General features: G+C 42.6%; 10 protein-coding genes across 15 annotated transcripts; 3 read left to right on the top strand and 7 right to left on the bottom strand.

Moving 5' to 3' along the window:
* Positions 1 to 1,030: 1,030 nt before the first annotated feature.
* LOC148356168 (ras-related protein Rab-19-like) lies at positions 1,031 to 18,942 on the bottom strand. The gene is made up of 4 exons (XM_088347961.1): positions 18,369 to 18,942; positions 8,943 to 9,126; positions 6,059 to 6,162; positions 1,031 to 2,785 (listed from the first exon to the last, which is right to left on the bottom strand). The coding sequence occupies exons 1-4, from the start codon at positions 18,561 to 18,563 to the stop codon at positions 2,597 to 2,599; spliced, it is 672 nt and encodes a 223-aa protein (XP_088204087.1). The 5' UTR covers positions 18,564 to 18,942; the 3' UTR covers positions 1,031 to 2,596.
* Positions 18,943 to 20,287: 1,345 nt separating this feature from the next.
* LOC148356167 (tetraspanin-8-like) lies at positions 20,288 to 36,648 on the top strand. The gene is made up of 9 exons (XM_088347136.1): positions 20,288 to 20,567; positions 22,981 to 23,046; positions 27,366 to 27,479; positions 27,567 to 27,641; positions 30,375 to 30,473; positions 32,041 to 32,127; positions 32,362 to 32,421; positions 34,738 to 34,821; positions 34,888 to 36,648. Exons 1-9 carry the CDS (start codon positions 20,376 to 20,378, stop codon positions 34,990 to 34,992), a joined length of 882 nt encoding a protein of 293 aa, XP_088203262.1. The 5' UTR covers positions 20,288 to 20,375; the 3' UTR covers positions 34,993 to 36,648.
* Positions 36,649 to 36,963: 315 nt separating this feature from the next.
* Positions 36,964 to 52,069, bottom strand: LOC148356166 (tetraspanin-8-like). 2 transcript variants are annotated; one of them, XM_088347138.1, is made up of 9 exons: positions 51,852 to 52,069; positions 47,793 to 47,858; positions 45,292 to 45,408; positions 44,412 to 44,486; positions 44,237 to 44,332; positions 42,448 to 42,537; positions 39,690 to 39,752; positions 38,478 to 38,557; positions 36,964 to 38,193 (listed from the first exon to the last, which is right to left on the bottom strand). In XM_088347138.1, exons 1-9 carry the CDS (start codon positions 51,909 to 51,911, stop codon positions 38,175 to 38,177), a joined length of 666 nt encoding a protein of 221 aa, XP_088203264.1. In that variant the 5' UTR covers positions 51,912 to 52,069; the 3' UTR covers positions 36,964 to 38,174. The 2 variants fall into 2 exon arrangements, with proteins under 2 accessions (XP_088203264.1, XP_088203263.1); XM_088347137.1 differs by having other exon boundaries at positions 38,474 to 38,557; positions 51,852 to 52,067.
* Positions 52,070 to 67,641: 15,572 nt separating this feature from the next.
* Positions 67,642 to 73,249, bottom strand: LOC148356165 (uncharacterized). The gene is made up of 2 exons (XM_088347170.1): positions 73,027 to 73,249; positions 67,642 to 70,037 (listed from the first exon to the last, which is right to left on the bottom strand). The coding sequence occupies exons 1-2, from the start codon at positions 73,157 to 73,159 to the stop codon at positions 68,944 to 68,946; spliced, it is 1,227 nt and encodes a 408-aa protein (XP_088203296.1). The 5' UTR covers positions 73,160 to 73,249; the 3' UTR covers positions 67,642 to 68,943.
* A 2,084-nt stretch (positions 73,250 to 75,333) lies between these two features.
* Positions 75,334 to 81,167, bottom strand: LOC148356164 (uncharacterized). 3 transcript variants are annotated; one of them, XM_088347168.1, is made up of 3 exons: positions 80,943 to 81,167; positions 77,644 to 77,805; positions 75,334 to 76,683 (listed from the first exon to the last, which is right to left on the bottom strand). In XM_088347168.1, exons 1-3 carry the CDS (start codon positions 81,025 to 81,027, stop codon positions 75,554 to 75,556), a joined length of 1,377 nt encoding a protein of 458 aa, XP_088203294.1. In that variant the 5' UTR covers positions 81,028 to 81,167; the 3' UTR covers positions 75,334 to 75,553. The 3 variants fall into 3 exon arrangements, with proteins under 3 accessions (XP_088203294.1, XP_088203295.1, XP_088203293.1); XM_088347169.1 differs by having other exon boundaries at positions 75,334 to 76,689; positions 77,644 to 77,770; positions 80,943 to 81,166; XM_088347167.1 differs by having other exon boundaries at positions 75,335 to 76,689.
* A 4,500-nt stretch (positions 81,168 to 85,667) lies between these two features.
* LOC148356163 (uncharacterized) lies at positions 85,668 to 89,332 on the bottom strand. The gene is made up of 2 exons (XM_088347171.1): positions 89,118 to 89,332; positions 85,668 to 88,759 (listed from the first exon to the last, which is right to left on the bottom strand). Exons 1-2 carry the CDS (start codon positions 89,236 to 89,238, stop codon positions 87,696 to 87,698), a joined length of 1,185 nt encoding a protein of 394 aa, XP_088203297.1. The 5' UTR covers positions 89,239 to 89,332; the 3' UTR covers positions 85,668 to 87,695.
* Positions 89,333 to 91,450: 2,118 nt separating this feature from the next.
* On the bottom strand, positions 91,451 to 112,955 carry LOC148356162 (dual specificity tyrosine-phosphorylation-regulated kinase 2-like). Its single transcript, XM_088347015.1, has 7 exons — positions 112,732 to 112,955; positions 106,317 to 106,408; positions 102,093 to 102,408; positions 101,861 to 102,024; positions 99,819 to 100,208; positions 98,204 to 98,294; positions 91,451 to 98,138 (listed from the first exon to the last, which is right to left on the bottom strand). Exons 1-7 carry the CDS (start codon positions 112,916 to 112,918, stop codon positions 97,525 to 97,527), a joined length of 1,854 nt encoding a protein of 617 aa, XP_088203141.1. The 5' UTR covers positions 112,919 to 112,955; the 3' UTR covers positions 91,451 to 97,524.
* On the top strand, positions 112,402 to 131,084 carry LOC148356161 (F-box only protein 15-like). 2 transcript variants are annotated; one of them, XM_088347016.1, is made up of 10 exons: positions 112,404 to 112,811; positions 118,125 to 118,416; positions 118,502 to 118,576; positions 121,292 to 121,396; positions 121,463 to 121,693; positions 123,227 to 123,521; positions 125,549 to 125,631; positions 125,709 to 125,839; positions 125,906 to 126,012; positions 129,545 to 131,084. In XM_088347016.1, the coding sequence occupies exons 3-10, from the start codon at positions 118,512 to 118,514 to the stop codon at positions 129,800 to 129,802; spliced, it is 1,275 nt and encodes a 424-aa protein (XP_088203142.1). In that variant the 5' UTR covers positions 112,404 to 112,811; positions 118,125 to 118,416; positions 118,502 to 118,511; the 3' UTR covers positions 129,803 to 131,084. The 2 variants fall into 2 exon arrangements, with proteins under 2 accessions (XP_088203143.1, XP_088203142.1); XM_088347017.1 differs by lacking the exon at positions 118,502 to 118,576 and having other exon boundaries at positions 112,402 to 112,811; positions 118,125 to 118,257.
* A 2,932-nt stretch (positions 131,085 to 134,016) lies between these two features.
* ptpro (protein tyrosine phosphatase receptor type O) lies at positions 134,017 to 184,029 on the bottom strand. 2 transcript variants are annotated; one of them, XM_088347724.1, is made up of 27 exons: positions 183,734 to 184,029; positions 175,399 to 175,660; positions 172,852 to 173,007; positions 172,021 to 172,173; positions 170,223 to 170,396; positions 168,612 to 168,905; positions 165,631 to 165,792; positions 162,673 to 162,869; positions 162,464 to 162,584; positions 161,297 to 161,490; positions 161,123 to 161,234; positions 160,687 to 160,850; positions 159,058 to 159,178; positions 158,856 to 158,989; positions 157,429 to 157,567; positions 154,846 to 154,966; positions 154,707 to 154,775; positions 152,648 to 152,731; positions 150,781 to 150,816; positions 148,081 to 148,162; positions 147,274 to 147,364; positions 144,535 to 144,611; positions 142,830 to 142,964; positions 139,792 to 139,914; positions 138,352 to 138,506; positions 136,182 to 136,448; positions 134,017 to 134,734 (listed from the first exon to the last, which is right to left on the bottom strand). In XM_088347724.1, exons 1-26 carry the CDS (start codon positions 183,809 to 183,811, stop codon positions 136,208 to 136,210), a joined length of 3,675 nt encoding a protein of 1,224 aa, XP_088203850.1. In that variant the 5' UTR covers positions 183,812 to 184,029; the 3' UTR covers positions 134,017 to 134,734; positions 136,182 to 136,207. The 2 variants fall into 2 exon arrangements, with proteins under 2 accessions (XP_088203850.1, XP_088203851.1); XM_088347725.1 differs by having other exon boundaries at positions 170,226 to 170,396.
* Positions 184,030 to 188,300: 4,271 nt separating this feature from the next.
* Positions 188,301 to 203,752, top strand: LOC148356159 (tetraspanin-8-like). Its single transcript, XM_088347303.1, has 8 exons — positions 188,301 to 188,440; positions 194,195 to 194,257; positions 194,319 to 194,438; positions 199,336 to 199,410; positions 199,471 to 199,566; positions 202,314 to 202,424; positions 202,497 to 202,580; positions 203,644 to 203,752. Exons 1-8 carry the CDS (start codon positions 188,384 to 188,386, stop codon positions 203,713 to 203,715), a joined length of 678 nt encoding a protein of 225 aa, XP_088203429.1. The 5' UTR covers positions 188,301 to 188,383; the 3' UTR covers positions 203,716 to 203,752.
* The last annotated feature ends 4,359 nt before the right edge of the window (positions 203,753 to 208,111 follow it).

Here is a 208,111-nt window from a genome sequence, read left to right as displayed (position 1 = left end):
CTTTTTACCTTCTTTTGCTCTCTTTTTCCTTTTCTCTCTCTCTCTTGCTTTCCCCTTCTCTCTTTCTCTTGTATTTCTTTCTCTCTCTTCCTTTGTCTCTCACTCCCCCTTTCTCTCACTTTCTCTCTCTTTTTCACTCTATCTACCTCTCTTTCTCTGTTCCTCTTTGTGTATTTTTCACTGTGTGTCTTTTTACCTTCTTTTGCTCTTTTTCCTTTTCTCTCTTTTCTCTCTCTTGCTTTCCCCTTCTCTCTTTCTCTCTCTCTCCTTCTCTTGTATTTCTTTCTCTCTCACCCCCCTTTCTCTCACTCTCTCTTTTTCACTCTCTCTGCCTCTCTTTCTCTGTTCCTCTTTGTCTATTTCTCTCTCTGTGTCTTTTTACCTTCTTTTGCTCTCTATTTCCTTTTCTCTCTCTCTTGCGTTCCCCTTCTCTCCTACTCCCTTTCTCTTTTCTCTCCTCTTGGATTTATTTCTCTCTCGCTTTCTTTCCCCCTCTCTCACTATTTCTCTTTTTATTTCTTTTGTTTCTCAAATTCTCCCTCTCCTCTCTTTCTCCCTCTCTTTTTCCCTTTTTCTCTTTCTTAGTCCCACCCTCTCTCTTTTCCTTTCCATCTCTTTCTCTCATTTCTTTCTCTGAATGAGTTAATATGAGTTTAACAACGCTGGTTTACTTCGAAAAGTCATACAATTTAAAACATGAGCGTCCTTATCCTGCGCCATCTTGCTGCTACGGGTGGCCGGGTAAACACAAAACATTGTGAAAGGCTTGGTCCCCAAAAAAATAGAAGAAAAATGATTTTTTTTTGGGGTCACTTAGAGTTTCGAAAGTTTGTATTCTTCGTCTTTGGCTGCCTGACTTAATACAGCAACCCCTAGTGGTCAAATCCTACACACTGTCTATTTCACTTTCATATTACGGCGAGGGCCTCCAACGATCACCCCGAGGGCCTCATCTGGCCCCGAGGCCGAGGTTTTGAGACCCCTGCACAAGACGATCCGGAGACAAAATCTGCAAGAGCCGATTGGTCCGACAAAAATCAATTTTTAATGTTTCATTTTTTCCACTGTACAAAATGAATATACGGCGTACACGATTTGAAATGATCATAAATCGTATAAAATACGAGGAAAATGCAGTAGTCGAATTGCTTCATTATCAAGCACACATATAAAAAATTGCATATTCAAACTATTCAACATAAAAATCTGAATATTTAATTCATATTCTTACAACTCATCTCACAAATAGAGGCTATTAACTACTCTTCATCTACCTCATGTTGAGCTTTTTGGGGTTTTCCTTGCCCTCATGTAGGTTTTAGATCAGGGGAGGCGGTAATTCAGGAGTATCAAACTCATTTTAACACAGAGACAAAAAGAAAGAAAGAAAATAAGAACGAAAGAGTGAACAAGAGAGTGAGAGAACAGAGGGAGAGTGTGAGAGAAGGAAACAAAAAAGAAAGAAAGAGCTAGAGAGAGGGAGTGAAAGAGAGAAAAAGGAAAGAGAGAAAAGGAGATATGGAGAGAAAAGAGAGGGAACAAAAAAGAGAAAAAAACAGAATGAAAATTGAAGAGACAGAGAAAGAAAGAGAAACGAGAGCGAGAGAGAAAGAAAAACAGTGAAAGAGAGAAAAAAGAGAGACAGAGCTAGAGAAAAGAAATATAGACAGAGTAAAAAAGAAAGAATAAAAATACTAAAAGACAGAAAAAAGAAAGCGAAAATGCGAGACAGAGAGGTAGAGAAGCAAGAGCGAGGGTGAATGAGAGAGAAAAAAAGAGTGAGAAAAACAGTGAAAGAGAGAAAAAAGAGACAGAGCGATACAATAAAGAAATATGAGAGTGAGAATGAGAAAGAGAGAAGAAAAATAGTAAAAAAAGAGAAAAGAAAGAGAAAATGAGAGGTAGAGAAAGACAGAAAGAGAGAAGAGAGAAAATAAAAAAGAGAAAAATAAATAGACAAAGAGAGAGAAAGATGAAGGTATAGAGAGATAAATAGAGAAAAGGAGAGCCAGAGAGAGAGAGAAAAAGAAAGAGCGAGAAAGTAATATAGCTCCAGTTGCTTTGTGAGCGGTGGCCGGCTTTGTCAACGTCAAGTGGACGTATTTCAAACTGCCGCTTATTTCACTCTTGTGCTTTTCATGGGCCGAATTAAAAAAACCCTTGGCGGGCCTCATCCCACCTGCGGGCCGCACGTTTGGCACCTGTGCTCTATCTTGTTAAGATGGTGATAACAATGAGATGAGGTTCATCACGTTTATATTGACCTGTCGATTTTTGCCCGAAGCTGAAGATTCTATAATTGTGGAAATAACCCTCCAATGCATAGTTCAGGGCCCCTTCGGTGACTCGAACTGAATATTCCATCTTTGTCCAGGTGAGTCGTAGGGGCGGGGCTTAGCCGTAGCTCAATGACAATACAATGCAATGAATTGATCTGTTGAAGTCCTTCAGTTTCCCGCAAACAGGAAGGGGAAACGCCACCATTTAGCCTGATTCACATAGAAGTCCCAACAGGCGTCTGATTCTCTTCACTCCCATTCGTGGTGATTGTCCGGACCGGCCCTCGTTTTTCCGGTTTTCCCCCTCCGCTGAATTCTCAGCAGCAGGATTTCTTGTCGGCGGAGGCAAAGGCTCCCGTGCCGCCGTTGACCGGACGGGAATTAGTCCTGAGGAGAAGTCGGGGTCGGCCGACGCCACTCAGCTCATCTTGCTGGACTTGGAGGCCGTTACGGGCTAGGAGCTCCCTTGCCATCAAGGTGAAGCTTTCTTCTACGTTCTGGCCCTCCTGGACAGACGGGAACAGTGTTGTTATCCTTTCGAATACGACAAACGGACGTATATTTTTTTTATCGGCTGTTTTCCCCGTTTTTACAACAAGGTAACAACAACAAGGTAACTGACAGTCAAACGTGGTGAGTTACTTCGAATGAAGCGGATTTCCGGCGAGTCGTTTACGTCGCGTCTTTTCGGATCGTGTCACCGTTCAAAATGGCGACTACTGTATAGTGAGATAGTCGTCACGGATATAGTATTTCCGAATGCGCCGAAAGAAAAGGAGAAATAGGGCTGATTTAGACAGCGCCCGACTCGGGTCGTTCGCAAACGAAACGGCTCTATGAGCCGGCTCTCGGAAATGAACGAAAGGAGCCGGCTCTCTACCAATCAACAGACGGTTTCCTTCCTTTTTTTCTAGTCTTGTGATTGGTCAATATGCTAACATTTTAATATTTCTGTGTTCTCGACTTGAAATTTTTTAAGAAATGAAAAATGGTTGAAATTGTTTTGTACTTTATCTTTTTTTTTGTAGATTTAAAAATATTTTAATTTAATTTTCTGTGTTTTTCAGGGTTTATGTCATTGTAAGGTTAAGTCCCTTTTCTTCTTTTATCCCTCCATTTTTCTTTTGTTATTGTATTTTTTTCCTTTTTTTTTTCTTTTTTTTCTGTGCATAATGTTACATCATAATTGTTAATGTAGGGAATAAAGCACAGGTGTCAAACATGCGGCCCGTGGGCCAGATCAGGCCCGCTAGGGGATTGAATCCGGCCCGCGAGACAACACTCAGAGAAGCGCAAGAGAAAAACAAGCTGCAGGTTGAAATATGTCAACTAGAACTCTCTCTCTTCCTCCCATTTTCTCTCACTCTTTCTCTCTCCCTTTCACTTTGTCCTCTCTTTTTCTCTTTCTTTGTTCCTCTTGGTCTTTTTCTGTCTTTTTACCTTCTTTTGCTCTCTTCCTTTTTTCCTTCTCTCTCTTTCTCTCTCTCTCTTCCATTCTCCTTCTCTCTTTCTTTCCTCCTCCTTTCTCTCCTTCTCTCTTTTGCTCTATTTCTCTTTTTATCTCTTGTTTTTCATGCTTTCTCTCTCTTCCATTCTCCTTCTCTTATTCTTTCCTTCTCCTTTCTCTCCTTCTCTCTTTTGCTCTATTTCTCTGTTTATCTCTTGTTTTTCATGCTTTCTCTCTCTTCCATTCTCCTTCTCTTTTTCTTTCGTTCTCCTTTCTCTCCTTCTCTCTTTCGCTCTATTTCTCTTTTTATCTCTTGTTTTTCATGCTTTCTCTCTCTCTCTTCCATTCTCCTTCTCTCTTTCTTTCCTTCTCCTTTCTCTCCTTCTCTCTTTCGCTCTATTTCTCTTTTTATCTTTGGTTTTTCATGCTTTCTCTCTCTCTCTTCCATTCTCCTTCTCTTATTCTTTCCTTCTCATTTCTCTCCTTCTCTCTTTTGCTCTATTTCTCTTTTTATCTCTTGTTTTTCATGCTTTCTCTCTCTCTCTTCCATTCTCCTTCTCTCTTTCTTTCCTTCTCCTTTCTCTCCTTCTCTCTTTCGCTCTATTTCTCTTTTTATCTTTGGTTTTTCATGCTTTCTCTCTCTCTCTTCCATTCTCCTTCTCTTATTCTTTCCTTCTCCTTTCTCTCCTCTCTTTTTTGCTCTATTTCTCTTTTTATCTTTGGTTTTTCATGCTTTCTCTCTCTCTCTTCCATTCTCCTTCTCTCTTTCTTTCCTTCTCCTTTCTCTCCTTCTCTCTTTTGCTCTATTTCTCTTTTTATCTATTGTTTTTCATGCTTTCTCTCTCTCTCTCTTCCATTCTCCTTCTCTTATTCTTTCCTTCTCCTTTCTCTCCTTCTCTCTTTTGCTTTATTTCTCTTTTTATCTCTTGTTTTTTATGCTTTCTCTCTCTCTCTCTCTCTCTCTCTCACACACACACTTTTTTAGATAACTAATTCGAACAATTTGGTAAACGATACATTTTAATATTTAAAATCTAACAGTACTCACCTTTTCAATCCAAAACTTACACTGACAGTCTGACAGTGAAAGCCAACTCCTAGTGACACTTTTCACGATCTGCCCAACATTATTGTTGACTGAGTTTGAGAGCTTTATTTCGAAAAATGTCATTACTAAGCTGTTTGGTCTTTTTTTTCTTTTTTTCTTTTTTAATTTTGTTGTATTCCGGTGTTTGACTTTGTGATGAATACTTGATTAAACCACAATCAAACTCAGCTTTTTTTGTTTTTTTTAATACGCACACTTGTTTCGGTATTAAAGGCGATGAGTCTCTCATCTAATAGGTGGGTCCGCCAGAGCGGTCGCATCCAATAGGCCAATTTGAGCGCGCCCTTTAAAACAGTGCACCAAATGGGTGTGCAAATACGGTACCATAATGAGCTTTTTTATTTGACTTTTCTTTTTTCCGCTCCAGATTCTTGTTGCTGTTTCGAGGGCATGTTCAGAATGTTCCCTCTAAGCTGCGCGTGTGCGCAATTGCGCTCTACCCAGAGCTTTTCCGCGCACAAGAAAATCGAGCCAGCGCACAAAAATCAGGGCTCGAAATTGCTCATTAAGAAGCCAATTAAGTCAAAGTTACAGTGCATGAAGGTCAAAATACACGGGTTCCCCAGACGTTGGGTCCTAAATGCGGTATTTTGAAGTCAATGTCGAAGTAGAACGAAGTTGAGTAAAGTCAGTTGAGGTTTTCAAGAACCGGCTTCTTGGGCTCGGCTCACTAAAAAGAACAGGCTCTTTCGGGTCCTAAACGGCTCTTTGGGTTGTTTTTGCTTCTTTAATCCCTACACGACCAAATATTATGTAAAACTATGCACAAAATGACTTAAAGGAAGGGGGGGAACAAAAAAATACCAAAATGAAAAAGTAGTGAAAAGCTGAGAAAAAAAAAGAAACAAAAGGAAGAGAAAAAAGAAGGAAAAATTCAGGAAAAAGCCAGAAAAAAAGAAAAAGAAAAAAAGGAAAAAAAGTAAATAGAGAACAAAAAGAAAACGGTAACAGCTAGGAAAACATAAACACAATGAGATTTTTTTTTTAAAGGAATTAAAAAAATATGAGACCAGAGAGCAGATTCACCCCTTTCCTCTGGAAATTTGGTTTATGCCGCTTTTGTATTGTTTAACTGCATATTATTCACACTTTTAACAATTTATTTTTCACCATTTTTTTCACATTTTTCAGTGCCCTACCGGGCCCTCGATGCGTTTGCGGGGCCACGGCCCTAATGTCAAGTGGAAACCGTCTCATTTTCAAAAAGTGTTTGTATTGTTTTACCTTAGCAGATGTTTCCAGTGCAGCAAGCGCGCCCCTTTCCATGGCCAGAGCGCAGGCCTCTTCAAAAAGAACTTCACGTTCCTCTTCTAAATCGCATTTATTCCCTGGGCGGACAAACATTCACAATATATGAGTATTAGTCTCGGAACTATCGTGACATTTTCCGGAAAAACGGGTCAGTCGCCGGGACGGGAGAGCAAAAAAAACGTGGTCGGGGTCGGAAACGAGTCGAGAGGAGAGCAGACGGGATCCAAAAAACGGGTCGGAGCCGGGAAAGAGACGAGAACAAAAACAGGTGGGAGTCAGGGTCGAAAAAGCTTGCCTAGAGTACACTGAGGTTCGCAGACGGACTGACAACAGGTGTTGTCATGACACTTTGTACTCGTACAATGTTAAAAACACAAAGAAACAAACGCTTGAATCAATAAAGATAAAATGAATGATAATGATAGTAATAGTAATAATAAATGATAATTACACTCAAAACGAGGGGTGCGGGATTTGAAAACCTAAAGCCGCAATGTTGACTTTAAGCCAGGAGATGGCAGCAGAGTACCGGGTGATGCTTTTATTTCTTAGAGACGTTCAAATAAACTCTTCTTTTTTCATCTTTTTGGGGGTTTGTTCCGGCCCCAAACAGACCGGATAAAAGTAAGATAAAATCAGACGGGCGCAATGGAAGACAAATGTCATGAACCGTAACAGGATCGGGACCCAAACGCGTGACGTTTCTCACACAAGTCTTTTATTTGACGGGAAATGGGGAGTCATGCACGTTAGGCAGCAGTCTGGCGTGGAAAAACAGGAAGCCAGAGAGCGACGAGATCGATACCAATTGCCCAAGTAGATATTGGACGAATGGGGTCGATACCGGACAGGATAGGACAGACAGGATTGATATCAAAACAGGATATCGAAATTCAACAGGACAAACTAGACGGGAACGAAACTGGAAACCCATATTAAACAGGACTAACTAAACACGAACAATACCGGACAGGAAATACCAACAGGAAACAGGACCGAGTCAAAACCCATGTCTTGCGGGGCAGAGCGTGAAAAAGAGAGGAAAACAAAAAGAGAAAGAAAGAAAGAAAGCAAAAAAGAGTGAAAGAGAGAAAATAGAGAGAGAGTGAAAAGGAGCAAGAGAAAGAATGATAAAGAGCGTGAAAATGAGAGAAAAACAAAAAGAGAAAGAAAGAAAGAAAGAAAAAGAGTGAAACAGAGGAAGAGAAAAAATAGAGAGAGATAAAAGAGAGTGAGAGAAAGAATGATAAAGAGCGTGAAAAGGAGAGAAAAACAAGAGAAAGAAAGAGAGTGAAAGAGAAAGAAAAAAAAGAAAGAAATAAAGACAGAAAGAAAGTTTGAGGGAGAGTTAGGAAGAGAAGAAAGGGAGAAAAAAAGGAATAAAGTAAGTAAAAGCGAGAACAAGAAAAATGAGAGGGAAAAAAGAGAATGAGAGAAAAATGCTACTAAAATTGCTCTTCTATAAACAACTGCAGCTCGTTTTTCTCTTAAACTTCTCTCAGAGTCATCTTGCAGGCCAGATTGAACACCTTGTAGGGCCTGTTTTGGCCCGCAGGTCGCTGTTTGACACCTGTCATCTATTGGATGGAGATCCGGTGACTGTGGAGGCCATTGTAGTACAACTCACCGGTCTGAGATGATTCCAACCTTAGGAAAGCTCTTCTGGCTACCTTGCTTTTAACAGGAGGGTTATTTAAGTCACTTAGTCTCCTCTGACCTCCAGCATCAACAAGGCATTTCTGCTTACTGGATGCTTTTTTTCTTTTTCAGACCATTCTCTGCAAGCCCTAAAGATGCTTGAGTGTGAAAATCCCAGTCGATCAGCAGTTACTGAGATACTCCGAGCAGCCCTTCCGGCACCAACAACCGTGCCACTTTTAAAGTCACTCAAATCGCCTTATTTGATGCCTAAATGCTCTGACGTGCCGCCATGCGATTGGCTGCTTGGAAATCAAGAGATTATGCTTTACTTACCGTAAATTCCGGACCATACGCCGCTACTGTTTTCCCTAACTTTCAACCCTGCGGCTTATTCAGTGATGCGGCCGATTTATGTCATTTTTCTATCGGCTGCCATTGGCGCTCGAGTGTTGCTACCATTAACTACCAGGATGAAAGTTATATTATTATTATTAAAGCTTTGAAAACTCTCTCGGTGTACCGTCTCTTTTTGTAAATATGTGTAAGCCATGTATAATATGTATTTGCAACTGTATATTTTTGTAATCTATTTATTTTAGAAACTTTTTCTGATATGTTTTGCACGGGTGAACGAAAAATGAGGGGCGGAACAAACGCGGGGTCCCGAGTTGAAGTGGGGACCGCTAAAGGTGAGGGACAGACAAGGAAAGAAGAGGGGGTAAAAAGTTGGTTAAAAAAAAAAGGAAAGAAAAAAAGGAGTTGCGTGAGTAAATGTGTTCGTCTGATATATTTTTCCCACCCTTACCTTTGGAAATATACACTTTTTCCATGGATTACTTTCAACGGGACCTGGACTCTGCAGGTCTGCATCAAACCTTAAGTACCGGTATCATTTTCCGTTCATTTCGCCGGCTGTGATTTTTAGACTGTGGACTTTAACAAAGGACATTTAGTTTCAATCGCGGGACTTGAAGTCGGGTTTGGGTTCATTTTGTGTTTGTGTTACATCTTCTTAATATGGGCGCATGCGGCTTATATACAGGTGCGGCTTGTGTATGTACAAAATCGGTTTCCCTCTCAAAATGTGGTGGGTGCGGCTTATAATCAGGTGCGCTCTATAGTCCGGAATTTACGGTACTAATAAGTGGCCGGTGAGTGTATATATTTTCAGTCCCGAACGGCTAAATGCTATGCTAACGCCGCGTCAGAAACTTACCGATAAGAACCAGCATGACATTGGCGGCGCCGTAGAGTTCCACTTCCCGAATCCAGCCGTCGACCGACTCGAAGGTAGAGCGCCGCGTGATGTCGTAGGTGATCATGGCGCCGTGAGCGCTACGGTAGTAGCTCTGGGTGATGGTCCGGAAGCGTTCCTGACCCGCCGTGTCCCACACTTGCATCTGTCAAACAGGTTTAGAGTCGGCACGCGTGAGAAAAACTTTGCTACCGGGGTCCTGCGGCCTTTTTCATGGCCGGTTTCGATAGTAAAGGATTTTATACATTCGACTATAAAGGATTTTATACGATTGAATACAAGTTACATTTATGGAGTGCGATGAAGAGTTTCACCGAGTAGGCTTAAGTTCAATGAGCAGTGAAAGTTCAGGGCACCCTGGTCTGGTAGGAAATATTGTTTACAGGAATGGCGGGAACGGGACGTGAGGCTGATAAGATAATCAGCGCATCCAGACGCGGAGGGAGCCTGATGACGGAGGACGGCGGGCATTGTTTTGATAAACGCTCTCCATTGTTTTGAGCAGGGGTGTCAAACTCATTTTAACTCAGGGGCCACACGATGGAACAAACATTCTGTCGGGGGCCGGACGAGTAGATTCAAGGGTAAGAAAAACAGAGATAAAGAAATAGGAGAAAGAGGGAGGGAAAATGAGAGAGGGCGGGACAAAGAAAGAAAAAGAGAGAGGGAGAGAGCGTGAGAAACAAAAGATCAAAATTCGTGAGAGAGGGGGAAAAGAAAGGGAGACGAAGAAAGAAATCCAAAGAGAAATAGAAAGAGAGAAGGAGAGAAAAGAAAGCGGGAAGGGTATGAAAAGAGAAAGAGAAAAGGAAAAAAGGAAGTTAGAGCAAAAGAGGTTAAAAAGACACAGAGAGAGAGAAGGAGACAAAGAGCAACAAAGGAAGAGAAAAAGAGAGACACAGAGAGTCACAGAGACAGAGTGGGAGAAAAGGGGTGGAAAAGAGAGAGAGAGAGAGAGAGAGAGAGAGAGAGAGAGAGAGAGAGAGAGAGAGAGAGAGAGAGAGAGAGAGAGAGAGAGAGAGAGAGAGAGAGAGAGAAATCAATACAAGTAGTGTCTTTGTTGGAGGCACCTGGCTTTGGCAACATCTAGTTGACATATTTCAACCTGCAGCTTGTTTTTCTCTTGCGCTTCTGAGTGTTGTCTCGCGGGCCGGATTCAATGCCTTAGCGGGCCTGATTTGGCCCGCGGGCCGCCTGTTTGACACCTGTGGTTTTGAGGAACGACAGACATCGGAACGCTCGTCTCTGAGGTGGTGGAGCCCAGGTGGGGTTACCCTGGCACGCCCATGGGAGGAGCCGGCACACCAGCTTGCGGAAAAAACGTGGGCCGAGAGGAGAAAGCTGGAGAACTCAAGAGAGCCTTTACAGAGACTCGAGCGACGCAGATTCGGCTAATTCGATGGAATTCACTTAGTTTATTATTTAAGAAATTAAATCTGCCTCGTGTGGAAATGCCGGTCTCTTGTCCATAATTTCCATCGAGAAATGAGCGCGCATTTTTAGGTGATTGTAGGTTGTGTTTGGTTAATGGAGTCAGATAACTCATTCGAACAATTTGGTAAACGATACATTTTAATATTTATTTTCCTAACAATATCTTGCTTCTATTTTCTTGCTGTCCTACTTTGACCTGTTTCTATCCCTGATCCACCACCTTTTTGTGCCAATGGGGTTGCTGTAAACTGACATGAATTCTGCCTCAAGAATCCTTGCACTCACTGCTCTGCTACGTCACACTTCTTACCAAACACAGAGAAGGTTTTTGTCACGAGGTGGGACCGGACCAGAACGGAGGCAGGAGGCAGGAAGGGAGAACTCAATTGCGTGACGATCAAAACCTTTATTTACCAAAATAAAAGTTGTCCAAAAACTCCGGGACAAAACAGAACAAAAACATTCTTACACTCAGAATGGTCAGGTACAGGTTTCCTCCGACTCAAACTAAACAGGACAGGGCATAACAGAACAGAAAAGGTATAATGAGCCAACACCCGCACTACCCACAGCCCAACCTTAAATAGCAGCCACGCAATTAGCTGATCTGCTTCAGCTGGTGCCCAGGGGGCGGGGCAGACCGGTCGCCACGGCGACCATGACAGTTTTATGGGGTTCAATATGGAAGACAAAAAAATAGAAAGTATTGCATGTATAAAAAACTGAAAAATGAGCCAAATTTGGACTCATTTTAATGATATCGATTGCTACAAAGCACAGGGCGTTATTTTTTTCAATCTTAGAGATGATCTTTTTGCTTGTTGTTTTGGTTATTTTAATGTATATTTTTTGCATATTTTTCTGAGGATCTTTGTCTAGATTGGTTAAAATAGAATTGTCACGGTTGCCATGGCGCCCAATTGGCCCCGCCCGTGGGCGCCAGCTGAAGCTCGTTGACAGATTGTCTCCCTGCCAGTGTTAAAACGCTGTCCTGTCAGTCACCTTTTGTCGGTCTGTCTGCGAACCTCAGCTAAGCTAGGCAAGCCTTTCGACCCTGACTCTGTCCTGACTTTTGTTTGATTCCCGGCTCTGACCCTTTTTCTGAACTTGACCACGTTTTTTGCTCTCCTGTCCCGGCTACTGACCTGTTTTTTCCGCTCCCGACACCGCCATCCCGCAAACCCTTTCCTTTCTTCCAATAAAACTGAGAGAAACGCACGCAAGTGGGTCCTGTCTTTGTTCCGGTCCCGACATACATAGTTATTTTTTTGCATTTTATTATTTATTACTTAATAATTTTATTCTATTTTATTTTTTTTTGCATTTTCAGGGATTTTGTGATGTTGTATGACTTTAGAGCTGTCCAGTGGGTAAAAATCTAGAATTGTATTTTACACAATATTTTTGTCGATTTGTGAATATTTCAGGTAATATTTCATGTCAAAATATGGAATTACTTCATAATTTTGGTGCATACTTTTTTAGGATTATTGATAAAATATCATAAAAAAATCTGAGGATTTGCTAAAGAAGCCGATTTTCTAAGTAGAGCTGTCCTCTTGGGTGAGACCAGTAGGGGGCACTGACGCTTCGGAGCGGGCGTTTTGGTGTCATTTTTACACACTTCTTTAAAAAAATCTTTATTTTATGCGTAGTCTGTCGAGTCAGACTGCCGCGTCAAATCATGAAACATGGCAACAATTCCCAGCATTTTCAAGCACTTCACTCAAAATACAAGCGTTTTCCTGACTTTGAAAACACGACATTGAGACATTCACGGATTTCAAGCACCCGTACGAACCCTGGTAATAGAAACTGGTGCCATGGAGACCCTCATCTGCAGCACTTGTTTACCGTCTCATCGGCAAGAGGGAGAGAAGGGAACCAGTTTTTGTGTCCCCTGAGGGCCCCGGGTGTTAATGGAGCGAGGAAGGTGCCGGAGTTATATTCCCCGTGTTTCTTCTTATGTTACAAAGAGCATTGTCCAAAATATTGAGCAGGGGTGTTACCAAAGGGGGGCAGGGGTGGGCGGTGACCACCAGAAGAAAAGTGGATGTCGTGGTGAAAGAAATGGGGAAAAAAAGAAGAAGACAAAATTAAATAAAAACGGAAAAAAGAGAAAAAAAGACGAAAAAAAAAGGAAGAAAAAAGTAAAAAGCTGGGGAAAATAAAACAAATGAATACAAGGAAACGGACAAAAAGAAGATTAAGAAAGCCTGGTGAGAGCAGTCTGAAAATAAGAAAGAAAAAAAAGACAAATAAATGAACAGCAAATATGATAAAAAAGGAAAAGAGAGAAAATTGAATAAAAAATGTAATAAAGCAAGAAAAAATGAAAAAGCTGGGGAAAAAGAAAAGAATAAAAGGGAAAAGACAAAAAAACAATAAAAAAAGAAAAAAAGAAAAATCTAGAGAAAAAAACAAACAAAAGAAGACAAAATTAAATAAAAACGGAAAAGAGAGAAAAAAAGAAGGAAAAAAATAATAAAGAAAGAAAAAAGTAAAAAGCTGGGGAAAAGATAACAAATGAATACGAGGAAAAGGACAAAAAGAAGAATAAGAAAAGGTGGTGAGAGCAGTCTGAAAATAAGAAAGAAAAAAACGACAAATTAAAAAAGAAAAAATATGATAAAAAAAGGAAAAGAATAAATAAGAAAATAATAAGAAATAAAATGAAGCAAGAAATTTTAAAAAGCAGGGGAAAAAAGAAACAAAAGAATAAAAGGAAAAAGACAAAAAGAAGAATGAAAAAAGTGCAATAACAAAAGAAAAAAAATCTAGGAAAAATAACAAACAAAAAGAAAAACAAAACAAAAACTGGATGTAGTGGTGAGAGCTGTCTAAAGAAAGAAAAAGAGACATGTCAAAAGAAAAAAGGTGAGAAAGAAAAAGAAAAAAAAACAAAGCGAGAAAAAGAAGAAAAAAAAGCTGGAAAATAGCACAAAAAAAACATAAAAGGGAAAAGGAAAAATATAAAAAGAAGAATTAACAGAAGCGGGGGAGGAATAAAAAAATCTTGAAAAAAAACAAACAAAAGGAAAAAAAACCCTAGATGTGGTGGTGAAAAAGAGCGAAACAAAAGAAGAAGGAAAACAAAACATGAAAGGAAAAAGGTGAGAAAAAAAAAGAAAAAACAATAAAGCGAGAGAAAAGAAGAAAAAAAAGCTGGAAAATAGCACAAAAAAACCTAAAAGGAAAAAGGAAAAATAGAAAAAGAAGAATTAACAGAAGCGGGGGAGGAATAAAAAAATCTTGAAAAAAAACAAACAAAAGGAAAAAAAACCCTAGATGTGGTGGTGAAAAAGAGCGAAACAAAAGAAGAAGAAAAAACAAAAGATGAAAGAAAAAAGGTGAGAAAGAAGAAGAAAAAACAATAAAGTGAGAAAAAGAAGAATAAAAGCTGGAAAATAGCACAAAAAAAAAACAATAAAAGGGAAAAGGAAAAATAGAAAAAGAAGAATTAACAAAAGCGGGGGAGGAATAAAAAATCTTGAAAAAAACAAACAAAAGGAAAAAAAAACCCTTGATGTGGTGGTAAAAAAGAGCGAAACAAAAGAAGAAGAAAAAACAAAAGATGAAAGAAAAAAGGTGAGAAAGAAGAAGAAAAAATAATAAAGCAAGAAAAAGAAGAAAAAAAACAAGGAAAAATAGCAAAAAAAAAAGGGAAAATGAAGAAGAGAAAAAGAAAAATTGACAAAAGCAGGGGAGGAAGTAAAAAGAAAATCTTGAAAAAAACAAACAAAAGGAAAAACAAAAAACCTGGATGTAGTGGTGAGAGAGGTCTGAAGAGAAAAGAAGAGACAAACAAAAGAAGAAAGAAAACAAAAGAGGGAAAGAAAAAAGGGTGAGAAAGAAGAAGAAAAATTGATAATGCAAGAAAAAGGAGAAAAAAACGAGGGAAAAAAATGCCAAAAAAAGGAAAAGGAAGAAGAGAAAAAAGAAGAATTAACAAAAGTGGGGGAGGAAAAAAAAGAAAATCTTGGAAAAAACAAACAAAAATACTTTAAAAGAAGAGAAAGAAAAAGAAAAAAAAACAGGCATTTACCCCGGAGTGCCACGTCTAATCTCTGAAAAGACGTGAAATTCAGTTCAATGCTGGCATAAAGCTAGCCAGTCACCCCTTTAGCAGCAAATTTTCATCACAATGGCGTTTTTGAGCCGTTATGCCATTTGGGGCGGAGGAACCCGAAGGGCCGGTTTTCAGTCTGAGGGGCCGGTCCGACTGGTTTTTGGACACTGGAGTCCCAAGTCTCCCAAAAACACTTCCGCTTACTCCATTCTAAAGATTGATTTAGCCCGTCTGAATAGCACTCGACATATTGTCAAACCTCCCTCGGGGAATAGTTTTACGCAAAGTGTCATGAACCGGAACAGGATCGGGACCCAAACGCGTGACGTTTCTCACACAAGCTTTTATTTTGCGGGAGATCATGCACGTTAGGCAGCGGTCTGGCGTGGAAAGGAAGCCAGAGGCCGACGAGATCGATACCAATTGCCCAAGTAGACATGGGACAGAAGGGGTCGATACCAGACAGGACGGGACAGACAGGATTGATATCAAAACAGGATGTCGAAATGAAACAGGACAAACTAGACAGGAACGACACTGGAAACCGATATTAAACAACGGGAGAGACAAGATTGATATCAAAACAGGATATCAAAATTAAACAGGACAAACTAGGCGGGAAGTGTGAAGCCAGAGACCCGCGAAATCGATTCCAATTTCTCAAGTTGATACCGGACAGATGGAGTCGATACCAGACAGGACGGGAGAGACAGGACTGATATCGGAACAGGATATCAATATCAAACAAGACAAACTAGACGGGAACAAAACTGGAAACTGATATTAAACAACGGGACAGACAGGATTGATATCAAAACAGGATATCGAAATCAAACAGGACAAATTAGACGGGAACGAAACTGGAAACCGATATTAAAAAAACGGGAGGGACAGGACTGATATAAAAACAGGATATCAAAATTAAACAGGCCAAACTAGACAGGAACGAACCTGGAAGCTGATATTAAACAACGGGACGGACAGGATTTATATCAAAACAGGATATCGAAATCAAACAGGACAAATTAGACGGGAACGAAACTGGAAACCGATATTAAAAACGGGACTGACAGGATTGATATCAAAACAGGATATCAAAATTAAACAGGACAAACTAGGCGGGAAGTGTGAAGCCAGAGACCCACGAAATCGATTCCAATTTCTCAAGTTGATACCGGACAGATGGAGTCGATACCGGACAGGACGGGAGAGACAGGACTGATATCGGAACAGGATATCAAAATCAAACAAGACAAACTAGACGGGAACAAAACTGGAAACTGATATTAAACAACGGGACAGACAGGATTGATATCAAAACAGGATATCGAAATCAAACAGGACAAATTAGACGGGAACGAAACTGGAAACCGATATTAAAAAAACGGGAGGGACAGGACTGATATAAAAACAGGATATCAAAATTAAACAGGCCAAACTAGACAGGAACGAACCTGGAAGCTGATATTAAACAACGGGACGGACAGGATTTATATCAAAACAGGATATCGAAATCAAACAGGACAAATTAGACGGGAACGAAACTGGAAACCGATATTAAAAACGGGACTGACAGGATTGATATCAAAACAGGATATCAAAATTAAACAGGACAAACTAGGCGGGAAGTGTGAAGCCAGAGACCCACGAAATCGATTCCAATTTCTCAAGTTGATACCGGACAGATGGAGTCGATACCGGACAGGACGGGAGAGACAGGACTGATATCGGAACAGGATATCAAAATCAAACAAGACAAACTAGACGGGAACAAAACTGGAAACTGATATTAAACAACGGGACAGACAGGATTGATATCAAAACAGGATATCGAAATCAAACAGGACAAATTAGACGGGAACGAACCTGGAAACCGATATTAAAAACGGGACTGACAGGATTGATATCAAAACAGGATATCGAAATTAAACAGGGCAAACTAGATGGGAACGAACCTGGAAGCTGATATTAAACAACGGGACAGACAGGATTGATATCAAAACAGGTTATCGAAATTAAACAGGGCAAACTAGAAGGGAACGAAACTGGAAATCGATATTAAACTATGGGACAGACAGAATTGATATCTAAACAGGATATCGAAATTAAACAGGACAAACTAGACAGGAACACAAGTGGAAACCGATATTAAACAACACGACAGACAGGATTGATATCAAAACAGGATATCGAAATCAAACAGGACAAATTAGACAGGAACGAACCTGGAAGCCGATATTAAACAACGGGACGGACAGGATTGATATCAAAACAGGATATCGAAATCAAACAGGACAAATTAGACGGGAACGAAACTGGAAACCGATATTAAAAAACGGGACAGACAACCCTGATATCAAAACAGGATATCGAAATCAAACAGGGCAAACTAGACAGTAATGAACCTGGAAGCCGATATTAAACAACGGGACGGACAGGATTGATATCAAAACAGGATATCGAAATTAAACAGGACAAACTAGACGGGAACGAAACTGGAAACAGATATTAAACAGGACAAAATAAAGAGGAACAAAAACAGGATATCGAAATAGAACAGGACAAACTAGACGGGAACGAAACTGGAAACCGATATTAAATAGGATAAAAGATGGTTTTTTTTTGGTTCCTTTTTTCCTAGTTTTTTCTCCTTTTTCCTGTTTTTTTTCCTGCCTTTTTACCTCTTCTTTTTCTCTTTTTTTATTTATCCCCCCACTTTTTTACTTCTTATTGCTTGCTTTATTATTTTCTTTTTCTTTTTTTCTTTTCTTTAAGACTGCCCTCACCGCTACATCCATCTTTCTTATTCACTGCCACTCCATACTTTCTTGTTTCCCTTTTCTTCTTTTTTCTTGCTTCTCTCTTTTTTATCCCCTCTAGCCCTCTTTTTATTCTTTCTTTTTCTCATTTCTTTTTCTTTCTTTGTGAAAGCCTGGGGAAAATGCTGCATTTGTTGTTTTTAGCAATTCTTTTTAGTTGAACTACACCTAATGGTCAAATAAAACACATTGTCCCTTTATCAATACTGATTGATTGATTGATTTGCGTAATAATTCTTGATTTTATAGAGATAGAAAGGGAGAGAGAGAGAGAGAGAGAATAAGAAGACAAGAGAAAGCAAGAGAGAAAATTGAGATATAAAGAAACAGAGAGGAGAAAATGTTAGTTATAGAGACGGGGGAGAGACAAGAAAAGAGGAAGAGGGAGAAATTGGAAAGAGGCAGAGAAAGATATATAATGAGAGAGAAAGAGAGAGTATAGAGGGAGAATACAACAGAGAGGGAGAAAGAGAAGGCGAAACTGAGAAAAAGAGAGGCATAGAAAGAGAGAGACAGAAAGAGAATAAGAAAGAGAGGTGAAAAAAAGACATAGAAAGAGAAAGCGAGAGAAATAATGAGAAAAGGATAGAAAGAAAGAGCAAGAGGGAAAGAGAGTCTGAGAAAAAGAAAGAGAGAGAGGGAAAGAAAGAGTGAGAAAAAGAAAGAGAGATATTGTGGAAAACCTGATTCGGGGGAACCCCAAGTTAATAGAGTTTTAGACTCCTGATACTAATGATTCCTTCAACGATGTTCACCCAAAACCCGATACCCTGGAGCGACGCCGCTGTGGTAAACCGAAATCGAGACTGTGCCCTAAAACTTACTGGACCGAACCCTTCGTGATACGGTTTCGCTCGGAACCCATTCCGAACTGTTCGGGAAAACAACGAAGGTCTCATTTCATCTCTGAGCCTATGGATGTAGTAGTGAGGGCAGTCTGGGAAAAATGAAAAAAAACTAAAGGAAGAGAAGAATAAAATGAGAAAAAAGGAAAAAGCAAGAATAAAGAAGTCATCCCTGAGCCCTAGGTTCCCGACCGCCCCGCTACAGTCCGCTAATACCGACCTTGACCTTCTTCCCCTCGATGTCCAAAGTCCGCACGGTGAAATCCACCCCGATGGTGTTCTGCTGCTTCTCGGAGAAGACCCCCGACTTGAAGTTCTGGACCACGCAGGTCTTCCCCACGTTGGAGTCCCCGATCAGGACGATCTTGAACAGGTAGTCGAAGGAGTCGTCGTGTTCGGGTCCACGGTCCTGCATCCTGGACCCGGTTCTCCTTCAGGTTCAGGGAAAGTCAATTTGCGCAGGTAAATATATCTCACCGCAGGGAGTTGAGGTGAATCCCGCCAGACCAGTTCTCGGGGAGTCTTTGAGGAGGTGTCGCGTTGTTCCCTTCCTGGTTTCTTCTCCCTTTTCAGGTTTTGCTCGCCTTCGGGTTTTGGGTCTTGACTTTCCCGAAGGAACGTCCTGGGGCGTCCTTCCCGGTTCACCCGCTTGAAGGAATCATCTTTGCAAAATGAAGTCCTTGGGTCTCAAAAGGTCTAAAAGCTTCGGACTTTGGTCTTTCCTTCCCCCTCCGGAGTCCAGTTCTAGCGACTTGGAATCCTGTCCCGGTCTCTTCGGTGTCGTAGCACCTGAAGGAACCACTCAAATCCCGCCCTACCTGTTTTAGACAGAGGGCGGCGTTTGTCCATTTAAGACTGATGGATTGTGGGAAATGGTGTTCACAGGGAAAAAACGCGCACAACTAATACTGATGGATTGCGGGAAATTGTGTTCCCAAGGACATAACACACAAAAGTAAGACTGATGGACTGTGGGAAATGATGTTCTCTTGGACAAAACGCGCACAACTAAGACTGATGGATTGTGGGAAATGGTGTTCACTTGGACAAAACGTGCACTACTAAAAAAAAGAAAAAAGGAAAAAGGACAAAGAAAAAAAGCATGACTTCTCAGTGCGACAAATAAAAAACCTACAAAATAAAAGAATAAACAGTCCTTTTCAAGAAACGCTCTAAAAAAAACAAATATATAATAGTTGTGTGTCCCCATGCCTGGCAACCGCCCTGACACAGCGCCTATTTACTCACAGAAAGACCGACGATGCAGAATAAACACAAATAGTATGTTTTTAAACAAGTTTATTTTATCTGCCATTTTTTCCTGAACGATTGTGTCATGCATGACGTCATCCGGGTGAAGCGAGTACTCCGAGTGTCCGCGAATGCATCAACTGTCGATAGGAATTCCGGTCTGTTTTTGAGAACCGGCTTTTTTGGCTCGGTTTACTATTTCAGCTCCCAAATGGCTCTTTTTTATTTTCATTTTACTTTGAAAGATATTCCCATTCATCTTGAAACGTTGTGCTCGGACAATGATGTTTTGCCTAGAGAGAGGGGGGGAGGGAGACAGAGAGAGACAAAGAGACAAACAGTTGGAGGTAGAGGGGAGGGAGAGAGAGACAGAAAGGGAGTGAAACAGAAAGAGAGAAAGAGAAAGAGAGAGGAATAGAGAGTAAGAGAGAGAGAGAGGGGAATGGACAAAGAGAGAGAGAGACAGAAAAAGACAGATAATGACAGAGTAAGAGAGGGAGAGAGGGAGAGTGAGAGAGAAAGAGAGAGAGAGAGAGAGAGAGAGAGGGAAAGAGAGGGAGGAAGGGGGTAGAGAGTCAAAGAGTGAGAAAAAGAGAAAGAGAGACAAAGACAGAGTGAGAGAGAGAGAGATAGAGAAAGGACAGAGAGAAGGGGGAGGGTTGGAGAGAATAACAAGACAAGAGAAAGCAAGAGAGAAAAAAATGGAGATATAAAGAAACAGAAAGGGGAAAAGGTTAGTTAGAGAGAAGAATAGAGAGAGGACGAGGGAGAAAGAAAACGAGGAAACAACGAGAAAAGGAGAGAAAGAAAGAAAAAGAGGGAAAGAGAGTGAGAAAAAAAAGAGAGAGAGCGAGAGAGTCGCTCGCTTAAAGGAGCTGGCCCCTTCCGCCTGGTCGTTCTCGAAGGTCACAGCGTCCGCGTCCCCAGCATCAGCATCCATCGCCCTCGCCGTGAAGCGGCCGCGGGCGTCGTCCGGATGCCTTCAGGGTCCAAACGTCCTCTGCGCCTTCTCCTCCTCCCCCCTCTCGCTTCGGGGGTCTTGTCAAAGCTGGGGGGGGTCTCCTGCGTCTCCGGGGGCGGCGGCGTCATGCAACGGAACGCGGTGGTCCTCCTGGCGGAGAAAAGCAGCCTGAAGAGGCCCTTCATCTTCGCCTGCGCCCTCAATGCGGTAAAGCGCTCCGTCGCCCGTCTGGGACCTCTCCATTCCTGCACATCTGGGGGGGGGGGGATTGTTATTTCGTGCGGCTTATACGCACGTTTGGCGCTAGAGACCGAAATAGAACTCGCGTGGAGCTAATCCATCACTATATGCGCACGGGCCAAGTGAGAAAACTCTAATATCTTTGTGGTTTTTCATCGTTGCTGTGGCGCCTTAATGATAATGTGCATTTTAGTGCATTTTTAATATTTAAAAATCTTAAAAATATATTGTTGTCAGGACCAAAACAGAATCAGGACCCAATTGCGTGGCGTTTACCACAAGTTTTATTGAGCACCATCTGGTGTTCACTGGATGAAGGAAGCAAGTTGCTCTCATACTCAGATGGTGATTCTGAACACAAAAGTGGATCTTCCGTAGTGAGCGATGGCAGTGTCAGGGACGGGAAAACGGGTCAGTCGCTGGGACAGGAGAGCAAAAACATGGTCAGGGTCAGAAGCGGGTCGCAAGCCAGAACGGGAAAGTAGAGGTAGTTGGGGACAGGAAGAGGTCGTAAGCCAGAACGGGAGAGCAGACGTGGTCAGGATCAAAACAGGTCAGTAACCAGGACAGGAGCGCAAAAAGGTGGTCGGGGTCAGAAACGGGTCATAAGCCAGAACGGGAGAGCAGACGTGGTAGGGATCAAAAAGAGGTCGTAAGTTGGGACAGGTGAGTAGACGTCGTCAGGATCAAAACAGGTCAAGACAGACAAGAGCAAAAACGGGACAGGCAGGAGTCAGGGCTTGCCTAGTATACACTGAGGTTTGCAGACAGACTGACAACAGGGGATTGACAGGACAGGGTTTAAGCAGGGACAGGGAGCCAATCAGAACCCACGGCGGTTGGCGCCAAATGAGTCACATCAGTAATCATGACAATTGTGTCCCAGTGTGAACTTGAGCTCATTAATAATAATAATAATAATAATTTCCTTTGTATTGTCATTCTTTGTAAGAATGAAATGTCGATACACCTGACCCGTTGTAGCGAGCCGATGCAGCCGCAGCCAACAGAGGGCGCCGCCATTTTACCAATGTTATAAGTCTTAAACAATCTCTGTCCACTGTTTGGACACTTTATAATAAAAAGCCACCGAACAAACTGTAAACACTCAAAAATGACAGCCAAGCACAGATAGTAATTTGGTAGGGTGAGTGGTAGGGATGGCTACCCTTTCTCTGCGCCAAATGGAAATACCGCTGTGAACTTTTCGTTTGCAGTTTTTGGGGAACATTTTTACAAACAAACTCTGCTTGCACCTTGTTTTGAAAGCATTATTTATGTGAAATATGAAGGTCGGCTTTGCTGAATTTTGTCTTAAAATATATAAAATGTCTCTCTCTCACACTGTCTCTCTCTCTCACTGTCTTTCTCTCTCTTTCTCTCTCTCTTTCTCTCTCTGCCACTGTCTCTCTATCTCTCTCTCTCTCTCTCTCTCTCTCTTTCTCTCTCACTGTCTCTCTCTCTCACTGTCACTGTCTCTCACTGTCTCTCTCTCTCACTGTCACTGTCTCTCTCTCTCTCTCACTTTCTCTCTTTTTCTCTCTCACTGTCTCTCTCTCTCACTGTCACTGTCTCTCACTGTCTCTCTCTCTCTCTCTCTCTCTCTCTCTCTCTCTCTGTCACTGTGTCTCTCTCACTGTCACTGTCTCTCTCTCTCTCTCTCTATTTCTCTCACTCTCTCTCTCTCTCTCTCTCTCTCTCTTTCTCTCTCTCTTTCTCTCACTGTCTCCCTCTCTCTTTCTCTCTCTCTTTCTCTCTCTGCCACTGTCCCTCTCTCTCTCTCTCTCTCTCTCTCTCTTTCTCTCTCACTGTCTCTCTCTCTCACTGTCACTGTCTCTCTCTCTCTCTCTCACTTTCTCTCTTTTTCTCTTTCACTGTCTCTCTCTCTCTCACTGTCTCTCTCTCTCACTGTCACTGTCTCTCACTGTCTCTCTCTCTCTCTCTCTCTCTCTCTCTCTCTCTCTCTCTCTGTCACTGTCTCTCTCTCACTGTCACTGTCTCTCTCTCTCTCTCTCTCTCTCTCTCTATTTCTCTCACTCTCTCTCTCTCTCTCTCTCTCTTTCTCTCTCTTTCTCTCACTGTCTCCCTCTCTTTTTCTCTCCCTCTCTCTTTCTCTCACTGTCTCTCACTGTCTCTCTCTCTTTCTCTTACTGTCTCTCTCTCTTTCTCTCTCTCTTTCTCTTTCTTTCTCTCTCTCTCTCACACTGTCTCTTTGTCTCTCTCTCTCTCTCTCTCTCTCTCTCTCTCTCTCTCTCTCTCTCTCTCTCCTAAAAATCAAATTATTATTCGATTGGGTGAAAAACATTCACGACCCACTGTTCGGGAATGTGAAAATGGCCGTCCTCCCTCTCAGTCTCGTGTGTTGTTGACCTCTCCCAAGGCTCTTTGCTTCTTGATGCTGACCATGACGGCGGTGGGCCATCGGGACCTGGTGGAGGCGGGCCAGGTGGGATTCCTCCGGATGTTTCTTCGCGGCGAGTCTCTCTCTCTCCCTGCCCCCGACGCGTCCTTGAACGACATTGAATGATGGTCCCGTCGCTTATGCGGGACCCTGAACTTTCACCTCGCCTCCCCGTCACTCTAGAAAGCGGCCATAGAGTTATCCCTTTACTCTTAGCGCGCTTTATTTAGCACGGTTTCGCGACCTTGTGTTCTGCGTTCCGATTGGCTGAACCGTGGGTGTCAAACTCATGGCCCGTGGGTCGAACGCGGCCAGGGTTGGGTAGGGTTACTTGAACTGGATTACTTTCAATGACTTTTGGATGACTCCAATACCAAAAATGCTAATCAAAGACAAAAAAGAAACTAAATAGGAATAAAATGACTCCATTTTGTGCAGGCTTGGGGAGGAATACATGGAACGGCAAAAATGATGTTGGACTTATTTTCATTTTGTTTCTGTGGCATTTGATGTTCGTTATGCCGGAGATCAAAGCGATCAAAGCCAGGAGAGAAAGCTTACCACGTGTTGTGAGTCATCATTTGATTCCTATTTCCTTTCTTTTGTCTTTTATATTTGTTATTGGAGTAATCCAAAAGTCATTGAAAGTAATCCAGTTAAAGTAACCCTACCCAACCCTGATCGCATCGACACTAACGATGCCATAACATAGAAATGAGTTTGTAAAAGCATTGTCCCCTAGTGCCAAACCGTAAAAGTACAATATGTTGCTGTTTAATTAAAAAAAATATTATAAAGGGTAGGCAGCACGGCGGCGTAGTGGTTAGCGCATGTGCGGCACAGTTCAAGTCTTGGGAACCTCTTGCGTAGGTTCAAATCCAGCTCCAGACTTCCTGTGCGGAGTTTGTATGTTCTCCCCGTGCTTGCGCGGGTTTCCTCCGGGCACTCCGGTTTCCTCCCACGTTCCAAAAACATGCATTTCAGGTGAATTGGCCGGTCCAAATTGTCCCTAGGTGTGAATGAGCGAGCGAGTTGTCTGTCCCTGTGTGCCCTGCGATTGGCTGGCAACCAGTCCAGGGTGTCCCCTGCCCACTGCCCGATGATTGCTGGGATGGGCTTCAGCACCCCCGCGACCCTGCTGAGGATAAGCGGTGTAGCTGATGAGATGAGATGAGATTATAAAGGGTTTGGCACTGCTCATCACTAAGTATTAAACCTCTGGGAATGATTTCAGTTGGATAAAACACCATTAGATGGCAAGAGTGTCTTTGATCAGATATTTGGCCACACATCGAGGAAACCCACTTCCTATTAACACTTCCTACATCCGGCGAATTAGTGTATGGTTGTAGTAGTAAACAGGGTTGGGTAGGGTTACTTTAACTGGATTACTTTCAATGACTTTTGGATGACTCCAATACTAAATATGCTAATAAAAGACAAAAGAAACTAAATACGAATAAAATGACTCAATTTTGTTCAGGCTTGGGGAGTAACGGAACACATGGAAGGGCAAAAATGATGTTGGCAAGCTGTTCGGATTGATTTTCATTTTGTTTCTGTGGCATTTTATGTTCGTTTTGCTGGAGATCAAAGAGATCAAAGCCAGGAGAGAAAGCTTACCACGTGTTGTGAGCAGGGTTGGGTAGGGTTACTTTAAGTGGATTACTTTCAATGACTTTTGGATGACTCCAATAGCAAATATGCCAATAAAAGACAAAAGAAACTAAATATGAATAAAATGATGACTCACAACACGAGGTAAGCTTTCTCTCCTGGCTTTGATCTCTTTGATCTCCGGCAAAACGAACATATAATGCCACAGAAACAAAATGAAAAGAAATCCAAACAGCTTTTTGCCGTTCCATGTATTCGGTTACTCCCCAAGCCTGCACAAAATGGAGTCATTGTATTCCTATTTAGTTTCTTTTGTCTTTTATTAGCATATTTGCTATTGGAGTAATCCAAAAGTAATTAAAAGTAATCCAGTTAAAGTAACCCTACCCAACCCCGACACAAGACTTCTTCAAAAACGGAACGGGGAAAGAAATTTGGTAGTGTTGTAGAAAATAAACTTGCATTTGTAGAATAGATTTGCATACATTTAGAAAGAAATGTAGAAAGACTTGATTACAGTTGGGAGAAATGTTGTTTACATCTCGGGAAGGTCTCAGCGGACGAATTAGTATAAACAATCCTCCTCAAAGGAGGACAACAGATAATGGGGGGGTTGAGCTTCATTATGATTGGTCGACCCTAGGCCAATCCAGTCCCTTCCTGTAAGTGGAGTCGGCTGGCGGCATTTCTCCCACATATTTTTACCTCTCTTTCTACATCTCACTCATCCCCTTTCTCTTTTTCAATCTTCCTCTCTTTACTTCTCTCTCCCCCTTTCTTTCCAACTCACTTTTTCTCCTCTCTTTCTTTTGTACCCCTCCCTGTTCGCTCTTTCATTCTTTCTCACATCCTCTTATTCGTTCCAACTATCTTCCTGTCTTTAACCCTCTCTCTCTCTTTCTTTTTTCTCTCCCCCTTTCTTCTCCTCACTCTCTCTTTCCCTCTTGCTCTTTCTTCTATCCTTTTTTGCTTATCCGTTTCTCTCATTTCCTTATCTTTCTATAAATTTTTTTCACTCTCTTTCTTGTTCTCCCTCTGTCCCTGTCTTTCATTCTCTCTTTTTCACAGTTTCGTCCTCTCACTCTCTCTCTCTCTCTCTCTCTCCCTCCCTTTCTTCTCCTCACTCTCTCTTGCCCTCATTCCTTTTCTCACACTCTCTTTCCCTCTTGCTCTTTCTTTCTATCCTTTTCTCTTATCCGTTTCTCTCATTTTCCCTATTTCTATGTATTTTTTCACTCTCTTTCTTGTTCTCTCTTCTGTCTCTCTCTTTCTCATTTAGCCTCTCTTCTGTCTCAGTTTCGTCTCTCTCTTCTCCTCTTTCTTTCTTCTCCTCTTCCCTCTCTTTCTCCTCTCTTCCCCCTCTCTCTTCCTCTATCCTTTTCTCATCATCTCTTTCCTCTTCTCTTCTCCTTTCTCTCCTTTCTCTCTTTTCCTACGTCTATTTCTATTCTCCTCTTTCTTTACCTCTTTCTTGTTCTCCTTCTGTCTCTTTCTTTCCATGCCTCTCTTTTTCTCAGTTTCGTCTTCTCTCTCTCCCCCTCTCTCCCTTTCTTCTCCTCGCTCTCTCTTTCCTTCTCTCTCTTTCCTTTTCTCAGACTCTCTTTCCCTCTTGCTCTTTTTCTATCCTTTTCTCTTATCCATTTCTCTATCTTTCTCTATTTCTATGTATTTTTTCACCCTCTTTGTTTTTCTCCTTCCGTCTCTCTCTTTCTATGCCTCTCTTTTTCTCAGTTTCGTCTTCTCTCTCTCCCCCTCTCTCCCTTTCTTCTCCTCGCTCTCTCTTTCCTTCTCTCTCTTTCCTTTTCTCAGACTCTCTTTCCCTCTTGCTCTTTTTCTATCCTTTTCTCTTATCCATTTCTCTATCTTTCTCTATTTCTATGTATTTTTTCACCCTCTTTGTTTTTCTCCTTCCGTCTCTCTCTTTCTATGCCTCTCTTTTTCTCAGTTTTGTGTTCTCTCTCTCTCTATCTCTCTCTTCTCCTCACTCTCTTTTTCCCTCTTTCCTTTTCTCACACTCTCTTTCCCTCTGGCTCTTTCTTTCTATCCTTTTCTCTTATCCGTTTCTCTATCTTCCTCTATTTCTATGTATTTTTCATTCTCTTTCTTGTTCTCCTTCTGTCTCTCTCTTTCTATGCCTCTCTTTTTCTCAGTTTCATCTTCTCTCTCTCTATCTCTCTCTCTCTCTCTCTCTCTCTCTCTCTTCTCCTCACTCTCTTTTTCCCTTTCCTTTTCTCACACTCTCTTTCCCTCTTGCTCTTTCTTTCTATCCTTTTCTCTTATCTGTTTCTCTATGTTCCTCTATTTCTATGTATTTTTTCACTCTTTCTTGTTCTCCTTCTGTCTCTCTTTCTATGCTTCTCTTTTTCTCAGTTTAGTTTTCTCTCTCTCTCTCTCTCTCTTCTCCTCACTCTCTTTTTCCCTCTTTCCTTTTCTCACACTCTTTTTCCCTCTTGCTCTTTCTTTCTATCCTTTTCTCTCATCCATTTCTCTTGTTTTCTCTATCTTTCTCTATTTCTATGTATTTTTTCACCCTCCTTGTTTTTCTCTTTCTATCTCTCTCTTTCTATGCCTCTCTTTTTCTCAGTTTCGTCTTCTCTTTCTCCCTCTCTCTTGTAAAGTCTTTGGCTACTTCACCTGCCTCTAGTCATTAGTTCTGTGTTTGAGCACCCCTTGATTTCCAGTTCCTGCCTCCCCCCCCGCATGGGTCCATACTGCACAACCCTTACTCTAACCCTTGGTCTTTTCAGCTGGTGTCCAACGTGTCCATTGTGATTTTGTATATCCTGGAGATCGCCTGCCTGCTGCTCTCCGTGCTGGGTGTATTCGGCGCCTGCACGGGGAGGAGGTGGTGTTTGATTCTGGTAATTATAATCTGATAGTGGAATAAATCCACAAGGGGGCGTCGTTTTTTCACCATTTCTGCTTTATGATTTTTTTGTGTTGTGCAGTTTGCAGCCGGGATGGCAGCAGCAAGTCAGACCATCATCGTCAAAACAGCGTTAAGCTACCAGGACATTTACGAGGTAGACTATTTACTCTTCTAATTGGTTGAAAGCATTGGGACATATCTGGTGGGCGGGGCTTAGCTGGGGGCAGAAGAGTGATTGGACCGGTTAGAAGACAGAGGAAAAGAAGGATGTCGTAGTTGCGCCACCTTAGGGATCGTCAAGTTTTACAGCAAGGGGTGTCCAAAGACTCAAATCCTTTCACTAGAAAATCACAATGACCCAGCAACACACTCGTCAGGACCAGAAGGGAAACAAAACCCACTTGCGTAACGTTTACCACAAGTTTTATTGAAGAAACCAGGAAGGGCTGCGTCCTACGATCCAAAGTTCGCTGGACGCGGCTTGTGATCTGAACACGGAAGTGGATCTTCCGTAGCGAGCGATGGCGGTGTCGGGGACGGGAAAAAACGGTCGGTAGACGGGAAGGGAGAGCAAAAACGTGGTCGGGGTCGGAAAGGAGTCGTAAGGCAGAACGGGAGAGTAGACGTGGTCGCGATCAAAAACTGGTCGTAAGTCGGGACGGGAGAGCAGACGTGGTCGAGATCAAAACGGTTGGAGACAAACGGGAACAAAAACGGGACAGGAGGGAGTCAGGGGTCGAAAAAAGGCTTGCCTTGAAAAACAGAGGTTCACAGACAGGCTGACAACAGGGGATTGACAGGACAGGGTTTAAAGAGTGGGGGAGCCGATCTGTCAATAAGCTGCAGCTGGCCCCACACGGGCGGGGCCAATTGGGCGCCATGGCAACTGTGACAGCACTACTGATTCAAGAAAACAAAAAGGGTTGTGCATTCAAGCGAAAAGATTAGACCTAGGCACTCAAAGACGTTTTAGGATTGTTGCTATCGAGTCCAAATTACTTATAATATCGGTCAAATATCTTGGGATTTTCTTAACTTTAGCTAATGGTTTTTCAAGACCAGAACGGAAGTAGGACCCAAATGCGTAACGTTAATCACAAGTTTATTGAGATATAGAGGAAAAAAATCTGGGCAGCACGGCGGCGCAGTGGTTAGCCCTTGTGCGGCACAGTTCATGTCATGGGAACTTGTCGTGGGTTCAAATCCAGCTCCAGACTTCCTGTGCGGAGTTTGTATGTTCTCCCCGTGCTTGCGTGGGTTTCCTCCGGGCACTCCGGTTTCCTCCCACGTTCCAAAAACATGCATTTCAGGTGAATTGGCCGGTCCAAATTGTCCCTAGGTGTGAATGAGCGAATGAGTTGTCTGTCCCTGTGTGCCCTGCGATTGGCTGGCAACCAGTTCAGGGTGTCCCCTGCCCACTGCCCGGAGATGGCTGGGATGGGCTCCCCCTCGACCCTAATGAGGATAAGCGGTACGGCTAATGAGATGAGATGAGATGAGAGGAAAAAATCGGCGCCAGCAAACCGGTGCTCACTGGACGAGGGAAGCAAGACGCTCACGGGATCGGAGCGTGTTCGGAATGCGGAAGTAGATCTTCCAGAGCGGGAGATCGTAGTGTAGTGGACGGAAAAACACGTCGTTAACCGGGACATTAGAGCAGAACGGGTTAAAAATTCAGTCGATAGCCAGAACGGGAGATCAAAATGTGGTCGGGGTCAAAAAACAGGTCGTAGCCGGAGACAAACGGGGAAATCAGGAACAGACGGCTGGAAAACGGGTGAAAAAGCGGTACCGACGGGATTAAGAGTCATAAAATGCTTGACTTGTGAAAACAGAGGTTTTCTGACGGACTGACAACAGGCGAGTGAAAGGACGGAGCTTAAGTAGGGCAGGGAACCAATCAGGCGCCAAACGAGCGGGCACAGGTGAAATTAATTAGTCAGCCTGACACGGTTAGCATGTAGCTTACATAACGGAACACTGCGTGGATTGAAAAGAAAGACAAACACGAATTACAAACAATTGTTGGGCAGGAACGGAAACAGGGGTCAGTAGCCGGGACAGGAGAGCAAAAACGTGGTCGGGGTCGTAAGCGGGTCATAAGCCAGGAAAGGAGAGTAGACGTGGTCGGGGACAAAAAGAGGTCGAAAGCCGGGACAGGAGAGTTGACGTGGTCAGGATCAAAAACGGGTCGAAGCCGGGGGACAGACAGGAGCACAAAACGGGACAGGTGGGAGTCAGGGTCGAAAAAGGCTTGCCTAGTGTTAACTGAGGTTCGCAGACGGACTGACAACAAGGGACAGATAAGAGTGGGTTTAAATAGGACAGGAAGCCAATCAGAGCCCGGGGCAGTTGTTGCCAAAGGAGCGGGCACAGGTGATTCACATCAGTAATCGTGACAATAAATAAATGCATGTATCTGATAAATTCCGCCTACTGTTGTCACTTAGCCTACACGCTTTATTTAATGAAATGTTCTTATTCTGCTACATCGAAGCCGTTACTTAAATCCCCTCCATGTTAAGTACGCGTCCGTCTGTTTCTTCCAAGGTGAATTTATTTTGTCAGACCCCTTGCTTCTTTGATTTAAATTTGACCAGAGATTCAAACAACCACTAGGTGGCACTTAGGAGCTGGGGTTAGGCTCATAGGTTATTAAGTAATATGAACTCAATAGCAACAAACCTAAACTACCTGCAAAACTTCAATTTACGACCACTGAATGTTTTTTTCTCCGATTCTGGCTAACAGCCGCGACAGCGTTCTTTTCCTCTGTCTTCTAACCAGCGCGAGTATTCTCTTGCCTCCAGTTTGTGATGTCCTGTAGGCTATCAAAAAGGTCTAAAAACTCTTTTCAGATGATTCTAAATTCAATCGTTTTCTTTAGACAGGTGTTGCGAGAGAAGAAGCCAAATTACTGTCCATGATGCCTCTGAGTTCCACCAACAAAGTCAACAGAACTTTGCTTCACAGTATCCAAGCACATGTAAGCTCTTCACCCCAGATCGTGTTACTGATGTCAAAAAGTAACATGTTACTCTGAAAGTAACTAACTACCGTATACACTCGCATTGAAGCCGACACTCTAAAACTGCTTCTATCACAAGGTATTCGACAGACAGACCCAAATGCAGAACACGAGGTATGTGATCACACCCCACTGTGGTAAATGGTCTTTTCAAGTCATTGAAGACCTTCCAAATCGCTTTACAATGTGCTTCACACTTACCCATTCACACACACAGACTCACACACCAATAGGGAGTCCGCCTCCAAAAGTTTTGAGAATAATCAAGATGCTAAACGGTAAATGTTCTGCATTTCTATAGCGCTTTTCAAGTCACTTAAGACCTCCCAAATCGCTTTACAATGTGCTTCACACTTACCCATTCACACAAACACTCACACACCAATAGGGAGTCCGCCTCCAAAAGTTTTGAGGATAATCAAGATGCTAAATGGTAAATGGTCTGCATTTCTATAGCGCTTTTCAAGTCACTGAAGACCTCCCAAATCGCTTTACAATGTGCTTCACACTTACCCATTCACACACACACTCACACACCAATGGGGAGTCCGCCTCCAAAAGTTTTGAGGATAATCAAGATGCTAAATGGTGTGCCTTTCTATAGAGCTTTTCAAGTCACTGAAGACCTCCCAAATCGCTTTACAATGTGCTTCACACGTACCCATTCACACACACACACACACACACATTGATAGCGGTGTCAACCATGCAAGGCGCCTACCTGGGGGGTACCTTTAAGAAAGATGGCTTCAGTGGACTGATCATGGGACAAAGAGGGAACTGAAGAAGGTGGTTGGAGTGGCAGGTCTTGGCGCGGGTGAGAAGCTTGTCATTTTGCAGAAAGTTTTCAGGAATCAAAACGACTCGGCAAAGTGAGGTGGGAGCCTGGAGTGTTTATAGTAAAGTGAGTTAACTGTCTCATTGGAATCGCCTGGGAGGGAAATGTGAGGTAAATGGGGAAATGCTGCCATCTATTGGAGGAAAGAGGAACTGCATGCGCCAAACTGTCTACAGAATAATATCCACATAATAAACTAAATGGATGAAAATGTGTACACAACCAACAGTGGATGCAGAGAACCACTTCAAATTTCTTGCGCAATCATGGGAGCTTGCAAAGGATCACTCGGCTGAGACACACCATATCCATTTTGTTTTTGGACTTCAAACCAATTGAAGATTGCTTCTCCATTCCCTCTGTACTTTTTCCTGCAGGTACAGTGTATTTCAAAAAATACATTGAAAACAATATGTTCTCACATTCGCCTCTTTGATTTCTCGTAGATTTTTTTCGTTCGAGTGTAAGTGGCTTATCCCGCGCATCGCCTACCATTTGCTACTGATTTGAGTATTTCATTTTATACTTTTATACTTTCATACTTTCAGACTTTTATACTTAGATTCGGCTTGGATGCGAGTATATACGGTAGGGAGAATATCTCCATGAGGAGAAATTCAGGCCCTCCTCAACATAATATATGGTCCTTTTCTCAAAAGGTGCATAATGTGTTTGTGTGCACCCTAGTTCAAATGCTGTGGGCTGATGGAAGGCTACAAAGACTGGGGCCCATCCATTCCCGCTTCTTGTCACTGTATGTCACCGGGGAGATGTGTGAGTTTCCCTTGAAAATGCTTTGGAAGTCCTTGAAAAAGTGCTTGAATTTGACGATGAAACTGTGTACCAACCCTTTAAATTATACACATTGTCCCTTTTGTACGCACGTCTTAATTTTTTCCCTGATTTTTGTTTTGCTACTGCAGCATTTTGTATACGAGTTGGGTTTGATGTAACAGCGCCCCCTGTCACCATTATCCCTTTTCCGTTACTCTGTTTTATTTCTTTCAGATACGACTACGAGGCAGCGCTACTCTGGGGGCTCCGAAGAACCAATATGTCTATCAGGAGGTAAAAAAAAAAACAAGTGAAAAAAAAAAAAACAGGGTTCGTACGGGTGCTTGAAATCCTTAAATGCTTGAATTTAAATGTTGTGTTTTCAAGGTCAAGCAAGTGCTTGAATATCTTGCCATTGCCATGTTTCTTGGCAGTCTGACTGTATAGACACCGACACTATTGCTTTCGCTCATCACGGTGTTGTCGTTTGAGCGTCACTGCCCCCTACTGGTTGCACCCAAGAGGACAGCTCTATTTAGAAAACTAGCTCTTTTGGCTCGGCTCACGGAGAAGAGACGGATCTTTTGGCTCCTAAGCAGCTCATCACATCAAATGTTTTTTAAGATGTATTAGATAGATAGATAGATGGAGGAAGGAGTGGAAAGATAGATAGATAGATAGATAGATAGATAGATAGATAGATAGATAGATAGATAGATAGATAGATAGATAGAGGAAGGAGTGGAAAGATATATGGATAGAGGAAGGAGTGGAAAGATAGATAGATAGATAGATAGATAGAGGAAGGAGTGGAAAGATAGGAAGCAAGGGAAAGAGAGATAGATAGATAGATAGCAAGGGAAAGAGAGATAGAAAGAGGAAGGAGTGGAAAGATAGATAGATAGATAGATGTCTAGATAGATAGATACAAAGATAGAGGAAGGAGTGGAAAGATAGAAAGATAGTTAGATAGCAAGGGAAAGAGATAGATAGATAGAGGAAGGAGTGGAAAGACAGAAAGATAGATAGATAGCAAGGGAAAGATAGATAGAAAGATAGAGGAAGGAGTAAAAAGATAGATAGATAGAAAGATAGAGGAAGGAGTGGAAAGATAGATAGATAGATAGATAGATAGATAGATAGATAGATAGCAAGGGAAAGAGCGATAGATAGATAGATAGCAAGGGAAAGAGCGATAGATAGATAGATAGATAGATAGATAGATAGATAGATAGATAGATAGATAGATAGATAGATAGATAGATAGATAGATAGATAGCAAGGGAAAGAGAGATAGATAGAGGAAGGAGTGGAAAGATAGATAGATAGATAGATAGATAGATAGATAGATAGCAAGGGAAAGAGCGATAGATAGATAGATAGCAAGGGAAAGAGCGATAGATAGATAGATAGATAGATAGATAGATAGATAGATAGATAGATAGATAGATAGATAGATAGATAGATAGATAGATAGATAGCAAGGGAAAGAGAGATAGATAGAGGAAGGAGTGGAAAGATAGATAGATAGATAGATAGATAGATAGATAGATAGATAGATAGATAGATAGATAGATAGATAGATAGATAGATAGATAGAGGAAGGAGTGGAAAGATAGATAGATAGATAGATAGATAGATAGATAGATAGATAGATAGATAGATAGATAGATAGATAGATAGATAGATAGATAGAGGAAGGAGTGGAAAGATAGATAGATAGTTAGATAGCAAGGGAAAGAGAGATAGATAGATAGAGGAAGGAGTGGAAAGACAGAAAGATAGATAGATAGATAGATAGATAGATAGATAGATAGATAAGGCTTTTACTCCCCCGGGTCGAGTTAAAGAGCCTCATGGCATGAGGAAGAAATGATCTCCTCAGTCTGTCTGTGAAACAAACGTCTAATGTTTTTTAAGATGTATTAGCAATAATATAAAACAATATCCACCAAAGGATTTAGTAACTAGCAATTTCATATGAAATAATGAAATATCAAGTAAAATATTTACAGATCTACAATTTTATTTTGTAAAATGTAGAACAATTTTAGCTTTTTACACACTGAAGAGATTTTGTCAAAAACCCTGAAAATACAAAACAACAGAAACCATTTAGTGCGGTAAATACATGATAAAATATAAAAAAAAACTATTTACAATTCTACCATAACCAATTTAGTGCCAAATTTTCTGAAAAACTAAAATTCGTAGAACAAAAACCAAAAGATCAGGATGGAAAGATTGCAATAAAAATTAAAATGCTTTTTATATGTACAGTACTTTCTTTTTTGTCTCTGGTATTAAACTCCATTATTCCCCAGCACCTATAGAGCCCGTTCCATGTTTGTACACAAGTATCAGGTGACGTTGTTGAAACAGAACGGCAGAATTCATGTCAGTTTACAGCAGTCCTTTGACACAAAAAGATTGTAAATCATAGACAGGAACAGCTAGGATGTGCTAGCTTCAAGATACCGTAGTGATTATAAATGAGTTTTTAAAATTGTGGATTTCTTTTTTTTGAAGGTACTGGAAAAGTCGGCCTTGAAAGTGCTTGAATTTGGCCATGACGATTTTTTTTTAAGAATTCATTCGTTTCATCCACAGGCTTGTCTCCCCATCTACGTCTCGGCGTTGAAGCGAGCGTTCTCATTGGCCATGGGGATTAAATTCGGAAGCGGAGTGTTTTGGGTATGTAGCTTTGGAATCGCTTCGGGTTCTGATTCCAAACTGACCACGGGGTAATTTGGCCTCCAGGGGGTGCTGCTGGTGATGAGTCTCAAGCTGACGGTGCAGATGAGGCGCAAAGAGGAATTCCTGACCATGCTCCGGTCCAATCGATACGTGCCCGGGGCCTTCTAGTCATTCCCAGGGACTTTTGCACATTTCCGACACGATATGCTGTATACTGACAATAACCGCCGTTTGAATGGATTTACTACTTAAATGCATGTAAAACGTTTCATCAGTTTTCTGCGCCGCTTATCCGCAGTAGGGTCTCGGGGTTGCCGGAGTCCAGCTATCTCTGGGCAGTGTCATGAACCGCTGATCAAAACAGTATATCGAAATTAAACAGGACAAACTAGACGGGAACGAAACTGGAAACCGATATTAAACAACGGGACGGACAAAACTGATATCAAAACAGGATATCGAAATTAAACAGGACAAACTAGACAGGAATTAAACTGGAAATTGATATTAAACAACGGGACGGACAGGATTGATATCAAAACAGGATATCAAAATTAAACAGGACACACTAGACGGGAACGAAACTGAAAACCGATATTAAACAACGGGACGGACAGGATGGATATCAAAACAGGATATCGAAATTAAACAGGACAAACAAGACAAGAACGAAACTGGAAACCGATATTAAACTACGGGACAGACAGGATTGATATCAAAACAGGATATCGAAATTAAACAGGAGTAACTAATTGGGAACGAAACTGGAAACCGATATTAAACAGGACAAAATAAACGGGAACAATACCGGACAGGGAATACCAACAGGAAACAAGACCGAGTCAAAACCCACGTCTCCCGGGGCAGAGGTTCGATGACGGACTGACAAACAGAGAGTGAGAGCACTGAGCTGAAATAGACGGGAAGCCATTCTGTCAACGAGCTGCAGCTGGCGCCACACGGGCGGGGCCAACTGGGCGCCATGGCAACCGTGACAGGTACAACTTCTTGCCAGCCAGTCAGTCTAGGTAACACGGCGGCTGGGTGTTTAGCGCAGAGCCCCATGGTGCAGAGGTAGAGGGTTCAAGTCCAGCTACCGCAACATACCCATGTGTAGTTTGCATGTTCTCCCCATGCCTACCACATGTTAATGTTGTGGATTATTGGAGTTGAGCAGACACAAAGGGAACACATTAGTTTAAAACGGGAAATTCCCGGCTTGTTTCTCCCGAGTGTAAATGTCAGCGAATGTTATTTATAATCGCCTTGGGCTGCCAAGGAATAACATTCTTTGTTGGCCGGTCCAAATTATCCATAGTGAGTTGTCTTTCTCTGTGTGCCCTGCGATTGGCTGGCAACCAGTTCAGGGTGTCCCCTGCCCATTGCCCCAAGATACCTGGGATGTGCTCCAGCACCCCCGCGACCCTACTGAGGATAAGCGGTCCAGATAACGGATAGATGGCATTTAAACATGTATCGGGTGAAAATAGAATTGATCTTAGCAGGTATTAACCAGCATACTATCCCAGCATGCACTGGGGGAAGACATTTCCACACAGGTATGCGTATATATCAAAATGTATTCACTGACGTACGTACGTGTAGCACACGCTTCCTTCCTATAATCTGAATTCACGCCACATTAAACCGAAACGACTGAGAATGTTACTGCGCACGTTCGGAAGCTCAAAGAGAGTAGGCGGAGTCATAAAGTTGGAATTTTTTGAAACGTAAAGGCAGAAGTTGAGTGTATTATTCATGCCTTTCTTTGCATTGGATTGTTAAATACTTGACTGTAAATAGGAATAAAATATCATGATTCTCTATGGTTGTTTATTTTTTTTGTTCTAACACAACAAACTACGCGGAAGTGGATCCTCCGTGGCGAGCGATGCTGGTGTCGGGAACAGAAACGGGTCAGTAGCCGGGACAGGAGAGCAAAAATGTGGTCGGGGTCGTAAGCGAGTCGTAAGCTAGGAAAAGAGAGTAGACGTGGTCAGGATCGAAAACAGGTCGAAGCCGGGGAACAGACCGGAGCAAAAACAGATGGGAGTCAGGGTCAAAAAGAGGCTTGCCTAGTGTTCACTGAGATCCATCAATACATAGGTAAAATGTACACACGCGAATAATGTAACGTAGTTTGATACGAACAAACTATGATTTATTGACATGGCGCAGAAAATATTTTCATTGCGCGGTGACAGTGCCCGCGGGCCAAATGGTGGGGAGAAAAAAAACCTCGTAGGGGCCAGATTAGTGGATTAATGAGAAAGAAAGAGAGGAGGAAAAAGAGAGGGAGATAGGGAGAGGCAGAATACATGAGAGAAAGTGAGAACGAGCAAGAGAAAGTGAGAGAAAATGGGAAAGAGAGAGAAAGGGAGAAAGAGAAGACCAAATAAAGCAGGAGAAAGAATGATATAAAGAAAGAGACACAAATAGAGAGGGAGAAAGAGAAAGTGAGTGAAACATAAAGAGTATAGAAAAGAGATAGAGGGATTAAAAAAACAAAGAGAGACATAAACAGGAAGTGAGAAAGAGAGATAAGAAAAGACAAAGAGATAGAAAAAGAGACAGACAGAAATAAATAAGACAGAGAAAGCGAGAAAAGCAGAAAAGAGAGAAAATAGAGAGAGAGAGACAGAGAAAGACAAATCGAGAAAGAGAAACACAAAAAGAGAGAAAGAAAGAAATAGAAATACAAAAAGAAAGAAAGAGAGAAAAAGACTGAGAAAGAAAGAGAAAATGAGAAGAGAGAGACAGAGAAGAAGGGAGAAAGAGAGAAAAAGAGAGAGACATATCACCTGAAATAAACATAAAGAGAGACACATTTCAAACTGCGAGTCATTTTTCTCCTGCGCTTCTTTCAGTGTATCTTGGCGGGCCAAATTGAAAGCCTTGGCGGCCCCGATCTGGCCTGGGGTTCGCATATTTGACACATATCCATTCGAGCATTTGTGTCAAGATCTGAATATTGCTTTAAGGAACTTGAGCTGTTTGGTAAAGAAGAATGGGCCAAAATTCTAGAAACATACCCAAAATGGCTGCAATGGCCTACCTTTAATTTGATAGCCCAATATCACGTATTGAATACATCTGCCTTGAGTCTGTTGAGTCCTCGATAATAATAAGTGTTTTTTTATCTATAAGTTTGAAAGTTCTCCAGAAAGGGGGCAATACTTTTGCAAGGTCCTGCAGCTCTGATGTTCCTCACCGAAGTCCCACCGTGGACCTCCATAACTTCTCTCAGGTGAGCTCGGCCAAGACGGCGTAGTTTCCCGTTTTGGCCTCTCGGCTGTACGCGACCACCAGCGTGTCCTTTTTGGGTCTCAGCTGGAACAGGATGCCGATGCTCAGTGCGCAGGACAACCCCTGAGGAACGAGAAGAAGACGGGACGGAACGTGAGAAGTTTAGGACAAGAGACCGGCATTTCCACACGGGGGCAGATTTAATTTCTTAAATAATTCAACTAAGTGAACTCCATCGAATTAGCCGAATTAGCCGAATTAGGGTCGCTCGAGTCTCTGTCTCCTCTCTCTATCTTCCCTTTCTTCCTGAGCCCACGTTTTTTCCACATTGCACTCAACAAATGTAACTTATTCTTAATCATATAAAATCCTTTATAGTAAAATGTATAAAATCATTCAGTACCCACAGTGAAGTCAGGCCCATGGAGATGCCGGCCGCCAGGTCGATGGCCGCGTTTAAATGCGAGATGAGGACCGGAAGACATGCCTGCAACAGACAAAATTGGACATTTTTGAGAAGAACTAACCAAGCGCTACTGACCACCCAGACAGGAAATTGTCCTAAAAATAGGCATCGTTTTAGCCTGCTACAAAATCAAAAAACAAAAACTGAACAGTTGCAGTTGCCCAGTTTAAAGAACTCAAAACTTTGGAATGGATGGAACGACTGCACCCCCTTTTGGACAGTTCCCAGACGCACCAGTCCGCCATGTACCATAATGAAATCAGATAACATGAAGTTCTGAATATAATTAAAACATCCACGGCTATGCATCGATAAAATATTACGCAAATGTCTCACTTCTTTGGCCTTCGGACAAGTTTAACCATTTTAAACACCATCACCTGATACTGATGGTATCAAATATCTGAGACCAAGTCTAAAGTGGCATGATCTGGTCCCTCTGGAAATGAATCTATTTCCCTGGGATTAGTAATTCATATCAGAACTCCAGGAACTCAAAGTAATAACATAACTTTGTTTTCATCAGTGTAGAAATTTCTAGCATCCTAGAGTTTTTCCTTGCCCTCATGAAGGTTTTAGTTTAGGGGATGGTGTACTAGTAGTCCGTACAGCCCTCTGAAACCTTTTGTGATTAAGGACTCTACAAATAAAGACGACATGACGAGATCCACCCACCCCTACTGCTCATCCCATTAATTTGCTCTGGGTGCCAGGCTGGCATTTTGGGTGTTTACAGTTAGTTCTGTGTGTTTTCATCATAAAGTGTCACAATAGTGAACATACAATGTTTGAGAAGCTTCCTTTACAAAGGAGTCCAGCAGGGGTCTCTAATGAACGGTTTAGGTGCCTGCAGACCTGTTCTGAAAATAGGATACCAGTGCTGGGTTATTGTGATTTTCTAGAAAAACAAAATGTACTCGTTGACTGAGTCTATGTAGCATTATTTCCAATAAGTAACTTGGTAATTATTTAACCCACCTGAAAAACAATGGCAAAAGGGTTGTGACACTAAGGGCGATATCGCAATTACACTCCACAAATTTTCCTTAAGGGTTTGAAAACAAGAACCAAGAAGTCTACCGAACCCCTGGGAAGCCATGTGACTTTCGTAACAGGAAAGACCTCATTGCTTAGTCAGGTTGATAAACCGTACCTCCTTATAAACCATGGTTGGCGTGTTTTCTATGAACAGGCTGCTGTTCCTGGGGGCGGCCACCTGAGACAGAAAACACAGCAAAGACATTTGTCGACAGATATAAATACAGAAGTGTCAGAACCAGAACAGGAGGAGGACCCAGATGCGTAACGTTTTCGCACAAGCTTTGTTTTACAGGAATGGGGCAGTCATGCGCGTGAACACAAACGCCAGTGATTCGGCGATCGCTGGGCAGAAGAAGTAAGACAGAAGTCTGACGAGATCTATACCAGATACACGAGCAGATACCGGAGAGACAGGGTTGCAACCAGACAGGACAGGACAGCCAGAATCGATACCAGATACACGAGCAGATACCGGACGGACTGGATTGATACTGGACAGGACGGGACAGACAGGATTGATACCAGACACTGGAGACTGGAGTCAGATATCAAACAGGACGAGAAAGACGGGATCGGTACCCTATACTGGAGACTGGAGTCACATATCAGGCAGGACAGACGGGATCGATACCGGACACTGGGGACTGGAGTCAGATATTAAACATGACGAGATAGACGGGATCAATACCAGACAGGATACACAAGCAGGATACCGGACACAGTCAAAACACACGTCATGCGGGTGCAGAGGTTCGTTGACGGACTGACAAGGGGTGAGTGAGAGCAATGAGCTTAAATAGGAGGGAAACCAATCAGGCGGGCGCGGCCAAGTGAGGACAATCGGCAACCGTGACAGGAAGATGTGTACTATAACAAAGTCAGCTTAGATGTTGTGTACAGAGGAGAAAAATGGTGTCCAGTTTTGTTTTGATCGACCAGTAAAAAGTACCGATCTCGCCATAGGTAGAAATATATGTATAGACGGATAAATCCTTCAAAATATATGCCGTACAGATAAATGAACGCCTAATTAAATCACTTCATATGTAAATGTATGACAAAAATACTTTTTTTCATATATTTACTGTATCCATTTTGTCAGATAGAGATAGATAAATAGATAGATAGATAGAGAGGCAGAGAGAGAGAGGAAGAGAAAGATACATAGAGTTAGAGAGAGAGAGAGAGAGAGAGAGAGAGAGAGAGAGAGAGAAATAGATGTCTAGATAGATAAATAGAGAGCATGATATAGATAGATAGAGAGAGAGAGCAAGAGATAGAGAGAGAAAGATAGCTAGATAGATAAATAGATCGGTAGATATATAGACAGAGAGACAAAGAGATAGATAGATAGATAGATAGATAGATAGATAGATAGATAGATAGATAGATAGATAAATAGAGAGCATGATATAGATAGATAGAGAGAGAGAAAGCAAGAGATAGAGAGATAGATAGAGAGATAGAGAGAGAAAGATACCTAGATAGATAAACAGATCGGTAGATGTATAGAGAGAGAGAAAGACAGAGAAAGAGAGAGAAAGAGAGAGAGAGAGAAAGATAGCTAGATAGATAAACAGATCGGTAGATATATAGAGAGAGAGAAAGAGAGAGAAAGAGAGAGAGAGAGAGAGATAGAGAGAGAAAGATAGCTAGATAGATAAATATATTAGTAGATATATAGAGAGAGAGAGACATAGAGAGAAAGAGAGAGAGAGAGAGAGACAGAGCAAGAGAGAGAAATATAGATGGATAAATAGCTACCTAGCTAGATAGATAGATAGATAGATAGATAAAGAGATAAAGAGAGCGAGGGATAGTTAGATGTCTAGATGCCTAGATGTCTAGATAGATAGATAGTTAGACGGATAGAGAGTCACAGTAGTCCATTGCCCTCACTTTGCCCCGCCTGTTTGGCACCAGCTGCGGCTCGTTGCCTGATTGGCTTCCCTCCTTTTTAAGCTCAATGCTCTCACTCACCCCTTGTCAGTCCGTCAACGACCCCTCTGCACCCGCAAGACGTGTGTTTTGTCCGGTATTGATCCTGTATATCTCGTCCTTTCTGATATCTGACTCCAGTCTCCAGTATCGGGTATCGATCCTGTCTATCTCTTCCTGTTTGATATCTGACTCCGGTCCCCAGTATCCGGTATCGATCCAGTCTGTCTCGTCTTGTCTGATATCTGACTTCAGTCTCCAGTATCCGGTATCGATCTCGTCTGTCTCATCCTGTCTGATATCTGACTCCAGTCCCCAGTATCTGGTATCGATCCCGTCTGTCACGTCCTGTCTGATATCTGACTCCAGTCTTCGGTATTGATCCTGTCTGTCCCGCCCTGTCTGGTATCAACCCCGTCTGTCAGGTATCTGTTCGTGTATCTGGTATCGATCTCGTCAGCCTCTGGCTTCCTGTTTTTCTTCGCTCCTGAGTGAGCGAGGGATTGATAGATAGATGGATAGATAGAAGTCTACATGTCTAGATAGATAGATGTCTAGATAGACGTCTAGATAGATAGATAGATAGATAGATAGATAGATAGATAGATTCTCTCACACATTGCTTCACAACCTACTTGTCATATGGGGCCGCTTACACTCTTTAATTATTGGATACAGGAAGCAAAACCAAGAAGTGGGGGCTACCTCGATGTGTGGACAAAGTTCTGATCAAATCTACTCAAATTTAATGGTTATCTTTTTTCCTACTGAAATAATTCCCAGAGGCTTGATACTTACAGGTGAGCTGTGCCAAATCCTTTATATACATTTTTTTTAAAATAAAAAGCAACAACAAAGTATTTTTACGTTTTGACACTCGGGAGCAATGCTTCGGAAAACGTAGTTAGTACGTAGGTGGGGACAATACTCACACAGGAGGCCAAGGTGTCGTTACAGAGGCAAGACTCGGAGATGTTGAAGCCCCACTCCACGTGGCCCTGTGTCACTCCGCAGCACTCTAACTGGAAAGCAAACAAAAAATGCTGGGGCTGCAACAACTAATCGACGAAATCCATTGTTAAAAGCGTTGGAGACTAATTTGATCATCGATTTATTGTATCGCGAGATTAAGTATGTTAAATCAATGTAACTCTGTTGTGACGCTGAGAGTTGGAGTTGTAGTCGGAGACTGGAGCAAGATACCGGACAGGACGAGACAGACGGGATCGATACCGGACACTGGAGACTGGAGCGAGATACCGGACAGGATGAGACAGGCGGGATCGATACCGGACACTGGAGACTGGAGCAAGATACCGGACAGGACGAGACAGACGGGATCGATACCGGACACTGGAGACTGCAGCGAGATACCGGACAGGACGAGACAGGCGGGATCGATACCGGATACTGGAGACTGGAGCAAGATAAAAGACAGGACGAGACAGGTGGGATTGATACTGGATACTGGAGACTGGAGCAAGATACCGGAAAGGACGAGACAGGCGGGATCGATACTGGATACTGGAGCAAGATACCGGACAGGACAAGACAGGCGGGATCGATACCAGATACTGGCGACTGGGGCAAGATAAAAGACAGGACGAGACAGGTGGGATCGATACCGGATACTGGAGACTGGAGCAAGATACCAGACAGGACGAGACAGACGGGATCGATACCGGATACTGGAGCAAGATACCGGACAGGACAAGACAGGCGGATCGATACCGTTTACTGGCAACTGGAGCAAGATACCGGACAGGACGAGACAGGCGGGATCGATACCGGATATAGGAGACTGGAGCAAGATACCGGACAGGATGAGACAGGCGGGATAATATGATCTTTGAAAAAAGTGGTAGGAAAAGAGTATCATATGCACATAGGATATGTGTATAGCATATATTTACGCATACTTTTGTTTATTGTCAGGCTACTTGAAGAAACATTTGGATTTTTTTTCACTGTTTAATTGAATATTCCGTTGTTTTGTGCACTTTTCTTCTATCCGTCCAAAACTTCAATATTTGAATAAAGAGGAGGAAATTCAAAATGTCTTCAAAAAATCCGATTGATCAAAAAATAATCGACCTTATTCATTGATTATTGAAGGATTTTATACATTTGACTATAACAGATTTTATACGATTGAATACAAGTTACATTTATTGAGTGCAATGAAGATTTTCACCCAGTAGGCTTAAGTTCAATGACAGGTCACGCTGTTCCAAATGTAGAATATTTTGACAAGGGAATTTTGACGGAGGACGGCTGGCGATGTTTTGAGAAGAAGGCCCTGATGACGTAGAAACGCTGTTGTTTTGAGTTTTTCCAGACATCGAGGCGAGGGGGTTGACCCCACGTGGGGGCTTTCATTGGCACACCCATGGGAGGAGCCGGCACACCAGCTTGCAGAAAAACATGGGCGGGCCGAGAGAAGAAAGCGAGAGAACGAGAGAGAGGAGGCTTGACAGAGGCTTGAGCGACACTAATTCGGCCATATTGGATGGAGTTCACTTAGCGAAATTATTTAAGAAATTAAATCTGTCCCCGTGTGGAAATGCTGGTCTCTGGTCCATCTTTTCCATGTAGGTTGTGTTTGGATAATGGAGTCAGATAACTCATTCGAACAATTTGGTAAACGCTACATTTTAATAGTAAAAATAATAATGAAAATAATCGTTAGTTGCAGCCCTAGCGCCAGCTCATATCACACACTTCGATTTGGGTCTCCTGCAGGACTTTCAGGTCCAGGTCACTGGCGTTGCTGATAGGTTGCATGCTCAGGTAGAATCCCGACATGAGTTTGATGAACTGCGAAGCAGAAAACACGAGCGGAACGCTTAATGGCCAGAATTTATCGGACTCGGAGAGGATCCGGTCTCGGACTTACCCCCCGCCGCAGGATCAGCATGTTGACCGCCACATAAAGGACAAACAGGCTGCACAGGATAATTCCTCCTGTGAACTAAAAAAGAAAACCAAGATGATTGAGTGCAGTATTCATTTTTTTCCAGGCGAGTACCATGTGACTTTTTACTCATACTAGGTCAGCAGGTATGTCTAATTTGTAGTACACTTAATCATACTGGTCATTGAAACTCCCAAGATGGTACACCATGGCAAGGAACTCTTGAATTGTGGCACTAACCAAGGGTACAAGATTAATAAAATGCTATCTAAAAAAGATAGGCGCAGGAGTACTGAGATTAAAGAGGAGGGGGGGGGGTCAGTCTAAAAGTACTCCGTACTACACACTCTAGGAACTTTCACTTTAGGGTGTACTTACTTCTGTTGCTAAGGTGTTTAGTGATTGATGGCTAAAATTAGAGTTTTTTTGAGGGTTAAAATGAATAAAAGCTACTTTTCATTGTGTCAAAGCGATGTTTCTTCGGTAATGTTCTACTAAACACTCTAATGTAATCAATAACAGTACAAATAAATATTAAAGTAAACAAAAATGAGATAAAAAGATAAAAGAACAAAATGAAAAACACCATTTTTTAAAGTGGCGTCCATGACGTCAAGGTAATCTACTCGTTGGCGCCATCTTTTTGTTGAAATGGCCAATCTTTTGTACGGTCTGGGTCGGCATTTGTACTCTATTTAAAACAGTCCTTTTCTTACTTTCACCATTTTCATCCTAGAATACAAGGAAACCGCGAGCATGCGCGTGAAATGACTCTATTTTAAATGAAATCTGGTTTGAGAAGCAGGGATTGGTTTTGCCGGTGGGTTTCTTGTGTGTGTGTGTGGTGACAGTTGTCTCTTACCACGATGAGCGGCCATCTTTTTTCTTTGCAGGCGCCGTACAAGCCGATGATGGGCAGTAGCAAGAGGGTGATGGACAGAGCGTACATGGCATTGATGCCCACGATCATGTGCTCGATCTGTAGACGTGTGCACATACAGGAGCTCATTTATTCACAGGTAGTATGGAGCTTCCTCTTTCTGGTTGTCTTGCCCCTTTCTAGTGTTAGCAGCGACCTTATTTGGGGTTTCCAGGTGTTTCTCATTGGTCTCATTTTTCAGTTTAGGGTTATGTTTACCTGTAGGCGATAATCTGATTGGAAACCGAAAAATGCCATAATTCCGATTACCTAAACCACAGGTGTCAAACAGGCGGCCCGCGGGGCAGATCAGGCCCGCTAAGGGATTGAATCCGGCCCCAAGACAATGCTCAGAGAAGCGAAAGAGAAAAACGAGCTGCAGGTTGAAATATGTACACTTGATGTTGCCAAAGCCAGGTGCCTCGAACAAAGACACTGTAGTTGTATTTATTTCTCTCTCTCTCTCTCTCTCTCTCTCTCTGTGTCTACCTCCCTCCCTCCATTTTCTCTCACTCTCTATCGCTCTCTTTCAGTCTTTCTTTGTTCCTCTGTCTCTTTCTCTCTCTGTGTCTTTTACCTTCTTTTGCTTTCTCTCCATTTCTCTTTCTCACCTTCTCTTCTCTCCTTTCTCGCTTTCTATTTCTCTTTGGATTTCTTTCTTTCTCTCTCTTTCTTCCTCCTCTCACTATTTCTCTATCTCTTCTGTTTCTCACGTTCTCTCTCTCTCTCTTTTCTCTCTCTCTCTTTTCTCTCTCTCTCTTTTCTCTCTCTCTCTCCCTTTTTCTCTCACTCTCTTTTTCTCTGTTCCCCTTTGTCTCTTTCTCTTTTTACCTTCTTTGGTTTTCTCTTCCTTTTTTTGATTTTTCCTCACGCTCTCTCACTTACCTCTTCTCACTTTCTCCCCTTCTCTCTTTTTCTCTCCTCTCTTTTTCTCTTTCTGTTTCTCTTTGGATTTCTTTCTTTATCTCCCTCTTTCCCCCTCCCTCACTATTTCTCTTTTGTTTTTCACATTATCTCTCTCTCTCTATCTTTCTTTGTCTTATTTATTTCTCTCTTTTTCTTTCTACTAGGCTGACACCCCTGACCTAAACCCATGATTGGGTCCATCCCTATTTTTACCCAGTCCTGCCAATCCCCTGTGGTCAGTCCATCTGCGAACCTCAGTGAACACTAGGCAAGCCTATTTCGACCCTGTCTCCCACCTGTCCCGTTTTTTGTTCTCGTTTGTGTCCGGCTTCGACATGTTTTGATCCTGACCACGGCTGCTCTCCCGCCCCGGCTTACGACCTCTTTTGTCCCCGACTACGTCTACTCGCTTCCGACCCCGACCACGCCTTGCTCTCCCAGTCCCGGCTACCGACCGGTTTTGTTCCGTCTTACCTCCAATAAAACTTGTTAGAAACGTAACACAATTGGGTCCTGTTTCTGTTCTGGTCCCGACATAAACACGCATAGTCATTCGATTAATGTCTTAGTCCTATTACGAGTTTTCCGATCGCAATTGTTGGGTTAGTCCCTCCATTTCTCCATGACTCGTTTTTATACAGTATAAGAATTCAGGTAATACATATACTGTATTGTTAAGGTTTGCGGTGTGAAAGGACCCATGTGGGGGAGGCAGGAACTGCAGGCAGGGGTGCTCAAAACGAAGACGTATATATCAACAGAATCAGGACCAAAGTAACAAACAATTGGGCACAAAACAACTAACAAAGTGCAAAGCCTAGAACCAAAAAATGCAAGTAGCAAAGTAACAAACCAGAGGTTAACAGGAAAACTCTCACTCGAGAAAATTGAACAGGTGTGAGATAATTGGATACACCAATGCCCAGTTCAAAACACCAGTTGGGGCACTCCAGTATATATCAGTCAAACTACAGGGGGAGTGACAGAAATAAATCGAGAAGCACTGGTCTAGAGTAGGAGAATAGGGTGTCTCAGCGGAACACCGGCCTGAGAACCGAAAGTCTGGATCCGGTCCCAGATCCAAACCGAGTTCGCTCGAGACTCCGTCAAGCCTCCTCTCTCGACCTTCTGCCTTTCTTCCTCTTCCCACGTTTTTTCCTTAAGCTGGTGTGCCGGCTCCTCCCATGGGCGTGCCAGGAAAACCCCCTCGCCTCGATGTCCGGAGAAACTCAAAACAGGAGAGCGTTTCTACGTCATCAGGGCCTTGTTCTCCAAACATCGCCTGCCATCCCCCCGTCAGAGTCCTGTTATCACAACTCCCCAGCCAAAACATTCCGAATTTGGAACAGCGTGACCTGAAGCCCACTCAGTGAAAATCTTCATTGCACTCGATAAATGTAACTTGTATTTAATCGTATAAAATCCTTTATAGTCAAATGTATAAAATCCTTCAGATGCGATTTGATGACATGTGAGAGTAAGTGCTTTCTATGATTTGACCAGTGGTAATTGTCAGTTGGGAAGGTAGGGGGCGTTACCTGCTCATCCCGAGAGAAGTGGCCGTGGCTAAACAGAGTCCCGGCCAACATCAGCGCACCTATTATCTACCGTCAGGAAAAAAAACAAAAAACACTTTACTGATAGCCAGGGTCGGCCACGGTACTAGTTCGAGTTACTCACTACTTCTTCCAAAAAGTAACTCAGACCCTGAATCACTCTATAGTTCAAGTTCAGTTAAATGGAGAAGAACAGATAGGTAGTTGGGTCATAGAACCTTGTCATATTTATTGAACATCACCAGCAACAGATTCATCTTACTTTCAGCCCCAGCTGCCACTCGTTCCCTGATTAGTCCTCCTCTTATTTAAGTACGCCGTTCTCCTTCACTCCTGGTCAGTCTGTCAGCGAACCTCAGCGCATGCAAGGCAAGCACTTTTGACTCTGGCTATGGTTTTGATTCCGATCGGTTTCCTGTATCGATCCCCGTTCCAAGCTCTGTTCTCCTGTCCCGGCTAGCCGTATCGTGATTCTGTTACCCGTATCGATCCCTGATCCAAGCTCCGTTCTCTTGTCCCAGCTAACCGTATCCTGATTCTGTTTCCCGTATCAATCCCCGATCCAAGTTCTGTTCTCCTGACCCAGCTACCTGTATCCTGATTCTGTTTCCTGTATCGATCCCCGATCCAAGCTCCGTTCTCCTGTCCCGGCTACCCGTATCCAGATTCTGTTTCCTGTATCGATCCCCGATCCAAGTTCTGTTCTCCTGTCCCAGCTACCTGTATCCTGATTCTGTTTCCTGTATCGATCCCCGATCCAAGCTCCGTTCTCCTGTCCCGGCTACCCGTATTCTGATTCTGTTTCCTGTATCGATCCATGTTCCAAGCTCCGTTCTCCTATCTTGGCTACCCGTATCCTGATTCCGTTTCCTGTATCAATCCCCGATCCAAACTCCGTTCTCTTGTCCCGGCTACCCGTGTCCTGATTCTGTTACCCGTATCGATCCCCGATCCAAGCTCCGTTCTTCTGTCCTGGCTACCCGTATCCTGATTATGTTTCCTGTATCAATCCCCGATCCAAGTTCTGTTCTCCTGTCCCAGCTACCTGTATCCTGATTCTGTTTCCTGTATCGATCCCTGTCCCAAGCTCCGTTCTCCTGTCCCGGCTTCCCGTATCCTGATTCTGTTTCCTGTATCGACCCGTGATCCAAGCTCTGTTCCCCTGTCCCGGCTACCCGTATCCTGATTCTGTTTCTTGTATCGGTCCTTGTTCCAACCGCCGTTCTCCTGTCCTGGCCACCCGTATCCTGATTCTTTTTCCTTTATCGATCCCCGATCCAAGCTCCGTTCTCCTGTCCCGGCTACCCGTATCCTGATTCTGTTTCCTGTATTGATCCCTGTCCCAAGCTCCGTTCTCCTGTCCCGCCTACCTGTATCCTGATTCGATTTCCTGTATCGATCCCCGATCCAAGCTCTGTTCTCCTGTCCCGGCAAACCGTATCCGGATTCTGTTTCCTGTACCGACCCACGATCCAACCTCCGTTCTCCTGTCCCGGCTACCGGTATCCTGCCCGATTCCGTTTCCTGTATCGATCCCTGACTTTACGCTCGTCCCAGCTACCCGACTTGTTTTGATCTCCGACCACGCTTCGTTCTCCCGTCCTGGCTGCCCGACTCGTTCCGATCTCCGACCACGCTTCGTTCGTCAGGGCTACCTGCTCCTCCTGCCCAGCATGCACCAGATCGCTGTATTTTTCCTCTCGCCCTGACTTCCCTGATCCCTTAACAAAGTGTGAAACGTTACGCATTTGGGTCCCCTACTTGTACCGGTCGTGACAAGAACGTACGTAAAAACGCACAAACACATACATAAACACACAGAGCGTACGTAAATACACAAAACGTACGTAAACATACACAAAAGACATATACTACTGCACTTCACTCTATATTGTTGAACTGTTTAGTTTTGTTGTGTGAAAATACTTGAAGTGCATTAGCATAGGTCTACTTGAGCAGTTGTCCTGGCTCCTCCGTGTTATATGTCGAAGTGTCCTTGGGCAAGACACTGAATCCCTAATGCCCCTAATAAGCAGGTTGGCATGGCCTCTATTGGTGTGTGAGTGTGTGTGTGAATGGGTAACAACATTGTCTTGAAAATCGCTGTATAAATGCAGACCATTTGCCATTCATCTTGTTTTACAGTTGCCTTGAGTTGTGAATATTATACTTGAAGTACAGTAGTACATGTCTATTTGACCAGTTGTCTCAGATTGGGAGAGTTATATTAAATTGATTAAACTTAGTTTATGAGGTTTACTGATGATTTTTATTTTATATTATTTACTGTAATAAATAAATAAATATGACAAGGTTTTATAACACAACAACCTGTCTGTTCTTCAACAACTTCTGTTTAATGGAACTGGTCAAGTAGACATGTGCTACTGTACTTGGAGTGTAATGTTCACAACACAAGTCAACTGTAAAACAATATCACTCCATAGAATATTTTACAATCACGAGTCAGACAACTGCTCAAGTAGACGTATGCTACTGCACTTCACTCTATATTGTTAAACTGTTTACTTTTGTTGTGTGAAAATACTTGAAGTGCAGTAGCATACGTCTACTTGAGCAGTTGTCTGACTAGCGATTGTAATTTATTCTATAAAGCAGTGTTTTTCAAGCCTTTTTGAAACAAGGTACACTTTCATTTATAAAAAGGTTCCGAGGCACACCGTCCGTCAAAAATGTTTGAAAATGAAGTCAAATATTTCACTGTACTACAGAATGATATGCTTTATTTATGTTTTATTTTTTACAGTGCAATCTTAAACCGCTTTGTTGAACAAATTAAGTAATTAAATGTACTATGCTACCTCATGAGCAGATAATTTGTATATAAAAAGTATATAAAAATCTACTGCCACCTACTGATATGGTTGACTATTACAGTTCCTCGTCAGAAGAATTCAAAAATACTGAAATAATGGCCTGATTTTTTGAAAAGATAAAATTGGGCAAATTCCAGCGGCACACTAGACAAGATCTCACAGCACACTGGTTGAAAAACACTGCTATAGAGTCATATTTACAGTTGACTTGTGTTGTGAACATTATACTTGACGTACAGTAGCACATGTCTATTTGACCAGTTGTCTCAGATCGGGAGAGTTAGATTTGACCGATTAAACTTACTTTTTATGGTTTACTGATGGTTTTTTATTATGTTGTTTACTGGAATAAATAAATATGACAAGGTTCTATATCACAACTACCTGTCTGTTCTTCAAGAAGTTCTGTTAGGGAACTAGTAACTCTCCCTGGTAACTAGTAGTTACTCTTATTATAGAGCCTTTTCACGCTATATTGTTACTTGAGCAGTTGTCTGACTCGTGATTGTAATTTATTCTATAGAGTGATATTTACAGTTGACCTGTGTTGTGAACATTATACTTGAAGTACAGTAGCACATGTCTATTTGACCAGTTGTTTTAGTTTGGGGAGTTAGATTTGATCGATTAAACTTACTTCATATGGTTTACTGATGATTTTTATCTTATCATGTTGTTTACTGTAATATATAAATATGACAAGGTTCTATATCACAACAACCTGTCTGTTCTTCAACAAGTTCTGTCAGGGAGCTAGTAACTCTCCCTGGTAACTAATAGTTACTCTTATTATAGAGCCTTTTCACGCTATATTGTTACTTGAGCAGTTGTCTGACTCGTGATTGTAATTTATTCTATAGAGTGATCTTGTTTTACAGTTGACTTGTGTTGTGAACATTATACTTGAAGTACAGTAGCACATGTCTATTTGACCAGTTGTCTTGGTTTGGGGGAGTTAGATTTGATTGATTAAACTTAGTTTATATGGTTTACTGATGATTTTTTATCATGTTGTTTACTGTAATAAATAAATAAGACAAGGTTCTATAACACAACTAGCTCTCGGAACGAGTTACTCTCCCTGGTAACAAGTAGTTACTCTTACTTTTGGGTAATTCCGTTACTAATCCAGTTACTTTTGGAAGAAGTAGTGAGAAACGACAAGACTGAAATAAAAACACACAAGAAAGCACGCAGCCCTCACCGTCATCAGACTGGTGGTGACGATGAAACTCCTTTTCAGCCATTTGTTGACTTTCCCCATTTTGTCCGATGTTAGAACCCAATCGCATAAAGGCCTTGTGGCCACGGGCGGACTCTTAGAAATGCAGGACCGAAAAAGGGGAAAAACCGCACCCCCTCCTCCTTCCCTCGTCTCTTGTGTTTGTAAGGAGAGGAAATGGAGAGGGGGCGGGTCCAGGGGGCGATAGTAAAGGGGACTTTTTTGGTGTTGTGGGGGGGGGGGGGGGGTGTGGTGTGTGAAATGTCCCCCCCCCCCCCCCCCCCCCCGATGAAGTTATACAGATGTGCGCATCGATAACCCATTTTATTTGTCTTTTCTGATGTAAGGACTGGAGACCCCCCGCCCCCTCCCTCCACGCCCCCATCCAGATGTGCAAAGGAATGCCAGGAAGCCATGATTCAAATCATGGCTCGCTGCCTTTAACCTTCCATCTTGTTTTCGGGTCGCCCCCGACCCGTTTTGGATCCTAGATGCATACAAAAAGACATATTTATTTGTTGTATCTATACAGGAATGTCTATTTCACCACATTATGAAAAGTGTAATTAGATCCATACACAGGGTAGGATATCGGGATCATACTCATATTTTATTCCTGTAGTCCAAATGCTAAAAATTAGTGGATTAAGTCAAGATATTCACTGCACAACTGCTATTTAAGGTCAACAAAATCACAGTACCAGAAAACATCCATAAATGATTCACTCAGAAAGAGGGAAATGATAACTTAAGGGGCTGTAGTCAATTCCTAATCCCAAAGGTGAGAACCACCAGGAAAAGTATGTGTGTGTCTGTGTGCGGAGTCAAACTTTGGAACAATGTCCAACGATTTACTTGTTCGAATTTAAATACCAAAAAAATATTACTGGCGGAATACAGAGATGAAGAAATGGGGTATGAGTGACACTAAAGCTTGGAAATACTGGGGTGTCAACTCATTTGAACTCGGGGGGCCACACGATAGAACAAACATTCTGTCGAAGGCCGGACTAGTAGATTAAAGAGAAAGAAAAGAGAGAGAAAGAAATAAGAGAAAGAGGGAGGGAAAAGGAGAGAGGGCGGGACAAAAAAAGAAAAAGAGAGAGAGGGAGAGAGACAAAAGAGAAAAAGTCGTGAGAGAGGGGGAAAAGAAAGGGGGAGGAAGAAAGAAATCCAAAGAGAAATAGAAAGACAGAAGGAAAGAGAAAAGAAAGTGCGAAGGGTAGGAAGAGAGAAAGAGAAAAGGAAAAAAAAGGAGATTGGAGCAAAAAAAGGATTGTCTAAAATGGAGGCATTGGAATTGTGTTTTTTTTTTAAATGAGGGTTCGTACTAGCGCTTGAAACACTTGGAAAATGCTTGAATGTTAATGTTGTGTTTTCATAGTTTAAAACAAGGGTGTCACACTAATTTTAACTCGGGGGCCACACGATAGAACAAACATTCTGTCGGGGGGCCGGACTAGTAGATTAAAGAGTAAGAAAAAAAGAGATATTGAAATAAGAGAAGAGAAAAAGGGAGGGAAAAGGAGAGAGGGCGGGACAAAGAAAGAAAGAGAGAGAGAGGGAGGGAGTGTGAGAAACAAAAGAGATAAAAAATCGTGAGAGAGGGGGAAAAGAAAGGGAGAGGAGTAAAGAAATCCAAAGAGAAATAGAAAGACAGAAGGAGAGAAAAGAGAAAAGAAAGTGCAAAGGGTAGGAAGAGAGAAAGAGAAAATGAAAAAAGGAAATTAGAGCAAAAGAAGTTAAAAAGACACAGAGAGAGAAAGAGACAAAGAGCAACTAAGGAAGAGAAAAAGAGAGAGAGAAAGTGAAAGAGACAGAGTGGGAGAAAAGGGGTGGAAAAGAAAGAGAGAGAGAGAGAGAGAGAGAGAGAGAGAGAGAGAGAGAGAGAGAGAGAGAGAGAGAGAAAATAAAATACAAGTACAGTGTCTTTGTTCGAGGCACCTTTCTTTGGCAACATCAAGTTGACATATTTCAACCTGCAGCTTGTTTTTCTCTTGCGCTTCTCTGAGTGTTGTCTCGCAGGCCGGATTCAAACCCTTAGCGGGCCTGATCTGGCCCGCGGGCCACCTGTTTGACACCTGTGGTCTAGAACTATGGTTAACTTTAGTATTATTGTTGTTATCGTTATATCATAACTGTTATTATGAATATTATTACTAGGGAAGACCAAGGAGAAGGGAATATAAGCATTTGCTTCTTACTGCCCCTTTTCGAACAGATTATGTAACATTATTTTGTTGTTGAGTTATTGTTTTTGTTCTGTTTTTTATTTTAATGTTCGAATAAAGTTTTCATTTCATTCAAAGTTCAAGGGGGCCAAATAGTTTCGCCAGCCACTGTACAAAAACTTTGGAAAACTATTAAAGGAAATGCAGAAAAGTATGAAGATGTATACTGACAAGTATAAAATCAACAAAAAATAGAAAGAGACAAAAGAGATAAAGATGTACTGAAAATGAGGAAAAAGACAGAAAGTAGTCGAGTAGAAAACCTGTCTGGGAGACTAAAAGAATAGCGTGAGTCGGTACAAGTCGGTTCTCTCTCAGGCACAATAAAGCAAGCATTGTCTTGAGGTCCTAACGCGCCTTTTCTGTCTTTTGGTCCCGTTTGTCTCCGGCTACGACCCGTTTTTGTCACAATCACCCGGATCGGGAACACCTGTGCTCAGGATTTGGGGCCAACAGCCAGGACAGCTGATTGGCGCACCCTGTCCATTTAAATCCTCATCTTCCGGGAACAAGCTGTCTGATTGTACTATGCTACCTGTTGCCATCTGCTCAGAAAGCCCGCACCTCCAACTTTTTGCCTGCCTCCTGTTTTTCCTACTTGATCTCCGTTGCCGACCCGTTTCCGAATTTGCCTACGACCTGCCCTGCCCGTCTGACTCCTGATCACTTTTCCGAACACGACGACGCCCTTCTTCTCCAGCCCTGACCAACAACACGACGATTCCGCATGTCCGCGACCATTCCCGCCAAGCCTTCGCCCGCCTGTCAAGCTTCATCAATCCGTCATTCCTTCCTTCCAATAAAAACCAAGAAACGAGTGCAAGTGATCTCAGTTTTCCTTCTGTCTTGCCTGACAGTTTTGATCCTGACCACGTCTGCTCTCCTGTCCCGGCTCATGATCTCTTTTGTCCCGGACTACGTCTGCTCTCCCGTCCTGGCTTATGACTTGTTTCCGACCCCGACCACGCCTTGCTCTCCCAGTTCCGGCTACCGACCCGTTTTTCCGTCCCTGACACCGCCGTCGCTCGCTACGGAAGATCCACTTCCGTGTTCGGATCACAATCCGAATGCGAGAGCGACCTGCTTCACTGGATAGCAGCCCTTCCTCTTTCTTTCAATAAAACTTGTGGTAAACAGGGTTGGGTAGGGTTACTTTAACTGGATTACTTTCAATGACTTTTGGATTACTCCAATACCAAATATGCTAATGTGCTTTGTTATTGTTATTGTATAGTGACTTGTTTACCTGACTGCCCATTTTGCACATCTGGTTAGCTGCTCCTCTTGCACTCTTTGCACTACTGTATAATACTATACAAAGCTATAATTATTTAGCATATTATTAGTACCGGTACTTCAATACTCTAACTCAACAACATTTATTTATATCTGTACATTCAAGGAAACTGTGCGGGTCAGATGTACTGTATTTTCCGCACTATAAGGCGCACCTAAAAGCCTTTATTTTTTTCAAAAGCTGACCATGCGCCTTATAATACAGTGCGCCTTATATATGGATCAACATTAAGTCGCAAAGTCTTGCAACTAACTTGCAGCCGCCGACTCGATTTCCCCCCGAACGCCAAGTAGTCCGCGGTGTATGCTGGGATTTTTTTACCGGCGTTTCATTGGCTAACCAATGTGTCAATCATCATTTGACTCGATCGCTATTGGCTAAAGTTATTCGGAGGTCAAGGGGGCAGATCCGTTTTATCATTTACAGGCTGGCATTGGCTTAAACGGCAAACAAAGCCTGCAATTGGCCGAAAAAGATGAATGCATATAGCATGTGGCTGACGGCATAGAGAAAGCATTGTTTTCTATTCTGTATTTGTAAATATTGTATTCTCCTGGATTTACTACCCTCACGGATATAAGAGGACATTGGCTGCACATTATTATGAACACAACGACTTCGGTGAGCTACTCCGGGTTTTATATTGTCCCTGTATCTTGTTTCAGACTGAACTCGATGTTTCTGTGACAAGCGGTGCAGATAATGGATGGAATGGAGTGTCTATTTTTAAATTCAACTCAATTCCAAGTGTTTATTGTCATATGCACAGTAAAGTTGCAAGCGAAAAAGAAAATAGATATTAATAATAATAATAATAATAATTTTCCTTGTATTGTCATTCTGTGTAACAATGTACACAGAACGAAATGTCGATTGCACCTGACCCGTTGTAGCGAGCCGATGCAGCCGCAGCCAACAGAGGGCGCCGCCGACCACTTTTTAAGTCTTAGGAATGACTCGGCCGGGGCGCGAACCACCGACCTCCCAGTCTCAAAGCGGGCGCCTTACCATCTAGGCTACTGAGCTGGTATAAGAATTGGTTGGCATTTCTTGAATCCCAAGACTTTAACCTTCCGAATGATGGAACGATGCATTTGAGTGACATGGTACGGACACCGCATCCGCACGTGTTCTCGACACGGATTTGCTTCTTTGCAAGCTTTCGGAATGTTAAGGAGGTAAGAAGTTGGACTGAACTATCTGACTGTTTTGTCCACGTTCCCATCGTAGCGCCTTATAATCCGGTGCGTCTTATGTATGTCAAAAATAGGACCAAAAACGATTTTTTGGGGGTGCGCCCTATAACCCGGTGCGCCTTATAGTGCGGAAAATACGGTATTGACATTTCGTGCTGTATACACGTGTACTAGAATGACAATAAAGTAGATCTGAATCTGAATCTGAATAAAAGACAAAATAAACAAAATATGAATAAAATGATGACTCACAACACGTGGTCAGCTTTCTCTCCTGGCTTTGATCTCTTTGATCTACGGCAAAACTGACATAAAATGCGACAGAAACAAAATGAAAATCAATCCAAACAGCTTGCCAAAATCATTTTTGCTGTTCCGTGTATTCCGTTACTCCCCAAGCCAGCACAAAATGGAGTCATTTTATTCATATTTAGTTATAGTAAGTTATAGTAATAGTAATCCAGTTAAAGTAACCCTACCCAACCCTGTATATATCTATCTATTTATCTATCCATCTATGCTACTATATCTTTGTAATCTATCTATCTATGCTACTATATCTGTATAATCTATCTATCAACTATGCTACTATATCTTTCTAATATATCTATCTATCTATCTATACTACTATATCTTTAGAATATATCTATCTATCTGTCTATCTATCTATGCTACTATATCTTTATAATGTATCTATCTATCTATGCTACTATATCTTTATAATTTATCTATCTATGCTACTATATCTGTGTAATCTATCTAGCTATGCTACTATATCTGTATAATCTATCTATCAACTATGCTACTATATCTTTATAATATATCTATCTATCTATGCTACTATATCTTTATAATGTATCTATCTATCTATGCTACTATATCTTTATAATTTATCTATCTATCTATGCTACTATATCTTTATAATTTATCTATCTATCTATGCTACAATATCAACTATCGATCTGTCTATATATGATCCAAGGTTGGGTAGGGTTACCTTAACTGGATTACTTTCAATGGCTTTTGGATGACTCCAATAGCAAATATGCTCATAAAAGACAAAAGAAACCAAATAGGAATAAAATGATGACTCACAACACGTGGTAAGCTTTCTCTCCTGGCTTTGATCTCCGGCAAAACAAACATAAAATGCAACAAAAACAAAATGAAATAAATCCAAACAGCTTGCCAACATCATTTTTGCCGTTCCATGTGTTCCGTTACTCCCCGAGCCTGCACAAAATGGAGTCATTTGATTCATATTTAATTTCTTTTTTCTTTTATTATCATATTTGGTATTGGAGTCATCCAAAAGTCATTGAAAGTAATCCAGTTAAAGGAACCCTACCCAACCCTGGTGGTAAATGTTACGCAATTGGGTCCTGACGAATACATAGTGAAAATAAAGTTTTCATTTTTGTCTTATTCATCCGATCTCAGACGTTTTTTTCCACAGTTTTTGGACACAGGTAAAGTAAGGAGGAATCTTTGCCATTTTTATTTCCAACTGCATTCAAACCTAGCGAATCACTTCCAGAATCAGTTATGAGGTACACCTGCTTTGCGGGGGTTCAAACTCACAGTTTATGAAACACTCATCTAAATGACTCGGGACACGCTTCAGGGATTCGACCCGAGAAACACATCACTAGTGTACCAAATCCTTGCTTTCCCTTGGATCCCGATTTCTGCCTGATGATTTCACGGACTGCCACCATGGTTAGTAACCCCTCTCCTGCCTCTTGGACCACAACTTCCGCCTCTGGTGTTGTAGATACTGTAGCCTCATACCTGACTCCACATGTACCGAACCCGGTCCATAATAAAGACCACTGCACTAATGTGTCTTCTGCATGGTGATTCTGCACCCACGGGCAGGGCCCGACAGTGAGAAAACAGGTTGATGGCCGGGACGAAGGTGCAAAAACAGAAACAGGTCCAGAAAAGAGGTCGGCAACAGGGATCAGGCAGGAAAACAGGGCAAAAACAGGTTGATGGCCGGGACGAAGGTGCAAAAACAGAAACAAGTCCAGAAAATAGGTCGGCAACAGGGATCAGGCAGGAAACAGGGCAAAACAGGTGGATGCGGGGACAAAGGAGCAAAAGCAGAAACGGGTCCAAAAAAAGGTGGGCAACAGGTGTCAGGCAGGAAACAGGGCAAAAACAGGTCGATGGCCCGGACGGAGGAGCGAAAGCAGAAACGGGTCCAGAAAAGAGGTCGGCAACAGGTATCAGGCAGGAAACAGGGCAAAACAGGTCGATGGCCGGGACAGGGGAGCAAAAGCAGAAACGGGTCCAGAAAAAGGTCGGCAACAGGGATCAGGCAGGAAAACAGGGCAAAAACAGGTTGATGGCCGGGACGAAGGTGCAAAAACAGAAATGGGTCCAGAAAAGAGGTCGTCAACAGGTATCAGGCAGGAAACAGGGCAAAACAGGTCGATTGCCGGGACAATGGAGCAAAAGCAGAAACGGGTCCAGAAAAAGGTCGGCAACAGGTATCAGGCAGGAAACAGGTCGATGGCCGGGACGGAGGAGCAAAAGCAGAAACGGGTCCAGAAAAGAGGTCGGCAACAGGTATCAGGCAGGAAAACAGGGCAGGATAATGTCGGAGAGTACAAAAACTTGCCTAGCCGAGAGCATAGGTTCGCAGACGGTCTGACGACTTCCTTTCGGAAGACGGGAGTTTAAAAAGACTCCAACAGCCAATCAGGTCCTGAAGCTGTTGGTGCCAACGGGGCAGTCCCCACGTCTATACTATACTTTATCCGGAGAGTTCTTCTTGCACAGGAGAAGTTCCTGCGAAATAAGCTGCACTTCAGCATGGTTGACCTCGGTCCTGTCGAGAGTTGCGAACGGTCCGTGCACCACGTCACTTTGGTATTTCGTGTCGTCCCTCACATGTCACGTTTACATAAACAAGAGGGGCCATATTTCCACATGCTAGGAAACAATGCACTCCCCAACACTGTTTATTCTTTTATCGCAGGGAGTGTGCTAAGTGGGGGGTCCAGTGACTAGTACACTCTCTTCCAGGCCACCGTGCATGAGGGATATGATGAATGTGGTAGCCGTAGGAATTAGTTTTTATTTGTATTCAGCCAGTATAAACCACAAACATGATATATACAAGAAATCATTTGTCATGCGAACTCTCAATAGGGATAAATAGAGTAATAAAGATATTGAAGTGTATAATACAAGGTAATTACCATATTTTCCACACTATAAGGCGAACCTAAAAGTCTTAATTTTTTTCAAAAGCTGACCATGCGCCTTATAAAACAGTGCGCCTTATATATGGCTCAATATTAAATTCGCAGGGTCTCGCAACTAAGGCAAGCAGCCGCCGACTCGATTTTCCCTCAAAGGCGAAGTAGTCCACGGTGTATGCTGGGATTGATATACCGGCGTTTCATTGGCTAACCAATGTGTCAATCATCATTTGAATCGATCGCTATTGGCTGAAGATATTCGGAGCCTCGGATTGGCTAGAGGGCCGAGACAAACCCTGCAATTGGCCGAAAAAGATGTGTCAATCATCCGTTAAATCGATCGCCATTGGCTGAAGTTATTCGGAGCCTCGGATAGGCTAGAGGGCCAAAACATACCCTGCAATTGGTCGAAAAAGATGTGTCAATCATCCGTTAAATCGATCGCTATTGGCTGAAGTTATTCGGAGCCTCGGATAGGCTAGAGGGCCAAAACAAACCCTGCAATTGGCCGAAAAAGATGACTGAATAGCAAGCTTGCTAAACTACGCCATAAAGAAACATGTTTCATTAGTCTGTATTTGTAAACATTTGACTCTCCTGGATTGACTTCACTCACGGTTGTAAGAAGACCATGATTGCGTATCATTATAGAACGTGAGAACTTAGGTGAGCTATGCGGCTTTATATTTTCCCGGTATCTTGATTTAGAACAATCTTGATGTTGCTGTGATGAGTTGAGTGAATTCAACTCAATTCCAAGCGTTTATTGTCATATGCACAGTAAAGTTGCGAGCGAAAAAGAAAATAGAAACTAAGGAATGGTTGGCATTTCTTGAATCCCAAGACTTTAACCTTCCGAATGATATTTGAAACGATGCATTTGAGTGACATCGTACGAACACCGCATCCGCACGTGTCTACGACACGTATTTGCTTCTTTGCAAGCTTTGGGAATGTTAAGGGGGTAATCAGTTGGACTGAACTATCAGACTGTTTTCTCCACGTTCCCATTGTAGCGCCTTATAATCCGGTGCGCCTTATCTATGGAAGATATAGGACCGAAAACTATTTTTTGGGGGTGCGCCCTATAACCCGGTGCGCCCTATAGTGTGGAAAATAATATATAGAATAGTTTAAAAAGAAAAAATATGTAAATAACAAGACTAGAGTAGAATAGGTCGGAGGAACGCCGTTGGCATAATAATACTATACATGATAACCTAAATCAATTCCCGTTGAACATACGGATAGCGAAAGGATAAAAACTCTCTTGAAGACGTGAAGTCTTGATCGCAATGGAACGAAGACGACGACCTGACGGCAGGTCATCAAAGTACCTGCGAGCAGGGTGACTGGGATCCTCTATCATTTTTAGTTTCTGTTTTCCAATTCGGTCGATGTAGATACTTTGCAGGGACCGGAAGCCAGTACCTATTATTTCCTCTGCCGTCCTCACTACTGAGTCCAACTTTGACAATTCTTTCTGATTGACGCGACCAAACCAAACTGTGATTGACCTCGTTTAAACCGATTCAATGATAGCACGATAAAAATTGACTCGAATGGATTGACGGTCTCCGAATGATTTGAGTTGACAAAGGAAGTAGACCCTTTGTCTGACTGACTTTAAAATATCAATAGCATTGACAAGTCCATGTGAGGTCAGCTGACAAGTAAGTACCTAGAAACCTGAACGAATGACCAGTTCGACCTCACTACTATTAATTGACAATGGCACATGCGGGGGAGGCTTAGTACGGAAATCTATTATCTCCTTAGTTTTACCTACGTTCAATAACAGATTACTCTCATGACACCAGGTGGAAAGTGACTCCATTTCTGCTCGGTATTCAGTTTTGTCTCCTTTTGAAATAAAGACAGAAACCGTGGTGTCGTCTGCATATTTAGCGAATAGTGAATGGTCAGAATTGGGTTGACAATCATGAGTGAATAGGGAAAACAAAGTTGGAGACAATGGAAAGCCCTGTGGCGTACCAGTGTTGAGGTATGTACTATTATGCAGTATGTCACAAAAGTGAGTACAGTGGACAGATTTCATGATTAGGTTTAATAGTACCTAACTGGAGAAACACCGCTTTGACACAAGGTTGTCTATGTAAAGCTTATATAGCAGTGCCAATTTATTTTCCCCTCGAAATATAGCCGTTAGTAGGTAAAGTGAGTACACCCTAAAGTGAAAGTTCCTGCAGAACCGCCTTAATCCTCCTGGACATGGGAATTACCAGAGCCTCACAGGTCACCACTGGTATGCTCTTCCATGACAACATGACATAGCTTGGATATATTCGAGATCTTGTACTTCTCCAGCTTTCACTTGTGGATGCCCCAAATATTCTCTATTGGGTCTAGATCTGAAGACATGCTTAATCAGTCCATCCCTTAAGACAGCCTTAGTCATCTTGGAAGTGTATTTGGAGTCATTGTCAGGCTGGAACATTGCCCTTTGTGTCAGGACCAGAACGGAAACAGGACCCACTTGCGTGACGTTTACCACAAGTTTTATTGAAAGAGAGAGGAAGGGCTGCGCCCATGATCTGGTGCTTGCTGGATGCAGGAAGCAAGTCGCTCTTGCAATCGGATAGTGATCCAAATACGGAAGTGGATCTTCCGTAGCAGGCGATGGCGGTGTCAGGGACGGAAAAACAGGTCGATCGCCTGGAAAGGAGAGCAAAAACGAGGTCGGGGTCGGAAACGAGTCGTAAGCCAGAACGGGAGAGGAGACGTAGTCGGGGACAAGAAGAGGTCGAAAGCTGGGACAGGAGAGCAGACGTGGTCAGGATCAAAACAGGTTGTAGCCGGAGACAGACGGGACCAAAAACAGGACAGGTGGGAGTCAGGGTCGAAAAAGGCTTGCCTCGTATACATGGAGAATTGCAAACGGACTAACAACAGGGGATTGACAGGGAGCCAATCAGAAAGCCCGGAGCGGCTGGCGCCAAATGAGTGGGAACATGTGATTCCAATCTGTAATCATGACCCAGTTTCTGGAGGGAGGAGATCATTCTCTGCTCCAGTATTTCACAGTACATGCTTGAATTTGTGTTTCCCTTAATTAAATGCAATTCCCGCCCCAAACCATGACATTCCCAACACCATGCTTGACGTTAGGCACGACACAAACATCTAAATGCTCCTCAAATGGTTGCCGCCACTCATGCCTCACAACATCTGAGCCAAATCAATTCATCTTTGTCTCATCAGACCGGAGAATATTTTTCCAGTAAGGCCTTTGTTTGACGGACTGCTTATCATTGGGTCAAAGTGAGGTTTCTTCAGTGATTTTCTATTCAAGGTTTTAATGAAATCCCTGCAGAAACGTGAGGGGTGTTTGAAATTAAATATTAAAATGTATCGTTTCCAAATTGTTCGAATTAGTTAGTCCTTTCTTGATGGAAAATGTCAAGGTAGCCGTTATCGATGTAAATCTCTCAGAATTTTGTTTTTATATTCCTAAATACAAAAACAATCTTTCTCACACACACACACACACATAAAACAACGTTTCAATAATCAGTCTAATTATATCTCTTGTACGTTTATCAATCTTATATTCTTTTATTTTGAAGTCGTGCTCATGTGTGTGCTGTTTACACTGACGAATAATAAACCACGCCCGCCCCGGGGGCGTTCTCTTTTTCTCTTTCAACCAACATGGAAGCCTCGTGTGAGTACTTGTTCCTGGTATCACGATTTAGTTTTTAACAATATATGTATTTTATCTGTGTAAATACAGCCACCAAAGAGTCTTAATAATGACTATCTCTGACAGAAAAGATGAACAAGAGACCGGCTTTTTCACACGGAGGCAGATTTAATTTCTTAAACAATGTAACTAAGTCAACTCCATCGAATGTGGCCGAATGAGTCGAATTAGTGTCGTTGGAGTCTCTGGCAAGCCTTCTCTCAAGTCCTCCAGACTTTTTTTTCTCTCGGCCCACGTCTTTCTGCAAGATGGTGTCCCGGCTCCTCCCATGGGCGTGCCAAGGAAGCCCCCTGGGCTCCATCATCAGGGCCTTTTCTGCGTCTGGATACGCTGATTATCTTATCAGTCCCGTTCCCGCCATTATTATTATATTTCTTACCAGACCAGGGTGCCCTGAACTTTCACTGCTCATTGAACTTAAGCCTACTCGGTGAAAATCTTCATTGCACTCAATAAATGGAACTTGTATTCAATCGTATAAAATCCTTTATAGTCACATGTAAAAAATCCTTCAGGGGTGTATTCAGTTTTTGGACATACTGTATATATTCTCATGATACTTGGGACCATTTTTGTTTGGTGGGCCGGGTAAAAAAAAGCCGGTGGCCCTCGGGCCGTAGTTTGCTCACCTCTAAACAAACCGAAGGGCCTTATCATTAATATGATCGACATGTCGAGCGCTACAAGGAGGGAGTGGAAGTTACGCAAGCGCTTTTGGAGAACTGAACGCGTCAGTTCATCCAAGACATTCCAGGATGTTTTGTTTTAGGCTTTTTATTTTCGCATCTTTTTAAAGGGACAGTGCGCATTATTCGAGTGCTAAAAAACACGATAGAATTGAATTGTTTTATATATATTTTATATTTTACTGTGGTGAAGTGGTTAGCACTAGAGCGGTGTTTTGTAGTATAACTGTAAACACATTTCCTTAGTATTTCCATAGTAGTATTTCTTCAGTATTTCATGTTACTGAACTCATATTTATATTTTGGATGTAATAATAATTTAGTATTTTCACAGGTGGATTTTAGTATTATAGCTGTAGTATTTTTTGTAAATATTCCATTAGTATTATTATTATTATTAGGAGTATTTTAGTGTTTGTCGTGATTTCTCTGGTAGTTTTTTTTATTAATACTTTAGGTGAACCTATGTAATATCTATGCAGAAGTATCTTCAATTATTTCTGTAGAATTTTTGCCGTCTTTAATATTTTCAGATATTTATGTAGTAGTATTTCTATTTTAGTGTTTTTTCTTCTTAAAATGAAATTCAATCAATAAATGAGGTCCCTGATTTTAGGCATTCATTTTGATATTTAGTTTAGTAATAATTTTGCCCCAAGACACAGGTGTGAAACAGACGGCCCGCGGGCCAGATCAGGCCCGCTAAGGGATTAAATCCGGCCTGCGAGACAACACCCAGAGAAGCACAAGAGAAAAACAAGCTGCAGGTTGAAATATGTCAACTTGATGTTGCCAAAGCCGGGTGCCTCTCACAAAGACACTGTACTTGTATTTATTCCTCTCTCTCTCTCTCTCTCTCTCTCTCTCTCCACCCCTTTTCTCCCACTCTGTCTCTTTCACTCTCTGTCTCTCGTTTTCTCTTCCTTTGTTGCTCTTTGTCTCTTTCTCTCTCTGTCTTTTAATCTCTTTTGCTCTAACTTCCCTTTTTCCTTTTCTCTCTTTTCTCACCCTTCGCGCTTTCTTTCCATTTCTTTTTGGATTTCTTTCTTCCTCTCCCTTTCTTTTCCCCTTCTCTCACTACTTTTTATCTTTTGTTTCTCTCCCTCTCTCTTCTTCTCCCTCCCTCTTTCTCTTATTTCTTTCTCTCTCTTTTCTCTTTCTCTTTAATCTACTAGTCCGGCCCCCGACAGAAAGTTTGTTCTATCGTGTGGCCCCCCCAAGTTAAAATGAGTTTGACACCCCTGCCCTAGAGTTATACTATCCTGATTCTACAGAAGATCTACTGCATAAAACTACCAAAAATACTACAAAAAAATACTAGAGATTACAAAAAAATCATCCACAGAAATACTACAAGAATACTATGGTAATGTGTCAAAAATACTATAGTTATTCTACAAAAAAACTACTGCAAGAATACTATTGTTTTATATATAAATATGTACACACACCGGAGCCATATTCCCCTGGTGGCCACCATGTACAAAAAACGACATTACACTTACCAAGAATGACCACCAGGGTGCGCCATATAATCATTTTCTCGTTCTACGTGGATGCATTGAAAAACCTGACACTTTCCTCACGTGACCACAAGAGGGAGCTTAAGCGACACCAATCGCAAATAAAGAACAGCGGCTCGGCAATAACTAGTGGATTACAGTAGAGCGAAAGAAAGAGGGTGAAAAGGAGAGACAAAAAGAGAAAAGTAAAGAGAAACAAATGAAAGGGAGAGAGAAATAAAGAGAGCACAATATAGAGAGGGATAAAAAGGAGAAAGAAGGATACAAAAAAAGAGTAGGATATAGAAAGGGAGAAAGCGAGACAAAGGGAGAGAGAAAGCAAATAAAAGAATGGGAGAAGGAGAAAGAGACAGGGAAAATGAGCGAGTGTGAGAAAAAGAGTGCGGAAAAGAGAAAGTGAAAAAAAGACATGGCTGAAGAGAGAGGGAGAGAGAAAAAAAAGAGAAAGTGAGGAAAAAACAGAGCAAAAGAGAAATAAAAGGGAGGGTGAGAAAGAAAGAAGAGAGTGAAAGAAAGAGTGGAAGCAAGAAAGACTGTGATAGAAAGAGAGAGTGAAAAGTGAGAAGAAAATAAGAGAGCGTGAGAAAGACATAAAATGAGAGGAAGAAAGAGAGGCTGCTACAGTTGTTTTGTGAGTGGCACCTGGCTTTGGCGACATCCAGTGGCCATAGTTAAAACTTCAACTCCTTGTTCTATTGCGCTTCATTTTGTAATGTCTCGCGGGCCAGATGAAAAGCCTTGGCGGGCCTGATCCGGCCCGCGGGCCACATGTTCGACACCGGCGCACTAGGGTAATACTATAATACTACAGAAACACTACCAAAAATAGCACTACAGTAATACTGAAACACAAAAACACTACAACAGAAATGGGAATACTACAAAAAAACTACGAGAGAAATATTAAGAAATACAACAATTATACTACTAAAAAAACAACAGAAATACTGCAGAAAAAAATATATAAAAACTACAATAGAAATACTACAAACTACTATGATGGAAATACTATGGAATAACCTGAAAAATACAACTACAATAATACTACAGAAACACCACCGTTACAACGAAAATTCTACTTGAAATACAACGGAAAAACTGCAAAAATATAACTTCAAGTAGTTGTTTACTGTTATATGTCGAAGTGTCCTCGGGTAATACACTGAATCCCTAATGCCCCCAATAAGCAGGTCGGCGCCTTGCCCGGCTGCTATTGGTGTGTGAGTGTGTGTATGAATGGGTAAGTGTGAAGCACATTGTAAAGCGCTTTGAGAGCTCTTTATTGACTTGAAAAGCGCCATAGAAATGCAGACCATTTACCATTTAGCATCTTGATTATCCTCAAAACGTTTGGAGGCTGACTCCCTATTGGTGTGTGAGTGTGTGTGTATCAACGGGTAAGTGTGAAGCACATTGTAAAGCACTTTGGGAGATCTTCATTGACTTGAAAAGCGCTATAGAAATGCAGACCATTTACCATTTAGCATCTTGATTATCCTCAAAACGTTTGGAGGCTGACTCCCTATTGGTGTGTGAGTGTGTGTGTGAATGGGTAAGTGTGAAGCACATTGTAAAGCGCTTTAAGAGCTCTTTATTGACTTGAAAAGCGCTATAGAAATGCAGACCATTTACCATTTAGCATCTTGATTATACTCAAAACATTTGGAGGTTGACTCCCTATTGGTGTGTGAGTGTGTGTGTGTCAACGGGCAAGTGTGAAGCACATTGTAAAGCACTTTGGGAGGTCTCATGGACTTGAAAAGCGCCATAGAAATGCAGACCATTTACCATTTACAAAAGGCCTAGATCAGAGGTGCGCAACTCAAGGCAAAGGGAATATTGGGAATATGGGGAAAAACGTAAAGAGACACCCCCCCCAAAAAAAATCATAGAAAACCAAAAACAATGTCATACGAGATGATGAAAAGTCATCATTCATTCCTTTATTTATTCGTTTCAGGCAGTTACATTCTTCAAGTTTCATAATCAATCTTGTCAACAAAATAATCTCGAAAGATTTTCCACTTAAATAAAAAATTCAAATCTATTTACATTTGGTACAAGATTATGAAATCCGCATAAAAGTCACGCTTTGATTCCAGGTAGGAAATTATATATTGTATATTCACACAATCGCAAGAAAAAACAGCGGGGTAATGCACAAAACCAGGAAATTAGACCGGGATGTACTATCTTGGATGAATTTAGCCTCAATTGGGTTGCACAAAAGCAGATTAAAATGAGCCTGCTCGGTTACTATGGTGATTTATACTTTGCAGGAGGCGTTTCCGAATAAAGTCGTTGTCCTTTCCTTATAAATAGTGCTCGTCTAACGCATTTTTCTTCTAATTTCTTTCAAAATTTGATAAAACTCAGGAGCTGATGTTCAACAGCTGCAAAAAAAAAAAAAATTGCGGGCAACGCTTCAAAGATTGGTGGTCAAATTGAGGGTTCTGTCAACGCCAAATGATCCCGACAATCCACTGCTGGGTTCACATTGCAGCAACTTTTCATCCCGACTTGGCAAACATGCAACCTATTAAGCTAGACTAGATCAAGCTCCACTTATTCAGTTGGTCTGGATTTCTTTCTTCCCATTTTGTGCAATACCCCCCTGTAACAGGCCATCACGATAATACAGAGTTGGGTAGGGTTACTTGAACTGGATTACTTTCAATGACTTTTGGATGACTCAAATACCAAATATGCTCATAAAAGACAAAAGTAACTAAATAGGAATAAAATGACTCCATTTTGTGCAGGCTTGGGGAAAAAACGGAATACACGGAACGGCAAAAATGATGTATTTTCATTTTGTTTCTGTGGCATTTGATGTTCGTTTTGCCGGAGATCAAAGAGATCAAAGCCAGGAGAGAAAGCTGACCACGTGTTGTGAGTCATCATTTGATTCCTATTTAGTTTCTTTTGTCTTTTATGAGCATATTTGGTATTGGAGTCATCCAAAAGTCATTGAAAGTAATCCAGTTCAAGTAACCCTACCTAACCCTGAAAATCCAAAGTCCAAAAAAATAGACATTCTGAGAGGATATCAAGTCATTATTATTATTCAACATTTAATTCTATATAATCAATCCTAAAAAGGATACAAGCTGTAACACTAGTGCATTGGAAAAAACGTTTTTCAATGAGTACATTTTGTGGCAGCTGTGTTTTTTGAAATGCAAATACTAACTATGAGCTCATATTACGCAGAGTGATGACTGCTATTCTCACCAGTACAGTGGTGACTCTGAACCTTGACTTGACCAGAGAATATCTGAGCGCAAACCGAACAAGAAAATAGTTTCTCCGTGTGACTTTTTGTGTGTCTTTTTAAGCTTACTTTATGGCTGAATTTTTGACCGCAAACTGAGCAGGCAAAGGGTTTTTCGCCGGTGTGGGTTCTTGTGTGTTCATTTAAGTTTGATTTCTGAGTGAATTTTTTGTCACAAATTGAGCAAGTAAAAGGTTCCTCACCGGTGTGAGTTCTTGCGTGAATTTTTAAACTCCCACTCTCTGTAAAGTTTTGGCCGCACACGGAGCAGGCGAAAGGTTTTTCACCAGTGTGGGTTCTTATATGGCTTTTCAAATGTCCTTTTTGACTAAATATTTTACCACAAACTAAGCAGGCAAAAGGTTTCTCACCAGTGTGGATTCTTGTGTGCCTTAATAAGGTCCCCCTTTCAGCGAACCTTTGACTACAAACTGAGCAGGTGAAAGGTTTTTCACCAGTGTGGGTTCTCGTGTGGCTTTTCAAATCTTCTCTCCGGCCGAACCTTCGACCGCAAAACGGGCAGGCAAAAGGTTTCTCACCTGTGTGGGTTCTCACGTGGATTTTTAACTTCCACTGCTCTGTGAATTTTTTAACACAAAACGAGCAGGCGAAAGGTTTTTCACCAGTGTGGGTTTTGGTGTGGCTTTTCAAATGTTCTCGTCGGCTAAATTTTTGACTGCAGACCGAGCAGGCAAAAGGTTTCTCACCGGTGTGGACAATGATATGGCGTTTCAAATTACGCTTGTTTGGAAACATTTTTCCACACTGCCAACATTTGTGAAGCGCGTTATCACCATCCGACTGTTTGTCGCCATCATCTGTTGTCCCGGAGCTTCTGCTGGGAGAAACCTTCTCCTTGTCCTCTACGTGTTGATTTTCGGAGGTGAAACGGGCCCCGGTCACGGGAAACTCTCTCAAATCTTTCTCCCCTTTGACATCAACAGGCCCCAAATTATCTTCCTCCTTTTTTATGCCGGGCAACTTTGTCTCCTGTTGCCAAGGAAGAAGATACTCTTGACCGACGTCTGCAGGAACAAGACGCGCATGGTTTGGGACAATACACCATCAAAAACGTTTTTGTTTTCATACAGCAAACATATCACTACAACAATCCCTTCAGCACTTCTGGAAAAGGAACAAATAAAAAGATATTTACTCCCCAAAACTCATATGTTTTACAGCAGGGGTGGGGAACCTTTTTGACTGAGAAATTTGTTTCAGTGAGAGCCATATAATATGTTTTAAGACTGAATTCAGTTAAATGTGAGCATAACAAGGGTCGTACTTTATTATTTTAAATAATGTTGTTATAATCAATATCGTATCAAAGCGGCGCCGCCACGAGCGGCTGCCTTTTCCAGCAGCTGCCCTGTTATCTCTCACATTTTGTGATTTATTGTTTTATTGTCTGCTCCTATCTTCGGTGTCTTTCTTCCCGTTTTGACAACTACACTATGGATTACTTCTATCCTATGGACATAGGATTAGCGCACAAAAATGCGTTTATTCAAGGAATCAACTCCTTGCCCTGAAGAATTCTCGTGCCTGCGTGATGAAGGGGCCTATCGTGGAAGAAGAGCCGGAGCTAGCAAAGCAGCTAGCGGCGTTATAAGTCTTCGGTACCATTTGTAATCATGGTAAATGCGAACTCACGACCAAATAAGATCATCGAGTGCTGGTGGAAAACATCGAAGCGCACAGGGAGCGCAGTTGCTGTGTTTTGCGGAAACGTGGCTCACGTTTAGCATTCCGGACGCTAACGTGTAGCCACCCGGAGCTACCCGGAGCGATCCGGCTTCAACGCCGCTATACAGAGACGCGAAAGCCGGGGGGAATCAGAGAGGAGGCGGACTTGCTAACACGAGGTGGCGTATCCCTGGATTTTCACAAAGAAAAGATTTCCATCTGCCGCAGGGATGTCGAACTTTTGGACTAGCGTGACGTCATCCACTCTGCTACAAGCACCCCTAGGGCATCATGTTAATCTGTTAATAAACAACAGGGTAGACTGCTGGAAGTGTGAATTTCCCTACGGGGATGAATAAAGTATCTATTTATCTATCTAATATACAGGGTTGGGTAGAGTTACTTTAACTTGATTACTTTTAATTACTTTTGGATGACTCCAATAGCAAATATGCTAATAAAAGACAAAAGAAAGTAAATAGGAATAAAATGACTCCATTTTGTGCAGGCTCGGGGAGTAACGGAATACACGGAAGGGCAAAAATGATGTTGGCAAGCTGTTTGGATTGATTTTCATTTTGTTTCTGTTGCATTTGATGTTCGTTTTGCCGGAGATCAAAGAGATCAAAGCCAGGAGAGAAAGCTTACCACGTGTTGTGAGTCATCATTTGATTCCTATTGAGTTTCTTTTGTCTTTTATGAGCATATTTGGTATTGGAGTCATCCAAAAGTCATTGAAAGAAATCAAGTTAAAGTAACCCTACCCAACCCTGCGAATAAAACCAAAGGAAACCTTTCTCATCAATTATTATCATTATAGTTCAATTCGACATTTAAAATTGCAGAGTGAAGGATTTTATACATTCGACTATAAAAGATTTTATACGATTGAATACAAGTTACATTTATTGAATGCTGAGTGGGCTACAGGTCACACTGATTTGAATGCGAATGTTTTGTTTAGTTCTGTTGATAACAGAACTCTGATGCAGGACGACAGGCATTGTTTGAAGTTGTTTTTATAAGCGCTCTGCTGTTATGAGTTTTACAGACATCGGGACGCTCTTCTACAGGATGGTGGACCCCGCGTGGAGGCTTTCCTGGCATGCCCATGGGAGGAGCCGGCACACCAGGTTGCGGAAAAAACGTCGGCCAGGAGAAGAAGCAGAAGATCGAGAGAGGAGGCTTGACGGAGACTCGAGCGACACTAATTCGGCCATATATTCGATGGAGTTTACTTAGCTAAATTATTTAAGAAATTAAATCTGCCCCCGTGTGGAAATGACGGTCTCTTGTCCAGCTTTTCACATCAAGAAACGAGCGCGCATTGTTAAGAGAATGTAGGTTGTGTTTGTTTAATGGAGTCAGATAACTCATTCGAACAATTTGGTAAACGCTACATTTCAATATTTAATTCCTAACAAGAGGAATGCGCCATCTGATCAAAGCGCCAGCCTTTCCAGCAGCTCCGTGTTATTTTGCACTTTTTGTGATTTATTGTTTTTATTTATTGTCTGCGTCTATTTTCGGTGTTTTTTGTCCCGTTTGGATGACTTTCTATCCTCTGGTTAGGGGTTTTAACGCTCTTATCTATCAAAAATGCGTTTATTCGAGGAATCAACTCCTTGCCCTGAAGAATTCTCGTGCCAGTGTGATGAGGGGGCCCCATCGTGGATGCAGAGCCGGAGCTAATGAGAAGGCTAAGCGGCTAGCGGCGTTATAAGTCTTGGGTACCGTCCGTAATCATGGGAAATGTGAACTCTCTACCAAATGAGACCGACTTTACTTGTATTTATTTCTCTCTCTCTCTTTCTTTTCCACCTCTTTTCTCCCACTCTGTCTCTCTTTTTCTCTTCCTTTGTCTCTTTCTCTCTCCGTGTCTTTTTAACTTCTTTTGCTCCAACTTCCTTGTTTCCTTTTCTCGTTCTCTCTTCATACCCTTCCCGCTTTCTTTCCTCTTTTCTCTCCTTCTGTCATTCTATTTCTCTTTCTTCCGCTCCCTTTCTTTTCCCCCTCTCTCTCTCGACTTTTTATCTTTCGTTTCTCACGCCCTCTCCCTCTTTTTCTTTCTTTGTCCTGCCCTCTCCCCTTTTCTCTCATTTCTTGATCTCTCTTTTTCTTTCTCTTGAATCTACTCGTCTGGCCCCCGACAGAATGTTTGTTCTATGGTGTGGCCCCCCGAGTTCAAATGAGTTGGACACCCCTGGCATAGAGCATAGTGCAGCCGCATCATCAATATCAAATTGGAAAATGAGAAATATGTCGTGCAATGGACTCGAGGAGTCCAAGATAAGAAAAGAAAACGTTCTGATCATGAAAGGGACCGACCTGCGATGGCCACTCGTAGCCGCTTGCTAATGCTAACTCGGCTGAGCCGTCGATGTCCTCGCTCGTTCTCTTCTTGCGCTTCCCAAAGCTCCTCTTTCAAATGTCCCAGCCCCCTTGAGGACATTTTAGCCATCTTGAAAGCTCACCATGAACTCTTTGACGGCGTTAAATGGACGACTGTGACGGACCGCCACGAGGACCCCCAAACAATGGAAGTCGTGATGTGTCGTTGGCGAACGAAACGGCTTTATATGCCGACTCCATTGCACACTCTTCTCTCAATGTTCCGTTTCGAAAATGAAAACTATGAAAATGATATATACTTTCGCACGAAACTTTGCAAATATATACCTTGTGAATTCTGTTTTGCTGCTACAGCGATTTTACCTGCTAAAATCTGACTCCCCTGTGAAGGTAGGGTTACTTGAACTGGATTACTTGAGGTCGCTGGTTCGCGCCTCGGCCGAGTCATACCTAATTGGTATAATGGCGGCGCCCTCTGTTGGCTGCGGCTGCATCGGCTCGCTACAACGGGTCAGGTGTATCGACATTTCGTTCTGTGTACATTGTTACAAAGAATGACAATACAAAGGACATTATTAATTATTAATTATTATGACTTTTGGATGACTCCAATAGCAAATATGCTCATAAAAGACAAAAGAAACGAAATAAGAATCAAATGATGACTCACAACACGTGGTAAGCTTTCTCTCCTGGCTTTGATCTCTGGCAAAACTAACATCAGATGTGACAGAAACAAAATGAAAATCAATCCAAACAGCTTGCCAACATCATTTTTGCCGTTCCATGTATTCCGTTATTCCCCAAGCCTGCTCAAAATGTAGTAATTTTATTCCTATTTCGTTTCTTTTGTCTTTTATTAGCATATTTGGTATTGGAGTCATCCAAAAGTAATTGAGAGTAATCCAGTTAAAGTAACCCTACCCAACCCTGGTTCTCGCCAGAGTTGGAGGACATCTAGGATTGGTTGGCATCCATTAGCAGGACACAGAGATACACAACTTGGACTCATCTCCACCTTCAAGCATAGGAATCACCTTGGCAACTTTGAAAAATCGGGAAATTCTCCAGTGGTTAAAGATAATTTACCGATATAAGCTTGAAGGGTTGCAAATCGTTCAACTCAGATCAGCAGTTCAAACTTCAAATGCTTGAAAGTAAGAGATATGGAAATTCAAATGACCAAATCTCAGTTGAGTCTCAAAAACAACCGTGAATTGGAAATAGGAGTAAAGAAATGGTTTGATTTATACATCGCAGAGAAAAAAATCATGAGAAATTTGAGTCTTTCGAGGCCGACCTGTTGCACAGCTTCGCATATTGTCATAAACTTCAAGTTCTTTTGGTTGATATTTTTTTCTCAAGAATATTCGGCAAGCAGATAGAACCTGAACCGCTTATCATAATCTTTGGAATATCAAAAGTATCTTATGCATCAGTATTCTCGTTTGACCTCGTCCCTGCGTCCTAGACGCATGATTTTTGCTGGGGACGCGTCGTCTCAAATCGACGTCCGTCCCCGGGACGCAACTTTTTTGACACCAAATTGTCATTATTACCCGATTACTTTTTTTTTAACAAAGATTTACCGCACTCCAAACTTTTCGTCAGGCAGATCCGCCATTGTTGTTTTGGTCTCGCGCCGATCTCAGCAAACGAGATCTCGTTGCGTCGAGATGACGTCATTCTTGTGGTGCTTGTCGTCGAGGGAAGGTGAAAAATCAACAAAAAAAATCGTAATTTATTCAGTGTCAGTAATAAGTCGAAACATAATGCCGAAAGTGATAACAACGGCAATAATTCCTCCACGAAAAAACGGCGGAGAAATTCTTCGGAAGATGGCGGAGGCAAGGAAAACACGTGTGTTGAAGCCAACGATTTGATGAAAGAAAATAAACACAAGAATACTCCGAGCAAGAAAAGGACTTTTCTGCCAAAATGGACTCGATTATATTCCTGGTGACGCTATGAGGAGGATGATAATGGATTGGACCTGGAGAAGGCATTACAACTGTGGCGAGACAGCAAACCACGAAGAATATATGAACTGAAAAATCTGAAGTGATTTGTATTACCAATAAACTGTGATGATTAAAACAGAATGAATATATAGATTTATATATTTGTCGCCGATTTACGATTTCAACCTGGATAAGACTCAATTTTGGGGAGCCATAGATCTCTGTTGGGACCCATAGATTTTTGAGCATGCGAGTCCCCGGGACACATCACTTTTCACAGCTCAAATGAACACTGAAATACTGAACATACAGAGGAGATATATTAGATTTAATGTATTTATTCATCGTTTAATGTCGTTTAATCAATCAAAAAAACGACACAAGCTGCAACAGTTGTGCATTTGGACAAAAATCTTTTTTCAAAACTAGAACAATTACAAAAATACACTTAAGTTTAGGGCTTTAGATGACATTGAGAGTACACAAATGAGTTCATACAGTGGTAGCTGTGTTTTTAAAAAAATACCAACCATGAGTTTATTTCAAGCAGAGTGATGATTGCTATTTTCACTAGCACAATTGTGACTCGGACCTTTGACCCGACGAGACAATCTTTGACAGAAAACTGAACGAGACAACATTTCCTCTTTAGTGTGGGTTTTTGCGTGTCTTTTTAAGTCTGATTTACGGCTCAATTTTAGACCGCAAACTGAGCAGTCAAAGGGTTTCTCACCGGTGTGGGTTCTTGTGTGGCTTTTCAAATTTCCTTTTTGGTTGAATTTCTTTCCACAAACTGAGCAGGTGAAAGGTTTCTCACCGGTGTGGGTTCTTATGTGACTTCTCAAACTTCCTTTTTGGTTGAATTTTTGACCACACACTGAGCATACGAAAGGCGTTTCACCAGTGTGGGTTCTTGCGTGGACTTTTAAGGCTGATTTCCAATTGAAATTTTGACCACAAACAGAGCAGGAAAAGGGTTTTTCACCCGTGTGGTTTTTTGTGTGGATCTTCAACTGATTATTCTGTCTGAATTTTAGACCACAAACTGAGCAGGAATAAGGTTTCTCACCGGTGTGGATCCTTAAGTGGCTTTTTAATTGCGCTTTTTGGCTGAATCTTTTACCGCAAACTGAGCAAGCAAAAGGTTTCTCACCATTGTGGGTCCTTGCGTGTCTTTTCAAGGATACTTTTACATTGAACGTTTGACCACAAAGTGAGCAGACAAAGGGTTTTTCACCCGTGTGCGTTCTCGTGTGGTTGATCAAACTTTTTTTTTGGCTGAATTTTAGACTACAAACTGAGCAGGAATAAGGTTTCTCACCGGTGTGTGTTCTTGTGTGGATTTTTAAGTTGGATTTCAGGCCAAATCTTTGACCACAGACTGAGCAGGCAAAGGGTTTTTCTCCAGTGTGGACTATCATATGTAATTTCACATGATATTTGCGGCGAAAGGTTTTTCCACACTGAGAACATTTGTGATGCGCGTTATCACCATGCGACCGTTTGTCGCCATCGTCGTGTGCAGACTCGGCCGTGTCGTCATCATCTGTTGTCCCGGAGCTTCTGCTCGGAGACACCTTCTCCTTGTTCTCTACGTGTTGATCTTCGGAGGTGAAACGGGCCCCGGTCACGGGAAACTCTCTCAAATCTTCCTCCTCCTTTTTAACGTCGACTGTCTCTAAAGCAGGGGTGTCAAAGTCATTTGAACTCGGGGGCCACACCATAGAACAAACATTCTGTCGGGGGCCGGACTAATGAGGATGGAAGAACGAAATGGAGAGATGGACGGAAAGGAAGAAAAAAAGAATAAAGGAAGAATGAAAAGGAAAGATGGGGGAAAGAAAGAATGAAATAACAAAAGAAAGAAATAAGGAAGAATGAAAAGGAAAGAGAGAAAGAAAGAAACAAGGAAAGCACAAAAGAAAGAAAAAAGGAATGAAAAGGATCGATGGAGAGAAAGCAACAAAGAAAGAAAGACTAGTAGATTGAGAAAAAAGAGAAAAAGAGAAAAAAATAAGAGAAAGAGGGGGAGAAAAAGAGAGAGGGTGGAACAAAGAAGGAAAGAGAAAGTAAAAGAGATCAAGAGAGAATGTGAGAAACAAAAGAGATACAAAGAGAAATAGTGAGAGAGGGGGAGAGGGGGAAAGAAAGAGAGAGAAAAAGAAATCCAAACAGAAATAGAGAGAGAGAAAGAGAGAAGGAATGAAAGAGAGAAGGGGAGAAAGAGGAAGGGGACACAAGAGAGAGAGAAAATACAGAGAAAAGGTCAAAAAAGGAAGAGAGAGCAAAATAAGGTAAAAAGATGCAAATAGAGAACAAGACAAAGAGGAACAAAGAAAGAAAAAGAGAGACAGAGCGAGTGAAAGAGAGAGGGATAAAAAGTGAGAGAAAAATGAAGGAAGAGAGAGAGAGTGGGAGACAGAGAGAGAGAGAGAGAGAGAAATAAATACAAGTACAATGTCTTTGTGAGAATCGCCTGGCTTTGGCAAAATCAAGTGGACATATTTCTACCTGCAGCTCGTTTTTCTCTTGCGCTTCTCCGAGTGTCGTCTCGCGGGCCGGATTCAATCCCTTAGCGGGCCTGATCCGGCCCGCGGGCCGCCTGTTCAACACCTGTGCTCTAAAGACTCACCTTCCTCTTTTTTGACGTGAAAATGCTCCAAATCGAAGACGTGGTCGGGCTCCCAATCGTCCTCCTCCTTTTTCATGTCAATTGTCTCGAAATGTCCCACGTTTTGGACGCCGGGCGACTTTGTCTCCTGTTGCCAAGGAAGAAGATTCTCTTGACTGAAGTCTGCAGTACACGAGACGCACATAATGTGTCAAATTCCACTTTTAGATGTCGAAGCTTTTAAGAAGCTCTAGCAAAGCATCTAGAGCACAGGTGTCAAACAGGCGGCCCGCGGGCCAGATCAGGCCCGCTAAGGGATTGAATCCGGCACGCGAGACAACACTCAGAGAAGCGCAAGAGAAAAACAAGCTGCAGGTTGAAATAGGTCAACGTGATGTTGCCAAAGCCAGCTGCCTCGAACAAAGACACTCTACTTGTATTCATTTCTCTCTCTCTCTCTCTCTCTGTCTCTTTCTTTTCCACCCCTTTTCTCCCACTCTGTCTCTGTCGCTTTCACTCTCTCTGTGTCTCTCTTTTTCTCTTCCTTTGTTGCTCTTTGTCTTTTTCTCTCTCTGTGTCTTTTAACCTCTTTTGCTCTAACTTCCTTTTTCTCTCTTTTCGCTTTCTCTTAATACCCTTTGCACTTTCTTTTCTCTTTTCTCTCCTTCTGTCTTCCTATTTCTCTAGGTATTTCTTTCTCCCTCTGCCTTTCTTTTCCCCCCTCTCTCACGACTTTTTATCTTTTGTTTCTCACGCTCTCTCCCTCTCTCGCTCTCTTTCCACCCCTTTTCTCCGACTCTCTGTCTCTTTCACTCTCCATGTCTCTCCTTTTCTCTTCCTTTGTTGCTCTTTGTCTTTTTCTCTCTCTGTGTCTTTTAACCTCTTTTGCTCTAACTTCCTTTTTCTCTCTTTTCGCTTTCTCTTAATACCCTTTGCACTTTCTTTTCTCTTTTCTCTCCTTCTGTCTTCCTATTTCTCTAGGTATTTCTTTCTCCTTCTCCCTTTCTTTTCCCCTCTCTCTCATGACTTTTTATCTTTTGTTTCTCACGCTCTCTTCCTCTCTCTCTCTCTCTTTCCACCCCCGTCCTCCCTCTCTGTCGCTTTCACTCTCTGTATCTTTTAACCTCTTTTGCTCTAACTTCCTTTTTTTCTTTTCTCTTTCTCTCTTAATAGCCTTTGCCCTTTCTTTTCTCTTTTGTCTCCTTCTGTCTTTTGATTTCCCTTTGGATTTCTTTCTCCCTTTCTTTTCCCCCTCTCTCACGACTTTTTATCTTTTGTTTCTCACGCTCTCTCCCTCCCTCTCTTTTCCTTTCTTTGTCCCGCCCTCTCTCCTTTTCCCTCCCTCTTTCTCTTATTTCATTATATTTTTCTTTCTCTTGAATCTACTAGTCTAGCCCCCGTCAGAATGTTTGTTCTATCGTGTGGCCCCCGAGTTGAAATGAGTTTGACACCCCTGATCTAGAGCAATTTGATTGGGTGAGCGGTAGGAATGGGTGGAGCTATACACAGGGCACTCTTTCTTCTCGCCCAGCGATGACTATACGTTGGTCTACTTGTTTTCAGTAATTGGTGACATTTTTACAAAAGAACTTTGCTCACACCCTGTTTTGAAACTATTCTCGAGAACAAAAATGACGGTCCAAATGAGCTTCGACACTCTTGAGTAACTACTGAAGGATATGAATTTGAAGTGGTAAATTTATATTAGGAGACAAGCTCTGGTATTATTATTTTAAAAATGTGATCGAATCATCTCACGTCATATGGGAAAAAAAAAATGTGCTGAAGAATTAGCTTTTGTCTTGAAGGATTTTATACATTTTACTATAAAGGATTTTATACGATTAAGTACAAGTTACATTTATCGAGTGCAATGAAGATTTTCACGGAGTGGGCTTCGGGGTCACGCTGTTCCAGGTTAAGAATGTTTTGGCTGGGGAATTTTGATAACAGGACTCTGACGAAGGACGTCAGGCATTGTTTTGATAAACGCCGGGTGTTGTTTTGAGTTTCTCCAGACGTCGAGGCGAGGGGGTGGACCCCACGTAGGGGATTTCATTGGCACGCCCATGGGAGGAGCCGGCACACCAGCTTGCGGAAAAAAACGTGGGCCAAGGAGAGAAGCAGAAGATCGAGAGAGGAGGCTTGACGGAGACTCGAGCGACACTAATTCGACCATATATTCGACGGAGTTCACTTAGCTAAATTACTGTATTTTCCGCACTATAAGGCGCACCTAAAAGCCTTTATTTTTTTCAAAAGCTGACCATGCACCTTATAATACAGTGCGCCTTTTATATGGATCAATAAGGCAAGCAGCCGCCGACTAGATTTTCCCCCGAACGCCAAGTAGTCCGCGGTGTATGCTGGGATTTATTTACCAGCGTTTCATTGGCTAACCAATGTGTCAATCATCATTTGAATCGATCGCTATTGGCTAAAGTTATTCGGGGGTAAAGGGGGCGGATCCTTTTTATCATTTACAGGCTCGCCTAGGCTAAAGGGGCGAAACAAAGCCTGCAATTGGCCAAAAAAGATGAATGTGTATAGCACGTGGTTGACGGCATACAGAAAGCATTTTTTACTAATCTGTATTTGTAAATATTTTATTCTCCTGGATTTACTACACTCACGGATATAAGAGGACCATGGCTGCACATTATTATTGAACACAACGACTTCGGTGAGCTACTCCGGCTATATATTGTCCCTGTATCCTGTTTCAGACTGAACTCGATGTTTCTGTGATAAGCGGTGCAGATAATGGATGGAATGGAGTGTCTATTTTTAAATTCAACTCAATTCCAAGTGTTTATTGTCATATGCACAGTAAAGTTGCGAGCGAAAAAGAAAATAGAAACTAAGGAATGGTTGGCATTTCTTGAATCCCAAGACCTTAACTTTCCGAATGATATTTGGAACGATGCATTTGAGTGACATCGTACGGACACTGTTTCCGTATATGTCTGAGACACGTATTTGCTTCTTTGCAAGCTTTGGGAATGTTAAGGGGGTAGTCAGTTGGACTGAACCATCTGACTGTTTTGTCCACGTTCCCATTGTAGCGCCTTATAATCCGGTGCGCCTTATGTATGTCAAATATAGGACCAAAAACTATTTCTTTCGGGGTGCGCCCTAAAACCCAGTGCCCCTTATAGTGCTGAAAATACGGTAATTCTGCTTTTATGGCTCTTTGGGTCAAAAAGGTTCCCTACATGCCCTTTAGGCCATTTGTTAGTCAGCTCCAGAGCAGAAATCCAAGACTTAAAGAGCAGAAAATAAAAATATGTAAAATGTTGTAGAAACTTAAAATGACTAACCTGCTCTGTTCATAACAACTTGTCGCTGCTTGCTAATGCTAACTTGGTTTAGCCGCCGATGTTGTCGCTCGTTCTCTTCTTGCATTTCCCGAGGCTCCTCCTTTAACGTTCCTTTCCCTCTTTAGCCACCTTAACATCTCACCGTTAACTCTTGGAAGGACATTTTGCTCACGGCAGGAACGGAAGGCCACCAGGCCACCCCGAAAAATGGCGTTAGCACTGGGTCGTTCGAGATCAAAACGGCTTATTGAACCGACTCTTTGAAAAGACCGACGTAAACGGCTCCCTTCGAAATCCTCTCTCTCATTGACTCTCTCATGGCCCCTCAATCGTGGCTGATCAATACGAGTGTCGCCTCCTGTGTATTATATGCTTCGTGTAAACAGTTAAACATTTGAAATGAGTTAAAAGTTCACCCCATATTGAATGAATGTAGGCTCTTACGGCATTGCAGACTAAAACGGTTTTAAAATGAATTCATTTGGTGCATCATATTTCATTACTATTGCCAGGGTTGGGTAGGGTTACTTTAACTGGATTACTTTCAATGACTTTTGGATGACTCCAATACCAAATATGCTAATCAAAGACAAAAGAAACGAAATAGGAATAAAATGATGACTCACAACACGTGGTCAGCTTTCTCTCCTGGCTTTGATCTCCGACAAAACTAACCTCAAATGCGACAGAGACAGAATGAAAATCAATCCAAACAGCTTGCCAACATCATTTTTGCCCTTCCATGTCTTCCGTTACTCCCCAAGCCTGCACAAAATGGAGTCATTTTTAATTCCTATTTCGTTTCTTTTGTCTTTTATTAGCATATTTGGTATTGGAGTCATCCAAAAGTCATTGAAAGTAATCCAGTTAAAGTAACTTTACCCAACCCTGATTATTGCTAATATATCTTTGGAAACAAACAAAATAGGTTTGGTTGCTGGAATTCCCATATTCCATCTGTAGAGCCGTTTGGGAGCAAATAGCTGGCTCTTTTAAATACCCGAGCCTAAAGAGCCTATTCTCCAGAAAAACACACGCCATTCTCATTGCTACTAAGGTCGATAAGCAAAGTGAGAAGGGAAAAGTATTCTGGAACGAGTCCACTAGACGGCGCTCTTTCTTAATGTTTGTTTTCCAAACAGCATTCACACAAAAAAGCACTTCTTCAAGTTTTTTTGCGTTTAATTTGATTTTGTATTCTCTAATTGAACATTGCATCATTCCAAACAAAATAGGCAGGAAACCCTCGTTCAAGGGAACAGAAAATGCTGTAGAAAAATAAGTCAAAATAAAAATCATGATATGTTTAAATCAATACAAAAGGAAATTTTTTAAGTATATTCTTAATGATTTAGACATTGTCAGTGTTCAGACTCAAAGATTCAACCCAAAAACAAAAACTTTGGTGACAAATTTCCGACAAACAGGATTACCTCTTTAATATCTATTTTTTTGGTGGATAAAAAAAATCTTTGCTGTACATGGAATAAGTTTTGTGGCATTTTTGTTATTTTCTGTAGAATAATTCCAAACGTGGCAGCACGGCGGCACAGCTCTGAGGTCCTGAGATCGAACCTTCCTGTGTGGAGTTTGCATGTTCTCCCCGTGCTCGTATGGGTGTCCTCCGGTTTCCTCCCACATTCCAAAAAAATGCATGTTAGGTTAATTTGCTGGTCCAAATTGTCCCAAGGTGGGGATGAACAAGCAACCAGTTGAGGGTGTCCCCTGCCCACTGCCCCAAGATGGCTGGGATGGGCTCCAGCACCCCCGCGACCCTACTGAGGAGAAGCGGTGCAGATAGTGGCTGGAATGGAGGTCCAAACGCAGGGTTGGGTAGGGTTACTTTAACTTGATTACTTTCAATGACTTTTGGATGACTCCAATAGCAAATATGCTCAGAAAAGACAAAAGAAACTAAATAGGAATCAAATGACTCCATTTTGTGCAGGCTTGGGGAGTAACGGAATACACGAAACGGCAAAAAAGATGTTTGGATTGATTTTCATTTTGTTTCTGTCGCATTTGAGGTTAGTTTTGCCGGAGATCAATGAGATCAAAGCCAGGAGAGAAAGCTTACCACGTAATGTGAGTCATCATTTGAATCCTATTTCCTTTCTTTTGTCTTTTCTTAGCATATTTGCTATTGGAGTCATCCAAAAGTCATTGAAAGTAATCCAGTTAAAGGAACCCTACCCAACCCTGCATTTTATGTTGGTTTTGCCGGAGATCAAAGAAATCAAAGCCAGGAGAGAAACCTTACCACGTGTTGTGAGTCATCATTTGATTCCTATTGAGTTTCTTTTGTCTTTTATGAGCATATTTGGTATTGGAGTCATCCAAAAGTCATTGAAAGTAATCCAGTTAAAGTAACCCTACCCAACCCTGATTATACATGACATACATTCTAGAGCAGGGGTGTCAAACTCATTTTAACTCGGGGGCCATTTGATAGAACAAACATTCTGTCGGGGGCCGGACTAGTAGAATAAAGATAAGGAAAAAGAGAGATAAAAAAATAAGAGAAAGAAGGAGGGAAAAGGAAAGAGGTAAGAACAAAGAAAGAAAAAGAGAGAGAGGGAGAGAGCGTGAGAAACAAAAGATAAAAAGTCGTGAGAGAGGGGGAAAAGAAAGGGAGAGGAAGAAAGAAATCCAAAGAGAAATAGACAGAAGAGAGAAAAGAGAAAAGAAAGCGCGAAGGGTATGAAGAGAGGAAAAAAGAGAAAAGAATAAAAAGAAGTTAGAGCAAAAGAGGTTAAAAGACACAGAGAGAGAAAGAGACAAAGAGCAACAAAGGAAGAGAAAAAGAGACAAAGAGAGTGAAAGAGAGAGAGTGAGAAAAGGGGTGGAAGAGAAATAAATACAAGTACAGTGTCTTTGTTGGAGGCACCTGGCTTTGGCAACATCAAGTTGACCTATTTCAACCTTCAGCTTGTTTTTCTCTTGCGCTTCTCTGAGTGTTGTCTCACGGGCCGGATTCAATCCCTTAGCGGGCCTGATCTGGCCCGCGGCCCGCCTATTTGACACCTGCGTTCTAGAGGGTTTGCAAATCATGAAACTGGAATCAGCGGTTCAATCTGCAAACCTTTGAAGAAAAGAGAATTCAAAATAAAATGACAAAATCAAAGTTTAATACAAGATCAAAGACAAGACGGTCACAAAAGCAACAATTCATTGGAAATCGAAGTCAATAAAAGGTTTTGATTGGCTGATGAGAAGGCGACACAAAGACAAAAGTCTATTTCAGTACTTCCATGACGATCCCACAGCAGAGCCCGTCCTTCATGTTATTTACAAATTCCAGAGAAAAATCACAATTGAACAAGATAATCACAGTTTTAATAAACAGTGGAACCTCGGTTTTCGAAGGCCTCTCAGTACGAACAAATCGGAGTCCGACTAAAAATTTCGAGAAATTCTTGCATCGCTGTTCGGTCAAAAAATCGGAGTTGGAACGCCGGTAATGCGTGAGTGCGTACGCTAGAGTGCCATGCTGAGCGGCGTACGGGTGTTTTAGCCCCTTATTATGCCTCTGAAGAAAGTCAGTGCAAGCAGCAAAGTTGCTTCAGGTGAAAAAGGAAAAGTAGTGCGTACAACTATTGCATTTAAGAAAGAAATAATAGCCAAATATGAAGGAGGTGTGGGAGCGCCTTCTGCTGACCACCACAAAGGTAAGAAATCCTATTCATAAGATTACGATAACGCGAACGTACGTTTAGCCTGGGTTAGCTTTAAGTTTACGTTAAACATTCAGGGTGTTGGAACGGAGCCCAACATTGAGGGTGTTGGAACGGAGCCCCCTTTCCAAGGAACCGCTCACCACTTGTTGTGGAGACCCGGGTGCTAAATGACTTGTAAACGACCTGATTTTTTAAATTTTTACACGTTCATGTTAGCGTCATCTTTCGTACGGAAGATTACGATAACGCGAACGTACGATTAGCCTGGGTTAGCTTCATGGTTACGTTCATGGTAAACATTCAGGGTGTTGGAACGGATTAAAACGATTGATATTATTTTTAACGGGAAAAATGATTTCCGTGATTGACCAAATCGGTTTTGGAACAGGGTTCTGGAACGGATTATGGTCGAGAACCGAGCTTCCACTGTACAGCAAAGACATTTCATGTCAGGAATAAGGTTGCAGTCAAATCAACAAGAGGATGCGATCACTGAAACCTAAAACTTCAAAACAACAACTCGAGTGAATCCTATGTCCCCTGACAACTTAAGACACTTGAAACAAACGGCACATTTTAAGAACAAAATAGAATCACTCAAATCTACAAATGAACTCGAGACGTTTTTGAGGATCGGTCAAATAGAAATGTATGAAGTTGTTAAATCACAGAGAATCGCATTCGGTTGAAAATAGAACAATCTTCAAAGAATATCCGGTCACACACTCACAATTCAAATACGTTTCATGTGATACAAGATCATAAAATCCACATAAAAGGCATGCTTTGATTACAAGCAGGAAAACGAGATATTGTAGATTCATACAAACACGATCAGAATTTTTGCACGAAACCAAGATAAGGGAGTAGGACTGGATGCGTTTATTGCAGAATGTTTTGGCTGAGGAATTTTGATAACTCTGACGAAGGACGTCAGGCATTGTTTTGATAAGCGCTCTGCTGTTATGAGTTTTTCAGACATCGGGGTGAGGGGGTGGACCCCACGTGGGGGTTTTCCTGGCACGCCCATGGAAGGAACCAGCATACCAGCTTGCGGAAAAAAATGTGGGCCGAGGAGAGAAGCAGAAGATCTTACTTAGATTTTACTATAAAGGATTTTATACGATTAATTACAAGTTACATTTATCGAGTGCAATGAAGATTTTCACGGAGTGGGCTTCAGGTCACGCTGTTCCAAATTCTGAATGTTTTAGCTGGGGAATTTTGATAACAGGACTCTGACGAAGGACGTCAGGCATTGAATTGTTGTTTTGAGTTTCTCCACACAACGAGGCGAGGGGGTGGACCCCACGTGGGGGCTTTCATTGGCACGCCCATGGGAGGAGCCGGCACACCAGCTTGCGGAAAAAACCATGGGCCGAGGAGAGAAGCAGAAGATCGAGAGAGGAGGCTTGACGGAGACTTAAGCGGCACTAATTCGGCCATATATTTGATGGAGTTCACTTAGCTAAATTATTTAAGAAATTAAATCTCCCCCCGTGTGAAAATGTCGGCTATTTTTGTCCATCTTGGTCGAATCTAACCTTAACATCAGGCGCTGATGATCAGCGGCCGTAAAAGATCATGGGCGACAGATTTTTCGAGCCGTGATTCTGAGATGGATCCTGGGGGTCTATTTGAGCCTGCCGTGAACGCGCTTTTATCCCAACTATCAGCGGCTGGTATGACATAGCCAAGCCTTTATCATCCTGATTCAGCAAACGTGCAACCAATTAAGCCAGACTAGGCAGGCTTATTCAATTAGCCTGGTTTTCCACATTTTTGCAATACCTCCCTGCACAGGAACCATTTGGATTAAGTGAATGAAAAATGTAAGGCATATTTACATATGTATTCCAAAAAATGCTTGAAAAGTACTTCAGAAGAAAAGTCAATATTGGAACATACTGAGCACATATAGTAATTAATCTTATTTGTCATTTACTTTCATATAAACAATCAAAAAGGATACGAGTTGCACCACTTGTACATTTGAAAATTACCGTAAATTCCGGACTATAAGCCGCTACTTTTTTCCCTAACTTTCAACCCTGCGGCTTATTCAGTGATGCGGCCAATTTATGTCATTTTTCCAACGGCCGCCAGCGGCGCTCGAGTGTTGCTACCATTAACTGCCCTGTCACAGGCACGGTTTGGGATGAAAGTTATATTATTATTATTATTAAAGCTTTGAAATCTCTCTCGGTGTACCGTCTTTCTTTGTAAATATGTGTAACCCATGTATAATATGTATTTGCAACTGTATATTTTTGTAATGTATTTATATGTATTTCTTTTAGAGACTTATTCTGATATGTTTTGCACGGGTGAATGAAAAAGGAGGGGCGGAACAAACGCCGGGTGCCGAGTTGAAGTGGGGACCGCTAAAGGTGAGGGACGGACAAGGAAAGAAGAGGGGGTAAAAAGTTGGTTAAAGAAAAAGGAGTTGCGTGAGTAAATGTGTTCATCTGATATATTTTTCCCACCCTTACCTTTGGAAATATACACTTTTTTCCTTGGATTACTTTCAACGGGACCCGGACTCTGCAGGTCTGCATCAAACCTTAAGTGCCGGTATCATTTTCCATTCATTTTGCCGGCTGTGATTTTTGGACTGGACTTTAATGAAGGACATTTAGTTTCAATCGCGGGACTTGAAGTCTGGTTTGGGTTCATTTTGTGTTTGTGTTACATGTTTCAATGTGGGCGCATGCGGCTTATATACAGGTGCGGCTTGTGTATGTACAAAATCGTTTTTCCTCTTAAAATGTGGTGGGTGCGGCTTATAATCGGATGCGCTCTATAGTCCGGAATTTACGATAGATTTTAAAAACTAGAACAACAAGAAATAGGCTAAGTTTAGACATATCACGGACATCGAGAATACAAAATGAGTTGATGAAGTAGTAGCTATGATTTTTTTATCTGTAAAGTATCGGCTCATATCAAGCAGAGTGGTGACTGCTATTCTCACAGCACACGTGTGATCCTTGAACTTTTAATTTACTCGAGAATATTAGGCCGCAAACTGACCAGGAAAATAGTTTCTCATCACTGTGAGTCCTTATGGGTTTTTTTAAGTTTCCTTTGAGGCAGTGTGGGTTCTTGCGTGACGTTTTAAGTTATCTTTCCGTCTGAATTTTTGATCGCAAACTGAACAGGCAAACGGTTTCTCACCAGTGTGGGTTCTTGTGTGGATTCTGTAATTTCCTTTCATGGTAAATATTTTACCACAAACTGAGCAAGAATAAGGTTTTTCACCAGTGTGGATTCTTGCATGGATTTTTAAATTACCTCTCATGGTGAATATTTGACCGCAAACTGAGCATGAATAAGGTTTTTCACCAGTGTGGATTCTTGTGTGTCTTTTTAAGGTCCCCCTCTCGGTGAATTTTTGACCGCAAACTGAGCAGGCAAAGGGTTTTTCACCTGTGTGAATTCTTGTATGGTTTTTCCAACTTTCTTTGTGGCTGAATTTCTGACCACAAACCGAGCAAGAAAAGGGTTTCTCACTCGTGTGGATTCTTGTGTGTATCTTTAAGTGTCCTTTCCGGCAGAATTTTTTACCACAAACTGAGCATAAAAAGGGTTTTTCGCCAGTGTGGGTTCTTGCGTGGATTTGTAAATTACATTTCAATCCAAATGTTTTACCACAAACCGAGCAGGAAAAGGGTTTTTCACCGGTGTGGGTTATTGCATGTCTATTTAAGTTGGATTTCAAGTTGAATATTTGACCACACACTGAGCAGGAAAATGGTTTCTCACCAGTGTGGACCAGCATATGTGATTTCAAATGACATTTGTATTGAAAAGTTTTCCCACACTGCGAACATTTGCGATGTGCGTTATCACCTTTGTCGCCATCAGTGTGTGCAGTGTCGGATGTGTCGTCATCATCCGTTGACGTGGAACTTCTGCTTGGAGACACCCTCTCCATGTTCTCTTCGTGTTGGTCTACGGAGGTGAAACGGGCCCCAGTCACGGGAATCTCTCTCGAATTGACCTCCTCTTTAACGTCAACGAGCTCCAAATCCTCCTCCTCTGTTTTAAAGTCAACCTGCTCTAAAAACTCATCCTCCATTTTAATGCCAGGCGACTTTGTCTTCTGTTGCCAAGGATGAAGATTCTCTTCACTGACGTCTGCAGGACACAACAGACACATAGTTTTGAAAAATTCTCAATACACACAAAAAAAATTATTTTATTTTACAGCAGAAGCATCGCTACAAGAGTCTTTTCAGCATATCTACTGAAGGATTTTATACGATTAAATACAAGTTACATTTATCGAGTGCAATGTAGATTTTCACTGAGTGGGCTTCAGGTCACGCTGTTCCAAATTTGGAATGTTTTGGCTGAGGAATTTTGATAACGGGACTCTAACTCGGGGAATGCAGGTAATGTTTGGAAAACAAAGAATATAAAATAGAAATGTAGCAAAATATATAGTAAATGTACTTGGGGAGTAGAAAATAAAATAAAAACTAAAGCGACCAACCTGCTCCTTTTGACCCAACTTGTAGCTGGTTGCTAATGCTAACTTCCTCTGGGAGCCAATTTTCACGCTCGGTGTCTTCTTGGAGCTCCTCTTTGAAATGTCCTTTACCTCTGGAGTACATTTCCGCCACCTTTAAAGCTCACCATAAGAATTTTTGACAAGTAAATTTTAGTTTTTCAACACGAATAGAGAGGAACGCCGCATAGCAGTAAAAAAAATAAATCGGTGTGCACCGGAAGGTGGGCGGAGATCCAAAAGAACAACTTCCGGTTCACAAAAGAGCTTGCAGAAGGGGTTTCCTTTTTAGTTTTTGCAGTTTTATTTTGGTATATCGTATGAAGCATCCTCTTCTGACAGCACACTGATTATGCAACAGTTTTTTTTATATGGAATTCAAAAAGGACTGCTAAGCATATGTTAACTGCAAAAGTTTTGGTAGACCGCCATCTTGTGGAGTCTTTGTGTAGCTTAGCGCTTTAGTGAGCCAACTTCACACCGAATTGTTTTTTTCCTTTTTAAAATCTCATCTCATTAGCCCTACCGCTTATCCTCATTAGGGTCGCGGGGGGGCTGGAGCCCATCCCAGCCATCTCCGGGCAGTAGGCAGGGGACACCCTGAACGGGTTGCCAGCCAATCGCAGGGCACACGGGGACAGACAACTCACTCGCTCATTCACACCTAAGGACAATTTAGACCGGCCAATTCACCTGAAATGCATGTTTTTGGAATGTGGGAGGAAACCGGAGTGCCCGGAGGAAACCCACGCAAGCACGGGGAGAACATACAAACTCCGCACAGGAAGTCTGGAGCTGGATTTGAACCCACGCAGGAGGTTCCCATGACATGAACTGTGCCGCACAAGCACTAACCACTGCCCCGCCGTGCTGCCCCCTTTTTAAAATACTTTGAACAAAATTCTTACATCCACGCTGCGTTAACAATAAAACAAACCAAAATAATATAAGGATTTTTTTTAAACATGCCAGGGGGGAACAAAGTTACTTAAAAAAACCCAAATTGTTTGGTTTTAATGGCCTTTTTCTTGTGGGAAAGCAATAGATAGAATGTATTGTTTAAATTCAAATTGGAAGGCAATGAATAAGCATTTCAGTGTTTCACTACGATGAAAATATTGACAAACGGGTCCTTTTGGCTTTCACTTATGTATTCAAAGTACAATATTTTTGTACAAAATAGTTGGAAGCCATTGTTAATTTGGTCAGCTATAAAATGACAGATTTCAGACTAGAATCTTTTCACTTCGAATCCCGGCTGTCGAAGTGTCCTTGGGTAAGACAGTGAACCCCTAATACCCCCAATAAGCAGGTTAGCGCCTTACATGGCTGCAAGGCCGCTATTGGGAAATGTGGAGCACATTGTAAAGCGCTTTGAGAAGTCATTGACTTGAAAAGCGCTATATAAAATGCAGATCATTTCATTTCATTTCACTTCGGTGCAGCGCCAAAATAAATGTGTTAGTTTTGGGGTGAGCAAAACAAAATGTGCATTTAACATAAGTCTTTGTGACACAGATAGCAATGTGCACTTTGGTCAGATAAATCCTGTGAAAAACACATTTTCCTTAATAACAAAGGATTTTATATTTTTGACTTTAAAGGATTTTGTACGATCAAATACAAATTACATTTAAATGCAAAAGATATTCACTGGCTGAGCTGTGGGGCGAGGTCAATGCAACCTTGTGAAGAATGATGTTTACAGAAACAACGGGAACTGGGACAAGGGCTGATAAGATAATCGGCACATCCGACGACGCAGAGGCGCCCTGATGACGGGGGACGGCAGGGGATTTTTTTACCATTTCAGACATCGAGGGGAGGGGGCTTTCCTGGCCTGCCCATGGGAGGAGCCGGCACACCAGTATATGAGTATATAGCTATGAACAGTGGGAAGAGATTTGGCCCTTCATTGTGGAGTGGCTTGGGTGAGGACCGTGACGATGGGGTGGCCATTTTAATAAACAACCCTCTACTCATCATAAAGGGGGAGCACTGTGATGAAAGACCTCATATTGTTAGAATATGATATAATGAAATTGTGAATGTGTTTAATTGCTGTTAAAAGTGTAAATAAAATTGTTCAAACTCAAAAAAATAAATGAGTATATAGCAGTAGAGGCATCATCCATGCAAGGTGCCTATCTGCTTATCGGGTCATTAGGGCTTCGGTGTCTTACCAGAAGACCCTTCCACATTTAACCCGGAGGAGCCGAGAATCGAACCCAAGAAGTCTCGATCCCAAGCGCTCTACCTCCTGAGCTAAGACAAGAAAGTTCCTAAAGCGCATTCATTCATTAAATGCACACATGAAATGTGGTCAATAAGATTTCTTTTAATATTCCACCACAATAAAAATTCTCACTACAAAAGGCGAGTGTGCACATGTCTGTGTAGTGTGCGGTGGACACAGTTCATAGTTCCACTGAGGGCAGCTTCAAATCATCCGTACAAGATACACAAATCAATAAACTGGCGACGCTACAAAAACAGCGCGAGTAAAAATGGTGTCTGGCAGTCTGTCCGAGATAAGCTTCAATAATCAGCAGGGACCAGGTTAAGGTTAGGGAAAAGCCGCTCCTCTGAGTTTTCTGCATGTGTTTGGAGTTATACAATTTAACGTGACTTGACTTTTGCATGTTTGGAGTTGATCCGCTCCAATCTAGATTGTTTTGCCGATCCGATCAGCTCGAGCGAAGCTTGCTAACTAGCAGGGTTGGGTAGGGTTACTTTAACTGGATTACTTTCAATTATCACTTTCAAAAATCCTACATTTCTTGTGTAAATTATAACTATAACCTTATCCTCCTTGTTTTATAACCTTATCTTCTCTGTTCCTTTATCTTCTTGGGTTTTTTACCTCACTGTGAATGTGTGAAACTGGAGTGTCATGCCCAATTTCGTTGTCACAATATGTTAACCCATTTTGTAACAATGACAATAAAGGTAGATTCTATTCTATTACTTTTGGATGACTCCAATACCAAATATGCTAATAAAAGACAAAAGAAGCTAAATAGGAATAAAATGATGACTCACAACACGTGGTAAGCTTTCTCTCCTGGCTTAGATCTCTTTGATCTCCGGCAAAACAAACATAAAATGCGACAGAAACAAAATGAAATCAATCCCAACAGCTTGCCAACATCATTTTTGCCATTCCATGTGTTCAGTTACTCCCCAAGCCTGCACAAACTTTAGTAAATGTATTCCTATTTCGTTTCTTTTGTCTTTTATTAGCATATTTGGTATTGGAGTCATCCAAAAGTCATTGAAAGTAATCCAGTTAAAGTAACCCTACCCAACCCTGCTAACTCGCCGATCGTTCCGCTGAATCGGAGAAGCCATGCAGGACCCCGGGGAAGCGGCTTGGCCCACCCCTGAGCTGCGATTGCCAAGCTCGTCTGTGCGCGACTGCCGCCTTTTGCAAAACTTGCATTTATTCTCATCGACTTGCTTTTCTGCCCCTTTCAACTGTCGGTTTGCCGCTAGCTAGCAATCCTTTGCCTTTTGAGAAATACACTAGGTAGAATCGAAGCGTATGCCCCGTTGAGTTTGAGGTACCGCTAACTCCAACTCTAAAAGCTAGCGTTAGTGCTTGTGCTACTAGCGCAGGGTAGGCAGTTAGCATCTCCGTTGCTCATTGAAAACAAGTCAGTGGCAGTGTAGAAACTAGCATTTGGAAGCTAGCGGCGGATTGCTAGTGTTAGCTCATTCCCACTACACTGATGTTGATGCAAAAACTTGATCCGTTGTCACAAACTGCTAATTGTGCTGATATGGGAGGCTAAGATGAACATTCTGATGAAAAAATAAAAGTAAATATCAGATTGTGTAGCTCACTGGCTAGTGTTGGCTGAGCCCTAGCGAATGGATAATGCTAACAGCTAGCTTGAGGCCTTGTCAAAACCCTCTAACCAGCAAAGGGTTACAAAGTGAATTTCATGAAGAAAAAAAAAAAGAAAAAAAAAAAGAAAAAAAAAAAAGACGTCGACCTTATCGGCGCGATTTGATCAAGTAGCTAGCAAGTTTTCATGACCTGCTTCTGCTCAAGTATGTTACTAACAAAAGTGAATGTAGATGTTTTTTTGTTAAATGTACCGTATTTTCCACACTATAAGGCGCACCTAAAAGTCTTAATTTTTTTGAAAAGCTGACCATGCGCCTTATAATACAGTGCGCCTTATATACGGATCAATATTAAGTCGCAAAGTCTTCCAACTAACTTGCAGCCGCCGACTAGATTTTCCCCCGAACGCCAAGTAGTCCGCGGTGTATGCTGGGATTTATTTACCGGCGTTTTATTGGCTAACCAATGTGTCAATCATCATTTGAATCGATCACTATTGGCTAGTTATTCAGAGGTCAAGGGGCGGATCCTTTTTATCATTTACAGGCTGGCATTGGCTGAAGCGGCAAAACAAAGCCTGCAATTGGCCGAAAAAGATGAATGTGTATAGCACACGTTTGACGGCATACAGAAAGCATTTTTTTACTATTCTGTATTTGTAAATATTTTATTCTCCTGGATTTACTTAACTCACGGATATAAGAGGACCATGGCTGCACATTATTATTGAACACAACGACTTCGGTGAGCTACTTCGGCTATATATTTTCCCTGTATCTTGTTTCAGACTGAACTCTGTGATAAGCGGTGCAGATAATGGATGGAATAGAGTGTCTCTTTTTAAATTAAACTCAATCCCAAGTGTTTATTGTCATATGCACAGTAAAGTTGCGAGCGAAAAAGAAAATAGAAACTATGGAATGGTTGGCATTTCTTGAATCCCAAGACTTTAACCTTCCGAATGATATTTGGAACGATGCATTTGAGTGACATCGTACGGACACCGCATCCGCACGTGTCTACGACACGTATTTGCTTTGGGGATGTTAAGGGGGTAATAAGTTGGACTGAACTATCTGACTGTTTGTTCCATGTTCCCATTGTAGCGCCTTATAATCCGGTGCGTCTTATGTATGTCAAATATAGAACCAAAAACTATTTTTTCGGGATGCGCCCTATAACCCGGTGCGCCTTATAGTGCGGAAAATACGGTACACTTTGACTGCTTCTACCTGGTGACAGTCGCAGCGTGGATTTTTTTCAGTTGTAAACAGATATATTTACTCTGTATTATGTTGGATACGTGTCGAATTTGCACAATTGACAATTTTTGATGTTACCAATGAATTATGTTGAACTAAAATTATTGTGTATAATTCACCACCATCTCAAAATCCCAATATATGATTCTGACATAGGACAACCGTGATTTTTAGTTTCCCTCTTTTTCGATTTAAATAGCTTTCAACGGTTGTTTTTTACCGTGTGTTGCGACCAACATTTTAATGCTAGCAACATTTTTCGAGTCATTTAGAATTCACAGTTGACCTTTTCAACACAACCAAGGAGTGAGAAGTCCCAAAACAATGATATTGCTAACAGCTAGCTCATCACCGCCCGTCCCGAATTTGGCGGGTTACTCACAAAATGTTGACAGTGATGCTAACAACTAGCTCCAGTGATTGTCCTCCTGATCGCATTAAGCCACAGTGAATATTCAAAGTAGCATGGCAGTTGCGGGTCACAGACCAAATAATGATGCTAATATTTAGAACACGTTACCTGCTCCTAGCATACTGTGAGCGGAGCCATCGGCATTACAAAAAACGAACCTCGGGGCACTGCAGCATATTGGCTAGCTTTCAGACGCTAGCGGTGCTTGGCTAGTGTTAGTTTAGCCCTGCTCTGCTATGGTTAGCAAGGAGTGACATCACGGCCCACCTCTCACTAGTGCAACTTCCTGTTGCCAATGCGAGGTGGCTTGGCGGAAGGACCTTTAAAGGCACAAAGTTTTGTTGTCTTGCTTGGGGATCAGTTATGTCGAAAAGAAAAATAAAATAATGACGTGTTCTTGTCGGCTAGCCCACGTTGTCTTAGCACTAGAAGTAGCAGAGGCAAGCCATTTAGCGTTCCTACATAGAATGCCCAAAGGGCAGCCAACGGGCTGGATGAGTTTCATCATTGATCTGCAAATGAGGCAAACTCAGTAACGACCCTTCGCATGCTATTGTGAGAAGAATGTTTCCATTACCAGGCTGTATTTTTCTAGTGTTGGTTTAGTTATATTTTGTAGTAATTTTATCAGATTCAGATTCAGATCTACTTTATTGTCATTCTAGTACACGTGTATGCAGAACGAAATGTCGATACATCTGACCCGCACAGTTTCCTTGAATGTACAGATATGGCTACGTATATATATATTATTATATTATTGTAATTTAATTTTGTAGTATTTCTAGTGTTTTTTGTTGTATTTCCATTTGATATTTGTGTGGTATGTTGATATTACTGCAGTACTATTTCTGTTTTAAGATTACGGTAGCAGTATTTTTGTATCATTTCTGTCATCATATTTATGCAGCAGTATTTATTGTATTAAAGTATTACTGGGGTGGCGCGGTGGCACAGTTCTGAGGTCATGGGTTCAAATCCAGCTACCAACCTTCCTGCACAGAGTTTGCATGTTCTCCCCGTGCTTGCGTGGGTTTCTTCCGGGCACTCCGGTTTCCTCCCACATTCCAAAAACATGCATTTCAGGTTGATTGGCCTAACCAAAATCAAATTCTCCCTAGGTGTGAATGAGCGAGCGAACTGTCTGTCCCTGTGTGCCCTGCGACTGGCTGGCAATCAGTTCAGGGTGTCCCCTGCCCACTGCCCGGAGATGGCTGGGATGGGCTCCAACACCCCCTGCAACCCTACTGAGGATAAGCGGTGCAGATAATGGATGGAAGTATTACTGTAGAGGTACTTTTGCAGTAGTTCTGTAAAAACGTTTTCCATAAGTATTTCTATACTTGTATCTTTGTAGCATTCCTTGGATTTATTTTACTATGACTGTAGTTGATTTTTTGGGCAGTATTTCTGTTGTATTATTTCTGTAATTGTATTTTTGTAGTGTTTTTATTACCAAAATGAGGCCAAAATAATACATTAGGTCCCTGTTTTGAATAACTAAATTTGACATTTTGTTTTGTAGTAAATCTTTACTATTTTTGCCATCTGACTGGATTAGTTTCACCATTGATGGTCAAGTTATTAAAAAGGGCTCGTTATGCAGCTAGCACACCGCAACCACCTCATTTCTTTTGAAGAACCTTACTTTGCCGGATTTGCAGAACAATGGTGACTAGGTGGGCCATTGACTTGTTAGTTTAAAAAAATTAAAAACACAGCTGTCCGCTGGTCATTCTGGAGAGGCAAGAAAATTCCTGGGACTTCTAGTGTAAGTAGTGTCACTGCCACGTTTTGCTTTGTACAAACATGAAAACACACACACACATTCAAGTATAGGCTGCACATCGTGGTTAAAAAACCTTCATAATAAATAGTCATAAATAAAGTCCTGCCAGTGCATCCTTGCGAGGCGTTTTCGTTAATTCATGTAGACACACACGCACACCAAAAGATAAAAATGGCTTCAAAAGGCTGATACCCACACATTGTGTTGACACAAAATTCATCTTTTTTCCCCCCCTGTCACTGTAAACAGCTGAAGTTGAATTGGCAGTGTTAGCAAAAAGAAGCCATTGCTATTTGCTACGTCTGTCCTGAATTCACGCCAGAGGAGCTGGCATACTATTCTTATAAAATAGGAAGCCTCTTTAAGCACCATTCTCATAGAGGTGCAAACGGAAAATACGGCAGAGTTCCTAAGTGTGAAGTAAGACTTCTTTTGCTAGGTTGGCCAGCTAATAGCCCAATGTTAGGCAGTTAAGTTTCCAGTAAGAATTCATTGCCCGTAGCTCATAATATGAGCATCACCCTGCCTACACGGACGTACATGAGAGATCGGGAATGCTACCTAACAAAAAGTGAAGCTATTTTGGGTTGCGCTAAATAAGAAAGGTGTGTGAAAACGACGCCCAAAGGGGGAATTCAAAATTGCAGTGAAACTAAGGCTGTCATTTGCCATTCACAAAACGGAGATAAAATGCCATGAAAGGTCGATGCAAACAGTGAGGTGTTTTGCGAGGCTCCGTTTGGAGAATCTGGAGTTGACTCGTTTTCCTGAAAGTGTTAAATAGTGGCAGAGCGAGGGGGCCACCTTTGGTTTGGAGAGGCCAATCGTGTGTGCATCAGAAATACACCACCCGGCCTCCGGATAAAAACATCCACTGGTAAGAAAATTCTCTGTCGAGTTGTTGATAATGTGCTAAAAAAAGAAAACAGCCGTGTTCCCTCAGTCAGCACCGATTGCGTCCATTGTATGGGTCACTCCACAGGAACCTGAGGAACTGCCTTTTCCCACCTTCTGAACGTAACTCGGTCCACGTTTGTCGTGAACCCTCCCTGATCGGGGCTGGGCTGCAGTCACTTTCAGCTGACTAATTTGGGCAGGACCGTCCGCGATTGTATATTGCCGTTGGCGTCGGTGATGGGCGCCAGGTTAGTCCTGGTTTTGGATGAGGTGCTGGAGAGCTTGGAGATGGAGGTGATGGTGCCGTCGGCAGGGGGTGCTCGTTTGGATGAGGGTTGGATGGTGCCGGTTGGCGGTTTGGGGAGTCTCCTCCTCAACCAGGGATGCCGCAGCGCCTGGCCTGGCGTCATTCGGACCGCGGGGTCCCACTCCAGACACTGCTTGAGGAAGTCCAGGAAGAGTGGGTCGTCGCAACCCTTGAGGGCCCCGCTCCAGTCCTTGCTGCAGGGCGGACCTCGTAGCTTCCCGCGCCGCGAGCGACCGCCGCCGAGTGCCGTGCTTCCGTCAGGCATGCTGGTGACGGTGCAATAGCGAGGGTAACCTTTGGAGGACACAAAGTTCTTGGCCCGCTTGGCGGCGTCTAGGATCTTCTGGCCGGGCATGCCCAGAAGCTCGATGATGCAGGCCAACTGGTCGCCTTCGTCCTCGCCCGGAAGCAGGGGGCAGCCAGTCAAGAGCTCGGCCAGGATGCAGCCCAGGGACCACATGTCGATGGGCATCCCGTACCTGGATCCTGTAAGGGCACAGACAAAGGGATAGGAATCTCCGGTTGCTCGGCGCCCAATTTTGACACCTTACCTAGAATGACTTCCGGTGCCCGGTAGAACCTGGATTGAATGTATGTGTAAACTCTCTGATGTTCGTAACAGCTGGAGCCAAAATCGATCACCTGAAAAACACCGCCCCAAAAAACTGGTTTGGACCTTCTAATGGACAGCAATGAAAACCTCTAACAACGTTAACTCGGGCCTTCTTAAGCACCATGTTTCATTTTGGAATTTAAAGAAAACACAGACCTAACAAAGTTTTCGATGCACAAAGGAAAATCTTGCAAATAAGGACCAGTTTTTCAGAATCTCTGTCTTCTGCTAATTTTTGACCAAACTTGGTGAAAAGTCATTTATGATATATCTTGACATCTTGTCACAGGTATAAACTTTTACATGCAAATGTCATGGGAAACGTTATGCATTTGTGCCCTGATGTGCAAATAATTAGGCTTAAAAACAGCTTCTTCTTAAGGTGGGGTGCGCAGTTTTGAGGTGTCTTTAAAAAGTGGAAAGTTTCACTTTTATGGATGTGTTAACAATTCCCAACCTAGTTCAAAGAGCCCTTGTGCTTTATTTTACATTGCGCCCATCTGCTTTAATTTTGATTCTATCTGGCCTGTTCAGGGCGGAAGAAATCCCCCAAAAATAAAAAAGAAGAGTTTATTCGAGCATGTCTCAGAAAAATATGCAAAACATGTGTTACTCTACTGCCATTTCCTGGCTTAAAGTCTCAATTAAACGTTTTCAAATGACTCACACCACCTTGAAAAAGGTAGACTACATGCAAGCTGACGCCATCTTCCGGCTGAAATCATCATTGCAGCCCCTGTCAAGCTGCTTCTGTTGCCCGCCCACTTACGTGCCTCTCGTGTACCAGCTCAGTAGCCTAGATGGTAAGGCGCCCGCTTTGAGACTGGGAGGTCGGTGGTTCGCGCCCCGGCCGAGTCATTCCTAAGACTTAAAAAGTGGTCGGCGGCGCCCTCTGTTGGCTGCGGCTGCATCGGCTCGCTACAACGGGTCAGGTGTAATCGACATTTCGTTCTGTGTACATTGTTACACAGAATGACAATACAAAGAAATTATTATTATTATTATTATAATTAGAAGCGCTGGAATTAACTCTTATTTTTCATCTCTTTTGGAGGTTGGGTTGCAATTTAGAATGTATTTTCCTATTTTTACCGTTTTCATCCTAAAAATGAAAAGCACAAGTATTCACTCTACAATCCCGCAGCCGCCTCCTTCCCTCAAGCCTAAAGTGGCCGGAACACCAAAGGCGCAAGAGATAAAGCGCTCGTCTTGGGATCAAGAGGTCGCAGGTTCGATTCCCGGCTCCTCCGAGTTATATGTCGAAGTGCCCCTGATAGCAGGTAGTTGCCTTGCATGGCTGACGCTGCTATCCGTCAGGTAGTGTGTAAAAGGGAAAGTGTGAAGCACATTGTAAAGCGCTTTGGAAGGTCTTCATTGACTTGAAAATCGCTATATAAATGCAGACCATTTACATTCATTTATATAAAGGCTCTTTAAACTTAGTCTGGCATTGTTACCACCTACTTTATACAGAGCAGATTTCGTTTCAAGCTTTTTAAGGACACCTCAAAGGAAACAAGATATGGGAAAAGCGTGAATTTGTGTGGGGTCACCTTGATCCCGCTGCGTCCCTGCTGCTTGAGGAGGATGTTCTCGGGCTTGAGGTCGCAATGTATGATGCGGTTTTTGTGCAAAGAGTCCAGACACTGCAGAATGGAATGCGCAAACTTGCGCACCAGCAGCAGACTGAAGCCTTGGAACTTGTTTTTCTTGATGAGCTCGTAGAGGTTCATGCTGAGCAGCTCGAAGGTCATGCAGATGTGGTTGCGGAAAGTGAAGTTCTCCAACATGTGGATGACGTTCATGCTGCAGTCCTTGTCCTGCTTCTTCAGGTGTTCCAGGATTCGGATCTCCTCGGCCGCCTGCCGGTGGAAACGCTTCTCGTTGCGCACCATCTTCAGCGCCACGTGAGTCTGCGACTTGTGATCGAAGGCCTTCACCACCTGCGGGCCAGTCCCGCGTTATAGCGAGCTTCAAACGGAACGGGCCGGCACGGTGACCGTCTCTCGAGCCCGTTTCCTACAATGCCGGTCAGCAGAATCGACCGGGTCGAGAACCCCGAAAAACCTGCTTTAATTTTATTACCGCTTCCGAGGTCACTATTGAGAAGCATGGCGTTGGGAGTACGAGGACAAAATATCTCTCTGTACCTGCACCGTTTCATATTGCAGTATGACAATAGTATCGGGTTGTTTGTATGTGTGACGTTTCGTACGCAAAACGATGATTGTGGCTTCGCAGCGTGCAGGCTACGTGCACCTTTTTCATGGCCAAATTCAAGCAATTCCGAGGCCATTTTCCAGTATATCCGCTAACATAAAAAAAAAGATCAGATGTGAATGGTGTCTTTTGCGGACGACAAAAATATCTGCTTTTTGGAGCTCCGCAGAATTCGATTTGAGGTAATTTTTGTGTTCAAAGTACTACATGGAATGATCAATGTGCCCTTTGATCAATTTTTTGAATTATGTCGTGTTGATGGTTTACGTGGCCACAGATATAAGTTACAGGTGCCTAGACCTAACAGCAACTTGCATGGAAACTTTATTCCTTTCAGGATACCAAAAATTTGGAATTTTTTGCCTGACCGGGTTGTTAGTGCAAATTCGGTGCAAACCTTTAAGCAAAGGTTGGCAGAGATAGATTTTTCAAATTTTCTTAGGGGAGGGAGCGTAAGGTGACCAAATTTGGCCATGCTCACTCTCAGCATTAGTTTTGTGTCATGTTTTGATTAATGTATCTATCAATACTTTCAATAAACATTACATTACATATACAGATGCAATTTTACAAATAGTCGACGAAATGGCCAGTGTATTTGCCCATGATGTTGTACGGCAAGTCAAAGTGTAATACGTTCTTGAGAAATATAGTAGCTTACATATTTGCAGGTGTATAGCATAGATTTGTAAGTATTTTTGTTTACTGCTAAGTTAATGGACAAACACTTGGATATTTTATTGTATTATATAATCAAATATGCAGCACGGCGGGGCAGTGGTTAGCGCGTGTGCAGACACAGTTCTAAGGTTTTGGGAACCTCCTGTGTGGGTTCAAATCCAGCTACCAGACTTCCTGTGCGGACTTTGTATGTTCTCCCCATGCTTGCGTGGGTTTCCTCCAGGCACTCCGGTTTCTTCCCACGTTCCAAAGACATGCATTTCAGGTGGATTGGCCGGTCCAAATTGTCCCTAGGTGTGAATGAGCGGGCGAGTTGTCTGTCCCTGTGTGCCCTGCGATTGGCTTGCAACCAGTTCAGGGTGTCCCCTGCCCACTGCCCGATGATTGCTGGGATGGGCTCCAGCACCCCCGCGATCCTACTGAGGATAAGCGTTGCAGCTAATGAGATGAGATAATCAAATATTCTGTTGTTTTGTAAACTATTTTTCTATCTGTCCGAAATTTCATTGTTTAAAAAAAGAGGGTGTTAAAAATGTCTTCAAGAAATCCGATTCGAGGAAAAAAGACCAGACCGATTCATCGATTATAATAATCGTTTGACCGTTTTGTCTCAGAAGTGTGAGTGTACGCCCACGATAGTTTTTTTCACGCTACCGAATGAAATAGCGGCTCAAAAGGTGCAAGGTGCGCCTACCTGCCCGAAACTCCCCTTGCCGATGACCTTGAGGACTTCGTATCGGTAAGCGATTTGGTCGTGCGGGACTTGGATGTAGGAGCCCTGCTCGTCATCGTAGCCGCAGTTGTTGGCACCTCCCAGTGTGCCTGCCCTTTTTTTGGCGTTGGGACCCACAAAATAGACTTGGCGCAAAACAAACAAATAGGTCAAAAACCGGACAGGGGGTTTAGTCCGGCGAGGGCCGACTCACCCTCGGGGTAGCTGAAGATCTCGTGGTGTTCGAAGGAGGACATCTTGGACATGAAGTGCTTCATGGCCTGCTCGGGGGTGGAGGTGGCCGCTTTGCTTTTTCCGTCGACGGCGGCGGCGCTTTTGTGGGAAGCGGCGGCCGAGCGCCCGTGCTGGGCCGCGTCCGGGCCCGTAGAACTATGACGTTCTGCTCGTGAGCTGGCGGGCGGCGCCAGACTGTTAACTGGCGCGCCGCTAGCTTGAGGACGCTTGGCGCCGCAGTCTTCAAACAGCTGCGTGATGTGCACGCCCTCAGACATGGCCGCTTTAGCGCCACCCTGATGCAAAACACTCACGTTATATACTTAGGGTTCCTACAGCTAAATTCAAGACATTTTAAGACTTTTTTAAATGCCTTTAGAAATCAAATCTAAGACGAAATTGACAAATACATCACAATTGAAACAAACAAAACAAAAAATGTAGTTCTTGCACACAATACATCATGCCTTAAACACATAACCTGCCGCACCTCCTGCGAGTAGAGGGTCCCAACCGGGGTTTGAACTGAGCACTTCAAAAAGGACAGATCTCCACACGTATTGTCATTTTTCATTTGGTCTGCCATTGGCATTCTACTTTATATTGCCATTTTCATATCCACGCTCATGTTAAGTTAGTTGCTTTGTTTCCGGCTTCTCTGTTCCCTGTGTCATTACATTTTCAGTTTTGGTGTTTCGATTTTGGCCTTCTTCATGTTTGTTTGCTTGTTTTTTCCCCCATTTCTTGTTTGGACATTTTAGTAGCTTTGTGTCCACTTGGGTGTTTGATACTTCCTAATTTTGTCATTTAAACACGATCCTTGTTTTTGAGGACCCCTGCTTCCACTCCCTGCTTCCCCCACATAAGTTCATCACCCAAAAACTTAGCCACTTCTCACGAAATGTCCACTTTCCAGGCATGGCCCAAAGAAAAACGTCTCTGTCCCAAGTTGCTATGCGTATATTGAAACTGAAACCACATCCTTGTTTTTATTGTGGTCACCTCATCCACAAAATAAATGGATGAATTACTAAAAAAGACAATTGATAATTTTTACTAAATCTTTGGAGTTCAAACAAATAAGTATTTGTAATGAGTTTTCGAAAATCGGATTAAAGACATTTTAATGCCAATTGAGGTCTTATTGAATTCCATGCCTTACAAGGCTTTTCAAGGATCCACCCGAGTACCCTGGCTTTATACTGCACATTCCTTTCATTGGATACATTCCAGAAGTGGAAATGTACTCTTGATTTTGGACTATTAGGGTAGAATGCATTGTGGTTCCTTAAGTCAGACCCGTTGAGAAGCAGTGTCCTAAATGATCCCCATTTTTTTTTACTTTGTCTTGGTGAGTTGAATGTGCGGCTGCCCGTTGGTTTTGCCAGGATGGGGGGTTAGCATATGCCTCTCTTAGCTGGGCCGCAATGGCAGTACTGTTCATTTGCTAACCTGCATGCATGCATGCATGGCGCGTGTAGGCTGCCCAATACACAAACAATGGCATTGCAAGTTAACCTTGTCTATCATTGGCCTTCCACCTACCTGTCACTCACGTAGCTTCAACACAATGACATCGTTTTGTTTTTTGTTTGTTTTTTACCTATTCATCCTGATATTCTTTTTTCTTTTGGGTCTTCAAAGTATTAACATTACAAGTTTTATCCTGGAGTACCATGTCAAATCTCGCACAATACAATGTTTCACAACATTGATATCAATGACAATGAAGACAATTCTATTTCGAATTAAGGCCGCAACTAACGATGATTTTAATAATCGATGAATCGGTCAAATATTCTTTCGGTTAATTGATGAATTGGAAATTTAAAAAACGCATTTTTAGTTTCTGACTCAATTCAAATATTGAAGTTTTCGACATATATAAAAGTAGTGCACAGAACAAAAAAAATTATAATATAAACCAATAACAGATACAAGTGTTAGTCAAACAGCTTAACAATGAAAGAACCTAATATAAATGTATACTATATACCTGAAAATGTTTAAGATAGTATTACTTTTAGACTTATCATACAGAACAAAAACGAGAAAAGGGCAATAAATTTAGTTTTATGTGTATTATACTTATAGCCATCAAAAATGGCTATAACATGCTTGCAAAACACTGACATGCATGTTTTTGGATGTGGGAGGAAACCCACGCAAGCACAGGGAGAATGTGCAAACTGCACAGGAAGGCTGATAGCTGGATTTGAACCCATGACCTCAGAACTGTGTCGCACACGCGCTAACCACTCGGCCGTCCTAATTCAAATTGTTTTATATTTTGTCTTGAATTTGAAAACAAAACAAACACATTTATAGTAGGGATTGTTAGAATGCGCAGATGAAACTGGCAGGGTGTGGTAGTTCCAACAAGGTTAAGAAGCAATGGCCTAGTCCTTACAGTAGGACTAATCGATCAAATAGATTATCTGATGTTTAGGCAATTAATTAGATCATCAATTTGTTGAATCGCGTGATTTATAACAAACTAAGCACGTTAAGTCAATGCAAATAAGAGTGCACTCAATTCCGTTGTGACACAAAGTTGGAGTACCACTTTGGTCCAACAGAGGGCGCCAAGACCGTTTGTATTAAAAAGTTTCTAACTTTTTAAAAAAAGTATTTTGTTGAACATTGATTGCATCATCACAAACAAAATTGGCATGAACGTTTCAACTTAGTAATGTTTGACTGTTTCATCGTGATACAAAGTGAACCATTTTCATGTGAACAAAAGTGATGCATTCATGCAGAGGGAAAAAAATATGTGTAATCTACACAAAGGGCAGGTTCTTAAGCATATTATGTATGCATATATTCATATACGTTTTTGATTATTGTCAAGTGAATTGACGAGCACTTTTTTAATGGTTTTCTATTCTAGAATATTCTCTTGTTTTGTGCACTACTTTTATACCCGTCTAAAACTTCAATAACTGATTGAAGCGATGTAAATCAAAAATGTCAGACTCATGGATTCATCGAATGAACAATCGATGGATTAAGAAAACAATTGTTAGTTGCAGCCCTAGCTTTCGGTTTGTGAATTGCGGGTGGGATCGTCTAAGCCACTTGCACCAAACTCCCGGCCCGCGGGCCACGTCCGGCTCGCCGTGTAATTATATCCGGCCCGCAAGAACATTTTACATTATTGTTATGAATGGCCCGTTAATATGAACTACGCCGTCTCATCCCTGGACATCATATTCTGACATTTTAGTCACTGTACCTATTCCTTCATATATGACGTATACTATACTATATACCAGGGGTCAGGAACCTATGGCTCGCGAGCCAGATATGGTTCTTTCTATGAGTCAGAGACAAATTTAATTGCATGCAAATTTTCTCCATCTCGTTCAAAACTTGAGCCATTAATCCTGTTCAGATACACCCAAAGCCAAACCAAAGCTGAATTACAAAGCAGTACTTTTCAGAATATTTCAGGCACGTTTTCACTACAATTTACAGTCAAGGTGTCACACCCCAAAAAAAGAAAGAAAAAAAAATCGTTTTGGCTGTACAACGCTAAAGAATCCTTAATATAAAAGCTCACTATATAATCTGTCTTCAGTGTTCAGATACCTTATGACGAAATCCACAGAACAAACTGTAAATTCTCCTAAACACCGGAAGATAACTTAGTTATTTGATTGGGTGAGTGGGAGGGATGGGTGGAGCTATGAAAAAAGTGCACTCCCTCCCATCTCTCGCCCTACTCCGTCTGCGCCAAAGGTAAGCGCATCAGGCTCCCTGTTCTCAGAATGTTGTGACGTTTTTACAAAATTATTAGTGTACCATTTTCATATTTCTACTTTTGACAGGATACATATTAAGGAGAGCAAAATCTTTTGGGATATTTGAGTTTTTTTAATATATACATTGACATTGAAGCAAAGGAATTTGAATGTTATTTTAATGTTAAGTTGTTTAAGTTAAGTTCTAAGTTGTATCATTTAACAAGATATTTTTATTTACAGCAAAATAATAAATACTGTATAAGTGATTTGAAGTTTAAATTGAATATTCTTGTCTGTTTTTATTCATATTTATGTTCCAAAAACATTCAGATCAAGTGTGTTCAATAAATGTTTATCCTGGTTGGCCCGCGACATTAAGTGAGTTATGAATTTTGGCCCCTTGTGCAATTGACTTTGACATCCCTGGTCTAAGCAGAGCGTGTTTGCTAGCGTACCGTTAGCGGGTTGAGGTTGCGAAGAGGCGGCAGGGTGACGGGCGACGTGGCCCGGGAGCCGCCGGGAGAGAAGACCGGCTCGCCCGCTTTGCCTGCCACACAATTGAAAAACACAAATGGACATTTCTTTCACAAGCACTGACAGAAAAAAAAAAAAACAGTAGATGGCGTAGTAGACTCCCGCATATTCACACTTGACTTTTTTCCCATAGCAATTATGTTTTATACTTTGCAAAAAAATTAACTTATTCCAGCATGGCAGGATTTATTCCGAATTTTAGCATTGAAAGAACGATGGTGCATCGTGTTCTGGTTGTCCGGATTGCCTGAAAGCTATTGTCCATTGAATGTTTGCATTGATATAGCGCTTTTCAAGTCAATGGAGACCTCCCAAAGCGCTTTACAATGTACTTCACACTTACCCATTCACACACACACACACACTCACACCAATAGCGGCCATGCAAGGCGCCTACCTGCTCGTCGGGGGCATTAGGGATTCAGTGTCTTGCCCAAGGACACTTTGACATATAACTCAGAGGACCTCCTGCCGCCCCCGAATGAAAAAGCTTTCGATTGCTTGTTCTGAATAACAACGAGGCAACAATAAGTTTACCGGGTGTGTTTTTACACATCCCCGCTTGAGTGAAAAAGCAGTGGTCGGTGCTTTCCTCCATTTCCCAGAATGCTCTGCTGGCGAGTGCGTGAAAGTTTGCAGTGGACAGATGGCGCGCGGCGTTTTAATCGCAAAGCGTCCTGTAATCCCGCTAATGAGGGCAACCGGCTTCATTCGAGTCTCGCCTCTCACTCAACAAACAGGCAAAAACGAATAAGCATGTTGTGTCGTAAACTCCCAAAATGAAACCAATCATTTTAAACCTATTACGTTTAGATGAGGTCATGTTTGACAATGCTTTACCCGTTACTCTGTATTTTGATATTCCGGTAATCTATTTAATTTGTAGTTTGGTCCATTTCATTATCATTGTTTTTGAAAGGCAAATGGAGATTTTTTTTGGTGGATAAACGGTCATCCAGCTTCTTTTAAAGTTTTAGATATTTCCTGGAAAATAAGGGTGCGGGATATGACAAGATTAGACCTTTAAGGACTTGAAATTGTGATTTTCCATAAAACCACAAGATTTTTTTTATCAATCGACATATCGGTTGAGGTTCATTCTAATCCGTTGAGTTCATTCACTTTTTTGGCTTCCAAAGTGCTTTTCGTGTTATGGTAGAATTGACAGCCACTCTTTATCCCAGTTTTCCCACTTGCTTACAAACACAGTGCACTCGTGACATTATTTTCAATAATAAATTCAGCTAAAGGATTCCAAAGCGTTATCACCGCTTCCCTCATTTCAGTAGAAAATTTTTTTAATCGCACACACGAGAGGCCGAAGTCCAACACTGGCCAAAAACTACGGATGAATAAATGACTCTTTGCGAGGTGTAACTGCAACTTTTGTGTTTTGTCAAATGAAATGACTTTTGAAATGTTTGGTCGACAGTGTGGAACCACATCAACGCAAGAGGCTCTTGGAAAAATGCTTTCCAAAGGACATACAAATGGCAGGTTTAAAAAAAATACCAAAATTTTTATTATTCTTATCACTTACGGCATTTGATAGGAGAGGCTAAGCATAGGAACAGAGCTTTTTTGCTAGACTGAGGACAAGAGCCAAGAAGTGTTCCGCAGGTTCGAGAGCGTTCTCCATCCGGGCACCGGTGCTGTGGAATGCTCTTCCCCCTGAGATCCGATCTGCAACCTCAGTGGAAATATTTAAATCTAGTCTTAAAACACACTTCTATTCTATAGCATATGAATAACCTATATTTTTTGTTGACAATATCTCTGTACTATTTGTACTTGCAACATCCATTGCACCCTGGTCATCCTGAAAGGGGGATTACCACATGTGCAGTACCTTCTCAAGGTTTCTTCATTTTCCTCATGTTGAGGTTTTTAAGTGTTTCCTTGCCCTCATGTTGGTTTCAGATCAGGTGATGGTGTAATAATAGTCTGAAATAATAGTCTGTTTAATAACCTGTGCAGCCCTTTGAGACTCTTTGTGATTAAGGGCTATACAAATAAAAATGACTTGACTTGACAATGCCTTTATTGTCATTAAGCAGAGTGTCGTAAAATTCAAAACTGCCCCATTTAGTGCAGAGAATTTAAAAGTAGTGCAATGAGCGATATGCAAAGAAAATATATATCTAAAATGACAAAACTCAAGACAGAACACAATATCAAAACCCAATAGGTGGCCACTGTCATAGCAGCGATCAATGATGAATATTGCTTATTTGCTGTGCAAATACAGAGAACCTGATATGACACCCGGTGCAAATTGTGTCAGTTCAGTGCAGATTTAAGTACCGTATTTTCCGCACTATAAAGCGCACCTAAAAGCCTTTCTTTTTTTTCAAAAACTGACCATGTGCCTTATAATACAGTGCGCCTTATATATGGATCAATATTAAGTCGCAAAGTCTCGCACCCAAAGCAAGCAGCCGCCGACTAGATTTTCCCCCGAAGGCGAAGTCGTCCGCGGTGTATGCTGGGATTTATATGCCGGCGTTTCATTTCCTAACCAATGTGTCAATCATCATTTGAATCAGTCACTATTGGCTAAAGTTATTCGGAGGTAAAGCGGGTGGATCCTTTTGATCATTTACAGGCTCGCATAGGCTAAAGGAGCGAAACAAAGCCTGCAATTGGCCAAAAAAGATGAATGTGAATCGCACGTTGGGTTGCACTATGGCATAGAGAAAACATTTTTTACTATTCTGTATTTGTAAATATTTTACTCTCCTAGATTTACTACACTCGCGGTTGTAAGAAGACCATGGTTACGTATCATTATTGAACGGGATGGCTGCAAGAGAACTTAAGTGAGCTATGCAGCTTTATATTTTCCCGGTATCTTGTTTTAGAACGATCTTGATGTTTCTGTGATGAGTCTATTTTTAAACTAAATTAAATTCAAAGTGTTTATTGTCATATGCACGGTAAAGAACCCAGTTTCCCTGCACAATAAAATTCTTACTTTGCTGTCCACACAGTTGCCAGCAAAAAATAAGATGGAAACTAAGAAATGTTAGGCATTCCCAAGACTTTAACCTTCCGAATGATATTTGGAACGATGCATTTGAGTGATTGGTGACATCGTACAGACACTGTTTCCGTACATGTCTGAGACACGTATTTGCTTCTTTGCAAGCTTTGGGAATGTTAAGGGGGTAATAAGTTTGACTGAATCATCTGACTGTTTTGTCGACGTTCCCATTGTAGCGCCTTATAATCCGGTGCGCCTTATGTATGGAAAATATAGGACCAAAAACTATTTTTTTGGGGGGTGCGCCCTATAACCCGGTGCGCCTTATAGTGCGGGAAATACGGTACTTAGCTTTTGGGAAGAAGCTTTCTCCGAGTCCATTCGAGCTAGCTTCTTCCGTCAAGTAGAAATAGTGTATTTTTGTTCAATTTGGGGGTTATTGTTAAACTCATGCACATTTTATACAAATTTGCACTATTCAAATTGAAATTGTTTGGAGGACATAATTAGCTTAATATCTTTAAATTTCTATTCAAGTTTTTTTCCCGTATCGGCCGGCCGCTCCTGTTGCAAAGTTTAAATTCCTTGGAATGACGCCATTTTTTTGGCTATTGAATAGTTATTGAATCTCTGTTGCGCATCGGTGTGAACTGTGACCTATGGGGATCAGCAAAAATAATCATCCGAAGCAATAAATGCACAAAGAGGCCAGTGCTGTACGATATTTGACATGCGAAAGCAGGCGCCACACATTTGCGAACCCGACACCGCCGCGCTGGAAATGCCACAGAGGCACCGAGCATGATCGGCATGCTGCAGGGCAGGACGAGTGGCAAAATCTACGCACACAAATATTGTCTTTCTTCAGCAGCAAAACCCTACTATGCTCTAAGAATTGTACAAAAAAATGAGCAAGACGCAAATGCTGCAAAAAGACAAAAACAAGCACTTTCTTCAGCAGCTGTCACATGAGGAAACCGAACCGAGCCCGAGGTTGGCGCCCCCATGTTCATGCACTTTCATTTGATTGAACAGATACACCATTTCTTTCTATATTTGCAAGCATTTAAAGCGTGGATCATTTGCAATTTAAGGTGAATAGTAAAAATACCAATGGACAACTTTCATTTCAATATTCTATTCCTATCCTCACTCGTCCTAATCCACTATTCCCTTTAGTATAGTCAAAGGCATTTTACAGAACAAGCCGCAGCAATTTTATTTTTTGTTGGTTGTTTTTACAGATCAACAATGTTACTCTATTATGATCGTATAATGGTTTTTATAATACATGCCGTCTTCATTTCTTAATGGCGATCCATTTGGTGAATGTTTTTTTACTACACTGTTTATATTTAATTTCATGCTAATTACGGGGGTTCGTACACTTTTCATGGGCAGATTCAAGCACTTTTCAAGGACTTTCAAAGCCAATTTTCTCCATTACTGTTTAAAGAAGAGATATATTATTATATCATTAATAATAATTAGGGCAGCACGGCGGCGCTGTGGTTAGCACAGTTCTGAGGTCGTGAGATCAAACCTCCTGTGTGGAGTTTGCATGGTCTCCCCGTGCTTGCGTGGGTTTCCTACGAGCACTCCGGTTTCCTCTAAAAACATGCAATTCAGGTTAATTGGCCAGTCCAAATTGTCCCTAGGTGTGAATGGGCGAGCGAATTGTCTGTCCCTGTGTGCCCTGCGACTGGCCGGCAACCAGTTCAGGGTGTCCCCTGCCCACAGCCCCACGATAGCTGGGATGGGCTCCAGCACCCGCCGCGACCCTACTGCGGATAAGCGGTACAGACAATGGATGGATGGGTTAATGCCCCTGCGACCCTACTGAGGATAAGCGGTGCAGATAATGGATGGATGATAAACACATAGGGGGGATGCGGCTTCTCAAGACGCCCTACAAACTAATGCCTGCTGCCATTAATCGCCAGGGAAGGAGAAATGCAATGACAACGGGAAGCCACCAGGGAGCTATGTCGGTGTCATTTTTAAGTAGACTCGTTTTATTTTTCCTGATTTGACTCCCGGGACAAACGGCAACAGTTTCAAGCATTTGCAGGCACTTGACCCAAAATTCAAACACTTCTCGTCTCAATAAACTGGCAAGGAAAGCGAGCTCTGTTGTGGGCACAGAGCTGGACAGCCTGACAACAGTAGCTGAGAGACGGGCACTGAAAAAACTGCGGTCAATCATGGACAATTCATCGCATCCACTACACAGCATTATCTCCAGACAGAAGAGCAGCTTCAGCGACAGACTGCTGTCACAGTCTTGTACCACGGACGGACTGAAGAGATCTTTTCTTCCTCATGCCATGAGGCTCTTTAACTCCACCCGGCGGAGTAAAGGCCCACATTAAACCACACCCCCTACATTGCATATTACCGAATTTTATTGCAATGTGTATTCTGTGGAGCGCTATCTAGATACTCTATATAACACGCTACAGTGGGTATTAGCACATCACATTGGGTATTTGTATATTGTATTCTTTTTGCTTTATTATTGTATTGTTCCTCAGCTCAGGGATGCTGCTGGAAATGTGAATTTTCCCTGCGGGAATGAATAAAGTATCTATCTTTTCTAACCTTGAAAATACAAAACTAAAATTCAAGCATTTTCAAGTTTTAATGCCCAATACGAACGCTGTATTTAACAGTTAGCGACTCTCCTGAGTCCATTACTTTATTCCCTTCTCAAATAAACTCCTCACAAAGTATTAGTAACTCTAAGAGGAGAAATTTGCAGCTAGAAACAGTTAAGAACTGCCTCTTTTCTTGTAAAAATCTGTAAATTGAATTACTCATTGAAAAGAGCTGCAAATGCTACCGGACTATTTTTATCACTTAGCATGCTTAGCAAATGCTTAGCGTTCTTAACCTTGGTGCTTTATAAGTCACTCAACAGACTTAACGGTCGCGTTGTTAAAATTATAAAAGTGATTAAATATTACGACGAAACAACAAGTACATGTCACCCCATGGTTGCCAATTAGCATTAGCAGGCAGCTTCAAGTCGACCTGATGTCACCCAAGAGTCGCATTTCTGTCAAGCAACGCGTCAAAATGAGAGAAAATGTCTTTAAATGCGTATCAATGCTCCAAATAGATATTATATAGTTGCTCGCTTATGCTAAGAACCCACTCCGGGGTGACGAGAGACTATTTTTAACATTTAGCATGCTAGCTAGCTAGCATCCAAATAGGGCACTTCCGTCACTTATTTCTTCCGTTTTTGATCCGAGGCCAAGCGGTTAAGTGGCAGACACTCGCTCGGTTCGAGGTGTCCGCTTCCGCCGCGCTACGGTGCGTTTCTAGCGGCTACGGAGGACCGTACTCACCCGTCGGGAGGACCGAGGCGACGGGCTTCTTGCTCAACATGGCGGCCGCTGCTCCTCTGCTCTCGCACACACGAACACACGTAAATACAAACGACACCTCCTCCTCATCCTCCTCTTCTTTCTCTTTTCTTCCTCCCATGTCGCTAATCTCTTGCACTGGAAGCGGACTCACCTCTCCCTTCCCCATCTGTCTTATCGTATACGGTACTACTATACTTATACGAGTCAAGTCATGATAGTTTGTGATGCCCTAAATCATAGGGTCTTAAAATGCTACACAAACTACAGACTACAGTAATCCCTCGGTTATCGCGGTTAACGGGGACCAAAACCACCCGCGAAAAGTGAAAATCCGCGAAGTAGCGACGCCCCTTCAAAAATGCTTAATTTAAAAAAAAAATATTTTATTTCATTATTATTATTTTTTAGACCCGGTTAATGGGGACCAAAACCACCCGCGAAAAGTGAAAATCTGCGAAGTAGCCACTCCCCTTCAAAAATGCTTAAAAAAATAAATATATATATATATATATATATATATATATATATATATATATATATAATTGTATTTTATTATTATTAGTTTTTAGACCCGCGAAGCTCTGAACCCGGGAACGTCGTAGCGCAAAGTAGCGGGGTCCCACTGTAATACCATCCCAAAACTGTATGTAAACACTCTACATCACAGGTGACAAACAGGCTGCCCGCGGGCCTAATCAGGCCCGCTAAGGATTTGAATCTGGCCCGCGAGACAACACTTAGAAAAGCGCAAGAGAAAAACAAGCTGCAGGTTGAAATATGTCCACTTGATGGTGCCAAAGCCAGGTGCCTCGAACAAAGTACTTGTATTTATTTCTCTCTCGCTCTATCTCTTTCTTTCTTTTCGAACCCCTTTTCTCCCACTCTGTCTCTTTCACTCTCTGTGTCTCTCTTTTTCTCTTCCTTTGTTGCTCTTTGTCTCTTTCTCTGTGTCTTTTAACCTCTTTTGCTCTCACTTCCTTTTTTCCTTTTCTCTTTCTCTCTTCATACCCATTGCGCTTTCTTTGCTCTTTTGTCTCCTTCTGTCTTTCTATATCTCTCTGGATTTCTTTCTTCCTCTCCCTTTCGTTTCCCCCTCTCTCACGACTTTTTATCCTTTGTTTCTCACGCTCTCTCCCTCCCTCTCTTTTTCTTTCTTTGTCCCACCCTCTCCTTTTCCCTCCCTCTTTCTCTTATTTCTTTATCTCTTTTTCTTTCTCTTTAATCTACTAGTCTGGCCCCCGACAGGATGTTTGTTCTATTGTGTGTCCCCTGAGTTAAAATGAGTTTGACACCCCTGCTCTACATGCTCACACTTTCTTGTATAAATATTGTGTAAATTATCTTTTATCTTTTTTTTTAGTACACTCAGTAAAATGTGATACTGGAGTGCCGCGTCCAATTTCGTTGTCACAATTTGTTCAAGCCATTTTGTAACAATGATAATAAAGGTATATTCTATTCTATACTATTCTAATATATTATTTACCTGCATGCCACGAAGGTTGATGTGTGTTTCTTTAATTTCGGGGGCTATAGGTAACTTGACTCCTCCTTGATCTGCTACCTTATCGTGGTGGAGGAGTTTGTGTGTCCCAATGATCCTAGGAGCTATGTTGTCGGGGGCTTTAAGCCCCTGGTAGGGTCACCCATGGCAAACAGGTCCTAGGTGAGTGGCCAGACAAAACGCAGATCAGAAGACCCCTAATGATGAGAGAAAACTTTGGTCCTCGATTTCCCTCGCCCGGACGCGGGTTACCGGGGCCCCCTTCTGGAGCCAGGCCTGGAGGTGGGGTCCGCTGGCGAGCGCCTGGTGGCCGGACCCTTACCCACGGGGGCCGGCCGGGCACAGCCCGAAGGGACGACGTGGGACCCTCTTCCCATGGGCTCACCACCTGTAGGAGGGGCCAAAGGGGTCGGGTGCGCAGAGAGCTGGGTAGCAGCCAAGGGAGGGGTCCTTGGCGCGACGATCCCCGGCTACAGAAACTGGCTTTTGGGACATGGAACGTTACCTCTCTGGCAGGGAAGGAGCCCGAGTTGGTGCGTGAGGTTGAGAAATTCCGACTAGATATAGTCGGACTCACCTCTACGCACGGCTTGGGCTCTGGTACCAGTCCTCTCGAGAGGGGTTGGACTCTCTTCCACTCTGGAGTTGCCCGTGGTGAGAGGCGCAGAGCCGGTGTGGGCATATTAATTGCTCCACGGCTCGGCGCCTGTACGTTGGGGTTCACCCCGGTAGACGAGAGGGTAGCCTCCCTCCGCCTTCGGGTGGGGGGACGGGTCCTGACTGTTGTTTGTGCTTATGCACCAAATAGCAGTTCGGAGTACCCAACCTTCTTGGGGTCCTTAGAGGGTGTGCTTGAGAGCGCGCCCCCTGGGGACTCCCTCGTACTGCTGGGAGACTTCAACGCTCACGTGGGCAATGACAGTGAGACCTGGAAGGGCGTGATTGGGAAGAACGGCCCCCCTGACCTGAACCCGAGTGGTGTTTCGTTATTGGACTTCTGTGCTCGTCATGGTCTGTCCATAATGAACACCATTTTCAGACATAAGGGTGTCCATATGTGCACTTGGCACCAGGACACCCTAGGCCGTAGTTCGATGATCGACTTTGTCATCGTTTCGTCGGACCTGCGGCCGCATGTTCTGGACACTCGGGTGAAGAGAGGGGCGGAGCTGTCAACTGATCACCACCTGGTGGTGAGTTGGCTTCGATGGTGGGGGAAGATGCCGGCCCGACCCGGCAGACCCAAGCGTGTTGTGAGGGTCTGTTGGGAACGGCTGGCAGAATCTCCTGTCAGAAGAAGTTTCAATTCACACCTCTGGCAGAACTTCGCCCATGTCCCGAGGGAGGCGGGGGACATTGAGTCCGAGTGGACCATGTTCCGCGCCTCCATTGTCGAGGCGGCTGATCGGAGCTGTGGCCGCAAGGTAGTCGGTGCCTGCCGCGGTGGCAACCCTCAGACCCGTTGGTGGTCACCGGCGGTGAGGGATGCCGTCAAGCTGAAGAAGGAGTCTTATCGGGCCTTCCTGGCCTGTGGGACTCTGGAAGCAGCTGGCAGGTATCGGCTGGCCAAGCGGAATGCGGCTTTGGCGGTTGCCGAGGCAAAAACTCGGGCATGGGAGGAGTTTGGCGAGGCCATGGAAGCCGACTTCCGAACGGCTTCGAGGAAATTCTGGTCCACCATCCGACGTCTTAGGGGGAGGAAGCGGTGTGCCATCGACACTGTGTATAGTGCCGATGGGGCGCTGCTGACCTCGACCCGGGACGTTGTGAATCGGTGGGCGGAGTACTTCGAAGACCTCCTCAATTCCACCGGCACGTCTTCCTCTGGGGAAGCAGAGCCTGAGGACTCTGGGTTGGGCTCTCGTATCACTGGGGTTGAAGTCACCGAGGTTGTCAAAAAACTCCTCGGTGGCAGGGCCCCGGGGGTCGATGAGATCCGCCCAGACTTCATTAAGGCTCTGGATGTTGTGGGCGTGTCATGGTTGACGCGCCTCTGCAACATCGCGTGGACATCGGGGACAGTGCCTCTGGACTGGCAGACTGGGGTGGTGGTTCCCGTCTTTAAGAAGGGGGACCGGAGAGTGTGTTCCAACTACAGGGGAATCACACTTCTCAGCCTCCCTGGTAAGGTCTATTCAGGGGTACTGGAGAGGAGGGTCCGCCAGGAAGTCGAATCTCGGATTCAGGAGGAACAGTGTGGTTTTCGTCCTGGCCGTGGAACACTGGACCAGCTCTATACACTCTTCAGGGTCTTTGAGGGTGCATGGGAATTTGCCTGTCCGGTCTACATGTGTTTTGTGGACTTGGAGAAGGCATTCGACCGTGTTCCTCGGGAGGCCCTGTGGGGGGTGCTTCGGGAGTATGGGGTACCGCACAGTCTTATCCGGGCTGTGCGGTCCCTGTATGCCCGGTGCCAGAGTCTGGTCCGCATTGCCGGCAATAAGTCGGATTCGTTCCCGGTGAGGGTTGGGCTCCGCCAGGGCTGCCCTTTGTCACCGATTCTGTTCATAACTTTTATGGACAGAATTTCTAGGCGCAGCCTTGGCGGGGATGGAGTCCGGTTTGGGGGCCTCAGCATTGCGTCACTGCTTTTTGCAGATGACGTGGTGCTGTTGGCTTCCTCAGCCCGTGATCTTCTGCTCTCGCTGGAGCGATTCGCAACCGAGTGTGAAGCGGCCGGGATGGGGATCAGCACCTCCAAGTCCGAGGCCATGGTTCTCAGTCGGAAAAGGGTGGTATGCTCCCTCCGTGTCGGGGAGGAGGTCTTGCCCCAAGTGGAGGAGTTCAAGTATCTTGGGGTCTTGTTCACGAGTGAGGGTAGGATGGAACGGGAGATCGACAGACGGGTCGGTGCAGCGTCTGCCGTCATTCGGACCCTGTACCGGTCTGTCGTGGTGAAGAGGGAGCTGAGCCGAAAGGCAAAGCTCTCGATCTACCAGTCCATCTACGTTCCTACCCTCACCTATGGTCATGAACTTTGGGTCATGACCGAAAGAACTCGATCCCGGATACAAGCGGCCGAAATGAGTTTCCTCCGCAGGGTGGCTGGGTTCTCCCTTAGAGATAGGGTGAGAAGCTCAGTCATCCGGGAGGGACTCGGAGTAGAGCCACTGCTCCTCCGCGTTGAGAGGAGCCAGTTGAGGTGGCTCGGGCATCTAATAAGGATGCCTCCTGGACGCCTCCCTCGGGAGGTGTTCCGGGCATGTCCCACCGGCAGGAGGCCCCGGGGGCGGCCCAGGACACGTTGGAGAGACTATGTCTCTCGGCTGGCTTGGGAACGCCTCGGGGTCCCGTCGGATGAGCTGGAAGAAGTGGCTGGGGATAGGGACGTCTGGGCTTCCCTTTTAACGCTGCTGCCCCCGCGACCCGACCTCGGATAAGCGGAAGACAATGGATGGATGGATGGATAGGTAACTTGAAATACATAGTCTTACAGTCAGGGTTGGGTAGGGTTACTTTAACTGGATTACTTTCAATTACTTTTGGATTACTCCAATACCAAATATGCTCATAAAAGACAAAAGAAACTGAATAGGAATAAAATGACTCCATTTTGTGCAGGCTTGGGGAGTAATGGAATACACGGAACGGCAAAAATGATGTTGGCAAGCTGTTTGGATTGATTTTCATTTTGTTTCTGTCGCATTTGATGTTCGTTTTGCCGGAGATCAAAGCCAGGAGAGAAAGCTTACCGCGTGTTGTGAGTCATCATTTTATTCCTATTTAGTTTCTTTTGTCTTTTATTAGCATATTTGGAATTGGAGTCATCCAAAAGTATTTGAAAGTAATCCAGTTAAAGTAACCCTACCCAACCCTGCTTACAGTGTCATCGAATCCATAATGAATTTATATTTTATTTCGTTTTCAGGAAATGTTATGGGATGAAGTTATAGCGTTGGAAATAGTGACGAAGTGTCCCGTGTTGTCGCCATCTAGCGGCCACGCAGCTCTTCGCAGGCACCTTGCATATTCGGCTGATTATTAAGAGTGTCGGGGGGAATGTGAGTCTTCTAAAAATGTTCATGGCGACAGACAAGTTGTGAGGAATTTCACCCGAATAATTGGAGTTAAATTGAAGATTTGCAAGGCCAATATAAAGCGAGAGCAGCAGTCCAAGGCAGCGACATCACCAAAAATACACAACAGTGTGCTAACAACAGGTTAACCTTTTGCTCGCTACTTTATTTTACACTTAATGAATGAAATGAAACATTTAGAAAATGTGTTTCCCTCCCTCATAAACAGCAAGAAAACAATGAGTAAAACCAAAGAAGTGCTAAACGTGGCGAATTGTTCAACGGCAACTTTGAACCTGGAAAGGTAACTTAGCCCCATGCTAACTTGCTAACCGCCATTTTTAGCACATTTACGGTGACGTAAATTGCTTTATGCTAATAGCTCACGCGCTTGTGAGATTTCCATTCAAAATGTCATTCGATACTCGTTACATGTTGAAAAATCTCATTTGTAACGTCATCCAAGTACCCTTATATTGCAGCCGTGTCATTCAATTACTTTTGGATGACTCCAATAACAAATATGCTAAGAAAAGACAGAATGAACTAACGGGCTCGTTAGGGTTACTTTAAATATGTAATCAGATACAGTTACCAATTACCAGGGTTGGGTAGGGTTACTTTAACTGGATTACTTTAAATTACTTTTGGATTACTCCAATACCAAATATGCTAATAAAAGCAGAAATAAACTAAATATGAATAAAATGACTCAATTTTGTGCAGGCTTGGGGAGTAACGGAATACATGGAACGGCAAAAATGATGTTGATGTTGGCAAGCTGTTGGATTGATTTTCATTTTGTTTCTGTCGCATTTTGCCGGAGATCAATGAGATCAAAGCCAGGAGAGAAAGCTTACCACGTGTTGTGAGTCATCATTTTATTCATATTTCGTTTCTTTTGTCTTTTATTAGCATATTTGGTATTGGAGTCATCCAAAAGTCATTGAAAGTAATCCAGTTAAAGTAACCCTACCCAACCCTGCTAATTACCTGTTGATATATGTAGTCAATAATGTCATCCAAGCAGCATAATATTACAGTCACGTAACTTGATGACTTGTAATTGTTTTGGATGACTGTAACGCTAAACATGCTCATAAAAGACAAAATAAATTACCGGTAAATATCCCTTTTGAGGGAGGTAAATGAACAATGTAACATTGAAAAAGAATCGAAGTTTTTTTTTTTTTTTTTGGTTTAAACAATTTTATTGACACTATTAACAGCAAATAAACAATGTGAGGTTTGAAGAATTTTAACAGCAATCAAGCAATTTCGTTATATCTGACTATATGACGTTTTAACAATTTTTTCCGACATTTTTAACAGCAATTAAAAACATTCACAATTTCATTAAATCATATTCTAAAAATATGAGGTTTGAACAATTTTTATCGACACTTTTAACAGCAGTTAACCAATGTGTAAAGGGCAATACTATTGCGCAAGGGCATAGCTAAGGTAGCCAAGATCAGGTGGTGGCTTATAGTCCCAACAAAAAGTGCTCCGATTTCATCCATCCATTATCTGCACCGCTTATCCTCAGTAGGGTCGCATGGGTGCTGGAGCCCATCCCAGTTATCTCCAGGCAGTGGGCAGGGGACACCCTTAACTGCTTGCCAGCCAGTCGCAGGGCACACAAGGACGGACAATTCGCTTCTCATTCACACCTAGGGACAATTTTGACCGGCCAATTAACCTGACATGCATGATTTTGGAATGTGGGAGGAAACCGGAGTGCCCGGAGGAAACCCACGCAAGCACGGGAAGAACATGCAAACTCCACACAGTTGGTCACGAAAAGAGCGATCTACACCCGTACGCCGCTCAGCATCGCACCCTAGCGTACGCACTCGCGCCCAATTTCGTTGTCACAATATGTTAACCCATTTTGTAACATTGACAATAAAGGTACCGTATTTTCCGCACTATAAGTCGCACTAGGTTATAGGGCGCACCCCCAAAAAATAGTTTTTGGTCCTATATTTTCCATACATAAGACGCACCGATTATAAGGCGCTACAATGGGAACGTCAACAAAACAGTCAGATAGTTCAGTCCAACTGATTACCCCCTTAACATTCCCAAAGCTTGCAAAGAAGCAAATACGTGTCGTAGACTTTGAATTGAATTGAGTTTCAAAATAGACTCATCACAGAAACATCAAGATTGTTCTAAAACAAGATACCGGGAAAATATAAATCCGCATAGCTCACCTAAGTTCTCTTGCAGCCTTCACGTTCATTAATGATACGTTACCATGGTCTTCTTACAACCGTGAGTGTAGTAAATCCAGGAGAGTCAAATATTTACAAATACAGAATAGTAAATATATTTTCTCTATGCCGTAGTGCAACCCAACCTGTGATTAACATTCATCTTTTTCGGCCAATTGCAGGCTTTGTTTCGTCCCTTTAGCCTATGCGAGCCTGTAAATGATAAAAAGGATCCGCCCCCTTCACCTCCGAATAACTTTAGCCAATAGTGACTGATTCAAATGATGATTGACACATTGGTTAGGAAATGAAGCGCCGGTATATAAATCCCAGCATACACCGCGGACTACTTCGCCTTCGGGGGATAATCGAGTCGGCACCTGCTTGCTTTAGTTGCAAGACTTTGCGACTTAATATTGATCCATATATAAGGCGCACTGTATTATAAGGCGCATGGTCAGCTTTTGAAAAAAAATAAAGACTTTTCAGTGCGCCTTATAGTGCGGAAAATAGGATGTATTCTATTCTATTCTATTACCGGCGTCCGAACTCCGATTTTTCGACCGAACAGCGAAGCAAGAATTTCTCTAAATTTTTGGTCGGACTCCGCTTTGTTCGAAGTGAGAGCCGTTCGAAAACCGAGGTTCCACTGTACATGGCTGCTCTAATCAGATATATAGTGGGGGCTGTCTGCTTTCATAAACATTGAATTGACATTGAGTGGAAATCACACGGGACGCTACTTCTCAAAAAAGGAAGAGTATGTGTAATTGTATTCCTATTTTTTTTTTTTTATCGAGGTTGCCGGCTGAGATCCTGCTGACCATTGTGTCTTTCCTGGACGGCGCCTCGCTGCTCAGCCTCATTCACGTCAACAAATTTTTCTACCGTCTGGCGAATGACAAGTAAGGCAGATGCGCTTGTACGGAGCTCCAAAAGAGTCCTTCCGTCAACCCCCTATGTGCTTCTAGCGTCACCTGGTGCAAGCTTTACATGGCCGACATCCGGCAAGATGTGTTGGGCTTCCTCCCGCCTAAATTCTTGAAGGCGGCTGAGGCGGAAGTTGAAAAGCATCCACCGGGGCACTGGAAGAAGAAGTACTTGTGGAAGATGGGCGGGGAGGAGTTCTGCAAATGGAGGATGGAAAGCGGAAACAATGACCCCTTAACCGGCTTGCCACAGTTCATGGGGCATATCCTCAGGTAGGCCACCTCAATCGGAGAGTTTGTTTCCTCTGTATTTAGCACACTCTCGAGGCGGGGCCAACCTCACCAAATACTTGCCATCATTGGCAAATGAAAATCTTCTACTTTCTGTGCACGTGTCTTTCATATCGTGTAATTGACCGATGGCTAAGCCCCGCCCTCAAACACGATGAGCCAATCACATTGTGCGTAGCCGACCTATTGTTTATATTCATAGTTAATCATTATTCTTTGTCTTACTGCTTTAGCAAAAGAAATTTCCCTATTGTGGGACGAATAAATGATTATCTTATCTTAACCCAATACGGTCGGACATTCTCAGCTCGCATGTTCGTCGTTTTTTGTTTGTTTTTGTGTGTTTTTTCATACATTTTCTATCTATCCATCCATCTATCTATCTAGACATCTATCTATCTAGACATACATCTATCTATCCAGACATCTATCTATCTAGACATACATCTATCTATCCAGACATCTATCTATCTAGACATACAAAGATCTATCTAGACATGCATCTATCTATCTAGACATCTATCTATCTAGACATCTATCTATCTATCTATCTATCTATCTATCTATCTATCTATCTATCTATCTATCTATCTATCTATCTATCTATCTATCTATCTATCTATCTATCTATCTATCTATCTATCTATCTATCTATCTATCTATCTATCTATCTATCTATCTATCTATCTATCTATCTATCTATCTATCTATCTATCTATCTATCTATCTATCTATCTATCTATCTATCTATCTATCTATCTATCTATCTATATCTAGACATCTAGACATCTAGACATCTATCTATCTGGACATGCATCTATCTGGACATGCATCTATCTATCTATCTAGACCTGCATCTATCTAGACATCTATCTATCTAGACATCTAGACATCTATCTATCTTTCTCCGTCTCGGTCTCAGTCTCTATATCTATCTCCATCTATTCATCCATCCACCCAATGTTGAATGTTTGTCCTTACCCATATAGCTCAATTGCATTGTCACCGTGTGCCCTTAAGTCGCGATCGCAAAGAATACATAGCAGCAAATAAATAACATTGCATTCTTAGTTCTGAGGTGGCCTGGAATACAACAGCTGAGGGGTCAGACTACTATGTATTTCGGCATAGGGGATGGGAGGCATCCGAGGCTCTCTAACACCTAAGGAAGAGGGAATTTTCGCTCCGTGAAAGTCCGAGTAGCATCCTGTTCATTGAATCAGCTGTGTTGGAGGAGAGAGACATTGAAAACAGATAGGACTCTGGACCCCTGACATATAGATTTTTTTCACATTTGTTGTTTGTTTCAGCATGTTGCAATAAATGACACATCGCAAATACAATAAATACCTGCAAAGAAAGAGGGGATTATGAGTTGTAGCTTAGGTTTATAGGATAGCAGTCCCCTAAATAAGCTTGCATTATTTTCTTTCAATGTGTGAGTGTGACGCTGTGGTATTTTCTGAACGTTGACGCGTTAAGCCACAAAATAAAACGTTGGTCCTTTCTTTGCAGAAACATAAAGCGAGTGTGGGAGCTGACGCTGCAGGACAAGCAGGGGCTAAAGACGTCCCTGGAGATGCAAACCATTTCCATTTTCAAGACCTCCATTATGCTTTCCTTTAGCGGAAGCGAACTGATTCGAGGTGATCGTATTTACAAAATGGTTCTTTGCGCCGCACGTGAAGACTTGCCCTGGCGCACTCTTATTTGTCAAATGGACGTAGAAGCCCGGGCCACGTTCTTGGGAAAGAACGAGATGATGACCATCTTCTTTTTCCCACCTGCGTTCATGGTTGGCATCTGGAATGTGAGTGGCTTATTTTTTATGTCAACGATTCAATCGTACGTTATCCAATAATAAACTGTAGGGATGCAACAACCGATCGATTAAATCAAATATTAAAAGCATCGCCAACTCATTAGATCACGGATTCGGTGTATCACGTGATTTATGAGACACTAAGTACGTTAAATCAATGCAAATAACAGTGCACACAATTCTGTAGTAGGTGAGACTTGTAGTACCACTTTGGTCCAGCAGAGGCCGCAAGACCGTTTTCACAAAAAGTTACTGTATTACATTTTTTAAATCTTTTTTTTTTTTTAAACTATGTATCTTTACATAAAAATTGGCATTGCATTTTTAACTTTGTAGTCTTGACTGTTCCATCACGGAACAAAGTTAACAATTCTCAAGGGAACAGAAAGTGCTGCAGAAGTATAGAAAAAAATAAATAAGAAGTAGGAAAAATATTACTCAAACTCATGATTGTATATCATTCTCATATTGGATATGTTTACCTTATTCAAAAATGTAACCCCAAAAATAAAACAAAATTGTTGACAACATTTTGAAAAGCGGGTTTACATTTTGGATATATTTTTGGGTGGATATTTTTTATTGCTACATATAAAACGAAATGTGTTGCTCTTTCTCTTTTATTTTGTATGATGAGTCCAAATATAGTATGATCTTTGGATAAGGTGGTAGGAAAAGGTCGCTGACATATTTGCAGGTGAATAAAAAAGAGGGTATTAAAATGTCTTTAAGAAAACCGATTCATGGATGAATAAAAAAAATAATCGACCGATTCATTGATTATCAAAATAATGGTTAGTTGCAGCCAATGTTCCGGTTAAGCTGCGCGCGTGCGCAATGGCGGACTGCCCGCAGATTCTCAGCGCACAAGAAAATCTAGCCAGCTCACAAAAATCAGGGCTCCAAATTGCTCATTAAGAAGCCAATTAAGTCAAAGTTACAGTGCATGAAGATAAAAATACACGGGTTCCCCTGACGTTGTGTTCAAAATGCGGTATTTGGAAGTCAAGGTCGAAGTAGAACGAAGTTGAGTTAAGTATGTAGAGTTTTTAGAGAACCGGCTTCTTCGGCTCGGCTCATTAAAAAGAACCGGCTCTTTTGGGTCACAAACGGCTCTTCAGGATGTTTTTGCTTCTTTAATCCTTACACGACCAAATATTAAGTAAAATTGTGCACAAAATGACTTAAAGGAAGGGGGAGGGTAATAGAACAAAAAAGAAAAAAATACCAAAATGAAAAAGTAGTGAAAAGCTGAGAAAAAAAACAAAAGGAGAGAAAAAGAAAAAAAAAGAGCAGGAAAAAATTCTGTAAAAAAGAAAAGAAAGAAACAAAGAAAAAAAAGTAAATAGAGAACAAAAAGACAAAAGTAACAGCTAGGAAAAAATAAACACAATGAGATTTTCTTTTAAAGGAATTAAAAAAAAATAGAACAAAAACAGAGAAAAAGAAGAAAAAGTTTGTGTTGCATTCAAATCATTTCCAATTATACCAAGTCAAGCTTGTTGCCAACATTGTACTTCCACTAAAAAAATGTGATTAAATACAGTTCTGTATCGTGCAACCGACTAAAGAAGCCCTCAAAAATGTTAGTATTATGCGACAAAATATATCAGGAAAAAAAAGAAATGGAAATCTTGTGAAAGGATTGTTTCATTCAAAAGTGAATTTTTTTTTTCATTGCCCGAAAACTCTTGATGTCAAGTTTTGAACATGTTTGATAATGACTCAGTTGCCACACTTGGGATTGCCGTTGCTCACTGTTGTTTCAAGCGTTGCTCACCGACTTTGTGTGAACGCTCAGACCCCTAAGGAAAATGACAGGGAACATTGATTGCAGCCCCACTTTGCGTCACTCCAAATTCACCCTTTAATTGTTTTAAAGCATTCAAAAACAAAAAGAACTTGACTTAAACGACTAAAGGAACATAGAGTGCAACACACTTTAGGTAGCTGCAACATTTTGCTTTATCCACAATCGGTTGCTTTTCCTGAATACTGCATTATTGTTTGCACAGGTTAAGAGAACGGTGGCCTTTGTGGAGGTTACCTTGCACTTGGACAAACTACTGGAGAGGATCTTTTTGGGTTCCCCCATCAAGTATGTGGGCCTAGAATACGAGATCATTATTTTTTAATTCATTTTGAGGTCAAACAAGCATGTTTTCTGGCCAACAGTCTGTACTCGGAGCCCAAGGGGCGCATCCGCACGAACCGGATGGAGCGTACCTTCACGCTGCACCTGAGCCTTCATAATGGCTTATCCGACATCTTCTCCGTCTACTTCCATCCTGTTGTCTGCGTGTCAGGTACTCCGAAATGTTGCTTCCATTCACGACTCCTGTTGTCCGATGGTCTGTTATGATGGCGTGCAGCCCGGAGCGACCACCAGGAACTGCGACCCATAAACTGGTCCGACCCTTCGCAACACTGCACGCTTTGGGGCAACATCAGCCTGAGTATACTGGGAGGTTCTTTGCAGGTAAGGAGCTTCATGCATTCATTATTATGGAGGTTGGCAACTCATATTGGAGCACAACACAGTCTTTCCCAAGTTGAAGAGTCAGAATTTAAGATTTCATTTTTGCTCTAAGCAGATTCAGGGCTAAGTATGTCAAAGAAGGCCTTGCGCCATTTCGACTTTTACACTTAATAAGCGTGGCCATGGTGGCCATCACAATTTTCGGGAGAATACCCAATGACTGGCCCATTCCAGGTGGAAATATTCTCTTTTTCATCATCCTTTGCAAATAATGATGGGCATATTGCAGATTTGACGCATTTGTGTGCGCATTGTACTGCCATATGCAATAATGGCTGCGACTACCGATCGATTATTAAAAACCGTGGCAACTGTAATGATCAATTTGTTGTCTCATCTCATTAGCCGTACCGCTTATCCTCATTAGGGTCGCGGGGGGGGGGGCTGGAGCCCATCCCAGCCATCTCCGGGCAGTGGGCAGGGGACACCCTGAACTGGTTGCCAGCCAATCGCAGGGCACACGGGGACAGACAACTCACTCGCTCATTCACACCTAGGGACAATTTGGACCGGCCAATTCACCTGAAATGCATGTTTTTGGAACGTGGGAGGAAACCGGACTGCCCGGAGGAAACCCACGCAAGCACGGGGAGAACATACAAACTCCGCACAGGAAGTCTGGAGCTGGATTTGAACCCACGCAGGAGGTTCCCATGACATGAACTGTGCCGCACAAGCGCTAACCACTGCGCCGCTGTCAATTTGTTGTGTCACGTGATTTCTGAGCCACTAAGCGCTTTGAATCAATTCAAATAAGTGCACACAATTCCGTTGTGACGCTGAAAGTTGTAGTACCACTTTGGTCTGTCAGGGGGTGCCTCGATACCATTTTTATAAAAAAGTACAGTGTAACCTCGGTTTTCGAACGCCTCTCAGTTCGAACAAATGGGAGTCCGACCAAAAATTTCGAGAAATTCTTGCTTCGCTGTTCGGTCTGTTCGAACACCGGTAATGCGTCAGTGCGTACGCTAGGGCGCGATGCTGAGCGGCGTATGGGTGTAGATCGCTCTTTTCGTGACCAACTGTTATCGCGTGCGGACGTGCTTCGTTTTGCTTTCGCTTTTAATATAGGTGTACCAAGTGTTTTAGCCCCTAATTATGCCTCCGAAGAAAGTCAGTGCAAGCAGCAAAGTTGCTGCAGGTGAAAAAAGAAAAGTAGTGCGTACAACCATTGCATTTAAGAAAGAAATAATAACTCCACCGTCCACCTGCGCCTTCTGCTGACCGCCACAAAGGTAAGAAATCTTATTCATAATTCTTTTCTTTATCCTTTTTTAAATTTTTACACGTTCATGTTAGCGTAATCTTTCGTACGGAAGATTACGATAACGCGAACGTACGATTAGCCTGGGTTAGCTTCATGTTTACGTTAAACATTCAGGGTGTTGGAATGGAGCCCAACATTCAGGGTGTTGGAACGAAGCCCCCTTTCCAATGAACCGCTCACCACTTGTTGTGGAGACCAGGGTGCTAAATGACTTGTAAACGACCTGATTTTTAAAATTTTACACGTTCATGTTAGCGTAATCTTTCGTACGGAAGATTACGATAACGCCAACGTACGATTAGCCTGGGTTAGCTTCATGTTTACGTTAAACATTCAAGGTAAACATTCAGGGTGTAAGGGTTAGGGTTTAAAACGATTTACATTATTTTTAATGGGAAAAATGATTTCGGTGATCAAATCTGTTTTCTATCAGGGTTCTGGAACGGATTATGGTCGAGAACCGAGGTTCCACTGTATTTAACATTTTTTTCTAAATCCTTTTTTTATTGAGCGTTACATCTTTACGAACAAAAGTGCCATGAAACAGTCAAACACTACAAAGTGATCAGTTTTCAAGGGAACAGAAAGTGCTTGCAGAAATACAGAGAAAAAAACAAACAGAATATAGACATGTTTAGTCAAAAAAAAACTTAATAGCGATGATGACGTGTTTAACTCTACACAAGATTTTTCAACCTATTCCATATCAATTTTCAAACATTCAATCCAAAATACAAATTTGTTGAAAACATTTTCAAAAGTGGGTTTACATTTTTATATTTTTTGGCAGATACAAATATTTGCTACACAAAAATCAAAACCCTTTCTTTGTTTTAGATTTGAATGAAAAAGTCTGGATGTAATAAAATCATAGCTTACATATTTGCAGGCGGATAGCATGGACGTGTAAGTATTGTCACGGCCAATCGCGCACTGCCCGCACATTCTCAGCGCACAAGAAAATCTAGCCAGCTCACAAAAATCAGGACTCGAAATTGCTAATTAAGAAGCAAATTAAGTCAAAGTAACAGCGCATGAAGTCCCCTGACACTGTTTTCTAAATGCGGTATTTGGAAGTCAATGTCGAAGTAGAACGAAGTTGTGTAAAGTCAGTAGGGTTTTTCGAGAACCGGCTTCTTCGGCTCGCTCACTAAAAAGAACCGGGTCTTTCGGGTCCCAAACGGCTCTCCGGGTTGTTTTTGCTTCTTTCATCCTTATATGACCAAATATTATGTAAAATAATGCTCAAAATGACTTAAATGAAGGGGGGGAAATAGAACAAAAAAAAAATACTAAAATGATAAAGGAGTGATAAGCTGAGAAAAAAAGAAACAAAAGGAAGAGGAAAAAAAAGGAAAAATTCAGAATAAATACATAAAAAAAAGAAAAGAAACAAACAAAGTAAAAAAAAGTAAATGGAGAACAAAAAGAAAAAGGTAACAGCTAGGAAAAAACAAACACAATGAGATTTTTTTTAAAGGAATTAGAAAAAAATACCAAAAAACAGAGAAAAAGAAGAAAAAGTTTGTGTTGCACTCAAATAATTTCCAATTATATCAAGTGAATCTTGTTGCCAACATGGTACTTCCACTAAAAAAATGTGATTAAATATAGTTGTGTATCGTGCAACCGACTCAATAAGCCCCCCAAAATGTTAGTATTATGCGACAAAAGATACCAGGATAAAAAAGAAACGACAATCTTGTGAAAGAATTTTTGTAAAAACAAATGACGTTTGTAGGCCATCGTACATGAGTCAATTCATTCAAAAGTGAAATTAATCATTTTGCATTGCCGGAAACTCAGCAATATGTAACGTGATGTCAAGTTTTGTTTGATAATGACTTAGTTGCCACACTTGGGATTGCTGTTGCTCACTGTTGTTTCAAGCATTGCTCACCGACTTTGTGTGAACGCTCGGACCCAGGGAAAATGACAGAGAACATTGGTCACAACTGAATTGTGTGCACTCTCATTAGCGTACTTCGTGGCTCATAAATCAGGTGATACAACCAATCCATGATCCAATGAGTTGCCGACGCTTTGAAGAATCGTTTTATCGTTGCAGCCTTAGTTAGGAGTGACGGCAAAACGGGCTAAAAGGTTTTATTTTTTGTAACTTTATTTTGATAGTGTGTTGTTTTCCTTTTTTTAACATCCAAACAAAAACTAGCGCGTTCACTGTCGCGTCCGTTTCCATTCCAGAACTGTTGCGTGGCGGCACTGACGGTGATGGAGGACGCCTACCAGCCGCTTTGGTGCGTGACCGTCCCGGTCCGGGTGCGGAACCTGGGCCGGATCCAGGCGGGCGGGTCCGGCTTCTACTCGGGCGGCCATCGTTTGCTCCTGGTCCACAAAGACGAGCGCGGCCGGCTCGAGGTGATGTTGGTCCTGCTGAAGGAAAGTCAGCAGGTTTTCGTGGTCAGCCTCGCAGTGAGAGTGTCGGACACCTCCTCGATGTGACCTTCTGGATTTTTGTGGCGTTGGCCGGGATGCTTCCGCTCTTAATAAAAGGGTTTGTGCAGCGCCGCCTAAGCTAGGATCTCTTTAGCAGGATGTCCCTATTTTACGGACTATACTCAGGGATGTGATTTTTTTCCGACTACAGTCGGAATTTCGAGTTTTTCACTTTCACTTTTTCCATAGTTTATGTATTTTAAGTTTAAGATACTATGTATACTTCATTTATTGATTCTTAAAGCGTACTTTTATTTTCAAATCACTTGAGTCGGGGCAACATTTCCTCATACAATGTCGGGGTGACACGGAATTCAGTATACTGAAATTTGATTGGGCTCGAATGTGTCCATCTCTCTCTAATCCAATGAGATTTCAGTTCTTTGCCCTTAATGCTGCAAGCCAATGTTGGCCTTCGAATACATTACGTCTCGCTAAACGTACTCGCTTGTTAGCATTATTAGCCGCTAAGACTTCGTCGAGAATGGAAGAAGTCTGCCATCCAACAATTCAGAAGAAAAGACCTTATCACTGACCTTGCAGTATTTACAAAAAAAAATCAGGTATGTGGGCAAATTATTTTGTTATTTAAATCCTCTAAAAAAGTTACTTAAATGATTAATTCAAGCATGGTTTTGGACAAGTAAATTGCTTAAAACCCAGGAGCTTCGGGGGCGGGAGTCTACGCCCCCCTGCGCCCCTCCCACGCCCCCCCACCGGGCTCCGCCCTGGGCCCCCCGGGAGGGATGTGGCCCCCAAACCCCTGGCTAGGTTTCCGACTTTTTTCTCCTCACCTCAATCACATCCCTGTATACTGTACACCTCAACGCAACAAATTGGCTAAGAAGGTGAAAGTGCACCTTATAACCTGATACCCCGAAATGCGGTGGATACAGCAGAGGTCTCCAAGCTTTTCCAAGCGTCGAGCTACTTTTTGTTTGCGTTATGCATTTCCAAAACTTAACTAGATGGCTTTGATAAACAGCTAAAATGAGGTTGACAGTTAACTATAAAAACGAGTAAAAACTAAAAGGGAGCTGGATCCCTCGATGAAAGAGTAAATAGCCAACTGAATAAAGCCCAAAAAAGTAGATAAATCTCATGTGTTAGCTAGATAAGATGCAAAGAAATGTAAAAGGGTAGCTAGCTAGCTTATTAAATTTGCTCTGAAATAAATCAATATAGAGATGAATGAATAAATCTGTTTATTACATGAATAGATTCTCATTCTATTTGTAATCGCTTGCAAATAATCATCACTATTAAATCGATTTGTTTTGTCAATGAAGACTATCAACTTCAATTGATTGATTTCCATCCATCCACCCATCCATTATCTGCACCGCTTATCCTCAGTAGGGTCGCGGGAGTGCTGGAGCCCATCCTAGCCATCTTCGGGCAGTGGGCAGGGGACACCCTGAACTGGTTGCCAGCCAGTCGCAGGGCACACAGGACAGGGACAGACAATTTGCTCGCTCATTCACACCTAGGGACAATTTCGACCGGCCAATTCACCTTTTTTTTTAGAATGTGGGAAGAAACCGGAGTGCCCGGAGGAAACCCACGCAAGCACGGGGAGAACATGCAAACTCCGCACAGGAAGTCCGGTAGCTGGATTTGAACTCAAAACTGTGCCGCACACGCGCTAACCACTGTCCCGCCGTGCTGCCTTGATTGATTCGAATTTCCTAAATAACAAATTATTGTGTCATTACTTTGTTATGATCAGGTTAATGATGAAAAATGGGGTTAAATGGACTTAGTCAAACAATGTTTTATTTTTATAAGACTGAAAAATGGAAATTAGCTATCGCTGGTGACCTCTTTTCAGAACAGCTCAACTGTCCTGACCCCTGGTATACAGTACTTATATGTGTGTCACTACATGATGTTTGACAGTATGCGACCGTATGTGTGCAAGGCTTGTAAAGTAAAAAAAAAAAACATGGCTGAGCAAATTATATTGGAATCGAACCCGGGTTGCGGCGGCGAGAGCGCCATCACATAATCGCTAGACTACAAGTGATACAGGCCATGTCCATAAAAGCATTAGGTACTATCTCATTAACACACAATTTTACTCACAGGGCCAGAAACAAATGTTAGAAGATAGAGGAAACAAAAAGTTGTCCTGACAGATAGAACTAAAAGGCAAAGTCCAAATCATCATCAGATACACCAAAGAGTTGTTTTGCTTTTTTGAATTTTTATAAAGTTTCTTTCAGGATCACCTTCTATTTTTACCATTCATGAACGTTTGTTTCTGGCACCATGAGTAAAAATAGCACGATCACGAGATCACATCGAACAGCTTTTCGTTGGTCATCCGTAGCGCGAGCGACCCAGGTTCGATTCCTGTTGCTAGCATTCAAATTGGCGGCATTCTTCTATGGATCAATCATTGCACTTTGTATATATATATATATATATATATATATATATATATACTGTGAGTGTATAAAATGCAAATACAGTACTTTTTCGGGGGTGCCCCTTACAATCCAGTGTTGCGTGAAAAATTCAGTGTTTGAGTTAAGCTCAAGCAATAAGAGTTAAAGTCCTTTTTGTCAACACATTTTTAATACAAGCGCACAGGCACACATTAGAATCCTTCTTCAAAGTCACACTATGGCACCAATGACATCACAAGTGGAGCTAGCTGAGCTTGCGTGCTAGCTAGCAAAGTGCGGCGACGGGTGGGCAAAACTCACGCCTCTTGGACCACCTTTCGCTTTTTGGGTTTGGGGCCCTTTTTCACGCGAGACGTGTCGACGCTTTCATTCTTTAACCCAAAAAAAAGAAGGATTTTAACCCTTTCCTTTCCGAAATACAGTGAGGTATGAATTTCATCATCTACAAAGTAAATGTTAAACGCATGCGCAACTGCACATCCATTCAACCTTGGACACTGTCGAATGATTTTGAAAATTCTAATCAGTCACATTTTAAATTGTTTGCATCCAGTAAAAATGCATCCATGACCTTAGTTCATGAAATAAAGGGGGAACGCAATTCCAAGTATCAGTAGTTAGGACACACACCATTTTGGTGAGAATAAAGTAACAATATGTATCCGGAGTCAAATTGTCATTTCTATACACTTATCAACTACAGTGGAACCTCGGTTTTCGAATGCCTCTCAGTTCGAACAAATCGGAGTTTGACCAAAAATTTCGAGAAATTGCTTCTTTTTGCTTTCGCTTTTAATATCGGTGAACGGGGTGTTTTAGCCCCTAACTATGCCTCCGAAGAAGGTCGGTGCAAGCAGGAGAGGTGAAAAAAGAAAAGTTGTTCGTACAACTATTGCCTTTAAGAAAGACATAATAGCCAAATATGAAAGAGGTGTGCGAGTTTCCGATCTTGGTAGGGAATACAGCATGGCTAAATCTACGATCAGTACGATACTAAACAATAAGGAGGCTGTGAAATCTAGTGATGTGGCTAAGGGAGTGAGTGCTATAAGCAAGCAACAGCCGTCCACCTGCGCCTTCTGCTGACCACCACAAAGGTAAGAAATCCTATCCATAATTCTTTACTTTATCCTTTTTTTTTTTTTTACACGTTCATGTTAGCGTAATCTTTCGTACGGGTGTTGGAACGGAGCCCCCTTTCCAATGAAGCGCTAGCCACTTGTAGAGACCCGGGTGCTAACTGACTTGTAAACGACCAGTTTTTTTTTTTTTTTTTACACGTTCATGTTAGCGTCATCTTTCGCACGGAAGATTACGATAACGCCAACGTACGATTAGCATGGGTTAGCTGCATGTTTACCTTAAACATTCATGGTAAACATTCAGGGTGTTGGAACGGATTAAAACGATTTACATTATTTTTAACGGGAAAATCGATTTCGGTGATTGAACAAATCGGTTCTCGAACAGGGTTCTGTAACGGATTATGGCCGAGAACCGAGGTTCCACTGTACTTGCCAAATGACCGACTAGTTTTTCTAAATAAATAAAACAAATAAATGCGTAAAATCTGTTGCTACCTTGCCCAGATCGGCGTGATGAATGTGCGTTGCCCACCCATCATTCACGACATATTCAAAAAAGATAAAAAAAGAAAGTCTCTTTTACAGTAACGCAAGTAAAAACAGCACTTCTACGATATGTACACAAAAAACAACGGCAGGAGCTTAAGTCATCACGACGGAGTGCATGAGGATTTCCAAAAGTTCTTTCAAAGTCTCCTCTACGTCCTTTTCCAAAGGGACGTGCTGGAAAACAAAAAAGCTCACGACTAAGAGATTCAGAGAGAGAGGCGGAGAGGAAGAGAAGAAAAACAGTGAACGATATTAGAAATAGAAAGAAGGCAAAAAAGTCAAGAAAGAGTGGGAGAAAAAAGAAAGCAAAAGCAAAGAGAAAGATAGAAACGCGGGTAGCGCCTGGCTTTAGCGACATCAAGTGGACATACTTAAAACTGCAACTTGTTTCTCTTGCGCTTCTCTGGGTGTTGTTAAAACCAATTGGCGAGCCTGATCCGGCCCGCCGGACGCATGTTCGACACCTGCGATCGAGAGAAAGCACAATTGACAGACATGTGTTCATCAATACTTATGAAAAAAATGCTTTTTTTTTCGATTCCAAGTCTTCGCTCCAGTGTCATTGTATATCCTATTTCGTCACGAGGGAAAGTCGTTTCAAAAGAGGAAACGGGAGGATTTCAAAAATGTCAAAAAATGATGCGAGCCATGTCAAAAAAGATCAACATCTCGTTTCTTTTTCAGTTTTCTTGCTACTTTGCCTTTGGAAAGGCTCCTTCTTTTGCAGGAGATTCTCCCGAGTGTCCCGAACCAAAATGAGCTTCGGTGGCGTGTCCCACCGAGAGGTGAGCGCCTCACACCTTGTCCTCCGATCGGCACGCTCGTTACAGATCCGGAACTACGCTCGTCCCTCTTTCCGAGAGATGATGAAGCATAGGAGGCACAATCGCAGCCTGTACGACCGGCAAAAGGGCAAAATGTGGCGGACCATTCCTGCGGCAATTGTGACAGTTGGGACTGGCTCTGGCATGTGGTCGTTAGCATGTAGCCGTTAGCATTTCTTGTATAATGTAGACATTAGCATGGAAGCGTTAGCACGGTGTTGTTAGCCCGTAGTCTACTTGTAAGCATTGTTCCCTCTAATTTTCCCCAGGTCTGAGCTTTCACACAAAGTCGGTGAGCAACGCTTGAAACAACAGTGAGCAACAGCAGTCCCAAGTGTGGCAAGATAATTCATTATCAAACATGTCCAAAACTTGACATCAAGTTACATTTTGCTGAGTTTCCGGCAATGTAAAATTATTTTTCACTTTTGAATGAATTGACTAATGTATTACTGCAAAGGTTGTACAGCCTACAAACCTCATTTGTTTTTACAACAATTCTTTTACAAGATTTCCTTTTTTTTTTCTTTCCCTGGTATCTTTTGTCGCATAATACAAACATTTTTGGGGGCTTATTGAGTCGGTTGCATGATACATAACTGTATTTAATTACATTTTTTAGTGGAAGTACAATGTTGGCAACAAGACTTGGTATAATTGTAAATGATTTGAATGCAACACAAACTTTTTCTTCTTTTCCCTGTTTTTTTTTTTTTAATTTTTTTTTTAATTCCTTTAAAAAAATCTCACTGTGTTTATTTTTTTCCTAGCTGTTACTTTTTTCTTTTTGTTCTCTATTTAATTTTTTTTTGTTTCTTTTTCTTTTTGTTTTTAGTTTTTTTCAATTGTTTTCCTTTTTTCTCTTTCTTTTGTTTCTTTTTTCTCAGCTTTTCACTACTTTTTCATTTTGGTATTTTTTCTTTTTGTTCTATTCACCCCCCCTTCCTTTAAGTCATTTTGTGCACAATTTTACATAATATTTGGTCGTGTAGGGATTAAAGAAGCAAAAACATCCTGAAGAGCCGTTTGTGACCCAAAAGAGCCGGTTCTTTTTAATGAGCCGAGCCGAAGAAGCCGGTTCTCTAAAAACTCTACAGACTTAACTCAACTTCGTTCTACTTCGACCTTGACTTCCAAATACCGCATTTTGAACACAACGTCAGGGGAACCCGTGTATTTTTACCTTCAATCACTGTAACTTTGACTTATTTAGCTTCTTAATTAGTAATTTCGAGTCCTGATTTTTGTAAGCTGGCTTGATTTACTTGTGCACGGAAAAGCGCTGGGTAGTGCAAAATTGCGCACACACGCAGCTTAGAGGGAACATTGCTTGTCAGCTTGCCTTATTATCACGGTTGCACTTCATACGGGTCAGTGACCCACTGGGCCACTCCTAGAGACGCCCTTGGTTACCATGGTGACCAAGCCCTCCCACATAAAACGAACGCGCCTTGCCGAGCCAGCCCCGACTCATAACCGTCCGGAATCCGAGACGGCGTCGGCAAGAGGGACTCACCGCTCGGTTTCCGTGGTCCTGGGTCTTTATGTCTTGGCTTCGTTCTGGCGGACATTTTGGGACGGCAGCGTCTGCTGCTGCTTGTCTCGCCACATGAGGAGGACGCACTGATGGATGAAGACGTACTGCTCCTCCGTCTGCACCATGGACAATCGGTTGGAGCGCATCTCGGCCACCGTTCCCAGGACGTCGACGAACTCCTGGTCCCGGATGTGCTGCATCAGCCGGTCCAGGGCCACGAAGGTCCCCGTTCGGCCCACCCCGGCGCTGCAACGTACGCTAGTTAGATACAGACTGTTTTCACGCACCATTTCCCATCGGTTGGCTTTAATGACCAGGGTTGGGTAGGGTTACTTTAACTTGATTACTTTCAATTACTTTTGCATTACTCCAATACCAAATATGCTAATAAAAGACAAAATAAACGAAATATGAATACAATTATGACTCACAACACGTGGTAAGCTTTCTCTCCTGGCTTTGATCTCCGGCAAAACGAATTGCAAATGCCACAGAAACAAAATGAAAATCAATCCAAACAGCTTGCCAACATCATTTTTCCGTTCCGTGTATTCCGTTACTCCCCAAGCCTGCACAAAATTGAGTCATTTTATTCATATTGAGTTTCTTTTGTCTTTTATGAGAACATTTGGTATTGGAGTGGTCCAAAAGTCATTGAAAGTAATCAAGTTAAAGTAACCCTACCCAACCCTGGCTATAAACTGACAGCAATTCTGCCGCTCTGAACGCACTGCATGCATAAATAGCAGAAAACTGAGCTGAATTCGGACTCATTTCAATAATATCGATCATAGAGACTGCCTATCTTTGGCTCTTTGTTTCGCTTATTTTAATGTCCATCCATCCATCCATTATCTGCACGGCTTATCCTCAATAGGGTTGCGAGGGTGCTGGAGCCCATCCCAGCTATCTTCAGGCAGTGGGCAGGGGACACCCTCAACCGGTTGCCCGTCAGGGCACACAGAGACAGACAACCCACTCCTAGGGACAATTTTGGACCGGCCAATGAACCTGACATGCATGTTTTTGGAATGTGGGAGGAAACCCGAGCGCCTGGAGGAAACCCACGCAAGCAGGGGGAGAACATGCAAACTCCCCACAGGAAGGTTGGTAGCTGGATTTGAAGCTATGACCTCAGAACTGCCGCACACGCGCTAACCACTGCGCCACCGTGCTGCCCCCTTATTTTAATGTCTTTTTCTAAATTGGTTACATTTGTACCTTAAAGAGTGAATTGTTTTGCATTTTATCATTTGTTAATTGCACTGATGAGTTGATATTTTTCATTTATATTTGATTTTTTTTTCTTTTTTCAAGGATTTTGTGTTGTTACACTTGAAGTCTGTTCAGTGTGTTAAAATCCAAGATTGTTGTTTTATTTTTTGTAGATTTGTGAATATTTCCTTTATGTTTTGTGTGTTTTTCAGGTATCCACTGCAAAACATGAAATTACTAATTAGAAAATCATGTTTTATTACAGTTGCTAATTTATAATAAAAAAAATGAAAAAAAGCTGCTTCTCGGTGAGCTGTTCCTCGATGGGCGTCGTTTCTACAAAATGTTTGTCCACAATGTTGCCTTCATTTCAAAGCGAGGTCTATTAGACTGCCAGGAGAGAATTCCAAGCATATCCAAGCACTCTACCCCAAATTCAAGCATTTTCCAGACCTCGAAAGCAACATTTAAATTCAAGCATTTTCCAGACCTCAGCCCCCTTTTTGAATGTAAATAAAAAAAGGGAAAGTTGACTCTGAGGGTGACCTTTTTCAGGACGAGTGGAAATTGGAGATGTTTGCCTAAAATTGGAGTGCGTCTGCCTAATTTGCCATGGGACTGTGTCTCTTTCCGAATAATATAGAATATAATATGGAGACGGAACACGCTGACCACGACTAACTAGATAGGAACGCTGTGTAAAGGCGAAGCAACTGGAAGCTGATTTAACGGCACCGCAGCATTTTTTTCCCAATAAAATGCTACGAGGAGGCTGATGGCTGCAAACCTTTGACGGAGGCCGAATTGAGTCGAGAGTAACGAAAGAACCCCGAGCCGAATCTTCGGCCCTGCCGATTCTCAAATGTTCGAACCCCTCCTGCCCCGGACCGCGTAGCCACCGAGCTATTCCGGAATCGCGCGTGCAAAAGCGTACCTGCAGTGGACCACGATGGGGTCCTTGGACCTGTTGACCTGCTGGCGCACCATTTTGACAAAGTGCAAGATGCTCTCCATGGCATTGACGGTGGGAACGCCGTGATCGGGCCACGAAGTGTAGTTGAAGTGCAAGATGTCCCGGGTCTCGTCCGCCTGCGGCAAAATCAAAACTCAACCTTTCTCAACTGCAGACAACAAAACCGGAGGGAGTATTTAAAACCACTTTCAACGATTTACCATTCAACTTCGAACCAAACAACACAGAACCTCTGAAAAACCGGCAAAAATATCAATTTGTATAACAGAGACATACATACTGAATATTGGCATTGAAGAACACAAAGTGCCTAAGCTTCTGAACAATGTTCCCTGTCATTTTCCTTACGGGTCTGAGCGTTCACACAAAGTCGGTGAGCAACGCTTGAAACGACAGTGAGCGACGGCAATCCCAAGTGTGGCAACCAAGTCATTAGTAGTACGATACACAACTGTATTTAATCACATTTTTTAGTGGAAGTACAATGTTGGCAACAAGATTGACTTGGTATGATTGGAGATTATTTGAATGCAACACAAACTTTTTCCTTGCCCTCATGTTGGTTCCAGATCAGGGGATGGTGTAATAATAGTCTGAAAAAAATAGTCTGTGTAATAACCTGTGAAGCCCTTTGAGACTCTTTGTGACAAATAAAAATGACTTGACTTTCCCTGTTTTTTTTCTATTTTTTTAAATTCCTTTAAAAAAATCTCATCGTGTTTATTTTTTCCTAGCTGCTACTTTTTTCTTTTTGTTCCCTATTTCCTTTTTTTCCTTTGTTTCTTTCTTTTCTTTTTTTTTCTGGCTTTTTTCTGAAATTTTCCTCCTTTTTTCTTTTCCTTTTATTTCTTTTTTCTCAGCTTTTCACTACTTTTCCATTTTTCTTTTTTGTTCTACTCCCCCTTCCTTGAAGTCATTTTGTGCACAATTTTACATAATATTTGGTCATATAGGGATGAAAAAAGCAAAAAACAACCCGAAGAGCTGTTTAGGACCCGAAAGAGCCGGTTCCTTTTAGTGAGCCGAGCCGAAGAAGCCGGTTCTCGGAAAACTCTACTGACTTCTCTGAGTGTTGTCTCGCGGGCCGGATTCAATCCCTTAGCGGGGCTGATCTGGCCCGCGGGCCGCCTGTTTGTGAAGAAGTTAACCAAACAATGCTGTTTCTCAAAGTTTATATGATATCTAAACAACTCCATCTTGTAATAGTTCAAACAAATGTAAAGTGTACGCTCTTTGTTTTTGAGCGTTGTCATCTTCTTTTGCATTTTTCACCATCCAGAGATGTAGTTCGATAATACTACGGTAGTCGTTAGATTCGTTTAATAACATTGTTTGAATAAGAGTAGACTTATTTCCCTTTTCTAAAAAGAGTCAAAACTAGCTTAGCGCTTATTGACTCACGTATCCAAGCCTGAACTTCCTGACGGTCCAATCGGGCGACTCGTTTTCGAACAGCATCTCAACGCTGATCTCGCCGTACATGACGGGTTCGTCGCTGAACGGCCAGTAGTGGTCGCACTTCACCTGAAAAACGTGCAAGAAGACGTGTTTAGGCCACATCTCAACATCTGGGTTTAGCCTAGTAGGGCTGCAACGAACTACAGTTAGTAGTAGTTCACGGTTCTACTTTTGCAGGTTCAGAGCTTCGCGGGTCTAAAAAATATACCTTACCTTCTCAATAAAAGCATTTATTGACTTGACGCCATTGAGCGCGAGCTTATGTCAACTGAGGACACGGTGTAGCCACTCTTATTGTGAAGGGGAGGGGGAGGCCCTGACACAATGCTTAGTCATTGCCGCTTCGCTCACCCCCCCTCCTTCAACTCCTCCCACCTCACCCCCTTCTTATGTGGCGCTCAGTTTATCAAGGAGGAACTCTGCACCGTGACATAAGTTTGTTCTCTTCCGTCACATTTCATCTCAAGTTTGACTTTATTATAACAAAAGCGAGCGGTCGTTTGTACGACCTAAACACGGCTAATTGGGTGCGGTTTCGTGTATTTGTTGTAAAAGCCGTTCGATGCCGCGAGCTAAAGTATGTTGTTGTTGTCAGAAGGTAGCTCTTTCACTTTCAGTAAAATGAACACAGAGCATTTTTTGAACTGTCGTTTCCCAAAACGCTTCACAAACACTCATCAAATATCACATTTTGACTGTTTTTATTTTCAATATGTAACCGGTAGTGTTAACAAGCCAAATAAACTGCGATGGCTGCATGTGGTTGAGAGCGGTTAATACAATCTTACTGAATGCTTCGTAGTGGTTTCGCCGCTGTCCCATTCTGTGTACATACAACATATTTTACAGGTTTTTTTTTGTTATAACATGAATTTTACTCTCTCTCTACCCGTATTCTATATGGTGTACTGTATACACGGGGTATACTCTATACCTGTATATGTTTTTTTAAGCATTTTTGAAGGGGCGCCGCTACTTCGCGGATTTTCAGTTTTCGCGGGTGGTCTTGGTCCACATTAACCACGAAAACCGAGGGATTACTATATTATTTTGATAGATGACTAGTCACAAACTATTAAAACCAGCAGGTCGATTGTCAGATAAGGACTCATGTTTTCTTAAATTTAGCATGAAATGAATGTCATCACGTGGCAAATGAGTGATCTCACGCACGTGCTCGACCTTTTCCTTTATTCTAGGATGAGATCGGCGAAAGTAAGAGAAGGACTGTTGGAAATACAGTCCGAATGCCAACTCGAACCCCCTCAAAAAATATATCAAACATGAAATGTATTCCCTCTACTCAAAACAAAATACAGTCAGTTTGTTACTAACGAAAAAATAATCTTGCTTTTATTTAGTTTTTTTCACAATTTGACTTTAAAGGATTTTATATGATTGATTATTGCAATGAAGATTTTCACTGAGTGGGCTTTTAGTTCAATGTACAAGGTCAGGGCAGGCTGTTCGAAATTCATAATATTTTGTCTAGGGAATTTTGAGAACAGGACGGCAGGCGTTGTTTTGAGAAGCCAGACATCAAGGCGCTGTGTTGTGAGAACGATGGGCGTGAACAATTCCTTGGCACGCCCACGGGAGGAGCCGACACACCATTATGCGGGGAGAAGATGGCCGATAAGAGAAAGCTAAAGGACTTCAGGAGAGGGCTTCCCAGAGACTCCAACGTCACTAATTTGGCCGTGTTCGATGGAGTACACTTAGTTAAATTGTTACGAAAATAAATCCGCCCTCGTGTGCAAATGTCGACTTTCCTGTTCATTTTTCTCTCAAGGAACGAGCTCGCATAAAATGTTGGGTGAATGTCGGTCGTGTTTGGTTAACGGACTCAGCTAACTAGTTCGAGCAATTTGGTTAACGGTACATTTTGATCATTAATTCCCAACAACTCGAAAAGTAAATATTCAATGGAACGTTTTGCGGGTGTGGTGTCAGGTTTCGATGCTAATTGACTTGTTTTGAGGTTCGGTCATTTAGGGCGGGGAGTGATATTTGTATATTTTGTCATGTCTGGCGCGATTGCCATGGCGCCCGGCTGGCCCCGCCCATGGACACCGGCTGACTCGCATTGACTGATTGCTTCTTGACAGTATTTAAACGCGTTCCTTTGAAGGGTGCGTTGCTGGATCGTTTGTTATACAGTAATCCCTCGGTTATCGCGGGTAATGGGGACCGAGACCACCCGCGAAAACAGAAAATCCGCGAAGGAGCGGCGCCCCTTCAAAAATGCTTAAAAAAACCGTATACTGGTATAGTTATTGGGTGAGTCCTCCAGAACGCTTCACACTGGAACTGAATGTACCAAAACATGACCCACAAGTGTAGCCATGTCTTACACCATCAATTTACACGAAATAGGACTGCGGCGAAACCACTACGAAACATTCAGTATGATTGTATTAACCGCTCTCAACCACATGCAGTGAAAAAACAGTGAAAATGTGATATTTGATGAGTGTTTGTGAAGCGTTTTGGGAAACAACAGTTCAAAAAATGGTCTGAATCAAAGTGAAAGAGCTACCTTCTGACAATAACAACATACTTTAGCTAGCGGCATCGAACGGCTTTTACAACAAATACACGAAACCGCACACAATTAGCCGTGTTTAGGTAGTACAAACAACCGCTCGCTTTTGGTATAATAAAGTCAAACTTGAGATGAAATGTGACAGAACAGAATATACGTTCCCTCCTTGATAAACCGAGCGCCACATAAGAAGGGGGTGAGGTGGGAGGAGTTGAAGGAGGAGGGTGAGCGAAGCAGCAATGATTAAGCATTGTGTCAGGGCCTCCCCCTCCCCTTCACAATAAGAGTGTCCACACCGTGTCCTCAGTTGACATTAGCTTGCGCTCAATGGCGTCAAGTCAATAAATGCTTTTATTGAGAAGGTAAGGTATATTTTTTAGACCCGCAAAAGTTGAACGGCGAACTAGCGAGGTTCCACTGTACCTGTTAAACTTACCCTTCGTCGCTCGTTGCACTGCGTCAGCATGACCACTAGGGGCGCTCTCTGCTGCAAAACCATCTTCCAAAAGTCGTTTCGCGTCTCCGGCAAGGGACCCTGCGTGGCGATGTACTCTCTGGCCTTTTTGTAACCCTTTGAGCCACAAAAACACCGCCGTGGTTTCACGCGAGCCTTTTACCCGTTTATTTCCGTTTGCATACCTGTCAACCATTTTAGCCAACCTCCAAAATATTGATATAATTAGATTCAAGGTACAGTGCGTGCGAGTGCTCGAGCAAGAAACTTTCATTGAATTGACATTCTAAGGGTCACTTTTTGTATTTCTTTAACCTAGCGGAATCGCCATGTTTGTCCGCCATCTTACCGTGTCAGTGATTTCCCTTCGCGTTAGACAACAGTGCCATCTAGTGGTCAAATATAAAACAATGAGGCTTTAAATATGATTTTTAAAAAGAGTTAAAATGGGAACGACGCAGCGTCGAAAATACAGCCTTGAGATGGTTCAGTTTATTAGATCTGTAGTACCGCTTTCACCCAGTACCGTAAACTGTCTGCATTTCTATAGCGCTTTTCAAGTCAATGAAGACCTCCCAAAGCGCTTTACAATGTGCTTCACACTTACCCATTCACACACACGCTCACACACCAATAGGGAGTCAGCCTCCAAACGTTTTGAGGATAATCAAGATGCTAAATGGTAAATGGTCTGCATTTCTATTGCGCTTTTCAAGTCCATGAAGAGCTCCCAAAGCGCTTTACAATGTGCTTCACACCGACCCATTCACACACACACTCACACACCAATAGGGAGTCAGCCTCCAAACGTCTTGAGGATAATCAAGATGCTAAATGGTCTGCATTTCTATAGCGCTTTTCAAGTCCATGAAGAGCTCCCAAAACGCTTTACAATGTGATTCACACTTACCCATTCAGACACACACACACTCACACACCAATAGGGAGTCAGTCTCCAAACGTTTTGAGGATAATCAAGATGCTAAATGGTAAATGGTCTGCATTTCTATTGCGCTTTTCAAGTCCATGAAGAGCTCCCAAAGTGCTTTACAATGTGCTTCACACTTACCCATTCAAACACACACTCTCACACCAATAGCGGCCATGCAAGGCGCCAACCTGCTTATTGGGGGCATTAGGGATTTAGTGTCCTCATCTGTGTTTCTGCGCTGTGCAGGTCGTAGCCAGAGACAGACGGGAACAAAAAACAGGACAGGTGGGATTCTGGGTCGAAAAAGGCTTGCCTAGTATACACTGAGGTTCGCAGACGGACTGACAAAAGGGGACAGACAGGACTGGGTACAAATACTGTGCGCAGCACCCCCAGTGAGTCCTTGGCAAATTGATAAGTGATGAGTGATGTTTCTATCCACTGCTATGCGGTAATTGAACTCGTAATTTGGTTTTGCATTTGAGTGGGAGGTTTTGAGTTTTTCCTTGCCCGCATGTTGGGTCAAGATCAGGTACTGCATCTCAGTAAAAAAGAGAACACAACTGATGGCAACAAAAGGGTGTAAATTGAAAAAGGTCGCCTTTTAAACAACCCAAAATCGATTGAAAGGAAAAGGAATTGAAATAAAACGCGTGTTCCCGTTTCAGTCTCTCAGGTATGCAAACGGTATGTGTGTTGAGTAGGTAGGAGCCGTACTTGTCGTAAGGCCGGCCCCTGTAAATGAATGGCACTTACGGGAATGTAGTTGGCGTTGATGTAGTCGGCACCTTCGTCGTCGTGCAGAGAAATCAAACGTACGCGACTGAAGTCGTCTGCCAACAACAAACGTCCGCGTTAGTCCGATTTTGTCACAATTACTGATTCGGGGCGCCTGCGGCTGCCCCGTTGGCACCATCAGCTTTGGTCGCTGATTGGCTGCCACTTTTTAAACCCCCCGGCTCCTTGTAACCAGCGTCAGATCGTTGCGAACCGCTGCTCCCAGCTAGGCAAGCTCATACTTTCAGACATTTTTCCTGCCCTGTTTTCTTCTGCTTGATATCCGTTGCCGACCTGTTTCTGGACCCGATTCTGCCCTGTTCTGCCATCCCGACGTCCGACCTATTTTGCCCCGCTTCCTGCCCAACTCCTAGTGCCGACCTCGTTTCTGAACTCGATACCGCCCTTGCTCTCCCGTCCCGGCTAACGACAAGTCTACGATTATCCTCGTTCGACACGGAAGTGCCACTTCCGCGTATCCTGCTACTCTTGTCCGTCAACCATCGGATCGTGGAAGCAAGCCCTACTCTCCCTCTTTATCAATAAAACTAACGAACGCTATTGGGTCCTGTCTCTGTTTCGTGACAGATTTGCTACAGCTCGAACACTTCCAACTCTTCGGCTGTCCGGGCTCTTTAAAGTGAAGGGCGCTGTTTTAGGGACTCAGTTGAGGACAAACCGTTTTGGGGGACTAATGTTAAAGAAATCAAACTCATTTCAGAGGGACTTATTTGAAAGGAATTGAACCCATTTTCACGGACTTGTGTTAAAAATATCAAACAAAGTATGGTAGACATCGTGATGAGGGGGGCCCTATCGCCGGAGCTAGCTAAGCGGCTAGCGGCGTTATAAGTCTTCGGTACCGTCCATAATCATGGTACCAAATAAGACCGACAAACTGGCTGTGCTGGTGAAAAACATCAAAGCGTACAGGGAGTGCAGTTTGCACGGAAATGTAGCTCACGTCTAGCATCCCGGACACTAAAGTGGAGCTACCCGGCTCCAGCGCTGTTAGGGCAGACAGGGACACAAAAGCCTGCGGGAAGCGGAGAGGAGGCGGACTCGCTATCTACGTGGACACTAGGCGGTGTAACCCTGGGCACAAAGATTTCCATCCGCTGCAGGGACGTCGAACTTTTGGCCTAGCGTGTGACCTCATCCACTCCGCTGTGGCTAAACTACAACACAGCACCCCGAGGCCATCCTGTTAATCTGTTAATAAACAACAAAAGAAGACTGCTGGAAGTTTGAATTTCCCTTCAGGGATGAATAAAGTATCTATGTATCTAGACATCTATCTATCCATCTATATCCATCTATCTATTTAGACATCTATCTATCTAGACATCTATCTATCTATCTAGACATCTATCTATCTTCTATCTAGACATCTATCTATCCATCGAAATCTATCTATCTATTTAGACATTTATCTATCTAGACTTCTATCTATCTATCTATCTATCCATCTTTCTATCTATCATCTATCTATTTAGACATCTATCTATCTAGACATCTATCTATCTATCCATCTATATCTATCTAGACATCTATCTATCTAGACATCTATCTATCTATTTATCTATCTATCTATCCATCTATCTATCCATCTATATCCATCTATCTATTTAGACATCTATCTATCCATCTATATCCATCTATCTATTTAGACATCTATCTATCTAGACATCCATCTATCTAGACATCCACTATCTATCTAGACATCTACTATCTATCTATCTATCTATCTATCTATCTATGAAATGAAATTAAATGAAAATGAAATGAAAAATGAAATGAAAAATGAAATGAAAAATGAAATGAAAAATGAAATGAAATTTTTTCTATCTATCTATCTATCTATCTATCTATCTATCTATCTATCTATCTATCTATCTATCTCTAACTATCTATCTAGACATCTATATCTATCTATCTAGACATCTATATCTATCTATCTAGACATCTATATATCTAGACATCTATATCTATCTATCTATCTATCTATCTATCTATCTATCTATCTATCTATCTATCTATCGATCTACACATCTAAACATCTATCTATCTATCTATGAAATGAAATGAAATGAAAAATGAAATGAAAAATGAAATGAAAAATGAAATGAAATTTTTTCTATCTATCTATCTATCTATCTATCTATCTATCTATCTATCTATCTCTAACTATCTATCTAGACATCTATATCTATCTATCTAGACATCTATATATCTAGACATCTATCTATCTATCTATCTATCTATCTATCTATCTATCTATCTATCTATCTATCTATCTATCTATCTATCTATCTATCTATCTATCTATCTATCTATCTATCTATCTATCTAGACATCTAGACATCTACCTATCTAGACATTTATCTATCCATCTATGTCTATCCATCTATATCTATCCATCTATATCTATCTATCTAGAGAAATGGTCCCAATTTAAAGGGACTTCTTGAATTTTTAAGTTATATACAAACCAATAGTCATTTTGAGGTGTTGTTTGATACAAAGTAACACACTTTTTTGTTAATGGATTCTGTTTTTTCTCGATATTCCAAAAACAATTCTAGTTTAGGTCGGGTAGCGGATTAGTCTACGCTCGATTTGAATTGTCCACAAAGTGGATACAAATATTCTTGCGGACAAAGACCTCGGGGAATAGACTTAAAGTGATGGTTCGGAAAAAAAATGGGCTTTACTGACAGGGTAGGATGTTTGTGTATCGATTTTTGGGTCTGTTGATGGGCAAGTCGGCGGCGTGGTGAGAAAGGTCCTGGCCTACGCTCTTCAGCTCCTGAAAACAGAGAGCGGATACTCGATATTGATTGACAGTAATATGCAGGGTTGGGTAGGGTTACTTTAACTGGATTACTTTCAACGACTTTTGCATGACTCCAATACCAAATATGCTAAGAAAAGACAAAAGAAACTAAATAGGAATCAAACGATGACTCACAACACGTGGTAAGCTTTCTCTCCTGGCTTTGATCTCTTTGATCTCCGGCAAAACTTTAACAAGATACTTTTAACAAGAGATCGTATCGTGGTTTTTTTAACGTTTACAATGAATTCAACATATTTTTCTTTAAACTGAATTTTAGCAAACATCATCCTTTTTTTATATATAAGAAAATAGAAATAAGAACAATAACGAGTATAAAGAACGGGTACAATTTACCTGCAAATGAATGACTCACAACACAACAAGTGGTAAGCTTCTCTGCTGGCTTTGATCTCTATAAGGGGAATTAGCATTTTAGCACAACATGCAACGTCCGGCAAAACGAACATCAAATGCGACAAAAACAGAATGAAAATCAATCCAAACAGCCTGCCAACATCATTTTTGCCGTTCCATGTATTCCAAGCCTGCACAAAATTTAGTCATTTTATTCATATTTAATTTTTGTCTTTTATTAGCATATTTGGTATTGGAGTAATCCAAAAGTAATCCAGTTAAAGTAACCCTACCCAACCCTGGATATGCAAAAATAAATAAAGTCTCCCCACCTCAAACTGCAGAGAGAATTTGTAAGCCGAGTCTTTGCTCATTTCCTTGAAGTAGGCTTCGAAATCCTCCAGCTGCACGGGACTTGAAACCACACACAAACACCGAGGATGGATATGGATTAGATCTGGTACTCATGGATTAGATCTGGTACTCATGTTTTAGAACTCTTTGGAAACGCCCAGGGACGGCATTGGCTTCAAAAATGGGGCCAATTCTGGAGACAGACCCCATTTTTGTTTTCCTTTTTAGAAAAATCAACATCTCAACCTATTGTGGAACCCCACATTCTGTTTAGGATCAGAACATGGAGCTAAACCCTAGTTCCTAAGCCTACACACCTAACGCTATCTCCAATCCTATTTTGAAACCATAAAATAGGGTTTCAACCCTTGTTTGAAGCCTTAACCTTAGTTCCTAAACCTACACCTAACTTGAGCTGTTAACCCTGGGCACACTATTTATGCAGATGACACTCAGATTTACATCTCGCTGACAGCAGGAGCGAAAAGACTGAAGTCATTGTCTTTGGTCCACAAAAACCCAGAGAAAGTGTCATCAGTCATCTGGAATCACTTACCGTATTTTCCGCACTATAAGGCACACAGGGTTATAGGGCGCACCCCGAAAAAATAGTTTTTGGTCCTATATTTTCCATACATAAGGCGCACCGGATTAAAAGGCGCTACAATGGGAACATGGACATAACAGTCAGATAGTTCAGTCCAACTTCTTACCCCCTTAACATTCCCAAAGCTTGCAAAGACGCAAATACGTGTCGAGAACACGTGCGGATGCGGTGTCCGTACCATTTCACTCAAATGCATCGTTCCATCATTCGGAAGGTTAAAGTCTTGGGATTCAAGAAATGCCAACCATTCCTTAGTTTCTATTTTCTTTTTCGCTCGCAACTGTACTGTGCATATGACAATAAACACTTGGGATTGAGTTTAATTTAAAAATAGACACTGCATTCCATCCATTATCTTCACCGCTTATCACAGAAACATCGAGTTCAGTCTGAAACAAGATACAGGGACAATATAAAACCCGGAGTAGCTCACCGAAGTCGTTGTGTTCATAATAATGTGCAGCCAATGTGCTCTTATATCCGTGAGTGTAGTAAATCCAGGAGAATAAAATATTTACAAATACAGAATAGAAAAAAATGCTTTCTGTATGCCGTCAGCCATGTGCTATACGCATTCATCTTTTTCGGCCAATTGCAGGCTTTGTTTGCCGTTTAAGCCAATGCCAGCCTTTAAATGATAAAAAGGATCCGCCTCTTGACCTCCGAATAACTTTAGCCAATAGTGATCGATTCAACTGATGATTGACACATCTTTTTCGGCCAATTGCAGGCTTTGTTTTGCCGTTTAAGCCAATGCCAGCCTGTAAATGATCAAAAGGATCCGCCCCCTTGACCTCCGAATAACTTTAGCCAATAGTGATCGAGTCAAATGATGATTGACACATTGGTTAGCCAATGAAACGCCGGTAAAAAAAATCCCAGCATACACCGCGGACTACTTGGCGTTCGGGGGAAAATCTAGTCGGCGGCTGCTGCATTAGTTGGAAAACTTAATGTTGTTCCATATATAAGGCGCACTGTATTATAAGGCGCATGGTCAGCTTTTGAAAAAAATAAAGGCTTTTAGGTGCGCCTTATAGTGCGGAAAATATGGTAGTTTAAAAGCTAAAAATCAGGTTAGAAATCTCGGGGTAATAATGGACTCAGACCTAAACTTTAACAGCCACATGAAATCCATAACATCATCATCCTTTTACCATTGCCAGAATCAAAGGTTTACTGTTTAAACCAGACTTAGAGAAACTTATCCATGCATTTATCTCTAGCAGGTTAGACTACCGTAACGGCCTTCTGACCGGACTTTCTAAACGAGCTGTAAGACAGCTGCAGAACATCCAGAACGCTGCTTCTCGGGTCCTGACTAGAACCAGGAAGTACGACCATATTAGTCCTGTGCTTCCTGTCGCTCAGAGAATAGACTTTAAAACAGCTCTGCTGGTGTATAAGTCTCTTCATGGTCTAGCATCAAAGTACATCTGTGACATGTTGGTCCCATATGAACCATCTCGGACCCTGAGAACTTCAGGGACAGGCCTTCTGCTGTTGCTCAGAGCCAGGACTAAACAGGGTGACGCTGCGTTTCAGTTCCATGCAGCTCAACTCTGGAATAGTCTTCCTGATGACGTCAGACAGGCAGTGTTTGAATCCAGGCTGAAAACAGTTCTGTTCAACTGTGCATACAACTGAAAGGGTTCTATCTGCACTTTTCACTTTTACCTTATCTTAATTCATTGATTTTATTTTGTTTTATCTGTGGTTTTAATGCATTTTAAAAACCACATTTTAAATTTTCAATGTCTTTGATTGTGTGTTTTGAACCTGTCTGCCATTTCTGTAAAGCACTTTGAATTGCCTTGTGTATGAATTGTGCTATACAAATAAACTTGCCTATTTCAGAAGCCTAGAATCAGTGCAAAACCCCAACAAGGAGCCCAAAGCTTAGTCTCAAACTCCAATACCAAACTGGAACCATAAAATGAGTGTAAACGCCTCGTCACCCTGGTCCTACACCTAACCTCAGAAACATGGTAAGAATTTCAAGCACTTACAAGCACTTCACCTACAATTCAAGCACTTTTCAAACCTTGTCTTTCATTTTTGTGTGTTTTACCTGGTCAGCTTTCGTTTCTTTAAGGCCGTCTTGCCCCTGCGACAAAAATACACGGTCAACTCAGCTCAATCAAACAGAGCAAAGCAAAGGTTTTTTTTTAAAAATTAGCAATAGCATTGAGATAGCTTCCAATCCACACTGGCACTGGTTGATTAATAGTGTTAGCATAGATCCTAATCCACATTGGATGATTATTAGCATTAGCTTTGAACCCGTTTAGGATTGACACTGGACGCTTATTAGTCTTAGCATAATGACCGCTTGTACATTACACGAATTGATAATTAGCATTAGCATGAAGTTAGCTTTAATCTATGTTGTAAGATTATCACCGTTAGCGTTTAGCCAGTATGTAAACTACATTAAATGATTGTTAGTGTTAATGTAACGGGTGTAATAATGAATTAGAAGAATTAGAATTAATAATTGTTTTTTGTTTTATTGAAATTCCTGCTGAAATATGTTGTATAGTTTTTGGTAAGAGTCCTGCAATGATGAGTCCAACAGTGCTGGTATGGGGTAAGGTTTGGTTTGGCTTTCGACTTTGCGACAGGAAGGTGGGAGTTGTTGGCAGTCTAACAGCATGCTGCCAACGAGATCAAAGCCAGCAGAGAAGCTTACCACGTGTTTTGTTGTGACTCATTTGCAGCAATTATAATAAAAACCTCATTATCCAGTAAAGGGTGAATTTTGGTGGGACAGCTACACCGCGGTTACATTAAAATGAAGATAGTTTCCAATCCCCCCTCCATGATCGTTAGCTACCTTTCAATTAAACTTAGCGATAAAGTGCTGACAGAATTAATATGATTTTGAGGAAAGCCAGAAGAGTGCGGAGAAATGCTGAATAACACGGGTGCTACGTGGATTGTTATCGCGTCCGGGAATCGACTAAGACGACGTTGGGTGGGAAGGCTGCGGGCAGGTCCAGCTTAGTGCTACAGCTAAGCTCTGCAGCAACCCTCACAACCTACCCCCGGGGAGCCTGTATTTCCCCAATGCCAGATCCATTACCTATAAAGTGGACGACTTGGAGTTACGACGCCACATTTGCTGTAGTATTAGGCTAGCCAACCCCCTCTCAAAATTCTCCGTCTAAATTCGGACAATTTGACATGCTCGAGGCGTTGTTGCCGTCATGGACTTTTTGGAAAATTTGACATCTTACCTATGTTTCTTTATTGATGTCGTTGTTTTGTTTTGTGTATGGATACCCGATGCAAGTCTAAATCGGCCTGGTCATCTTGGAAGGGGGGATTTCCGATTGTGAAACACAGCAACAATTTCCAGCCTTTAAGAGCGCTTGACTGGAAATTACAGCACTTATTGTTGTGGATTATTGGAGTCGAGCATAAGGAGAACGCATTAGTTTAAAACGGGAAATTCCCGGCTTGTTTCTCCCGAGTGTAAATGTCAGCGAATGTTATTAATAATCGCCTTGGGCTGCCAAGGAATAACATTCTTCTTTGCCAAGTTCTTCTTGGCGGGGAACATGCGGTCAAGCTGACCCCAACAGTTCTTGGAAATTGGGTAATTGGTCAAATCGAAAGAGGACAAAACATTCTGTCTGGTAGCGTGCATTTTGAGATAAACACGTGCGTCATGGCGAGGGGGACGGGCGAGATGTTGCAGTAGGATATAAAAAGCCAATTGTCTCTGAAGACAAATGAGACCTCTGTTTTGTACGCTGATGAAGATAATTAAACGAGCTCTCCCTCTCCCGCCAAGACTTCTCTGATTCTTGTTTTACATATTTTGGGGCATATTGCTCGGGATGCTCCACGAACCTTGAAGTGCATTTGCTCGCCGGGTGCCAACGTAGGCGCTTTCTATTTCTCTCGAAGGTTTCGAGGCCATCGTGACTTACCAGGGATTCATGGAAAAAGCCAAGAGATAATCGCTCCAAAGGCAGGACGGCAGAAGGGTCAGGAAAGCAAAGAGGCTTCTTCGCCTGTACCAGAGAAGCATGAGAGAAAAACAAAAACAACTCGTTCAAAAGGCATTCAAATAGAAAGCCCAAAAGGAAGGAAGAGAGTTAACGGGCACTCCTCAAAACACACTTCACGACGCATGCATAAACGGGCTGTGTCAAACATAGGGTCCGAGGGACAACCGATTGAATCTGGCTTGCGAGACAATGTTAAGAGAAGTGGAAGAGAAAAAAAACAACAGCCGCACTTCAGAATATGTCCACTGGATGTCTCCGAAGCAAGGACAAGTTAACACAACTACCGCTACCCCCATAGGAATTTCCAGTCTTTTTCATGGATGCCTTTTACAATCAGGCTTCTATTTTCCAGTGTTTCTTTGTTGTTGCATTGAAAATGTTTGTCGTCGACATCTTGTTGTGTTCTGCGGGGATTCCGCTGCAAAGTGACTTCGTATAAAACAGTTGAAATGAGTTTAGAGTTCCTGGCGGTTATCTAGTGCAGAATATGACTATATTTGGAGTAATATACTTAACAAAGACACCTTTTTTCATGCCTTTTTTTTCTTCTTCTTGTGTTTATCTTTTTTTCTTTTTTTCTAAAAGACTAGAAAGGAACCCTCGTTTTTGACAGAGCCGAGCTACGTCTGGGAGCATGCATGAAATGTGAATGTATCCTACTCCAGTGTTATTGTTATTATATAGTGACTTGTTTACCTGACTGCCGGTTTTGCATATCTGGTTAGCTGCTCCTCTTGCACTCTTTGCACTACTGTATAGTACTCATAGCTATAATTATTTAGTATTTTATTTAGTATTTTCGATACTCAAACTCAATACTACATATTTATATCTGTACATTCGAGGAAACTGTGCGGGTCAGATGTATCAACATTTCGTTCTGTATACACGTGTACAAGAATGTCAATAAAGTATATCTGAATCTAGACATCTATCTAGACATATATTAATCTAGACATCTAGACATCTATTTATCTATACATCTAGACATCTCAACATTTATCTAGACATCTATCAATCTAGACATCTAGACGTCTACCTAGATATCTATCTATCTAGACATCTATTTATCTAGTGATCTAGGCATCTATCTATCTAGCCATCTATATCTAGACATCTAGACATCTATCTATCTAGACATCTATCTATCTATCTACACATCCATCTATCTAGACATCTGTCTGTCTATCTAGCCATCTATTTATCAAGAGGCATCTATCTACCTAGACATCGATCTATCTAGGCATCTATTTATCTAAACATCTATCTAGACATATATTTATCCAGACATCTAGACATCAATTTATCTAGACATCTATATATCTATTTATCTAGACATCTACCTAGATATCTATCCATCTATTTATCTAGACATCTAGACATCTATTTATCTAGACATCTAGACATTTATCTAGACATCTATCAATCTAGACATCTATTTATCTAGTGATCTAGGCATCTATTTATCTAGCCATCTATCTCTAGAGATCTAGACATCTATCTATCTAGACATCTATTTATCTAGAGATCTAGGCATCTCTCTATCTAGACATATATCTATCTAGACATCTAGACATCAACTATCTAGACATCTGTCTGTCTATCTAGCCATCTATTAATCAAGAGATCTAGGCATCTATCTACCTAGACATCTATCTATCTAGACATCTGCACTATCGTACTCCAGTGTTATTGTTATTGTATAGTGACTTGTTTACCTGACTGCCCATTGTGCACATCTGTTCAGCTGCTCCTCTTGCACTCTTTGCACTACTGTCTAATACCATACATAGCTATAATTATTTAGTATATTATTAGTACTTCAATACTCCAACTCAATACAACATTTTATGTATATCTGTACATTCAAGGAAACTGTGCGGGTCGACATTTCGTTCTGTATACACGTGTACAAGTATGACAATAAAGTATATCGGAATCTGATTCTGAAAAAGGGCAAAAAAAAGGCTTTCGGTACCAGTTGTAGGGCAGCTTTGCGTCTCTTTCGAAGGAAGCAAAATTGACAAAAGTGGTGGCGCCGCATTCCCTGAAGAGACAAATGGACAAAGTCTCTCTCTGCAACGGAAAGGGAAAGTAGCTTCTTATGTTGTTCCTACCTGCTCCTCTGCAGGTGTTTCTTGCGAAGAAGCAGCAAGAAGAGGAGTAAAAGACCCAAGAGCAGCAGGCTGAGGACAGCCAAGGCCGAGATGGCCGCCGCGCTCGGGTTCATCTCTTTGGCTGCGTACGCGCACAAAACGCACCACGGTCAGATTTCTTCAGCAACACTTTCTTTTTTCCGGACCGACAAGCATTTACCGTAAATTCCGGACTATAAGCCGCTACTTTTTTCACAAACTTTCAACCCTGCGGCTTATTCAGTGATGCGGCCAATTTATGTCATCAAGTACATAAATAAGATTTAGACCGGTGGAATATATGCACCGAGGAAGACTGCAACTTCTTAGCTTGAGCACAAATTAGCGTAGACATATCCTCATCATGCAAATTGCAAAATGAAAGGCACATGACGCAACTTTTAAGCTAAATGCAATTGAGCAGTCCGATAAAGAAGGAAACAGAGCTAATGCACCTAAACTTCACTTTGCGAGCGTGATGCTAGCGTGTTTATGAATAAGGGAGCGTGGGACGACGTCTATATGACATAGTCTCTTTCCCATAATGGGGAAGACGACTTTGATGACGTCAGTTATAAGGAGGAGGATGAGGACGGTTTGCTGTCCTTACCACAAGTACGGTATTTTTTTTTTTTAACAGATCTGTTTACTGTGTTGCAAGCGTGTTGCTAGTAGCGTTTTGCTACCCTTCACAGGCACGGTTTGGGATGAAAGTTATAATATTATTATTAAAGCTTTGAAAACTCTCTCGGTGTACCGTCTTTCTTTGTAAATATGTGTAAACGTGTATAATATGTATTTGCAACTGTATATTTTTGTAACGTATTTATTTTAGAAACTTATTCTGATATGTTTTGCACGAGCAAATGAGAAAGAAGGGGCGGGGCAAACGCGGGCTGACGGGAAGCGGAGTAAAGGTGAGACGTGTTTGTGGACGCGGCTGACAATAATGAGTATATATTTTTCCCACCCTTACCTTTGGAAATATACACTTTTTTCCTTGGATTACTTTCAACAAGCACCCAGACTCTGCAGATCTGCATCAAACCTTAAGTACCGGTATCATTTTCTGTTCATTTTGCCGACTGTGATTTTTGGACTGTGTCGGGTATGGGTTAATCTTGTGTTTGTGTTGCATTTTTGCAATGTGGGCGCATGCGGCCAATATACAGGTGCGGCCTGTGTATGTATAAAATCGATTTTCCTCCTGAAATGTGGTGGGTGCGGCTTATAATCAGGTGCGCCCTATAGTCCGGAATTTACGGTACTCCTTTTTTACATAGTACCATATTTCAGCCTTCAAACTCCAATTACATTCCAAGACTCAACAACACGTCAGAAAACCATCCAATCCAAATGTATTCATCATTTTATATTTAATTTATTCATAGAAATAAAGTTGAATGGACAGGTGCTGGAAGAAGTTGAAAGCTTTAGGTACTTGGGTTGTGATCAATGTTCCCTTTAAGCTGCGTATGTGGGCAATTGCGCACTACCCAGAGCTATTCCGCGCACAAGAAAATCCAGCCAGCTCACAAAAATCAGGGCTCGAAATTGCTCATTAAGAAGCCAATTAAGTCAAAGTTACAGTGCATGAAGGTCAAAATACAAGGGTTCCCCTGACGCTAAATGCAGTATTTGGAAGTCAATGTCGAAGTAGAATGAAGTTGAGTAAAGTTAGTAGAGTTTGTCGAGAACCGGCTCCTTCGGCTCGGCTCACTCAAAAGAACCATCTCTTTCGGGTCCCAAACGGCTCTTCAGGTTGTTTTTGCTTCTTTCATCCCAACATGACCAAATATGATGTAAAATGATGCACAAAATGACTTAAAGGAAGGGGAAATAGAACAAAAAAGAAAAAAATACCAAAATGAAAAAGTTGTGAAATGCTGAGAAAAAAAGAAACAAAAGGAAGAGAAAAAAAAGAAGGAAAAAGCCAGAAAAAAAGAAAAGAAAGAAAGATATGAAAAAAAGTAAATAGAGAACCAAAAGAAAAAAAGTAACAGCTCGGAAAAAATAAACACAATGAGATTTTTTTAAAGGAATTAAAAAAGAGGGAAAAAGAAGAAAAAGTTTGTGTTGCATTCAAATAATTTCCAATTATATCAAGTAAATCTTGTTGCCAACATTCTACTTCCACTAAAAAAATGTGATTAAATACCGTTCTGTATCTTGGAACCGACTCAATAAGCCCCCCAAAATGTTAGTATTATGCGACAAAATATATCAGGAAATAAAAAAAAAATGGATATCTCGTGAAAGAATTGTAAGAACAAACGACGTTTGTAGGCCGTACAACCTTTGCAATAGTACATGAGTCAATTCATTCAAAAGAGAAAAATCATTTTGCATTGCCGGAAACTCAGCAAAATATAACGTGATGTCAAGTTTTGGACATGTTTGATCATGACTTAGTTGCAACACTTGGGATTGCCGTTGCTCACTGTTGTTTCAAGCGTTGCTCACCGACTTTTTGGGAAATTTAAGCTTGAAGTTTGAAGCCTGACACGTGGCAATATACGGGGCTGAAACTTTAGCTAGGCCCTGGAGTTGTCACATGGGACTTACCGGGCGTGGTGACGGTGATATGCGTGGCTTTGCTAGCTGAGCTGTAGCTAACGCTAACCAGGCTGCAGTTGTAGGAGGACGACGGCATCAGACCCAAAACCGTCAAGGCGTGAGACGTCACCACTTGAGGTTCTCCGGCCTGAAACGCAAGAAAATTCAGCTCATGACCATTCAAATCCACGAATCCGTTCAATCAATGCAAATACATGGAGGTGTCACAGTTGCCATGGTGCCCAATTGGCCAGGCCCATGGACACCAGCTGAAACCCGTCGACAGATTGCTCCCTGTCACTACTTAAACCAGGGGTGTCAAACTCATGTGAACTCGGGGGCCACACGATAGAACAAACATTCTGTCGGGGGCCGGACTAGTAGATTAAAGAGAAAGAAAAAGAGAGATAAAGGAATAAGAGAAAGAGGGAGGGAAAAGGAGAGAGGGCGGGACAAAGAAAGAGAAAGAGAGAGAGAGCGTGAGAAACAAAAGAGATAAAAAGAGAAGTCGTGAGAGGGGAAAAGAAAGGGAGAGGAAGAAAGAAATCCAAAGAGAAATAGAAAGACAGAAGGAGAGAAAAGAGAAAAGGAAGCACGAAGGGTAGGAAGAGAGAAAGAGAGACGAGAGAAAAGGAAAAAAGGAAGTGAGAGCAAAAGAGGTTAAAAGACACATAGAGAGAAAGAGACAAAGAGCAACAAAGGAAGAGAAAAAGAGAGACACAGAGAGTGAAAGAGACAGAGACAGAGTGGGAGAAAAGGGGTGGAAAAGAAAGAGAGAGAGAGAAATAAATAAATATAAGTACAGTGTCTTTGTTCCAGGCACCTGGCTTTGGCAACATCAAGTTGACATATTTCAACCTACAGCTTGTTTTTCTCTTGCGCTTCTCTGAGTGTTGTCTAGCGGGCTGGGTTCAATCCCTTAGCGGGCCTGATCTGGCCCGCGGGCCGCCTGTTTGACACCTGTGACTTAAACGCTGTCCTGTGAGTCGTTTTTTGTCGGAGCGTCTGCGAAACTCTGTTTTGACACGTCAAGCCCTGTGAATCTCCGTTTTTTCCCGTGTTTTTGCTCCTGTTTTGCTCTCGCCACGATCCGTTTGATTTTGACAACTTCCACGTTCCGAGCAACCTACGCCCCGCGACCAAGGATCTCCGGATCGATTGCACGCTCCTTTCTCTTCTCCCCAATGAACTGTGAGTAACGTTACGCGGTTGGGTTCTGCTTCTTGTTTCCTGTCCTGGTACCTGACAGGAGGGTTGTACTGCCATCTTGTACAACCATCTTGGAACCGATCTACGAACTCACGAGTCGCCATCCCTTTTAATCATCGATTTTATGAATGAGTTGCGGCGACCCCGAACGAAACGATGACGAAACGGGTCAGAACAGAACGGATTCCGTGGCGCACGCCTACTTTCGAGGGCTACGGGAGTCTCACCTTGAGGTCTTTAGCACCTTTGTCGGGTTTGCAGAGCACTCGGTAGTGGTCCACCACGCCGTCCTGGCTCCACAGCAGAGTGACCGAGGAATACGTGGCGTTGACCACGTAGACGGAGCGGGGAGGGGCCGGTTCTGGACCGCAAATGCAGTTTTTCAGGATCTCCGAAATCAAGATGGCCGCCCGGTGTGAATGTACCCACCCAGTTTGATGATGCTGGGAACGGACGCGTTGCTGCTTCGCTCCGTGCAGGCCGAAACCGTCAAGTTGTAAATGTCGCCGGGCGGAATTGGCAGCTTGCCCCGCATGGCGTTTCCGGTCACCTGGAAAACAGGTACGGGTCGCCAAGGAACAAAAGGTAAACACTGGGTTTGACACCTTTTTCATAGCCAAGCACTTTTGAAGCACTCTCAAAGACGGTACCCAGCATCTTGGTCTCTTCACCTGTCTCCTCGGGTGCCATAACAAACTCATGCCAGCTGCTGTTTTCGTGGACAATATCTCTGTATTATTTGTGATTGCAACATCCTTTGCTATCTGGTCATCCTGGAAGGGGGATACCACATGTGCGGTCCCTTCTCAAGGTTTCTTCATTTTCCTCATGTTGAGGTTTTTTGAGTTTTTCCTTGCCCTCATGTTGGTTCCAGATCAGGGGATGCTGTCATAATAGTCTGAAAAAATAGTCTTTGTAATATCTTGTGAAGCCCTTTGAGACTCTTTGTGATTAAGGGCGTCACAAATAAAAATGACTTGACTTGACTTCAAAGCCAAACCACCGTAGGCATCATTTTTAAGCCGATTTAAATGCATTTCTCTTCATTTGATGCGTGGTCTATCGAGTCAGACTGCCGCAAAACAAGCATTTACAAGCGCTTCACTCATTTTCAAGAAATTTTCAATCCCTGAAAACATAACATTAAAATACAAGCATTTTCCTGGATTTCAAGCACCCGTACGAGAAAGAGAAATCTGAGAAAGGTGATGATGGGTAAAAAATCCTTATGACTTTTTAGTGGAGGTGTTTAGGTTTCTTGTTCAAGACAATACTGATAAACAGCTATATTAGAAAGCAAAAACAATTGAAAATAAACCAAAAACAGTTAAAATAAACAGCTTTTTGGCGACCAAGAAGGCCGAAAGCCCACTGACTCGTCTCGTCAGCCGAGAAACAAGGCAAAACCAGGCCTCGATTCTCCTTTTCCCGATCCTTCGGCTGAAGGATGCGACAAAAAGGGATTGAGAGAGTTTTTTTTCCTTTGTGCCATTTTATTTTATTTTGTTTGTTTCAATTTCCTTGTCATGTAAATAAATGTAATTCGTTACTACCAAACACAACATCGTTTATTTGTGTGCTTCTACTATTTTCCTTCTGGACTGATCAATCATTATCCATATTTAACGAATTAAACAATGAATAATTCGAAGCTAAACCCAAAATATGTTTCGAGTATCACTTCGGCAGTGGCTCAGAAGGTAGAGCGCTCGTCTTGGGATCAAGAGATCGCAGTTCGAATCCCGGCTCCTACGTGTTACATGTCGAAGTGTCCTTGGGTAAGACACTGAACCCCTAATACCCCCAATAAGCAGGTTAGCGCCTTACATGGCTGCACGGCTGCTATTGGGAAATGTGAAGCAGATTGTAGAGCGCTTTTGGAAGTCTTGACTTGAAAAGCGCTATAGAAATGCAGATCATTTCATTTCATTTCACTTCCTTCACGATGAATGCGAGAAACAAAACGAGGCTTTTATTTGGGTCGGAAACCAAATCGGTTTTCCACCGAATTCGATTCCGAATCAAATAAAAGTCATTCAAAGCAACGTGAGGACTCACATCCACGGAGTAGCTTCTCTGGGGAGCAGTTTTGCTGACGGCCAGCAGCCGCCAGTGCGTGATCCTGGAGTGAGACAAGTCCACGTAAAGCTCTCCGTACGTCCAGCTAACATCTAAGACGCCCTCGGAGTAATCCACCGAGGAGATGTGTGGCGCTTCTGGAGCTGCAACACCAAAAGGAAAGGTCCACCTTTGAGTCGGCTAGGAAGCCGGTCCTAGAGAGCCGCACGTCCTGCGTGTTTTGGAGGTTCCTCTGCTCCAACACAGGTTTTGCCAATTTTCAGCTCGTTAGCAAGCTTTGTGAGATCTTGATAATCATCCAGGTGATTGGAATCACCTCTATTGGTGCAGAGGAACCTTCAAAACATGCAGGACGTGCGGCTCTCCAGGACCGAGTTAGCCACCCCTGCGCTAGGGTCTTGGTGCTTTTGGTTACCTGTGACAAAGCTGATGGTGGATCCATCGCAGCAATGGAGCGGCGGGTCGCCCCACGTTACCATGGTGACGCGGAAAAGATACAACCAAGCGGCCAGCAGATCCGTCACCCTCTGAAGAAAAGACCTCAACATCTCACCCCGAACCGCTAAAAATCTGTTTGAGAACTACGTACCACCGAGGCAATGACGGAGGCGGTGGCGGCGATCTCATAATAGGTGTTCCACTGGGATTGGAGAGTGACCGGGTTGAAGAAGAACGTCTGGAGGACGTACTTGCGGAAGGAGACGTGATACGGACGCTGCCAGCTCAATACCACAGAGGTGGGACTCAAGGGATACACCGTCAATTCCTCCACGCCTGTGGGCTCTGGAGAAACCACCGACTTTTGTCAAAATGGCATGACAGACCTTCGATCCGAGTGAGTTGACTCTATTTCCACTTTTAAAACCTTCTCAGTTTGGTTGTGAAGGTGCTCACCTAACCCCTTACCGTACCTGTTAAGACCTACCCAAAGTCAATCGAATGCTGTTCTTCGACCTTTTCGCTCTCTTTTAAAAGGAAACACTCGGCAAGTGCTACTGAACTTGAGTCACCTGAGTTGGAACAAACTGAAATAGAAGGTTTTTATTCTCGCCTGAATTTTATTTTGCAATCACATGCCAGCAGATGAGTGTAGCATGGACATCTTAGCTGGGGTAAAGCACCTGGTCCTGGGTCAAATTTGATAACAATATGAAAAGCTAAACATTGTAAGTTTTTCCACTGGTAAGTTCTAGACGTTTCCAAAAGTGCACAGCAATTAAATCTGTGAAACCGTATATTCGACTTTGGCCAATTTATAGACATTGTGAAAGAGTTGTAAATATTTGACTTCTCTTTCCAGAGAATTGTGCACACTTGAGCCTAACGATGGTGCCTAAAAATGAATCACCAGTGGCGTTACGCACGTTTAGTTTGGGATCTAATTTGAATGCGCTGTGAATATCTGCGTATCATTCCGTTTAGAGTTTTATTGGCTGACCAATGTGTCAATCATCATTTGAATCGGTTACTACTGGCTAACACTGGCTAAAGTTATTCAGAACTAAAGGGGGCAATGGCCGCTAATGCGGGCTGTGGACTATGAAAAAAAGCCTGCTCTTGGTAGAGAGAAGTGTCCATCAGAAAGTCAGAGAGAAACGGCCATATTGGAACTGTCTATTTGTAAATTTTGTGGGAAAAATGCTGGCGGGTCAGAGGAACGTTAAGGGGTTATTGAGCGAGTATCAGTCAGGCTGCCTGACATTTTTGGATACTTTGGATACACTTGACTAGAAGAACAATAAAGTAAGATAATCACCAATATCCATAATGACAGCTTCAGAAGGAGGACTGATCAAGGGTCCATTAGTGTGGTAGACCACCACCCGGTACTGAGCACCTGGAGTCAGATTCCTGATGATGTTGCTGGTTGAATTTTCCTGTCCCGAAACACGACCGTGTCATTTCTAATGCGGTAACGAAACACGACAATGTCTTTTTCCGGAAGGAAGCGTTAGCAGGCGTTACCTGGCTGCAGTAGTTGCTCTCCATTCTTTGGCTGAAGCTGGGCTTTAAGCAGGTGGTAGAGACCACCGACACCCAACTGCCGAGGTGGGACTCCGAGGACTTGGCCCAAGACACGGCGGCCGTGCTGGAATCCAGCAAGCGCACCGAAACCGATCGGGGACGCTCACGCAGCTCGTGCAGTAGCTCGCCGCCAGGACCTGGGATGGAGAACAAGCACAAAAGTCTTAGAAAGTTTGGGGCAGGCTGCCAGGCTTTCATCGGTCCTGCCAGAGTCTCATAAACCCTCCTGGTTTGGTGCCTCTTTTCCCTACATCTGTTTTTAAATGTAAGGTAAAACTAAGGAGATGATAATAGATTTCCGTACTAAGCCTCCCCCGCATGTGCCACTGTCAATTAATAGTAATGAGGTGGAACTGGTCCGTTCATTCAAGTTTCTGGGTACTTACTTGTCAGCTGACCTCACATGGACTGTCAATGCTACTGATATTCTAAAGTCAGCCAGACAAAGGCTCTACTTCCTTCGTCAACTCAAATCATTCGGAGTCCGTCAATCCATTCTAGTCAATTTTTATCGTGCTATCATCGAATCCGTTTAAACGAGGTCAATCGCAGTTTGGTTTGGTCGCTTCAATCAGAAAGAATTGTCAAAGATGGAACCAGTCGTGACAACGGCAGAGGAAATAATAGGTACTGGCTTCCGGTCCCTGCAAAGTATCTACATCGACCGAATTGGAAAACAGAAACTAAAAATGATAGAGGATCCCAGTCACCCTGCTCGCAGGTACTTTGATGACCTGCCGTCAGGTCGCCGTCTTCGCTCCATCACGTCTTCAAGAGAGTTTTTACCCTTCCGCTATCCGTATATTCAACGGGAATTGATTTAGGTTATTATGTATAGTATTATTATGCCAACGACGTTCCTCCGACCTATTCTACTCTAGTCTTGCTATTTACTTATTCTTTCCTTTTAAACTATTCTTTATAATTACTTTGTATTATACACTACAATATCTTTTTTACTCAATTTTTTTTATTCTTTTAAATCTATTATTTTATCATTATTGAGTGTTCGCGTGTCAAATGATTTCTTGTATATATCATGTTTATGGTTTATACTGGCTAAATAAAATAAATACAATACAATACAATTACATTCAATTTTGGATTAAGAAGGGGGCCAAGTACAGAGCCCTGTGGAACGCCAGGGTTCTTTTAAATCTATTATTTTATCATTATTGAGTGTTTGCGTGTAGAATGATTTCTTGTATGTATCATGTTTATGGTTTATACTGGTTGAATAAATAAATGCAATACAATACAATACAAGATGGTAGATTTACCCCATTTTCCAGTCCCCCTCACTTTTCCTCTCCCTAGGTTTTTCCAATTTGTCAATCACACACCTCTACTATTAAAAACCCTGAGCTCTCACTTTGCTTTGATTCCTAAAGATGTTCACTCACCAAAACGACAAGCTACATATTTGGAGCCCAAATGTATTTGCTGTAAAAGCTTAAAACATGGCGCAATACACATTTAATAATGCAAAAAAAGAATATTTGCTTATAAATTAAAATAAAACTAGCTTTCTGAAACCTTTTTACAGTAAATACATTATATTTTCAACACAACTAACATGGCTAATCTTTTACTAACAGTGCAGGAAATAAAATAAGGCTTAGATGCCACTTGTATAATAATACATCAGAAACGTAAATAGCTCTCTAAAATTTTATAAATAGCCTAAATAAATAAAATACAATACAACCAACATGCCTTACATTAACTTGAAACAAAAAGTGCAACGGAATTTCAACAAAGCTCGCAAATTGAAAGGTGTGGGCTCTCTTGATGAGCTAATGTTATGATAAGAGCTCATCACTGCCGCTTGAGCTTAAGCTTTTTTTTAAATGATATATACAGTATATCAATCAAGAAACAGACACGCTTCAGACTCTGTCCACCTCTTTCCCAGGTCTGGAGTGCGCCGTTCTCCACAAATTTCCATTCAATACAATAAATACTACAAAATACTACTACAGTAGTGCTAGAAAAATAACACAAAAATCCCAAATATGTCATGCTTGCTATGGCGCCCAATTGGCCGCGCCCGTGTGTGTCACGGTTGCCGTGGTGCATAATTGGCCCCGCCTGTGTGTGTCACGGTTGCCGTGGTGCATAATTGGCCCCGTCTGTGTGTGTCACGGTTGCCGTGGTGCATAATTGGCCCCGTCCATGTGTGTCACGGTTGCCGTGGTGCCCAATTGGCCCCGCCCACTGCAGCTCCATTGACTTTCTGTTTATATAAAGCTCAGCGCTCGCTTGCTTGGGTTCTCAGCCCATCAAACGAACTTCTGTCCCACAAGACGTGGGTTCTGACTTGGTCCTGTTTTCCTGTGATATCTTCAGTATTGTTCCCGTTTATTGTTGTCCTGTTTAATTTTGGGTTCCAGTTTAGTTTCCGTCTGTTTTTGTCCTGTTTATTGTTTTCTCCAGTTTTCGTTCCCCGTCTAGTTTCTCCTGTTAATTTTCGATATCCTGATCCGTTATCTATCCTGTCCGTCACTTCCTGTCCGGTATAGACCCCATCTGTCGCGCAATTGGAATCGGTCTCGTCAGTCTCTGGCTTCCGGTCTTTCCACGTCAGACCGGCTACCTAACGTGCATGACTCTCCATTTCCCGTATAATAAAGGCTTGTGCGAGAACGTCACGCGATTGGGTCCTGTATCTGTTCTGGTTCTGACAAAATAAATAGTACCAAAATACTACTATGGGAATACTACATAATAATGCAGAAATTTAACAGAAATACAACAAAAATACTACTGTGAAAATTGTATAATACAGAAATATTACCACAGATATACTATAAAAATATGACGACGGAGAGATTTCGGAAGCCAACATGGAGCCTGGGGCCGACTTGGGGTCGGCGAAGAACAGGTTGAGTGACGTACCGAGGTAGAAAGCGAATCCCGAAGTTCCGGAACTCTCTCTGGGCCGGCAGTCTCCCGTGGCGCTCAATGTGGTGACCCTGATGCTGTACGTTCCCGTTTGACTGAGTTCCGCGAAAAACTCCCGAGTGTTTTCGTCCACGCTGGCCGTCTGCGTGCTGTTACCTGCAGGCACACAAACAAAAATTCCTGTACCAGAAAGCAATGTTCCCAGTCATTTTCCTTACGGGTCTGAGCGTTCACACAAAGTCGGTGAGCAACGCTTGAAACAACAGTGAGCGACGGCAATCCCAAGTGTGGCAACTAAGTCATTACCAAACATGTCCAAAACTTGACATCACGTTACATTTTGCTGAGTTTCCGGCAATGCAAAAAAATATTTCACTTTTGAATGAATTGACTCATGTACTGTTGCAAAGGTTGTGCGGCCTACAAACGTCTTTCACAAGATTTCCATTTCTTTTTTTTCCTGGTATCTTTTGTCGCATAATACTAATATTTTGGGGGGCTTATTGTCTCGGTTGCACGATACAGAAGTGTATTTAATTTAATTAATTTTTTCATGTTTTTTTTCTACTTTTTTGAAATTCCTTTAAAAAAAATCTCATTGTGTTGATTTTTTCCGAGCTGTTACTTTTTTGTTTTTGTTCTCTATTTACTTTTTTCCTAAATTTCTTTCTTTTCTTTTTTTCTGGCTTTTTTCTAAATTTTTCCTTCTTTTTTTCTCGTCCTTTTGTTTCTTTTTTTCTCAGCTTTTCACTACTTTTTCATTTTGGATTTTTTTTTTCTTTTTTGTTCTATTCCCCCTTCCTTTAAGTCATTTTGTGCATCATTTTACATAATATTTGGTCATGTTGGGATGAAAGAAGCAAAAACAACCCGAAGAGCCGTTTAGGACTCCTTTTAGTGAGCCGAGCCGAAGAAGCCGGTTCTCAACAAACTCTAGTAACTTCACTCGACTTCGTTCTACTTCGACTCGACTTCAAAATACAGCATTTAGGAACCATCGTCAGGGGAACCCGTGTATTTTGACCTTCATGCACTGTAACTTTGACTTGAGTCACTTCTTAATTAGTCATTTTGAGCCCTGTTTTTTGTGCGCCGGATAGATTTTCCTGTGCGCTGAGAATGTGCGGGCAGTGCACAATTGTGCACACGCGCAGCTTAGAGGGAACACTGCCAGAAAGAGAAGAAAGTAGGGGTCTTTTGCAGAGCCACAAATCCATCCGCCATTTTTCATCGAGCCGTACGGGTCGGACATCTCGACTAAATCGCAATTGCATCGAGGAAATGGAGGCTAATATGGAGCTAAGACTTTCAGTTACAGTAATGTCTTTCCATTCTACCAGTGGGAAACCCGACCTGGCCCAGATTGAATACTTGATCCTTGCGAATACTTTTTATTATTTCATAGTGAGCTGTTCAAGTGCACCGTGTCATCGTAATTCAACAATTCATGACCTTTTCCTATGACTGGAGAGAGCCGACTCTCTCTTTGAGAAGAGTTGGATCTCCTCATTTTGCATCGTTTGATTTTTCCGTTTTCTAGCCGTCGTTCACTCGAAAGCTAGCCTCACGTGACAACGCAGAATACAAAATCATGCCAGCTGCCGGCAATCATGAGGGAAGGGCAAAGCCAAGCTACCAGAGAGCAGTGTTGGCGTCATTTTTAAGCAGTCTCAACTGCCGAGAAACATGTCATTTTTCATCTTGCCCGTGCATTTATCGAGACATATGACTTGGGATCTTGAGTAAATATGGTACATTTTTGAGACAAAGCTCTACCCTTACAAGTGTTACACTTTCAGTTGCAGGAAGTTGTTCCTGTTTCATGTTACCAGTGGGAAGCACTTCCTCCATTTAATAAATGTCCATATTTGATACGTAATCCTTGCAGTAATACACACTTCATGGTACCCTGTTTGGATGTAGGATGCACCTGTTCTGTATAGGGTGACGCCGCATCATAGGACAATGCTGTACAAGCTATTGCCAACTGCCGTTAACCACGAGGGAAGAAGAAAGGCCATTGCCGAGCCACCAGAAGGCGATGCCGGTCCATTTTGAAGCAGACCGGTTGAAAAAGATGGCAACAATTTCGAGCATTTGCAAGCACTTCAGCCAAATTTCAAGCACTTATTAATCCTTGAAAATGCAACATGAAGATTCAAGGGTTTTCAAGGATTTCAAGCACCTTATAACTGAAAGGCACCACCTCAAAGGCCGGATTGCCACTCCTTTGCACATCTGTTCTCCTCTGCACTACCGTACTCCATTGTTATTTTTATTGTCAGGGTTGGGTAGGGTTACTTTGACTGGATTACTTTCAATTACTTTTGGATTACTCCAATAACAAATATGCTAATAAAAGACAAAAGAAAGTAAATAAGGATAAAATTACAAAATTTTGTGCAGGCTTGGGGAGTAACGGAATACATGGAATGGCAAAAATGATGTTTGGATTTATTTTCATTTTGTTTCTGTGGCATTTGATGTTCGTTTTGCCGGAGATCAAAGAGATCAAAGCCAGGAGAGAAAGCTTACCACGTGTTGTGAGTCATCATTTGATTCATATTTAGTTTCTTTTGTCTTTTATTAGCATATTTGGTATTGGAGTCATCCAAAAGTCATTGAAAGTAATCCAGTTCAAGTAACCCTACCCAACCCTGGTTATTGTATAGTGACTTGTTTACCTGACTGCCCATTTTGCACTGTTCGGCTGCTCCTCTTGCACTCTTTGCACTACTGTATAGTACTCATAGCTATAATTATTTAGTATTTTCAATCCTCCAACTCAATACTACATATTTATATCTGTACATTCAAGGAATCTGTGCGGGTCAGATGTATCGACATGTGTACAAGAATGACAATAAAGTATATCTGAATCTGAATCTCCACTTTCCACCTCAGAACGTTTTCTCCTCGGATCTACACGATTCAGGCAGGTCAGAATTTCTCATTTTCACGGCTCGGGCGCTCACCGTCTCTGAGTACGTAGATCTTGAAGCCGTCGTAACTGCCGGGCGCTCGGGGGGGAGACCAGCGCACTTCCAGCAGGACGGGGGACATCTTGGCGGGCGGGGCGGCGGACATCTTTGTGGGCGGGACCGCGGACTCCGCGGGGACGACCATGGCCGAGCCCGCGTCGTTGGAGTCCTCGTACTGGTTGACGAATTCCTCGTCTTTGTAGGCGGGGGACTCCGTGGCGAGCGGAGGGGTAGGGTCCGACCGGCGCTCCTGGCTGTCGGGGGTCTCGAGAGTTCCGCTCGTCGGGGCTGCCGCGACAAATCCATAACATCCGTTAAAAGCGATCGTTAAAAGCTTTGCCGACTGATTTCAGGTTCGGTTCAATAATCCGAGCTCTTGCTCGTCTGCAGTGTTCATTTGAGCTGTGAAAAGTGATGGGTCCCGGGGACTCAATGCTCAAAAATCTATGGGTCCCGACAGAGATCTATGGCTCCCCAAAGGTTAAATATTTAAATAAAAATATAAATAAATAAAAATATAAACCTACATATTCATTCAGTTTTAATCATCACAGTCAATTGGTAATACAAAGCAGTTATCACTTCAGATGTTTCAGTTCATATATTCTTCGTGGTTTGCTGTCCCGCCACAGTTGTAATGCCTTCTCAAGGTCCAATCACAGCGACGGAATTTCAATTGCTAATTTGTGGTTTTCATTGTGCCGATCCAATGTGCTTTTTTGAACGATCGTATTAAAACATTTATGCAATCCAGTTTTTTTGTCACGCTGGGTACACGCATCACAGAACATGTAGCCTCCATTATCATCCTCCTCATAGGGACACCAGGAATTTAATTGAGTCCATTTTGGCAGAAAAGTCCTTTTCGTCCCAGGAGTATTCTTTTGTTTATCTTTCGTCAAATCGTTCGCTTCAAAACACGTGTTTTCCTTGCCTCCGCGATCTTCCGAAGAATTTCCCCGCCGTTTTTTCGTGCCGGAATGATTGCCGTTCTTACCACTTTCTGTATTATGTTTCGACTTATTACCGACACTGAAGAAATGACCGATTTTTTGTTGATTTTCACCTAATACCAACTGTTTTTACGGAGGCATACTTCGACAACCACCAAAACAATGACGTCATCCCGAAGCAACGAGATCTCGTTTGCCGAGATCGTCGCGAGACCAAAACGACAATGGCGGATCTGCCTGACGAAAAGTTTGGAGTGCGGTAAATCTTTGTTTTAAAAAAAATGTAATCGGGTAATAATGACAATTTTGTGTCAAGAAAAGTTGCGTCCCGGGGACGCACGTTGATTTGACACAATGCGACCCCAGCAAAAATGATGCGTCTAGGACGCAGGGACGCGGGAAAACCAGAGCACTGCATCTATATGAGGGGTGACCGACTACTTGAACAAGGACCCCATACCACTTCGACATAAATGGGACTACCTTTTCTTGTGAAAAAATATTACAGCCGCGTTGAGAATACTTCTGTTATCGGCTAAATAGAAGCGAACCGATTCGGCTAGGAGTCGTAGCCGACAGGCATTGTGGGAAATGTAGTGTTTGGCCCTGCGACAAAAGGGATTATTACGGAAGATGTAAATAATGGCCCTACCGCCGGAAGTGAGGGCGGGCGGGGCGCTGGTGGTCCCGGGCACCTCCTCCGACGTCTTCTCCCGTTCTTCTTCCAAGTTCGCCAGGTGACGAGAACGTCTGGTGGCTCTTTGATGTTTCCCACTTTGATCCAGGTCCACCGTCTTCCACCAGATGTTGAGGGGAGGATATGGCACTGGACACAAGAACGACAAGGAGTGTTTGGAGTGGGCAGCCATGGGTTCTAAAAACGTGTCCTGTCCTGGTTACTTGGCCAATATCTCATCAAGGAAGAAATATACGTTCAGGTTCCTTCATGTGAACAAAAGGGAGCTATAGGGACACTTAAAGGGACACTGCGTATGATTAAGTGCCTCCTGGTGGTATAAAATTCCATCCATCCATCCATTATCTGCACCGCTTATCCTCAGTAGGGCCGCGGGATTGCTGGAGCCCATCCCAGCTATCTTCGGGCAGTGGGCAGAGGACACCCTCAACTGGTTGCCACAGGGACAGACAATTCACTCGCTCATTCACACCTAGGGAGAATTTGATTTTGGTTAGGCCAATCAACCTGACATGCATGTTTTTGTGAGAGGAAACCGGAGTGCCTGGAGAACATGCAAACTCTGCACAGGAAGGTTGGTAGATGGATTTGAACCCATGACCTCAGAACTGTGCCGCACACGCGCTAACCACTGTTCCGCCGTGCTGCCTGGTATAAAAATCATTTATTAAAAAGAGAAGTGTAAAAAATAATTTATTATAGTGGTAGTTGGAGGAATAACATTAGCCTCACCCTGGGGGAAATGACATCATTGTCAGCCATCTTGCTACTTCAGGTACCCACAAATTGAGTTTTTGTTTTCTTGTTTTTTTTCATTTCTTCTTTTGTCTTATTTTCACCCTTTATTCTTTTTTTGACATTTTTTTTCTTTCATTTTTTTCTCCATTTATTTTATTCTTTGTAAAATCCTGGGTTAAAAAAACAAAAGACAAATATTGCAGTTTAATCACATACATTTTTCGTATTTTGTCTTCTTCCTTTTTAGCACTCATTTTCAATTGCACGACACAGGACACCGAAATATAATGGTCAAATCATACACACTGTCCCTTTTCATAGACATGTTTTTTCTAAGTCTCAGGGCAGTTTGAATTCCAGGCACCTTTTAGATGAGAAAAGCCTAGTTTTGTCATGATTGCTGCTTTGGGGCACCTGCGACTGCCCCATTGGCACCAACAGCCCTGGTCGCTGATTGGCTCCCTGATTCTTTTAAACCCCCGTCTTCCAAGAGGAAGCTGTCGGACCGTCTGCAAATCTATGCTTTCTGTTAGGCAAGCTTTGCAGTATCCGACATTATCCTGCCCTGTTTTTCCTTGCCCGATACCTGTTGCCGACCTGTTTCTGGACCCGTTTCTGCTTTGCGCCTCCATTCCGGCCATCGACCTGTTTTGCCCTGTTTCCTGCCTGATACCTGTTGCCGACTTGTTTTCTGGACTTGTTCCTGCCTTTGTTCCTCTGTCCCGGCCATCGGCCTGTTTTGCCCTGTTTCCTGCCTGATACCTGTTGCCGACCTGTTTTCTGGACTCGTTACTACCTTTGTTCCTCTGTCCCGGCCCGTTTTCCCGTTGTCCACGACTAACCTAGCTCGACATCAGCTACCCGTGACCGACAATCATCGGATGGTGGAAGCAAGCACTGCTCTCTTTCTCAATATAAACTGAGTAAAAACGAACGCTATTGGGTCCTGTCTCCGTTTCTGGCTTGTGACAAGTTTTGGGCGAGGTCAAACGCAAGTATCCTTTTGGGGTAGTACCTGTTCTGTGATGTAATGGCGCGTGAGTGACGTCACTGGAAGTTGCGATGATTTTCTTGGACGCGACGGCTTCCGACACCAGCTGGAAAGTGATGTTGGAGTAGCAAACGCCCGGCAGCCAGTGCTTGAACACAGTTTTACCCTGGTAGAAGTCTGAAAAATACAGTGAACGTTTTGTAGTATTAGCGTATTGTCCGGAGTATGAGGCGCACACAAAAACTTGGAATTCTGAGTTGTTTTCAAACACTACCCTGAACCTGGACAAATGTAATATCACCCATAGTGACTCGGTCAAAAATCTAGGTGTTATAGTTGATCCTAATCTGTCGTTTCAGTCACACGTGAAAAATATTAGTAGAATAGCTTTCTATCACCTCGGTAATATTACAAAGATTCGTTCTATGCTGTCCCAATCAGATGCAGAGGTTTTAATTCATGCGTTTATGACTTCTCGGCTCGATTACTGGAATGTATTCCTTTCTGGTCTCCCGATGTCTAACATTAAAAGTTTGCAGCTGGTTCAGATTGCGGTAGCTAGACTTTTGACTAAGACCAAAAAGTTTGAGCATATGACTCCTGTATTGGCCAACTTGCACTGGCTCCCAGTCCACTTAAGATGTGACTTTAAGGTTCTCTTATTAACATAAATGTTTGCATGGGCTTGCTCCCTCTTATCTCTTTGATTTGATTTCCCCCTATGTTCCTGCACGGACTTGACTTGATTCTGTTTCTATTTTTGGGGTGCGCTTTATAACCCCATCCACTTGATAGTGCTGAAAATTTCTCCTTTTTTCTGAAACTTTCTGGTGTTTAGTGGAATGCGGTGTAGACCTTTGTAGAGCATGGAGCGCTTTTGTCTTCCTTCCGTGTAGCTGATGTTCACTCTGCTAAAAACGTTCCCGATGGCCGTCTCCATGTCAAAGACCACGCCGGTCTCCGGAGATTCCTTGTAGTCGGAAATGCGCACCCCGCTCACCGGAAGCGGCTCTGAAAGGAATTCAAGAAGACACACGTGGTCAAGGACAGTCTCAGACCTGTAACAGTTTTTAAAAACTCATGACATCATTGATTGGTCGTGTGATTTATGAGCCGCTATGTATGTTAAATCCATGTCAATAAGAGTCCACACAATTTCGTTGTGATGCTGAGAACTGTAGTACCACTTTTTATCCAACAGAGGGCGCCGAGACCATTTTTATCACATTTTTTTATTGAATATTGTATCATTACCCACAAAATTGGCGTGACATTTTTAACAGCTGTAGTGTTGGACTGTTTCCAAGCCCTGGTCGCTGATTGGTTCCCTGACTCTTTTTAAACCCCCGGCTTCCAAGAGGAAGCTGTCAGACCGTCTGCGAACCTATGCTTTCAGCTAGGCAAGCTCTGTACCCAATTTGGATCACCTGTGACAGCTTGATTGGTGCCAACAGCCCGGAGAAGCTGATTGGTGGCCACACCCTTCTTAAGCCCCGACTTCAGTTCAAACTTTGTCAGATCGTTGCGAGCTGTTGGGTTTTCACTCAGTGAGCGTTCCCGTCCGACTTTGTCCCTGTTAAACCTGTTTGCTGCCTGATTCCTGTTTTTCGACCCGTTTTTCGACCCGTTTTCGACCTGTTTCCGAACCTGACTACGCCTGTATTGCCTGCCGCCTCCCTAAGACTACTATTACGAACTCAACATCGCCTCAGATCTCCAGCCCTGGTCATACGACGTGCCATTCCCGCCTGCCTTCTTCCGACAGGGAAGTGTCACCCCCGCCTTGCTCGATCCCGCTCTCCGCCAGTCTTCGGATCAAGCAATCAAGCAAGCCTTACTCTCACTCCCTTTCAATAAAATCTGAGGAACGCATGCAATGGAGTCCTGTGTCCGTTCTGGTCTGTGACAGTACTTTCCGACAATCTCCTGCCCTGTTTTCTCCTGCCTGATACCTGTTGCCGGCCTCTTTCTGGACCTGTTTCTGCCCTGCTCTTTCGTCCCGGCCATCGACCTGGTTTGCCCTGTTTCCTGTCTGATACCTGTTGCCGACCTCTTTTCCGGACTCGTTACTGCCCTTGCTCTTCCGTCCCGGCCATCGACCTGTTTGCTCACTGTCAACGACTATCCTCGCTCGACACGGAAGTGCCACTCCCTGGCTCCCTGTTACCAGCATCAGACCGTCTGTGAACCTATGCTCTCAGCTAGGCAAACTTTGTTCTATCCGACATCCTCCTGCCCTGTTTTCTCCTGCCTGATACCTGTTGCCGACCTGTTTCTGAACCCGTTTCTGTTTTGCTCCTCTGTCCCGGCCATGGACCTGTTTTGCCCTGTTTCCTGCCTGATCCCTGTTGCCAACCTCTTTTCTGTACCCGTTCCTGCCTTGCTCCTCTGTCCTGGCCATCGACCTGTTTTCCCGCTGCTCTCCTTCTCAATAAAACTCAGTAAAAACGAACGCTATTGGGTCCTGTCTCCGTTTCTGGCTTGTGACACTAGGGAAAGATTAGATGACATATTCGCAGGTGTATAACATATATTTATATTTATTGTCAAGTGAATTGACAAACACTTTTTTTTATTGTATTTTAGAATATTCTTTTGTTTTGTGCACTATTTTTCTATCCGTCCAAAATTTCAATCATGGAATAAAAAGGAAGAAATTCAAAATGTCTTTAAGAGGAAATCCAGTTTGGTTGCAGCCAATGTTCCCTGTCATTTTCCTTAGGGGTCTGAGCGTTCACACAAAGTCGGTGAGCAACTTGACAGTTTCCGGCAATGTCTGTTTTTTTAATTCCTTTATGAAAATTTCATTGTGTTTATTTTTTCCTAGCTGTTACTTTTTCTTTTTGTTCTCTATTTACTTTCTTTCCTTTGTTTCTTTTCCTTTTTTTTTTTCTGTCTTTCTCCTGAAATTGTTCCTTCTATTTTCTCTTCCTTTTGTTTATTTTTTCTCAGCTTTTCACTACTTTTTCATTTTGGTATTTTTTTCCTTTTTGTTCTATTTCCCCCCCCTTCCTTTAAGTCATTTTGTGCACAATTTTACATAATATTGGGTCATGTAGGGATTAAAGAAGCAAAAACAACCTGAAGAGCCGTTTGGGACCCGAAAGAGCCGGTTCTCTTTAGTGAGCCGAGCCGAAGAAGCCGATTCTCGAAAAACTCTACTGACTTTACTCAACTTCGTTCTACTTCGCCTCAACTTCAAAATACCGCATTTAGGACACAACGTCAGGGGAACCCGTGTATTTTGACCTTCATGCACTGTAACTTTGACTTAATTTGCTTCCTAATTAGCAATTTGGAGCCCTGATTTTTGTGAGCTGGCTAGATTTTCTTGTGCGCTGAGAATCTGCTTAGAGGGAACATTGGTTGCAGCCCTACTGCAGATGTTCTCAGTGCTCTCACTTGTAAGGAGGGAGATGCTCTTGAGGGGTTTGGACCAAAGAGCGCCCCGTTGTAGCAGCAGAGCCACGCGGTAGCACAAGCCGTGGTAGGACACGTTGAAGGTCAGGGTCCGGCCGGGCCCCGAGAAGGGGATCAGGGCGGGTTCGGCTTCTCCCGAGATCTCCGCCGCGTACGCCGAGACGTTTTCCCGGAGGTCCGAGGTCTCCAGGGTGGCCGTGATCTGACCCGCATCGTCGAGACTCACCTGGAAAGCTCGAAGAACCTGACGGCACCAAAGAAGGGAGGACGGATTAGGAATACAATTTTTCGGGCTAAACCACCAAAGTGGGACTGTGAACGTAAGGCGAGGTGGAATTGAAGCTCTGATTGACAGAAGTCAAACAGGCGGCCCGCGGGCCGGATCAGGCCCGCTAAGGGATTGAACCCGGCCCGCGAGACAACACTCAGAGAAGCACAAGAGAAAAACAAGCGGCAGGTTGAAATAGGTCAACTTGATCTTGCCAAAGCCAGGTGACTCGAACAAAGACGCTGTACTTGTATTTATTTCTCTCTCTCTCTCTCTCTCTCTCTCTCTCTCTCTCTCTCTCTCTCTCTCTCTCTCTCTTTTCCACCCCTTTTCTCCCACTCTCTGTCTCTGTCTCTTTCACTCTCTGTGTCTCTCTGTTTCTCTTTATTTCTTCCTCTTTGTCTCTTTTTACCTTATTTTGCTCTCTCTTCCTTTTTTGCTTTTCTCTCTTTTCTTGTTCTCTCTTCCTACCCTTCGTGCTTCATTTTCTCTTTAATCTCCTTCTGTCTTTCTATTTCTTTCTTCCTCTCCCTTTCTTTTCCCCTCTCATGACTTCTCTTTTTATCTCTTGTTTCTCACGATCTCTCTCTCAATTAACCTGACACGCATGTTTTTAAATGTGGGAGCACGGGGAGAACATGCAAACTCCACACAGGAAGGTTCGATCTCACGACCTCGGAACTGTGCCGCACACACGCTAACCACTGCGCCGCCGTGCTGCCTGGAATATAACATATAATATGTTTATTCATAAATGAAAACTATTGGGTAAGTCACCAGGACGGGCCCTTTGGCCACATTTTGGACCCCAATTTTGGAACCCAAATACAAATAGTTGACCCCTTCAGACTTGATTCTTTTTTGACAAAAAGTGACGACAGCAGGCCAGATGAAATCCATTCTCCAGTTTGGTATTCGAGTCTTTCCGTTCGACTGGATCACGAATTGATTTCGAGCGAGCGATGAGGAAAAAAGTCAAGAGTGAAGCGCAGATGTTGTCGGAAAGGAATAAGAAGGTTCATTCAGCCTCCGTCCGTCCCTCCATCAAGCCCTTCATTGTTTTCATTCTGTGGCCGTCACATGACCTGAGATCGCCAATAGCCATCCCCCTAAACCCCCCTGACCCCCATTCGTTCCCTCATCGTCCGATAAGCTTCTCAACTAGACAGGCTAAACTCAATTCTTCATCGAAATCCCTGACTAGAACTACCTTCACGGCCAAATTCAAGCACTTTTTAAAGCCATTTTTCAAGTTTGATTTCTAGATTGAAGTATATTGGGAATATATTTGTTTTAGAGACGAATCTCTCCTCATATAAGGTGTTGGCTATAAATCTAGCTTCCATTTTCAGTTGCAGGAAATTCTTCCCGTTACAATTTTGTCATGATTGTTGATTCGGGGCACCTGCGACAGCCACGGGACCTGATTGGCTCCCTGACTCTTTTCAAACTCCTGTCTTCCTGAAAACACTTGTCAGATCGTCTGCAAACCTATGCTCTCAGCTAGACAAGCTTTTGTACTCTCCGACATTATCCTGCCCTGTTTTCCTGCCTGATACCTGTTTCTGACCTTTTTCTGGACCCGTTTCTGCTTTCACTCCTTCGTCCCGGCCATCGACCTGTTTTTGCCCTGTTTCTTGCCTGATACCTGTTGCCGACCTCTTTTCTGGACCCGTTTCTGCTTTTGCTCCTCTGCCCCAGCCATCGACCTGTTTTCACCCTGTTTCCTGCCTGATACCTGTTGCCGACCTCTTTTCTGGACCTGTTTCTGTTTTTGCTCCTCGGCCCCGGCCATTGACCTGTTTTTGCCCTGTTTCCTGCCTGAAAGCTGTTGCCGACCCTTTTCTGGACCCGTTTCTGCTTTCGTTCCTCCGTCACGGCCATCGACAGGTTTTTGCCCTGTTTTCCTGCCTGATACCTGTTGCTGACCTTTTTCTGGACCAGTTTCTGCTTTTATTCCTCCGTCCCGGCCACCGACCTGTTTTTGCCCTGTTTTCCTGCCTGATACCTGTTGCTGACCTGTTTCTGTACCCGTTTCTGCTTTTACTCCTCCGTCCTGGCTATCGACCCGTTTTGCCCTGTTTCCTGTCTGATCCCTGTTGCCGACCTCTTTTCTGGACCCGTTTCTGCTTTTGCTCCCCTGTCCCGGCCATCGACCTGTTTTGCCCTGTATCCTGCCTGATCCCTGTTGCCGACCTCTTATCTGAACCCGTTTCAGTTTTGCTCCCCGTCCCGGCCGTCGACCTGTTTTCTCTCTGTCTACGACGACCCTCGCTCGACACGGAAGAGCCACTTCCGCGTTCCTGTCATCTGCTACCCGTGACCGACGATTCCCGGAACGGGGGTGCAAGTCCTTTCATCCTTCTAAATAAAACTGAGTAAAACGAACGCAATTGGGTCCTGTCTCCGTTCCTGGTCTGTGACAAATTTACCACTGGGAAACGCTACCTTCATTTTTTGCATGGTCCCCTAATATATCAACATATTTGGTCCATAATCCTTGCACTAGTACACGTTTTATAGTACACTGTGAAAGTATAGTATGCACGTGTCCTCTAGGGGGCGATGACGCTTCAACGGACAAAAAAAAAAGAGAATTCTCTCTAAACATGGACCGGTACCGTACAAACTAATGCCAGCTTCCGTTACTCAAGAGATACCAACAGGAAAACAGGACCGAGTCAGAACCCACGTCTTGTGGGGCAGAAGTTCGTTTGACGGGCTGACCACCGAAGCGAGAGAGCGCTGAGCTTTATATTGACAGAAATCCAATCCGTCAACAAGCCGCAGCTGGCGCCCCACAGGCGGGTCCGATTGGGCACCATGGCAACCATGACGTTTTTGTACTATATCAGTAGTATTTTATAGTATTACCGGGTACTGTATTTTTGGTAGTATTTCTACAGTAGTATTCTTATAGTATTAATGTATTTTATTGTTGTAGTATTTCTCCAGTAGTATCTTTATAGTGTTACTTTACTTGATTATAGTATTACTGTATTTTTATGTTGTAATATTTCTGCGTTCCTATTTTGGGAGTATTTTCTATAGTACAATTTTTGGTCAGGAAACTAGAACAGATACAGGAGCCAATCGCGGGAATGGGGAGTCATGCACATCGGGTAGCCGGTCTGGCGTGGAAAGACAAGAAGCCAGAGACCGACGAGATCGATAACGAATCAGGATAAAGAAAATAAACAGGAGAAACTAGACGGGAACAAAAACTGAAGTAACTAACAAACAGGACAAAAACAAAACTGGAACCTGAAATTAAACAGGAGAAAAATAAACTGGAACAATACCAGACTGGAGATACCAACAGGAAAACAGGTCCGAGTCAGAACCCACGTCTTGTGGGGCAGAAGTTCGTTTGACGGGCTGACAACCGAAACAAAAGAGCGCTGAGCTTTATATAGACAGAAATCCAATCCGTCAACGAGCTGCAGCTGGCTCCCCACAGGCGGGTCCAATTGGGCACCATGGCAACCATGACATTTTTGTACTATATCAGTAGTATTTTATAGTATTACTGTATTTTTTGGTAGTATTTCTACAGAAGTATTTTAATAGTATTTTATTGTTGTAGTATTTCTCGAGTAGTATCTTTATAGTGTTACTTTACTTTATTATAGTATTACTGTATTTTTATGTTGTAGTATATCTCCACTAGTATTTTTGTAGTATTTCCATACTATATGTTTGTAGTTTTTCTGTCGTAATATCTATGTAGCATTACTTTTGTCTTAATTTGTGTTTTTGTAGTATTTCTGTAGAAGACTTTTAAAGTATTTCCGTACAAGTATCTTTGTCGTCATTCTTAAGTATTTTTTAATATAACTAGTATTTTTTTTCAAATCAGAATGAAGTCAAAATATGTTAGATCCCTGTATTTATGCAGTAAACTTGAGTTTTGTGGCAATTTTGTACTAGCTTTTGTAGTATTTTTGCTGCAGACACACAATGGAACAATTGAGACCCCCCCCCAAAAAAAAAACCAAACTTATTATTACTAGTGCTATATTTAGTGATATATACACATCTTTGAGCATTTTTGTTTAGGCGGGCCGGATGAAGAAGCCCGAGGGGCCGCATGTGGACCCGCGGGCCGCGGTTTGCCCACCCCCGGTCCGGGTGCTCCCCCAAAAGCTCTGAACCTTAAACGGCCCCTGATGAGGGCCAAGTAAGGCTTTGAGCAAATGTCAAGGCTCTTTGAGCGGACAAAGGCAATTGTGTCGATCCCAATGAGGGCCCCCGGAAGAGACCCCCAAATAGGGGCCGCGGAGGGCCCCCGAAAGGGGGACCCCCCAACCCCCCAAATAGGGGCCCCGCGAGCTGGCCGGCCGTCAGCTTGGCGCTGGGCCCCCGACAGAAGAGTTTTTTGCTTAACGAGGAAGAAGTGGACTCTTTTTAAACTCCCGTCTTTTCGAAAGGAAGCTGTCAGATCGTCTACGAACCTACGCTCTCAGCTAGGCAAGCTTTCCTACTCTCCGACACTATCCTGTCCTGTTTTCCTGCCTGAAACCTGTTGCCGCCCCGTTTCTGCTTTTACTCCTACGTCCAGCTTTGCGGTATGTTCTTGAACCCTGAGTCTATTAAATCAGGGGTCAGCAACGTGTGGCTCGTGAGCCAGGAATGTGCCTGGATGATGAAATGGGGGCCACGGTCATCTTCTTCGTGACTTTTCAAATGTAGCGTAGGCAAAGCCGAAGAAACACACAAAACCATTTGTTGGGTTCATAACAGTTTCCACCAAGGGTGGACAACTATTTGGAGTCGGGGCAACATGGGGGCCCAAAATTTAGCCCAAGGGCCCATCCTGGAGACAAATCGTATTCTTGTCATTTTTGAATAAATATACATGCCGATATCTACCTGTTATTGTTCTTTATGTTGATTTTTAAATACATTAGTTGTAATACACTGATTTGATTTTTTTGTTTTTTAATATTTTGCAGTCAAGTTTTTGTAGTATTTCTGTCGTATTTTCGTAATATTGCTGTAGTTTTTGTAGTTTATGTGGAGTATTTCCATTGTGGTATTCTTGTCATATTTATGTAGTATCTCTGTAGTATTTCTAAAGAATATTTTTGCCGTACGGCTGTAGTGTTTTTGTAGTATTACTATCATAGTCTTTGATATTATGGTATCACTGTAGAGCTTAGGTGTCAAAGAGGCGGCCCGCGGGCCAGATCAGGCCCGCTGAGGGATTGAATCCGGCCCGGCGAGACAACACTCAGAGAAGCGCATGAGAAAAACAAGCTGCAGGTGGAAATAGGTCAATTTGATGTTGCCAAAGCCAGGTGCCTTGAACAAAGACACTGTATTTGTATTTATTTCTCTCTCTCTCTCTCTCTCTCTCTCTCTCTCTCTTTCTCTCTCTCTCTCTCTCTTGCTCTCTTTTTCTTTTCCACCCCTTTTCTCCCACTCTGTCTCTTTCACGCTCCCTGTGTCTCTCTTTTTCTCTTCCTGTGTTGCTCTTTGTCTCTTTCTTTCTCTGTGTCTTTTTAACTTCTTTTGCTCTAACTTTCTTTTTCTCTCTTTTCTCTTTCTCTCTTAATACCCTTTGCACTTTCTTTTCTCTTTTCTCTCCTTCTTCTTCTCTCTTTCTATTTCTCTTTGGATTTCTTTCTCCCTCTGCCTTTCTTTCCCCCCCTCTCTCACGACTTTTTATCTTTTGTTTATCACGCTCTCTCCCTCTCTCTCTCTCCCTCTCTCTCTCTTTCTTTTCCACCCCTTTTCTCCCACTCTGTCTCTGTCTCTTTGACTCTCTGTTTCTCTTTCTTTGTTCCTCTTTGTCTCTTTCTCTCTCTGTGTCTTTTAACCTCTTTTGCTCTAACTTCCTTTTTTCCTTTTCTCTCTTTTCTCTCTCTCTCTTCTTACCCTTCCCGCTTTCTTTCCTCTTTTCTCTCCTTCTGTCTTTCTATTTCTCTTTGGGTTTCTTTCTTCCTCTCCCTTTCTTTCCCCCTCTCTCACGACTTCCCTTTTTATCTCTTTTGTTTCTCACGCTCTCTCCCTCTCTCTCTTTCTTTTCCACCCCTTTTCTCCCACTCTGTCTCTTTCACTCTCTCTGTGTCTCTCTTTTTCTCTTCCTGTGTTGCTCTTTGTCTGTTTCTCTCTCTGTGTCTTTTAACCTCTTTTGCTCAAACTTCCTTTTTCCTTTTCTCTCTTTTTTCTCTCTCTCTCTTCTTACCCTTCCCGCTGTCTTTCCTCTTTTCTCTCCTTCTGTCTTTCTATTTCTCTTTGGATCTCTTTCTTCCTCTCCCTTTCTTTTCCCCCTCTCTCACGACTTTTTATCTTTTGTTTCTCGCGCTCTCTCCCTCTCTTTTTCTTTCTTTGTCCCGCCCTCTCTCCTTTTCCCTCCCTCTTTTATTTCTTTATCTCTCTTTTTCTTTCTCTCTATTCTACTAGTCCGGCCCCCGACAGAATGTTTGTTCACTCGTGTGGCCCCCGAGTTCAAATGAGTTTGACACCCCTGCTGTAGAGGAATTTTTCTGTAGGAGTAATTTTAAAAGTATTTACTAAGTCCGTAGTATTTCTACAGTAATTTGGAAGTATTTCCATAGTAGTATTTCTTCAGTATTTTTTTAATATTACTGGAGTTGAATATTTGTGGTATTTCTGTCGTTGAAGTTCCGGAGTAGTATTTCTGTATTGTAGTGTTACTGTAGTAGTATTTTTTCTGTGGTATTTTCTTTCTTTTCTTTTCAGAAAGTAAAAAAAAAAATGAAGTCCCTGTTTGAAGCACTGATATATATTTTCATTTTACTATCAGCTTTTTTGTTTGGCGGGCCGGATGAAGAAGCCTGCCGGACCGCATGTGGCCCATGGACTGCGGTTTGGCCACCCCTGGTTTACCCACAATGTTAGACCAACAGACCCTGTTTTGGTTGTTCATCTCTAAGGAATCGTTTCTATGGAAGCTCATGAAACCATCTACTGTTGAGACACTTTGCGATGAAAACCCACAGAACAAACTGTAAACATGTGAAAATGCCAGCGCAGGTTGATTGGGTGAATGGATCTCAGCACCAATAGCAGAATCCGGACGCTCTCTCACCCAGCACCCCCTCCACCAGGTTTTTCTATTATCATGACTTAGTTTGAAGATAAAATACACGATTTTAACGTCTTGAGTTCAATAGCGTGTTTCTGCCACTAGCAACTGGAGTGCTGTAGCACTTCTCTAAGAACGGTTTCCTGTCTCTTAGCCAATGAGATGGATTCAAATACGCATGGGAATGCCTTGTCCGCTTCGGCCCTTACCCGAAACATTTTTTCACGCGTAATGTCCGCAAGTTATGAAAAAAGGACGAACGCTCAACGAGGCGCTTGAGGAAAGATTTTTGTACATTTCAAAGATGTCCAAGATTTGCTCCTATCGAATATATTGAAAGAATAATGACACCTCAATTCCCATGATGAGAATTGCGAAATAAAATAGATCCGTATACTTCTCGTTTGCAGTTTTTTAGTGACATTTTTACAAAGGAACTCTGCTTGCACCTTGTTTCAAAACTATTCTTTAGGACAAAACTGATGCTCAAAATAACCCTGAACAAGTTGGAGGTGTCTTTTAAAAATCAAGATGTGTCTACAATGCCTGACTTAGTTCAAAGAGCCTTTCTCGTTTTTCTCCACATCGCCTTTCCCCTTTTATCTTAATTTTAGCAACGCTGTGTCGTAAAAGGGAAGAGAGGGGGAAGTAGGAGAATGATTTGACGCTCGTGCTAGCGTTTTTCTGTTAGTGTAGCCTGAAAATGGCGAAAGTAAGAAAAAAATGGTTTCAAGTACAGTCTGAAAGGCGACGGATTCGAACCCGGAACCTAAAAGCGCGACCCTCCATTGTGTTAGCATGCAGCTAGCACGATGCTAACGCACTCGTCAGACAGCCGCTCCGTGCACGCGCTCGCCAGCTCCAGATGCTGGGGGCGGCGCGCGTGCACGCCAGGCTGCAGCCGATTGACCCACTTTCGTCTATCGCCTTGTGCACGAACGCACGAGCGCGCGCGCGCAGCAAACGGGTCGCGGATTCGAATCCCCACCTCTTACCTGAAGCGAGCAGAACAATTGTGCGAAAAGAAGCATCGTCTTGTATTGCTGGCGGAGCGGACAATGGCGCCTCCGCATGCTGGCTGCGCATGCGCCTCCTGGTCTGCTTCGTCGAGCCGGGATTAAAGCATCTTCGTTTTCAGCTTCATCTCCGGCTTCAGTTTCATTTTCATCATTTTTTTCATCTTTGTCTCGCTTCGTCTCTTTGCGGCCAGAGATAACCGGAAGTGGATCCGCCGCTCGGGCGCTTGCGGCCGAAGGACCGAAGGCGAAAGGCGAAAAGATGCTGCGATGGACGCCAAGCCCCGCCCAGGAGGGAGGGGGGAGGATGGGAGGGACCCTAACTCCCCCAACCTCCCCCAACCTCCCTCGTCCTTCCCCCCTCCAGCTTCATCTTCACTTTCTATTAAATAGAATTGATGTATTTAATATTTCGAATCGTTGCTTTCTATGGGTTACCGCGGTGTACTTGTCCCACCAAAGATCCACATTCACGCTGGACTGGATGATGAGGTTTTTATTACAGTTACTGCAGATGAAATGAGTCACAACATTAGCTTTTCTGCTGGCTTTGATCTCTTTGATCTCGTTAGCAGCTCTCTCTGTAGACTGCCCAAAGCATATCAAAGAGCTTTCTTTTCAATTGACATAAAATACATTTTAGAATATCACAATACATTTTTACATCCATTTTAACATGATACTTTTAACAATTCAACATATTTTTCTTTATTCTGAATTTTAACCAACATCATCCTTTTTAATATCTATGAGAAAATAGAAAGAAGAACAATTATGAGTATAAAAACGGATACAATTCACCTGCAGATGAAATGAGTCACAACATTAGCTTTTCTGCTGGCTTTGATCTCTTTGATCTCTATAAGGGGAATTAACATTTTAGCACAACCGAAACAAAACGAAAATAAATCCAAACAGCTTGACAACATCAATCACATTACTGTGCATGTTGAGAGATTTATCAGCTGGGGATATAATGTTTAAAATTAACTTCTTTTGTGGAGCACCAAAAAAAGTGTCTTACCGTTAGCAGCTCGACTGCCAAAAACCCCGCCTCCCGGTCACATATCAAAAGCCAAACCAAACCCTACCCCATACCAGCAGGTGGCACTGTTGGACTCATCATTGGAGGACACTTACCAAAAACTATACAAATATTTCAGCAAGAATTTCAATGAAACAAAATGTATTATTACATATGCAACGTTTCTTTTTTGTGGGGTGGAAATTTGAAGCTGTGGGACAGGCAGGGGCGTTACCAGGGGGGCAGGGGTGGTGAGTGCCCGACAAAAGACACGCTCTGCCCACCCCAATAAAAAGTGGTAAAAAGGGAGAAAAAGACAAACAAAAGAAGAAGAAAAGAATATAAAAAGGAAAATACGAACCAATAATAAAGCAAGAAAAAAAATTAGTAAAAAGCTGTGGAGGGGAGAATATAAAAAAAATATATAAGAAAAAAAGAAGGCAAATATAAGAAAAATGTCATGATTAGTAACTCAGATCACCTGGAGCAATCATGGGGCGCCTGGGTGGGCGCCTTCTGATTGGCTGGCACTCCTCTCTTAAGCGCCCTGCGCCCAGAGAGAAGTGTCAGAGCGTACATTCTTGTAACTCTGTGTGTTTCTCCCGATATCCTGTTCGTTTAGAACTCTGCTTACCCGATTCTGTCCGATCCGACCTGTTTCCGTCCCACGTTTTTGATCTCTTCTCCAGCCCCGGTAAACACGACCTGCCTGATTTCCGCACTCCGATTGACCACTCGATCCGAAGTTATCCCCCCAGCAAGCCCTGAACGCTTCCTTAATAAAAAGACTAAAACGAATGCTCTGGGATCCACTGGTCTGTTCTGGTTTCGTCACAATAAAAGGGAAAATACGAAATACGAAGCAAAAATAAAGCAAGAAAAAAATAAGTAAAAAGCTGGGGGGAATATAAAAAATATTTAAGAAAAAAAGAAGGCAAATATAAGAAAAAGAGGAAAAAAGCAAGAACAAACAAAATGCAATAAAAAAGAAATAAAATAATAAATGAAATGTAGAACAAAACCCAGGGTGAAAAAAAAGAAAGAAGAAAAAGAAGAGAAAAAGCAGGAAAAAGACAGGTTTTGGGAGGTCTCTGTATTTAGTATATTACTACTAATAATGTCATATTCTGCACAAAATCATCCATCCATCCATTATCTGCACCGCTTATCCTCAGTAGGGTCGCGGGGGTGGTGGAGCCCATCCCAGCTATCGTCGGGCAGTGGGCAGGGGACACCCTGAACTGCTTGCCGGCCAATCGCAGGGCACACGGAGACAGACAACTCATTCACGCTTAAGATTTCAGTTAGGCCAATCAACCTGACATGCATGTTTTTGGAATGTGGGAGGAAACCAGAGTGCCTGGGGAGAACATGCAAACTCCATACAGGAAGATTTTGGATCTCATAACCTCAGAACTATCCCAATGCCCAAGATGGCTGGGGACCCATCTGAGGATAAATAATGGATGGATGGATTTCAATGGAAGCTCATTGACAAACATTGGAAACAGTGCAGTGCAAAAAATTAAAAAAAAAACAAATAAAAATGGGGGGAAATAATAATTGTAACCCCCCACCCCCCCAAACACGGGGAGCTCTCTCTCTCTCTCTCTCACTACCTCTCTCTCTGTCTCTCGCTCTCCCTCCCCCCTCTCACCCCCTTTCTTTGTATCGCTGTTATCATGGTTGGGTAGGGTTACTTTAACTGGATTACTTTCAATGACTTTTGGATGACTCCAATAACAAATATGCTAATAAAAGACAAAAGAAACTAAATAGGAATAAAATGATGACTCACAACACGTGGTAAGCTTTCTCTCCTGGCTTTGATCTCTTTGATCTCCGGCAAAACTAATATAACGACCCTCTTTCATGCACGACACAAGGTTTCACAGTCACTCGGTTTATTGCCTGCATTCAGTAAACAAAACAATGCAAAAGTCAGGGGCATCTGTTCACGACTGCAATTATCTTCAGCGCGATGCAAATTAGCTGACGCTACAGCAAGCAGACAACATGCGAGCACATTAATAGTGAAACTTCAATAATAACAATGAACATAACTTTCCCACGTACCTGCATTTAGTAAACAAAACGATAAAAAAATCAGGGGCATCTGTTCACGACTGCATCATCTAAAACATTAAAGATACAAAAAACGGGTCATCACTCAACAGGCCACACCTTGTGGCGTGTTTGCATCAAAACATGTTGCATCATCATTTCAAGCTGTATTACTTTACTTCTTATTTAGTGCTTTTTTTTAAATATACATCATTTAGCACAACTTATATATCTTTATATACAAAAATGTTCAAAGCGGCGCTGCCACGAGCGGCTGCCTTTTCCAGCAGCTGCCCTATTGTTTTATTGTCTGCTCCTATCTTCGGTGTTTTTTCTTCCCGTTTTGACAACTACACTATGGATTACTTCTATCCTATGGACATGGGTTTTAGCGCACAAAAATGCGTGTATTGAAGGAATTTCAACTCCTTGCCCTGAAGAATTCTCGTGCCGGCGTGATGAAGGGGCCTATCGTGGAAGAAGAGCCAGAGCTAGCTAAGCGGCTAGCGGCGTTATAAGTCTTCGGTACTATCCGTAATCATGGTAAATGTGAACTCACGACCAAATAAGACCAACAAGTGCTGGTGGAAAACATCGAAGCGCACAGGGAGCGCAGTTGCTGTGTTTTGCGGAAACGTGGCTCACGTTTAGCATTCCGGATGCTAACGTGTAGCCACCCGGAGCTATCCGGCTTCAACGCCGCTAAACAGAGACACGAAAGCCGGGGGGAATCGGAGAGGAGGCGGACTTGCTAACACGAGGTTGTGTATCCCTGGATTTTCACAAAGAAAAGTTTTCCATCTGCCGCAGGGATGTCGAACTTTTGGACTAGCGTGACGTCATCCACTCCGCTACAAGCACCCCTAGGGCATCATGTTCATCTGTTAATAAACAACGGGGTAGACTGCTGGAAGTGTGAATTTCCCTACGGGGATGAATAAAGTATCTATCTATCTATCTATCTATTTTGTGAAAGCAGCTTCTATATCTAGCAAAATATGCATTTTTTATCCAACTGATATTGGGCAGATCTTACCTTCAGCGCGATGCAAATGAGCTGAAGCTACGGCAAGCGCTGAAGCCCATAAAGTGCCAAATAAAAAAGACAGTCGCACGACTTAACAATTGAATGAGGTATCGGAATATTAACAGTAATACAACAAAAACACAGATTTCGTGAGAATTCTAAAAAACATTCAAAACAATCAAATTTCAACTCTGTTACACCAACATAAAATGCGACGGAAACAAAATGAAAATCAATCCAAACATCATTTTTGCCGTTCCATGTGTTCCGTTACTCCCCAAGCCTGCACAAAATTTTGTCATTTGATTCCTATTTCGTTTCTTTTGTCTTTGATTAGGATATTTGGTATTGGAGTCATCCAAAAGTCATTGAAAGTAACCCAGTTCAAGTAACCCTACCCAACCCTGCCGGGGTGACGTCAGAGAGGTGGGCGTGGCCAGAGAGAACAGGTAAGTCCGGACGGTCGGAGAAGTCAGGAAGTCGCACCTGGACGAGTGACAAGGATCGAGACGATATGGCTGTCAATAAATGCATCAAGTATCTTCTCTTCTTCTTTAATCTTCTCTTCTGGGTGAGTGTTTTGTTGAAAGACTCGAATGTCTTTGTTATCGCCGTCGGCAGTGTGTCCAAATCTGCTTTTTGTTTGGAGACAAATCTGGGGGCGCTTCGGAAACTGGGATTTTTTTTACCAACTCCATAGTTGACTTTGTTTTTCCGATTTTTTGACGAAGTACTTGTAAATTCGAGAGCGCAACTTCACGGATCCGTACCGGTTTTACGCACGAGACCACCCCTCTTCTTGCCTTGGAATTGCCCACCCAAGTGCAGGGAAAACGAGTGAGGAGGACAGGGGTCCGGGGGACTCGGGACAGGGACGTTTACTTTAGACTTTTTATGAGAAGAACATATTTGGTTTTGTGCGCAAAATGAAAACGTTTTTTTTGTCCACTTGATCTTAAATTAGATTTCAAAAGGCATTGAAAAAAAGTCTTTAAACGTCTTGAATTTAACTTGCCTTAACCTGTAGGAATCTTGAATAAATTCACCCTCCGTCGCTGGCCCTCGGAGCATTTTCATTTGGCTTAACATCTCATTTAGCTGCACCGCTTATCCTCAGTAGGGTCGCGGGGGTGCTGGAGCCCATCCCAACCATCATCGGGCAGTGGGCAGGGGACAACCTGAACGGGTTGCCAGCCAGTCGCAGGGCACACAGGGACAGACAACTCGCTCATTCACACCTAGGGACAATTTGGACCGGCCGATCCACCTGAAATGCATGTCTTTGGAATGTGGGAGGAAACCCACACAAGCACGGGGAGAACATACAAACTCCGCACAGGAAGTCCGGTAGCTGGATTTGAACCCGAGACCTTAGAACTGTGCCGCACACGCGCTAACCACTGCGCCGCCGTGCTGCCTTGGCTTGATGGAAAGAGCAAAGGCCGACACCTGTATGAAATTCATTTCAAGATTGGAGACCGTCTCGACAAAATGGGTTGAACAATATGTCCTGAACAAAAACCCAAAGGGCTCAGCACGCATCCCTGTGGAACCCCAGTGTTGAGAGTAAGCACCAGGAATGTGGCTGAGCCCACCCTTACTGCCTGCAGTCTGTTGCGGGTGAGGTGGATCAGTTCAGGGAGGGTATTGAATTGTTTTTTTGGGTGGGTAGGTGCAAAATCCTAGTCCAGATGCAGCAGGTAGGACACACTGTCCCCTGTGCTACTCTTGGCATTGTCTGCAGATTGAAGGAGGTTTCGATGGATTGGAGGGGGTTCAGGTGCAGTGCTCCCTCTAAGCTGCGCGCATGCGCAATTGCACACTGCTCGCACATTCTCAGGGCACAAGAAAATCTAGCCAGCTCACAAAAATCAGGGCTCAAAATTACTAATAAAGAAGCGACTTAAGTCAAAGTTACAGTGCATAAAGGTCAAAATACACGGGTTCCCCTGACGTTGTGTTCAAAATGCGGTATTTGGAAGTCAAGGTCGAAGTAGAACGAAGTTGAGTAAAGTTAGTAGAGTTTTTCGAGAACCGGCTTCTTCGGCTCGGCTCACGAAAAGGAACCGGCTCTTTCGGGTCTTGAACAGCTCTTCTGGTTGGTTTTGCTTCTTTTATCCCAACATGACCAAATATTTTATAAAATTATGCACAAAATGACTTAAAGGAAGGGGGGAATAGAACAAAAAAGAAAAAAAATACCAAAATGAAAAAGTAGTGAAAAGCTGAGAAAAAAAAGAAACAAAAGGAAGAAAAAAAAGAAGGAAAAATTTAGGAAAAAGCCAGAAAAAAAGAAAAAGAAATTTAGGAAAAAAAGTAAATAGAGAACAAAAAGAAAAAAGTAACAGCTTGGAAAAAATCAACACAATGAGATTTTTTTTTAAAGGAATTAAAAAAAAAGTAGAAAAAAAACACGGAAAAAAGAAGAAAAAGTTTGTGTTGCATTCAAATCATTTCCAATTATATCAAGTCAATCTTGTTGCCAACAAAAATGTTTGTATGTTTGCGTCAAAAGATACCAGGAAAAAAAAATGAAAATTTTGCGAAAGAATTGTTGTATAAACAAATGACCTTTCCAAACGTTTTGAGGATAATCAAGATGCTAAATGGTATTCTATAGCGCTTTTCAAGTCAATGAAGAATTTCCAAAGTGCTTTACAATGTGCTTCACACTGACCCAGTCACACACACGCTCACACACCAATAGGGAGTCAGCCTCCAAACGTTGTGAGGATAATCAAGATGCTATATGGTAAATAGTCTGCCTTTGCAATAATAAATGAGTCAATTCATTCAAAAGTGAAAAAAAATGTTTGCATTGCCGGAAACTCAGCAAAATGTAACTTGATGTCAAGTTTTGGACATGTTTGATCTTGATTTAGTTGCCACACTCGGGATTGCCGTGGCTCACTGTTGTTTCAAGCGTTGCTCACCGACTTTGTGTGAACGCCCAGACCCTAAGGAAAATGACAGGGAACATTGGTCAGGTTTATTGTAGGGAGTCCAGGTATGTAACGCGTTATTCCTGACACTGGTCGTAATATCAGCCTTTCCTGTCACCTGAAGGTCTTTTGTCTTCACAACGGGTTTGGCGGCTGCCTCTCCCTGACTACTAGAAGACTCAAAGACACACACACCTGGTTTCAGGGCGTGGGCCTACTATGCACTCCGGTGGCCAGGCGCTGCGTTCATGTACACCACAGGTGTCAAAGAGGCGGCCCGCGGGCCAGATCAGGCCCACTAAGGGATTGATTCCGGCCCGCGAGACGACACTCAGAGAAGCGCAAGAGAAAAACAAGCTGCAGGTTGAAATATGTCAACTTGATGTTGCCAAAGACAGGTGCCTCCAACAAAGACACTGTACTTGTATTTATTTCTCTCTCTCTCCCTCACCCCTTTTCTGTCTCTCTGTCTCTCTCTCTCACCCCTCTTCTCTCTCTCTCTGTCTCTCTCTCTCTCACCCCTTTTCTCTCTCTCTCTCTGTCTCTCTCTCACCCCTTTTCTCTCTCACCCCTTTTCTCACTCTCTCTGTCTCTCTCTCACTCCTTTTCTCTCTCTCTCTCTCACCCTTTTTCTCTCTCTCACCCATTTTCTCTCTCTCTGTCTCTCTCTCACCCCTTTTCTCTCTCTCTGTCTCTCTCTCACCCCTTTTCTCTCTCTCTCTCTCTCTCTCTCTCTCTCTCTCTCTCTCTCTCTCACCCCTTCTCTCTCTCTCTCTCTCTCTGTCTCTCTCTCTCTCACCCCTTTTCTCTCTCTCTCTCTCTCTCTCTCGCCCCTTTTCTCTCTCTCTCTCTCTCTCTCTCTCTCTCTCACCCCTTTTCTCTCTCTCTCTGTCTCTCTCTCGCCCCTTTTCTCTCTCTCTCTGTCTCTTTCACTCTCTGTATCTCTCTATTTCTATTTCTCTGTGTCTTTTAACCTTTTACTCTAACTTCCTTTTTTCCTTTTCTCTCTTTTCCTTCTTCATACCCTTCACACTTTTCCTCTTTTCTCTCCTTCTGTCTTTCTATTCCTCTTTCTATTTCTCTTTGGATTTCTTTCTTCCTCTCTCTCTCTCTTTCTTTGTCCCACCCTCTCTCCTTTTCCCTCCCTCTTTCTCTTAATCCTTTATCTCTCTTTTTCTTTCTCTTTAATCTACTACTCCGGCCCCCGACAGAATGTTTATTCTATCGTGTGGCCCCCGAGTCAAAATGAGTTTGACACCCCCGATGTACACCTTTTAACGTGGGTTTTCACACAACACAAACTTGGGGACGCGAGCCAACAGGAAGACGTGGTATTATCTTAAGAGAAATAACAAATGACGCACAGAAATGGAATGTGCTCCGCGAGCCCGTTTAGCTTGTTAGCCTCGGGGTCATTCTACCCCAACGTTCCGTGACTCGTCGAGAAGTTGGAGGAAGTCCGGAGGAATTCCCATTTTTCACCCCATTTCTCTTTGACTCCACACCGATTCAACCATCCGTCTATTATCTGCACCGCTTATCCTCAGTAGGGTCGCGGGGGTGCTGGAGCACATCCCAGCCATATCCGGGCAATGGGCAGGGGACACCCTGAACTGGGGCAGAAAATCCTCTCGCTCGTTCACACCCAAGGACAATTTGGACCGGCCAATTCACCTGACATGCATGTTTTTGGAATGTGGGAGGAAATCCACACAATCATGGGGAGAACATGCAAACTCCACACAGGAAGTCCAGTAGCTGGATTTGAACCCACACAGGAGGTTCTGAAGACCTTAGAACTGTGCCGCACACTCGCTTACCACTGCGCTGCCTTGCTGCCCTTTCTCAGACTCCATCCATCCATTATCCGCATTGCTTATCCTCAGTAGGGTCGCGGGGATACTGGAGCCCATCCCAGCCATCTTCGGGCAGTGGGCAGGGGACACCCTCAACTGGTTGCCAGCCAATCGCAGGGCACACAAGGACAGACAACTCACTCACACCTAGGGACAATTTGGACCGGCCAATTCACCTGACATGCATGTTTTTGGAATGTGGGAGGAAATCCACACAATCATGGGGAGAACATGCAAACTCCACACAGGAAGTCCAGTAGCTGGATTTGAACCCACACAGGAGGTTCCCAAGACCTTAGAACTTGCTGCCCTTTCTCAGACTCCATCCATCCATTATCCGCATTGCTTATCCTCAGTAGGGTCGCGGGGATGCTGGAGCCCATCCCAGCCATCTTCGGGCAGTGGGCAGGGGACACCCTCAACTGCTTTTATTAGCTTTTTTGTTATTTGAGTCATCCAAAAGTACCGTATTTTCCGCACTATAAGGCGCACCGTGTTATAAGGCGCACCTTCAATGAATGATATATTTTAAAACTTTTTCCATACATAAGGCGCACCGCATTATAAGGTGCTTTAAGTGTATGCTGGTTTAAGATCAGGTAATTGTGCAATTTTGTAATTGTAATCCTGTGCAGTCCTTCGAGACATTTTTGTGATTAAGGGCTATATAAATAAATGTGACTTGACTTGACTTGGCTACAGTAGAGGATGTAGTTACGTTATGCAACCATTAGATGGTGCCGCGCTAAAGGGAAGTTCAACAAAACAGTCAGATAGGTCAGTCAAACTTTATTAATAGATAACAAACAAGCTTTCCACAACTCCATTCACTCCCAAAATGTATAAACAGCTGTTTTATTATTTTCTCTGAGGTAAAGCATTTTCGTGACACATCTTTGAACAACAGCAAGGCATAACATTTTACTTTTCCTCCATTTAGTCAACACGCAAAAAAAATGTCTGATACTGTTATGGTAAATTAAACGATAGTGCAATCGCAATATAGTGACACTCATAATGTGCAAAACAATAAAGCAATAACATAATAACTGTAAAATGTAAAACGTAAACAGCTCATCCTCATGCTTCCTCCACTTCCGCACCATCGATTCATTAAGTTTAAACTCTCCTGCTGCTGCTCTATTTCCGTGTTCTACTGCGTGACTGCGTTTTGTAAGCGTGTTGTCGTGTCCAGCATGGTCGCCGTGGCAACCGGTTGGCCCCGCCCCCTGGGCAACAGCTGAAGCAGATCGCCTAATTTGCGCGTTTGCTTCTTAAGGGGGGTTTGGGGTTTTGCGGGTGCTGGCTCATCGCATTTTCTGTCTTGCATTTTCTGTCTGCATTTCCCATTCTGTTTTGCTCTGTCCTGTTTTGTTTGATTTGGAGGAAACCTGTGTCTCTTGGTTGCGAGACCTTACAAATCAATATTGATCCATATATAAGGCGCACCGGATTATAAGGCGCATAGTCAGCTTTTAAAAAAAAAAAAAATTAGGTGCGCCTTATATTTTTCTATTTTGGTTGCAGTTGTGCGGTTGCATCATTTTGGGCGTGGCCATCTACCTGAAAGTCAGCAAGGACAGCAACCAGGTAAGGAGCCATCTCTTTCCGGACATCCCGAAACGAATCTCCAAAGCAAATCTTTCTTCAGATCACCAACAAGGCTCTGCCGGGCATCGATCTCCTGATCGCGGTGGGGGTCATCATCCTGCTTCTGGGATTCCTGGGATGTTGCGGCGCCATCAAGGAGAACAGATGCATGCTCATACTGGTCAGGAATTTACACACCTGTGACTCCCGCTCTGGCTGACATCGGACACCGATAGAAACGTCTTTTCTTCTAACCTGTGTCGTAATTTCTGATTTTTCGGTCGAAAAGAAAAGGTGGCGTTCCTAGACGTAAACGCGTAGAGATCTAGACGTAAAAAATAGAATTGCAGGTTTTCAATGTCGTTATACAACAGTACAACCTGATTGGAGGACTTCTCCTTTTGAAAGGGCGCCATTTAGCATCTTGATTATCCTCAAAATGTTTGGAGGCTGGCTCCCTATTGGTGTGTGAGTGTGTGTGTGTGAATGGGTAAGTGTGAAGCACATTGTAAAGCACTTTGGGAGTTCCTCATTGACTTGAAAAGCACTATAGAAATGCAGACCATTTGGCATCTTGATTATCCTCAAGACGTTTGGAGGCTAACTCCCTATTGGTGTGTGAGTGTGTGTGTGAATGGGTAAGTGTGAAACACATTGTAAAGCGCTTTGGGAGGTCTTCAGTGACTTGAAAACACTATAGAAATGCCGACCATTTAGCATCTTGATTATCCTCAAGACGTTTGGAGGCTGACTCCCTATTGGTGAGTGAGTGTGTGTGTGAACAGGTAAGTGTGAAGCACATTGAAAAGCGCTTAGGGAGGTCTTCATTGACTTGAAAAGCGCTATAGAAATGCAGACCATTTAGCATCTTGATTATCCTCAAAACATTTGGAGACTGACTCCCTATTGGTGTGTGAGTGTGTGTGTGAACGGGTAAGCATGAAGCACATTGTAATGTGTTTATAAAGGGCGCCTGACGATCGGGTGACTTCTGCAAGGTTTTCCTCGGTAGTATCTCCGTTTCGCAAACGATGGCGTCACGTTCCGCAGAGTTGTTAGCCTAGCTGTTAGCTTTCCCGCCTCGGTCGATTCCCAGACGCGATAACAATCCGCAGAGCACCTGCTGGAGATCCTTATTTCTTTGAGCTCTTCTGACTTTCCTCAAAGTCCCATTTCATGAATGAATTCCTGAAATGACGTGCAGTCACGTTGGTTTTGGTGGCCGTCTCACGGTCGCGCACAGACGTCAAACATTGCCTGGCCTTTATTGGTTGGTGCCATTCAAACCCGCTTCTGATTGGCCAGCGCTGTTGAACCCCAAAATGTGACAATTCTTGCTAAATGTTAAATGTAAATGGTCTGCATTTTTATAGCATACCTCCCTAAGCGCATTACAATGTGCTTCACGCTTACCCATTCACACACACACTCACGCACCAATAGGGAGTCGGCCTCCAAACGTTTTGAGGATAATCAAGATGCTAAATGGTAAATGGTCTGCATTTCTGTAGCGCTTTTCAAGTCAATGAAGACCTCCCAAAGTGCTTTATAATGTGCTTCACACTTACCCATTCACACACACACACTCACACACCAATAGGGAGTCAGTTTCCAAACGTTTTGAGGATAATCAAGATGCTAAATGGTAAATGGTCTGCATTTCTGAAGCGCTTTTCAAGTCAATGAAGACCTCCCAAAGTGCTTTACAATGTGCTTCACACTTACCCATTCACACACACACACACACTCACACACCAATAGGGAGTCAGTTTCCAAACGTTTTGAGGATAATCAAGATGCTAAATGGTAAATGGTCTGCATTTCTATCGCGCTTTTCAAGAGAACTAAGTAAACCCTTAACCCAGTGCTCTCGAACACGCGGCCCGGGGGCCATCTGCCGCCCTGAGGATGATCGTTTGAGCCCCCTTTCTAAATAAGAAAGTTAAAGGGAAAGTGTGTGATTTTTTTTGTTGCGCAATTGAAAAAGAGTGCTAAAAATCACAAAGGAATAAAAGTTGCGGTGACTGTAGAGAACCATTTTTCTTTATTTTTTTGGCCCACCCTTTTGTCAGGACCCTTAGCAGCAAGATGGCGGAAAATGATGTCTTCTTCCCTTTGTGAGGCTCACGTTGTGTGAAATGAATAGAACTTTTTGGACCAACGAAAAAAAAAGCACATCCATTGGTGCGTGTCGTTTTGGAAATGCTGTAAATCGATAATTCTCTCTCTCTCCGTGTCTTCCTCTCTCTTTCTCTTTTCCCCCTCTCTCTTTCTCCTTTTTGTCTCTTTTTTTCTATATTTCTCGTTCTCTCCTTTCTTCTCTCTTTCTGTCTCTTTTTTTATCCATTTATCTTTCGGTGTCTCTCTTTTGCTTTCTCTCTCTTTTCTCTCTCTTTTCTCTCTCTTGCTTCTTTTTCTCCTACCTCTTTTCCTCTCTCCATTTTGTCTCTGTTTCCTTCTCCATGACTCCAATTTTCTCAGGCCAATTTCAAAACTTGGGCAACAAACGAACAATACCGGCTGTGAAATCCCCAGTTTTTAAGCCTCCTCTTCCAAAATGTATTTTCTCCAACATTTAGTGAGCAAAAATGACTCTACTTAATCCATTTTTTTTATAATTTTCGAAATAATATGGATGCTAGATTCCATGATCTGCTCCAGACGATACTTTGTCGCCATCATGTGGACAATCAGGAAACTAAAATCTGTGGCGGAAAAAAATCAATTAAATCTTTCTGACGATCAGGGGCAAATTCAGTTTGAGAATCTGGGTGGGCAAATGGCGGACCGCGGGCCACATGCCTCTTTTTTTTATCCAGCCCGCCAAACCAAAATGCTCCAAATATAATGACTAGATATATAATGGTACATATAATGCCACTAATATTTTTTTCCATGCCATCGTCAGGGTTGGGTAGGGTTACTTGAACTGGATGACTTTCAATGACTTTTGGATGACTCCAATAGCAAATATGCTAATAAAAGACAAAAGAAACTAAATATGAATAAAATGATGACTCACAACACGCGGTAAGCTTTCTCTCCTGGCTTTGATCTCTTTGATCTTCGGCAAAACGAACATCAAATGCCACAGAAACAAAATGAAAATCAATCCAAACATCATTTTTGCCCTTCCATGTATTCCGTTACTCCCCAAACCTGCACAAAATGGAGTCATTTTATTCCTATTTAGTTTCTGTTGTCTTTTATGAGCATATTCGGTGTTGGAGTAATCCAAAAGTCATTGAAAGTAATCCAGTTAAAGTAACTCTACCCAACCCTGGCCATCGTTGTCCCCAAGATACGTTATAAATACAACTGTAGAAAGACTACAAAATAAAAGTACTGTAATACTACAAAAATACCCCCAAAATGAGTAATACTACTGTAGAAAAATACAACAAAAATAAAACTGCAGTAATACGACAAAATTAAGACTACAGAAATGCTACAAAAATGCAACTACAGTAATACTACTGTAGTACAATCCCTTGGGAAAAAAAAGGGGAAAAAACTATAACAAGGAAAACAAAAATAGGACTTAAATTAAAAAATATCTTTCAGTGGAGCAATTTCTTTTAGTCCGAATTTCTATCTTTTATTTTTTTGTGTGAAAGAAAAGAAGCTAAGGGCAAAACAGTGACAAAACTAAAACAAAACTAGAAAAAAACCTGAATGAGGCACTAAATCACGGGTGCTCGTGACGTAGATGGAGATCTACCGGGTGATCCCGGAGGTAGTACTTGTGGAAGCGCAAGGAAGGATTTGACCCGCCAGCCAATCAGCAATCCCCTTTTATGATTGACTTACTGAGCAACCAATCCGACGAAGACATCGCTTTCACCTTTCGATCAGCGCTCACGCGCAAACAACAATGCTAAACTCATGAAATAATCGACTTAAAAGATGAAACAATTGAACATTTTGTGCAAAACTTTAATTCCATTTGAAAACCTAAAAAGTAAATAAAATGAACCTTTTGACTCTTGAAAAATGCCAAACTCCGCTTTCTGCCGTCTTTGTGTATCAAGTTACCAGACGGTACGCAACGACAAACAGGAAATTAATACTAAAAAATAAAAGCAATTTATAACGGCTGGAAGTGGCATTTTCAGGGCAAATGACTCCACGAAATATCAACCCATCCATCCATTATCTGTATGTATGTATTTGTATGTATTTATTTTTATTCAGCCAGTATAAACCATAAACATGATATATATAAGAAATGATTTGACACTCAATAATGATAAAATAATAGATTTAAAAGAATAAAAAGAATAGAGTGAAAAAGATATTGTAGTGTATAATACAAGATAATTATATAGAATAGTTAAAAAAAAAAAAGAACATGTAAATAACAAGACTAGAGTAGAATAGGTCGGAGGAACGCCGTTGGCATAATAATACTATACATAATAACCTAAATCAATTCCCGTTGAAGTCTTGCTCGCAATGGAGCGAAGCTGGCGACCTGACGGCAGGTAATCAAAGTACCTGCGAGCAGGGTGACTGGGATCGTCTAATTTTAGTGTCCGTTTTCTAGTTCGATCGATGTAGATACTATGCAGGGACGGGAGGCCAGTACCATTGACAGTCCATGTGAGGTCAGCTGACAAGTAAGTACCCAGAAACTTGAATGAATGGACCAGTTCCACCTCACTACCATTCATTGACAGTGGCACATGCGGGGGAGGCTTAGTACAGAAATCCATTATCATCTCCTTAGTTTTACCTACATTCAATAACAGATTACTCTCATGACACCAGGTGGAAAGTGAATCCATTTCTGCTCGGTATTCAGTTTCGTCTCCATTTGAAATAAAGCCAGAATAGGGAATGGTCAAAATTGGGTTCGACGTGACGCGTCGCCTTCGATCGGCGCCGGGACAGCGCGACGTGACGTCATCACTACCGCTTATCCTCAGTAGGGTCGCGGGGGGGCTGGAGCCCATCCCAGCTATCTTCGGGCAGTGGGCAGGGGACACCCTCAACTGGTTGCTAGCCATGTGAGCACCCCTGCACTAAACAATACGCGCTGTGCCTTTAAAACGCGCACCTTTGTTTTTTTCTGACAGTTTTTTGTGAGTCTGTTGCTCATCTTCATCCTTTTGCTGGCGGCGGGAATCGTGGGTGCCGTGGCTGAGAACAAGGTAGTGTCATGTCACGCTCGCTTCCTGTCACCGACAGGAAATGACATCAGCTTTGTGCAGGTGAAAGATTGGGTGAAGGAAAGTTTGCAGAAGTTGACGCCGCTCTCCGCTCAGCCCGAGGATGTCAGGCAGGAACTAGAGAAATTGCAGAAGGAGGTTAGGAAATTCACACTTCCAGTAGTATCCTTTTGTTGTTTATTAACAGGATGGCCTCAGGGTGCTGTGTTATAGTTTAGCAACAGCGTAGTGGAGGACGTCACACGCTAGGCCAAAAGTTCAACGTTCCTGGAGCAGATGGAAATCTTTGTGCCCAGGGTTACACCACCTCGTGATCACGCTCAGGTCCTGGAGGACCGCACGTCCTACCTGATTTTTGCCGTTTCTCTGCTCCGATAAAAATGATTGAAATCACCGAGATCGTTAACAAGGTCCTGTTAGCTTGCTAACGTGCTGCTAATCGATATGACCCGAGTTGAAGAAGAGAAACCTCCCAAATCAAGCGGGACATATGTATGGCCCTCCAGAAGATAAATAGATAGATACTTTATTCATCCCCATAGGGAAATTCACACTTCCAGCAGTATCCTTTTGTTGTTTATGAACAGATTAACACGATGGCCTCGGGGTGCTGTGTTGTAGTTTAGCAACGGCGGAGTGGATAACGTCACACGCTAGGCCAAAAGTTGGACGTCCCTGCAGCAAATGGAAATCTTTGTGCCCAGGGTTACACCGCCTCCTGTTCTCGTAGATAGCGAGTCCTCTCCGCTTCCCGCAGGCTTTTGTGTCCCTGTTGGCCCTAAGAGCGCTGAAGCCGGGTAGCTCGACGTTAGCGTCCGGGATGCTAGACAGATTCAGATTCAGATTCAGATCTACTTTATTGTCATTCTAGTACACGTGTATACAGAACGAAATGTCGATGCATCTGACCCCCACAGTTTCCTTGAATGTACAGATATAAATAATGTTGTATTGTATTTTGGCTACGTATAGTATTTTACCATAGTGCCGATAGTGCAAGAAGAGTAGCTAACCAGATGTGCAAAATGGGCAGTCAGGTTAACAAGTCAGGTACACAGTAACATTAACACTGTAACAATAACGCTGTAATTACAATAGTGCAGAGAGCAATGTGCAAGGAGTGGCAAGCTATAAAAAAAAACTGCCAGTAGTGCAAAAGGTCAGATTAGCAGCCGTTTAGATTTAAGTTAACTATATGTTAGATTGACCATTTAACAGTCTAATGGCCAGGGGGACTAGACTATTGCGGAGCCTGGTGGTCCTGCACCGCACACTGCAGTACCTCTTCCCAGAGGCTAGCAGAGTGAACAGTCCATGATGGGGGTGAGAGGGGTCCCCGGTAATGTTTTTAGCATGGGATAGGCAGCGCTTCTGGCCAATGTCCTGAATGGAGGGAAGTGTAGTCCCGATTATTTTCTCTGCTGTCCTCGTTACCCTCCTCACACTACCCCAGTCGGTAGCGCTGCAGCCTCCACACCACACAGAGATACAGCTGGTCAGGATACTCTCTATGGTGCCCCTGTAGAATGTAATTAGGGAGGGTGGGGGCAGGTGGGCTCTCCTCATCCTCCGCAGGAAGTACAGGCGCTGCTGTGCCCTCTTAACCAGTGATGCAGTGTTCACGGACCAGGTGAGTTTGTTTGTAATGTGCACCCCTAGGAACTTGATACTGCTGACAACGTGAGCCACGTTTCACTAAACACAGCAAACTGCACTCCCAGTACGCTATGATGTTTTTCACCAGCACAGTCCGTTCATCGGTCTTATTCGGAAGAAATCACATTTCCCACGATCACGGACGGTACCGAAGACTTATAACGCCGCTAGCCGCTTAGCCTTAGCTCCGTCTCTCCATCCACGATAGGGCCCGAGAATTCTTCAGGGCAAGGAGTTGATTCCTCGAATAAACGCATTTTTGGGCGTGAAAACCCATAACCATAGGATAGAAAGTCATCCAAAGTGTAGTTGTCAAACGGGACGAAAAACACCAAAGATAGAAGCAGACACTTCAAACAATAAATGACAAAAAGAGCGAAATAACACAGAGCTGCTGGAAAGGCTGCTGCTCGCCACAGGAAGAACCCAGAAGTGCCTAGGTCTGCAATAGATCATCACGTTTTATGAAATGGACTCAGTTTGGAACACTTTTTGTTCTTACCTCACAGATTTCTCAATAAGTACCGGATGCATGTTCCTCCAGAAGCCATGAAGTCAAAAGTGGGGTTCCCAAAGTTTCAATTTTAGGCCCAGTACTTTTCTAACGTGTATAGGCTTCTCTTTGGGGACGTCACAAGTCCTATAAAGCCCTTTTTGATATGAAGTCGTGGATAGCGGAGAACTTCCTACTGCTCAACCAGGAAGAAACAGAGGTTTTACTCATTGGTCCTGAAAGTCGGAGAGAAAGTTTCTACAGATTTTTGACCTTCGAATTGTCTCTAAAACGTGGGCGTCAAGTTTTGACTCTGGGCTTCATTTGATTCCTTGTATCAAAAATGTAAATATAAGCGGGCCCACACTGGTTGGTTCTATGGCTTCAAATCCTTCCCGAGGCCATTTGCTACCATCCTTATCAGTGTGGATGATCCCTCCTTAGGTCCCTTTCCTCACATATCTTGTTTCACCGACAGACTGAGGAGATCATTTCTTCCTCATGCCATGAGGCTCTTTAACTCCACCCGGGGGAGTAAAAGCCCACATTAAACCCCACCCAACATTTGCATATTATCCTATTTTTATTACAGTGTCAATTGTGCAAAAAATGACTTAAAGGAAGGGGGGGGGAACACTTGAGTTACTTTGCAGTCTTCCTCTCCTTCTCCAGAGGGCCTTACAAATATTTGAATTTGATTTCAATCAAGCTAACGATTCCATTCTGTGACTTGCAGCTTAAATGTTGCGGTTTGGTGAACGGAGCGTCGGATTGGGACGTGGTGCCGGATTCTTGCCGATGCGTGGCCTCAGAATCCCAATGCGGCCCCGGAAACACCTACGACACGGTAAATCCTTCGGTTCCTTTGTGCGCGCCGACCGGTGTCGATTTAACACTCGCTGGTGTTTGTCTTTTGCAGCCGTGCGCCACTCAGATCGTGCGTCTGATGGAGAAGAACATGAAAGTGGTCATCGGTATCGCCTTCGCCATCGCAATTATCATGGTCAGAACGCGCACAGAACACGCTTGTTTTTCATGACAAATCAATGTACAGTGGAACCTCGGTTTTCGAACGCCTCTCAGTTTGAACAAATCGTAGTCCCACTAAAAATTTCGAGAAATTTCGGAAGATTACGATAACGCGAACGTACGATTAGCCTGGGTTAGCTTCATGTTTATGTCAAACATTCAAGGTAGACATTCAGGGTGTTGGAACGGAGCCCAACATTCAGGGTGTTGGAACGGAGCCCCCTTTCCAATGAAGCGCTAGCCACTTGTGGTGCTAAATGACTTGTAAATGACCAGATTTTTTTATTTTTACACGTTCATGTTAGCGTAATCTTTTGTACGGAAGATGACGCTAACGCGAACGTACGATCAACCTGGGTTAGCATTATGTTTACGTTGAACATTCTAGGTAAACATTCAGGGTGTTGGAACTGGGCCCAACATTCAGGGTGTTGGAACGGAGCCCCCTTTCCAATGAAGCGCCAGCCACTTGTGGTGCTAAATGATTTGTAAACGACCTGATTTTTTTATTTTTACACGTTCATGTTAGCGTAATCTTTCGTAGGGAAGATTACGAAAACGCGGACGTACGATTAGCCTGGGTTAGCTTTATGTTTTCATTAAACATTCAAGGTAAACATTCCGGGTGTTGGAATGGATTAAAACAATTGACATTATTTTTAATGGGAAAAGTGATTTCGGTGATCGAACAAATTGGTTTTCGAACAGGGTTCTGGAACGGATTATGGTCGAGAACCGAGCTTCCACTGTACCATTTTTCTTTCACTTTTTCTCAGCTTATACACAGAGAGAGAGAGAGAGAGAGAGAGAGATGTACAGGTACAGTGTCTTTGTCTCGAGGCACCTTTCTTTGGCAACATCAAGTTGACACATTTCAACCTTCAGCTTGTTTTTCTCTTGCGCTTCTCTGAGTGTTGTCCCGCGGGCCGGATTCAATCCCTTAGCGGGCCCGATCTGGCCCGCGGGCCGCCTGTTTGACACCTGTGTTCTAGACGAATAAATATGGCACTAAAGAGTTCTTGTGTTTGTGTGTTTAGATCGCCGGCATGGTTCTTTCCATGATCCTTTACTGTCAAATCACCAAGCGAGACGGCGCCACCACCGCCTGAGTCCCGCCACTGCAACTAACCCCGACAAACTAGAAGAGTTTGTCAAGGATGTTTTTTTTAAATTCGTAGTATTTTGAGGATGAAACCTGAAACTCGGGGAACAACGTGGATTTCGAATTCTCTGGTTGAAAATTTTGGATTGACCTTACCTTGTTCCACAGAACCAACTGTTGCTGTGTACAGACTAAAGGATTTTATACAATTGACTCTGTTAAATGCAATGAAGATTTTCAATGAGTGAGATTTAGTTCAATGTACAAGGTCAGGGCAGGCTGTTTGAAATGCATAATATTTTATCTAGGGAATTTTGAGAACAGGACTCGTGGAGGCGATGTTGTTTTGGGAAGCCAGACATCAAGGTGTTCGTGGATGAGGTTTTGAGGCCCAGGGGGCTTCCTTGGCACGCCCATGGGAGGAGCCGGCAAGCCATCTTGCGGGGATACGTGAGCTAATAAGAGAGAGCTAAAGGACTTCAGAAAAAGGCTTCCCGCACAGACTTCAACGACACTTCTTCGACCGTCTCCTGAGTACACTTAGTTCTTCTGTTTAGGAAAATAAAACATCCGCTCCCGTTTGAAAGGCCTTCCTGTTCATTTTTTCTCTCAATAAACGAGCACGCATAAATTGTTCGATGAACGTAGGTTGCCTTTGGTTAATGGAGTCAGATAACCTATGTTCCCTGTCATTTTCACACAAAGTTGGCGAGCAACTCTTGAAACAACAGTGAGCGACGGCAATCCCAAGTCTGGCAACTAAATCATGATCAAACATGTCCAAAACTCGACATCAAGTTACATTTTGCTGAGTTTGCTGAGTTTTTTGAATTAATTGACTCATGTACGATTGCAAAGATTTTACGGCCTTTAGGTCATTTTGTGCAGAATTTTACATAATATTTGGTCGTGTAGGGATTAAAGACAACCTGAAGAGCCGTTTTTGCGAGCTGGCTAGAATTTTTTGTCTGCTGAGAATGTGCAGGGCTCCAAATTGCTAATTAAGATGCGAATTAAGTCAGTTATAGTGCATGAAGGTCAAAATACACGGGTTCCCCTGACGCTGTGTTCTAAATGCGGTATTTGGAAGTCAAAGTCGAAGTAGAGCGAAGTTGAGTCAAGTCGGTAGAGTTTTTCGAGAACCGGCTTCTTTAGCTCGGCTCACTCAAAGGAACCGGCTCTTTCGGGTCTGAAATGGCTCCTCAGGTTGTTTTTGCTTCTTTCATCCCTATATGACCAAATATTATGTAGAATTATGCACAAAATGACTTAAAGGAAGGGGGGGAAATAGAACAAAAAAGAAAAAAAATACCAAAATGAAAAGGTTGTGAAAAGCTGAGAAAAAAAGAAACAAAAGGAAGACAAAAAAATAGGAAAAATTCAGAAAAAAAGCCAGAAAAGAAGAAAAGAAGGAAACAAAGGAAAATAGTAAGTACAGAACACAAAGAAAAAAGTAACAACTAAGTAAAAATAAACACGAGATTTTTTTTAAAGGAGTTCAAAAAAAAGTAGAAAAAAACAAAACAAATAATTTCCAATGATACCAAGTGAATCTTGTTGCCAACATTCTACTTCCACTAAAAAATGTGATCAAATACAGTTCTGTATCGTGCAACCGACTCAATAAGCCCCCCAAAATGTTAGTAGTATGTGACAAAAGATACCAGAAAAAAAAAGAAATTAAAAAATTTTTTGCAAAAACAAATGACATTTGTAGGCCGTACAACCTTTTCAATCGTACATGAGTCAATTCATTCAAAAGTGAAAAATAATTTTGCGTTGCCGGAAAATCAACAAAATGTCAAGTTTTGGGCATGTTTGATCATGGATTAGTTGCCACACTTGGGATTGCCGTCGCTCACTGTCGTTTCAAGCGTTGCTCACCGACTTTGTGTGAACGCTCAGACCCCTAAGGAAAATTACAGGGAACATTGATCAGGATCTACCGGCGGATCATTAAAATAATACTGGTAGATCCCACGAAAGAATGGAGCGCATTATGTTTGTCAAGACATACTGCCATCTAGGAGACAAATAAAGCATCTCAGCAGAGACATCCATGTGATTAGCAGCAGTAGCAAATCGGAGAACTCCAAATATTGGTCCTAAGTCAGATATTCGGCTTTGACTGTTATCACGTTGTTGAGTCGTTTTGAGTCCTGAAGACATTCACTCGCTGAGACAACAAGCTTCTCTTCCACAAACGTCTTCTTCAGTTCCCTCCTTGTTCCAAGTTCATCCACTCCGAGACCTGCCACTCCAACCTTAAAGGTATTCCCAAATCTCCCTTTCACAATCTCAAGGGGAGCAAACATCAGGTACAACTCCGAATGTTTCCACGTTGATGTATTTTGATGTCCACATTTGATAAATAGACACCTATGCTATAAATATACATATAAATAAAAATGTGCTAATTTATCTAAATAATTTCATCCGTATGGAAAGAAAAGATATCTAAGCTACGCTATTATTTAAAAACTTCCCTTGAGCACTCGGTTCTATAAATAATGCGCGTGAACGTGATTGGCTTTTAACACAACAATAGGGATGTAAAGACCGGAAATGCTCCCACCACTCCTACAGACCACTCGGGACCTCGTTGTCTAGGCAACCTGGACCGTTCCTTTGTTTCACACATGCAAGATCATAAACCTGATTGGCCAGTTGCCATGAGATCTTATCAGTCACTGGGAAAAATGGAATTGAGGCAGATGTTCTGACCAATGTTCCCAGTCATTTTCCTTAGGGGTCTGAGCGTTCACACAAAGTCGGTGAGCAACGCTTGAAACAACCGTGAGTAACGGTAATCCCAAGTGCGGAAACTAAGTCATGATCAAACATGTCCAAAACTTGACATCAAGTTACATTTTGCGGAGTTTCCGGCAATGCAAAATTATTTGAATTGACTCATGTACGATTGCCTACAAACGTCATTTGTTTTTACAATTCTTTCACAAGATTTCCATTTCTTTTTTTTCCTGGTATCTTTTGTCGCATAATACTAACAAACTTTTTCTTCTTTTTCCCTGTTTTTTTCTATTGTTTTTTAATTCCTTTAAAAAAATCTCATTGTGTTTATGTTTTCCTAGCTGTTACTTTTTTCTTTTTGTTCTCTATTTACTTCTTTTCCTTTGTTTCTTTCTTTTCTTTTTTTCTGGCTTTTTTTCTGAATTTTTCCTTCTTTTTTTCTCTTCCTTTTGTTTATTTTTTTCTCAGCTTTTCATATTGTTTCATCCTGGTATTTTTTTCTTTTTTGTTCTATTTCCCCCCCTCATTTTGTGCACAATTTTACATAATATTTGGTCATGTAGGGATGAAAAGAAGCAAAAACAACCTGAAGAGCCGTTTGGGATCCGAAAGAGCCGGCTCTCTTAAGTGAGCCGAGCCGAAGAAGCCGGTTCTCGAAAAACTCCGGTGGCTTTACTCAACTTCGTTCTACTTCGACCTTAACTTCAACATACCTCTTTTAGAACACAGCCTCAGGGGGTCCCGTGTATTTTGACCTTCATGCACTGTAACTTTGACTTAATTGGCTACTTAATTAGAAATTTCGAGCCCCCATTTTTGTGAGCTGGCCAGATTTTCTTGTGCGTTGAGAATCTGCGGGCAGCTTAGAGGGAACATAGGTTCTGACATAGTTTTGTCATCTTTTTTTGACATTGCATAACGGAATTCTGACCCAACGTTAAATGTCCTGTCCCCAACTATCCTCACTGTTTCAAAGGACAGTTTCATTCAAGAAAATGGATCGGATCATTGGCAAATTCATTTCATTCCACCACCATGCCAGCTTTGTTGGTTTTTGTTCCTGCTTTCTTTGTTACTTTGTTACCTTTGCGCTTTGTGATCTTCATCCTTCACCTTTACCTTTTTTTTTGTTCCTTCCTCTTTTGGGAGGTTTGGTTTTTGTTTTCTCACATTTCCCAATTGCGGCCTTGCAGCCATGTATGGCGCTAACCTGCTTATTGGGGGTATTAGTGTCATGATTACCCAAGTGGAGCCGCCTGGGGTAATCATCTGGCGCGCTGGAATGCGCTTCCTGATTGGTTTATGTTCCCTTTTTAAGCACGCTACGCGGAGACCTCTTCGTCTGAGGATTACTTCTGTACCCCGTATGACACTCCCGATGACCTGTGCCTTCTTGTTTACCTGATTCTGCCTGCCTGCCTCCGATCCGACCTGCTTCCGTCCCACGCTACGATCTTCTCTCCAGTCCCGGTAAACTCGACCTGCTTCCGTCCCACGCTACGATCTTCTCTCCAGTCCCGGTAAACTCGACCTGCTTCCGTCCCACGCTACGATCTTTTCTCCAGTCCCGGTAAACTCGACCTGCTTCCGTCCCACGCTACGATCTTCTCTCCAGTCCCGGTAAACTCGACCTGCTTCCGTCCCACGCTACG

This window comes from Urocampus carinirostris, chromosome 11 (assembly GCF_059441175.1).
Source record: "Urocampus carinirostris isolate Australia breed hairy pipefish chromosome 11, RoL_Ucar_1.0, whole genome shotgun sequence".
Classification (NCBI taxonomy): Eukaryota; Metazoa; Chordata; class Actinopteri; order Syngnathiformes; family Syngnathidae; genus Urocampus; species Urocampus carinirostris.
The sequence above is the reverse complement of the archived record's forward strand: the minus strand, read 5'-3'. Positions and strand labels throughout refer to the sequence as shown.

Bases quoted from the DNA above. Each gene is read 5' to 3' on its own strand.
- LOC148356164 (XM_088347167.1), bottom strand. From the start codon at position 81,027: ATGCAAGAAGAGAACGAGCGACAACATCGGCGGCTAAACCAAGTTAGC. The intron at 77,806-80,942 runs GTTAGTCATTTT...CGTGTACTGCAG, and splicing joins AGTTGTTATGAACAGAGCAG to ACTTCAGTCAAGAGAATCTT. The intron at 76,690-77,643 runs GTGAGTCTTTAG...CCCCTGCTTTAG, and splicing joins TCACGTCAAAAAAGAGGAAG to AGACAGTCGACGTTAAAAAG.
- LOC148356161 (XM_088347016.1), top strand. From the start codon at position 118,512: ATGAGTAAAACCAAAGAAGTGCTAAACGTGGCGAATTGTTCAACGGCA. The intron at 118,577-121,291 runs GTAACTTAGCCC...TTTTTTATCGAG, and splicing joins GCAACTTTGAACCTGGAAAG to GTTGCCGGCTGAGATCCTGC. The intron at 125,840-125,905 runs GTACTCCGAAAT...GATGGCGTGCAG, and splicing joins TCCTGTTGTCTGCGTGTCAG to CCCGGAGCGACCACCAGGAA.
- LOC148356159 (XM_088347303.1), top strand. From the start codon at position 188,384: ATGGCTGTCAATAAATGCATCAAGTATCTTCTCTTCTTCTTTAATCTT. The intron at 199,411-199,470 runs GTAGTGTCATGT...AGCTTTGTGCAG, and splicing joins GTGCCGTGGCTGAGAACAAG to GTGAAAGATTGGGTGAAGGA. The intron at 202,581-203,643 runs GTCAGAACGCGC...TTGTGTGTTTAG, and splicing joins TCGCCATCGCAATTATCATG to ATCGCCGGCATGGTTCTTTC.
- LOC148356165 (XM_088347170.1), bottom strand. From the start codon at position 73,159: ATGGCTAAAATGTCCTCAAGGGGGCTGGGACATTTGAAAGAGGAGCTT. The intron at 70,038-73,026 runs GTCGGTCCCTTT...TTGTTCCTGCAG, and splicing joins GCTACGAGTGGCCATCGCAG to ACGTCGGTCAAGAGTATCTT.
- LOC148356167 (XM_088347136.1), top strand. From the start codon at position 20,376: ATGCCTTCAGGGTCCAAACGTCCTCTGCGCCTTCTCCTCCTCCCCCCT. The intron at 27,480-27,566 runs GTAATTATAATC...TGTGTTGTGCAG, and splicing joins GGAGGTGGTGTTTGATTCTG to TTTGCAGCCGGGATGGCAGC. The intron at 27,642-30,374 runs GTAGACTATTTA...CGTTTTCTTTAG, and splicing joins GCTACCAGGACATTTACGAG to ACAGGTGTTGCGAGAGAAGA.
- LOC148356163 (XM_088347171.1), bottom strand. From the start codon at position 89,238: ATGTACTCCAGAGGTAAAGGACATTTCAAAGAGGAGCTCCAAGAAGAC. The intron at 88,760-89,117 runs GTTGGTCGCTTT...TGTGTCCTGCAG, and splicing joins AGTTGGGTCAAAAGGAGCAG to ACGTCAGTGAAGAGAATCTT.
- ptpro (XM_088347724.1), bottom strand. From the start codon at position 183,811: ATGCGGAGGCGCCATTGTCCGCTCCGCCAGCAATACAAGACGATGCTT. The intron at 158,990-159,057 runs GTGGGTACATTC...TTTGCGGTCCAG, and splicing joins TCCCAGCATCATCAAACTGG to AACCGGCCCCTCCCCGCTCC. The intron at 136,449-138,351 runs GTACGCTTTTGC...CGTACGTTGCAG, and splicing joins CCCATCGTGGTCCACTGCAG to CGCCGGGGTGGGCCGAACGG.
- LOC148356166 (XM_088347137.1), bottom strand. From the start codon at position 51,911: ATGGGGAAAGTCAACAAATGGCTGAAAAGGAGTTTCATCGTCACCACC. The intron at 42,538-44,236 runs GTGTGTGATATG...TTTGCTTTCCAG, and splicing joins TGCAGGAGACCCAAATCGAA to TTAGAGTGCTGCGGAGTGAC. The intron at 39,753-42,447 runs GTGAGTATTGTC...TTTCTGTCTCAG, and splicing joins ACGACACCTTGGCCTCCTGT to GTGGCCGCCCCCAGGAACAG.
- LOC148356168 (XM_088347961.1), bottom strand. From the start codon at position 18,563: ATGCAGGACCGTGGACCCGAACACGACGACTCCTTCGACTACCTGTTC. The intron at 9,127-18,368 runs GTCGGTATTAGC...CCTGTTTGACAG, and splicing joins TCGAGGGGAAGAAGGTCAAG to ATGCAAGTGTGGGACACGGC. The intron at 6,163-8,942 runs GTAAGTTTCTGA...TTGTCCGCCCAG, and splicing joins TGTCATGCTGGTTCTTATCG to GGAATAAATGCGATTTAGAA.
- LOC148356162 (XM_088347015.1), bottom strand. From the start codon at position 112,918: ATGGGGAAGGGAGAGGTGAGTCCGCTTCCAGTGCAAGAGATTAGCGAC. The intron at 102,025-102,092 runs GTGAGTCGGCCC...TTTTGCGCCAAG, and splicing joins GATCTTCAGCTACCCCGAGG to TCTATTTTGTGGGTCCCAAC. The intron at 98,295-99,818 runs GTGACCCCACAC...GGTGTTTTTCAG, and splicing joins AGGGACGCAGCGGGATCAAG to GTGATCGATTTTGGCTCCAG.